At 43.1% G+C, this 288,358-nt stretch overlaps 1 long non-coding RNA gene across 1 annotated transcript; it reads left to right on the top strand.

The window, feature by feature from the left end:
- Positions 1–52,740: 52,740 nt before the first annotated feature.
- On the top strand, positions 52,741–250,928 carry LOC123573915 (uncharacterized). Its single transcript, XR_006698631.3, has 3 exons — positions 52,741–52,846; positions 79,627–79,801; positions 246,809–250,928. It is a non-coding gene; the product is annotated as an uncharacterized lncRNA (long non-coding RNA).
- The last annotated feature ends 37,430 nt before the right edge of the window (positions 250,929–288,358 follow it).

Raw genomic sequence — 288,358 nt, 5'->3', positions numbered from 1 at the left:
CACAAAACTACTTCAGTCTATGAGAGACTGTAAAGCTAAAAGAAAAATGCAGAGCCTCAGGGCTAGGCAGCCTGGCAGGCACACACTGACAGTGCGCTATCCTGAATGTGACCTGGTCTTGGAGATTCCATCAGCACAGATAGAGCAGTGGCCCTACGCCAAAATGTGCACTCCACTTAGTTGTTCAGGGGAAACTCCGGGATATACTCAGGCCTTGAAATGAGGCAGAAGCTTGCAAGGTTTCAGGCCGTGTTCAAACTTCCCCTGCCAGTCAGCCATGTTGGAAGCATCAAGCATTAAAGCCTCATGAGTCAGCATTTGGAGAGGGAGATCAGCCAGGCTAAATTTGGAGATTTTTGACTCAGCCATTGGTGAAATTCAGCAGTTCCTCTTGAAGCTTTTGGTGACCTTTTGGTTTCATCCAAGCTCAAATACCAAAGGCACCGTGAAAGTGGATGGAATTATAAACCCTTGCGTGAAGATTGTGCAGCTGGCGTTCTGAGATCAGTTCATCCACCACAGAACTAAACACATCTCTGTGCCTCTAGCTTTTCCTTTCCTGCGAAGGGGGAGGGACAAGAGGTGGAGGCAAACAAACAGGAGGTGGCAAGGAGATGCCCCTCGCCATGCCTGGTGCAGAATGCGGGAGGCACCCATCTGGACCTCACCAGTGCCGGCGCCCAGTAGCCGTCTCCCACCAGCTCTCCACGGAGCTCAGAAGGGCCCAAGTCCATGCATCCTCCAACACATCCTCGTGTATTGCCAACTGAGCCTTTAAGCGAGTGTTCAGTTGACACTAAGTGTTTTTTGCTTTCAGCACAATTATGTATTTTTGAATAACACTCGAAGCATCCTTTGAATGTGAAAATGGGTTAGATCAAAACGTCAAAGTGCACCTCTGTCCGTAATGATCCTTTTTAATGCATCTGTGGTTTCTCACATTAAGAGAAAATGTGAATTTAGCTGTGTGCTTTTATGTGTCTACTCTGTGACTTGTTTATCCAGGCTATACTTATAAACAGAAGCAATAAAAGAACATAAAATATGAATACAGTATCCATATTAAAGTATAATAAGCATCAGGAAGTATGTGTTAAGCTGTCAGGAGCTCTGCCGGACGGGAAGATGTAAGCTGGGGCTGGGTTCTTCATTGTTCTGTGGACTAAAAACCTCACTAATGATGCCACTCTCTTCCAGCCCTATTTCAATATGTTTTAGCTACAGTACTTTAGCGTCTTATCTTTTCCTCAAGCCTTTCTGGAATGAATCATTTCTTCTATTACTTATTGGTAAATATCTTGTTTTTGTTGTTTTTTAATTACAGAATTACTATACGCTCATCATAAATAATTTAAATGATGTAGAAATTCGTAACTAAAATAATAATTTCTATAGACTCACCTCACTTATAATTTAACATTAATCTGTCCAAAATGAATATAAATATTTTCATACACAAAATTTATTGTCTGTAATCTTAACCCATTTATGGCTAGTGTCCGTTATTGGAACGCTAAGCTTGTGGGAGTTATTTGTATCCTACTGCTCAAGGTCGTCGCCATGGTCTGATTTTTCACAAAAAAAAATTTGCAACCTCCAGCATAAATGAGTTAATGACATAATGCAAAGGATATTATCCAGCATGTCTTGTTTTCCTCACTTAACAATGTATATTTAACAACTTTTCATGAATGTCTATTTTTTGGTAGAAAAAATTAAGTTATAAAAAAAATAAATTAAAAATACACAGCCAGGTGCAGTGGCTCACGCCTGTAATCTCAGCACTTTGGGAGGCAGAAGTAAGTGGATCACAATGTTAGGAGCTCGAGACCAGCCTAGCCAACATGATGAAACCCCGTCTCTACTAAAAATACAAATATTAGCCGGGCGTGGTGGCGGGTGCCTGTAATCCCAGCTACTTGAGTGCTGAGGCAGCGGAATCGCTTGAACCTGGGGAGTGGAGGTTGCAGTGAGCTGAGATTGTGCCACTGTACTCCAGCCTGGGTGAATGGGACTCCGTCTGAGAAAACAAACAAACAAACAAATAAAAACCCCCAACATTATGATATAGCTATTCATTGGGCAGCCATTAAAATTCTAGTTATGAAGATTATATCATTACATGGGAAATATGGTAGACAGTGAATGAAATATGATATAAAATATTAATATGATATAACATTATTAATAACCAAATATCCAGTTAGGGTTTTCAAACAAAACCTGTTCCTCTACTTGGTTGAAGCGGCTTTATCTTGATAAAAAAAAGAAAGAAAGAAAAAAACCCCTTCTGCTTTTTTGGCAAAGTTTCCCTTGGCTGTGTTTAGAATGTGTCGTCCATCTGGATCTCATTTCTCCTGATGACCCAGGTGTGATGATGAGGACTCTCTTCCCTACTTAGAGCTCCTAGGCTCGCTCCCCCGCTGACCTCACTCAGCTGAGTCATTAATGGGTTTCATCCTGGCATAATCTCATTTCTATTTTAAAGCTGTTTAGATCCTCTTGGGTAAAACTAGTTTTAACTCCAAATGTACTTTCTTTTTGAATGAACGTGAATTAAGCAATTTCAGGGAACAAAATGTTTGACAATGAACAGGGTGAGTGTAAAGGACATGAACATTTATTTGGGATATTAAATTTCAAATAAAAATAATTGCATTATTCTCCAAATGCAAGGAGTGTGAAAGTTGTGTCTTATATCTTATCCTTCATAACATAGGTGGTGTTGCTATTTGCTAAGTGTATTCTAAAATGAAATCTTAATTTCCACCTTCCCACCCCACTTGCTGCAACTCAAATTAGCAAGTTGCCCCATCATCCTCACTGTTGCTTAGGCCAGAAATTGACGTGTTCTTGTAGTAATTAGCTTCTGCCACAGTAGCAAGTGGTCCAGACATCTCTGTAGCTTGTAACTGCAAATGTGTTTCTCACTCCGGGGTCTGAGGCTGGCTGCAGCTTCTAAGCTCTGCTCCTCTTGGCCGGACTCCTTTGGACCACCCTTCTTATCACCCAGGACCCAGGCTGGCAGAGAAGTTACACCCTGGGGCATGCTTTCCTCAGGGTGCAGGTAGAAGTCAGGAAGTACAGCAGAGCAAATGATGCCTTTTAAAGCCTCTGCTTGTATCTGGCACACTGTCACTTTATGTGCATCCCATTGCTTGGAACAAATCATGTGGTCACGTCCAAAGTGAAGGTGCAAGGACATGCATTCTCCCCTCAGGATAGCCATGGTCGGGGTGGGATGGCATCACGGCCAAGAAGCGATTCGGTTCACCACAGCCCTTGCCCAGTTCATCAGGTCCTGTTATCTGTGTCTCCAAAACACACCCCACACGTGCCCTTTTCTCTCCACCTCCACCATGATGCTCCTGGGACAAGCCACCATCCTCTCTCTCTGGGAGAGATGATTCTCTTCCACTGTTCCCCTGAGCTCCCACCGCAGACCAGGGTGGCCTGCAAGGAACACAACAACGTGCAGAACAGTTAATACCAACACTGGATTCTCATTACCCTTGGGATAAAATCCATTCCCCTGCCCTTGGCTGTGAAGCCTGATGGGATCTGACTTCTGCCAGCCTTCTGATGGCACCTGGGGCAGCCCCCTGCCTGCCTCTGATGTCATCTTGGCAGCTCGCCTCTCCCACACTCTCCAGCCACACTGCCTTCTTGCAGTTTCCTGGTATGTAAGCTCATTCTTGCCTTTCAGTCTTTACATCTCCTGTTCCCTCTGCTCCAGGTCTTCACAGGGCTGGCTCTTTTTAATAAAGCTCCCTTCCACAAAGAGGCTTTCACTGGACATCAGTCAAAAGATTCTCCACATTGCACTTAGTACAGCTTGATATTTTCTCTTTTCATTTCCTGATTGCTCAATGTCTATTTCCTCTTTTCTCCCGTAATGTCAGCTTCAGCATGTTGGACTGTTGGCATCCCCAGTTCCTAGATGAGCTCCCGGGCAGTGCAGGGGCTTGGTGAATATTGCCGAACCAACTTTAGTGTTTCCCAGCACAGTCCATGCACAATATTTTCTCCTATTGTTAATCCGCTTTTTCATTCAACAAGTATGCATTTGACCTCCTATGGACCAAGTCCTACCTGTAATAAATATTATATTCCGAAGATGTTGCTTGTAGGTATTGGGAATATTTGATTTAAAAATAACTCTCTGGCCGGGTGCGGTGGCTCACACCTGTAATCCCAGCACTTTGGGAGGCTGAGGCGGGCAGATTGCCTGAGGCCAGGATTTTGAGAGCAGCCTGGTCAACATGGTGAAACCCTGTTTCTACTAAAAATGCAAAAATTAGCTGGGTGTGGTGGTGCATGTCTGTAATCCTAGCTACTCCAGAGGCCGAGGAAGGAGAATTGCTTGAACCTGGGAGGCGGAGATTGCAGTGAGCTGAGATCCTGCCACTGCACTCCAGCCTAGGCGACAGAGCAAGACTTCATCTCAAAAATAAATAAATAAATAATCTCCCAAACAGTAACTAGGAAGTAATTACTGATGCAGATTATTTAAAGCTAATCTGAATGTAGTTTGAATGCAGTTTATGTGTGCTGTTCTTGTTACCCACCTAAGAGATGACCACATTAGTGTGGGGATCTACTTGGACTCTCACACTTGGTCTGTACATTTGAGCTACAGAAGATGCAGAAAGAAATCTCACCTGAACATTCCCTTATCTGACCAAGCAGAACCATCCGAAAATATAGTCGCTGTTAACCTTCTCCAAGAGTCCTTCAAATTCAGCTGCCATGGAGGTACATTGCCTGTTCCCAATAGCATCAAAAAGCACAAAAAACCATGCCTCCCGTGGGAGCCCTAAAAACCACCCTTTTGTTAAGTAGATATATGTAAACCTTTACTTCACATTATTCTGCAGGTTACCCATGGCTGAGCAACTCCCACGTGCACATGTAAATAAACCTTGCCTTTTCTCCTGTTAATCTATCTTCAGTTAATTCACAGGCCCCCTGGCATAGGACCCAAGCGGTAGGGGTGAAGTTTTTTCTCCTAACAATAGCATCTTTTTGCCTAGTGATTCATGATAACTGTAGGTTATTAACAATGCAGTAGAATCATTCCAAGTTATACTTAACATTTAAAACTTCCATCAGTGATTATGAATGATGACACATCCCAGGGACACAATGTTTAACGCCACCTGGCTTAAATACTGACTGATCCACTTATTAGGAGTGTAACCTTGAGCAAGCAAGTTCATGTCCTGTGCCTCAGTTTTCTCATGCTTAAAATGGGCATAAATAGTACTTATCTTGTGGGAAGGCTTTGAGGATCAGATGCATGGATACATGTAAAGCCCTTAGCACTGGGGTGGGTTGGCGGTAGGGCTCACGCAAATCTTGTTCCCAGAGGTAGGGAGCGGGTTCTTGGCCACATCCCATGCTGACACTCTCTAAACACATTATCCACTGGCTTCAAATTACCTGAAGTTACTTCATGGCCTAAGGGAACATTTCTGCATTAATGTTAGTATTGCAACATAAAGTGTTCTTTTTTGTTTTCAGGACACTGACTTGCATTTCTCCATGATGCTTTTCATTTGTATATATTTTTCCTTTTATTTTTAGTTGACACATAATAATAGTACATATTTGTGGGATACGGTGTAATATTTTGATACATGTATACAATGTATATCTTTGCAAATGCAAATGTATGTCAAATACAAATCAGGGTAATTAACATATCCATAAACTTAAACATTTACTATTTCTTTGCGTTGGGAACATCCAGGATCCTCTCTTCTAGGTTTCTGAAAATACGCACTAAATTATCATTCACCACATTCATAACAGACGGTACTACAGCGTGCATTCCTCCCAGTGAGCTCTAACTTTCTATTCGTTAACCAATGCATTAGTCTGTTCTCATGGTGCTAATAAAGACATACCCGAGCCTGGATAATTTATAAAGGAAAGAGGTTCAACTGACTCACAGTTCCACATGGCTGGGGAGGCCTCACAATCATGGCAGAAGGCAAATGAGGAGCAAAGTCACGTGTTACATGGCGGCAGGCAGGAGAGCTTGTGCGGGGGACCTCCCCTTTATAAAACCATCAGATCTCGTGAGGTTTACTCACTACCACGAGAACAGTATGGAGGAAACCGCCCCTATGATTCAATTACCTCCCACAGGGTCCCTCCCATATGACACGTGGGAATTATGGGAGCTACAATTCAAGATGAGATTTGGGTGGGGACACAGCCAAACCATATCACCAACCTCTTCCTATCCTCCCCTCCTTCCTACTCTTCCCAGCCTCTAGTGACTGCAATTCGACTCTACTTTTATGAGCTCATTTGTTTTTTGGCTCTCACATATGAGTGAGAAGATGCAGTATTTATTTTTCTATTAATGCACTTTTTAAAAGTGAACCTTTTTGAGTGAATGTGTAAGTGGGAGTAGAGTATTGGTTTAGTGTTTGATACCCTATGGGATTAAAAGCCAGGTCACAGCGGGGAATGAGAAATAAAGTCAGAGTGAGGGAAGATCTAGCCCACCATAGGGAGGGGCAGTAACTGTGGGGGAATTAAGTGCATGAGGATGGGAACTAGGAAGGTTACGGGATGATTCCAGTTCTGTTTCTTCCTACCTGCGCATCCTTGGTTACATTATTTTGTTTCATTTAACTTAATCCCTTGCAGCCTCATGAAGTAGGTTTTATAACTATTTCCTGAAGGGAGGAGTTGAGTGTGAGAGATTGTGTATCATCCATTTCAGGGCCAGCATAAATATTCAGTAAATGCTGATCTTCCACAAAAACAATTCCAAGTTCTGCTGTGTTTTGCCTTTGTAAAAACGGGCTGTTTTAAAATTCTAAAACACTACAACTAGAAATAAAAATGTAATTTCTAGGCTGGTGCAGTGGCTCATGCCTGTAATCCCAGCACTTTGGGAGGCTGAGGTGGGCACATCACTTGAGGTCAGGAGTTCGAGACCTGCCTGGCCAACATGGTGAAAACTGTGTCTAATAAAATTCAAAAATTAGCCGGGCATGGTGGTGAGTACCTGTAATCTCAGCTACTTGGGAGGCTGAGGCAGAAGAATTGCTTGAACCTGGGAGGTGGAGGTTGGAGTGAGCTGAGATTGTGTCACTGCACTCTAGTCTGGGCAACAGAGTGAGACTCTATCTAAAAAAAGAAAAAAAAAAACCCCGTAATTTCCGAAATTACAAAAATGCTTCCCCATGGAGGAAGTCACGTGAGGGAATCTGTAATTATGCCACTACCGACTACATTTTAATGTGGCCTTAATTGCAAGAAGGCAGGCAAACATCACCTCCACTCACTGTTCCACAGCCCCAGAGTGAGGAGCAGGTTCTCACACCTCATTTCTCATGATTCCCAGCCTGTGCCTGGGCTGAGGGAGGCCAGCGGGCTGATTGTCTTCCTGACCCAAAGCTCAGATGGATCGAGGGTTTTGACTTGGGCAGCTCTGCCCAGGATTGCCCAGTTGCCCCATGCTAGAATCCCTACTGGCTTCCTGACCACCTCCCAAGGGGGTTCCTCATATAGACTGAAAGCCTTGTGTGGGTTTATTGAAAAGAAAAGTAAATGGCTACGGATAGTGAAGTGTTTTTTTTTGTTGTTGTTGTTTGTTTTGTTTTGCTTTTTACTAGGAATGGGAGAAACTGATTATTGACAGTTGGCAATTTCTGTCTCAGATTCAAAAAAATGGTAATGATTCCCTTCAGGCCCCTTGTAAATCAATAAAATATTCCATGCCTTTCTTGGTGTTTGCAGTTAATTAACTTGACTTCTTGTAGTACTAACAATAGTCCTGGAGGCATGAATGCACACATTTTAGACATGGAAAATACGGTGACTCAGAGAGGTCAAGAAAGTTGCCCAGGTCACACAGCTTTCAGGTGGCTGTATACCTACCTGCAGGTCTTTGGGCTCAGACCACGGTGCTTCCTTTGCCACAACAGTACCCCAGTTTCCTGGGGCTGCTGTAACAAATCACCTCTGTTTTAGCAGCTTAAAAATACAATTTTATTTTTAAAATATTATTTATTTATTATTTATTTATTTATTTGAGACAGGGTCTTGCTCTGTCACCCAGGCTGGAGTGCAGTAGTGATATCTTGGCTCATTACAGCCTCTACTTCCTGGGCTCAAGCAATCCCCCCACCTCAGCCCCTTGAGTAGCCAGGATCACAGGCATGCGCCACCACACACGGCTAATTTTTTCCTTTTTGTAGAGATAAGGGTTTCACTCTGTTGCCCAGGTTAGTTTCAGACCCCTGAGCTCAAGTGATCTGCCTGCCTTGGCCTCCCAAAGTGCTGAGATTACAGGCATGAGCCACCACCCTGGCCTACAATTTTATTGTTTTACAGTCCTGAAGTCAGAAGCTAGCACTGCCCTCCTGGGTTAAAGTGGAGGTGTCGATAGGGTGGGTCCCTTCTGTAGCTCCGGCCCTTGCCTTTCCCAGCTTCTAGAGGCTCCCGCATTCCTTGGCTAGTGGCTTGTGGACCCTTCTGTCTTCAGAGCCAGCAGTGTGCGTTTCTCTGTGCCTTTCTCCATAGTCATATCTTCCTCTGACCCTGACCCTCTTTTCACTTTTGATGAGTTGTGATTACATTGAGGGCATGAAGACCATCCAGGACAAGTGCCCTCTTTCAAGGCCAACTGATTCCATCTGCAACCTCAGAGTCACTTTGCTGTGTTACCTAACATAGGCACAGGTCTGGGCATCAGGACTTGGATGTTTTTGGTTTTTTTGGAAGCAGTGTTCTGCCTCCCACACTGTCTGTTGTGTTTCTGGTGGATGCTACATCAGAGGTAAGGAGATGCTGCCCGCACCACCCACCACTGCCCACCCACACACCAGGCTGTAAGGTTAGGTTAAGTTTCTGATGCAACTAGGGAACGTGACCCCACGAAAGGGGCAGAGGGGGCACCTGTCACGCGTGGGCACAGGCTCTGGAGCCAGCTGGCTGGGCTCACATCCTGGCTGCACCTCTCATGAGCTCTGTAACCTCCCTGGGCCTCCCTTTCCTCACCTGTGAAGTTGGCACAGCATGCACACCTGCCCTCTGTGCCATGTGGGACTTGGGGGAACATCTCTAAAGCCCTTTGCCAAAGGCCAGTCAGGTAGCAAATGCTGCGTGAGGGTTTGCAACATAAACGCACACTGGCAGGATGCCTGAGCGAGGCCTCCGTGGCCTTCTGAGTGCCTGGCTGGGTCATTCTGGGAGCTGTCAGATATGCCTGGCTGTCTTCCTTTTCTGGTCACGTGGTTCTGGACCCTTTGTCCTTTGCTGGGGCCACTGGCTTGTTCTGGAAGCTGCGCTGAGAGCACAGGTGATGTTGAACACCCCAGGTCAGAGTGTTACGATGCCAGAAGGCCCCAAACACAGATGCTCATTAGGTACATTTTGCTGTTGGCTCCCTGGCCTACATTCCAGCCAGGGCTCTGCCTAAGGAACCTCTGGTCTCCCCCCGAGTTTGCGAAGAGAGGTCTGAAGAAAGCTTGCGATTGCTGAGCATGGGGGCTGGAGCACTCAGCACCTGTCGCTCACATCTTATTTGAATTTCAGAAAAACAGGCAAAGTAAATGCATGAGATTTTCTATTCAATTTCAAAGCCTTTTCTTAAAAGTGACTTTTGATAACTGTCATTAAAAGGAAATAGACAGTATGAAAAAAAGCAAAAATCTTATAATATAAAAATTACTTGATTTGCTCTGCTTTGCCACTGGTTTAATAAAAAAAAAAAAAAGCTCCTTTTCTACTTTAAGCTGGCATGATCATTGCATTATAGACTTACATAGCTGCTGGTCTTCGTGCTTAATATATACAGTGACTCATTCTACTTAATGGCATCAACAACAGACGCAGAGAAAATGCTTCACGAGCCCAAAGATTGCAGTTGGAAAACACCGTGCAATGGGAACAATTCTTTACTAGCCTTAATTGAGGGCAGCTACTTCGTGTGCTTGTTTGTGACAGTTTGTTTTTTTTTCTCTCTGGCTCTCCCTTTATTTCTCCCTTTCTCCTCCTCTCCTTACATGTCCACCCAGGTTCTGCAACTCATAGATGGTGGTCTGTGCAGACCAGCAGCCACAGCCTGCCTTTGCCTCTGATGCCCTTGTCCTCAACATATTTTCTCCTCCTGCACCCCTGCCCGCAACCCCTCTGTTCTCCCCCTCCTCAGGGCTACTTCCCACCTGAGGGAAGATCAGCCGGAGGGGGCTGGTGATCAGGACCCAGGGCAGGGGCTGCAGGGAGAGTGAGCTCACATTTGCTGGGGACCTGGGAGCACAGGGTGCTGGGGTACCTGTCACTCCCCAACTCAAATGTGAACGCAGATCTGAATTTCAGCATCACTTAGGTCCTTTGTAATATTTATTTTGTTCTTTTTTTTTGAGATGGAGTCTCATTCTGTCGCCCAGGCTGGAGATCAATGATGTGATCTCTGCTCACTGCAACCTCCGCCTCCCTGGTTCAAGTGATTCTCCTTGCCTCAGTCTCCCAAGTAGCTGGGATTACAGGCATGCACCACCATGCCTGGCTTATTTTTGTATTTTTAGTAGAGACGGGGTTTCACCATATTGGCCAGGCTGGTCTCAAATTCCTGACCTCAAGTGATCCACCCGCCTCGGCCTCCCAAATGTTGGAATTACAGGCAGGAGCCACCATGGCCGGCCTATTTTGTGCATTTTAAGACAATATTTTATAAAAGGAATAGGAACTTTTCCAGGCGGTTGAAGAGAGCTCTATTAGAACAAAAGACGTTGAGAATTCCTGGTGGAGAGAAAGTACAGGGAGAGAGGAGTTAGAGGACACACTCCCTGTCCCAGGATGTCAGGGTGGCAGGGCTCTGAGGCTCTGAGAGCAGCCCAGACTTTGCCCTTATTCTCTGTGTTTCAAAGCCTTGCTACCTTTCCCAGGGCAATACTCTTCCTGGAGCACCTGCTGAAGTGCTCTCTGCTGGGGGACCGCAAGTGAGCGCCGAAAAAGCTGTAAAACGTACCCCCACTGCTCTCCAGGGACTCACAGCATGGATGGCGCCTGCACTCAGAGAAGATGGCAATGGTATCATGATGGAGAGTCTGTTAGCGCTGTATAGAGAAATGGGGAGGCAGAACTCAATTCCAACTTGGGAAGAATATCATCGTGGAGGAGGTGGAGCCTTTCCGTCTTGAAGGTTGGGTCTACCTCCAGGTGTGAGGGAAGGACATTTCATATGCAGGGGAAAGAGGTTTAAAGTACGGAGCTGGGGTGTGTGGGGGTGTGTGTGTGTGTTTGTGTGTATGTGTATTTGCGTGTGGAAGCATGAGCGTGTGTGCATGTGTGTCTGTGGGCACAGATGTTTGTGTGCACATGTGTGCATGTACCTCTTTGTGTGTGTGTGTGTGGCCTATTTGTGAAACGAAACCAAGAGCCAGGTGAGGAAACTCTATGGGAAGTGAAGTCTGAAGAGAGATGGGGCCCAGGCTGCAGACATCTGGAGGGCCAGGCTGTGAGGGCAGGGCTTCGGCTGTGTGCGGGGCTGTGGGAGGCCTGGTGGAGTAGGAAGGGGCACTTTGAGATGGTGCAGTGGTGACAGGAGAACACGATGACTGAGGCTAAGAGCTCAGTGAATATTTCAAGTGGGATGTTGTGAGGCCTGAAATAAGGCCGACATGGAGTAGGCAGGGAGGGGGATCTGCATCACGGGACCCCTTATCTGGAAGCTGCTTGGCAGCTGCCCATCAATCACTGAGTAGGCATCTGTGGAGATTCCTGCTTCCTGCTCTGCACCATGCTAAGTAGCAGAGGTACAGAGCATCTCAGTCACCTCCATGGTACTCAGACCCTCTCCCAATGCTGTCACACATCACTAACAACAGTGCTGCCAAAGGAACAGCTGGGCACTACGTGTGCGGGTGGTGCTAACTCGTGCATTTGGACTGTGCCAGGTGTGTGCCCAGCACTTCCTCAGAAGGCATTAAGCAGCAAGCTTCCAGATACCCGCTTCTCAGCCCAGCTCCGACTGTTGAGTTTCTGCTTCTCCCTGTGGGATGCTGCAGCTTCCTAACTCCTGCAGTTTTCAAAGTGTCCAAATCTGACCTAGAGAAGCAAGGCCACGAGCCCCAGATGGACCCATAGCTGTTGGCTTCAAAGGCTTCAATAAGCCAAGATTATGTGTATATGCACAAACACATGTGTGCATGCAAACATAGCAATGCATGGGAAGCACTGACATATTTTTGACTGAGTGATTGAGTGAATGAATAAAATGGCTGTGTCCAAAGTAAGTAAGGGAGTTCTGAGCGAGAGAAAGAGCACACATCCCTTTCCCAGGGGAAGCGCTGTATAAATGCTCCTGTGTACCTCCAGGGTGTGTGTATCCAAGGTTTAGCTGGAGGAAGTTCCCGTGAGCTCTTTCTAGCCAAGATGTGCATAATTATTCTGTGGTCCTGTAATAACCACGTGTTTGTAAATGTTGACCCTGCAGGGTGACAGGTAGATAAAAATGCCTATGGTTCTGATAAATAGTCATTGAATATTTATGTCATCCAAGGATCGTAACTTTGGAGTGTGGAAGGTCTGCAACTTCTCAGGCTCCTCCGTAGTGGGGTGCCCGAGGCCTGTCACAACCTACCTAATTTCAGCTTATTTAAAAGAAGGCTAAAAAGGCTGAGCTCTGTTTAAGACTGCTGAAGTGTGAGAAACCACGGAAGAACTGTTAGTAAAATATCAGAGGGGAGATCAGATAGGCCGGCAGGCTGAAAGGAAACTCCCCTGTGCCCTAGGAGGATGGAGATTGAGGAGGAGACGGAAGGAGGGCCACATGTCACAAGAGAAAATGAAAGTTCCGGCCCTGATGGATCCATCCCTGCGGGAAGCGGAGAAGTGCAGACAGTGGGAACCACGGAAGTGCGGACAGTGGGAACCATGGCTCATCTGTGCGCTCTGCCCCCGCTGGGATGCTGAACGGGACTCTCTTTCTGTCTTATTTTTCAAAAGAAGAAATTATTTTTTATAGATTTGATTTTCTCTCAATGACCACTCATAAGCTACAGGAACAGGCTTTTGAGAGAATTTTCATCTGTCTTCTGATGCATAGCTCTGGATTGCTCGTGATAATAGTCTGAGATGAATGAGATTTTTCATTGTGCTCAAAATAACTTTTAAAGAATAAGTAAGTGAATAAATAAACAATGTGACAAATAAATAACTGGTGTTAACAACTCTAGAAGTTTGGGGGAAAAATGTTTCTAAAACTCCTTGACCCTCCTTCCATAGAGAGACGGAGTCTATGCCCCTCTGAATCTGGGCTCCATATTTCTTGGCCAATGGAACACAATAGGAATGACTAATATCTCAGCCCAGGCTTGAAGAAACTGGTGGCTTTGACTTTCTGTCTCTCGGGACAGTTATTCTGGGAGCCCAGCAACCATTCTGTGAGGAAGCTTAAACCACCTTGTGGCAAGGCCCATGCAGAGGGGACCAAATGGCTAGCACCCACTCACCAGCTCTGTGCAGGCCCCGTCTGGGAAGTGGGACCGTTGAGCTGCCCCACTGTTACCATGCAGAGCTGAACCCCACTTCTCTGCTGAGTGTAGTTCAAACTACAGAATAGTAAACAAAAAAGTGTTGTTTTAAGCCACTATACTTTGAGGTAACCTGTCATGCAGCAACAGACAACTGGATCTGATGCATGAATAAGTATTATGATATAGAACTCCGTAAGCCCTCGCTGTTTCCAGATGTTTAGCTATGGGAGTGAAGGCTGTGTGGCCTTAAGCAGTTGAGACAGTTCAAAGCTAGAACCTCAGGTTCCCTGTGTTGTAAGAAAGACATTAAACCTGTAAAGTGGATAACAAAGACCCAGCATAGGGGCTCCTCAGCAACAGTCAGTTCCTTTTTCCTTCCCTAAACCCTCTTCCAGGAGATGAGTTGATTTATTTTTGTCTTCAAGAGTGACCTAAAACACAAGAACTTGGGGAGAGTCATGTTTCACATGAGAGGAAAGTGGGGTTCTTTCATAAGGTTTTAACATTTTTCAAAAGCAATTTCCAGGTACCACCTTTCAACAAAAGGGAACAAAAGTAAAAAATATTTTACCAAAAGTGGCTGAGAGGCAGAATGGGAAAAGGCACTTCCCCAAACTGAATGAGTTCCTGAGAAGGGCAGGTGTCATGAGAAAGCACAGGTGTGAAGTCACTTGTTTTCCCACGTGTGTTCTGTAAAGGGGGCCTTAGAGAATGGAACGCCGCGTCTGATGACTGAAGTGAGCTGAGGCCTCCCTGGCCGGCTACCAGGGCCTTCCTGTGTGCTGGCTCTGAGAGTTTGTGTCCTGAGCTCACCCAGCCCTCAGGCTGGGCACACACCTCACGCCCATGAGCAGCAGCCATGTGATGCTGGCAGTCTGGTGGGCACAGCAGGCATGGCCACGAATCTAATGCCTGATAATGACAGGTCTTGGAGCATGTGTCTTTAGCAAACTGGACAAGGTGTGCGTCGTCCAGCAGAAAGGAGACAAGGATGAACCTGCTGCCCATCTACACTCAGCTCCTGTCTTTGTCTTCCTCAGCCAGTGGCGAGGCGATCTATAGTGGTTCTGGGACAGTGTATTATGGCAGAATCAGGTCCTGGGAGGTGAGCGTGGCTTCCTGCCATGAACTGTCACAGCTCAGATGCTTAAATATTTAGTGCGCATTCTGTCCATCTTCCTATAGACTGGGCATTCAGAGCACAAAATGCTGTTGCAATTCTTCCTCCCATAGGAGGGCATCTTGAATGTGCCAGGGCTGGATTCCAACCTCTCCCATCCTGCCAATGGGCTCCCGCTTTCCGTGAATTGCTGTGTGATGTTCACACGGAGGTACAGTGTCAAGGGGGTTTGTCCAATCTGTGAAGGGAGTGTGTAGGTTGAATGCAGCATCCTCCAAAGGGTAACCTCATGAATACCAGGGCCTGGATGGAAATGGCAGGTACTAGGTGGAAAGGCCCTGTGGACCGATGGGTTTGGGAAATGCTGAGCTTAATGCAGGACTTAGAGCCTTTAAAATCCAGTGTGACTCTCCAGAAGGCTTTTCACATTCACATGGTTCCAAACTTCCATGACCAATTTCTGGGAGTATCTTGGAAGTCTGAGACCTCGTAGAGTATCAGTTGGGAAGCCCTGAACTCTAGTGTCTCAGATGTTACAGAAATTCAAGACAAGATCAAGTTCTTAGCTTCTCTTTGGCTTCTCTGTGATTCTCCTAGTTGTTGTTGGGGGCTCCTGCTCCTTTCTTTCCACCCCATGCAGGTATGGGTGCTGCTTCTCCTCTGCTGAGGGCTTCTCCTACACTAGGAAAAGTTCCTCCATCTGCTCCTTCATCAAAATTATTCTTCCTCTATCTCATTGCTTTAGAGTGTGGCTCTATCAACCAATTACTCCCTGAGACTATGAGCTGTCACTCACCATTGTGAAGAGGGGGCTTCAGTATCTCCATGCCTGTTCCTGTCTTCCTCAAGTCCTCCCCAGGTATGCTACTGAAGATCTGCATCCTGAAGACTCATTTTTTTCTTAGAAGTCTGGTCTCTAGAGTAGGAGTTGGCCACTTTTCCTGGAAGGGGCCAGAGAGTAAATATTTGCCAGCCATGCGGTCCTGTTGCAGCTACTCAGCTCTGCTATTGAAATGTGAAAGCAGCCACAGAAGATGGGTCAGTGAGTGGGAGTGGCCACATTTGGCCCGTGGGTGATGGTTTGCCCACCCCTGACCTAGATAGAATGTATCATGGGTTCCCTTGGAGCACTTGCCACTTGCCGAATTATTGTCTTCCCTCCAGCCAGTTCCACCCATGGAACTTAACTTACCCTTAATTTCAACCAAGGAGTGGAACCTGACCATGAATCCTCACTCTAGTGGCTAAGGCTTTGACTTGTGGCTGGCTGGGCAAAGCCAGTGATGGGGAGAAGAATTGATGCTGTTACTCTACCATGTAGGGTTGTCCGTCTGTGAATGAGGGGTGAGTACCCTGACACTGGGGGTCACCAAGATATGGCTTTGGGTTACTTTGTTGTGGAATTTACAGATAGGCTTTGATGGGCTCTGAAGGAAGTTGCAGAATCTGACCTTTAAGCTGCTTCTGACTGAGATTCAGTGCCTGGCTTCTCTCCTCCTGTCTGCCATCCTCCCGCTCCCGCTGCTGGGCATGTGGTTGCTGCAGCTTGCAGTGTCCCATGCTAGCATGCCTTATCCAATTTCCTCTGCACAGTTCAAATATAATAGAAACAGATGCCTGCTAGAAAGATGAATTGGAACTAGGACTATGCCATTGAGTTATTGAATTGTTTTGATGGCTTCCACAGGCTGATACAGTCACACAGGGCAGCTACAGCTTCAGTTTTGTCTGGCTGTTTATTAGCTTTGGAGTGAGCTGTAACAGAATTCCCTCCTGCACTGTGGACTGCTCCTCGGCTGTGAGAGCCCTGCCACCATCCAGATCCCCAGCAAATGTGATATGTGAGGCTGGGTGGGTGGATGTACCCTGGACACAAAGCTCTTTTCTTGTTTTTCTCCTGCTCACCCAGCTGGTAGCCTTGTTGTGCTATAGTTGCTCTTTTAGCACATCTAGATATCCCAGGTTGTGGACATCAACAGATCCAATAGGCAGCAGCTGTCTGTAGAGGGTTGTTGGGAACTGTGCAGGTCTGAGTTTTTATCCTACTTGCAAGTGCACACCTCAGCTGGCCCTGGTTTCCACAACACTCATGGCTCAGAGACAAAGGCTTTTATTAAAGGCTGCATTTCAGTTGTCTTTGTACTGAAGTCCCATGAGCATGAGGCAGACAGGCCAAGACACTATTTTTGTGTAAAGGTTCCTCAATCTAGGCACCATGTACATTTTGGGTCAGAATTCTCTGTTGCAGCAGTGTGTGTGTGTGAGGGGGTGCTCTTCTGTGCATCGTAGGATGTTTGGCAACATCCTTGGCCTCTACTCAATGGTTATTGTCTTCACAACATCTACATCCAATATGAACTGCTGCTCTATTGTATGTATAAGCGTGCACACTATTTAAATGTTCTTGGGAAAAAGGGCCTCCTTGGAACAAAGGTAGATGAGTGCCCTGTTCCCTGGGTGGCACTGGACACAACAATGCTTGACCTCTGGTCTGTGGCCCAGAGGTGGACAGTAGGCAGCCACATTAGCTGGACGCCCATCCCCAAACATGGGACATTTCTTTGCCATTATCAATGACAGGAAGGCCACTTGGTAGACTTATTTTTTCATGTGATTAAGGCCTCCTTACTAGCATGCTACTAGGTTATTAGGGACCAATAAAATTTGTCATTTAAATCAGAGATGCACTCAATGACAACATACCAAATGCTGAAAATCAACCATCAACTACATGTTACCTTCGTAGGATAAATTTTTAGAATAAAAGAATAAACCTGAATTTTGTTAAAAAACCTGATCCTTGCATTTTCTGGTGGTGGAGTGTAAGTCTGATTGATTGCTTCTGTGATCGTCCTAGTGTGTATGCTAGTAAGGCAAAATGCTTGCCCCCTTTCCACTGGTAGGGCTTGAGCATGGCCATTGTGGGACAGTGTTAATGCAGTTCTCATGGTGAAGGTGTTTGGGTGGCCCTACTACTGAAGGTAATGCTGCCAGCATTATATTTTGTGATAATAAATGCAAATTTAGACCTCAATGGGTTAAAATAATTTTAATATATAAAACATATTAGGAGACTTTCACTCCAAGCCATATCTGTAATACTTACACGATTTTGAAAATCAATATTTAGATATCGACAGTAAATCCAAGTAATGTGTTTTGTCCACATTATTGGAATTTTTATGCTGATTGGATATGTTGGCAGTCTCTGAACCATGTGAATGCTCAACACTCACAAGTTTAGTGATCCAGCCATGACACTGATACAGGTATGTGTCTAGTTTCCGTCTGAAGGCCAAACATGAATCAAACGTCAGACTTTACCCAAATACTGAGGCTTCTGCCTAGTTCATTCAGGACTAATTAAAGCTTCTCTAAAATGTCTGCTCAGCATGGTGGTTCACACCTGCAATCTCAATAACCTGGGAGGCCAAGATAGAAGAACCACTTGAGGCCAGGGTTTGAGACCAGCCTGGGCAACATAGTGAGATTCTGTCTCTAAAAAAATAAAAATAAATTAGCCAGGTGTGGTGGTGCCTGTGTGGTGGTGCCTGTATGGGTGATGCCTCCTATAGTTCCAGCTACTCAGGAGGCTGAGGCAGAGGGATCCATTGAGCCCAGAAGTTGGCAGCTGCAGTGAACTATGATTGTGCCACTGCACTCCAGCCTGGGCAACAGAGTGAGACTCCGTCTCAAAAATAAATTAAATAAATAAGTAAGTAAGTAAATAAATAAATAAATAAATATATTATCCCAAGAAGTCTGACATCCCCCTGGGCACCATGGTCAGGATCCTACTGCAGAAGAAATAATCAAGGTGGATGCTGCTTGTATTAGTTTGTTCTCCAATTGCCATAAAGAACTACCTGAGACAGTAATTTATGAAGAAAAGAGGTTTAACTGGCACATAACTTTGCAGGCTGTACAGAAAGCATGGCTGGGGAGGCCTCAGGAAACTTACAATCATGGTGGAAGGTGAAAGGAAAGGAGTCACATCTTACATAGCTGGAATGGGAGGAAAAGAGCAAAACAGGAGGTGCTACATATTTTTAAACAAACAACTCTCATGAGAACCTACTATCATGAGAACAGCAAGAGAGAGATCTGTCCCCGTGATCCAATCACCTCCCACCAGTCCCCTCCTCCAACACTGGGGATTACAATTCAAGATGAGATTTGGGTGGGTTCACAGAACTGAATCCCATTATTCTCTCCCTGGCCCCTCCCAAATATCATGTCCTTCTTGCATTTCAAAATACAATCATACCTTCCCAACAGTCCCTCAACATCTTAACTCATTCCAGCATTAACTGAAAAATCCAAGTCCAAAGTCTCATTTGAGACAAGCAAGCCCCTTCTGCCTATGAGCCTGTTAAATAAAAGACAAGTTAGTTATTTCCAATATACAATGGGAAATGGGGGTACAGGCATTGGATAAACGCTCACATTTCAAATGTGAGAAATTGGCCAAAACAAAGAGGTTACAGGCCCCATGCAATTCTGAAATCCAGCAGGGCAGTCATTAAACTTCAAAGCTCCAAAACAATCTCCTTTGACTCCATGTCTTATACACAGGCCACACTGATACAAGGGGTGGGCTCTCAAGGCCTTGGGAAGCTCTGCTTCTGTGGCTCTGTAGAGTACAGCCCCCAAGGCTGCTTTCATGGGCTGGTGTTGAGTGCCTGCAGCTATTCCAAGGGCACATGCAAGTTGTTGCTCTACCATTCTGGGGTCTAGAGGACATTGGCCCTCTTTTCACAGCTCCACTAGGCAGTGCCCCAGTGGGGACTCTGTGTGGGATCTTCAACCCCACATTTCCCCTTCACACTGCCCTAGTAGGGGTTCTCCATGAGGGCTCTGCCCCTGCAGCAGACTTCTGCCTGGACATCCACGTATTTCCAAACATCCTCTGAAATCTAGGTGGAGGTTCCCAAACCTCAATTCTTGCCTTTTGCACACCTGGAGGCTTAATGCTATGGGGAAATCTTTGTGGCTTCTTGATTGCACCTTCTGGAGCAGAGCAGCACCTCTGAGGCCCTTTTAGCCACGGCTGGAGCTGGAGCAGCTGGGATGCAAGGAGCAGTGTCCTGAGGTTGTGCAGGGCAGCAGGGCTCTGGGTCTGACCCATGAAACCATTCTTCCCTCCTAGGCCTCCAGGTCTGTGATGGAATGGGCTGCTGTGAAGGTCTCTGAAGTGCCTTCCAGGTATTTTCTCCATTGTCTTGGCTGTTAACATTAGGCTCCTCTTTACTTATGCAAATTTCTGCAGATGACTTGAATTCCTCCCCCGAAATGGGTTTTTCTTTTCTACCATGTAGTCAGGCTGCAAATCTGTAATACTACGTGATTTTGAAAATCAATATTCAGATATTGGCAATAAATTCAAGTGACATGGTTTACCCACATTACTGGAAACTTTTATGCTCTGCTTCCCTTTTAAATATAAGTTTCAGTTTCAGATTATTTCTTTGCTCATGAATACAAGCTTATGCTGTTAGAGGCAGCCAGGCCACATCTTGAGTTCTTTGCTGCTTAGAAATTTCTTATGCCAGATACACTAAATCATCTCTGTCAAGTTCAAAGTTCCACAGATCCCTAGAGTAGGGGCACAATGTCGCCATTCTGTTCATTAAGGCATACCAAGAGTGACCTATATTCTAGTTCCCAATAAGTTCCTCATCTCCATCTGAGACCACCTCAGCCTGGACTTTATTATCCATATCACTATCAGCATTTTGGTCACAACCATTCAGCAAGTCTCTAAGAAGTTCCAAATGTTCCCTCATCTTCTTGTCTTCTTATAAGCCCTACAGGCTGTTCCAACCTCTGCCCATTACCCAGTTCCAAAGCTGCGTCCACATTTTCAGGTAACTTTATAGCAATGTCCCACTTCTTGGCACCAATTTTCTGTATTAGTCTCTTCTTGCATTGCTATAAAGAACTACGTGAGACTGGGTAATTTATAAAGAAAATAGTTTTAATTGACTCAGTTCCACAGGCTGTACAGGTAGCATGGCTGGGGAGGCCTCAAGATGTAACTCCTTCCTCTTTGTCTGCCACCTTTCAATCATGGTGGAAGTTGAAGAGGAAGGAGTTACAACTTACATGACTGGACAGGAGGAAGAGAATGAAGAAGGAGGTGCTACACTCTTTTAAGCAACCAGATCTTGTGAGAACTCACTCACTATCACGAGAATAGCAAGGGGGAGATCTGCTTTCATGATCCAATCACTTCCCACTAGGCCCCTCCTCCAACATTAGGGATTACAATTCGACCTGAGATTTGGGTGGAGGCACAAAGCCAAACCACATTACTGCATTCTTCCATGTTTCTTAGGCTGTTCTATATTTTTATTGGCTGTTCTTCTCAAATTTAATGATAAACTGCTATTGATTCAGCTTCATACTTACTAATATAGTTTCTCTAACAATTTTTGTTAATCTTTCAGCGTGTATTGTCACATGAACTATGATTTAAATATGATTCATTCACACCCTTATCACACAAATACACCACTGACATTTGTTTATATACTGTTCTACCTCCCCAAATTTGCTTTTACAGTGACAATTCACTTGTGTCATACTTACTGCATCCTTGTGCTATTACAAATTGTCTTGGCTTATCTGGGGTTCTAACAATCCCACATAAATTATTTGTACCTTGTTCTGGGTTTCCCAGAGCAAACTTTGGGGCAAAGTACAAATAGTTTATGTGGGAGGTGATCCCAGTGAAAGAGTCAGAGAGTGAAAGAGTCAGAGAGTGGGATGCTGGGGTATTTATCCATGGGTTCTCATCTCCCACATGTGGTGGGTTGCCCTGGAGGGTGTTGATTTTTCAGGTTGTGTCTGTGTGTAGCTCAGCAGCCTTCCTCTGCTGCTTTGGGATGCAGAGACAAGTGGCTCCTGCCTGACATGGAACGCCTTGCAGAGGTGCATGGAGCTGTCCAACACTGCAGTGCTGAAGTTGGTTGAGCTAGGAGGATGTGGCGTGTTATCCATCCTAAGGGCCTGGTACACAAGTGTAATACAACTACTGGGTTATTTTTAAGGTAATAGGGCACAGTTTTAGAGTACAATGAAAAGTCTTGTGCAGACGTAACTGTTTGTCATTTCTCTTATTTATATATCTCCAGTGCCTAATACAAAGTAGAACAAATAAACTTTTGTTGAATGAATCAATATAAAATCAGGTGTGTGAGTGCATATTATTCTTTTATAAAGTAAATAACAATGGTTTAAAAATATGTTGCTAAAAAGAAGTCTACTCTGATAGTTTGTTCCTCTCCAATGCTTGGTCACCTCTCTTCTTTTCTCTTTGAAAAAGAGAAAGGGTCAAAAAGGTGTGCCACCGGCTCTTCTGCCCACTTGAGAGCAGCTGCTCTAAATCACTTTCACTAGCAGAACTAGTGCCAAGCTCTAAGGAGACAGTCATTTTTTTTTCCAAGACAGTCTCGCTCTGTCGCCCAGGCTGGAGTGCAGTGGCACGATCTCTGCTCTCTGCAACCTCCGCCTCCCAGGTTCAAGCAATTCTTGTGCCTCAGCCTCCTGAGTATCTGGTACTACAGGCATGCACCATCATGCCCGGCTAATTTTTGTATTTTTAGTAGAGATGGGGTTTCAGCATGTTGGCCAGGCTGGTCTCGAACTCCTGACCTCAAGTGATCTGCCCGCCTCGGCCTCCCAAATTGCTGGTATTACAGGTGTGAACCACTGTGCCCGGCCCTGAGGAAACAGTCTTTACCCAGGGTAAATCTTGGGACTTGAGGTAATGAGACACAGGACAAGAAGGTTCCACTGGAAAAGATTAACCAAAGGTAGCAGGGAGCCCCTTTCTTTGTATATTTGAATGGCAGGGTTTGGGTGTTCACCTTACCCTTTAGTTTTTACGACTGGGTTTTGTCATAAACAGCATCTGTAAAGTTTAATCAGAATATGAATTGGCATGGCTTTGCCTAGTTTTCAGTCTTCACTACTCTTTCTCCCTTGGGTTGTAGAAGAAAATCATTCAGTGCACTGGCCAGTGGATCACAAACATATCCTTTTCCAAGAAGAGACTGTATAAGCTTAGAGGAGTTTATTAAATTAGTATGTGGGATATGATTTCATCCAAGTAATAAAATCTGCAGCTGCTTTTAAAGAAATGAAGTTGTATTATAAACAATTTCCCTGTCACCTGCACAAGTCATGTGAGTTAGAGGTTCAATCTTCAGTTCTGCCAGCATGGGTGCTCCGTTCCAGAGATGCATGGCTCCTGGAGGGCCTTCCTCAGGAAAGGAAATCACTCATGAGACAAATGAGGCTTCCTGGCTTTCACATGCTGACTCTTTGCTAGCAGAGGTGGGAAGTCATGGATTTCATTACTGCAGTGCATTAAGGTCCAAGGAAAAAAAAAATCCAATTTGCTACTGCCTCAGTGACTCTGTGTTTTAATCAAATGGATAAGAAAGAATCATTAACTGATGCTCAGACTGATTAAAATTCCAAAGAGAAGGAAAATAAATGAGATCGTGACAGCAACAGAGGGTCGCTCATTCCCTGGCACTCATGAATCTTTAAAGTCACACGACATTGATTTTCACCAGGAATGTGGGCCGTGAAGGCCCCTGCAGTTGTGGACAGTAAGGAGTGTGCGGCCTGATCACCATCCAGTCATCGCCATCAGTCCACATCCTTGCCACGAAGTCAGGTGACTACCCTTCCTGGAATGGTCATCAAGTGAATTATATGTCTCCTTCTATGTTGAAAAAGTTCCTTTTCCCTCCACAATTGAATCTTGATATAAAATCACAGAAACTTAAAGATGTGGCCACAGTAGTAATTATCTGGGTATGTACAGGGTCGCTGGAGGCATAGGAGAAAACAGCAAATGCATTTGAAAGCACTCTGAAAGCTACAAAATGCTACTCAAATTTAGAGTGCCTGTTATTGTTATTATTACTTTTCCCATCCCTCTCATTACTCTAATCACTGCTATTGCTAGTATGAGGTTTCAGGCTGCACACACTTTTTCACATGCCTTGTCTGCTGGGCAGGCAAAGACCAGCGGAGCAGTTGGTCAATGAAGACCTTTTCCATGGCAGATTTCTCTTCCTAATTTATATGTAGCCGTCCCTGGGTGAAGCCTTATGATCCCAAGACCCAGGCCTTCCTCCAAGGACGGAGAAGGAAATCTGGTCATTGAAGTGTCCAAGTGGAGAGGAGGAAGACACTTATGCCTTAGAGCAGCTTAGTAGCCTCCACTCATTCAGAGTTCATTCCTCACACCCTCCTTCCACATCCCTTCCATAGTGCCTACTATGTCTTTTTCCTGATGCTGCATTCTCCATCTTTCAAGAGGATGCACCCACCTCTGGCTGCACAGTAGTGTTGTTAGAACCCTCAAGGGCTGGTAGGATCGGCTTTGGCTGCATCCAAACGGCAGTGCCCCAAGGCACTTGAGCAGGCTGGAAAGTGGGGACAGACCCAAGAAGATATGGGAAGGGCAGACGATCTTTAGGGGGTAAGCAGGAAATGCATGATAAAGATTTGAGACAGTTTGCAGGAAGAACAGCTGATTTAGAAATATAAAATAAAACCAAAAATATACAATAGCCAAACAAGATACAAATCAGACCCTGGAGACAAGGTTGGTGGATAAACTAAAATAAAGATGCACAGGATACAGTGCCCCCCACACTTGCTGCAGTTGAACAGAGAATTGGGCTTAAACTTTGTAGTGGTGGGTGTGAAAGGGGATATAGAGTTGCTTACCAGGTCCGCCATTCCAGGAGTCAGATAATTACCCTGGTCAGCTTCATGGTATGACTTAGATAAAAGCAAAAGGGACTTTTTTTGCTTGCATGCTTGGATGTCATCTCAAAAGTGGGAAATTACCTCTAAACCTTCCTAATACCCAAGTCTTCCATCCTTCTTGGCTGGGAGTTTTCAGTTCATACCCAACCCAGGCATTGAGATTTCTCTAAGATGACCACCTTGCAGGTGAAGGGGCACTTCCTCTTGGAACCCCCAGATCTCCTTTTATCTTCTTCAAGGGTGAGGTAATTCCAGTTTTTTGAGATTTGATTTACACAACCACTACTTACATCATCATTTTGCTAATTTAAAAAACATTCTATTACTAACTGAAGTCTTTTTTTTTTTTTTTTTTTTTGAGACGGAGTCTTGCTGTCACCCAGGCTGGAGTGCGGTGGCAAAATCTCGACCCACTGCAACCAACCTCCGCCTCCCAGGTTCAAGAGATTCTCTTGTCTCAGCCTCCAGAGTAGCTGGGAATACAGGCTTACACCACTACCACCCAGCTAACTTTTGTATTTTTAGTAGCGTCAGGGTTTCACCATGCTGGTCATTCTCATCTCGAACTCCTGACCTCAAGTGATCTGCCTTCCTCGGCCTCCCAAAGTGTTGGGATGACAGGCGTGAGCCACCACCTCCGGCCCTGAAGTCTTTTTTTTTTTTTAAATGGCATAAGAACACCGAGGTGGTTATGATTGCAAAAACCTTCATGTGGGGACTCAATAGCAGTGGTCAAGATAAGAGCACTCATACAATCTTACTATGTACCAGGCATTGTTTTTTGTGCCTCATGTATGTGAGTTCATGTGAGCCCTGCTGCACTCTGTGAAGTAGGGCTGTGCTCAGGTAGACCCAGAACCTGGCATTGCCCAAGGTCAGAATGTGGTGTTGCTGGGGCTGAGTCTGTTTTCCTAACCTCCATGCATACCAATAGGTTCTCATAACCTCCAGAAAGGAATGTCCTGTAGTGCCAGTCCTCAGAGACAACCTCTTTGAATAGTGAATCAAACCAGAACATTTCATGCTTCTACCAACATATGCGAATGATGCACATTTTTGCTCAACTTGCATTTGTTCACTTAATTCCCCTTGGATAGGTTTTCATGTCAGTATACAGGACATTTCTTAATAATGTTCCATTGCATGGATGCACCAAACTTATTTTATTATTGCACATTTGTGATTTTTATCATTATAAACAATGCTAAAATGGTCTATTTTTCTTCACGAACCTTGAAAATATCTTGAAAAATTCCTAGAAGTAGGATGGTTAGGCCCAAAAGCAAATGTTTTCAATAGTTAATAGCTATTGCTAAATTGTTCCCTATGTATCATGCAAACATTTACACTCCTATTTGTTTGCCTGTTTCTTTATGCTCTGGGTGACACACAATGTGTTTATTAAATTACAATTTTTAAAAAATTTATTTTATGATTCTTAGTTTCTATGCCAATATCAAGTTCTAAAGTGTCTGCATCATCAAGATGCAGAAAAATCTCAATTCTGTGACTTCTGAAAAATGCAAGGATCTGTGCCTATGATTGTTTCAGAGGATCTACCTCTTACTGGGAGACTGTGAAGCTGTGTATTTGGCCATTTGGTATGCCCCACTCTGGCAGAGATAAGTTGGGAGTTTTGTTTAGCCTTTGAGAAGTCTCCTACTCCTTTGAATACCTTCTCCAGGATGGCATCTCCAGAATCTTGGGCTTTCTGGTGCAGTTTTGCCTGGGGGATGTTTCAGTGGGTAGGAAGGAGCTCAGTAGGGAGGAGAGTCCTTGGCCCGTTTCCCATCCAAAGGCTGGAGGAATCATTCGCTAGATATCATCTTCTTTTTTGAAGCCCAGGAGCAGAACTATGTGAGGCATCTCAAGGAGAAATCACATTGCTCTCATCCTTGCAGCCAAGTGGGGACACAGTCACCTGGCCTTTCTCCTGGCCAGGTATTCAGTTTGCCAAGATGCCAGGATCAGACAACTGGCTTGGTTAGCACTCTGAGAGTGGCTCCATATTTTAGAGATAGATTCACATTAGCTAAGCTAGAAAGACTGATGTATAATACCAGAAGGTCAATCTGCTTAATTTACAGTGAAAACTCCAGTACGGCTGGCACAGAGCCTGGGTGGTTTGAAGGTGGTAAGATCCTCTGTGGGAAGCTGAAAATTTGGTGTTCATTTGTAGGGCCTAGGATTTAAAGCTGGTTGAGCTGGATGGTGAATGGTGCCAGGCTTCACATCCATTTTACAACAAGGATCCTCTTGCCACTGGGAATGGAGGGCCAAACCACCAGTTAGGACTTTCATTGACGTGGCTGGCTTCTCTCTGGCTGCCTCTTCTTCTCTGCCATCTTTCCTACACCCCTTCTGACTGGCATGCTGTGTGTGCTGCTCCTGGAGACACGCTGAGCAGGTTCCAGCACAACCCAGCCTGGCCTCTTCAAGGCCATTCCAATCTCTCTGCTCCACCCATTACAGATATGATAGACCTCGTGGTGTTGCCCTGAAGGGGCCTTTCTATTTCTAAGTAAATGGAGGATTCTTCAAGTTAAAATAAAGATCTCCCAGTGAGTGTGAACCGGTTCTGGGAATTTGGCATGGGGAGTCATGGTGAGGAAACAAGTGTGAACAGCTACACAATGTGCTCAGTGTACTTCCACTGAAGATAAAACTGCCACTGCGAGACTATGTCCCTACTGCGAGACTGCGCTCCCCCCGCGAGACTGCGCTCCCCCCGCGAGACTGCGCTCCCCCCGCGAGACTGCGTTCCCATTGCGAGACTGTGCTCCCACTGGAGACTGTGCTTCCACTGTGAGATTGGTGCACCTGTGTTGGTTTTGCATGGGCAGATTTCCTTTCCTATGACGGCCCGTAGTCATTGAGAGTCCTTGCCTGCAGGCCTGTTTGGAAATAATTGTGAGCATTGGTAGTACATCTGCCGACTCCCTTTGTGTCAGAAAGCTAGTGCACCCAGGCCCTGCAGTGCTGAGAGCCAGGTGGTTTCACGTGAAGCAGGGAGGCCCTGGCAGGGGCAGCTCCAGGTGCTTCTCTCAGTCTGGGATGGGTCAGATGGAGGAGGGACCGGGGAAGACACCAGATCCTCTGTCAGGCTTAGCCTGGAGAAAGCTGGCTCTGTGCTGAGACTTGTCAAATATGCTCAGATGTTTACTTTCCATGATTAAAACCTATTTTAATTTTCTCTGTGATATTCTGCCCTTCCATGGATTAGGCAACCTGATTTTAAGGGGATACATTTCTATCCCCATTGGACGCCTCCATAAAGCTGTTTTCATTTTCAATTTAAAAAAGAAGTGATTCACACATACCATTTTCTTCTTCTTCTTCTTCTGAATTGTCTGTGCCATAAGTAGGTGACTCTATTCAGTATCATCTAGGATATGTCTAGACAGTGCCCTCCACTGACGTCATTGCTCGCCGTTACTGTTACTTACAGTGATCTGACAGGTGACTTCACACCCGCAGCGTTTGCCATTCATAACAGAAACGAAGTCGCACTTCAATTCCCCAGGAGCTTGTTAGCAAGGCCAGGTGCCTTGGTGCTTTCGTTATTTATTTTTAAGAGTTTAGTGTTTCTGTCTTTAAATCATTTGCACTGACCCTGTAAATAATTTAATGAGCACATGCCTTTTCTTATAAAATAGTTTTTTTCCTAACTTAGCAAAAATCAATTTCCTCTCCATCCATCCTCTCTCCCACCCCCTTATAAAACCAAACCCGGTGACCACGCCCTGCTTCATTTACTCCACCTACAGCAGGATGAGTGATGGAGCTGCCAGTCTTCGAAGGGCGCTAGTTCTTAGCCAGTCTTTTTGCTTCTGAAATTTCAGTAGAAATCGTATCATAACAATAATAGCTTTTGATGTATACCGAAAGTTCTGAGAAAACTCATCCATTTTTATTTTCATGTCTGTAGTGGTAAATCATGAATTATTTAACAAGAGCTATAAGATGGCTTTTTTTCAGCATTGTAATCACAAGGATAAACTTGTTTTACTCTTTTGTTTTTGGTGTAGAAACATCAGTATATCATTACTAGCTACACTTAGTCTTGAAAGCTTCCAGCGCATCCAACCATTTTCATTACTTCAGCAAATGATACTTAGTTTGTGTAGAATCAAAGCAATTAACTTATTTGGCCCAAGAATTCATATCATGGAGTGGTCATACCTAAATATTTCATCACCTCTGATGTTTACTGCAAGGGACAAGTTGAGATACCTAAGTTATTTTTCTGTTTGTTATTCTATCTTACACTGATGGTTCCAGGAGGATTTTGGAGAGTGTCAGCAATGTTAATACATGAACAACGTGTTGTTTTCTTTTTTCCCCTGAATCAGATGCCCTGGAATGAAATGTAAAGACTATGAATGCAAATATAAAAAATATAAGAAATAAAATGTTCACCCTACCTCTCTGTCTTTCCTCCACCTTCCCTCTTCTAATCCAGGCTGTCGGGGCGGTTCAGGGGGACTCTGTTCCAGTCCACTGATCTTGAAGCCCCTCTGACCACAGGCAGCCCCAGGGTTTCCACAGCTGCAGAATTCACAGTGGTTCTTTTCTAGGTCCTTAGCTCAGCACTCAAGGGCACCTGTGCTCCCTGGGAACTTCTCTCACTCACAGTGATGCTGCACTTCCTCACAGCCCTGGGTACCCATCCCACCCCATCCTGCCTGCAGCAATCCTATTGATTCCTTAAGGCTCAATGCCTTCTGCTATGTGCCTCCATGATGCCACATGATACGCCAACTCCTTCTCCATGGAATTCCCATCAAATGACTATTTTGTTATGTTCTCACCCCTTCCAGATACATGCATGCTTACATGTTATATAACGCCCAGTGCTTTAAGTTACTCAGCTCAAAACACTAGACATTACATAAAGTGGCCATTTGCTATGGACTGACTTGTGTCCTCCCAAATTCATATTTTGAAGGCTTAACCTCCAAATTGACTATATTTGGATATATGTTTTTCAGGGTAATTAAAGTTAAATGAGGTCATAAGGATGGGGTCCCAAGCCACAGGGATTAGTGGCCTTATAAGCAGAGGAAGAGAGAGAGAGATCTTTTGCACTCTCCCTGCACAGACTTGGAGGAAAGTCATGCAGGGGCATAGAGAGAAGGTGGCTCTCTGCAAGCCAGTAAGAGGACCCTCCCCAGAACCTGACCACGCTGGCACCCTGACCTCAGACTTCCAGCCCCCAGAACTCGGAGGAAATGCATTTCTGTTGTTGAAGCTGTCCGGTCTACGGTATTCATTATGGCAGCCTGAGCTGAGGAATACACCACACATTCAAAAAGTAAGGACTGTGTGCATTTGGGAAGAAGTCCACTAGTCCCACAATTAGATTTTGGAGGCAACTATAATGCAGAAACAGTTTCTGAATTTCTGAATTCCCTATTTCTTTGCTTCAGAATAGTTTGACCTTTAGACACAGGCTCACAGATTGCTGAAAAATCACAAGGTCTGTGATGAAGCTGTAAAAATAATTGAAAGGATTTGTTTTTCTAACCCTGGCTCTATCCATCTGATTACATTGTAACCAATATTTGCTGCAAACCCTGTGGACAAAAATTATTCATAAACTGCGAGGAAATTGCACAGCCATGAAAGAAATCACTGTGTTAAATGGGTTATGTTTTCCCCTCTAAGCAATAGAGAACCTGTAAGACACTTTGTAGTTAAGAAAAAAAAGAGGAAAAAAAAAAGAAGAAAAAGAAGTAAAAAAGGAGGGACCCCAGATACTGAAGAAACACTATTGAAAACTGCGAGTTTTCAGATTGTTAATATGAAATCCTCTCCTGATGGTTATTTATTTTAAGAGGGTGCACGTCAGTGTGATGCTCTTTCTCCCACTTGGGACCCTTTTCAAGGGGTGTATTAGTTAATACAAAAAGCGCTGTCAGCAAAAGCACTCACACATGAGACAACTGAAATCGATCCATTCTGGAGGCAGAAAACTTGGCAATCACTGGCTATCTATAAGCAGGTGAGTGACAGTCTCAGGATTAGTTGCTTATCCAGAAGGTATGGGCCCTCTTTAGGGTTTTAGAAAATGCGTGCTTACTTAGGTTGTATTTCTGTGTGATGACATGTAGGAGGAATGCGATTTACACTGGATTTTTGTGAAGCAGAGCTGCCGTGCAACTCCAGTTATCCAACAAGGAGCAGACCACGTGGGGTCCCAGCAAGAGTAACCTGGAGCCCCATGACTGGGGGCTCACTTTTGTCTTCTATATGATGGAGGAGCAGTGTATGCAAATCATCTAAGCATCTCTTCTATCAGCATCTCAGCTCCTTCTACTGCTCTTGCCAACCCTGATCAATTACACCCTGGATCAATGCCACCATCTGTCACAGGTGGCCCCGTGGGTTCTGGGTAACTAAAGGAAGACACAGACCAGCTTTAGAATATTTTATTTTTGTCTCTTGGGACTCCAGGAGCTGAGAAAGTTTTCATCTTTGGGTTGGCTCAAAAAAGAACATTCTAAGTAAAGAAAGAACACCGCTTCCCTGTGCTACCAATGCCCTGATCCCCTCCCTGCTTCCATTCCTTCCCAATTCCATACCCGCCGACATCCGGTGATGTGGCCTGCAGGAAACACAGGGGGAGACGGGAAGACAGTTCATTCCTGGAACCTTCGCTTTAGACCGAGAGGTGTTTGCTTTGCGTGTGTCCAGCATCTTGCAGTTCTCTGCCAGTGTGCATTGAGTGTTGAGGGTGGAGCAGGCATTTCAGCATTAAGGTAATCGCTCAGGTTCCATCTCCTGTCTGACATCAACTGGCCAGAAAAGTATTGTTGTTTAGATAAGTGACATTTAGATGTATCTTAGTCTTGGTTGTTATAATGATACACCATAGACTGGGTGGCATATACACAACAGAAATTTCTTTCTCACAGTTCTGGAGGCTGGAAAGTCCAAGATTAATGTGCTGGCAGACTTGGTGTCTGGTGAGGACCCACTTCCTCATAGATGGTTGTCTTCTCAAGGGCAGAAGCAGCGAGGGTCTCCCTAGGGCTTCTTTTACGGACATTAATCCCATTTATAAGAGCTCCACCCTCATGACCTAACCACCTTCCAAAGTCCACATGTCTTAATACCATCACCTTGCAGCTTAGAATTCCAACATAGGCACACAAACATTCAGATCATAGCAAGGGGTAAGGCAGAGCTGAAATATTCTTGGAAAAAGGGAATGCAGAGTTTTTTTGTTTTGTTTTGTTTTGTTTTGAGACAGAGTCTCACTCTCTCACCCAGGCTGGAGTGCAGCGGCACCATCTCGGCTCACTGCAACTTTCGCCTCCCAGGTTCCAGTGATGTTCCTGCCTCAGCCTCCCGAGTAGCTGGCATTACAGGCACGCAACACCATACCTGGCTAATTTTTTATATTTTTGGTAGAGATGGGGTTTCACCATGTTGGCCAGACTGGTCTCAAACTTCTGACCTCAAATGATCCACCAGCCTTGGCCTCCCAAAGTGTTGGGATTATAGGCATGAGCCACTGTGCCCAGCCAGTTGTTTGTTAAACAGAAAGGGAAATACAGGAGTCTTAGAGGAAGACAAGAAATGGAGCAGCTTAGATCTAGACAAACACAGGGCCTCCCTTGAGTCTAGAACAGCCATGCAATTCCAAAGGAAATATGTTTACCAAGGTCTGCCTCCCTATCCCTATGTCAGAGCCATTGTGTGCTGACTGTGCTGGGGGTGTCAAGGGTGAGGGAGGAGGGGTGGTGTGAGGGGCTCCACAGGCAGACCCCTTGCTCAGAGCATCTCCTTGGGCTGTGATGGAGAGCTCTAGGGGAAGCACTTTTCCCCATGCACCCACAGTTCTTTGATGGAACAACATTCCCCCAGATTGCCTGGGCTGATTCCTTCCCACCCTCCCTGCTCCAGAGGCCAGTTATCAAATCTGGTGCTCAGTGCACTCCCGGGCTTGGTGAAGGGTGGAGAGTCTCAGGTTCCTGGTGAGCATTTGGTCCCCTCTGCCAGGACTGCAGGATTCAGAACTGCTCACAATCTCAGAAACTAACAAATCCAACTTTGAGAACTTTCTGGTAAAATACCAAATAATTAAAATGGATTTTGAATGTATCCAGGACTTTCCTCCAAAGTTATTTCTTATAGGCAGAAAATGATTTTGTTGCCATCTTGGGAGAAAGAACAGATGGAAGTGGCTTGATTAAACCCTTCTATGAGAGCAGAAGAATTTATAGCAATATTGAAACTGCTCTATTCTTTCTATGAATGCGGGAGGAATAAATCAAGAGGTTGTAAGTTTAGGACAATAATAGTATAGTGATGACTTCACTACTGCACACGCTGTTTCTCCTTGGGCTTATACAAGCATGCCACAGGATCCTGGGGTAGGTGAGAAGAATGCAGCCTTCAGCGGCTTTCCCAGGGCTAGACAGCTCTCTGGCTTGGGTCACAGGATGGATTTGCCAAGCTCCCAATGCAAAACCTCTAGATAAATGTGAAAGTGCCAGCCTTGCATTTCCCCAGTTTCACTACACACTTCTGTATGTGAGTCACAATAAGAAGGGGAGGATGGACAGAGAATTCAAAAGAGCCAGGCTTCACTGTTACTCTCCACAGACCAGCACCTTTTAATCTAAGAAAGTGGCTGCCCAGGTCAGCAGAGGGCTGGGCAAGCCTGTAAGTATGATTGCTGAGGGCTCCGCCATGCAGATGCTGCTGAGCCATTTTTCATACCATTTTCAAGCATAATCTCCTACTGCATGTTGAGATAGTTTAGTCTTGACCAGTCAGAGAGCTCTAGGTGGTTTCATTATTTTAAACTGAGAGCTGTGTAGTCACTCTTGTCTCTTCCTCCTCCTCTTCCTCTACCTCATCCTGTTCCTCCTCCTCCTCCTTCTTCTAGCTACATAGCAGGTCAGTGTTTGGATTTCACTTGCCAGGGGATTGGGCAGTGGGAGGGGCCAGGGGATTGGGGAGTGGGAGTGGAGAGGACACTAATGAGCTGTCTATCAGAGGACACATTTCCTGGGGATCTGGGTTGAAAGCATGGGATGCCAGGGTTTGGTTTACCAATCTCCTCTCTCTGCTGCTGTAGCGGGTGGCAGATTTTCCCAGAAGAGGCAATTAGAGAAAAGTGCAGTCTCGGGGTGGTGCCAAGGTGCCTACTGGATCACGGTCCCTTTCTGGGTTGAAGAAGGCAGGGCAGCCAGTCTTCCTGATGGAGAGACTTGTATCTGACTATTTTGAGCTCCGAGAGGAGAGTAGTGTGCACCTTGCATTGTGCCTTGCTGCAGCCCACAGACCTCAGTGCAAACATTTTCAAAACCAAAATGCCTCTCCAAGGAGATGGGCAAACATGCGTAAGAAGGAGGAGAGGCATATCTCTATTCCAAGGCTTGCACGGCTGAGTCGCCAACCTTTTTAAGGTAGATTAGCTCTCTTTCATTTAGGGAGATACTGTACTTGGGGTCAGGATCCCGTATACTTAAAGGCATCAGAAGGGCCCTTTGGCCCAGGAGGCAGGATTCAGAGTTAGGACCTGGGGCCCTTTACAGAGTTAATGAAATTGGAACCCAAAGCCCTCCTGGGGGTCTCAAAAGCTTCCCCAGAATGGAAGAAAAGGTGAGGCTTCCATTTGGCCTTTATTTCTCAGGAGGCTCCAGGCCAAGGTACAGGACCCTTTGCCTATGTGCCCATGGGGACAGGGGCTCCAGGCCACTGAGGGGGTGGCAGCCAGTCCCAGTATACAGTGGAGGAAAGTCACCACCGAAGATGTCCCCTCCTGCTCCCTAGCCCATCACCCAGGTTGTGGTGCATCAATTAAACGTGTCCTATGCAGGGGGACTGAGTTACAAACCGGAATGTCATAGAATACACTGACAAGAACCCCATTAATCCTGACCTGTAAGTTCGAGCTTGTCCAGGCACTGAGGCCAATATGGCCCCTTTCACAGGAGAGATAAGGGGACACCCTCTCCTAATCTCCAGAGGCCACATCACAGCAGCCTTGCTGCTGGCCCTGACTCCCTTCCCTGGAATGTGTCCCGGTTGTGGGAAAAAAAAAAAAAAACAAAACTCCTGCTCGCCCACCTGTTTCCATCCTGGGCTTTGACTCCCCAATCCTGAGCCCTGGCCTTTGCTCCCCGACCTCATACTCTGGCACAGTCCACGGCCACATGAGGGGCAGGACATTTGTGGGAAATCAAAGTGCACCATAGCTGGCCAGCACTGGCCACCACCAGGGGTGGAGTCGATGATGGGAGAGGCTGAGGTCCAGCTCAGCAGGAGCGGGAGGAAGATGGGGACGGGAGGCCAGGAGGGGTGTCCACTCCCAACAGGAGGAGAACACGGCCATGGGAGGGCCTGGGAGCTTAGGGCGTGCACCCATGGTTACATTTGTTTCCCCAGGAGAGGAAGCAATTAAGATGGACTGAGCACATAAGGAGAGAGGTGTCGTTTTGAGTTTGGCGATTAAGAGGAATTCATTTTCGGCCGGATGTGGTGGCTCACGCCTGTAATCCCAGCACTTTGGGAGGCCGAGGCGGGCAGATCACAAGGTCAGGAGATCGAGACCATCCTGGCTAACACGGTGAAACCCCGTCTCTACTAAAAATACAAAAAACTAGCCGGGCGCGGTGGCGGACGCCTGTAGTCCCAGCTACTCTGGAGGCTGAGGCAGGAGAATGGCGTGAACCCGGGAGGCGGAGCTTGCAGTGAGCGGAGATTGTGCCACCGCACTCCAGCCTGGGCGACAGAGCGAGACTCTGTCTCAAAAAAAAAAAAAAAAAAAAGGAATTAATTTTCTTTGTGTTCAATCTTTGGTATGCTCTTGCCATCTTTTAACACTTGGTCCTTTCCACGTCACTTTTCTTTCTTTTAAAACTCTCCCAGACCCTGAGTGTATTTCCAGCAGCGCCCATGTATCTGTTTGTGGGGACCTCCTTTTCCACAGCTGGGGCAGCTTTTCTGCTACGATCTGGCTCTTCTTCATCATTTTTTCCAACTCCCTCTGTTGTTTTATGATATTTATCTTGAGCTCTTCTTTTATCTTAATTTTAAATATTTGCTCCCTAGAGGACATTTTCATTAAGCCCCTTCGTTCCTGAGGAATTTTCTGGCCATCTCTTCATTTCATGGCTTTTGCTGAGCACCTACTCCGCATGAGGCTGTATTCCAGGGTCTGTGGACCCAGATACAAACAGGAAATAATCTCTGTGAGAAGAAACCAGAAGGCAGGAGAACCAGAACAAAAGGGGTGTCCCTGCCTGTCTCCTGGTTCAGCTGACTTCCTTTTGCACTTTAGGCCAGCACAAAGGGCTGGGGACTCTGGGAGCTCTACAAGCCATCCACGCTCCTGATCACCCCCCGTCCAGGAGTGGTCCCTCTGACATGCGTGGCTTTGCTGACCATGTCGTAGGTCTGCAAGGACTGGTGTCCCCTCCTTCATGTTGGCTTGCTCAGCCTGGGCTGCTCTTCTTCACAAAACTGGGGTCATTCTATACAGAGGTTCCATTTCCATTCTTATTCATTTTATCTTTTGCTACTTTCAGAGAGAAGAGGAGGGGTGAGATGTCTGAACATCAGAGGTCTGCTGAGGAGTATGGGAAAGGTGACCACCATATAATTATATTAGTTTCCTGGGCTGTCACAATGAATTACTACAAACTGCATGCTGTAAACATCAGCAATTTATTCACTCACAGTTCTGGAAGACAGAGGTCTGAAGTCAAGGTGCCAGCAGGATTGTGCCCCTCCAAAGGTTCCAGAGGAGGATCCTTCCTTGTCTCCTCCAGCTGCTGGTGGCTCCTGGCAACCCTGGTGGTCCTCAGCTTGTAGCTTCATCTCTCCCTGAGCGGGACCTCTGAGAGAGTTCCTCAGAAAGCAGGGGGAGATGATTGCCCAGTTCCCACATCGATGTAGGGTAACCCCCATTGGACAAGGTGGGTCTCAGCAGAGAGTGAGACAGCATTCCCCGCACCCCCATCCTGGCTCTCATTATCTCAGAATTGAGCACAGAGGAGCTCCTGAAAGTTCTCGAACAACATCAGCCCCACGAGAGACACAAGGGCTGATGGAGAATGGCTACTGAGAGCACCCACAAAGGAGCATTAGAAGATGTGGGAGCAACTGAGGATGTGGGAACACCCATGAGGGAGCACCAGAGGTCCTGAAGCATCCACAAAAGAGCACTAGAGGGTGTGACAGCAGCCACAGGGGAGGAACAAAGAATGTGGGAGGGAGTATCAGAGGATGTGGAATCCCCAGGAGGAAGCATCAGAGGATGTGGGGCCCCCAGGAGGGAGAATCAGAGGATGTGGGACCCCCAGGAGGGAGGACAAATGATGTGAGAGCCCCCAGGAGGGAGCATCAGAGGATTTTGGAGCCCTCAGGCAAGAGCATCAGAGGTCCTGGGAGCACTTGTGGATGCTTCTGCCATTGGTGAAGAGGGAACAGGTAGAATCAGTTTCTCCTCCATGGATGTTGTCCAGGACCCAAAATATTCATACTAAAGCATCCCTCTTCCATGACACCATGATGTAACTTTGTAATTTCCCTAAATATGTCACTCACATGGGAGGGAAGGACATGAATGAGATGCACGGAATCAGATACATGAAGAGCTCTGAACAGAGTGTAAATTCCACTGAATTCCATTATAGAGTTAGAACCATCCATTTTTGAATTTCCAAGTTTGTGAGCACAAATTTTAAATTTACTACATTACTAATTGACACAACTACCTTCTCTAACATTGGACAAGAAGTTCAGTAAATCAGATAGTCTTCCGACTGGGTCTCGTAAGATAGTTCTCAATTTGTCCTGATTTATGATATATTTTCCAACCTGCGTACTTACTGTGAACATCAGTGGGCCTTGGCTTGAGGGAAAACGAGAAAACCTGCAGAGAAACATAATCCAAAATCGCTTTTCACCTTTCTTCATTGAATCCTCAGTGGGTGTCCACCACTAACTGAACTTTAAGTAAGAAACATGGCTATACCAAGTGACAGGGCCAGATATTCCAGTTACCAAAGGAGGAGAGGCTTTGGCGGTGGGGAATGGGGTGCCACAGGGTCAGCCTTGAAGGTGTATCACAGGGCTGGGCAGAGACCAGTGTTGCCTTCTGGGCCAGCTACCCACTGGCCACATCCTTTTATTTTCATCTTTACTGAGGTATAATGAACAAATAGGGATTGTGTATATTCAGGGTGTACAACTTGATGTTTTGATATATGTGTACATTGCAAATTCATCACCACAATTAAGCTAATTGACATGTCCATCACATCACATTACTTTCGTCTCTCTCTCTCTGTGTGTTCATGTGTGTGTGTGCGTGTGGCAGGAGGGTGGTGAGAACACTCTAGATCTACCTCTCTGCTTTAAAAAGGAAGAAGATCCTTCATCCAACAGCATAGACAGCCCCGGAGGATGTTATGCTAAGTGCAAGAAGAGACAAGAAGGACAAATGCTGCATGATCTCATTCCTATGGACCCTGCAACAGCCACATCTTTCTTGACTGAAGGCATTGGCCTTGACTTCTATCAGGTTTCCCTTCTCCTGGGCTTCCTCTGCCTGCTCTCTCAAGACACACGGAACATGTGCACGTGCCCAAGATGTGCCGGCCGCTCAGCCGAACCTCCCAGTGCTGCCGCTGGTGAGACCTGTCTTCTGGGGACACTGGATTCCCCCGCTCTTCTGAGCTGACCCAGTCTTGAACCCCCACTTTTTTTTTCTGGCTCATGTGGTCCTGCCTGATTTCAGAGCCTGGCCTTCTCATATCCGCCTTGTCACTGCACAGCCTGAACGCAGGCCCCGAGAATAGTCCTGGCTCAGGGCTGGAAAAAATATCACCTAGTCAGAACACCAAATTACAACTCAGAAGGCTGCTTAGTGAGCATAAAATTGGAGCAAAGAGGAGTGGATATTCTGAAGGGATGCTTCCGATGTGCGGTGGTAGCAAGATACATTGTTCTTTTCAACTCTGGGGCTATTTCCAGAAAAAGACCTGGGAGGGGACCTCTAAAATTGGGACATCCATTCTCCCAGACAGTGCTGAAGGGCATGAATGCACACCTCCCTCTCTTTCCTTTGTTTAAAATATTCCTATCATTCTCCAAAGGCCTCCGCAATTACAGCATTATGCATTACAGGTTTCAAGATTGCATTTAATCTTTTATTAGTTCCATCTGCATCACTTGCTTCCTGATGAGATTTTGAGGAGTTGCCTTAATCTCATCAGCCCTGTATTTACAGATCTTATCCTCATAGGACTGCCTCCGGGAAGATTTTTGCTGATGGGCAAATCTAACCGTTAGAGTCAAGGCCTGGATTTCATGCTGCTAATCGTGTCCATAGCCTGCATGGGTACAGATCACCTGCTCCCCTCAGGTTCCCAGGCCTCCCGCTCCCAAGCTCCTCTGCCTATTTGCCCACAGGCTTTGCTCCTCTCTCAATGCAAGTGTGGCTTCCTCAGGGGCAGGTCTCTGAGTCTCCTGTCCAGGAAAGACCCTCTGATGTGAACCCTGTAGCACTGCACACCTCCCTTCATAGTGCCCAGCAGTCATTATTCTTCCCACCTTTAGGGTTTGAGTAGATGACTGTGTGTATTCATATCTTAGGGCTACCATGACAAAATATAGATTAGGTGGGTTAGAACAACTGAAATTTATTCTCCTACAGCTCTGGAGGCCAGAAGTCCAAGACAAAGGTTCCCTCAGGGGAGGATCTGTCCCATCTCTCTCCCTAAGGCTCCCTGAATGCTCTAGGGAGGATCTGTCCTGTGCCTCTCTCTGTTGCCCAGGCTGGAGTGCAATGGCCTGATCTCGATTCACTGCAACCTCCACCTCCTGGGTTCAAGTGATTCTCCTGCCTCAGCCTTCTGAGTAGCTGCAACTACAGGTGCCCGCCACCACGCCCAGCTAATTATTTTTATTTTTAGTAGAGGCCGGGTTTCACCAGGTTGACCAGGCTTGTCTCAAACTGCTGACCTCAAATGATCCACCTGCCTCGGCCTTCCAAAGTGCTAGCATTACAGGCATCAGCCACCATGCCTGGTCCTCTCCCAGTTTCTGTTGGCCACAGAGGTCCCTTGGCTTGTTTCCACATTGCGTGCTCCAATCCTCCATCTTCACATGGCCATCTTCTCTCTACATTGTCACATCATCTTCTCTCCGTGTATGTTGGTGCCCACGTTTCCCCTTGTTTTAAGGACACCAGATATATTGGTTAGGGCCCAAACTCTGAGGCCATTAGGCCTCATTTTATCTTGATGATCTCTGTTGGGATCTTCTTTCCAAATAAGATCACATTCCGAAGTCCTTGGGGTCAAGACTTCAACACTCCATGGCATCCTAACGAAGTCATTGACTTTCTTTGTTGTTACTTTCAGCATATCCCCTGTCTGGCACAAAGGGAGCACAGTTGACCTGTGAACAGTGCAGAGGTTAGGGGCTCAGACCTGCCTTGCAAGAGAAAATTTGAGTATAACTTTTGATTCCCCCAGAACTTAAGTACCAATAGTCTCTGTTGACCAGGAGCAGGAGCCTTACTGATAATTTAAACAGAAGATAACCCATATTCTGTATGCTATATGTATTATATACTGTAATTTTATAATGAGGCAAGCTAAAGAAAAGAAATTGTTAATAAAAAATTGTAAGAAAGAAAAATATTTACCATTCATTAAGTAGAAATGGGTCATCAAAAGGTCATCGTCCTTATTGTCTTCATGTTGAGTGAGCTAAAGAGGAGGAAGAAAAGGAGGGCTTAGTATTGCTGTCCCAAGGATGGCAGAGTCAGAAGAAAATTCACATAGATGTGGATCCACAGAGTTCAAATCCATGTGGTTCAAGGGTCAACAGTACTTCATAGCTGTCTGTTGAATGAATGAGTGAATGAATGAATGACGGCTATCTAAGGTCAGGTCATCCCTCCTCCAAGCCCCATGCACAAGTGCTGCCCTTCACCATAGAACTCCTCACAGGCAGCTAGAGGTGGTCTCATCACACAAGACCCAGTCTTTCTCCTTCAGTCCCCATGATTGAGAATCTGAGTTTGGGGGAACATTCAATGAATTTACTTTTATCTTCCCTCCCTCAGATTAATGGACGGGAGAAGGAGGTGGGACAATAGAAGGAATACGGTCTTAGTAAGGGGTGGCATTGCCAGATTTAACAAATAAAAATATAGGATGCCCAATTACATTTGAATTTCTCCCAAAATTGTATGAGATGTGCTTATTAAAGTTATTTTTTGTTTATCTGGAATCCAGATGTAACGAGGCGTCTTGTATTTGTCTGGCAACTCTGCTGTGGTTGACGCTTTATTGGTGGCCTAGATTATTGAAAGTTGTAGGCAGATCCCTCCAGAGATTGAAAAGTGGGAGGTAGAAGGATGAGGAGCAGACATGGGTAGGGCAGAGACTCAGGTAGATGTGCAGTGGCTTTTTTTGGTCTTTTATCCTGTTTCTCCTGTTTAGGAATAAACAGCTCCAGGGCACCTCTCCACTTGTCACCTCTCCCTCTCCATTTATGCCATTTTCTCTCTTTCTGCCTCTTCTTTGCTTCCTCTAAGGCAGTAGTCTGCCTTACACTGTGAATAATGTGTACTTACCCAGTTCTTACATGTAATTACTGACTTAACACTAGTAGAGTTTTCTGCTCTAATCTCTGTCTGCAAGCAATTGGTCTTGCATCAGATGCCCAGGATTGACTATTCGACTTCCAAGGCCATGTTCCCACTGTGAACTGACCTTTCATTGTTTGTGTGTGATTTCCAATTCTCCACACTCAGGGCCAATCTGGGTTTTAGCTTCTGTACACAGAAGGTTTCTAGCTACTAGGTGACTAGGTCTATTGTTATTCTCACCTACAAAACGGCAATAGCAATAGGCTAACCTCACACATTGTAAGAATTCAATTCAATAACTCAATTAAGGCATCATGGATGTAGCATATAGTAAGCACTTAAAGATGTTAGCTATAATCATTATCATGTTCATCACCACCACCACCACCACCACTATTTCATTATCATTATCATCACCATCATCATCAGTATCATTGTCATCATCATCACTACCACCATCATCACCATCATCTCCATTATCTCCATTGTCATCATCACCATTACCATAATCTTCATTCTCACCATCATCACCATCATCATCACCTCTATTATCAGTGTCATCATCATCATCATTACCATCATCATCACCGTCTCCATTATCACCATGATCATCATCTCCATTATCACCATCACCATCATCACCATAATCTCCATTATCATGATCATTATCATCATTATCACTATTACCATCATAACCATCATCTTAAATCTCACCATCATCATCGCCGTCATTGCCATCACTGTCATTATCATCACTCTTGTTAAAAATCATGAGCATCATTGTCACAATCATCATCACCATTTCACCCATGTATCTGTTAGGATGACTTTTCCCCCTAAAAACCTGGATTGAGTTTAAGTTCTTATTTCACCCCCATGGAATAACAGTGCTTTCACCAAAGTTTTAATAAATTCTCCAACTGCATACATCCTCAAGGTTGCCTTTGGGCCAACAGGATCCTGCTTCTACTGATTTAGTCTGCTGTAGCAATTATCTTTCCAAGGAGCAAGTGTGATTCTACGTCTGCATGGCTTTGATCCTGACATGATTCATCACTCACCTAAGAGTTTAAATATGTAAGAAGACTTTACAGAACTCTCAGAAACATGGTAGAGTTAGTATTGTAGCTATGCAAACTTAGTTTTAGATAGTTCTGTTCACAACAGCCCCTCTCCATTTCTTCAATCTGTTTCTCATACTTCTGCCATGTCATCTCCTTCTTTCTTCCTCTTATTCTCTCAACCCAACCCCCAATTTCTTTTCATATCTGCTGCATCTGCTGATAATTTATGTCCTCAAAGCCTTCCTTTTCTTCTAAGTAGCTCATTAATGTGTTTCCCTAAACATTCTTCCCTGTCTAAAACTGAGCCTGGCACAAGCTATTGAAATATTAAAAGTTCTACTGAACTACAACTGGTTTGAAAGCTGCGGTGAACAGACTGGACTGCCTTCTTTTAAAGTGCACTTTCCCTTCTAGCGATATAATTCTATTCAACTTTCGCTTTGAATGTGTGGCACCAAATCTCGTTCATCTCAAAAAGGCAGCAGCCTTTTCAAGAAGACTCTGGAAATACCTTTCCCTTGAATGTTTTATTTGATTATCAACACCACATTATCACTAATTTCTAATGATTGTCATACCGTTTTGGTCACACTTAATGAGTAATGGTAATGGTAAAAAAGAATGAGTAAAAAGTAATGGTAAAAAAGAAGCCCATTTTAAAAAGCTTTCTCAAGATACAGTTGGGAAAATCGAAAGATTTATGTGTGTGCTGGCTGAGAAGCCAGATTAAAGCCAGCCTCAGAGGATGGACTTCCCTGCGTGGAAGCAATGGCTAGAAAGGCTGCCCGGAAGCGTTCCTGCAGTTTAATCCTGAGGCTCACATGTCAGCATTATTTTTGGCGATTGGGTTTGCTTCTGAGGAAGCAGAGAGAATTCAGGATGTTGGCTCTGAGCCCCATTGATCTGTTTGGATGATTTCAACTTTCCTAAGCACAAACTCTGTGTGCCAAGGGATGCGTTTGAGGTGCAAGCATGAGAACCACTTCATCTTAACACATGGGAACCATCGCCTCCACTGGCAGAAGCGCTTCCCGGGAAAATCATTACGCTTCTGACTGTGAAGGAGTCTGCTTTTGGGTCAACAGAGGTTTCCAAACCTCATTATTACTCTAATATTTTGACATTGATAAATTGGATTCTAACACTGTCTTCTGGGTTGATGCCAAAGGACTCTAGAAAAGATAAAAATAAGGGCTTTATAGTGGGAATTTCTTTAATTAGGGAAGCTGAGTAATTCCCAATTCTGCAACACAGTAGATAGAGTTATAGTGAAATTGCACTCTGCGTGAAATCCACCATGGCCGTGCATTTACAGTAAATGCAGCTTGAAGATCCAAGCTGGCATGAGCTCAAGGTGAGAGCTAGTCAACCCATGTTGCAGAAACGCAACGTTGCGATGAAGGAGCCGCAAGGAGTCTCCACTTAAAGCCAGCAATTTTTCCTCTCTATTCTGTCTTCTTAACTTGCTGGCTTCAACTCTCCTCCTCTCAGTCCCAGTTCAGGGAGTCTGGGGAAAATTTAGGGCCTGAAACTTGCCTCTGCAGAAGCAGTATGCAAGGGGGGTACTAGAAGCCTAGATTGAAGAAAGGGAATAAGTTGCTGGAAGGTGCTCTTGGGACCCCTGAACCCAGAAGAAGGATGGAACTGAGGTTAGAGCCAGGGCTAGTGGCTTCATGCTACACTGGAGCAGTGACATGAGAACTGACCCAGGCCAGGCAAGAGAGGCCAGCGGTCAAGATGGGGTGGTTAAGGAGGCACCACAGGCAGCAATGTCCAATATGGGAGAGCCTGGTCCCTGATGGGACACAACACAATTTGGGGGAAGGAGGTTCTACAGCGTGAGAAACTGCCTGCCTAGCCTCCCCGTCTCCTAATAAACCATGGGGTCTTGTGGAGGGGAGCTGTGCGATCCTCACCCTGTATCTTTGAGATAAGGGGTACCTTTATGGGGACAGGACTGGTGGCTCACGTGAGAAGGCATGTGTTTAACACATGGTCCTGGTAGCCTGTGCTGAGTGGGCCGAGGGGAGGGGGCTGCCAGGGGTTGGTGCAGGAACCCCTCTGGCTCCTGGCTCTGACTCTCTCTCTTCATGGCTCATCTCTCTCTCCGGAGTTCTGCACCAGCTCGTGATTGGTTGCTACTCAGTGGCCAGGGTCTTCCTCTCCAGAACTGCATGGAGCGTGCACACCCACCTCTCCCCAAAGCATTCTTTGTGAAGCAATGTGTATAATTGCCTGCTTCATTCACGTTACAGTGGATAAAATATCTAGAGGTTGATTAAATACTTGAACACTCAGCGATATCTGCTAATTAAGTCCAGATCCCTGTAATCTTATGAGCAAGTAATGTCTAGCCACACCGGGGACACACCCACACACACATTAGTCAGAAGACTGGCTGGAGATTAGAGTTTCTTGGGGTGAGAAGCACAGAGTGAACACCTGCCTTGGACACTGGGGCTCATGGGCACTCTCAGGTGAAGGTTGACAGGGGACTATGCTCCTCTGCACCTTCTTCCCCGGGAACCTCCACCAGTCATGAGCATGCCAACCCCCTGGGGAGCTGGAGGCATAAAAAATGCCAGTAAATAAATTGTTGGAACTAATAATGAGTATAGTTTTGCTGCTAAATTAATGCATAAAATAAAAATTCTACATGTAAGCAACATACATTTTAGAAATAAAATTCAAAAAGTATTTAAAACAGCATGAAAAACATCAAAATTGTAAGACAAATAACATAAAACATATTTAATACCTCATGAAGAATACTATTAATGAGAAAAATTTGAAAGCTCAACAAATGAAAGGGCCTATTATATTTATGGATGGAAAGATTCAATACTGTAATGATGTCAACTCTATAAAATTGATCTATGGGTTACTGAAATCCCTATCAAAATCCAACAGGGTGTGTTTGACTTGACAAACTGATTCTAAATTTCATATGGAAATGCTATGCCAATGAGGAAGATGATGTGGGTGTTTTTTCTTTGGAAAGTTTAACCTTATATAAGCTATGGGGGGCCCTTTTGAGGTGCTGGAAATTTCTTGGCCTAGATGATGGTTGCATTGGTGTTTTGATGGTTGCATTGGTTACAGCTGTGGGTTTTTGTTTCATGCATTCTTTAGGTATGGCATATCATAAAAATAATTTTTCAAAGAGCTGATATATGATACCAAGAGTAGCCACATTTCTCTTTGAAAGCCCTGAATACTCTTGGTTTTTAAAAATTAATTTATTTTGTCACCTAAGTAAAGGATGATTTGAAGAAACAAAAAGCTCAGATATTGACAATTTCTCTATTGCCTTTGAGACAAGACACATTGTCCATTAAGGAAACGGTTTTCCAGGATTGGACTTTTGGAACCGTGCTGGAAATAGGGGTGATGGAATGACGGCTTTTCCCCTCCCTGTCCTCTTCCTCCTCTATTCCCCTCCTACTCTCCCTCTTCACCATCTCTCCTCCTTCTGTGATCTGATGGTTTACATCCCCTCCTTCCCTTCCAGAATTTATGTGTTGAAATCCTCACCCCTAAGTCGATGGTGTTGGGAGATGGGGCTTTGGGAGCCGAACAGTAATGAAATAAATCCAAGATTATGTGAATAGTCATTCAGTTAAAAGGGGTTTTCTATAAATACTGTGTGATATTGTATTGAAATTAGAACTTTCTTTTAATTTTCTTGACTTTTTAATCTTTGAATTACATTTAAACATATTATTTTATTGGTGGTGACATACTTTAACATAATAATTTTCTCTTCTAAAATAATCTATTATATGTTCTGGTTTTAGACAGGGAAAGTTCTTCAGATAATAAGGCCTTTATATATTTTGAGCCCATCCCTTTGTAATAAAATGTAAAGTACTTAATCTCCTAAGCTGCAGAATCTTTCTACAATACCCATGGGGAATTCATAGGTATTAAATTAGCTACAAGGGGACTTTGAAAACATTCTCCAAATGCAGTAAAAAGATATAGAGAAATCAAAAAAGATACAGATAATTACAAGAAAAAAATCACTAATATCACAGTCTACTAAGATTCCAGTATAATTTGTTTATATTAAGTTTTCTAGTTATTTGGAGTTTTCTGAGCTGAAGTACTGTATGTGATGTTTCATTGTGAGAATCAAAAGGTAATTGTTCACCTCTGAGCTCGCTTACACACTGTTGGTGGGAATACAAAGTAGTTCGGCCTCTGTGGAAAGCAGTTTGGAGATTTCTCAAGGAAGTAAAACTAGAATTATCATTCAACCCAGCAATTCCATTCCATTACTGGGTATATACCCCAAGAAAAATAAATTGTTCCATCAAAAAGACATCTGCACTTGTATGTTTATCACAGTACTATTCACAATAGCAAAGACATGGAATCAACACAAATACCAAACAATGGTGGACTGGATAAAGAAAATGTGGTATATATACACCATGGAATACTACACAGCCATAAAAACAATAAAATCATATCTTTTGCAGCAACATGTATGCAGCTGGGGCCATTATCACAAGCAAATTAATACAGAAACAGAAAACCAAATACTGCATGTTTTCACTAATTCACAGGAGCTAACCATTGGGCACACATAGACACAAAGATGAAAACAAAAAACACTAGGGATTCCAAAAAGGGGAAATGGGGGGACAGGATTGGAAAACTACCTATTGTGTATTATGTTTGCTACTTGGTTAACGGGATCATTAGAAGCCCAAACTTCAACATCGTACAATATACCTATGTGACAAACCTGCATGTGTACTCCATGAATCTAAAAAAGAAAAGTTGGGTTATTTCTCTTTTCATTGTTGAGTTTTAAGTGTCTTTGTATATTTTGAATACAAGTCTTTTAACAGATATGTATTTTGCAAATGGTTTCTCCCATTCTGTGGTTTGTAATTTTATTTTCATAAGTATCTTTTACACAGCAGTTTTAAATTTTAGTAAGTTCCAAGTTATCAGTTCAATTCACTTTCATGGATTATTATTTTATGTCGTATCTAAAATCTCCTCAAAAAAGCCAGCTGTTACAGTTTTTTTCTCTCATCATTTCTTCTAAAAGTTTTATAGCTTTGTGTTTTACATTTAGGTACATGGTCAATTTTGAGTTAATTTTTGTGACATGTGTAAGGGCTAGGGTTTTATTTTCATACTGACATCCAAGTTTTCTAGCACAATTGTTTAAAAAAACTGTCTTTTCTATATGGAATTGCCTTTGCTCCTTTATCAAAGATTGGTTAACTATATCTGTGTGGCTCTATTTATAGGCTGTCTATTTAGTTATGTTGACCTATTTATTATTTATTTTTGCCAACACTATGTTGTCTTGATTACTGTAGCTTAATAGTAAGTCTTGAAATAGAGCAGTATGAGTCCTTCAGCTTTGTTGTTCTTCCTCCTCCTTCTTCTCCTACTCCTTCTTTAGTGTTGTGCTGTCTGTTCTAAGTATTTTGCGATTTGATACACACTTTAAAATTAGTTTATTGATGCCTACAAAATAGTCTAGTAAAGTCTGGATTGTCTTGAATCTGTGGATCAAGTTGGAAAGAACTGACATCTTGACAATATTGTCTTCCTATCCATGAACATGGAATATCTGTCCATTTATTTAGTTTTTTATTTCGTCAGCATTTCAGTTTTCTGCATTCATATCCTATACATATTTTTGTTATAGTTATACCCAATCATTTCATTTTTTGTGCTATTTTAAATGGTATTTGTATTAGGGTTCTCCAGAGAAACAGAAAAACAGAAATATCCTCTCGGTGTGTGAGTGTGTGTGTGAGAGAGAATGAGTGTGTGTGTGTGTGTTTGGGGTGGGGAGAGAGGAAGATCTAAAGGAATTGGCTCATATAATTGGGAAGCCTTGGCAACTGTAAGTATGCAGGTTAGGCAGCAGGCTGGAGACCCAGGGAAGAGTAGATATTGGACTCCAAAGGCCATCTGCTGGCAGAATGTTTTCTTGCTTAAGAAAGACCAATCTTTGTTCTGTTAAATGCTTCATCTGATTGGATGAAGCCCACCCACATTATGGAAGGTAATTGTCTTTGCTCGAATTCTGTCCATTTAAATGTTAATCCAAAAAATACCTTCACAGGAACATCTAGAATGTTTGACCAGATATCTGGGCACTGTGGTTCAGTCAAGTTGACATATCAAATTAAGCATCTCAGCATTTTCTTTTCTAATTTCAAATGCTAATTTTTAAATTTCTGGCATAAAAGAAAGCAGTTGACTTTTGAGACCTTGTTCTACACATTTATTCGTTCCAGAAGTGTATTTAATTGGACTTTTCTACATAAAAGATTATATCTGTGACTAAAGACAGTTTTACTTCTTTCTTTCTAATCCATATACATTTCTTTCTATCCTTTTTTTTTTTATTGCATCAGGTAACACTTCTAGCACAATGTTGAATAGGAATGGTGAGAGAGGACATTGTTGCCTTGTTCCTGATTTTGAGGGAGAAGAGTCCAGTCTGTTTTCTTTAAATATGATGTTAGTTTTCAGCTTTGAATAATTTTTTTTTTTTATCAAGTTGAGGATGTCCTCTCTGTTTCTAGTTTGCTAAGAGTTTTATGATAAAGGGTGTTGGACTTTGTTAAATGCCTTTCTCTGCGTTGATTGATTTGATCAAATTATTTCTTTCCTTTAGCTTGTTGATATGGAGGGTTACATTGATTTATTGTTTTATTTTTGAGTCTTGAACCAGCCTTGAATGTTTGAAATAAATCCCACTTGGTTGGGATGTATAATTCTTTTTGTACTTCGATGGATTTGATTTCCTTGTATTTTGTTGAAGTTTTTCATCTATATTTATGAGAGGTATCAGTCTATAGTTTTTTTCTTTCATTTCACGTCTTTATCTGGTTTAGGTATTAAGGTAATCTGGCCTCATACCTGAGTTAGGAAATGTTCCCTCTGCTTTTATTTTTTATTTTTGGAAGATATTGTAGAGAATTAGTTCTACTTCTTGAAAAGTTTGTTAGAATTTACCAGTGGAACCATCTGGTACAGTACTTTCTTTTTAGGAAGGTTATGTTATTTATTCAATTTCTTTAGTAAATAGATGCCTATTCAAGTTGCCTCTCTCTCCTCGTGTTAGTTTTGGTAGTTTGTGTCTCTCAAGAAATTCATTCATCTCATCTAAGTTACCAAATTTGGACACATAGTTGTTCATAGTACACCTTTATGATCCTTATGCCAAAGGGATTCATTATTAAATGAATATTCTTTCATTTTTTTATATCCATGATTTATATTCCCTCTCACATTTTTGGTAATCCTGGCTGTAGATTTATCAATTTTGTCATCTCTTAAAATGATGAACTTTTTGGTTCTTTGATACTTTTGCTGACTTCCACAAATTTGGCTACGTTGTATTTTCTTTTTCATTTAGTTTTCAAAGTCTTTTTAAATTTATTTGAGATTTATATTTGACCTATGGGGTATTTAAGAGCACGTTATTTAATTTACAAATATTTGGGAATTTCCAGCTATCTTTCTGTTATTAATTTCTAATTTAGTTCCACTGTAGTCTGAGAACATGCTTTGAATGGGTTTTTATTTTTTCAAACTTCAGGAGTTTTTCAAGGCTCAGAATGTAGCCTATCTTGGCAAATGCTCCCTGCGAGCTTGAGAAGAATGTGTGTTCTGTTACTGCTGGCTGAAAGACTTTTAAAAATGTCAATTGGATCAAGTTGATTGATAGCGCTGTTCAGGTTATCCATATCTTTACTGATTTTCTGCCTGCTTAAACTGTCAATTCTGGCAGTGGCATGGTGAAGTCTAACTGTAACAGTGGAGCTGTTTATTTCTCCTTTCGGTTCAGTCAGTTGTTTCCTCATGTATTTTGATGCTCTGTTGTGTGATACATTCATGCTTATAATGATATCTTCTTGGATAATTGACTCTTTTATTGTTAATGTCCCTCTTCATCACGGATCTTCCTTGTTCTGAAGAATGCTATGTTTGAATTTATTATAGCTATTCCTGCTTTTTTATTCATGAGTGTCAGCATGTTACAACTTTCTCCATCCCTTCAATTTTAATTTGTCTGAGTCTTTATATATAATATGTGCTATTTGTAAACAGCACGCAGTTGGATATTTAAAAGCAAACTCATCTGACAATTTTTGAAAAATAATTTCTTAGGCCGTACACTTTAAAGTGCTTATAGATAAAACTGGATGAATGTCTACTGGTTTTAACAGTTCTCTGTTTACTCCATTTATTCTTATTTTTTAAAACATTTTTCTCTTTTTCTGCTATCTTTTGCTTTATTGAGCGTTTTATATAATTCTATTTTATCTCTTCTCTGAGCATGTCAATTTTACTTCTTTTAGCTTTTTTTTCATGTTTGCCTTATAATTTACAATATTTATTTTTACATAATCTAAAGCAACCTTCTAGTGCCACTGTACCTTATCACATGTGGTACAGAAAACTTCTACTGGAGCGATCCCAACGCCTCTCTCCTATCCCTTGTGACAGTGTTGTCATTTATTCAGCTTCACTGTGTGCTATAATCTCCCAAAGGATTGTCAGTGTTATTACTTTAAAAGGTCAATTATCTTTCAGATAAATTAAGCATGAGAGCAATAAAAACACGTTCCCTTCATTTATTTCTTCTCTGATACTCAATTTTAAAAAATGTAGATCCTGGTTTCTGATCGCTGTCATTTTCCTTCTTTCTGGACACAGAACTTCTCTGAATATTCTTGCAGAGCTCATTTGCTGGCAACGAATTATCTCACTTTTTGCTTGTCTGAGAAAGTCTTTATTTTTCCTTCGTTTTTGAAGGATAATTTCATGGGATATAAAAATTCGAGATTGGTTGTTTTACTTCCTTCCAACACTTGAGATATTTCACTGCATTCTCTTCGTATTTGCATAATTTATGAGCAGAAACAGTGTAATGTTTATCCTCGATTCTCTACAGATAAGATTCTCCCCACCCCTGATTTCTTTCAAGGTTTTTTTCCTTGTCTGATTTCTCACACTTTGAATGTGCTATGCCTATGAATGAGTGTGTGGTCTTTCGGCATTAATCCTGCTTGGTGTTCTCTGAGCTTCCTAGATGCAGGGCTTGGTATTATCCTTAATTTTGGAATGATCTGGGCTATTATTTAAATCTTTCTTCTGATGAATTCTTTCTTTTCCTTCTGATATTCCAATTACCCTTATTTTACAACTTTTGGAATTATCCCCAAATTTTTGGGTGTTCATTTTTGTTGTTGTTATTTTTGTTGTCTGACTCTGTTTTGTTTTTACACTTCTCTTTCTGGAAGTTTCTATGGACATAACTTCAAGCACAGTGATTCTTTCCTGGGCTGTGTCTAGTCTCTTACAAGCCCATCCAAAGCATTTTAAAATTTCGGCTACAGCACTCCTGATTTCTAGCATTTCCTTTTAATTCTTTCTTAGAATTTTCATCCCTCTGCTTACTTTACCCATCTGATTTTGCATGTTGTCTACTTTTTCCACTAGTGTTCTTAACATACTAATCATAGTTACTTTAAATTCAGTGTCTGCTAATTCCAACATCTGTGTTATCTCTGAGTCTGATTCTGATGCTTACTTTGCCTCTTCAGACTATTTTTTTCTTGCCTCTTTGCATGTCTTGTAATTTTCTTTTTGAAAGTTGGATAATAAGAACGAAGGTTCATAGGCCTTTATGTGAGGATTTATGTGAATCTGGCTGTGAGCCAGGCTTCTGTTTTAATGTTTGCTGTGGCTCTAGGTGTTAGAGGCTTCAAATTCCCCTAGTGTCCTTGTTTTTTATCTTCCTTCTTGTCTTTGAGCTTCTTTTAGAACTCTCCTTTGATAGTCTGTGACTTGCAGCAATTTTAGCTGTGCTCCCCTGCTATATGGGAGCCCTGCTGGGCGTGGAGGTAAGGGGCAGGGGAGGAGGCGTGTCTGTAAGGTTCTGATTGAATGTCGGTGACTTGGTGGGCCTGTGTCTGTGGGCTGTGACCTTCACCAGTCTTTCTTCACGGGATAGGTTTCCCCTGCTCCCCCTTGATTCCCTGGCTATAGCATTGCCAGTTTATTTCCTTAAAGCCTGGCCCCTGGTGACTAGTTTTTCCCTTAAGTGAACAAGGGCTGGAGATGTATTAATGCCCTTAACCCATATTTTTCCCTGGAGAGTGAGCCTTTGCTATAGAGAAGGTCTGGGCACTTCTCCCCTACCCCCCACCTTTTTCTTTGTACAAATGTAATAGGTACACGTGCAGTTTTGTTACGTGGTTATACTGTGTAGTGGTGTAGTGTAACCATCACCCAGATAATGTACCTTGTAGCCACTAAGTAATTTCTCATCTCTCATTCCCTGCTCACCTTCCACCCTTTGGAATCTCCAATGTCTATTATTCCACACTCCACATCCACCTGTACACATGATTTAGCTCCTACTTATACATGAGAACATGCAGCATTTGACTCTCTGTTTCTGAGTTATTTCACTTAAGATTTTGATAATATTTCTTCCCTTCCCCATGCCATAGCCATAAGAGATCTTTCTTAGATCCTCACCATGGAAACCTGGTGTGTGTCCAGGTAGCGACACCCATGAACGTGTGGGCGCCCTCACGCCTCCTGCCATGCTGTGGTTTCCAGAAATTTCTCAGTCTCTTGCTGGTCCACACTAAGCCTCCAGTAACTCAAACAACCGTGTATGTGCTTCTTCCAGTCCGTGAATCCAACAGCTCCTGCTCTAGGTACACAGACCGTGGTGGGTACATCATTCTTGTTATGCCTGTTTATCTAGATTTTGGGGTGGTGATTTGCCTTCAGTCTCATTTTTCTGATGAATCTAATTTTTAAAAATTTATTTTCAGTTTGTTGAGCTTCTCAGAATGAATGGGAGTGTTGACTTCCAAGTTCTTTATTTGTCAGAGCTGAATCAGGAAGTCTTATGGGTTATGTTTGAGATTTTCTTTTTGCCTTTGGTTTTCAACAGTTTGACTTTGAAATTTTCTGGCATGCTTGCCTTTCTTCCTTTCTTCCTTCTTTCCTTCCTATTTCTTTCCTTTCTTCTTTATTTCCTTTCTTCCTTCCTTATTTCCTTACTTCTTTGCTTCCTTTGCTTCCTCCCTCTCTCCCTTTCTCCTTTTTCTCCATCCTACTCACAGGTAACTGAGAGCAATTTGTAACTGTGAACTGATTTACTTTAATTTACTTATTTTCTCAATTTAGAAAATTATGACCCATTCTTTCTTCACTTTTCCTGTCCCATTATATCTTCTTTTTGTTTCAGGGACTTAATTGGTTTATCCTATAAATTATTTTCTGCTTATTCCAAAGGCTGGACCATCTGTGTGTGTCTGTCTATTAATTGCACTTTTCCTCTTCATTATAGTTCCAATTTTTTTATGCTTCTCTTCATGTCTAGTAATTTCTAACTTTATAGTGAGTTAGTTGGATGTTGCATTGTAGAAATCCTGGATTTTGATTTCTTCCTCTATAGGATGTCATATTTATTCTGGAAGGCAATGTAATCACTAGACAAATGCTTCCATTCAGTTCATTCCTGTCTAGGGACAGATTATTTAGCTTTTGCTCTTAGCCTGAGGATGAACCTATTAGTCCTAGGATGTGACGTGTATTCCCACTGTGTGGCTATTTCCGGGTTTCAGTGGGAAGTTTGAAGCATTCAGCCAGCATATCTAACTTGGTGTGACTTTCATGCCAAAGCCCAAGGGAATGAAAAATGGGAAAGAAGTGGAAAACTGGGAAACTGCAATGGAAAGAAATAAATCAGTTAATAGAATAGACACACCAGATGGTCTAGGCTTTGGATTCTGTAGAAAATGTCCTTCGCCAATATCATAAAGTTCTGAGCCATTATCTTTTCAAATATTGTTGCTGTTTTCTCTATCTTCTCCCTCCTCTTTTCCTGGTAGTCCAAAAACATCTGTGCTAGACAAATTTATTCTCTCTGTTCTCTGGGTCTTTTATCCTCCCTGGTTATTTTTTTTCTACCTCTTTGTCTTTCCATCTTTATGGCAGGTATTTATTTTCTTTCTAATTTATTTTCCAATTTACTGATTTTCTCATCAGTAATGTCTAACATGTTGATAAAACAATCCATTGACTTTATCTCCGTTATTATATTATTTTATTAGTCAGTTCTAAAATGTTTTTAATCAAAATTTTACTTAGTTTTTCAGTGTATATGCACACAAACACACAAGTGTCTGTTGTGTATGTGCATGTGTGTGTTTGTGTCTCTGCGTGTGTAGGTATCTACCTATTCAAACAGATGGATTATTGTTCTTTCATAGGCAAAGCATACATATTTGGCCAAATATTTGCAAAATTCAAATTCAGCATCTTTGCTATAAAATGTTTAAAAGTTTAGAAAAAGGTTACGATGGTAATGAAAAAATTCTTACATAACACTTTTTTCTAAATTATACTTCAAGTTCAGGGGTACATATGCAGAATGAGCAAAGACTTGGAACCAACCCAAATGTCTATCAATAATAGACTGGATAAAGAAAATGTGGCACATATACACCATGGAATACTATGCAGCAATAAAAAAGGATGCGTTCATGTCCTTTGCAGGGACATGGATGAAGCTGGAAACCACCATTCTCAGCAAACTATCACAAGAACAGAAAACCAAACACTGCATGTTCTCATTCATAAGTGGGGGGTTGAAAAATTCTTATATAACACTTTTATACCTTTCATTCATGTAAGTTGATTTGACCCTCACAAACTTATTATGTGAGCTAGTCAGTTATTCTTAATCCCATTTAAGAAATCTAGCAACCGAAATTCAGAAAGGTTAAGTGATTTTCTGTTTGTTTCCTTAAAACCATTTTAATACAAAATTTCAACCTTGTCTTCTGTTTTAATATTAAGTTATAGTTATTTAAAATCTGTGTCAAACAACGGTGCCTCCTTGAGCTTCTTCCTATTGTATGTTTCTGTTGGTCTTCTTTTGCGAGCTTTTATTTCTTTAAGTGCTTTTCTGTTTTAAATTGTATCTGGATATGGTATTGCCAATTTGTATGATTTGCATGAAAGCATATTATTGCTTTCCTCCAGTGTAGATTTACACTTATTTTGCAAGATGCCTGGCTACGCAAACAATGTTAGATTACTTCTGTCTAATTTCAGGGCTTCACATCATTTTAAATGGAACTGAAATACTATGAGATTCTATGTTATATTGACCCTTATTCTTAGGGTGCAGCCTTTGGGATTCAAATCTAAGAGAAAGACTTCACCAGGATACTTCCTGCAGAGACCCTGGCAGGTCCTGATGCTAATCTCCATCTCTTTAGCTTTAAGAACCTTTTAAATGTGCCAACACGCCCCTTGCCCTCTCAACTTCCCTTCAGAATTTGGCAAATGCCCCTAAAGAAAAGAAGTAGCTGAGAATGTCTGGTTAATCTGCCATATTACCCACATCTAAGCCTGATCATTACTTACTATTTTGTTGACTTTATTCTGTTTTTGTATTTTGCACAGGTTTTCAGTTAGAGAGTATTCTTAATTATCTAGCCCACTGTTATTGGAGGCAGAAATCTCCTAATTTTTATCTTATAATATAGTGTTAGTCCTTCTTTTAACACTAATAATTTTAAACATTCTTCTTCCATAGTCTTTCACAAATAGCTTTATCATGTAAATTATGGATCCTGTTCAGTGTGTTTGCCACTGACTCACAGAACATTTTCTCATCTGTGTGTGTTTTAATGTTTTCTTATGAGCTCATTTTCTTGCTTTCTCCTGATTTTCCCCATGGAAGTCAACGTTTTCCAGGTCCTGAAAATTTTACTATGGCATATTTACATTTTCTTTGCTTGAAAGTCCAGGACTTTTGCCAATTTGGAAATTAAAAATCACCATGTTGACTTAGCATTCCCTTTACACATGAAAAGATTAAATTTAAACTCCTAACCAGTGCCTGGTACTGGTGTTGCTTAATTTCTCATGCTGGATATATTTTTCCATTGTATAGTCCTAGTGACATACAAACTTTCTCATTGCTATCACAGGCTTATGAACATTATTCTTCTAGGTCTGCTACTGAGGAAGAACCCCTTCATGGTGCTGGATTTTTGCAGGATTCTAGATTCCAGCTTTCATGGTTAAGAGGACATGGCTACCTCTTCTATTTCTCATCCAGCTTCTAGCCATTTAGTCTCATATCCAGTTGCTACATCTTGGTGTTTTCCTGGGGCACAGCAAGCTCTCACGTTTTATTGTCCTGAGTTTGAGTTCTCTTTATGTGTTTAGTACCTGAAGACATTCTTTCATTGTGAGTTTGACTACCTTAGTTATTACTTATTTATTTTGTTGCATCTAATTTAGCTTCCATTTGTCTTTGTAGTGGAAGAAGGATCCAAATTAGCTCACCCACATCCATATTGGAGGACTTAATTTGTAAATGATATATTTGAATTCATTGAGAAAGTTAAAATTGACACAAAGTGCTAAAGGAATGAAAGTTTCATAGCTGTTGGAATCCAGCGTAATGGCTGGAGAATGGGGTTCTCACAGGGCACAGGGTGGGTTGTACTGTGGGACTTGCCAAGCCAAGTAGAACCTGCACCATAGTAGTCTCTGCTATATTCCTGTTGGAAACACCAATGTAGTTTCAGTAAAATGACACAATTCATAGTATTAAATTCAACAAAAGTAAATAACTAATAAGCTAAGGCTAAAATGACAATTTAATTTGTCAGCTTACTTTAGTTTTATAGTTGCATAAAAGCTACAGGCATAAAGATTTCCTACTTAGATTTATTAATACGTTTGTAAATTTTCAAGTATCGTTATACTAAAAATTATATTAACACTAGGAGTCCATAAAATGCTTTAATTTAAAGTAGTATATATATTAACAGGCTTGCATAAATCGTCTATAACGTAAGAACCTTGGAACATACAATTGAAAATATTTTCTGCCATATGTTTTAAATTGTGAGCTGTGTGTTTTCTTTTCACCTCTGTGCCAACCTGAGTTAAATAGCGCCAAGAAACCCAAACCAAACCAAACAAACAAAAAACCTCAGCTAACTACCAAATGAAACAAAGGAGCTGAAATTGATAGTTGAATTTGAGTCATAATCCTAAGTAAAGTCAGGTTATAATTATCATGGGGGTCACTAAGTGCTTGGAGATTCCGGGTACTTGTGTCTCATTCATGGTGTTGGACCATGAACACAACTACGCATTTAAGCTGGTTGGGAAGAACTTGGGAGGGACAGGGATGAAGAGGGCTATCGATCACTTCTTAGAACTCCCTGGAGTTGGTTGTGCCCTGTTGGGGACCTTGGCCCCTGACTGGAGAGGAAGCAGCAGAGAGCCTATTTTTGGGGACGTGGAATGCTACAGTAGTGACAATATTTGGCAAGTCTGATGGCAGAGGCCAGAGTCTGCAAAATGCTCCTTTATTCTCATACTCTTCACTTCTTCTGAAGCCACTTCCCATTTGTAAGTTTTTCTTCTCCCCAGTACAGTGTTGGGAAAGGTCTGGTTGTAACATTTCCTTCTGAACACCCAACGCCCCGCCCCGACTTCTCCCTTTACTCCGTGCTCTCTGGCCCCATTCCAACATAAGCACATCAGCACAAAATCTTTAGAGATGTTCTAAGGGCCAACTACTTTTCAGTACAAAGAGAAAGAATAATTCCGTAGCCGGTAATAGAAACGTTGCACATTTTCACCTCAACTCGGGTCCTCTTTGCTCTGGGTCTTCGGTGGGATGGAAATGAAATCATCCTGTGTCTTCCTGCTTCCAATTCTCAAGAGTTTCACATTTGCTTGCTGTTTGTTGCTTCTGGGGCTGGAGCCCATCTGTTTCCTCTCCCTACTTCTTTCTCCCTTGCAGCCTTCTGGAAAAGGACTTAAAGGCAATTCTGAACTGTAGCTCCACGGTGCAAACATCAGAGATGATCTTTCATAAGTATATTGGAGATGAAAATAGGGGCTCTGTTACAGAGATCTTTCAGAGGGGGCCACAGGACTTGGTGACCTGTTGGGTGGGAGGAGGATGGGAGGGTTTAATAGGAGGAGAAAGGATTTCACATTTTTGTTTACCTGACTGGGTGGACTGGAGTATGTTCTGGATGTATCTGAAAAATGGATAGATCCTTCAGTGATGATGGGAAGGTCGAGAGGACAGCTGCAGCTAAAATAGAAGCATTACTGTGATCACATCTGTGCTTTTACAGTGGGGAGCTCAGGAGAGTAGGAAAAGGACCAATCATAGCAGGTCACTGTAGATATTTTGGAGGCAGGTAGATGTCAGGTTTTTCTCATCCCAGCTTCTTGATGGAGAACCTGAGGGGATGGCTTGGATGTTGTTGACACTGCAACCTGTTCCTGAGTCAGAGGAGGAGATGCAAGCAAACACTGCAAAGGTTGCTCATAGTTCTCTGCTCACTGCTTTGTTGTGACAAGGAATTCAATAAAACCACCATTTTCAAAAAGCTTCTCTTCTGAGATATGAATGCTGTTCCTTTTTCTGCCTTTTTTTTTTTTTTTTTTTTTTTTTTGCATTAACAGGAAAAAGAATTGCATTTGAGTCTAGCTCCAAAATTCCAGCTATCATTTTGGCTGCTCTCCCTGTGATCAAATATTGAAGGCGAATGTAGGAAAATCGATGGCAGGGTGAAGGTGCAGAGTTATGTAAGAGCCGCATGAATGAAACATTAAATGCCAGAAATCAAGAGCGGGCTTTGAAATCCTGGACCGAGTGTTGTGCTGCTATTTGGACTCTATTTTGGAATTTTGAGAGATCAATATGGAAAAGCATATACCAGGAGCAACTTAAAGAAAAGTCTCCACTGACCTAGAAGCAAGACCCAAAGTGCTTGCATCAGTTAGCTTGTGGCCTGGGAGAACTGCCGATATCAAATGAAAGGAGTGACGAACTCGCCAACATCACGGGAAAAACATTTTCCTTTCAGAGCCTCTGAGTGCATCATGGCAAGGGCAGCAGCACCCAGCATCTGCAGGCATTTGGGTTCATGGGAGTGTGCAAAACAGGTCTAGCAAAATGTTGAAAAATGCGGAGTGTAGACTTTTACAAAAAAAATGCAGGCGTATTGCTTTTAAATAGACAAGTTGACTCAAGCTAGCCATGGTGAGTGCTACCTACGAAGGGGTCTTGATTTCATGAGATTATTCTAGCTCATATTCAGTAACCTGTTGACATTAATGGTTTTTCAGATATATCTAAAAGCAATTCAGTTTCTTGAGGAGTAAACTTGTCTTTGTTATTGTTACATATTTTAGGCTAGACATGGGTGTTTCGAAGAGCCCAGGGAAGTGACTTTCGAATGGGCTCTTTGGGATGGCTGCTGGCAGGCCCCATGCTCTGGGCGGCTGTGAGGACAGTGGTGAAGAGGGCTGCTTTTGAGGATGCACCCAGCCAGCCTCCCCTGCAGGCTCTGTCTGCCGATGTTGATTCACCCGACAGGCTCTCGGGCTCCAGGAGGACCCTCCTTCTCAATGACTCCTACACACAGTTAGCATTGACTGAGGACTGTGAAGATAAATGGACACTGTTCCTGCTCGAAGGCACCTAGAATCTAGTTGGGGGTGGCTTCTGCAGACAAATCAGCAAGACCATGTGACGGGGACCACAGTAGATGTGAGCACAGGGCACACAGGAGTGGGGGACACAGGGAGGGAGGAGTTTGCTGTGCTGCGGTGGAAGTGCGGGCTCAGGAGCGTCAGGCAGAGGTGAATTGATCAGGTTTGAATTTTGAGAGAGGAATTGGCTGAGGAACAGAATCCAAGATGAAGGGGCAATGAAAGGCTAGGCTCTTGGGCACGAAGCAGCGTCCTGCTTTTAGGAGCCTGTGTGGATAGCGTGGGGTTGAATAGTGATGACATGTGAGTGTCTGTGTGTGGGGAGCGTATGTCAAAGGGGAGGACGTTTCATCTGGGATCACGACAGATGGAATCAGACAGATAGCAACAACAGGGGATATGATGGTGGGGGTTTTCATGACACTGGAAATACTTAGATTTTATCCTACTGACCATCAGAGTTTCAAAGTTAGCGTAGAGTTTCCATGTATCTTTCACCCAACTCCTCTTCTACCAAATCTTATCTTACTTTGGTATATTTGTCAAAGCTAAGAAATTAATGCTGGCATTACCATCAACTAAACTATAGACTTTATTAAGGTTTCATCAACCTTTCCTTTAAGGATCTTTTCCTTGCCAGGACCCAACCAGGATCTCACGTTCATTTAGTCCTCACGCCTCCTTAATCTCTACCAACCTGTGATGGTTCCTCAGTATTTCCTCAATCTCTCATGACCCTGACATGTTGGAAGACTATTGGCCGGGCACTTTGCAAAACATCTCCAATCTGCATGTGCGTGCTGTTTTCTCATGAGCAGAGAGAGGCTAGACACATTCAGGAAGAGTTCCACGGAGGCGAGGTGCCTTCCTCAGCATCCAGTCGGGGGTCGGGGATGGGTCCAGATGCCCACAGGACTCACCACTGGAGATTTTAGCCTGGATCACTGTTGAAGGTTTTGTGTGTGTGTGATTTCTTGACTGTAAAGTTACTACAGTTCCCTTTTTAATTTTGGAGGAGATACTTTGAGGTAATGTAAAGTCATTTTCCTCCTTAAACTTTTGCCCATTGGTTTTAGCATTCACTGGTGGCTGTAGCCTGCAACTATATATATAATATATATGTAATATATAATATATATGTAATATATAATATATATGTAATATATAATATATATGTAATATATATTATATATTACATATTATATATGTAATATATGTTATATTACATATTATATGTGCAATATGTGTGTAATATATTACATATAATATATATGTAATATATATGTAATATATTACATATAATATATATTATATATTACATATATATATATTTTTTTCTTTTTGAGACGAAGTCTTGTTCTGTCACCCAGGCTGGGTGATGGTCTGCTGTGGAGTTTTCATGTATGATTTTTATCATTCTGATGCAGCTATCTTCTGGGTTTGTCTAATTTTTTGTGATTTGCTGTGGAGTTTTCATGTATGCTTTTTATTATGCTGATGTAGTTTATCTTCTAATCCTAGTTTGTAGAGTGTTTTTATCATGAAAGACTGGTGCATTTTGCTGAATGCTTTTTCTCTTTAATTGAGATGTTATGAGGGTTTTCCCCTTTAATTCTATTAATGTCATATATTACTTTGGTTTCTGTATGTTGAACCATGCTTACATTTCAGAAATAAATCCCACTGGGTCATGGTGACATTTTTTTATTTTTATTTTTATTTTTTTAAGACAGAAAATATCTGTCGCCCAGGCTGGAGTGCAGTGGCACAATCTTTGCTCACTACAACCTCCTCCTCCTGGGTTCAAGCAATTCTCCTGGCTCAGCCTCCCAAGTAGCTGGGATTACAGGTACATACCACCACATCCGGCTAATTTTTGTATTTTTAGTAGAGACATGGTTTCACCCTGTTGGCCACCATGTTGAACTCCTGACCTCAAGTGATCTGCCTGCCTTGGCCTCCTAAAGTGCTGGAATTACAAGCGTGAGACACAGCCCGGCCAACGATCTTTACTGTGGTGTTCCTATGGTGATTTTCTGGTTCCTTCATCTCTTCTACATTTATTAATTGGAATTTTTTTGTAGGGAAGATTTGCCAAATATTTACTTATTCATTCATTTGTTTATATCAGTGTTCACTCATGGATATTTAGTTGAGCCTTTGGGTGATAATCCAATATCTTCATTATTATGGATTTGGTGGCTCAAATGGTTTTAGCTTTGGACATTGGCTGCTCTGTTTGGACATTGGCTGCTCTGTTTGGACATTGGCTGCTCTGTTTGGACATTGGCTGCTCTTTCTGTTTGGCTTCTATGTGTTTTTGATGTGCCCCTGCCCATCCGCCCATCTGTCCATCCATCCATCTATTTACTTACTTTTTTTTGAGCACTTCCCTACTTTACAGACCACAAAATACCGCAGGCTTGTCTTATTTTTTCCCTACCCCTAGCTAGAATTTTTGTTTTCTTAAACAAAGAGTGGTGTGATAAGAGACGTACTCAGGCCACTTTGTGGAGGACGAATGGGAATGTAGAGGGGGCAAGAGTTGCCATGCTCAAGCTGGAGCCAAGGCTGGGTGGCAGGGTGGAGGAAGAGGTAAGTGTGGCTAGGTGGTGAGAGCGGAACACTCAGCACTTCCCTGCCGCCTGGAGAAAGCTGGGGAGGGTGCTTTGTCTGTGGGAATCCTGAGGACAGATGGTTCCTGCACCTTCACAGTGGGACTGGGGTTGGTGCTTCAGCTTCCAGCAGTCATTCTCCCCTTCAGATTCTCAGCTTTCCTCTCTTTCTTCTCTGTGGGGGCTGGTGAGGGGCTCTTTAGAGGAAGAAAGCAGGTCTTCCTTCTGTATTGTCTCTCTGCTTCCCGGTTCCTCTCCTTTCTTATCAGGGCGTAAATGAACGGCCTGGCCTCTTGCTAGGCAGCCCTGTGTTGTCTGAGTGGTGCGAGGCTGACATTTCTTCTTGCCCTGCCAGCTCTGTGATAGGAGCTGGGAGATGAATATCGCAGTGAAGGTGACTGCTCTCAGGAAATTGATGATTCTAGCACACAAAAATAAGCATGAATAAGCAATCCAACTGATTCCAGAGTGGGCTAACGTGAGGTCATGTGATGGAAAGGGGCTGAGAATGGGAGAGGGTTCATTTTGATCAAGTAGTTACTGGAGATTCCATTAAAGAGGGACATTCAAGAGAAGATCTTCATGAGAGAGCCATGCAAAGATGCGAAAAGCCACAGAAAGCTACCAGCCTTGTTGCTGATCCAAGTCCTATAAAGTAAGAGGGTTTATGTTTAAATTCGTGGCATCTTTATATTGCAGGCATTTTATTACATTGCTTCTGTTTTATAATGTGAGCTCACGGCGCCATCTGGCCTCACCCTAATCTAAATTTAGTCCGCTTCCCACTGAGGCACACACGTGCACACAGGACCACACATGAACATGTGCAGGTTTCTTGCTTGTCACACTGGCTTTGAGTGAACATGCCTACTTCATGCCTTTGTGTACACTGTCCCCTGTCTACTGAATATCTTTCTTCCTCCTGTGTCTGCAAGCTCACCTCAAGTGTCACTTCTCTCCTGTGACTCACTCACTGACAGCTGCACAGACAGCGGCATGACTTTCAGCTGTGCATTCTTATGTTGCTGGGGCTCAGGCCTCTTCCCTGCCCTTGCCCAAGGTTGTCCAAGCTCAAAAAGAATTGCAAATATGACTGGCCCAGTCAGTTTCCTTATTGACGATCTCTCCTTCCAGAGGCCAGAAATCTTACAAGCTCTGACTGCTCCAATTTACGGCGATTTTTGGAATCAGCATCTCCTTGGTGCTGAAGATTTTTATTTGCCTTTCCATCTCCTCTCTCCACCCTCCTCTACCTGCTGTGTGCTGGAGAAGGCTGACTCACGTGGCCCAGTTCTCCTGGGTTGTCTGACCATCTGCCTTCCTATTGCGTTTGACTAGAGGCGCTGGAAGATGGCCTGTCAGTTCCCACTCGTGAGGTCCCAGTGCCATGGTGAATTTCTGCACTGAAGTCCACAGCTTCTTTCTGTGCAGCTGCTCTCTCTGGGTCCTGGGAAGCACATCTCCCCTTCTCTTTTGGGTCTAGCATTGTCATGGTCTCCCTGGAGCTGCATCCTCCTTTGTCAGTTTCTCTTAACTCCGCCCACACCTCTGTAAGCACTACCTTTCCTCAGTTGACTTGTTGCTTATACTTAAACAAAGGGGATCCAGATTCGGATATTTGAGAAGCCAAATAATAATAAAAATAATTGATAAGAAGTTATTATAATAAAAATAATTCCAGCAGAAGGAGTTCAATTGTCTTAAGGAACATTCATCAAGACCTTTATTTTAGTTTTCTATTGCGGCACAGCAAATCACCAAAGACTTGGCAGTTTGAAATAGCACCCACCTATTATCGCATAGTTCTGTAGGTCAGAAGTCCAAGCATGGCTTAATCGATCTTTCACCTTGGGATCTCATGAGAGTGAAATCAAGCTGTTGGCTTGGCTGCTTTATTATCTGGAAGTTGTGGGCGGCAGTCTGTTTCCCAGCTCATTGAAGTTGATGGCAGAATTCAATTCTTTGTGGTTGTAGGATGGTGGTCTCCTTTCTGTCTCAGGCTGTCATGTGGGGGCCATTCTCAGTGGCTAGAAGCCACCCCTTTTCTTGCTCCGTGACCTCTCTGTCTTCAAAGGCAGCAGTGGGGAATTTCCCTTGCATCAAATTCCCCTCAAGTCATCTTTCTCCAGGGAGAGCCACACCCTTTTAGGGGCTTCCCTAATGAGGTAAAACCTGCAAGGACCATCCCCCTTACTTGAAGCCAACTGTGCCACAAAACATGACCTCAACACTTCAGTGATGTCCCGGCATCTTCGCAGGTCCTGCCCACACTAAGGAGGTGGGGGGGTTCCACAGGGAGGCGTTTGGGTCATTGCTGGTCATTTTAGAATTCTGCCTACACAATTCCAAAGAGTCCTGATGGACCATCAATTGTTCTCTTCTACAGTGGCAAGAAAAAGTGTGTCCTTTACATTCTGGGCCTTTCTTTTGGACAACAATGTACAAAGTTGGCTGCCTTCTGGATCACTGCCCTCGCTTTTGTATGTGCCTAGGATTCCCCTGGAAATGTATTGCTCTCCTAGCAGGTATCCAGAAAGGTGGGGGGTGGTTTTTGTTTTCATCACTACTGAGGCAGCTTCTGGGATTTGGTGGCTTGGGCCAAGGGTGCAGACCACTCCCACAATGCAAGGGAGAGTCCTGACCACAACTTCTTCTGCCTGTGTGGTTTTGCAGGAGAGAACACTATATGGTCAATTAGGGCTTTGCTAACTGAATTATAATCTCATTCCAGTTGCTTCCAGGACAATACCCCAACTCATGCTTTCAGCAAAACTTTTGTCTGTCTTTGTACAATGGGTACATTTTGAGATAATGAGTGGGCTCTGGGAACCTTGATTAAAAAAAAAAAACCCTTAGGTTTCGTCAGTGACAGAGAGCTGAGGCTCAGGCTGTGAAGGAGAAAATGATGCTAGAACAGTCTTTGCATGGCTGCTGGGGGAAGGCTGGACCCGCCGCTGTCAATGCTGAGTCCTGGAAGGCAGACGTGGTGCTTGGATAGGCTGGCCTCTCCCCATTCAAAATAGCTTCCCTCGTTTTTTGGAGGACCCCCAAATCCAGTGCATGGGTGAACCTTGTAGATTCTGCTTTCTCAGCCTCTCTCAAATCTGTCTCCCTCTTTCCATGGCTGTTTCACAACCTACTTGACCCACAGCTCCTTTGTGACCTCACACCGCATGACAGGCACTATCCTAATCACACCTGCTTATGACTTGTCCTTACGGTTCATGTTGTTTCTCTGTCCCAGGCTAGGCTCACTCCAATTAATTCTCCATTCTGACAGTTCAAGTCATCACGTCAGGTTATTGATCACAACGCTTCAGTACCTCTCCTGTGCCCTCAAAATCCTTAGCAGGCAAGAGCCAGGCCTCTTCCATGTGATTTCAGACCAGCTGTTCAGTTCTGTCCCCATGCCTGGCCATCACGCTGCCATTCAGACCTGCTTTCCTGGGCTTGCTTTCTCCTTTGCTGTGCTTAATCTGGGTGTTTTCCTCAAAATGTCGCCTCTTGTCTCTGCTCATTGAAATGGAATTTATTCTATAAGCACCTTGCTAAAGACTTTGTTATTCACTAAGCTATAAAGATTTTCCTGAAAAGATGTCATTTGTCCCTGGTTGAGGTGGGGAGGTGCCCCCTTCCCTGCTTTGGGTTTTCCTGTGTACTCACTTCCATTAGGCAGCACGCCTGGCGTTTTCTGCACCGTTTCTCAATCAGCATTTGCAGGACTGGATTTCTCGTGTGGTTGCCACAGGGCTCATAATGCTGGGTGTTGCTAAGTATATAGGAGGTTCTTTCCTTCTCTGGGGACTTTGAAAATAAATAGGACGTGGGACATATGTGGCATCAACAGAATAATATATGCAAATGGCAGGGCTACCCTAGCTTTACCATATCACGACTGTGCTGTGCTTTCATAGGGATTCTCCCCACTCCTAAGCACCCTCAGACAGAACTCACGTTTGTTGTCTGGTTTTCAGTTCCTGAGACACTTTAGCATATGCTGTCTATTTCATGCTCTTTATAGCTCCTCTATGGGAGTTGTATAATATGAATGATATGTAGGAATAGTATCCGTTGTGCTGTATTTCCTACATACTCAACACTGATTGGCATACAATACTTTTCTCATCATGGAAAACTAATTACACAAAAAATTCAATATCACGGTGTTTATCACGTGTTTCTTCCCAAGTGTGGCTGAAGCTATAACAATCTATACAAATATGTGTCACATAAGGATACATCACTTTTACTCACTGTATATTCCCAAAATGGACGTGTCTCTAATCTCAGCTCTTTGCAATTGAGATGGAATTGCTGGCTTCTGTTTACTGATGTCATTCTTGAGGAATAGCACAGTCTGGCAGCCAGGGCCTCTATATGTTGTAATCTTTCACATGCGTTTCTTCCCTTACGTGGCTGGCTAATATGGGAATTAAAGATTTAATTTTTTTTTTTTTTCTACACGTCTCCATTTGTATAATAAAGAATGAAACAAATTTCCAAAGCCCCTGCCTAAGTTGTCACGTTGGGACATCTGTGGGGAGTGTGTCAGGAGCAGAGGAATGCCCGTTTCCAGCCACCATGGCATGTACCAATATTCCAGGCTACAGGTGATGAGAGCGATCTCTCCCATCTGGCACCATTATTAGAAGCAACTGGGCTGTGGTGCAAAGTTATTTTCATCTTAAACAAGTGCCTTTGTTTGCTGGGTTTGCGCTAGGTAGAGTGCTGCATCGGGCCACATTTGTGAGATGCTGCTGGGGTTAAACAAGTTGGGGCTGCAAGAAACTCACCTGGATCTTCTTCAGACAGCCCCTGGGGCTCTAAGGCTGTCAGACTTCCTTTCTTCTGCTGAGCGCATTAAGTTACATTGATAAAGACTGAGGCGAAACCAGGAAGTCTTTTCATATTCCAGATAAAACTTACCAGTAAGATTCCAAGGGAGGTCAAATTCAAGTCACTCCCAAATTGTTGAAACACAGAGCCGAGGCTATACATAAACATAGTTTGAGACAATCATTATCTTCGCCAGCTGTCAAGTTCCTGTTGCTTCCATCGGAATGAGTGACATTTATCACCTTTAAACACAGGGATGAAGGAGGAACTGTACGTGCCTCCCAGGGTGACGCCAGGCACCATGAAATTGCCAATCAGAATTATTATTGCTCCCATCCTCTGAATTTTCTTACTCTAGTGTAACCTTCCATTTTCATTAAAAACTATTCTCTAAGATTAGCATCAGATTGATAACTTTTAGGTAGCTTCCACGCCGAGGCAAATTTTTAACTGCTCGTCACAAAGAATTCTTCCATGCGTTGCAATGAAATTGAATTAATCCTTGTTCAAATCAAATAAATATTTGTTATTTTTTGACAGATTTAAACAAAAGAAACATGCATGACCACAACCATTTATATATAATCATAGAATTAATTGTGAATAGAGTTGCAAAATACCTTTGAGATTATTTCATTTGAGATTATTTTAGGGACTTGAGAGGCTAAACAATTGCCTGCATCCTTATAGCTATATTCTAACAGTTTCATAAAGGATTTCACAAGTGACGATCCCTTCCCAGGGATGAAGATGCCATTTTGTGTTGTGCATGAAGGAAATGATGGTGGGGGAACAGGAAATGAATCAGTTTAGGGTCTTGGGCTTCCCTGCCATTAGCTAATGTGGCCTAAGAATATACTTGGCTACTCCATTCCATACAAAATTTTGTTCTCTTCACATTGTGGTGCCTTTCACTTCCAGATTCCCCCAATCAGAATGTTGAAAACCAGTGCTAACCCTCCAAGGCTCTGCAGAAACACCCTTTCATCCCTGCCCTGCATTGTGGTTTTTGCTTGGGTGGTGAGCACACCTGTACCTGAAATAGCTTTAAGCTGTAGTGGCTGAAGGCAGAGGTGGTATTTCATTCATTAATTAGAGATAAGGCTTGGATTCTAGTCTTTTTTTTTTCCTTGAGAATTGTCCATTGTCTTTTGTATGTGCTACTGGATAACTTTCAGAAATAGTGAAACAGTGACTCATATAAATATACAGAACATACATCAAAGATTTATTTAACTTTTTAATTAATGATTGAGCCAGTATGATGGTATAACTAGTTCAAAGGGAAATGAAAACAAACAAACAAATACACACATGTGTAGACCCTCAGGGATATGGAAACCTATTTACAAATAGATGCAGAGTCAGTCACTATCCACAGGGCTGTAATCAAAGACATCTCCAAAAAACACAATTTTCTTTTGTATAAGCTTCACTGCATTAGTTAGTATTCTACAACTTACACACTGGTATAATTGCTCGAAGACAACCAAAGGCAGAGACCACTTAGAAGGGTGCCCTAGTCATTATTTTTGCTCATTTCCAAGTCTTCTGTACTTTTCCTGACACCATGTTTTGAATGCTGCTCTTGGACTCTGCTTTAATATTTCATATAAAGTTTGCCAATAATGTTAAAATGCTTACATATTTCTACATTGAATTCATATGTAGTTAAGTAAGCCTAGCAGCAGAATAATTCTGTTTTACAAATTAATTTTATTAGGTAAAATAATAATTTTTACTTTGTCTATTGGATGTATCCAGAATTAATAAAAAATGCATCTAGGCTGTAAGATCCAGTTTAAGATTTTCTACTCCAAGTTGCACAGGAAACCCCAGTGAAGTCATTAATAGTGTTTAGTGGGGAAGCCTTGGGTCAGGGTCAGAGATTCCAATTTCCTTTCTGACTGGTTACATGACCTTGAACAATATTCCCCTTCCCTCACCCACTGGATTTTGGCATCTTCATCTGTAAAGCAGAGTGTTTAGTAACTCGTGATTCTCTCAGCACAAAATTCCGTGACTGTCTTTCACATCTCTACAGTCGGTTCTGAATCCTGACCATGTTCCTTAGCAAATGCTGTATGTTGTCTCCCAAGGACCATCAGAGGAGACTCCCAGGCCTGGTCCAGGGACCATTCGCATCCATGGCTCTGCGGGAGATTTCTCTCTGTCATCAAATTCTCACCTTCACCTTTAGATATAATTTTTAGAAACCTGCAAACTTACTTATCAATATATTCTTCTTCGAAAATATTGAGGCTAAAACAATGATTAGTGGACACTAGTTCTTTCATTTAAGCAAAATGTGAAATGTCAAGTAGCTCAGAAATAGGAGATGAACATAAACAGCCCCATCAACCGAGCCACTCACTCCTAGCAAATCACCATTCCGATAAGCTTTCTAATGAGCGGAACCACGTTTTCTAACATGAACCCTTTCCAGGCTTTATGTGAAGCATTTCAAAGCTGTTATTTATGTTAAGCCCCCACACTCAGTTGTTCCATTTTATAGAAGAGGAAACTGGCTTTCTGAGGGTTTTACAGACACAGGACTGCAGATTGTGCTGAGCTGAGAACCGCAAGACATGGGCAGCAGTTGTGTGAGTTGTTTCTGTCCACGTAATGCTTGTTTTGCATCATCATCAAAAGTCTGATTGCTAAAGTCAAGAATAAAACTGAAATTCAAGCTGCATTAAAGCTGGGGCTTTCTGAGGGAGGCATCCCTCTGTCTCCTACCATCGTGTGTCTGTGAGCTGCGCTCTAGCCAGGGCAGGCAAGAGCCAGTGGAAGGGCTCAGGAGCCCTGGGCACGGTGAACTACAGGTCACTGCTGATAGCTGGATTTTCAAATATTTGATTTAAATTAAAAACATGTTAAATGTTTAACTTGAACTCTTTAATTAAAATTTGAGCTCTTTAACAACTTGAACTCTTTAATTAAAATTTGTGATAGGGATAGTTTGTTGATGACCATGTCTATTTCAGCTTCATGACCTTCCTTGAATTACACAGCGTGTTCACTTTGTTAAACTTTGCAAATGTCGCCTGTTGCTGCTAAGAAGACCTTGACTTCTCCCTGACCCCAAGTTTGGCATTGATTTTGCCCTCACTCAGGACAATAAAGATGTTTTCCCATTTGGATATGACAGAGGGATTTGAGCAGGACAGATACTAAACATGTTTCTATAAGCAGGCTGTCTACTTATAGAAAAAATTCTCTTTATCAGAGGAAGAGAACATTGTTATGAAGGCACTGACTTGCTCAAAAGGGCATGTGTTGGCAGCTCTTGTTTTTCCATGATGACATCATCTAGATTTGAATTTTACACAAAGTCTTGTTATTTCCGTCATGAAATTAAATTTTTAAAAAATCTTTATTTTAAGCTATTGGCCTTTAAATGTAGAGTTGGAATGCAGAGGAGTTGTTAAGAGCAGGTACTTGTGGTTTGTGTGCTCAGTTTCACACCTGTCTTGGCTATTTTTGCTGTGTAACCTTGGAAAAGTTACTTAATATCTCTGAGTCAAATGATAATGATAATAGCTCCCACCGCATTGGGTTGTTGTGAGAATTAAGATAACATTAGCCCACAACAAGTGATCAATAAATGTTTCGATGGTCACTGTTATTTCTTACGTAAGGTAGATAAGGAGAACTATCTTAGATTCAAAAAAGAATACCTGACAAAGGACAATGGTGTGGAGGCTCACAGAACAAACTTGTTTAGAGTTGTTGTTTCTTTGCACAGTGTACAATGGTGAACTGGGCCAATATGAAGTCAGAATCACACCAATAGGATTGCTGGAACTGCAGGGGCTGCGGCCGCCATTGGTTCTTTCCTGCAGAGTTCCTAGGCAATGAGGTGGAATTCCTGCTTTTGGGAGACATCATCTACTCTGGATAGATCTAGGTGTTAGGTTTTTCAATTGTTTGCAGCATAAAAAGTGCCCACATAGAAGGAGTTAACACTAAATCCTAGGAACCCACAGATGCTAACTATTGCAAAGATGACAAAACTTAGCTCCCATATAATGCCACTGAAAGCACAAGTCAATGGAGATTTGGCTCACTCCTTCTCAGTATTGATACCTCAAGCTCCTGTTGTCCTGATGGATCCCAGTGCCCACAGCATGGCTTAATCAATGAGGCAAGAATTAAGTTATCAACTATTTCTTTAATTTGGTGGCTCCATCTAGTGATTTTTGTATTGATTGCTTACCATTCACGAATAAAGAAGTGTTGATCAGAGAATTAAAGTAATTGCAAACAACGTACTGACCATACGAAATAGTTTAGACTAAAGAGGTATTTTAGTTATAGATATCAGAGAATAGTTTACATTTTCATTGTAGAGAACTAATATCCATTGAAAATTATTATTATTACTCAAAGAGTCATTTATTCATTTAAAAATAAGCATTTTTCTTCTATGATCTTTTTGTTCTTTGCTGGGGCTGAAAATACAGTGTGCTGCCTTGGGTCTTCTGAGATGCAGACACTAAAGTAGGTTTAGACATGCAAGAGACTGTCAGGGAAACACCTGTGAAGGGTAAGGGACCAGCCACAGGAGGAGGCAGGGAGAGCCTCCAGACTGAGATGTGGGTCTGACATCTGTGAACAAAGAGGAGGAAGAAAGGGCTGAGTAGAACATCTCATGTCACAGTGCAGATCTGAGAAGGATTTGGCCAGGCTGATGATGTCTCCTTATGCCAAACCTGCTTGTTAGAGGAGTCCTGGCCGGGTAGGAATGGGCAGGTACCGGCACCTGCTATGCTCAGGCATTGGCTGGAGCATCCCAGGGAAAGCATGGTTGTGGCATGAATGCAGTGCTGGGTCCAGAGGGCCAGCACTGACCCTGCCAGTCAGCATTGCCCCCTGCAGCAGGAAAGCAGAGAGTGCATCTTCATGGCAGCCACGGCAACCTACAAGACTCGGTGTCTGATTTCAAGAAACACACACCATGGTTGGGATGCAGAGTGTGGTGATCCTCCATGGGGGCATGTCCAGGGCTCCTGTGTAGATGCATGAGTAATATGCACATGCACAGCTTTTGGAACTAATACTGGACCAATCCTGGGACTGACTTGTACAACGGCATGTAATTATTACTGACAGAATCAAGTGCTTCTGTTTAATTCAGTGTATGCTTGCTGAGACACCTGATGTTCCAGTCCTGAGGGAGTACAGGGGATGAGTGAATTGTGAACAAGACAGACACAGGGCCATGATTGCCATGCCTTCCACGTACAACTCCAGGTCCTTTGAATCTGTCCTCTTTTGCTTTCTTCACTAGATTGTGAGCTCTTAGAAAATAAAAACTATAATTCAGTTTCTCCGCATTCCTCATGGGTAGCACCTCATAGATACTGAACAGATATTTGTTGATTTGTGCTGTTATTGTTGCAGATGAGCAGAGTGTTGAGAAATTATAATGCATCAGTATTATCATTGCCATTACAGTTGATCGCAAACTCAATTTTCATTCCATACCATTTCTCCCTGCATACTCTTTCAAAGGAAAAAAGAATCATCCTCTAGTATATCTCTCATATGTGAGTGCCACTCACAGCCCAGGGTAATTCTTAAGATGACAGCAGACAGTAGGTAATAAAATATAATCTTTTTCCCTCCCCTGCACTTCTTCCTTTGCAGACATGAGCTTTTTCCTTTGTTCCTGCCACTCTGGCTCAAACCTTCTTCAGGTGGGAAGGGTGCTGACACCTGCTCCTTTCTCCCACAGTCAAATCCGTGCTTAGGGAAACGTTGAATGTCAGGTTTGTGCTACTTTCTGAAATTGCAGTCTCACGCCTTCCTCTTCCCGGCTGTTTGTTGTCCTGCAGGAAATCTCCATGAACAAGGTCAGGAAAAGGTGAACTACAGTTGAAATGCACTCATCCGAATCGCTGTGGAGGTGCCTTCTTTGTACTTTCAGTATTTTCATTATGAAAATACTTAAAACAGACAGAATAATACAGAGAATAATATGAGGCCATCAGGAACTATCACTCCGTTTTATCGAATTTTTGTATTTTACCATATCTGCTTTATTCCTTTAAAGGCATAAACTATTTCAGATGAGTCTCGCAAACCTCCCGTGTTAGGTTCTTGCACTGCTATAAGGAAATACCCAAGACTGGGTAACTTATGAGAAAAGAGGTTTAATTGGCTCATGGTTCTGTAGGCTGTTGTATTAGTCCATTCTCACTCTGTTAATAAAGACATACCCGAAACTGGGTAATTTATAAAGGAAAGAGGTTTAATTGACTGACAGTTCAGCATGGCTGGGGAGGTCTCAGGCAACTTACACTCATGGTGGAAGGGAAAGTAGCATGTCCTTCACGTGGTGGCAGCAAGAAGAAGCGCTGGGGGCAAAGTGGAAAAAGCCCCTTATAAACCCATCAGATCTCATGAGAACTAACTCACCATCATGAGAACAGGATGGGGGAAACGTCCCCTATGTTTCAGTCATCTCCACCTGGTCTCCCATGATGCGCAGGGATTATGGGAACTACAATTCAGGATGAGATTTGGGTGGGAACACAGCCAAACCATAACAACTGTATGGGAAGCATAGTGGCATCTGCCTCTGCGGAGGCCTTAGGAAGCTTCCAATCACGGCAGAAGGGGAAGGGGAAGTAGATGCATCACATGGAGAGAGCAGGAGCAGGGGTGTGAGAGGTGCCACACTTTTTTTTTTGTTTGTTTTTTGAGAAAGAGTCGAGACTGTCACCCAGGCTGGAGTGCAGTGGCGCAATCTTGGTTCACTGCAACCACTGCCTCCTGGGTTCAAGCAATTCTCTTGCCTCAGTCTCCCGAGTAGCTGGAACTACAGGTGCATGCTGCCATGCCCGGCTAATTTCTTTTGTATTTTAGTAGAGATGGGGTTTCACCGTGTTGCCCAGGCTGGTCTTGAACTCCTGAGCTCAGGCAATCCACCTGCCTCAGTCTCCCAAAGTGCTAGGATTACAGGCGTGAGCCACTGCGCCTGGCCATGCCACACACTTCTAAATGATCAGATCTTGCAAGAAGTCAGTCACTATTGCTAGGACAGCACCAAGGGGATGGTGCTAAACTATTCATGAGAAATCTGGCCTCATGATCCAATACCTCCCGCCTGGACCCAGCTCTACCATGGGGATTACAAACTATGTCACCTCCCTAACCCCATTCACTTGCTTATCACTCCTGGGCATGTTTTATATTTTCACATCATACACATGTCTCCATAAACAATGAATCATCTTGTTTTGTATATTTTCAAACTTAAAATAAATTATAATTTTTTTATATCTATGAGTGGGGTCCCGGACACTGCCCTTAGATTCAGTGATTGGTCCAGGAGGACTCACAGGACTTGGCATGTAGTCGTTGACTTCATGCTACGATTGATTTCAGGGAGAGGACACAGAGCAAAACCAGCAAAGGGAAAAGGCACATGGGGAGATGTCTGGGGGAAAACCAGATGCGAGCTTCTGAGGGTCTCTCCTAGTGGTGTCACACAGGATGCATTCAATTGCTCTATCAATGAGTTAAGACAACACATGCAAAGGTTGTCAACCAAAGAAGCTCATTGGAGACTTAGTGCCCAAGGTTTTTATTGGGGTTGATCATATCAGCACCCTTTGCCTGACACACATTCCAAATTCTCAGAAAGAAAGCAGGTGTCCAGCAAAACCATGTAGTCGGTACAGTTTGGCTCAGTGAGGCACTCTTATCAGCCTGGGAATAGTGGGAACCCTCTAAGCATCCAAGGTCTCAGACACTAGCCAAGGGCCCACCTTACACACAGGCCTTTCCAGGGAGAGTGGCCACAGGCCTGTGATATTAACTCTTTCCTGTATGAAATCCATATGGCAACTTGCCCTCTTTGATGAAGATTATGATTTGAAAATTCACATATTTGATACATTTAGATATTTTAACTTTTTTATGTTACTCTTTCAATAAACATTTAAGCTGTTTCTCATTTTTCACCATTGCAAACAATAATGCAATAACCATCCTTGGATATCTTCTTGGACATGTATACAAGTTTCTCCGAACTATAGTGTGTGCACATCTTCCTCTCTGCTAAGCATGACCGGTATGCTCTCCGAATTGTGCCAACTTTATCATCTCACCAGAAGTGTGAATGCTCACTTCTTTACCTCCTTACCAATGCTTGACATTGCCAGAGTTTAAGTTTTACTGATTTGAGAAGAATAAGGAGAGGGCTTCTTTAATTTTATAGTTCTTTAGGTGTACACTCACCTGGGTGGAAGCTGTTTTATAAGGCAGGGACTTGGAGTTTCTGGACACAATCCAGTCAGACCTCAAGGCCAGACAGAGGAGAGAGGACAGGACTGCTTCTTCCTAACCGTTTCCTGCTCTGGTAAGGGTGGTCTTGAGTCAACACTGAAATAGCATCAAAGGAAATTGCATTTCGTAAGCTATTACATTTTTCCATGATCAAATGCTGCCAATTTCTGGGTAAAAAATAACCAAGGTTCTTTTCTGTGATTCATACAGTACTCAGCAATCCCTGGCTCCCTAGAACCCCAATAAAAACGTTGAATTTCTAAGCAATAATTCTTAACACTATTTTTTTTTTTTTTTTTTGGCTGAAGAATGTTAGGAACAAGGCCAGGCACAAACAGAGAAAGTTTGCAAATCTCTGCAAAGCTTTCTTCAGGGGCTGACTTCTCTGAATTTCGTGAGACAGGAGGATGGACACGTGGTGCCCACTTTTGTATTACACAGATGGGTGGGAGCATGGGCTGGTGCTGTGCCTCTTCTGTGGAGACACGTCCAGTGAAACATAGTCTGTGACATAAAGGCACTCCCAGTCCAGTGGGAGCAGCCAGTCCAAATCAGCAGCTCCCAAGCTCTCCTGCCCGGACCTGCCCAGCAATGTAGAGAAGCTATGTTTTGTAGCACAAATTCCTTCTAATTCAAAGGTGTTTAAACCCAAAAGAGGTATTTATTATAACAATGCTAGAGTGTGCTGTGGGTGAATTGTGTCCCCCCAACATTCGTAAGTTAAAATCCTAAACTCCAGTACTCCAGACTGTGACTGTATTTGGAGGTTGGTCCTGAAAGAGGTCATTAAGGTACAATGAGCTCATCTGGGTGGGCCTTAATCCAGTTTGACATGTGTTCTTCTAAGAGGAGGATGCTAGGACGCAGACATACCCAGAGGGAAGACCATGTGAGGACACGAGGAAAATATGCCATCTATAAGCCAAGGAGAGGTAAACCAATCCTGCCAACACCTTGATTGTGGACTGCCAGCCCCTAGAGTTGCAAGACAGTTTTCATTGTTTAAGCTGCTGCATCTTTGTATTTTGTTATAGCAGCCCTAGCTGACTCATACAGGAAGCATCATGGAGGAAAGACTTGCAGGGAGAGGAGGAATAGGGATCCAAGGAGGAACAAGAGCCCACTGCATCCACCTCCTTTATTTCTCTCCCCATCCTCTGCTCGCTCTTTGATATTCCCATGGTGGACGGTGTGTGTTGTGTTGTGTTGTGTTCTGTGTATTGTGTTGCGTTGTTTTGTGTGTGTTGTAGAGCTTTCGCCACCTAGAGAGGAACTCATATTCTTTGCCCCGCTTAAGTTTCAGAATTCCCTGGGGTGGGACTTGGGTTGGCTCAGCTTGGGTCAGGGTTGCCCTAGACATGCCACAGAGGGGTGGGGGGTGATAAGAAAGGGCCATGCTTGGGGTGACCATGCATGGTTTGGGTTGGGCACTTGGGCAGAAGAAGGTCCAGGAAGTAAGGTGAGCTGCTGAACAGATGAAGGCCTAGAGCCGTAAGATGTGGACTGCTTTCCTGGGGTTAGAGGTGTCTCAGCTATGGGCTACACTTTAGGACCAGCAGAGAGAGCTAAGGGTATGTTGTTGAGGAGATGGGGCCTGTGCTGGAGCAGGGCCAGAGAACCCAGGGCCTGGCCTAGGCGTTTCATCTTGGCCTTCAGAGGATGCTTGAAGGGCGTTGAGGAGGAGAGCAGGGTGTGTAGCCTCACATCCTTGGGCCAACAGCTTCCTAGTCAAGTAGGGTGCTGGTTAGAAACACAGACTTATAGCCACATACGAGACCTAATATATCAGACTTTCTGGGGTGGGAGCCAGGAATCTAAGTTTTTAACAAGCTCTCCAAGCAATCCAGAGGCACATTGGAGACTCAGAATCATGGATCTGGCATCTGTGGGAAGTCATTTGGAAGCTGCAGGAAAAGACATCCCCCCCCTCGGCTCTCCTCTGCTCTTTGTTTGTTGCTTTTGACCTTTTCCTAAGTGGAACATGTCTTGGTTACTTTACGAGGCAGGATTATATTTGGATTATTACACCAGTAGCTATAGGAAGCGTGTGTGTGTGCGTGTGTGTGTGTGTTGTGTTTGTATATGTGTGCTGTGTGTGTACATGTGTGTTGTGTGCACGTCTCTGTGTTATTTTATGTGTGTGCATGTGTGTGTTGTGTTGAGTGTATATCTCTATGTTATTTGTATGTGTATGTGTGTGTAGCATGCACCTCTCCATGTTACTTTTATGTGAGGGTGTATGTGTGTGTTGTGTGCACATCTCTGTGTTACTTGTACTTGTGTGTGCATATATGTGTGCTCGTGCCAATCTCAGATTATGATTATTTCCTATGGAATCCTTGAGCGTGTGCTACATGAAACCAACACCTCCTCACTGGGGGAGCAAAATGCAACAAAAGGAGACAGCTCAGATAAAACAATGAGAACAGCAAAAGCAGTTTAGAACAACAAGACTTTCCTGCAAAGCCGATGTGAAGTGCTGTTACGTTGAAATCAGGCGAATATGCAAGATACATTTCAGACTCCTTTTCTATTTTCTGTTTTCTTTAAAAGAGCAAGCTAGGAAGTTCTCTGGTGGGGAGGGGCCCCCTTGCAGGAGGAGTGCAACACTGCGTCTGACTCTGCTGAGACATTGTCCACTGTCAGCCCTGGTCTCTTCAGCTGAAGATGTTTTATGAGGGCTGTTTAGGATGCAGAGAGAGTCGCTCATGGTTCGCGATATGCATCGCTTGGCAATAAATGATCTTTACTGGTGCTTCTTCCTCCCACATGTGCGATGCACATGCAATCCAAGATGAGTTCTCCCCAGGGGCTGTTTACAACGGGGGAAGTGATCATGGCTTGAACAACTAGAAGGAAAGTCCCGATGGTGACATCTGGGATGACATAGGATGCAAGAGCCTCAAAAGGCAGGTGAGAACATGTGAGGAAGGTATTGCCATGCTCTGGACAGTTTTAATCCATCTTTTGAAGCAGTGTCATCTTTCACCAAGCCATAAAACTCTTCCATGTCACTCTGTGCTTCTCTGAGCCTGTATCGGTGCAGTGCACTCTTTGGACCATTTCCACCGCTTGTCCAATCAATGTTGCCAGTAGATTATGGAGCAGGGCTGCGTTCTCTCTGTTTGGTGTCCTTGAGTTCCCTTAGACGTCATTGCAGTATTCAGTAATGCATGTGAAATACTTCGGTAATTGTAACACTCTGGACAAATACTAGTACCAATTATTGTTACCACTATTTTAATTGATTCTGTCCCAGCAGCATTTTGTCAGATGCTGTAAGTGTCAAAGTTAGTAGCTCCTCCTCATAAAGAGAAGGCTTACCTTCACCGGCATACCTAGATCCCTGTTCTGCCAAGGTACCCTAGTCCTCCAGGTATAGCAGCAGTTCTTGTGTTCAGACTTTGGATTCTATATGAAAATATGTTGCCAACCAGGAGACAGTAGTTCAAAACTTGGACATGGATGCAGATACTGCACTGTGCCCTTGGGATGCAGACAAGCGAATCAGAGGCAGCCCCCTTCCCTGCCCACTTGGAGCCCACGCTTTGGCGAGAAGGCAGTTATTGAACAGATAATTGCACTGAAGGATGTATTAGACAAGTTCTTTCATGCAGTAGAAGACACTGCACTGACAGCATGCGTCCCAGAGCTGGGATTCCCTGGGGAGAAGGGAGGGTCCTCTTGTGGAGGTGTCCTCCCTTTGGAAGTAGGTGGGCCTGGGAAGCTGCAGTGGACTCAGGGAAACTAACTAGGTGAGAGGATGCTTGTGTGCTCCAGCAGCTGATGTGGTGACGGTGAGGCATAGGCTCATTCAAGAGATATTTAGGAAGGGAGATTGGCCAGCATTGTTGCTGAGTAGGTACTGGGAGATGAGAAGGAGAAGGAAGGACCATGCCCAGGCTGTGACTTGTGCAGCTGGGTTGTGGGAGTGCCATTCACTAAGGAGGGAACATTGGGGATTGTGTTTGTGGTGGAAGGGGTGTGCGTGAGGGTGATTTCAGCCACTGGCATGCTGAGCTAGATTGCGTTGAGACACTGGAGTAAAGGTAATGAGCATGCACTTGGAAGTGAGCACCCAGAGCTCAGGAGCAAAGTCTGCGCCTGAGAAATGCACCTGGGGGGCTTTGGGGAGGCATGTGGCATTCAAGAGCTGCCTACAGTCTGCATTGCTGTATCATCACCATATTAATTTTTTTAGCTACTAGCTCCACTGGACTCAGAGTTTCTGTGGATGAGGACCTGAGGTGGAGAGTGATACAATCTCATGTGTGCATCTTCAAGATCCCTCTGACTGCTGTGTGGCTAATGGACAGGAGCTGGAGGGGGTGTCAGTGGGAGCAGGGAGACTGAGTATGTCTACTTTGATCATCCAGGTAAGAGATGCTGTTGCTCCAGACTTGGCTTTGGGCTATTTTGCAGGTGAAGTTAATAGAATTTGCTGAAGTGTTGCATGTAGGATGTGAGAGAAACTTAGAAATCAAGGATAAGGCCGGGTGCGGTGGCTCAAGCCTGTAATCCCAGCACTTTGGGAGGCCGAGATGGGCGGATCATGAGGTCAGGAGATGGAGACCATCGGGCGCCTGTAGTCCCAGCTACTCAGGAGGCTGAGGCAGGAGAATGGCGTAAACCCGGGAGGTGGAGCTTGCAGTGAGCTGAGATCCGGCCACTGCACTCCAGCCTTGGCGACAGAGCCAGACTCCATCTCAAAAAAAAAAGAAATCAAGGATAATTATTTGATGTTTTATCTGAGCAACTAGGATCGTGGTGTGCCAGTGCTCAGAGCTGGGAGGGCGGAGGGGATCAGAATTCTTGAGGAGGGCTGTGCTGTTTGAGATGCCCGTTTGTAACCGTCCATTTTCATACTGCTATGAAGAAATACCCGAGACTGGGAAATTTATAAAGATAAAGAGGTTTAATGAACTCACAGTTCCACATGGCCGGGGAGGCCTCACAATCATGGTGGAAGGTAGAGGAAGAGCAAAGGCAGGTCTTACATGGCAGCAGGCAAGAGAGCATGTGCAGGGGAACTGCCCTTTATAAAACCATCAAGTCTCCTGAGACTTATTCGCTATCATGAGAACAGTAGGGGAAAGCCCCACTCCCATGATTCTGTTACCTTTCACTGGGTCCTTCCCACAACATGTGGGGATTATGGGAGCTACCATTCCTGATGAGATTTGGGTGGGGCAAAGCCAAACCATATCACCTTTCAACACCCAAGTGGAGGCATCAGGGAGAGGAATGGCGATTGGGGTAGAGTTTGTGAGCAGCCCAGGACCACAGAGGGATGCTGGAAGGAGGGGAAGATTCCAAGAATTGGGATCCCTGTTGCTGAAGCCACCTTCATGCACTCTGAAATGTTGCCTTAGGATGGCAGGAGGAAGAGACGGGTCTCAAGATGTAGCTCCCTCTCTCCACTCCTTCCTAGCTCCATACACACATGATTATCCATATAAATTAAGGTTGGAATGATCACCAAAGGAAACTCAAATATTTCTGTAGATTCTTTTAGTTTTCCATCTTCTTCATACTTCTAAGGCATTTGACAGGGAGGGTGCGTAGGGTGAGGAGAGAGCTGGCCTTGTCATAAACCTTAGCATGAAAGAAGAGTGAAAACTTCCTACTAGCTCTCTGGGCCATGGCCTGGCCTCCTAAGTGGCCACACTTGACTAATACAGAGGCTGTTTGATCTCTGGAAAATTCTGGAGCTGATTAAGGCTCACACTATCTTCTTCTCATGCCTTTAATATTCTGCCTGTTACTTGGCGCAGCCACCTGCTTTGCCATGATCTCAATGAATATTCCATCCTCTCACAGGCCCTCAAACTCACCTGCTCATGTTGATCTCAAAATAACCTGTTTGATTCTCCCAGAGATGCCTGGATTTTATCCCAGGACCCATGAGAAGGAGGGAAGCTCTTGGGGAAATGCAGGGACAGCAAGTATGCATCTTAAGTTGATTCCTCTTCTATCTTCACACCTTAATACACGTGTTCTGCTCCTTTCTGGATTAACTGGTTTTCTGCGCTGGGTACAATGACATGTACTTGTTAAACTGTGATCCATACTTACTCTGAAATGCCTCTTGGGTCTTAACACAATTGCAATGCAGAGATGTGAGCAAGAGCCAGCACGGCCTGTGAGCTGCACCATCAGAGGTTGAGTTCCTGGATGTCCTGATGCATCATCCCTGGAGGGACAGCTGCACTGACCCCTCCAGCAGGGGAGCCAAGCTGAGCTTATTCTACGTTATACAAACATCTGGGAGCATCCTACCTGGCCAGATTTCTGACTGGATATTGTTGACCGTTTTCTGGCATCAATGTCTCCTTTTAAAAAGATGGGACAGCACGACATGCAACAAAAACCTACAGTCTCTGAGCATCTTCCTTGTGTGGTCCTGTGGAGGAGGCCTCAACTCCTCAGGAGCAAGCAGGTACAGGGCTTTTGGGTGGTGGAGCCTGGGAGTCCATGCTCTGAGGAACCTATAGCTGTGAGGCTCTGGGCTGATGGTCTGCCATTGCCTCTCTGTGGAGCCCCCCTCCCGATCTCTGGGTCTGCTGTGTGGACATATGGTAGCCCAGGGCTTCTGTGAGTGGGGAGGCTGGGCCACTGGCTCCTCTCCTGGAACCAGGTGGCCAGGGCTCTACCGGCTTCTGGGCTGAGGTTTGTGATGTACAAATCGGCATGAGATAGGGTCTTTCCAGTTCTATGTAAATCCAATTTCCAAGTTACTGGTACTATTTTTTCAAACTATTTTGGGGGGAATAAATTCAGGCATTTCACTCTAAAAACCTCCTCCTCCTTCTTCTAATCCCCCGCATTCTCCTCCTCCTCCTCTTCATCCTTCTCTCTTCCTCATCTTCCTCCACCTTCTGTAGAATCATTTGCTCCTTTTCTCTGGCCGCTGATTCTTCTATAGAATCTTTGGAATCAGAACTTACGGTACTTACGTCTCTGAGAGCTGGATGACATAAATCAAATCAAATCAAATCAGGCTTCATTTCCCACTTTATATCTTGGGAACTTTGTTGCTTTAATCTTTCCACTTATTGATTTAAGACAAATGGTGCTATCTTTAATTTGCAAGTTCCCGACTTCAACGTTGCTTTGCTGATTGAATACCTGTGGCCTAATACTTCTCCTGAGAAGAATTTCCCTAGGTCATTAATGCAATGTTATCAAAAATCGTTTTTAGAAATCAAATTTATTTCCATTGCTATAAATCTTCATTTTGATCCTCATAAGAGTTTCCTGGAAATCTTTTATGGTCTGTTTCAAATTTGATTCGATAAGATTTGACATATTTTTCAAAGGGTCTTAGAATGACAAAGAAAAATCTCCACTGGATATTGTTGGCATTAAAGGACTGGAATGCCCCAACAGAATTATTTCCTACATTATTATGCTCATTTACTTTATGGATTAATTTTATGGTAGAAGAAACTGCCTGCTGATTTCTTCTGGGAAACAGGCAAGGAGTCCAGATTTTAATATATTCTTTCACTCTGCCAAGAAAACTTCAGAAAGTCACAGCTTTGTGAATAGATATGGCCAGGATCTTGGAATTCATTTGTGGGGTAGTCTAAATTTAATCCATTAGACCAAATCCTAAAGCTCCTCTGTATGCAAAAGCCTCACTTAAGTTTAAATTAATTGATAAATAGTTTCATCTTTATGCTCCAAATTATTTCAGAAAGTGCATGGTTTGGCTTTCATTTCTAAGGCAGTTAGTAAAGAATGGCTAAGTTTAACAAAGGTTTACATCCATCTTGAAGTCCTTGTCTGTTTAACTCTTAGTGATAAGTAAAAATAGGGTCTAATAAAGCAGCCAGGCAGATGGATGAGCCAAACCTTGTAGCAGCTACAGAAATGGAAATTTGGCTCTCAGAGGCCATAGGGAGCATTAAAGCAGTTGCTTAAGGCTTAATTCTCCAACAGAGAGCCTGAAGTCCAGAGCAGCTATGGCCACTTAGCTGGGAGCATCGTCGGCATGTTCCTCTGGGGAGATTCCGCCTAGCTGCTGGGTGAAAGGACAAGGACCCTGGCAGCCCATGAGTCCTGGCTGCATGTGGAAGGCTGCGCTGGGCATTTCACAGAGGCTGCTTCCTGGTGGCTCAAGAGGTGCCTTGAGGATTTGAAGAGGAAGAGGATCAGGGCAAAGTGTAACTGCTCACAGGAGATTGAGGCATTGCCTGGCTGGAGCTGGACATGAGACAGGGCTCTGGTCTATGGGAGGTGATGTGTTCCATGGAAGCCAGGGTACAGTCAGAGGCCTGTACAAGTCCCCAAACAGGGCCTGACCAGAGGATATGAACGCCAGGGCAGGTCAAGGCCAGGGACCAGCAGGTGCACAAGGTAACAGAAAGCAGCAGCACTTAGCACTGGGAGTCTGACTGGAGGCTACCTTGGAGGTGAAGGTCAGGAGTTCTCATCCACACCTCTGCTCCTGGCTTTTGTGAGTTTATGCAGTCCTGTGGGGACGGGGCATAGGAGCCTGGAATGCACCCTGCTCACAGCTTTCTCACCTGCCAAGCACAGTGATCCCAGGAACTCTGCTCAGGGTCCCCAGGGAGGGATGGGAAAGGACTGTTCCATACACTGTCAACTTCCAGATCCTGCCCCGGGGACGTGCAGCTCTGGTCATGGGGAGCGACCTCCCCTGTGTACTTTAGTACCCACGGAGCTCCAAAACAGCAAGCCTCAGTGTGTCTGGGGACCACAGGGAGCATCCTCAAGTGGGCCTGAATGGACGTCTGTCACACCTTTGCCTTTCACACAGTAAGTGTCTATGCTCTTGGTTTTGACATGAATGAATCTCTGCATTGTTTTCTCATGAAATGTGGCATTGAGTGATAAATGTCATGACGGAGACTGCTGGGGACTACGTTTGCCACCACCATGGAACCAGATGTGGTCATGTGACTAAGTCTGGGCTGACAGGACATGGGTGAAAGTGATTTCTGCACCCCCAGGTTGTGTCCTGAGCTGTGATGCCCGATATCACTAGTCTCAGATTCTGTTCCTTCCCTTTCCTTCCCATGGGGTAGAATGCAGGTGGTGGAGCAACAAGATAGAAAGAACCTGGGCCTCCTGAATGGCTCTTGGGGTAGTGCTGTCCCACCTGCCCAGGGCCAGCACACAATGCAACTGGTTAGTGAGAGATACTTCTTTTTTAAGCAACTGCATTTTGAAGGCTCTGACGTTAGAGTTTGTTACCATGCACCTAAAGGTACACACCAATGCTTACTAAGGACTTGCTATGCTCCAGGCACCCTTCTAAGCATTATACAGATTATCTTATTTAATTCCCTTCATGACTTCAGGAAGGATAACTATTGTCATCAGTTTAAGCTGATGAAACAGAGGCAAAGGAAAATTGGGTAACTTGTCTCACACAGAGACAAGGGATGAAGCTGGGATGTAAATGTTCTGACCCCAGAACCCATAGCACTAAGTAGTTTGAATCCCTTGGCAAGGACCTCTGGTCACTGGGAAAAGGAATGACTGAATGAGGCTGTCTTTCCAGATCTTGAGTCTCAACTCCCCAGGCGACTTTAGATGTGGGGCTGCATTGTCCCAGGAGGCTGCTGCAGGCACAACACCAGGACAGCGGCAGAGCTGAGCTGCTGTGGAGTTCCTTGCTTTAGTCTGTTGGGAAACCCACGTAGGTTGCTGCAAAGTTTTTGGTCTCAGCTATCTGGCTGGTTCCCCAGGGCTGTCAGATTTCTTTTGTAAGTGTTGTATCCTGTATAACATTCTGGCCTCTCCTTGAGGCTGCATTCATGTCTCCAGGACTTCACTTTCTGTTCCTGCATTGCTTCCACTGATTTCTAAAGGGTCAGACCTCAGCATGATGATAGAAATTCAAGCCTTTCTGTGTTTTTGGTGAAGCTGTTTGTTTGGAGGTAAGGATATAGTATGGGCGACAGTGTGAGCTATGCCTGCAGGGATAGGCTGGAGGTGATGGGGGTAGGAATGCCAGTGGGCAGCCAGGGCTTTGTTGAGCAAGGTCCTGACTCCATGTTCTAGAGGCCACTTGGCCGATTGGAGATACTTGGAGTCAACCTGTCCCAAGAACCCAGAGTAGGGAAGACAACCACCAAAGCTCTGGCTTCCAGCCTTGCTTAGACCTGGTGGTAACCTACCATCTTCTAAGACTCCAAGAGCTAGCCTTCAAGAACCCACAGAAGCTTCTGAAAGCAATTTTAATTTCAAATGACATCAGACCTAAATCAGGATCTGAGGACAGCAGCCTGCTTTTAATCAATCACTCGGGTTTGCCGCTTTGTGCTCCTACTGGCAAAAAGTAGACTTAGTCCATTTAATAAAACGGCCCAGCCAAAGCGTGACTAGGGCCCTGTGGGGTCCTCACCCGGGGAATGGCAGAGCAGATTCTCGGAAGAGCTAGTACCTGCCTGGGTGGTTGGGTGTCCGGGGGCCCCTGGGGGGAGCCACTTATGCCCAAGGGTTTCTGACTGACACTCCTCATTTAGAAGGTGACCCTGAGCAGAGAACCTTTTAATTAGCTCGCAGATCCAGCCCGCTTTGTGTGGGTAACTGTCAGTTTCTTTGCCTTTTGTGGCCCTCTGTTGCTATGGCAGCGCTCTCCTAACAATGGATTTTTGGGGCAGAGGCGAGAATTTACAGAGGAGGCTGCCCTGTGCGGCTCCCAGCCAGAGCATCAATAGCCTGATCAGACCTCAAGGTTACAGACAAGGCTGTCTGTGAGTTTCACTATTCACTGTCAGCATGGCACCCTGGAGGGGCGGGAGTGGTGAAGGGATGTTTGCTTATCTTTAAAAAGATGAAGTAATTAATTTAAAAATTGAAGTATGAAACTGTATGTATTTATCATGTGCAACACGATGTTTTGAAGTATATATACATAATTGCATTACCTATATAGTTTTCATCTTTGGGGTGAGAACACTTACCAGTCAGTCTCTAGTAGTTTTTGAGAATACAATATATTGTCATTCACTGTAGTCACCATGCTATACAGCAGAACAGTTGAGCTTATTCCTCCTATCTCATTGTAAATATGTGTTCTTTGACCACCATCTCCCCAACCCTTTCTCTGTCCTAACCACCCCAGCCTCTGGGCGGTTCTACTCTCTACTTCTATGAGGTCAACTTTTTACTGGGTATATAGCCAAAGGAAATAAAATCAGTATGTAAAAAAGATACTTGGACTTTCATGTTTATTACAGCACTAGTCACATAGCCAAGTTATGGAATCAACTTAGGTGTCCATCAAAAGACGAGTGGATAAGACAATGTGATACATCTACACAGTGGAATACTATTCAGCCTTAAAAAGGAAGGAAGTCTTGTCATTATCCACAACATGGGTGAAGCTGGAAGATATTATACTAAGTGAAATAAGCCAGACACAGGAAGTTTGCTCATTTCAAGGCTAAAACAAACAAAAATACCAAACTTTCTAAAGAAAAATACCTAGGAAGGGCCAACACGCCTTAGCTATGGCATTTTGACTTCCCTAACATCGACTATTCCCATGGAGATGGGAAGAACACAGTAAAATCTTTATTAACAGGAAATACATGCCCAGCCCAATCCATTTGTTTAGTAATGTCAAGTCACAAGGGAAGGCGATTAAAACCCTGAGATCCAGTCCACACATAATCCAGTCTCCCGAGTCATATCAACATCTCTGGTCGTATAAACATGTTTATTCTACCCCATGAGGATGTGTCAGGATGAGATGATCCCAAGGCAGAAGCAGCGTGTTTGCCAAAGGCCCTACCCTTTGGAGGTGCCGTTGAAATCCTGCTATTGATCCTTCAGACTGTCTGAAAGGAAAGAAACAGGCCTGGCCACAGTCAAATTCAGGCAAAACCTAAAACATGGCCTTGAGCACTTGTCCTAGGAGTCTGATCTTAGAGCCCCGAGTCTGGGATGGTGCACACTGGAGCCTGAGGGACGGTTGTGAAGGACACTGCCTCTTTCTGGCTCTCATCTTCATTTCTGTCTGTTTTTCATCAGCTCCACCAAGCCTGCACTGTGCATCCTCATCAGGGGCCCTGTGTCCACTGCTGGTGTGGCATCTATACTGAGCCTCCCCATCCCTGTTTTGGTATGGTAGGCCCTGGGGTGCTGGCTGGGCTGACTGCTGGTGGTCAGTACTGGCATGGTGCTGGCATACAGGGCAACCTGGGCCAGAGGCTGATGAAATCGGGCTAGATTTCACCTAGTGATGTGGTCCCACGGGGGACCATGAATTACCCATTGAATCCTTAGGTCCTCAGGGGAGTGAGGCTCATTCCATGGACACGGGGTTACTTCAAGACAGAGGGAAGACTTGCCATGTCCATATTCATAAGAATGTTTCATTAAGTGTTAAATAACTACTGTAATTGCATTACCTGCAATATACTTGATTATTTAATTCAGGCTGTTGAGGAATTAATTACTACTGAATCAGCACAGTTGTTTAGAGGATAGGCACGATCACGGAGTTTCGGTGCCGGTAATGACACACCACTGCTCTTTCTCTCGTTTGGATGTGTTCGAACAGTTGGAGGCCGCCTTCCGTTAGCACCCTGGATCCTCTAAATCCAGACAAACGTGGGCTGGGTATTGGCAGAGCACCCACAGTAGGGCTGTATTTCAGGACACCAAGGACATTGCCAGTCTTGTGCCATCACTACTAGGGGCTCTGGACAAAAGGCAGGAGTGTCTCTGACAGTGAACGCTACAGCTGAATCCCCCAGGAGTCAACGGGATGTTTGTGAGGTGGAAAACCAAAATTGTATTCAAACATTTCCAATGGGCCAGCATTGCTCAGAGGAGAGGGGTGATTAAAACAAATGAACAAACAAACAAACTTCTACTCTGCCAAAAACATTGTCAAGAGAACGAGAAGACAAGCCACAGACTAGAATATTTGCAAAAGACACATCTGATTAAAAAAAAAAATCCTGCTGTACAAAATATACAAAGAACTCTTAAAACTCGACAATAAGAAAGTGAACAATCTCTTTTCAAATTGGGCAAAAGACCTCAACAGACAACTCACCAAGAAGACACACAAAGGACAAATAATGGCCCGACGTGGTGGCTCATGCCTGTAATCCCAATACCTTGGGAGGCCGAGGTGGGTGGATCACCTGAGGCCAGGAGTTTCACCTGGGCAACATGGTGAAATCCTGTCTCCACTAAAAATACAAAAATTAGCCAGGCATGGTGGCATGTGCCTGTAATCCCAGCTACTTAGGAGGCTGAGGCAGGAGAATTGCTTGAACCCAGGAGGCGGAGGTTGCAGTGAGCTGAGATCACGCATTGCACTCCAGCCTGGTGACAGAGTGAAACTCTGTCTCAAAACAAACAAACAAACAAACAGTAAATATTAATATGAAATGATGCTTGAATCATATGGCATTAGGGAGCTGCAGATTAAAACAAAAATAAGATCCCGCTACACACCCATTAGAATGGCCAGATTTCAGAACACTGACACCACCACATGCTGGCGAGAATGTGAAGCAATAGGAACCCCCATTTGGTGCTGACGGGAATGCAAAATGCTACAGCCACTTAGTCAGTGTGGTGGTTTCTTACAAAACTAAACCAAGGGATCCAGCGATTGTGCTCTCTTGTATTTACCCAAAAGAGTTGAAAACTTTTGTTCACATGGACACAGGCATATAGATGCTTATAGTAGCTTTATTGGTATATCACAACTGGAAGCAATCAAGATGTCTTCAGAAGGTAATGGATAAATAAACTGTGGTATATCCAGACAATGTAGTATTATTCCACGCTAAAAATAAATGAGTCATCAAACCATGAAAAGACATGGGGGAACCTGAAATACATATTGCTGAGTGAAAGAAGTCCGTCCGAAGAGGCTGACTACTGTACATTTCCTACTACATGACATTCTGGGAACAGCAAAACTATGAAGACAGTAAAAAGGTCAGTGGTTGCCAGGTAGTGGGGTGAGGGATGGCATGAATAGGTGGAGCATAGGGGATTTTTAGGGCAGTAAAATTACTCTGTATGACATCATAATGGTGGATGAGTGTCATTGACCATTTCTTCAAGCCAATAGAGTGAATCCTAATGTAAACCGTGGACTCTGGGTGATACTAATGTGTCAAGGTAGGGTCATCAGTTGTAACAAATGTAACAAATTGTAGTAAGCTCTAGTGGGACTTTTGATGATGTAAAAACCTGTGTGTGCCCGGGCCCAGGGGCTATACCAGAACTCTATGTACTTTATAAACAATTTTGCTGTGATTCTAAAACTGCTCTAAAAAATAAAGCTTATGAATTTAAAAAAATACACAGGACTTTGAACAATATTACATCTCAAGATTGAGATCTCAAGATTACTGGAAAATCATCACTTTTAATCATGTGTAGCTGTGTGCCTGTGGTTTTTGCATAGAGCTGACCAACTTCTTGACTAATTACTTCAGATGGGAGCACACGTGGATGAAGCCTGAATGGGCAGCCAGCATTTTCCATCTTTTTGTGATGCTGCTGGAAAAATTAGACTGCTGGCTGAATGCTCTGGCTAGATCTTGACAAGGTTTTTAAGTGTTTTGGGGTTCTTGTTGGTCAGCAGGATTTTGCAGAAAGATTACTGTGAAAACCTCAAACCTCAGACAAGAAACCTTGTCTTCTCATTCTCTTGACAGTGTTTTTGGCAGAGTAGAAGTTTGTTTATTTGTTTTAATCATCCCTCTTCTCTGGGCAATGCTGGCCCATTGGACATTTTAGAATACATGAGAAGGGTGTATACCTTCCTATGTCATCTCTGGGGATCTTCTCTCTGTGGATTGTGGATGGTTTCCCCTGTGATTGGTTTGAGCATCTGAAGTTAAACCAAGAGACAGCTAGAAAATGCTGAGGAAGTCTTTTCTGTGCAAAGATGTCAATTGCAGTCAATCTGTAGCATTCTCAATTAACTTTATTATAATGGCTAAAATTTATTGGGTGCCTCATAAGTGCTAGGGATATTTAAAATTTATAACAACCCTGTGAGAAAGTATTGCTCTCATTATCTTATAAATGAGGAAGTAAAACTTAGAGAGGTTAAGTGGCTTATGAAGTGGGGATTCCGACCCAAGTCTGGCTGACTCCAAAGCCAGCATTCCTTTCCCTGGGCTTCCTGCAGAGTTCTCATCCTGTTCTGGTTCAGCAAGGGGAAATTTCAGCCTAGCCACCCACAAACCTTTAAACCACACAGGAGATTTCACTGACCATTGTCAAAAATAAAGTCAGATAAACTTTAAAAATTTGAAAGTTTATTGCGTATGCAAAAGAACAATTTGAGAACCAGGAGACTTCAAACCTAAGGTGGTAAGAGGAAGCTCAGGCTGGGTTAGAATGCAAAAATGAGGCAGTCATTTACCCTTTGCAGTGACTGCTGACACAATGGGGTTTTCTGAGAGCAGAGGTTGGTTAAAAGGGATCATCTTACTCCATTTTTGGAAGGTGACTGAAGTTTTTTAATGACCAGAGGCATTTACAAGAAACAAACTAAATTTCCTTTTGTGGCCTAGCCAGTTTTGTCTGTTCAAGAGACTGTCAAGCCTGGCCTTCATTTTATTTTATTGTAGCATCATGTTCCAGAAGAGACTGCTTTAGCTAAGAAAGTCTGTGTGTGAGATGCAAATGGGACTGGATCCACCTATCAAATCTCACTTTCCTTCACCTAAGAGATGCCACCTATTGGCCATGGATATTCCACCTCCATTTCTTGGTACATTCAGGTTTGTAAACCAAAGTCCAGTTCAGGACACCCTGGGGCTCCCACAATGTTGTCATCACACAGAGAATCCCCACAGAAGGCCAGAATCTCAGAATCCATCCCCAACATGCAGACCCCCCCACAGGTCTGGGTCTGCTCCCCACTTCCGGCCTTCCCGGCAGGCCTGCCCCCACTTCCGGACTTCCCCGCAGGCCTGCCCCCCACTTCCGGACTTCCCCGCAGGCCTGCCCCCACTTCCGGACTTCCCCGCAGGCCTGCCCCCCACTTCCGGACTTCCCCGCAGGCCTGCCCCCCACTTCCGCACTCCCCCGCAGGTCTGCTCCCCACTTCCGGAACCAGAGGGCACGAGCCCTCCCTCACAACAGCCCACCGTAGTTTCAGCACCTCTGAGTGTAAGGGGGCTCTTTCTTTATGGTCAGCTGAAACTTGCCTGCCTCTAGCTTCCTCTTCTTATGGTGGTCCTGCTTATAATTACACAGACTAATGCTCCCCATCATGGGCCAGTTGGCAGAGGAGAGTTCCAGACCACTCCTCAGGCTTCTCCAGCTGTTTTTTCTTTTTTCTTTTCTTTTTTTTCCCTTTCTTTTCTTTTCTTTTTTTTTTTTTAAATGCTGTAGTGAGACAACCCCCGTCCTAACTCACCTTTGAATTAAGATTTCAGTTTTGGTGTACAACAAGGAGAAAATTAGGTACCCTTTGCGCAATGTTGCTTGGAGTCCTATCATTTTAACTTACAATATGCACAAGCGGGAAGGTAGTGGTGGATGCATCAGAGTCCTTGCATTTTGTTTTACAATAGACGTAAAGGAGAAGGAGATGGTGGGTGCCATCGATGGGAGGGGAGCACCTCAGTCTGGCAAAGCCAGACTCAATGGCACTCTTGAACCAGCAGGCAGACAAAACTTGTCCTGGCCTTGCCCAGCCAGCTTGTCCCCTTGGGTCAGCCCCAAATTCCCATGCGTGTTTCGCTTCTTGCTTTATGTTCCCACTGGAGGCTATTCACAAATTCAAACTCAGTGGAAGTAAGTGTACCAACTGGTTTAACCCATGTGGCTCTCAGGCACAAGTATACAAACCCTACACTGCTCAATTTCACATTTTTAAAGAGACTTAAATCAAGTGATACTTTCATTATGATATTAAAGTACAGAAATATCACATGCATATTAGCTGGGGAATTAAATAAACTGAACTTCCCCCTTTTTGTTTCTCTGTACCCACTTTCATCTCAAAACTGTTAAGAAAAATAACATAACTACTTTAGAGGGAATTTATTTTGTTTTCCTCTCTCTCTCTATGCACACACACACACACACACACACACACACAGACACAGTTTCTCAAAGTATGCTCTGGAATATAGGGAAGAAAATCCCGAGCCATTATTAATATAGTATTTGTGACTTGATCTGGGAATTTCTTTGCACACACAATTATACACTTAAAAGTTTAATTCAGCTTTTTTTCCCTTTGATGACAGTCTTGTATCTGAATAGCACTTCTTCCTGGATGTAGAGAAAAAAAAGCTTTCTGTAACCAGCAAAATAAACAGCAGACTCATTTCTCGCTTCCAATTCTAATTCATTGAAATTCTGATATTTCTCTCACCTGACATCTTTTTATTATTGCTCCCACGATAAGGTGAATAGTACTTCTGCCTTTGTGCCTTTGACCCCTTATGTCTTATTAGGTCTAAATTATAGAATAGAAGCCAATCAGGGCAGAGGATCATAAAAGCAAGTCATAATAGCACTGGATGAAAAGATCTTAACAGGTGAAGAATTCATAGTGCTGCTTAAATGCAATGTAATTTCAAGGCTCAAATACTGGTATTTTCTGAGAAGTTCAGGAGAAGATGAGAGATTTGCTGCTTTGGGAGCTGCAGAACGTATAAATTAGCAGGGGAAGTACATAGGCAGGATCATTCTGAATGCATGATAATCTGCATTTTAGCATTTATAGTTGCCTTGTATAAATAAGGGGCAATTTTAATTCTGCCATTCCTGCAAGAAAGGCTGACATGTTTTGGTTTCTTCATTTAAAATGGTGCATGCTGCATTCAGCAGGACATTTTAACACTATATTTATTAATCTATCATAATGAGAATTTATAATGCAAAGGATGTCTCGAGTTTTGTAGCTGGGGACAGGGTACAATGCAATTGAGAATACATTCTCTTGGCACAGAGCATGAATTATGGTTTCCATAATGGGCTGCAGTTCTCTGTAAAATGCTTCCTATTTATTGAAAGTAAATGTTAAATTGTTAACAGTGTATTTCTCTGCATTTCTCAAATTATTATTTTATGGCAAGAATTGAAATATGGATTGCAGTCATAAAAGCCTTTATACCAAGCATCAATTTAAAACCGTTTGCTGCAGCAAAGCGTGGATATGAATCAATGAATGGTAATGGTCTGGACCCCGCCTTCCCAAAGCGGCAGACAACCTATTAGTGGCTGTAGCCCTCAGCCAGGCCACTAGCCCATGTCATGCTTGCTGAACCCAGCTGAGGGGTGCTGTGCATCCAAAAGATGGGCACGTCCTAGGAATATGCAGTTGAACTCTGCGTGACAGTTAGTGGAGGTGGGCACGTTTGTGTGTGTGTGTGCGCATGTGTGTACTGGTGCTGTGGATGAAAAGCCATGATTCATGTTTAATTTGACTCTGTGGTTTCCATGGCACCCTCTTGATGTTCCTGGTCTTTCTCTGTGGGGATGAGCTGCATCTGCTACTGTCACTGGTCTGAACCCTAGGATATATATCCAAGCTGCACAGATGTACACCAGTGAATGTGAAGGCGCATTTTGGTGAACTGCATGGAGCCCCGGAGGAAGGAGAGGGGGTGGATTGCAGAACAGCTCCACGAGCACAACAGAGAATTAGTGCTGGAGACAACCTGGTGAAGTTCATCTGGGCACGTGGCCCATTTAAGGCATCGAAGCTGGGTGGGGCCATGAATTGGTTGTCTGTGGCTGCTATAACAAAGTAGCATAAATTTAATGACTTAAAACAACAGAAATTTGTCTCTCTGTTGAGGTCAGAAGCCCTAAATCAAGGTGTTGGCAGACAATGCTTCCTCTGAAGCCTCCAGAAAAGCATCTTCTGTGCCTCTTCTAACTGTTGGTGGTTGCTGGCGTTCTTGTGGCTGCATTTCTCCAATCTCTGCCTGAATCTTCACATCGTGTTCTCCCTGTGTGTGTGTCCAAATATTCCTCTTCTTATAAGGAGAAAACTCATTGCATAGGCCTACCCTAGTTCAGCTTGATCTCATTTTAACTTGATCACAATGACCCTGTCTCTGTTCACACATCCACCATCACCCTATGCTGCAACCCATGTTGTAAATGGAAATTGTAGGATTCTAAGTAAAATTCAACAAAGGATCCCTTAATCTTGTACATTTTTACTGAAACTGTGAATAGACCAAGACCCTCTTTCCAAATAAGGTCAAATCCACAGGTTCCAGGAGGACATACGTCTTGGGAGGATACTATTTAACCAAGTATAAGCCCTGCATCTAGTTCTTCCCAGTGGCCTGTGGTGGAATTAACATGGGCCACTTCTGAGCTGAAGCCCTTAAGAGTTGGTGCAAGACCCTCTGGTACCCGCTTCTCCTGTTGGGCCTTGTGGAGCCACATGTAATGGGTAGGAGGCAATTACATGCTGGTGGAGCCTCCCTGGGCTTCTGTGCAGGAAAGAGTTATTCTAGGTAGTCTCCTGGTCTTGTAGCAAACATTGCGAGAATGAGTAAAAAGCAACCCTGTGCTGTGTTAAGCCACCTTGGGGGCAGAAGCAGTCTTCTGGGTTGATGAATTTGGGAACTTTATGGGGTAGAGGTGCCTCCTCACCCTTGTTTCAGACCTGCTCCTCTGAGGACCTATGTCCTCTCCTCTTTCCTGGGCTGAGCTTAGGGTGCAGATTCTGTCCTAGCCAGGGGAGCACTGTGTGGTCCAGCACTGCCAGTGATGACAACTAAGTGAATCCCACTAATTCTGAGGCCAGGGATTGGTGAGTCTACTTGGCAGACTAGTAAATAATAATAATAGTAATCATAACAATAACTCAAATTTACATAGTGCTATTATGTTCCAGGCATTGTTCCAAGCGCATTATGTTTATCTATCTCTCTCTCTCTCATCTATCTGTCTGTCTCTCTGCCTATCTATCTATCTATCTATCTATCTATCTATCTATCTATCTATCTATCTATCTCATCTGTCTCTGTGTGTGTGTGTGTGTGTGTGTGTTTGCCTATCTATCTGCCTATCTATCTACCCTCATTTAATCCCCATGTCAATCTTCTGAGGTAGATACTGTTTCTCCTCTCATTTTTTAAAGTTGAAACTGAGCCACAGAAACATAAAGTAACCTGTCCATAGTGTCTTCAGAGTGTTTACACTTAATTAGATTATCTGCCAAAATATGACTGCTAAAATAAAAATTCCAGTAGAATGACTGAATGAAATAAAGGAAATTATCCACAACATAGAGAAAGGGACAAACAGACAATAAGAAAGCTGTAAATAGCCTTTCTCATACCTAAATCAAAAAGTCTTCCCTCTATTCTTTTTTTTAAACTCCATTTTATCTACTACACTTAGATCTTTATTCCATGTATGATGTGAGGTAGGGATTCAGTTTTATTTTTTTTCTTACATATTGAGCCAGGTTTCCCAATGATGTCTACGAAGCAATCTTTCTCCATGATCTGTAGAGCCATAACTATTTCCTATATATGTAAGAGTCTGAATCTCTTCTCTTCCATTGGTCTTTTTACCTGTGCTTACACTATCAACTTTTGGTTTTTATTGGCAGGTCTTTGTTGAATGCTTTCATAATTGATTCTTGTTTCCTACTAGATTATTTTATTTGATACATTTCAGCACCTAGTTATAATTATTTTCTGCATAAATTGGGCCACTCAGTACTCAGATGATATTTTCTTCTTTAGTATATTGATGTTGTAAATTAATAGGTTTTAAAATAGTGAACCATCCTTGCATTCCTAGGATAAATTTTCCTTGCTCATGGTGTTCTATTTTCGTTAATATACTGTTAGATTTGATTAGCCACTATTTTATTTTGAGAACTTTATACCAACATTTGTAAGTGAATGAGGCTATAGATTTTATTTTTTTATATTGGTCTCCTCAGTTTCAAGATGAGTACTAGTAATCTCATAAAATAAGCTGTGTATTTCAAATTGTATTTTCTGAAAGAACTTGTATAAGAAAGAAATGAACTTCCTTAAACTTTGGTAGAATGCACTTGGACAGCAAGTTAGGCCTATTTTGTTTTGTTGTGTTGTGCTTTTTTAAAATTTTAATAAGAAAAGGCCAATTTATTTAATATTTACAGATTTTATATATATTGTCTATTCTTCTAGTGCCAATTTGGTATTTTATATATTTTTAGAATTGCATCTATTTCAACTAAGGTTTCAAGTTTATTATTTTTTTGTAGGTTTTTAAGTTTATTAGTGTATAATTACTAATAATATTCTTATGTTATTTTTATTTTAATCTCTAGCTGCAATTATACTTTCTTTTTTGTTCCATCTTTTGCTTTTTGCATCTTTTAATTTTTTATCTTGATTAGTTTTTGCCATGGTCTGTATAAATAATGTTTTATTATGTCAGTTTTTGATTTTGTTATCTTTTGTATGATTTGGTTCTCTGTGATACTTCTGTTTCTATCTGTTTTTCTCAGCCTTGTTGTTTGTTTATATGTCCTTGTTTTTCTTTTTCCATCTTCTTGTTTTTTTGAAATTAAATTTTTTATTTGTATGGATTTAGGGGTACAAGTACAGTTATGTTTCATGAATATATTGCATAGTAATAAAGTTTGGGCTTTTAGTGTACCCATCACCTGAATAGTGTATATGGTAGCCAATAGGTAGTATTAACATTTCATCTTTCACCCCCTTCCCACCTTCTCACTATCTGAAATCACCAGTGTCTATTATTTCACTCTGTATGTCCATGTGTGCCCATTGTTTAGCTACTACTTATTAAAGAGAACATGTGGCTTTTGATTTTCTGTTTCTGTATCATCTCACTAAGGATTATGGCCTACAGTTTCATCCATTTTTTTCTGCAAAAGAAATGATTTCATTCTTTTTTATGACTATTATTTCATGATATATATATATATATCTCCATATCTGTATCTATATATAATTATATATACATATATATATATTTTTCATCTTAAGTTAACATAGCTGCTGTTCCTGATGATAGCCAATGAACAGGAAATTGAGTTACATGTATATTATTGAGAGTTTCAGAGGTGAAAAATTGTATCCATATCTATCTAGCTATTTTAAGACAGATATAGATATCACGGCTTTTTTTTCCATCTTCTTAAGTTAACATAGGTGCTGCTTCCTGATGACAGCTTATGAACAGGAAATTGAGTTATATTACTGAGAGTTTCAGAGATGAGCTATGGAAGAACCAAAAATGTCTCTGGGATGACACTGTACAAGCTCTGTCTGGCCTCATCCTCCAGCTTCATTGCTTCCTGGCTATGTGATTCCCAGAAAATATCTCAGTTCCTCTGTATCTAAGTTTCCTCATTTAGAAACTGAAATTAAAATGGCATCTACCTTATAGGACTACTGTGAGGTTTAAATGGATTAATAGTTCTTTAATGCTTAGAACAGTGCCTTCCCAGGCCAGCCACGGTGGCTCATGCCTTTAATCTGAGCACTTTGGGAGACTGAGGAAGGTGGATCACCTGAGGTCAGGAGTTCGAGACCAGCCTGACCAACATGGTGAAACCTCGTCTGTACTAAAAATACAAAAATTACCTGGGCGTGGTGGTGCATGCCTGTAATCCCAGCTACTCAGGAGGCTGAGGCAGGAGAATCACTTGAACCCAGGATGGGGAGGTTGCAGTGAGCTGAGATTGCACCATTGTACTCCAGCCTGGGCAACAGAGCAAAACTCTGTCAAAAAAAAAAAAAAAAAAGAAAGAAAGAAAGAAAGAGAACAGTGAACAGTGCCTTGCCATAGTGATGATCAATTAATGTTAACGATGATGATGATGATGATGATGATGATGATGATGATGATGCCAGTAACAGTGATGTGGGTTAGTATGAACATAAATCTCAAACATTAAAGGAGGCAGTCCTCACAGGTTTTTCTGTGCCCTTACCTGTATCCATGATTTCTTCTTTCTAGGTATACAACTAAGACTATATTTTTCAGCTCTTGCATCTAAATGGGACCATATGACTGGTTCTCACTAATGTGGTGTAAGACAAAGTGATGTGTGAAATACTGAGTTCAAGCTACTGAAGGAGAGTGTGCCCATCTCCACCCTCTGTCTTCTGCATTCACCAGGTGAATGCAGAGGAGAAAAAGGCTCTAGCATTTGGTGGAAGTTTGGAGTATTTTCTCTTGTTTGAATTTTAGTAGTGTGTGGTTTTTAGAAATTATTATTTTAGGAATTATTATTTAGGAATTATTTTAGGAATTATTAATTATGAATTAGTTTAATACAGTCGCTGCCTCAAACACCATTTTTAGGCCTGACATAAGTGGTTTGAAAGCAAGTTGTACCCTGAGACTTTTGCCCTGGTTAAAGTCTCCCCTCTCTATGTGGTTGCTTGTGATGTAGCTTGCGTGTTCCTCATCCCACTGACTCCCAAACCCCGCAGCTGCTGACTGTGGTTGAACCTGATGGTCAACCCCAAAGTCATGCAAGTAAGTTCTCTCTTCTCATGTGCTTTCTTTAAAGAAGCCACTCACAACCTCCTCAGGCAAGCCTAAGGAGTGACATCCATAGACTTCAATCAAGTCCTGGTCCCATGGTTCCTCTCTTTCTCTCTTGCTTCCACCCACTGATTAAGCTTCTGGCTCCCTGTGAACTTTCCATCAGCCTCCCTTTGGCACGGCTAACCTCTCTGGGACTTGTGAGTAAAAATCTTCTTCTGTGTTACACATTTTGGTTTCACTTCCTCATACATCTCACCTGAAGCACACACTGAAATCTAATTTTCCCTGTTCAGGTTTCTTCTGGAGTGTAGTTCTCTGGACTATGGCTACTCTGAATAGGGGGACCTTAAGATCAAATTAGGAACAAATTGTAACCATAGAAATCATAACAGTCTGTTCCATCTACCTTGTTGAATCTATGGTATAAAGTTGTTCATAGTATTCTTTGTTATGTTTTTAATGACTGGAGGATCTATGGTGATCTTTCCTGTTTTATTTCTAATGGTATTAATTGATTTTTTAAAAGATGAAGGGTTTCACAACAAAATCCTGCTTAAAATCATGCAATGGATTGCCATTGTTTGTCTTATAAAAGTTCAACTTCATGGATGGCAGGTCACTCAGGGTGTGCCCCGACCTCACCCCTGTCTTTCCTGCTAGCTCACCTTTCCCTGCTCCTCAAGCTGCTTTGGCAACTACTCTGGAAAGACTTGGAGTTTGGAAGCCACTGTGCACCCTCCTACTCTGGCCTTCAACACACCACTTCCTCTGCCTGCTGACTTCTGCCTCCCATTTTCCCTTCTTTGTTTTAGTTCCTTGGGGATTCGCCTTGCTGTTCCTTTACAAAGCTGAGCAGCAGAAAAAGCAGAAAAGAACCTGAGATGTGGTCAGGCTGTAGCTTACATGAATCACATGCTCCCTTGCTCCCCCCAGCTTTCTTCAAATCTGTTCTACATCATACAAATGATACTGTTGTCTTTCTGAAGTAAATGGATGGCAACAGCATTGACAGCAGCTGCCTATTGATGAAGTTGTACCTGCCAGTGTCTGTGTTTCAGTGTCTTTTCTGCAATCTAACTTTATTACCATAGCAGGGGCATTGCCACCTCCTTGCCTCACAGGTGAGGAGCAGAGAGGCTCAGCTTGAGTAATGTTGCAGGGGATGTGGGGTCTCTTCTGGTAGCCCCTCTGCAGCCTCCTGCACTCTGCACTGCTCTCTGTTCTGGAAGGTCCTCCCTGATCTCTGGCTTCCATGCAGGTTTACCCAGGAGGAAGCTCTAGTCAGGAGATAAAGACATTTATTCTCCAGGCTTCTTCTCTGGCAGGAGATAAAGGCACATATTCTCCTGGCTTCCTTTCTGGCACTCACTTGGGCAGGTTTCTCTCTAGGTGACCAGATCCACACAATTCTCCTTCTATCGTCTGGTACCTGTACCTTCATTTCATCTTTTCAGGCCTACCGCCTGGTAACAGCTCTTCTGCTACAAGTCCTGGGCTACTGAGCTCTCCCTTGTGGTTCTCCTATACCCATGCCTTTGAAATAGTCCCTTAATGACAAAATTCTGCTCTGGTGCCTCTATTTATTTTCTTTTTCTTTTTCTTTTCTTTTCTTTTCTTTTCTTTTCTTTTTTTTTTTTTTGACAGAGTCTTGCTCTGTTGCCTAGGCTGGAGTGCAGTAGTGCAATCTCCGCTCACAGCAACCTCTGCCTCCCAGGTTCAAGTTATTCTCCTTCCTTAGCCTCCTGAGCAGCTGGGACTACAGGTGTGTGCCAGTGCACCCAGCTAATTTTTGTATTTTTAGTAGAGGGTTTCGCCATGTTAACCAGGCTGGCCCCAAACTCTTGACCTCAGGTAATCCACCTGCCTCGGCCTCCCAAAGTCCTGAGATTACAGGTGTGAGCCACCATGCCTGACCCCAGTGCCCCTATTTCTAATGTTTCATCTATTTCATATTGAAACATGACAGATCAAGCAGGTAAATGGAAGAACTGGGGCTTCAGTTTCATGTTTAGGGTTTCTAGGACCCAGGTTCCTGACGGCCACTCTCTGCAACACTCTCTTTACCTTTCCCAGTTTTCAGTCACAGAAACAGGCTTTTCATCCTGTATACTGCCAGTGTTAGTTACTGAGTTATCCCATGGGCTTAGAATTCCTTCTGGCTGAAGAGGTAAATGTCACCAAAACAAAACAGATAGCACTGTCCAAAATTCACATTGCCCTTGGTATATTTTTATTGGGACTTAAAGACCTAAAGGTTGAAAGCAAATAAGGTGTGTCGTTGAAAACCTAAAGCAAAGACAGTCAAGTTTCTGAGGAACCTAATGAAAACCCTGGAACCCCCAGAATCCCCACTTCTCTCTGTTTTAGTTTTCTCTTTTCTTTATATTTTGACCTTGTTAAATAATTTCAAGCATCTTCTAGCCCGGATGACTACAATCAAGAGATACGATGGGGTTTTCACTGAGGTTTTTTTTTTTTTTTTATTTTAAGGATTGATCTCCATTGGTAGAGAAAACCTCTGTCTCAACTCAAGTCTGTCTCTCAGTGACAAATAGATATTGTCTTGTATGTATACACTGAAGCCTTTATTGGCAGTATTTAAATTATGTACTCATGGAACCAATAAATGAGTGAGCCGGTGAATGAATGAAAGGCCATTGGTTTGAACAAAGGGATAAGGTGGAACCTAACAGCAGGTGAGGAGACGGCCAACTTCCCAACAGTTCCGCAGCCATGTCCATGACCATGTCAAAGAAAAATGACTGGTGGGGGTAGAGGATCACCCAGGTGTGGACCCATTAATATCTGGACCCAGGGGCTGAGCGTGAGTGATCACAGTGGAAACAGCTGGCTAAATGAATTCCTGAACAAAACCCAGTTCTGCCAGGAAAAAATGGGAGAGAATGGGAATTGGAGGTTGAGTTAAAAGACAAATGTGTCTGTTACAAGCTGCTTGTTCTATTTGTCATATGTGGTATCTTTATAAGAGAGAAACTTAATTGTTTTTAAACATAACTCTCTTATTTTCCTTTACCCTTTGCAGCACTAGTGCAATGGCTTGAGAGCCTTCACAGTGTCTAAGAGCCCCTACTGGTTACCTAAGCTTCATTTTAGCGCTTAGATGGTCTAAATTGTTATATTTACGTCTTGAGTTCATTTAGATATAAGGGGAGAGAAGGGAGTCAGTATCCAGGAGTATCCCTTAGTAAACAGATTATAGGGGTGTGGTCAGGATTGAGAGAACCAGCAACTGCTGCCAAGGCCCGAGGGAGGAGCAGGCACAGCAGCCGTTCCCAGCCGTCGCTCGATTCCAGTGATGGCTGGAGCTGCGGGAGGGACCGCGATGGCAGAGGGTGGCGGGGACAGTGATCTTGGCTGGACACATTCACTGGCAGAACAACGGTGCTGAAGCTGGCGGAAAGTGGAGAAGAAAGGCTTTTCCCCTCCTGCTTCCTAGCCCCAAATTGTCAGTGATTCCCGTGGCTGACACCAGTTTCAAGCCGGAGGGCAAAGCCTCCTTATAAGTCAGTTGCAGGTATTCACTTCTCTGGGCACAGAGCTGGGCAAAGCTGGGCAGAGGAGGAGTGTGCAGTGGCGGGAGGGGATGCGGAGTTAGTACCACCGTGGCTGAGTTACCCTAAACACTTGTGCGTTGTAATTGTCTATTTAATCGTCTGTTCTTACCTCACCTTTGTCTGCTATTAATACATTGTGAGGCCTGCTTGGTGTCTCTGCTATTTCACGAAAACGGCAAGAGTGAGACAGAATGTCTGATTAAAATTTGGGAAGTGTAGAACTTGGGTCCTTAAAGGAGTTTCTAGAAAATCATTATAAGGGTTGAGAGAATTCCATTGTTTTCATGACAGAATACTTGTGTCCATTCATTAATTCCTCCATTCATCAACTTGCACTGATGACAGCTGCGCTCTTGCTGGCCACAAAATAGACAGGGGGCTTGGTGAGGGGCTGGCACTGTTACTGCTGGAAGCTGGTGGTCCAGAAATGAGGCTCTGGCGGTCCTGCAAGGAGGGCGCTAGGGAGGCACGTGGGGGTGTGTGAGCTTCGAGCGGGCTCATAGTTAGCTTAGGCAGCAGCTCACAGGGATGTCACCCTTTGTGGGGTACTAGAAACTGTCATGGAACCTCAGTGGTGATGGGATGCAGGCACCGCTGGTGCTTTGGGAATGTCCGGGTCACTCATCCTCTGAGATCAGACTCCATTTGCAGATGTTGCTACTCTTGCATCTGAGTCATGGCTGTTCTTGTAGTCAGAAAAGTTTTTGAGATGAACAAGCACAGCGTTCTGGAGGAGGCTGCAGAGGCCACAGTCATGCCTAATAAGACACCTTGAGACTGGCATGGAAAAGCATCCTCAGGAAACCATATAGAAAGAAGCCCAGTGCTCATAACAAATGACTGAGTGACGGCAGCCACTGGCTAGGTTCCTGTGATGTTTAATTTTATGTGACAGCTTGGCTAGGCTGGGGCACCCAGACATGGGGTCAAATACCAGTTTACATGTTGCTGTAAAGGTATTTTCTATATGAGATCTACATTTAAATTACTAGACTTTGAAGAAAGTAGATTAGTCTCCATTATGTGGGTGGGCCTCATCCAGTCACAGGCTTTGTTGGAAAAAGGCTGATCTGCCCAGGAAGAAGAGGCAATCTGCCAGTGGATGGCCTTTGGACTTCACTGCCATTCTTCCCTGAGCCTTCAGCCTGAATGCCCACCTTGCAGAATTTGGACTTATCAGCCCCCATAAATACATGAACCAATTGCTTAACATCAATTAATCGCTCTCTCTCATACATACACACACGAGTGCACACACACACCATACAGAGCCAGGATATGTATGTGTATCTGTATATCCATCTAGATATATCCATCTACATCTAGATATGCATCTTGGTTCTGTTTCTTTGGAGAATCCTGACTAATGCAGTTACTCATAAGAAAAATAATAACCTGAGATTCCATTGCCAAGAACAGATATTAATGGCTCTTCATTTATTTTCATATAATTTAGTGTCCTCTCATTTTACTAAATAGAAAAAATGTAAATGCAAAATGAATGTGCAGAAATATTTAGTTTAGAAATATGCATCTGCACATGAGTGCAGGTAGCTTCAAGGGTCTAATGAATAAACAAAGGGGAATGAATGAGTGCTGGTTCTATTAAGCACAGACAAAAAGTTAGCAGTCATGCTTCTTTTCTCCATTTTTGCTTTTCAAAACCATAATCCAATTATTGCCTATTCAAAATACTTAACTTTCAGTGTAGGCATTAATGGCATTAATCTAAGAAATTGTGTTTGCATTGGAAAAGATGATTTAGAAGTATTTTGAAATTTAATCCCCAGGAGGGCAAGCTCAGAAAATAATTTCAAAAGCTAACATCTCTGTCTCATTTGGAGTTATTATGCAACTTTTAGTGTGTGGGTTAGAATTATAAAAAAGTGGATAATGTATATATTTAATAATCTCCGTCCCTTTTTCCTGAGGATACTGATTTAGTAGAATGTTACTGCACTGTACCTAACTCTGACCGAGAATAGCTTGTGCTGGGCCCTGAATAGCTACTCGTAGAGAAAGATTCCACAAACAAAATTTTTGCAATGAGACTTCTGTAGTCGTTGTTCCTGAGGAGGGGTGCTGGAAGGAATGCATGACCAAAACCCAGGACAGAAGTCTTGGATGACAGCGGTAAGCACAAATGCCAGTAAAGCAGGCACCAAAAAAAGCAGGTGGGAGAAAGAGAAAGGGGTAGTGTTCTCTTAGTGTATATAAGTCAGATGTTAGCAGAGACCTTTATAAACTGAATAAACATACTTATTGGATTACCCAGTCAATTTCAGGGCAAAAACTAGTGGATTTTTAACAAAAATATTGTGGGGGCAAGTGGTACAATGTGATTCAGCCCGGATGAGAACAAACCATTGCTTAATGTAAAATGCACCAGTTAAAGGAACGTGTGAATGTTTGTTCAACGATAACAACGAATGACTATCTTATGTATGACAATCAATATAATGATGCAAAAGCCAGACTTAGACTTGATTGATCTCATTAAAATTTTGCTAGTTAAGAGTAAGAAATGATAAACAGCCACCCAGCAGCACCACCATTAGGAATCTAAATTGGCATAAAGGGAGGTAAACACAGTCAAATATTTTGTAAAGCAAAAGCACTCTCGGCTCTTTTTTCACAGAAAGGCTTCTGAAAAGGACATGCTTCCATGGAATGAGGCTGGGAGCCGTGTGGAAGATGCTAAGATAAACAAAACTGGGGCGAAGGTGCTGAGCCACCTCCCGAGAGAAGTCCCAGTGGCAGCAGATCCCAGCAGGCCCTCTGGGCTCTTGCCTGTGTCCAAAGCCCAGGAGACTCTCTGCAGTGTCTTTAATTACAGTCAACACAGAGCAAAGTGCCAGGCTCCTTCCTAAAATAAGGAACGGCTGGAGCCAAAACAGGTGTGATTGGAGCAGATCTAGGGGCAGGGAGCAGTGGAGGGCAGGAAAGAGCTGTGTGGTGATAAGACATATGACCAAGCAGATGCTCAATGCTTTGGTCAAAAGCAATTTATTGAGTGTGGAAAAGCTCCCATGGTCCAATAATTGCTTGTTCTACATTTTCCTGAAGAACGGATTGTGGCCCCAGGATTGGTCTGGGGTGTTCACATGAAAGTCTTTTTTTTTTTTTTTTTTTTTTTTTTTTTTGAGATGGAATTGCCCTCTCTTGCCCAGACTGGAGTGCAGTGGCATGATCTCGCCTCACTGCAACCTCCCCCTCCTGGGTTCAAGTGATACTCGTGCCTTGGGCTCCTGAGTAGCTGGGATTACAGGCGCCTACCACCATACCCAGCTAATTTTTGTATTTTTAGTAGAGATGGGGTTTTACCATGTTGCCAAGGCTGGTCTTGAACTCCCGACTTCAGGTGATCTACCTGCCTTGGCCTCCCTAAGTGCCAAAGTGCTGGGATTACAGGTGTGAGCCACCGCACCCGTCTCACATGTAAGTCTTGGCTCCAGGCATAAAGTAGAAATTTCTTATTTGCTTGGGGAGAACAAGTGAGGGTTACCCTCTCTTCCGCCAGCATGCAGAGCTGAACAGTGTGAAAAGCAAAGGCACAGAATTCCAGGCGCACACACTTGGCCAGAACCATGTGAGCAGCAGACACGATGTTTTCATTTTCATAATTATGTTCTAAAATTTTTAATAGATTTCAGAGTCTCAGCCAAAGCTATGCACATATAACCTACCAGAAATCCTATCATAGTTCTCTTTTAAATGTCCAGGAAAAAAGTTCCACAGGATTCCTAGAAAGGATATTTACATGTAACTCATGTTTCTAAGTTTCTTCCTAGAAAAGGAGTTGAAATAGAAATATTTCAATGAACTTCTAATCAGTTATCATCATGGAGCATTTGTTAATTTCTCATATATATATTTATATATACACAATAAATTCATTTTTCCCTGTTAATCTCCTTTACTTTGACAAGCAAGCTATGGACTGAACTGTGTTTTCCCAAAATCATATGTTGAAGTTCTAATCCTCATTGTGATTGTATTTGGAAATATAACCTGAAGGAAGTGACGAAGGTTTAATGAGGTCATAAGGATGAGTGTGGGGCCCAAATCCAAGAGCACTGGTGGCCTGTGAGGAAGAGATCTCTCTGTCTTTCTCTCTTCTCTGCCTGAGAAGAGGCTATGTGAGCACACAGTGAGAAGACGGCCATCTACAAACAAGGAAGAGAGCCCTCCTTGGAAACCCACCATGCTGACACCCTGCCATGCGCTTCCAGCCTCAAGAACTGTGAAAACAAAAATTTCTGTTATTTGAGGTTCTCAGTCTGCAGTATTTTGTTTTGGCAGCCCAAGCCGACTAATTCAAAGCATGGGCTCTGTCGGTTCTGGGCATGCTCCTCTGTTCTTGTTCTGGAGGCCCCAGGGGCACGTGGAACTGTCCTTGCTGCTGGGAATGCCCGTGGGTGCAGGTCTCAATGTGTGCTCTCCTGAATGTGGCTTCAGTCCCACCCACCACATTCCCTTTGCCTGCTGTGCCTGGTTCTTCCAGCCCTTCCCTGACTCAGCCTCCCTCTCCTTAATCTGTTTTTTTTTTTTTTTTAATTTTTTGCCTATCTCTCAAGGGCAATTTCTCAGCCTTCCACTATTCGTATTTATTTTTCTGGATGTAGTTCTTTTCTCTGCAGTATAATTTACATTTCTAAGTGGGTCCCAGGAAGCCCTCTCCAGGAATGCGACGGAGCCTGTGTTTGGCAGCAGTGCAGATGCCCTTAAAGTAGCTGAAAAAGCAAATTTCTTCAAAATGCTTTGAACAAAGAGCTCATCCATTTACCCCATGAGCATGGTCAAACAAAAAATGAAATCAAGGGTTATAACTCTAACTCCACAACAGATTGAACTAGAGTGAGTTAAACTGAAGAGATTAAAAGAAACTTAGTCCCACTACATTTCTTGACACTCCATGCAAAAAGGAAGTTGCAAAACTCAGAACAAAATAATACATTCTCATGGCATTCTCATGGGAAGCTCTGCATTTGTGGATCGGCATTAAGGAAAAACAACCCCCGTGAAAAGATGGAGGAGAAGTGAGGATTTGAATGGGTTGGAAGTGACACTGGCTGTCTGGTCCAAGAGTCAAGCAGACCTGCCTTTTCTGGGCTGGCTCTTCAGATGAACAGGTCATCGGTGGGGCAACATCAAAGACACGGTCAAGTTCTGAGAGCCTGGAGCCAAGTTCTCGGCTCTGCTCAGTTCACACTTCATAGGAGGCACATTCTCACAACTGCACTGCTATGTCACTGTGGGTTGCCCTGCATGGATTCTCTTTTCAAAAGGGTTTGAATGTGGGCTCTAGAGTAGCTGACAATGAAGAATGTTTAAAAAAACTCATTTTAAATTATTTGAGTTCCAAAGAACGGTGTTAAAAGATAAGCTTGGGCTGGGTGCAGTGGATCAAGCCTGTAATCCCAGCACTTTGGGAGGCCAAGATGGGTGGATCATTTGAGGTCAGGAGTTCAAGATCAGGTTGGCCAACATGGTGAGCCCCCGTCTCTACTAAAAATACCAAAATTAGCTGGGTGTGGTGGTGGGCACCTGTAATCCCAGCTACTTGGAGGCTGAGGTAGGAGAATCGCTCGAATCCGGGAGGTGGAGTTTGCAGTGAGCCAAAATCACACCACTGCACTCCAGCCTGGGTGACAGAGCGCGAATCCATCTCAAAAAAAAAAAAAAAAAAAAAAAAGCTTGGGCACATTACCATTTTCCTAAGTTGATTTGAGCATTCAGTGATTCATGCACTGGGCAACAACCAGACCACAAGAGGTTCAGGGCTCCACTGAGGGAGTGTGAGGTTCAAGAGGCTTGCGGAAGCAAGATCAAGAAAATATTGGTTAAAGTGGAAAGTCCCTAGTTAGAGGTTTCGTTGGTAGTTTTAGCTTGGCAAAGTCTCTGGTTAGAGGTTAGGTGGTGATTTCTGATTGGTTAAGTCTCTGGTTAGAGGTTAGTTGGCAGTTTCTGATTGGCTAAGCTTAATTTCGTTTTCCCAGGCTGTGACCATTTACTCTGAGTAGGGTTACAATTACTTGTGCAGGAACTCAAGTCACTGGAACTGTTTCAGCCTAATGGCCTCCCAACGGATTATCTTTAACAACTGTAATGATAATGGCTAAGAGCTACTGGGAATTTGAACATGCCAAGTGCTGTTCTAAGTCACTTGTATGCACCACCTCATTTGAACCTCACAACAAACCAGGAAGGCAGGAGCCATTATTAGACAAATTTTATGGATAAAGAAGCACAGAGAGGTGAAGGGGTGTGAACAGGACCATGTAGTGAGTAACGGGCAGAGCTGGGGTTGGGAGGGTACTTGGCTGCAGCTTTCCTGCTCTTGACCACATCAGTGCAGCAGAGATGCCTACGTCTGTCCATGGTGGTCGAAGTCAAGACACTCAGCAGGCTCTAAGCCAATGCTCCAAATAATCTTGCTTCTCGTGTCTGTTCCAATCATCCCACTCATTCCCTCTATAGTTAACTAAGGGGAAAACTCAGCTGGAATATTCCCATTGCTTTATGCTGTCAGTCTTCTTTCTTCTCTTTGCTATGCAGATTATAAAATGTTGCCATAAAGACATTTTTTGCCTGCCTGGTCTCCTCTTAGGTACCTAGGGCCACTTCCTCCATTTACCACATCAAGAGCCCCAGGTACATTCTGATGCCCCATCACTGACCTCAGCCTGGCCTGTTCTTACATCTTTCCAGGGCAGCAGGGACCAGTTAGAGACAAAATGGCCAAGGGTCTGGTCTCAGAGTGCCCTCTGTGTGACCACTGGCCCAGGCAGTCAGGTGGGCACCAGGGATTGATCAAGAGACTGCAGGGTTTCCAGGGAGAGCATGAGGTGGAGCAGGAGAGATTTGGCCACTTACCAGCTCCCAAGAGGGGCACCCCAGTCTCTTGGGGCACAAGGGGCTCTGAGTGCAGCAGTGTTTGGTCACCCCAGCAAGTTCCAGGCTGATTCCTCATAGATTGGGTCCAAAGCGGGTAGAGGTATGTGTGAGTGAGACCTCACTTCTTTCATTAAACAAGCAGCAGGGCTGGGGTGCGGGAGAAGTGAGTGAGGGGCTTAGGGCACAAAACGTAGGGAGGCAACTTTTGTCTCATGGCCGATGCTCTGCTTGTACCACCTGGAGAGTGGGGCCTCCTTCCACCATGCCCTGGGGGCTTCACTGAACTCGCCCTAGTATCAGCTTTCAGTGGTTGAACTGTATTTCCCTCCACAAAAGAAATGTTGGCGTCCTAATCCCAGAACCTCAGAATGTGACCTTATTTGGACATGGGTCTTTGCAGAGGTAATGCATTAAAATGAGGTTGTTAGGGTGAGCCCTAATCCATGTGACTGGTGTTCTTATGAGGAAGGGAGGGTTTGGACACTGGAGCTTGCATGCAGTGAGACGGCCACGTGAAGGTGAAGCAGAGGTCGGGGAGATGCATCTCCAAGCCAAAGGACACCAAAGAGTGCTTGCTGCCACTGGAAGTTGGAGAGGGGCCAGGGCCAGAGGCTCCCTCAGATCCTCCGGAGGAAACAGCCCTGACCACAGCCCAATCTCAGACTCCAGGCTCTCAGATCTCAGGCTTCCCAACCATGAGACAATAAATATGTGTTGTTGAAGCTGTCCAGCATGAGGCAGCATTAGGGGGCCTGCCAGCCCCTGGCCCTGACAAGTATGGTTGCTTTGGTGCTCAGAGTGCAAAATGCAGCACCCACTGAGTGAGGAGGGAGGAGGAGGTGTGATGTCAGCTCTCCCCTGACTCCAGAGGCCCTGGCACCACTTGGCATTCGTGGGCAACTCAATGTGGCAAGGCCTGGGCCCAGCTGAGGTGGGAAGAGGCAGGAGTGGCTGGGTTGGGCTCCTGGACACAGCCTCGAGGTGACAGCCTCACAGCAGAGCCCTCAGCAAAGGAGCGGGGAGAGGTCATGGTGGGGGCAACAGTGTCCTCCGAGTGCCTCTTGCAAACACACAAACAACACCCATGGGGACCCCCAGACCTAATGGGAGCCAGGGCAATGGGGGCAGCCTTTTATGGGGCCAGAGGTTTTCCAAAACCGAGAGCAGACAGACTGAAGTGGCTTGCAAAAATAGAAATTACAAACTGCTTTTTCTCTGCACAGTTGTTGTACACAGAGGGTTTTGAGTTCATAAGGGCGGTTACCGCCTCCATTTAATGGGCTTTGTTAAGTGCTGGGCACCATCACACACAAAGGGAGAGCTGTACAGTATGAAGTCATGAGGCTTTTAGAAATAGGGACTTTCACCAATTGCAGAACAAGCACTAGATTGAAAGCTCAGAGACCTAAACCTTAGCCCATGAGTGTCCAATAACTTTGATTACATGACACAGCCTTCCCAGGCCTTAGTTTACTCAACAGTATAGTGAGATCACTTAATATCCTGTCTTAATATTTCACAGTTTTATAGTATGCTTGTTTTTCTCTGAGATTGGGATTTAGGCACCACATAGAGACACATCTTTGTGTTCTCGAATGCAAATTAGTAATGAACAAGACTAAGAGTCCTGCCCTAGGGAGGAGACATGAACAAACATGGTGGGCGTGGTGGCTCCATGGCATCCATCAAGTGAGCAGAGTGGAGGAGAGGACTCTCCTGGCCACCCAGGTGGCTGGTGGTGCTCAACTGCCCCAAAACTCTAAATACAGCAGCCGAGGTGCTCATGGCCAGAGCGTTGACAGGTGCTGAGTGGAGAGAGGCTGGGATCCATCAGTGGGGTGGGTGGGATCCCCCAGCATGTTCAAGGACTTCTCCAGTTCCCACAGTTTGCAGGATTTCTCTTTGGATTCTGTGTATAGTGGGAATAAAATCTGCAGAGGCAGATATCACGTTTTAAGCTTACAGTGATTCAGCTTCCTGGGGAGCAGGTTGTGCTGTACTAAATGGCACATCAACAAGCACCAGGAACAGTGATAAACAGTTTATGAGCCACCATAAATGTAGAGGAATACCACTTGGATAAAAGAAGCCTGTTCAATCGTGTCCCAAGCATAGGTTACCAAATGAACATCTCACACCGGATTTTTATCTAAACTCTTGGTTAAGGTTTCTATTTCCCTATCAAGCAACCAAAAACCTTTCCATTGTATGATGTGCTGGAAATTTGATGAATGATCCCTCCTACCTGATTTTGCACTGCCATTAGATGTTCATCATTTCAATTTCTCATCCGTCTCCTTGGTGTCAGAGCTGACTTGTTCTTTACCTCGGCATTATTTCCCTCTGTGCTACCAGGAATGGCTTGCAGGCATCAGACAGCTGAGGCTGGCCCAACCACAGTGGCAGTGGGAGGTGTGGAGGTTGCCTGCTCCCTGACCTGCACATGGTGAGCTAGTTGGGCTCACAGGACTTCAGAGATAGCTTCCTGCCACTGATCACCAAATTCTCGGTGGTAGAAAAGTGTCATCATACAAGGGCCTCAACTGAGACTTATCCAATGTCCTCTTGTTTCCCATTGCTGAAGGCTTGATGAATCTGGCCTCCTCCACTCCAGCACAGCAGCACTTTAAGAAGTTAGCAGGGTTTATGGACTACGGTGACGGACAGCAAGTGGGTGTGCAAAGGCCAGCAGAGGCAGATAGTAGTCCCAGTTGGGGTTGCAAAGCCAGGATTCCAGGGCCAGAGCTGCCAGGCTAGGAGGCTCACATGGGGGCATGTAGGTTTGAGGAAGGCTTCAGCAGGTGGCTCTGCCCCTCCGCCTGTGGAAAGGTGTTCACAGCCCCCATGCATCCAGAGGCTGGGAGGTGAATGTGGGCCACTAAGTTAAGAGCCAGCCAAAACCCCACGGACAGGGTGGGGCCTTGGCCAGTTTTTGTGCCTCTTCAGGACAGCTGCCGACTTCTCCCAGGTGCTGAGAGGCTCCTTGCCAATGTTACTTGTTTGGTTCTCTTTGAATCAGGCAGCTTCTTCCCGGGCATCCCCTTCTCAGTCCTGTCTTCCTCGCCTTCCAGCCTGCAGGTCTGGGTGGATGCTAACACTCACCTGTAAAAGCCATCGAGCACGGCTCTGTGCAAGGCTGTGCCACAGCTCCCCATGGACCTGCTCCTGTGGCTCAGCTCACCAGCAGCACAGCATCTTCCAGGCCCTCTGCACAGGGACCAGACCAATGGTACATCCTCTGCTATAAGAGGCAAAGGGCCACCATATGTGCAGTTCTAGAGGGCAGGGTGGGGTTGCACTGGGTCAAAGTCAGCAACACTATTGGGAAAGGCAACCTCAGGGACACAGGTTTTCCACCCCTGCTCAGACACATAAAAATGGGCTATGGGCCTGAGACACATCCTTACCAAAAGGCAGCGTCCTCACAACCTCTGCTGGACCCATTGCCTTGTGCGGGAACATCTCTCCCTGTTTCTGAGTCAGTGTGTCCTCTGTTCTGCTTCAGGGTGTGTGTCACATGGCACCTGGCCAGTCCCCCTGCTATGTCTGTCCCTGTGGGGAGAGGGCAGGTCCTTCTGCTGCAGAACAAGAGGGAAGAAGGGTGTGTGCCTGCTGGTGGCCTTGCGTTGGCTGCTGGGAGGGACCCACTCGTCCTGGGGGACCAATGCCCAGCATGGAAATGGATCTTTTCCTGCTTCTTTTCCACGTGAATACAGCCTTGTTTCATCTAGTGCTTAACTGCTTGTATTCCTTGGCAGCTGTGATGCCAGGATGCAGTGGGAAGAAGTGCTTCTTATAATAGGTGACAGCAGCCACTTGTATTCCCCAGAGGTACATGGTACACAGTGCATACAGCGGGTGCATGGGGACCTGCTTTCAAACCACAAGGATGCATGGAACTTTGGTGCTCTGCCTTCCGCCTGGCACCAAGCCTCCCTCCTTCCTGGAGGCACTTTCTGCAGAGTCTGCTCCCATAACTGACCTCACAGCATCAGACCAGCACCCTTTTCCTGTTCCTCCTTGGGCCATTACCCTCCCTACAGGGAAGCAGCAGGTGTCAGGGGCAAAACCCACACAACTGGGAAACAGCACCGAAGTGTCCCACTCCATAAATGCTTTTTTCTCTTTCACATAAAAATATTTTTCTCTTGCATTTCAGATTAAGAATTGATTCACACTTAGTGTAGAAAAAAGGGCAAGCAATATTTTTAATACATATTGTTTAAAAAGGAAGGACGATTTGAAATATTGCCACCCGAAACATCATCGTTATCGGAATGGCAGTCATCCTTTTGTGTGTCTCTGTATCAATCCCCGCTTTCCAAGTTGATCTTGGAACTGGGGAGCAGCACGCTCAGCTCAAGAGGATCCAGTGTAGAAAGATGGGTGTGAAGGGGCTGGTCCCTGGGCTTGAGCCCAGGCCAGCTACCCTCTGCTGGTCCCTCCTGCATGCTTCTGGCCACCCTGTCCCCTTTCTCCAAGACTGGCCAGCTCCCAGCATGTGCATGCAAGGAACAATGACTCCGTGTTCCTCTGCGAATGTGAGTGCGTGCAGAAAAACAAGGGGCTCTGAGAGTCCTTCCATTGAGTGTGGGTGCAGCCAGGATGGAAGAAACACATTCTGGGGCTCCAAGGAGGCTCCTCCCTTTCCACTGCCTTTCAAGGCTCAGGTTATGTGCCATCTGCACCCTGCTAAGAGGTTAAAGCAAAAGCAAGCATCCCTCTCTAACAGAATCTCGGCTGATGGGAAACCATCCATCTCACCACAGTGGGTGCCTCCCTCCCTATTAGCAGCCAGCAATATTGGTCCTTCATTTCCCAGCTTCTTGAACTGCTGATTCAATGGCTGTCCTCAGGCCACCAGTCACCGGCCAAACCCTCCAGGGTTCAGACATCAAAGGGTTTCTTGGCATCCTGGAGATTCACCCTCTGTAGCTTCAGACCCAGTGTTTAGTTTTGCTCCAAGGCAGTTGTGTGTTTCTGTGTTTCTGTGTCTGCTTTGGGGAGTGAGCCTCTAAGGAAGTGAGGGTGGCAGGGCCAGGTGGAGGGAGACGTGGGCTGGTAAGTTGGGTGCTGCCTAGTCCCCGGGGACCTCCAGCCTGATGGGACAGTTGCTCAGGGTTGTCATGGACTGAAAGGGAGGGGGCCTTGCATGCATGCATCCTTGGCAACCTTGCAGCATCCTTGCTGCAGCCAGTCGCTGCCATCGCCCACCCCCTGTGGGCCACCCTTGCACAAGGCAGCTGTTCTCTGTGGCCGGGGCAATGCCCAGTATATTAGTCAACTAGGGTTGCCGTAAGGAAGTGCCACAGACCAGGGGATGAACACAACAAATGTAGAGAGTTGCAGCTCTGGAAATCAAGGTGTTGGCAGGGCCAGCCCCTTCTGAGAGCTGTGTAGGGAGGAAATCTGTACCGGGCCTCTCTCCTAGGCTTAGAAGTGGCAGACCTCTCCCTGTGTCTCTCCACATTCTCTTCCCTCTATGCATGTCTATCTCTGTGTCCAAATTTGTCCATTTTAAAGGACACCAGTCCTGGGCAGGCGTGGTGGCTCATGCCTGTAATCCCAGCACTTTGGGAAGCCAATGTGGGCAGATCACCTCAAGTCAGGAGTTCCAGACCAGCCTGACCAACACGGCGAAACCCTGTCTCTACTAAAAATACAAAAATGAGCCCGGCATGGTGGTGCATGCCTGTAATCCCAGCAACTCAGAAGGCTGAGGCAGGAGAGTCTCTTGAACCAGGGAAGTGGATGCTGCAGTGAGCCAAGATCACACCACTGCACTCCAGCCTGGGCCACAGAGTGAGACTCTGTCTCAAAAACAAACAAACAACAACAAAACAAAACAAAAAACAAAAACCATAAAAATACTAAAAAAAAAAAAAAAAAAAGTAAAAAACACCAGTCCTATCGGATTGGGACCCACCCCTAAGGACTTCATCTTCACAAATTACATCTGCAACAATCCTATTTCCAAGGAAGGTCATTCTGAGGTTCTGAAGATTAGGAATTCAACTTATTTTTCTAAGAACAAAATTCAACCCATAACACCAAAGAAGATCCCAACTGAAAGTCATCAGTAGGTGATGCCCCAGTAACTGGGTGATGGGGTATGCTGGCCTCAAAGACGGCATTGCAGTGTCCACCTCCACAGCTTTGCTGAAAACCTAGAAAAGTTTTGAGTAATCTAAATTTAGTTTTCATTTTGTGGCTGAAAGCCGTAAGCTTTGTCAAATTAAATAAACCGTCTAGTCAATGTTTCTATAACGTTGACATTTATCTTGCCATCTAAAATAGAGGTACCATAAAAGTGCACATTAACTTTGTCAATTCCATATTTATTTGAATTCCAAATTTTTCTTCTCTTCATCCCTGATTTGGGCTTTTAGAATGACTGTTGGTTCTCAAGCTTGTAATATACAGTTTCATGCCATTTATTTCATAGTTTTCTCGAACACATAAGAAAATGTTTTTCCCTTACTTTATACGTATTTTTTACCATAAGGTGATTTTTTACTCTAATAAAAACTCAGATTATTAGTGATACACTATTCTCAAATCACTATTACGTAAAATTTTCTGAGGAAACCCACTTATGCCGAAATTGCTCTAAGACCTTGTTAATTGGAATCTTTGGATGAGGATGAAAAAGATTCCCTATTGTCAATTTCGCTTCATCCTATGCAGCAGTAAGTCATGACCAAATGAAGGGGTGAGCGCACTGGATGGGGAGTTAGGAGGGCTGGGTTCAGACCCCTGGCCTGCCACTCACTTGCTGTGGACCTTGTGCAAATACTCACAGCTCTCCTATGTATTTCCACATCTGGTGGGAGCAGCAGCCCAGGCAGCGGCTACTGTTGGGAGGGTGAGTGGAGGATTGTACTTATTCTAGGGAACTTTCACACGTGGTCACCACAGCAGCCCATGGGAAAAGCCAGTCCGGACAGCCAGTGCTGTTCCTCCTAATGTGTTATTCAAAGTACTTTAGCAAGGCTGGTTAAATCTATTGCAGGCAGAGATCTTTTTGTTCCAGCTCATCATGAACTGCAGGTTGGTTGGACACAAGAGCAGTAGCCTACGCAGAGTAACTGGAGGGACACTCACAGGTCTCCAAGGCTCCCCACGATCAACTTTGTTTTCCTGTCAAAGATCTGATTTCTCTCACCTGGTCAGAGTTTGACTTTTCAGAACATTGCATTGACTTAACAAATACCTAAGTCAAATGAGTTCATGGGGACCGCAAAGCCAAGAAGGCCACATTAAAGTACAGATGTTGCTAGGAGGGGTTACTCTTAGCTGACTTGACTTGTTAACATCAAAGATGTCAAAGCTCGAATCATGTTACTGTAATCATGGGACAGAGAAGTCTTAGGTTTTGCTTGAGGTCATGGAGAGGGGACACGAGAAGGGGCATCCCTACAAGAGGGGAGTTTGGGGAAGACCGGGCCAGCCTGGAAGCAGCAGAGTTTGGTGGGAGCATGAGTAGAGGCAACCAAAAGGGTCATCATGACTTTGCTCTGGACTCTCATTTTGGGAAAGAAAGCAGGGAATGTGGTAAATGTAAACAGTTTTCTCAAAAGCATGACTTTATTAATATGTGTAGCATAATCAACTTATTGATATGATATTAACATTTACATCAGTATATTACAATTAAAAAAACTAGTGATAATAACCAACATCTATCATGACTTTGGCTACCTTAAAAATTCTAAATCAAAACGCTTGCCACTAACATTAGTGCATCACTTATGTAGTGAAAATCGTGGTCTAATATGAAGCATTTGGCCCAAGGCCAGGTCTGTAACAGGTACTCAATGCACATTTATTATTGGTATTATTATTATTTAAGAAGCTTGGGCTCTAATTTATAGCTCTAGTTCTTAACCACCCTATAAAATAAGATTTCTGAACCTTACTTGAATGCCAGTTAAATTACACTCAACATTGTATTTAGTAAATTACATAGACATTGTATCAATTTCCTGTCTGCTTACTAGTTAAAACTTCAATTAATTTGGGGCAGAGTTCTTCCTGGTATTGAGTCTAGCTGTCCTTGTAGAAACTGGAAGAGGAATAGTTGTCATGAGCCATCACATCCTGTCTTGGGCACATGGCAGCACTGAGACATCCTAACAATTTCTACAAATGCATAATAGTGTTAACTGTTATGTTTGTGTCAATTGTGGTTAAATAAGGGGAGTTCTCTACTCTTGGTAATAAAATTATCTTTTCACTCTTTATTGTCACCAAAGCATCATTCACCTGTTATCTCATTTGAAACTCATCAAAGTGCTGTGGAGTAGGATGACCACAGATCTGGACCCCAGTTTATTGAAAAGGAAACTGAAACCAGAGGGACACTTGACTTTTGGGAGTTTCATGGCCTATGAGCAGTGTGAGAGCCTAAGTGACAAGCAAGATTAACTTGATGTGGTTTCTTCTTTTGAATCCTATTTTTTTAATGACCAATAAAGCTATCTTATGAATAATATAAAAGAAAACAAACACTCTTACAGTAATTTAGTGTGAGATTGTAATCACAGATTGTCTTAGCTCTTTCAGGCTGCTGTGAGAGAACGCCATAAACGATGTGGCTTATAAACAACAGAAACTTATTTCTCACAGCTCTGGAGTCTGGGAAGTCCAACATCAAGGCCCTGGCTGATTCAGTGTCTGGTGAAGGTCATTTCCTGGTTCATAGACAATGCTGTCTCACTGCATTCTCTCTTGTAGAAAACAGAGAGGGAGAGAGAAGCAAGCTGTCTCTCATTTCTCTTCTTATAAGGGCACTAATCTCATTCACAGGGCTCCACCCTTATAACCTAATCATCTCCCAAAGGTCCCACCTCCAAATATCATCACACTGGGGATTAGGTTTCAACATGTACAAATTTGGATGAATGTAAACATTCAGTCTATGACGTCACACACTGGCCCCCCAAATCCTCAAAGTACATTCGTTCCATCCAAATAGACCCCCAAATCCCAATTGACTCCAGGACCAACTCAAAAGTTCAAAGTCCAACGTCTCATCCAAATAAGATCTAAATAGCAAATGAATTTGACTCAAGGTATGATTCATTCTGTGGCAAATTGTTCTCCAGCTGTGAACATGTGAAATCAAACCAGTTATGTGTTTCCAAAATACAATAGTAAGGCAGGCATGGAACAGACATTCCCATTCCAAAAGTGAGAAACAGAAAAGAAAAAAAGAAGTTACAGGCTCTAGGTAAGTGCAAAATCTAGCAGGGCCAATGATATTGAGCCTAAAGCTTGAGAATAAACTTTTGAGACCCCCCCCCCACCCCCGGGGCTGCAACCCTGCCTCTGAGACACACTGGGCTTTTCCAGGCAGAAGTCAAGCCCCCATGACTCCAGGTGGTCCTGCCTCCATGGCTTCCCTGGGCATCAGTCTAGTATGGGGTTGTCTGTGGTGGCCCTGCCTGTTGAAATCCACGTTGAGGTAGGCATGCTTCCTAGGCATGTGAGCCCTGGATGCCAGCAGAGATGGCATCATGCAATGCCAGCAAAATTTTCTGCCTGTGATATAGGAGTTAAGAAGAAATTATTTAGGCAGATGGTGAGGGTATGGAAGTCCTCAGTAAGGTTTTCCTTTTAATATAAAGAAACTCTCAAATCATTTTTTTCCTAACAAAGAGCAGCCTGTAAAATTGAGCTGCAGACATAGAAAAGGAAGCTGGAAGCTGGCACAGGTGAATGCCGGCAGCTGTGCCAATAGGAAAAAGCTACCTGGGGCCTAGGCATGTCTCACATGGTTGCTCCATCTTCCCCTTTCTTTGTCAACCACTTGCACAGTAAGGAGCAGGCAGCATGGTGCCGCACAAGTGGAGACTCCATTTGCATAATATAGGATTAGGATGGGTGTCCAGCTTCCTCGTGTGCTATGTAAATGTCACACCTGGTCCAACCAGTCTTTGGGCTGGATGTAAATCCAACATCACCTCCTCAGGCCTGTCTATAAAGCTCTGTCCACTCCACCAGGGGTCAGAAGTCCCACTCAGGAGCCCCTTTCTCTTGCAGGAGACAGAACTGTTCTCGTTCTTTTGCCTATTAAACCTCTGCTTTTAACCTCACTCCACATGTGTCTACGTCCTTGATTTCCTTGGCATGAGGTAAGAATCCTTGGGTATTACCTGAGACGATGACACTGCTTCACCTACACCCACTGAAGCCTGTGTTGCTCCTGCCAGAGCCACACTGAGGCTTCCCATGCTCTGAGGGAGCAGAGCCCACCATGAGAGATGACGGTGGGCCAGTACATGTGGTGCTTCCACGGATACCAGTGACCTCCATTTTGAAACTGCTGTAACCCCACCCCTAGCCTTTGCACTCAGCCTGTGATAGGAGGGGCAGCCCTGATGATCTCCAAGTTGCCTTCAGGGTCATTCTTCCACCTTCTCGGAGAATATATCCTGGCTTCTGTTGGGATGGATGATCCTACTAATCTCTGTAGCAAATGGTTGCTTAGCCACATCCTTTGCATTCTCTTCTAAACATGTTTTCTCATTCTCCTCAATATGGATAGGCTGAGAATTTCCTAAATCCTTAAGTTCTGCTTCCTTTTCAATGAATAATTCTGTCTTTAAGTTGTTTCTCTCTTCTCGTGTTTGCTGTAGGCAGTTGGGAGAAGACAAGCCTCACCTTCATCCCCTTGCTTGGAAGTAGCTTCAATTCAATATCCAATTCATTGCTTGCAAGCCCTAGCTTGCACAAAACACTAAAATTTAAATTCAGTTTGGACTAGTTCTTTGCTGTTTCATAGCAAGAGTTGTGGTTGCTTGTTCTCCATTTTCCAATGGCATGTTTCTCATTTTGTTCTGAGACTGCACCAGGATGGCCTTTACCATCCATGTCTCCACCTACCTTCGGGATGACTTACATATTTTCTAAAAATAAGGCTTGCTCTGCAGCGTTCCTCTCTGCCCACTTTCTAGTCACCTGCTGTTGTAGATTACATATTTGTGTCTACCCACTAAAGCTCCTGTGTCAAAATCCTCACCCCCATGGTGATTGTATTAGGAGGTGGAGCCTTTGGGAGGTGATTGGTTCATGAATGTGGAGCCACATGGATGGGATTAGTGCCCTTATAAAAGAGGACCCCAGTAAACAGTAAACTCCCTCAGTCCTTCGACCATGTGAGGATACAGGGAGCCAACTTAGAATCAGAAAGCAGGACCTCATCAGATACCAAATCTTCTGACAATTTTTTTTGTTCTTTTTCTAACTTTTAGTTCAGGGACATGTGTGCAGATTAGTCCTATAAATAAATTACATATCACAGGGGTTTGGTGTGCAGATTATTTAATCACCTAGGTAATAAGCATAGTGCCAATAAGTAGTTTTTCAATCCTCACCTTCCTCCCACCCTTCACCCACAAGTAGGCCCCGGTATCTGTTGTTCCCCTCTTTGTGTTCATTTGTACTTAATATTGAGCTCTCACTTCTAAGTAAGAACATGTGGCATTTGGTTTTCTGTTCCTGTATTAATTCACTTAGGATAATGTCCTCCAGCTCCTTCCATGTTCCTGCAAGGGACATGATCTCACTCTTTTTGATAGATGCGTAGTATTCTATGGTCTATATGTACCGCATTTTCTTTACTCAGTCTACCCTTGATGGTCTTTAGGTTGATTTTGTGTCTTTGCTATTGTGAATAGTATTGCAATGAACATATGGGTGCGTGTGTCTTTGTGGAAGAATGATTTCTATTCCTTTGGGTATATATCCCGTAATGGGATTGCTGCATTGAATGACAGTTCAGTTTTTAGCTCTTTGAGGAATCACCGCATTGTCTTCCACATGGCTGACCTAATTTAGACTCCCACCAGCAGTGTGTAAGCACTACCTTTTATACACAGCCTCTCTTGTGGAACTTTGACTTCAGACTTCTCAGCCTCCAGAAACGCGGGAAATAAGTTTGCGCTATTTATAAACCATTTGGTGTTTTGTATTTGATACTTCGTTATTGCAGCCTGAAGGGAATCAGATGCCTCTCAAAGGCCCTGCCTCTGAAGACCATCATGTTGGGGGTTATGTCGCAACATAGTCATTTTGGGAGAATATAAGTATCCAGGTTCTAGGAAAAAATATGTAAGATCGTGAGCTTTTGCTGAGTTCTTCTGCCTCTGAGCTTTGTTTGTCCGTCATGTGGTTCTACCTGCCTCTCTCACATGCACCTGCAATGGCTGAGTCTCCAAAGTCATCATGTGCCTGCAAAGTCCAGGTAGTCTGAACTGTAGCATGGTAAGATGTTCGTGTTTGAAGGCACAGATCTGGGAGGTCCCCCTTTGTGTGTGCCCACACTGCTTCTTGCCTCCCCTAGAGCAGTACCACGTGCTCCCAGGACATGTCAGTCAGCAGCAGCAAGACTTGCTGTGCAGAGGAGCATTGTGTCCCTGTCCTCCCATGTCCCCTCTGCACATCCTCTGCATGATCATCTTACTGGTCTCTGTAGAGGTCTCCTGAGGCCTTAGTATTTCCAAAAATGTTCCAGGTTTCAAAAACGTCTGAATGTTCTGACAATTCAGAAAATGTTTTGGAAAGTCTGCTCTGAGCTAGGCACAGTGCAATGTGAGGCTAGAAGAAGGTGAGCAGGCTCTGTCGTCGTGCTCATGGTACTTGAGCCTGAGAGGGCAAGATGGTGTGAGTCTCCAAGTCACTTGAGAGTGGTGTGGGTGTGAATCCATATTATCCCACTCTGGGATGCTGTCCAAGCCAGCCTCCAAGCTGATGAGGACCATTGACACTATTGGAAAGCAACACATGTCTTAAAAGCACTCGGGACCCATGGGAGAAGGGAACATGAATATGAGGTGGGATGAAACCAAAGAGAACTTCTGCTAGCTACCATAATGTTAGTGAGTCTGCATTAGCAGGCAATAGGAACCAAAACACAAATGGTCTACTTCACAAGGTATTTCTTCAGGAATGGTATGAGGATTTAGAACAACGATACTCAAAATAGTGTACACTCAAGACATCTGGGAGTAAGAGGTTTCATTTGTACTTTAGGGAGGGCAAAGAGGTGTTAGGCTTATAAATACTATCATGCTTCAGACAGACATGTAAACCCCTCTGAAGATTCAAGATTGCAGTAATAAAATGGCTGTGTCAGGTAGCCATGGTAGTCTTTGAGGCAGTTAATTTTCTCTACAGAGGAAGAGTTCAAAGGCCCAGGTGCAAACAGGTGCAGGTCCAGGGGGTATCCTTCCTAGATGCAGTGTGTGTGGGAAGGACTGCAGAGCTTTGTGACTCAGGAACCGTCTCCTAGTGAGGGGAAGTCAGGGCTCCTGATATTCAATTCTTTTGGATCACAGTAATCTGGTGGAATAGGGAAATTCCAGGGATCCACATCCCTTCACTGCCAGCAGAGGTGGAATTCTCTCAGAGTCTTGGTACAAAGGGCGTGTGTGATGGCCTGGAACATTCAGAAAATGAAGTAATAGTCACCACAGAGTGAAATGGCTGCATGTTTCTCCAGCTTGCAGCTGCTGGCCCAAACACTGATGAGACCTTACAGAAATACGTTACATCTTTCTAAGATCAATTCCCACGAGAAATGACAAAATTATTATTTTAAATTATTCTGTGACTACATTTCCTCTGCTATTTAGCTTGAAAGCTGAAAGAAGGGTCTTATGAAGATGCTATTTTATTTATTTATTTATTTTTATTTTAAGTTCTGGGATACATGTGCAGGATGTGCAGGTTTTTTACATAAGTGTGCCATGTTGGTTTGCTGCACCATCAATCTATCACTAAGATGTTAAGCCCTGCAAGTATTAGCTATTTATCCTGATGCTCTCCCTCCCCCTCACCCCTGACAGGCCCCAGTGTGTGTTATTCCCCTCCCTGTGTCCATGTGTTCCATTGTTCAACTCCCTCTTATAAGTGAGAGCCTTCAGTGTTCGGTTTTCTGTTCCTGTATTAGTTTGTTGAGGATAACGGCTTCCAGCTCCATCAATGTCCCTGCAAAGGACATGATCTCTTTCCTTTTCATGGCTACATTGTATTCCATGGTGTATATGTACCACATTTTCTCTATCCAGTCTATCATTGATGGGCATTTGGGTTGATTCCAGAAGAAGACACTATTTTATTAAATAGTGAAGAATGGAGCAGAGAGAGCTGATGCTTTAAAACTCCTGATGGCAAGTGGATACCGAGTGGTGTAGGTAACAAGCAGCCTGCTGTGGGAACAGTGCTGTTAAGATTCCTGTGGCCCTACTGATGAATGAAAGCAGCTCCCTCTTACCAAGGGACTTTGTCACATGTAGCATGTTACTGTGCTGCTGGAAAAGGGGCTTGCAGCCCTCCAGTGTTTCAATTCAGGAGCCCTCTACCATCTCTCAATCATCGTGTGTCCAGCCCCTGCCAACATCTTTCTCCTCAACTTCTGCCGGTGAGCTGTCCTCCTCATATTCAGAACACTAACCATTCTTTACTTTTTGTCTTGGGGCAGTTTGATTCTAGAACGTGTCAACAGAAAATGAGCTCGATGGAAAATGAGAACAGATGGTGTGTTTGCAGGCAGAGGAAGTGTAGGCCCAGGTTCTGCTCCCTTCTTGCTGTGAGAAAGTTGCTTGAGCTACCTAAGATGCAGCTTCCTTTTCTGTAAAAGAGGAGTAATTTTAATCACACCTATATTTAGGGTTGCCTAGAGAATCAAAAAGAACCTTTTTTTTTTTTTTTTTCTGAGACAGGGTCTTGCTGTCATGCAGGATGGAAAGCAGTGTCAATCACTGCTCACTGCAGCCTCAATCTTGCAGGCTCAAACCATCCTCCCACCTCAGCCTCCCTAGTAGCTGGGACTATGGGTGTGCACCACCACACCTGGCTAATTTCTGTGTTTTTTTTTTTTTTTTTTTTTTTTTTTTGTACAGATGGGGTTTTGTCATATTGCTCACACTGGTCTTGAACTTTTGCTCAAGCAAGCCACACTTTTTGGCCTCCCAAAGTGCTGGGATTACAGGCATGAGCCACGGCACCCTACCAAACAGAACTTTTTTGAGAACGTGTTTTCTGAACTGTTCAGAGTTTGGTGGATGTTTAATTTTACTATCCCAGTCAAAGCTCCATTGTGGAGCCTCTGGCAAGACTGTATTTCCAACGTGCTTGTACTTCTCTGGACTCCCTCCAATGTCATAACATCCTTCCCCATCCGTGTGTGCTGGAGCCATTTCAGATGATTTCAGCTTAGAAGAGACCCAGTGGGGGTCACAGTTGGCAGGGACACCCCAGCACAAGCAAGCTGTCCTGCTCTGGAGACCCCCAGCATTGTAGCTCCATGAGGGTCTTGCCTATAGGAGAATGGGGAAATCCTGGAGAGCAGAGAGGGGGTCCAGGCTCTCAGCACACCACAGACACTGCACGTGTGATCTTGGAACAAGAGCTCTTGGGTTCTGGTGGTCCCAAAAACCCTCTCTGTGGAGAAATCCACTAACTTCTAGCTTTAATTTACTAAGGTGAAAATTTCTCCTTTTGCTGAAATAATAACTAAAGTATATTTTCTGTAACACAGGAGGTCACTACTTTGTTGCCCCATCTGAAGCTAGCATTGTCCCCACTTAATTTGGGAAATCACTTTGGCAGTGGAAATATAGATGATGTGATCTCATCAGGACTGAAATAATTCACAAACCAAAATATCATTCATAGACCGAGAGAGAGAGAGAGATGGAGATAGATAGATAGAGAAAGAGAGAGAGAGAGAGACAGAAAGATGGAGATCTGAAGAAAAATATTCAAAAAAGGGTTCCCTAGCCAGCATCTTTATTTGAAATTCCAGGAACTAAGATGGCTCAGAAACATAACTGTCTTTGGAATATAGTACAAGCTCTAGTTCCCCTTCTAGTTGGCAGAATCAAGGTCCAGGTTTCTAAAACATGGAGTGCCTGGAGAGACCTTAGGCTGTGGAATCAGGGTAGCTTGAGTTCAAACACCTGCTCATGTTGCCTACTACGTGGGGACCTCAGTCAGCTCACCTGGCCTCTCGTGGCAGTTCCTCTGGTCTGGGCAGGGCTTGGCTGATCTTGACTGGGATCATCCATGTAGATTGGCTGGGAACTGCCCAGTCTGGGATGGCCTCGCCTGATATGCTCTGTTCTGCACGACCTCATACTCTGCCAGGTAACTGCAGGCTCATATACAGTGTCTGGGCAGGGACCCAAGGGAATATGGTACTAGGCTTGGATTGGCACCCATCACTTCTGCCACACTGCACTGGCCAAAGCAAGTCACATAAGGGCAGTCAAAGTGTGGGAAATAAATTCTACGTCTTGAGGAAAGAAGGTGAAAAATCATATTGCAAAAGGGGGATACATACATAGAAGGAAATAATGATTGCTATTTTTGAAAGCAATTTAACACAAAAGGTTAAAAACAAAAAGCCAAACCAAAACAAAAATTCAGGTCACCGTTCAGACTTGGGAAGGAAAAAAATCCTAGTTATACTTTTGAGTTGGTGGCTCCTGGCATATATTACCTTCTGGCATATCTTACCTCTGCTCTCGTTTCTGAGCTGAGATGAGACCCAGTCCCATCTTTAGCAAGGGAAGGGGATGATTGCCTCATCTCCACCATCCTCACACCTGAGGTGATCCTGGCAGACACACGTGCTGCTCTGGAGCTGTGATAATTGGGATAAAGTCTGTACTAGTCCATTTTCACTTTACCCCTTTCCTGAGTTGAGGTGTTAGTAGAGCTCCCTGGATATAAGGGTTTGTTCTTTTATCTGTTTCCAGCAATGGCCTCTTGACAGGCCGTTGTAGATAACAGGAGAGACATATGGGGAGAAACTTTGTGAGCCTCCTCTGAAGTGCAAATGAAGTACAATCAAACTTTACCTGAATTTAATTTCCTTATTGTTTTGCCAATTTGGAATCACTCTATATAAAAGGCCCCTTCTCCTGCTCTCAATGAGCTTGGAGTTTACTATGGCCCAAACTCAACCCAAATAGCACAAACGGGTTCTGACACAACCTCTGCTTCTCCTGAAAGATGTGAGGACTCAAGGATCTCCCTGGAGCTCCTGTTCATTGCACTGAACGCTGCTGGCCTCTCCCCAGGAGCAGGCTACAAACCCACCGTGGGGTCTCCCCAGTCTCTCAGATGAGCTGACCTGGAGCCAGCCTACCTGCTAACAGTACGTTGGATGCCTCCTTTGGCACAAAGCAAACTGCTTGCAGGATGTACAGAGGGACTCTGTCCATGTTTGCACGTCTCAGGCTCCTAGAATCTTGGGAGGAGCAGAAGCCAATATTTGCCCTTTGTGCCTGCAGGGTTTGTGATCACGTAAGCCACGGTGGGATCTGAGAAGATCCAGTGTTTAAAAAAGCTCAGATGTAAATGATGAGTTGATGGGTGCAGCACACCAACATGGCACCAGTATACATATGTAACAAACCTGCATGTTATGCACATGTACCCTACAACTTAAAGTATAATAATAATAAATAAATTAAAAAAAAAACCTTAAAAAAAATAAAATAAATAAAAAATAAAAGCTCAGATCTGGGCTGTGGAATTTAAGTTGGTAACCCCAATTGCTTACAGTTGAGTAATGCATTTACATAAATGTTTTCATGCAAAGGAGATGAAATAGAAGAAAAAATCCTTTCTTTGTCAATATTAATACTGAAGCAAACTCTGCTTTTGTGTAAAACAATGAGAACATGATGAGTGGCTATTGATAGCAACAGTGAAAAATGCACACTTGGCTGGTGGCTGTTTAACAAAATCAGGGAGGTTTGTTTGTTAAAAAATATAGTTAATAAGAGATGTCTTTGCAATGTCTGTCACAAAATTGTGATGGAATGAAAACCCCTGCAAAACCAGGAGATATTTTTTAAAAACCTGTGATTTTTTTCAAGACCAGAAAACACGAGTTGGATGGAATCTCTCCCCGTATAGAGACCTCAGCAGGTTTTTCTAACAAAAGAAAGCTTTTGCACCCAGAGCCTGGGAGCAGCATGTTACACGGACACTCCCGTGAGCTGGACAAGCAGCTCATTAACCTGCTCACCATGCCTGCCGGCAAGTAGGTACGAGGCATCGTTATCTGCTTTTCACAGATGGACAAGGCAGAACCCAGAAACATTACACAGGTGACTCCGCAAGTGGCCCTGGTGCTCTGCTGTCCAAGGTCAAAATGCTTTCTAGATCCTCTGAGCAGGCAAGTAGGTTAAGCAGAAAGAGGGAACTGAGAGATAGCTTGACGGAAACCAGAGTCTCAAAGTCCCTGAGAGCTGGGGCCTTGTTGGAGCCCACCACAGACCCAAAATGCTACAGTGGGAACTGCCCCTTGGAAATGATTATCTGGTCCTCCTAATTAGATTTTATCTCTTAAAATGCAAAACTTTAGAAGTGGACGTTTGGATGAAATGTAAAGTATGAATGATTTTATTTTACTTTTTAAGTACTTAAACAAAGGCTGCCCGCTTCTTGGTTTTGCAAATGTTACCTCTTAACCTTGATTCCAAACAGATGTCCAGTCTCCAAAGCCCCCATGTGGTCAGCCTCTTTAGTGCACCTGGGTGCTGGTTCTGGTTTGCTTTCTGCCTGTCATCCCAGTGACCCCAGCACGCCCATGCTTGTGTGCTAATGGCCACCCCAAAGCAGACCTAATGAGGTGCACCAAATGGGGCTGCAGTGTGCGCAGGGGGGAGGTGCACACCTCATTAATCACCCAGGCTGCCTTCTGGGCCTGAATGGTCTGACATGGGGCATTGTGAGGGCGCCTGCATCTGCCAGGCCCACCAGATGCCTGGCACAATCTCCTGGCCCAGGGAAAGCCATTCATCTATGTCCATTATTGGCCACGGTGGGCTCAGCTCCTAATTAGAGCCTGGTGAAAGGAAAGAGAGAAGGTGCATGCACCCTCTCAGGCTGTGCTGGAATGGGCCTGTCTCACCTCACACAAAGGGCCAGTGGCATGGCTTCCAGGGTCAAGCCAGGAGTGAGTGCCAGAGAGGCTGGTCTTGTCAGAAACACTCCCAGTGCTGGTGCCTCTGGGCGTCGGGGAGCCAGGCTCTGCATTTGTGGGCTTTTATCTCACAGGCTGGTCCCTGGAACTGAGAGGGCTGGGATAAGTGGGCTGCCTTGAAGACACCAGGGCCATTGCGTTATCTGGGAGATGGGAGGTGGGTCCACACCCCTCTGCCTTTCTGCCCCCTTGGACAGTGTTTCTCAGTTCTGCACCCTCTGTCTTTTCACCATCAGATGTCAGAGACTGGCCCGGCATCATCTCTGCAGTGGCAAGACAGCAGGACTTGGATGGCTCCGTGAGCATGGCTGCAATCATCTCTCTCTCTCTTTTGCTCCCTCTAGCTCTATGTTACATGATCTCCCCATGATCCTTTACAAACTGTACCCATTGAAAGATCTGACAAACAAACTTACAGGCCAGACCACCATTGCGTTTTTCAGTTGGTTTTCTTTTCTTTTCCTGAAATGAAAAATAAATTGATCTGCTGCCAAATTACCACCGCAGGAATTTACTGGGGGCTTGTTTGAGAATGCTGCCTCCTCTCTTGGAGCTGCAGGGTTTCTACCAGCCCAAAGATGCTAAGGAAAGAGACTGAACCTTCCTCTCAGGCCAAGACAGAGGCGGGAGCACCCTTCCTTTGGAAGGAGGTTGGATGTAGTTCACAGAGCGGAAGTCCAACAGCTTGCACATGCCAGAGCCAGCCAGGGTCAGCTGGGTTTTCCCAGTGGGGGTGACAGAGTGCTGTCAGTCTTTACTGGATAAAGGAGTTGCCTCCACAAGATGCAAACAGAAGCTGAGGACTTGCTTGAGCCTCAATGAGGAAATTTGCAACAAAGAAGCTTCCAGAGCATCCATCCAGACAGATGTGTATTCATTCATTCATTCATTTATTGTGCACACCTTTCTATTTAAGAGACACTGTACCCCAGATCCTGGAATACAATCAAGGGTGGTTCCTGGGAGCTTTGAGGGCCCTGTGGAGCCATCCCTTGGGGGTCTGTTTCTGGTCTCCAGCCTCCAGTGTGGCACCTCGCTGCTATAAGGTCACATGGGGAGGCTACTCAGGATAAGCCTAGAATGGGCCTGAAGTTGAGCCCCTTCACCAGGCCCCCAGCAAGCCCCTTCCTTGGAGTTGAGTCTTCCTTTTGCTTTCCTGCCCTTGTATCTCCCCTTCAGCCACATCGATTTCCATGAGAGCTGATTTTCACCCAGGAGAAGGATGCCTGCTCCTTCCAACAGAAGCCAACACAGTTGGCCACCAGAAGGTGGCTGGAGATGTCTGCCCTGGGAGCCATCCAGAGGAACCTCTTCCCTGGCTTCTGAGTTGAGACGAGACCCAGTCCCATCTTTGGCAAGGGAAGGGGATGAGTGCCTCTTCTCTGCCATCTTCACACCTGAGGTGATCCTGGCACACGGGCTGCTCCCAGAGCTGTTATAATTGGGATAAAGTCTGCATTAGTCCATTTTCATGCTGCAGATAAAGACATACCCAAGACTGGGCAATTTGCAAAAGGAAGAGGTTTAATGGACTTACTGTTCCACATGGCTGGGAAGGCCTCACAATCATGGTGAAAAGCAAGGTGGAGCAAGTCACATCTTACATGGATGGCAGTAGGCAAAGAGGGAGCTTGTGCAGGGAAACTCCCCCTTATAAAACCATCAGATCTCATGAGACTTATTCACTATCATGAGAACAGCATGAGAAAGACCTGCCCCCATGATTCAGTTACTTCCTACTAGGTTCCTCTCATGACAAGTGGAAATTGTGGGAGTTACAATTCAAGATGAGATTTGGGTGGGGACACAGTCAAACTATCAAGGTCCAAGGAAGAGCCCCATGGAAGAGCTTGCCAAAGAGTGAAAGGATTCCTAGGTCCTGTTATTTTGAGGGAAGAATGAACAGATTGGAGGTGCCTGCAGCTTGGTTTGCAGGGAGAGATGGTTTTCCTGGTCTCACTTATAAAATAGAGTAATTGTGTTCTTCCAAGCTCCCCACGCCCCCAGTAAGTGCTGTCAGTCTTCACTGGGGAAAGAGGCTACATGAAGACAAGGTCTGTTATTATTATTAAACTGCTCAGGACTTGTTAGCATATTCATGAGGGTATTCAATTTAAAATATATCTCATTTCCTTAGAGCAGCAAATGATTCCCCTTTTTATGATGGTTGTGGAATTTAATATTGAAGGGATTTCACTTGGCAGTTCGCATCTGTGAAAATTCTGTTCGGAGTCGTGGCTCGGAAGAGGGAGAAAGAGACCAGGTTGTTGAACTCAGCAAATGAAAAAAGAAATTTTGCTGAATCTCAGGAGTTTATATGTAGCACAGACAGCATGAATCACAACACTCCACACTCCTACATGCTCGGGAGGGCTCCTCTCGCAGTAAGCAAGAGCAAGAGTGTACTTCTCTGGTTTTTAAAGGGAGGATGCATTTGGCAAAAGAACGGGTTGGTTTCTTTGTGTGCAGTAGCAGCTGAGGATATTCAATGATGTTGTATCTGCCATCTTTCAGTGAGAAATGGTGACGCGGTGGCACTGGGGTGGGCTAGGGTGGATAGGGGCTGGTGAGTGGGTTCTATTCTCTGAGGGAAAGGCAGGGGCCATTGCTGTTCCTGGTGCAACAGGAACAGTTGCACAAGTGTGCTCCTCACTGCCGCACGCCCACCGGTGGTGCTGAAGACGTGCTAATGTTTCCAACCCAGTGGAGAAGTAGTGTTAGCACTCCAAATTGATTGATCCTCACTCTGGACTCCAGGATAAGCCTAGAACGGGCCTGAAGTTGAGCCCCCTCACCGGCCCCCCAGCAAGACCCTTCCTTGGAGCTGAGTCTTCCTTTTGCTTTCCTGCCCTTGAATCTCCCCTTCAGTCACATCGATTTCCATGAGAGCTGATTTTCACCCACATTGATTTCCATGAGAGCTGATTTTCACCCAGAAGAGGAATGCCTGCTCCTTCAAACAGAAGCAGAAACAGCATCTAACATATGTAGGGAGATTAATTCCAGTTCAACAGATCAAGAGAAAAAAACGTATTTCCCTTAAACACTTCAAATGTTGGAAGGTTTTAGGAGGTGTTAAAGAAAAGGAACAATGGCAACACAAAGGAAAGAGGGCAAGAGGGCTGGGGATTATAAAATGCATTCTGTCTACTTATAGGAAGCCTCGAGGATAAAGTTGGGACCAGAATTTTGGATTTCAAGTGGCAGCCAGGACCCATGTGACTCATAGTGGGTGGAATCATTACTATTATTCATTCCATTCCAGCATATCAGAAATTCTGCCTTACTTCTTCACTGCATAAAGTTTCTGTTATAACTCAAAATACTGAATGCATTACATTTGTTAAGCGTTCTTCCTTCTGATAATGTTTATAAAAATGGAAATACATTCTGATAGATTTTAGAATTTTGAAAAATTACACCTTTTTCTAATGAAGGGCATATTTCCTAGCCCCCATATTCTGCATCCAGAAAGAAATCATTGCTGATTCTGTCCTTGAACTGTTTCAGTTAATTAAAAGAATGCGGAGGAAGCCTATCTCTCTGGCTCGGTATTGTTAATTACAAAGGTATTCAATATGCCACTGCAAATGGCATTCTGCTAGTGCTTAATTAAAATAAATACAAAAATTTAAATGAACTAAACAGATTTTGGCACTGGTCTGTGGTCACCGGGCCAAATTTTATGTGTGGCTGTAACACGTGCATAGGAATTAATCCTTGCTCTTTGCTCTCAGTGGCCTGGCGTCTGGCCAGAGGCAGGAGTGGCAGCCCACTGTTCCATCCACTGCATCAGTGGAGATTGCCCCAATCCGCCTTCCTCACATCCTTGTTCCTACAGTCTCCCCACCCATGGGTGGCTTTAGTGAAACCGTTCAAAATCTTAAGGGAGGGATGAAAGCTTGTTTCCTGAATCCATCTTTCCTCTAAACAATTCATAACGTGAAGAACAACATATATTTATTTACTGCGTTTCATCACTGGGCTCCGAGCCACTTTTCAGAATGTGAACCCATTAACCTTACCCATTCTTTACAACGTGGGGAGTTGGAAAGGAAGCCTCTTCCAGATTGACTGACAAGGAAACGTGTTCTTGTGGACACTACTCTTCCCACTGGGAGTTCCGAGCCTCAGCAACTGAAAAATGACCTTTGGATCATCCATAACAGTGTGTTGTGAGACAATTTGGTGCCACAAATCAAATGAATTTCTTCACAAAAATCAAATGGAATGTTTATCCGCAGGTTTCCAAGCATTTAGTGCTGCCATTTGTATATAAACGACTGATGCATCGGACCTTCCTTGATCTCCCATCTGTGGACACTATGTGCTGGGACATCTGGTGAGCAGAAGTGTGTCTGGAAAGGTAATGAAATTGTTGTCATTATTGTGAAATTCGCTCCATTTCTTCAAAAACAACTGAAGTTAAATTCAATTTAGAGAATATGTTAAGTGCCTTGAAATAGGAAAGGAGTTGTTGGGTTAAAAGTGAATGAAACGTCTGGCTCCCTGTAGGAAGGGAATCACTGGAGGGCCCTGGGAGGGGTAGGGAGGGGGGCTGTCCGATACCCCAGGAGAAATGGAGCATTTTGAGAAGAAGAAATGAGGTATGAGCTCTGGAAATGGTGCTGCGAGCACTGGATCCCTCTCTGGACTCTCTTCCAGCCCTCCCCTCGGCTTTTGTCTCTCTCTGGCTTCTTTTGCTCCCTGTCCTCCCCAATCCCATCTCCACTTTCTCCTTTGCCTCTCTCAGGACTGCTGCCTCTGCCTATTATGGTGAATGAAGGCACCAGCCTGGGCTGCACATCTTACTATTTTAGGCACAGAGAATTCAGCCTGTTGCCACCCTAGTCCTGAATCAGGAAGCCCAGAGTGGTAGCTTATTGGTGCTGGGAGCAGGGGTGCAGGCCCCCATGAACTAGACTAAGGCCACTCCTATGAAAGCCTATAGTGTGGGAGGAGGAGGAGCCCCTAAGGGGGAAGCTGCTCTTGGATAGAAGGGGGCCTGGACAATCAGAATGACGGCTGTCCCCTACACGCATGGTGGCAGGGGCAGAGCACAGTGCCCGAGGCTGCAGGGCACTGTAGAAAGGAGTGTGAGATAAGGCTCTCTGTGGCATAGAGTAAGGGGCATAAACCAAGTGAACTGGTGACTGTCATCCAAGATGCAGAACAGAGCCTGAGGTTCCGGCTCCATGAAAGCCAGTTATGTGAACGAATGAATAAAATACATTTGCTCCAGGGCTGCATCTGTGGGAGGTTCTCCCAGGTCATGTGAGCAGTCTGCAGGGGAGTGAGTGTACCCCACAATGTAATCAGAGAACATGAGGACATGGTGGGCTTGGGGACTCTAGGGCTTTCCCAGGCAGCGTTACTAGGGCAGTGGAAAGGAGGGCACTCCAAAAGTAAAGGAACGGTTTGAGAAAGGGTAAGAAAAGCAGGGAAGCCTAAGCGTCTCCCGGAAATGATGGGCAGCCTGGTTTGCTGGTGTGTGGGTGGAAAGATGTGTGTTGGTTTCTAGGGCTGCTATAACAAAATGCCACCATCTGGTGACTTAGACAACAGAAACGTATTTACTCAAACAGCGTTGGAGGCTGGAGTCCGCGATCTAGGGGTCAGCAGGGTTGGCTTCCTGCAGGGCTTCTCGCTGGCTTGCAGACCGCCATCCTTTTGCTGCCTCTACCTGCAGGCTTTCCCCTGCTGGGCACCCCTGGTGCATTTTCTGTGTGTCTTAATGTCCTTGTATTACAGCGCCAGTCCCATTGGACTAGGGCCCACCCTAAGAGCCTCGTGTTAATGCAATTACCTCTTTGAAGACCCTATCTCCAAATACAGTTACATTTTGAGGTGCTATGTGTTGGGGGTTCAAAATCAACATTGGCGAAGGGGCCCTAATTCAGTTCATAACATGATGTAACCAGTCTTTTACAAGGGTCCCATTTTAAGGGATATTGAAATTCCCAGTGAGGAGTTTGTCCTCTGTCCTTAGTAAGCACGCAGTCAGACTCAGTCCCTTGAATAATTAATCAATCGGACAATGGCCAATAAGATCAACTGGGGCATGAGATTGAAATGGGAAATAGGTTAAAAGACGCCTCTGTTGGTCCCACTTTTGGTGATGTGGAACGATAACTTGCAAGGTTCCAAGTTGAGTTAGCAGCCCTGCCTCCCATTTGGTGCTCCTGGTGCTGCGTCTGCAGAATAGCACTAGGTGGAGCCTCATTATCCTATTGGCCCCTAGGATGCCTCCAGGGAGGGAAAGAGGGAGCCAAGAGCTTCCAAGAGCATGGTGGAGGGTGATGTAGGGCATCTGTGAAGCAAAGTCAGCAGGTGTTTGGGCCACTGACATAAGAACCAGGAAGTAAGTATCTGGGACATGAGGTGAAGGGGTAAAAAAAGGTATAACAGCATCTGGAGCTGAGATGTCAAAGGCATGTGAACCACAGTGACCCCCATCTTGAATAAGGGCTGGGTAAAATGAGGCTGTGACCTCCTGGGCTGCATTCCTAGGAGGCTAGGCATTACTAGTCACAGGATGTTTATGGTTAAAGAAACAGGATAATAATGTTTGCTGAACAGACCCAGGACTTCACAGACTCAGGAAATGGCCTGATGTCCTGATATCTTAGGGGTAAAGTCATTCTTAATTTAAGAATAAATTCTGTTTTAAAAATAATGATAGAGATTCTTGTGGAAGACACTAGTTACAAAAAGATTAACAATCGTTTGTCATGAGCCCTTGCCGTACAGCACACCTCCCCGTGCTGTTTTGTTTTGTTATTGCATCAGTCCATTCTCACACTGCTGTAAATAACTATCTGAGACTGGGTCATTTATGAAGAAAAGTGGTTTAATTGACTCACAGTTTCTCAGGCTGTACAGGAGTCATGGCTGGGAGGCCTTGGGAAACTTACAATCATGGTGGAAGGTGAAGGGTAAGCAGGCGTATCTTACTACAGCGGAGCAGGAGAGAGAGTGAAGGGGGAAGTGCCCACACTTTTAAACAACCAGATTTCAGAGAACTCACTCATTATCACCAGAACAGTAAAGGAGAAATAAACTCCTGTTGTCCAATCACCTCCCACTAGGTCCCTCCCCAAACATTGGAGATTACAATGCAACATGAGATTTGGGTGGGCACAGAGAGCCAAACCATATCAGTTATGTTACATCTAAACAAACATTGTACCTAAGTTGGACTCATTCCTCCTCTTGCTTTTGAGAATGACCTGTTCTATCTATGAAGTAGCCTTTCTTTTGTTTCTTTACTTCTCTTGCTTATAAACTTGCTTTCACTTTACTCCTCTTGCTAATAATGTTGCTTTCACTTTACCCTGTGGACTCGCTGTGAATTCTTTCTCACATGAGATGCAAGAACCCTCTTTTAGGGTCTCGATCTGGACCCCTTTCCAGTAACAGAGGGTCAAGGTGAGATGGAAGCAGCAGAGACAGTGACAGGAGCTGCATCAGCAGGAAGACGCTCCCATAGGGGTGCTGGCTCTCTCATGTACTGGATTTGGTTCTGGTGTCTGGGGAGAAGCTGGACCTATTTGGAGAAAGGCCAAGGGGGACAGGAGTGAGGGGTTGTGAGAACAGCCCCGTGATGCAGCATTGCAGTTGGCGGTTTACCCCTTTGCATCTCACAGTTGGCTGCAGCCCTCCCTGCATCAACTGCCTCCTGTGTTGGATCCTTCATGACCCCAGCTTTGCTTGACCATGAAGACAGACAGGTGTTCTCTCTGAGCAGGAGGAGGCAACAATTCCTTATAGCTGCACTGGTTCAGGCCTGCATTAAACCAAATACCTGTTTCTTCAGGATGTGTAATTAGTGCCAATTTTGCAGGAAGCTTCTTAGCACTGATTAAAAGCACTGGAGGCAATGGTGTGTGAACTGTTGGGACCATGCCTCACCCTCTCGGAGCTGTGCATGAGACAACCTCGGAGGGACTGATAGTTGTCAACATTCTTGCTGTCAGCAGTACAACTGGAGGCTGGGTGCAGTGGCTTACGCCAGTAATCCAACCATTTTGGGGGGCTGATGAGGGTGGATCACTTAAGGTCAGGTGTTTGAGACCAGCCTGGCCAACATGGTGAAACCTTTTCTCTACTGAAAATACAAAAATTAGCTGGATGTGGTGGCATGCACCTGTAGTCCCAGCTACTCGGGCGGCTGAGGCACGAGAATCGCTTGAACCCAGGAGGCGGAGGCTGCAGTGAGCCAAGATTGCACCACCGCACTCCAGCCTGGGTGACAGAGTGAGACTGTGTCTCAAAAAAAAAAAAAAAAGAAGAAGAAGAAGTACTGGGGACCCCTCAGAATCCTTCAGCTTCCACAAATGGGGAAAATTACGAGGCTGACATCTGGCATCTTCAGAGTCACTATACAACCTTTCTTGCACAACACTTGTCTGCTTCCAATACAATACCCAAACCAAGCCACGTTCTCCACATTGGCTTGCCGCTCTTTTCCCTTCCATTTCTTCTCCTCTTAGATACCGCTCGCTTTCTCAGCTCGCCATCTAAAAATACTTAAAGAAATTGTAGGAACTTTAGTTTATTTAATAACATCTAAATAACATCAAAGTATGGCTGTAAAAATCACAGAAATCAGGGGCGAAACCAGTAAGTAAAACAGAAACTACACATTTACTTAATAAATTAACATAGGATTAAGCTTAAACATAAATATGGCATAAAAGACACCCTTGACCAACATAAAAATGAAAGATTTAATCTTTTCTAATGTGTTTGCTCAACTAGTTAAGTCTTCATTGACTAGCTACAGTAGGTGAAACTCATCTTCACTGAACAGGGAGTGAGAGGCCTCTCGGGCACCTGAGGTTTGAGGAATCACCTGCTCCAGCACCTGTGTGGGCCCCAGGTGTTCAGGGACCTGGAAAGGGGAAGGACGGGAGTGAGGATGTTTCCTCCTGGGGGCACTGAAGGAAGTGGCAATGTGCATGCTACGTTCAGGGAAACCTAGAAAACTGGCCCAACCTGAAGGATGACTGTGTGGGGAGCCAGGGTTGGGTGTGGAGGAAAGAGGATCTGGGAGAGGAAGGTGCTGAGAGGCTGAAACAGGAGAGCCTGGAGTCTGTTTAATTAAAAAAAACACACACACACAAAAAAAAAGATAGTTGAGAACCAAAAGTAGTATATAGTGATTTAAAAAGTAATTCAAATTTTGAAAACAATTCAAATTTTGAAAACAATTCAAAATTGAGCTGAGTAAAGGGGAATGAGGGAACCAAAAGTTCATTTTTTGTAGAAGGGAGTCAGTAAGTTGTTTCTGAAGTTACTAAGTCAAACAATAGCGACGTTAAGACTTTCATTTAGAGCGAGAGTGGTAGCTTAGGAGAACAAAGGTGAGTGCTCCAGGAACCAGAATTGCCTGTCAGAAGGGTCCACGGGAGGCTGGTTTTTCATTAGAAATCTTATTGTGTGATTTGACCCGTGACCTGTACATGAGTTATTTAGGGAATACATCCAAATTCTTTTCAAAATGCTGGTCAAAATGTGACATTTCTCAAAGTCCACATTGATAATTAAATAGACATTATTTTTAGAGCAATTTTAGGCACAGAAAAACTGAGCAGAAAGTACTGAATTCCCATGTACTCCCTTCCCATGCCCACTGTTTTCCCTGTGATGAACATCTTGCCTTGGTACATTTGTTACAATCGGTAAGCCAATATTGATATATTATTATCAATTAAAGTCTAAATTTGCCTTATAGTTCACTCTTTGTGTTATACATTCTATGTCTTTTTTCAAATGCATAATAGCATGTTGCACCATTATAGTATTACACAGAATAGTTTCAGTGCCCTAAAAAATTTTTAAAAGCCGAATTTATTAACTTTTAACAGCATCTCTTGATGTCCAATTTCTATAATATTGTGCCTAATCTTCTCTCTTCTCCCAGTTTTTATTGGTTCTTTATTTTCACATTGTCAAGGCTGATAAGATTTACAGTCTACTTTGAAATTACTTTTTTATTTTTATCAGTTAATACAAGAAGTAGAAAATCTTCACAGAACATACACTATTATGACTTTGAAAGCTCATACCCTGTGGAATCAGGTATTATGTTAATCTTATATTTCCTTCTTTACAGGTCCTGGGTCATGACCCTGGCATGACCCTGGTTACTAGACGGAGAATGTTTCTAGCATCAATGGAAACAATTTTATTTTTTATCTTATTCAGTTCCTCATAATTGCGTTGCATTTTTATTTGCTTCCCATTATGAGCTTGATTTTCTTGCACAGGTTCTTTATTTTTATATATTTTCTAGTTATCTTTTTTATTATTGTCTAAAGAGAATGTCACTTTTACACTGTGTCTCTGATATCATTCACTCTGTTTTTCTTGAAGACCTACTGTGAGTACAATCACTGCACTTCTAGTTTAGATGGGCAGCTTTCTAGATTCACTGTAGCACTTTTCTTCTGCAGTTTCCTTATGAGATTAAAGTCATTCTTCTTGAATTTGCTATCTTTCTCTTTCCTGATATTATCCTTCTTTGACTGGAGTAAATCCTCAAATAACTTTCTAAGAAAAAGCATAGACACTTTTTGAGTTTTTGCATTTCTGAATCTATATTTATTTTCCTTGAAGCTGAGTTGGTAAGTTGATTGGATTTAGACTTCTAGACTCAAAGGAAAATATCAGGAGTTGTTGCTGAGAAGTCTGATGCTGGTCTCATTAGTATGCTTTATAGGAAATCTGCTCCCTTTCTCTAGCAGCTGTTAGACTCTCTGGATTCTTGGTGTGCTAAAATTGTACAAGATATCTTAAATGAACTATTTTTTATTCATACGTTTTTATGCTGCTTAGTAGATTCCTTTAGGCTTTTGATTTATCAGTTATGGTCTCAGCAGAAAACAGATGTCTACTCAACATAGGATAACTTGTAAAGAATTTATTTATGTTAACATTCGTATGGCATATTGTTATATGCATATTCTTAACACCGCCACACTGATGGTAATCATTTGGATCAACTCCACAGTTGTGGTATGATAAGAAATCTTTGATGATTATCCTTGAGTATTGACTTTTTTAACATTCGTATGATTCACATTTTTAACATAATTTTTATTGTGTATATTTAAATCTTTTAAAAAATCTATATGTATCTCAAAACTTCATGTTGAATGATATTTTTAAATTTGCAAAGTGTGGGCGGAAGTGGGAGACCAGAGAGGGCAGTGCAAGACCTTGGGGTACTTAGATAACCCAGCTCCATTAACATCCTCAGACCATAGAGAAGGCACAAGAGGAAGCTTGGAGAGGGGCTCAGCCTGCCAGCTGCAAGCCTGCAGGGAGCGACTGTGGGAAGAACCCTGATCTCCATCCCCTCCCCTTCTGTAGCAGCTGCTGCCCATTGGCTAAGCCCAGCTGGAAGCCAGAGGGCAAAGAGTCGAGGTCCATGTGAGCCTGCCTCCCGGGGCATTGAGTGGAGTGGAGAAGGGTAGAGAATGGATCTGAAGGGGCGAGCAGGAGCCAACCAGCCCGAAAGATGAGTTCTTAGTTGTGCAACAGAGCTGGCCATTTTTCTTTGAGTTATTGCCTCTTGGTTTTGCATGTTTTTCTTTTTCTGGAATCGGTTGAATGTTGATGCCCTTGATGTCTCTTGTACTTTCTTCTGTTTATCTTTTTGCTCCTTGTTCTGGGAAATTTCCCAACCTTCTATTAAATTCTATTTTTTTTTTTTTCCCTCACGAGATGGAGCTTCGCTCTTTCACTGAGGCTGGAGTGAAATGGTGCGATCTCGGCTCACTGCAACCTCTGTCCCCCAGGTTCAAGAGATTCTCCTGCCTCAACCTGTGGAGTAGCTGGGATTACAGGCATGCACCACCATGCCCGGGTAATTTTTGTTTTTTTAGTAGAGACAGAATTTCACCATCTTGGCTAGGCTGGTCTTGAACTCCTCACCTCAGGCAATCCACCCTCCTCGGCCTCCCAAAGTGCTGGGATTATAGGCATGAGGCACTGTGCCCGGCCTATGAAATTATTTAATTTAGGAAAACATATGTTTTACTTCCAAGAGTTCTTAGTCTCTGTTCTCTTTTCCTTGCAAACTATTCCTTTTTTAAAAAAGAAATCATTAGTTTTGCACTTACTGACTTATAACCTACTATATGCCAGACACTGTTTTAAGCCCTAGAGCTCTAATAGGGAGCAAATCCACTGTTCTCGTGGAGCTGAGATGTCTCCTGTAGGCTGACCCACAGCAAATGAACAAGTAAGTCAATGCTTGGTATGTCACCATGTTGTGCTGACTTCTATGGGGACAAGATGCAGGTGAGGTGGCTTGGGAACGGCAGGACTGACAGGGGAGATTGGGGAAGGGTTGTTATTTTATAAAGTGCAGACAGGAAAGGCCTTGCTGATATGGTGACTTTGGAATGTGGATCTGAAGGAAGGGAAGGAGCCAGCCACGATGATATGTTTGATGGATGCAGTAATGTGTTAAATCTCATCAAGGGTCTTTTGTCTTGTTTTGATATTTCCTGAGATACCACATCCCCCACACCTCTCTGAAAGGTCTGTTGAATTATCAGTTTCTTGTATCTGGCCCATTTCCTTCATTCAGATGGTTTTCTTCACATGCTGCCTGATCCTGCAGTCTAATCATTTTAAGAATGGCTGGGTGGGTTAATATATCTAGAAATTGGGTGTAGGTTTCCTCTGCTGTTGTGCCTGGAGAGCTAACTCCTGAATATGGAACCCCTGGAGAGTCTTGGGTATGTAGGGGAGGACTGTTGCTGGACAGGACTTACCTAAGTGTCAATGAGTAGGTGGCTGGCTTTTGGGAAAAGGGTTACTACATTTGTCTATCCATCCATTTGTCCATCTAACCATTTTCCTGTCCGTCCATCCATCCTTCCTTCCTTCCACCCACATAATCGATGTATTTTTCCTGGAGAAAAGTCTGAGATGTTGGAGCTCTGTGTTCACCAAAATAGACTTTCAGTACCTCCATCCTCCCACCCTGCTTTTGGCTCCTCTTCCACCTCCACCCACTATCTGCCATCTATGAGTATAGAGCTTCTCTTAGGTTCTGTGCATAACAATTTATCTTCCCTTTCCAGGGCATGGTGTGAAATTCGAAGCCAGGTCTCCTGGGTACCCATCCTGACTTCCACACTTACCAGCCTTAGGATCTTGGACAAGTCATGTAGCCTCTCGGTGCCTCAGCCTCCTCAGCTACAAATGGAAATGATGATGACACTGATCTCAGGGTGTTGTGAGCCTCGATATGAGAATGTGAGTTGAGGGTTGATCACTGGGCTAGACACCTGATCCTCACTCGGTGCATGTCACCTGATATCACCGTCCTCCAATCGTCATTATTATTGCGGTTATTCTTCTTATTCTCGGCTCCACCCCTTTTCAGTGAAATTTTGGCTATAATGTTTTATTCTGTTTTTATCACTTTTTAAGCTTCCTGGGATTTGTTGAAATCTCTCATTTGTCAATGAACTCTTCTTATTCTCTTTGCCATTATGAGTTTATTCCTCTGTTCTTCCCTTTTGTTCTTTTCTTTTCTTAGTCTCTTTCTCTGTCTCTAGTAATCATTTTGCTTTCATTTTATTGGTGTCTCATTAGTGGGGAAGACACAAAAGTGAGTGCTTGATCTTTTCCTCTATTTATTTTTTGACAGTTCAAAACCACTTAAGATGACTGGGTCCATTCTATTCAAAAGATAGAATAGCAGCTTCTTTGTCATGGGCACTGAGCCCTTTCACTTCCGGCTCAGCTGTTTCATGAGTGCTCTGGCTCTGTCGGTCGGGGCTTTGTGAAGGTGTCTCCTTCCATTTACTGTCTCTTCCGGGCCTGCAGATCATAGAAATTTATTTTCATATCTCTCTCAGGGACCCCAGAGCATGTCACATGGCATGACCTTTTCACTACTAAGTGGAAGGGTAAATTACAGCATTAACTGACCCTCCACAAGCCTTGTGTCTGTACTAAGGAATAGCAGGTAACGGACGATCGTTTGCTGGGTTCCCTGTGATCTTAGGTGCGCGTCAAGGACTTGCTTTTCCAGTGGTGGAGAATTGTGTTGTGGCAAATCAGGGGCACTGAGTCACTCCCTATTCCACAACTTTTAGCTAAAGAATGGGGACAACCACTCTTGTTACTGGTTTGCAAAATATGTGTGAGGTTTAATGAAGGAGAAGCAAGTTTTCTTTTCAAGGGTGCTCAGTGTTGTGCCACAGCCACACTGGATGTAAAAATACATAAGTGAAACTCAGGCTATTTCTGACCACGACTGAGCCTTCCTCCTCCACAATCCGTCATAGTGACTGTCCGTAACAGGCAAACCAACCTCATGTTTTCTCATTAATCTTTGAAATGTTTTCTCTGCTAAGCGTCAACAAGGAGCTAAATGAGAGGACAAGAAGGAAAACAAAAAGAAATTAATAAACTACATAATTTAAAACTAGAGAAGACACACCAGTGGCTTCTGAACAACCAGGGTAGCATGTGAGGACAGTGCTGCTTCCCCAGCCACCTCTGTGCCTCATCCTCCCCGGAGACCGTGCCTTCACGTGGGTTCCCAGGGGATGTGGTTCTTTGACCTCTCCCCATGGTGAGGGTGAGTTTGCCCTGAACAGTGGCCCTCCCTCATGCACCAGCAGTGGGTTGTCCAGGTGCATGTTTGTCCTTGGACCCCCATGCAGGATATTTATGTTGCTTAAGCTTTTGTTGTCCAGTCATGCACTGATTTTGTGGAGATGATCTTCTTCCATGAATCTGATGGTTGCTGGGGAAAGATGGCACTTGAAAGATGGAAGTCTTGGCCGGACACGGTGGCTCACGCCTGTAATCCCAGCACTTTGGGAGGCCGAGGCGGGCGGATCATGAGGTCAGGAGATCAAGACCATCCTGGCGAACACGATGAAACCCCATCTCTACTAAAAATACAAAATATTAGCCAGGCGTGGTGGCGGGTGCCTGTAGTCCCAGCTACTCAGGAGGCTGAGGCAGGAGAATGGCGTGAACCTGGGAGGCGAAGTTTGCAGTGAGCTGAGATCACAACACTGCACTCCAGCCTGGGCTACAGAGCAAGACTACGTCTCAAAAACAAAAGAAAGAAAGATGGAAGTCTTCACAGAGTTTCCCTGAATAGTAAGAAAAAACAAAACAACTGGCTGTTTCCTCCTGCTATATTAGCACAGATCACTTCTCATGGGGTGGAGGTTTTTCCTCCACACCAAGTAATTCTCCAGTGGACACCCACTGGGCATCCTACAATTCAATTCAACTCTGACACTAACCAGAGTTCCCTCAAACCCCGCAGGTTAAGGGCTCAGCCCTAAAAATCTGCTTCCACTTCAGACACCAATAACAAGTACCAGATTATGGTCTATAATTCTGACCAACCAGCTACAAATTGGGATCTCCATGACCCCTTCCTTGGATAATTTGATAGGACAGCTCACAGAACATGGGAAATGCTAACATTAACCAATTTACTAGACAAAGAAAGGATACAGATGAACAGTCGGATGGAAGAAAGGCACAAGGCAGGGTTTGTGGGAAAGGAGTGCAGAGCTCCCATGCCCCTCTGAGTGTGCTGCCTTCCAGGTACCCCTGTGTCTTTGTCAACCTATAATCTCTCCAAACTCCATAGTTTTGAGATTTTAGTGGAGGCTGCATCACGAGGACATGATGGGTTACTAACTCAATTTCCAGCTCCTTTCCCTCACTGGAGAATGGGAGATGGGGCTGAAAGTCCTAAGCTTCTAATCATGGACTGGTATTTCTGGTGACCAGCCCCCATCCAGAAGCCCACCAAGAGTTGCCTCACTAGAAAAAAAGATGCTCATATCACTCAGGAAGTTACAAAGGTCATAGGAACTCTGTGTCAGGAACCAGAGTCAAAGACCAAATATTACAACAAAAGATGTTCCTAACTCCCCTATTGCATAAGAAAATTCCAAGGGTTTTAAAAGCTCAGTGCCAGGAACCAGAGTTGGAAACCTATGTATAAATATAAATATATTTTTTTATTGTTTCATATCCCCAGTCAGACAAATCATAAAGCAGAGAGGAGTGTGTGCATCTGCTTTGTATTTGTTACCCATTCTTGGGTGACAAAGTGCCCCAAAACTTTGTAGCTTAAAATAACAATGACCACTTATTGTCTCTCCCTGATTCTGTGGTCAGAAATTCAGGAGTAGTTTCGTTGTGACATTATGGCTCAGAGTCTTCCATGAAATTAGAGCCAGACAATTACTATGAGGAAGTCATCTCAAAAGCTTCTTTGCTTGCATGGGTGGTGCCTGGGTGAGGGACATCCCCAAGCTGGGCTCTTTGTCCGTCAATGGTCTCTCCATGTGGTCTCTGCAGCACAGCGGGACTGGATTCCCTAGGAGGAGGTGGCTCAGGGCTTCAAAGGCATCTTCCCTGACAGACAGAGAGCCAGAGAGACAGGGAGAGACAGGAGCACCCAGTAAAATACGTTGCCTTTCATGATGTGGCCTCAGAGTCACACAGTGCCACTTCTGCCACAGTTTATTTTCAGAGGCATCTGCATAAACACCCAGGTACAAGGAGGGTGAAGAGAAGACTCTAGCTCTTGGTGAAGAGGGAGGTTTTGAAGGAGCACATAGGGCAGGAACCATCACCATGGCTGTTATCGGAAAGTAGAATCCACCACATGCCTTCTCTTCCGGTAGAAACCACCTCATGCCTTTTCTTCAGGTAAAATCCACCACACACCTGCTCTTCAGGTAGAATCCAGCTCATGCCTTCTCTTCAGGTAGATTCCACCTCATGCCTTTTCTTCAGGTAGAACCCACCACACACCTGCTCTTCAGGTGAAATCCACCTCATGCCTTCTCTTCAGGTAGAACCCACCTCATGCCTTCTCTTCAGGTAGAATCCACCTCATGCTTTCTCTTCAGCTAAAATCCACCACACCCCTGCTCTTCAGGTAGAATGGACCTCATGTCTTCTCTTCAGGTAGAAACCACCACATGCCTTCTCTTCAGGTATAATCCACCTCATGCCTTCTCTTCAGGTAGAATCCACCTGACACCTTCTCTTCAGGTAGATTCTACCTCATGCCTTCTCTTCAGGTAGAATCTACCTCATGCCTTCTCTTCAGCTAAAATCCACCACACCCCTGCTCTTCAGGTAGAATCTACCTCATGTCCTCTCTTCAGGTAGAATCCACCTCACGCCTACTCTTCAGGTCTTTTTACTTTTTTCTTTTATGACAATGGTAACCTTTCTTTAAAATGGGTGGCCACTCTCCACTGCTTATTGTAATCACACGTGCCTTGTCATCTCTCCATCGCACTGAGGTACTAACCTCGGCACATGACTTGAGACCTGGTACTGTTCGTCCCACTGTTATTAATAGATGACTTTAGGCAGCTCACTTAAAGAGTGGAGCCAGCTTTTCCCTCTCTAAAATTACAATGAAAATGCCCATTCTGGGCCAGACACTGTGGCTGATGCTTGTAATCCTAGCATTTTGGGAGGCTGAGGCAGTAGAATCACTTGAGCCCAGGAGTTCAAGACCAGCCTGGGCAACATGGTGAGACCCCATCTCTAAAAATATATCAAAGTTAGCCAGGTGTGGTGGCTCGTACCTGTAGTACCAGCTACTGGGGAGGCTAAGGTGGGAGGATCACTTGAGTCCAGAGGTTGCAGTGAGCTATGAGCACACCACTGCACTCCAGCTTGGGTGACAGAGCAAGATGCTGTCAAAAAAAAAAAATAATAATAATAATAAAAGAATGAAAATGCCCATTCTGGGCACCTGGCCGGAAAGACCTGTGACATCTTAGGACTCAGGGGAGAAGAGAAACTCCACGTGTGAACAAACACTCTTAACATATCTCCAAGTTTCAGGGTAATGTGAGTCCTGAATGGTCTGAATCCCTAAGTCTTTCCTCAGGAGAGGTACACAGGCTGTCACCTAGCTGTCTATCTCAGCCAGGGGCCCACAATGGACAAAGCATTGGTTGCAGGTACTATCTGGAAGTCAGCTATTTGGAAAATATGGAATCAGGGAATCCACCTGAAGCCTACCTTCCTCTGGATTGGCTGCAATACCTGGGCCTACCCTTCTTAGGACTGGCCCCAATACCTGGGCCTTGAGCATTTTGCAGCCACGCTGTCCGATGCCTTGCAGCTCTGGAGGCCCCTCCCAGACTCTTTGTGCTGATCTGACTTGGGCCAGAGCCGAAGGTTTCAGGATGAGGACTGAGGTTGGGAGGGAAAGGGACTGGAGAAGGAAGAAGAAGGGATGAAATCCCAGTTGTGAGAGGAGAGATGAGAGGTGGCAACATCAGGACATCCTTTGTGGCCAGGCATGAGATGAGTGGCACTTTGCTGGCTGGTCACAGGGAGGAGGTTGTCCATAGAAGCATGCCCAGAATTGCTTTTGATCAACCCCACTGAAGAGGATGAACATGTGCTGCCAGGGCCACCTCCTATGGGGGCAGCTTCTGACTGTGAGGAGGATGCTCAGGAGCCTGGGCGGCAGGGACATCAGCCCCTGGCCTTGAGCTGGGTCCCATTGACTACTGGAGATCCTTGAGTGAGCGGTGACAGGGGAAGCAGATGAGAGGCCACTCTGCCTGCTCAGACACCTGCCAGGTGGGGTCCTGAGGGGTATGCAGGGACAAGGCTGACTGCCTCCTCTCCTGTTTCCTGTCTGGCTGCAGGAGAGCCCCATGCCATCAATCACCAGCTGGGGGTCATGTTCTTGTCGGCACATTCTGGAAAGAGCAGGGTTCCATGACTCTGTCTGGTCAGAAGCTTCAGTTTCCAATTACTGGGGCTTGATTAGCTCTCCAGGTAAGAGGGGACCCTTGTCACACCAGTGTCCATCCTTGGGGCCCTCTGTGATTGTTGGCATCCCAGGGAGTGGTCACTTTATAAAAGGGATCTCCACATCTCAGGGCAATTCCCAAGTTGTAATCACAAAGAGTGCTGCCCTGGGAGGAAACCATGTGAAAAGGGTCTGGGAACTGGTTTCCGGTGACCGTGTCTGGGTGTTTTTTCCTTTCACAGCAATCTTCTATGCCACATTTTGAGATTTACCATACATAAAGGAGGTAATCTGATGCAGTCACAGTCCTTCCCCTCGCGTGTCCTGTGCACGACGCTGATGTGACAACCTTGCTTCTGCAGTGGTTCCTTGCAGTGCGACTCAGAAATCCTGGCCAGTAGGGTTTACCTCCCGGGCAGCAATGCCGCACTCCCACAGCTGTAGAGGACACCAGCAGGATGTGACGTTGACTCTGAGAGATTTCAACCCAAACTAGACACTGGGGAGGAAAAGACATAGTGCTGAATATTTGTTTCTGTCATATTTTAGAAATTTAAAAAAACCCCGCACGTTATGCATACACACATGCTTTTACCTTATTTATAGAGTAATTGGTAAGGAGGACACATGATAGTTCTTGTTTCTATTTACTTTTCCATGCAATTGCCATAGAGTATAGTGATTCACATTTATATGTCTTTATTTATTTATTTTTGAGACAGAGTCTCGCTCTGTTGCCCAGGCTGGAGTATAATGGTGAGATCTCTGCTCACTGCAACCTCCACCTCCCAGGATCAAGCAGTTCTCCTGCCTCAGCCTCTCAAGTAGCTGGATTACAGGCATCCACCACCACGCCTGGCTAATTTTCATATTTTCAGTAGAGACGGGGTTTCACCATGTTGGCCAGGCTGGTCTTAAACTCCTGACCTCGGGTGATCCACCCACGTCGGCCTCCCAAAGTGCTGGGATTACAGGTGTGAACCACCATGCCCGGCCTATTTATCTTTATTTTTAAGTCTTCAAGGGTGAGCGCTCTTGGAGATGAAGAAAGGTAACCAGGAGAGTAGCAGACCTGCAGCCAGGGGCTTCATCACCTCTTCTCACTCCTGTCAGAGTGGGAGGACAGGGTGTGCAGGCTGACCTGGGGACAAGGTCCCCCCAGGGCAGTGGGTTACCATCCCATTGATTCGGACCTCACCCGAGCCCATTCGTTGAAGCCAGAGACTTGCAATTTTTCAAAATACAAAAACAAACCAAGGCCCCAGGCTCAGCAGCACTTTCTGCGTTTTGGGAATGTGGGCGTGCTTACTCGCTCTGCCACCCGAGCCTGGCGTGGGCTGCAGGTAGTGAGCCGTTTCTCCAGATGCCACGGGAAAGCCTGGCGAGCTGGTTGCTTAAGGTGACCAGGGCTGGTGCCCATCCACTGTGACTACTCGTGATGGCGCGGGACTCCCAGAGGGGTGGGGGTCTCGGGGACCCTGAGGGAATGGCGGCATGGTCAGAGGCCGGGACAGGCGCGCCCAGGTGTTGATGATATGGGAGGCAGCTTTGAGAGTGCGGAGTGTGGTGCTCGGGTCAGCTTTTATAGCTCATGTTGGGCAAGCCTCCCGGGCATCCAGGGCGATTTCATGCTGAGTCTCCCTCACACAGCAGAGGCCACGCAGCCACGATCAGTCCCCACCATCCACAGCCTCAGGAGGTCAGAGGGTGGCTGCCGAGGAGAAGGCCTGGTGAAGGGCAGCAGGGGCGTTTTGTTTGGAGAGCAGGTTATGCCTCGCTGAGGGTCTCTGCCAGCTCTGGACTCCATCTCCATCCAGGCCGGGTGTCTTCAGAGGACAGCATCTGCGCTTCTCAAAACAAGTTGGTCACCCTCACACCCGAGCGAGCCTGGCTTCTGTCACCCTCTGGACTTTTCTGAGCCTCACTCTGTCTGTCTCTCCGCGGAGCGCAGTGAGGCGGTTCTGCACCTGAATTCACTGCAATCGCTCTGTCTTAAGGTGCAGTGTCACCGCAGCTGGAGCTTCAAGGGATGTAAAATGCATCCAGCAGACAGAGGAGCACCCCAAACATCAGTGCCAGGTTTCAGTTTTCTAATGGGCTGTGGGAACAGCAAAATGACATAATCCTGTCTTGCATATTGATTACTTAGACACTAAAAGCTTCTCTCCTTTGTTAAACAAAGGAACCCAGACAAGAAAAACAATAACAACCACCACAAAGAGTAAACCTCCTGTCGGGGAGCTGTTCCTTCTCAAGCAGGAGAGCAGCACCCACGCACAGGGGGGCGGTTTTGTTGGACTCCGCCCTGTCCGATCAGCCTTGGGATTAGCTCCTGTCCAAAGACAATGCTGGGTGCAGGCCAGAGGACAACAGTCTCTCAGCCCATTATTAGCCCTGAGGTGTAGGGAGGAGTGGCTGAAAGAAGTGAAAAAAGGAGGCATCCCCAGCTGATCAGAAACCTGAGACCTCAGCACCTCCAGACACTGCTCATAGGAGGAGCCAGTAATGAAGGCAGTCTGATGGTAATGACCTGGTCTCTGCAGGAGCAGCAGAACCATGTGCCCTGCGGCCTCCTGAGAGTAGAGCTGCCTGCACGTCCTTCAGGATGGAGAGGAGCCAGGGGAACCACCAGGGAGTCGGAGAGAGGAAGCAGCACATCTCCCTCAGGATGGAGGGGAGGAAGGAGAGCACCATAGGAGAGAAGGAGAGGAGGGTCACACCTCCCTCAGGATGGAGAAGAGGAGGGGGCGCACCACAGGAGAGAAAGAGAGAGAGTCACACCTCTCTCAGGATGGAGGAGGGCGGGGGAGCATCCCAGGAGAGGAGAAGAGGAGGGTCACACCTCCGTCAGAATGGAGAGGAGGAGGGGGAAGCACTGAAGAAGAGGAGAGGGGGTCACACCGTCACTACTCCCTCAGGATGGAGGGGAGGAGGGGGCACCACAGGAGGCAAAGAAGGGAGGGTCACACCTCCCTCAGGATGGAGGGAGGATGGAGCAGACATTGCATAGGGAAGACAGTGCTGGGGAGGGTCCCATTGGAAGGGATAGGGTGGCTCAGGCGGAGGGCAATGAAGTACAGGTGCCTGGAGCTGCCTTCCTGGTAAGTGGGTGCACCCACTTCCTGCTTGTCTTGCTGGGTGAGACACAGTGGTGCCATGGGTCTCTGTCCAGGTCTGCTTGGGAGCCCTGCCCTGCTTTGTGATCATGGTCAGTGTCAGAGTTGCCCTCTGCCTCTGTTTTCTCATCTGTAAATTGGGGATTTGTAGTAATGACTCTACTGGAATGTGTCTGCTGGAATTCTTTGTGTGAAGGTCTGAGAGGATGCCTGGCGGGTGGGAGGCATTCCATCATCAGGGTCCTCATGTCACTCCTGCAGCTGATACTCCTGCACTTTCATTGCTATCACTGCAGCTTCTGCAAGTGTGTTCATGTGCCATCCTATTATCCACACCCCACATGTTAAACAAAACTTGTCTACAGCAATGGCTCCCAAACTTACGGGTACATTAGAATCTCCTGGGAATCTTGTGAAAATTTCAAAGCTTAGCCATGCCTCCCATAAGTAAAATTCTAATCTCAGGTTGAGACTCAGACCCCAACGTGTTCTGAAGCTACCATGGTGATTCCAATGTACAGACAGGTTTGGGAACAACTGGCCTAGACAGTGTATTAGAGCGGAGGAGAGAGCCAGCCACTGGTACATACTCAGGTGTTTGTAAAAACTGTCTTTTTCTGGTAACCTGTTAACTCCATTTCTCAATATTCTTTATGACATAGGAGACCACCACCCCAATGGCCACACTCCATTGTGTGGACACAGCTAAAAATCGGGTGCTGATTAAACCTGAGCAGGGTCCATGGCCATATTACATCATCTTCCCTTAGAAGGAGCGATGTTGTTCTCGTCCTTCCCAATGTCTTCTCCCCTGATCAAGCCATTCTCTAGGGACTTTTGTTCTAGCTGGATCCAAGGATCACATAATCTCCCATGACTGTGCCTTTCCTACTGATATTTCAAGCTCCCTTTGAAAATAGGAAATTCAAAGGGGAACAAAAGATTTCAAAATGGATTTGCCAAGACCCAATAAGGGGCTATTTTTGCCCATTAATTCTAAATGCCTTTCTTCCTGCTGCGGGAGGGAATTCATCATCTTTGGCAGCATAGCTGTGCTGTTCTCCCACACAATTCATTACCCTCCCTACCTACCCAGGCATTTCTGTTTTTTCTTCCGAATGGCTGTAACTCTTTCGCTATCGAGGCCGATTGCTTCCCTCTGGCTATTTTGCCACATGTTTATCCACATCAAATCTTCTCTTCTTTGCACCTGGCCATTTCAGAAATTTAGATTTATCTATTCTGTGACCGAGTGAGAAATTTCCTGCGTCAGAGTTGTTTGAAATTGTTTGTGGTGGGAGTTTAGAAATGATAGAATGCTGCAGTACCCTGCCTGCCTTCAGTGGTGAGGCTGTGAATGTTCCCCAGGGAGGGTCCTGAGCTGTGCTGGATGCCACTGCAGGCAGCTACAGACTCGCCCAGCATGCCCTTGCCATGAAATAAACACAGATTGGATTTTATATTCCAGCATTTACATCTGTAAACATTTTGGGATCAGGATTATTCTAATGTTTTCTTCTGCTCCCATCCAAGTTCTTTCCCTTTTTTATTTTCTTTTGAGACAGAGTCTTACTCTGTCACCCGGGCTGGAGTGCAATGACACGATCTCAGCCTGCTGCAATTTCTGCCTCCCAGTTCAAGGGATTCTCGTGCATCAGCCTCCAGAGTAGCTGGGACTACAGGCATGCACCACCACACCTGGCTCATTTTTTGTATTTTCAGTAGACAAGATTTTGCCATGTTGGGCAGACTGGTCTCGAACTCCTGGCCTGAAGTGATCCACCTGACTCAGCCTCCCAAAGTGCTGGGATTACAGGTGTGTGCCACAGCACCAAGCCAAGTTTTTAATTTTTTATCTTAAGTGACACACATGGATATCACTTTACACTTGTAAAACAATATGCCCATAGTTTCCTCCCAGGGATGCTGTATCTGTCTTGATTCTTGCCTAAGCTCAAGCATTTGTAGATGGGCCCTCGAGGAGCACTGGTCTTCCCTGTGCTTTTCTACCTTGCAGCGAATGTTCATGTTGTATGGACACCACTGTTTCTTTTGCCCTTTCCGTGCCATTTCTCTTCTCTTACCTTTCAGGCAAGTGAAGCTATGACTGGTTGTGTTTATGTCTGTCTCATCAGCATCATGGGCTGAAGGGCTTGCATATCTTCTCTCCTCAGCTTCAGATGCTGAGAAGCGATTGCCTTGCCCTCTAGGTAGGTGGAATGGGTGTTTCCTTCCCTTCTCTGTTTGTACCTTAATCACATGCTGTGTCTCACCTGCTGCTTGGATCTTGTGTGTGTGTGTGCGTGTTCCAGTAAAACTTTATTTACAAAATTAGGAAGTGGTTCAAATTTGGCCCACAAACCATAGTGTGCCAGCTCCTGCAGTAGACTTATGACATGCTCACTGCTCTGTTCCAGATACACCTAGAAGCGAGCATGCTCAACATGATGTTTGTTGAGACACAAGATGCTCAACAAATACATGTTGAAAGAACAAGTACATACATGAATAAAAAGAGAACAACCCGCAAAGACAGCAATTAAACTCACCAGTAAACACATAAAATTGTTCAAGCTCACATAATGAGAGGCAAGTTAAAATCATGACATAATTTGCTTACTCTCAGATTCATGAGGTTGATTTGTGTTTTCTTGTCATTTGTTAACTTTTTATTTTAAGTTCTGGGCTACATGTGCAGGTTCGTTATGTAGGTAAAGTTGCATCATTGGGGTTTGCTGTACAGATTATTTTATCACCCGGGTATTAAGCATAGTATCCCTTAGTTGTTTTTCCTGATCCTCTCCCTCCTCCCACCTTCTACCCTCCAGTGGGCCCTGGTGTGTGTTGTTCCCCTCTATGTGTCCCTGTGTTTTCATCATTTAGCTTTCATTTATAAGTGAGAAAATATGGTGTTTAGTTTTCTGTTCATGCATTAGTTTGCTAAGGATGATGACCTCCAGATCTATCTACGTTTCTGCAAAGGACATGATCTCATTCTTTTTTATGGCTGCATAGTATTCCATGGTATATATATACCACATTTTCTTTGTCCAGTCTACCATTCATGGGTATTTCTGTTGATTCCCTGTCTTTGCTATTGTGAGCAGTGGTGCAATGAATATATGCATGCATGGGTCTTTATGATAGAATGATTTATATTTCTTTGGATATATACCCAGTAATGGGATTGATGGGTCAAATGGTATTTATGTTTTTAGATCTTTGAGGAATCACCACACTGTCTTCCACAATGGTTGAACTAATTTACACTCCCACCAACACTGTATAAGCATTCCTTTTTCTCCACAACCTTACCAGCATCTGTTATTTTTTGACTTTTTAATAATTGCCATTCTGACTGGTGTGAGATGGCTTGTCATTGTGGTTTTGATTTGCATTTCTCTAATCATCAGTGATGTTGAGCTTTTTAAAATATGATTGTTGGCTCCATGTACCTTTATCTATCTCTGCCCATGGACTTAAGAGACCACGTGGTTCATCACACTCCAGGAAAGCAATAGCCATTACTATAAAATACAATCTTTGTTCCAAAAAAGAAAAAACTTAAAAAGGGGGTTCTTAAAGGTTCAGGGAGGGATGGGGCAGGAGGAGGGGGGAGCAATGTCCCTGTTGCACAATAAAAGGAGACCCTAATAAACATAATCATGCCCTCTCAGAGAGGGGAAAGTGACGCCAAGAATGCCAACCATGGTGTTTCAAGAATTCCCCTCTAGTTCTCTCCATGTCAGAGGAACCACAAGCAACCCCCTGTTGCTCCCCAAAGCTGCACAGCCCCAAATCCCAACCTAGATGGTCTGTCTCTTCCTTCAGGAAATCGAGGGTGAAGTTGCTGAATGAGACCACATGAAGCTTTGGCCAGCCCCAGCTCTCTGAGATCCAGCTCTCTCTGATGCTTCTCAGTGCAGCTACTGGGTTTGAACAACGAGAACTTCCTGTTTCCACACTCTGCCAGCTCACTAGCTGACACCTGTCATGTCAGAGCCCTCACCTCCCTCTGTCTGGCTTTCACAGGCTCCCTGTGCTACAAGACATGGATCCCTGTCTCTGCTCTGCTTCTCTTAATGGCGCTGGCTGTTGCTACCAGGTGACACAGCAATATTTCACTGCAGCAGGGGTAGGAAGCCATATACTGCTCCCTGTGGCTCTTGCTCTCAGGTGGCCTGGTTACATTTTAACTTTTTATTTACTGGGTGCATCACAAACATTAGGTAAATTTATAAAATTAAAATCATAAATATAACCATGCTAATAAATCTATACCACATTATTTTATTCTTACTATTTACCTACTGGTTCTTTGCTATATATTGACCATATATCTATCATTAATATGTTAGATTTACTAACATAAGGAGACTTTGAAGCTGAAGAAAAATGATACTATAAATAAGTCCCTTAGAATTTGAGTTTAGATCAGGCAGGGGTGACCATCGTCAAAATGTTTGCATGAGAACTGACCTTAAATACAGCAATGGAATAATTCAAAACTAGAGCACATCTCGACTAATGATGTAAATAAAGGGAAGCAGAGGCATGGATAATCCAAAGCAATGAATAATAAAAAGGTTTTATGCTTTGGATTAAAGTATTTATTTTGCATTTTGCAACTCATGTGTGTCTTTCATGCTGTTCTATTTAAAGTGGTTTATTGATTCCACAGTGACCAAAGATACCGGAGGCAGAAATGGGCCAGACTAGGATTTGTTCTATGACTTACCTGCAGAATGAATGGTGCATGTGAAGCAGATGGCAGCCAGGCTTAGCAGCACACATGGACACAGTGCTGGTCTCATGTTGCTTTCATGTTCAGAACCACATATACTCCATCCCATCTATGCTGTACATCCCTAGAATATTCTGTTGGTCCTGGAACATTGCAGATATGATGGAGACAGGGGCTTAAAACGTGCTTGTGTAGTGGGGCTGGGTCCCCGGCAATTCTGTCGTCACCATGAGAAGATCATGCTTGGTTGGCCCATGACCCATGAAAAAGAAGAGAAATGTAAAGAGCAGAGAGCTTCAGCTAAGCCCAGCTGGGTACAAAAGCCTGTGGGTTAAATGACCAGGGTGATACTTTTCCTGCTGGGTGGGGTTCTGGGGAACAGGACGACTTTAGCAAGCAAGAGAGGCAGTGCCGCTGGGCACACAGGGAGCACGCTGGCATCATCTCTGCTCCACCTATGGGCAGTGGCGACTTGAGCCCATTATTTGAAATCTCTAAGCCCCAATTTTCTCATCTGTAAAACAGCAATAATTATACTAATCTTGCAGGGATTTCCTGAGAATTAAATGAGCCAAAGTATATGCATATAAAACACTCAGCACAATTCCTGGCTCTTAGAAAATGCTCAGTACGGTGACTGGTAAAAAAAATTACAGCTGAACATGGGAAGCACTGCTGGTGGAAAATGCTGGGGTCTGAGTGTGCCCGCTGCACACTTTCTGGAAATGACGGAGACTGTGTTACCTGGACTAGCTAAGGTCTGAGGAGTTATAGGTATTTATGTCAAAACACTTGTTTGTTTTCTGTGAATCGTGAATCCTCAAAGGTGTTTTTGCATGATGCAATTCTATCTAGACCATGTATCATTGAGCCCACAAATAGATGTCAATATAGGTGAATTCCATAATTAGTTTTGAATCCTACACATGTGATATTTGGTAACAGGAGTCTGAACCCAGCAAGTGTTTTCTAGCACGGTTATGTGATGTGTGGTTAACTCTGGGATAATACTATGATCCAGCCCAGCCCTGCCTCTCAGAAAGAAATAAAAATTAATGTTCATAGAATGACTATAGTTTGTATAAAATCATAGATTGATAGTTTGTCGGACATAAAATGGGGAAAGGAGATAAACAGAATGTAGTCAATTCATGGGCTATATCTCATTTTAAGATTTATTTTTAATTGACAAATAATAATAATGTATATTTATAGGGTACACTGTGATGTTGTGATCTATCTACACATCGTAGAAAGAATTAATCCAGCTAATTAACATCCGTCCCTTCACCAATGTATCTTTTTTTGTGGTGAGAACATTAGAAATCTATTCTTTCAGCAATTTTAAAATGCACAATACGTTATTATTAACTGTGGTCAAGATATAGTGCAATGGATCAGGAAAAGGTATTCTTCCAGTCTGATTGAAACCTTGTACCTTTTGAACAACGTCTTTTCTTTCCCATCCCTTCCCTCCAGACTCTGGTAACCATCATTCTACTCTCTTTTTATGGGACCAACTTTTAAAGATTCTTCAAAGTGAGATCATACAGTATTTTTCTTTCTGTTCCTGGCTTCTCAGACTTAGCATAATGTCCTCCAATTCCATCTGTGCTGTTGCGTATGACAAATTTTCTTCTTTTGAAGGCTGTATAGTATTTCAGTGTGTATACGTACTGCATTTTCTTTATTCATTCGTTGATGGACACTTAGGTTGATTCCATTTACTATCGTGAATAGTGCTGAAATGAATGTGGGACCATAGCTAGATATCTCTTTGACATACTGATATCAGTTCCTTTGGCCATATATGCAGAAGTGGGTTTGCTGGATACTATGGTAATTTTACTTTCAGTTTTTTGAGGAAACTCCATACTGTTTTTCAAAAAGGCTACACTAATTTACATGCGCACCAACAAGGGTTCCCTTTTCTCCACGTCACCAACAATACTTGTTATCATTAGTCTTTTTGATAATAGCCATTCTAACAGTTGTGAAGTGGTATCTCACTGAGGTGTTAATTTGCATTTCTCTAATAATTAGTGATGTAGAACATCTTTCATATACTTCTTGGCCACTTGAATCTCTTCATTTAAGAAATGGCTGTTCAGATCCTTTGTTCATTTTTAAATCAGGTTATTTGTTTTGAGTAATTTGAGTTCCTTATACGTTTTGGATATTAACCCCTTATCAGATGCATGGTTTGCCAATATTTTCTCCCAGCCTGTGGGTTGTCTCTTCACTCTGTTAATTGTTTCCTTCGCTGTGCAGAAGGTTTTCAGCTGGGCGTAATCCCATTTATCTATTTTTGCTTTTGTTGACTGATGCTTTTAGAGTCCTATCCAAAAGATCAGTGCCCAGAACAACGTTATGGAGCATTTCCCTATATTTTCTCGTAGTAGTTTTATAGTTTCAGGCCTTACATTTAAGGTTTTTATCCACTTTGAGTCTATTTTGTATATGTTATGAGATAAGGATCAAATTTCATCCTCCTGCATGTGGATATCCAGTTTTCCCAACACCGTTTATTGAAGAGACTGTCTTTTCTCCATTGTGTGTTCTTGGCAACTTTGTTGAAAATCAATTGACTGTAAATATTTGGGTTTATTTCTGGGCTCTCTATCCTGTTGCATTGTCAATGTGTCTGTTTTTATGCCAGTACCATGCTGTTTTTACTGCAATAGCTTTATAGTAGTTTTTGAACTCAGGGGTTGTGATACCTCTAGTTTTGTTTTTTGTTTCTGTTTGGTTGTTTTTGCTCAAGGTTGCCTTGGCTCTTTAGGGTCTTTTCTGATTCCACACAAATTTTAGAATTGCCTTTTCTGTTTCCATAAATGACAACATTGGAATTTTGATGATAGGTATTGCATTGAATCTGTAGATTGCTTTGGGTAGCATGAACATTTTAACAATATTAATTTTTCCAATCTATGAGTGTGAACCATTTTTCCATTTACTTATGTGTTCTTCAATTTTTTTTCACTAATATTTTACTGTTCTCAGTATACAGATGTTTCACCTCCTTGTTTAACTTATGCCCAAGTATTTTATTTTTCTTATGCTAGTGTACATGGGATTTTTAAAAGTTTCTTTTTTGGATAGTTCATTGTTAGTGTATAAATAAGTTGATTTTTGTATGTTGATTTTGTAAGCTGCAACTCTACTGAATTTATCAGTATTAACAATTTTTGGTGGAGTGTTCAGGATTTTCTGTACTATAATTTAGATTACCATAATTACTACAATTTATATTGTATATTATATATGATACTTTATATTTAATGTAACATTTTTAATTTAATAAAATAATATAAATATATTATATATAATATATTTAATTTATTAAATGTTAAATTTAATATGTTGTAAAATATATTATAAATTATATATTTAATTTATTAAATATGAAATTATATATATTTTATATATAATAAAATTATAATACAATTTATAATATAAATTTTATATGCAATATATAAAATTGTCATATTATATATTATATATAATAAATAATGTAAGCTATAAATAAGTTATTATTTATGGGTTATATATAACTTATATAATTATACATAAATTATATATAATCTATATTATATGGAAAATGACCATGTTATCAGCAAACATAACAATAGTCTTTAGTGTTTTCTATATTATATATAATGTATATGTAAAGGTATTTTAAATATTTTCTATAGTATAGAAAATAATATCGTGTTATCAGCAAACAGAAACAATTTCCCTTTTTCTTTCATGTAAGATGGCTTTGTTTATTTTTCTTGTCTAACTACTCTTGCTAAGACTTCCAGAACTATGTTGAATAGAATTGGCAAGAGTGGGCCTCCCTGCTTCGTTCCTAATCTTAGAGCTTGTTACCATTGGGTATAATGTTAGCTGTGGGCTTGCTCTATATTGCCTATATTAGTGTTTAGATATATTCCTTATATAACTATTTTGTTGAGAGGTTTTTTTTTTGGAACAGATGTTAAATTTTGTCAAACGGTTTTTCTGCATATATTGAAATGTGGTTTTTGTCCTTCATTTTGTTAATGCAGTATTGTATTTATTAATTTACATATGTTGAACCACTCTCGCATCCCTGGGCTAAATCTCACTCGATCATGGTGAATGAACTTTTTAATGTGCTGTTGTATTTGCTCTGCTAGTGCTTGTTAGAGAATTTTTGTATCTGTGTTCATAATAGATATTGGTTGGTAGTTTTCTTTTTGTATAGTGTCCTTGCCTGGCTTTGGAGTTAGCATAATGCTGGCTTCAAGAAAGGAGTTTGAAAGCATTTCCTCCTCCTCAATTATTTGAAGATTTTCAAAAGGGTTGGCGTTAGGTCCTTTAAAAAGTTCGGTAGAATTCAGCAGTGTAGGAATCAGGTCTTGAGCTTTTCTTTGATAGGAGACTTTATTACTAATTCAATCTCCTTACTCACTATTGTTCTGTTCAGATTTTCTGTTTCTGCTTGATTCAGTCTTGATAGGTTGCATGTTTCTAGGAATTTACCCATTTTTTTCTAGGTTATATAATTTGTGGGTGCATAGTTGTTCATAAGAGTCTCTTATGATCATTTATATTTCTGTGGTATTGATTGTAATGTCTCCTCTTTCATTTCTGATTTTATTTATTTGAGTCCTTTCTCTTTCTTCTTTATTATTATAACTGCCAATGTTGTTTATCTTTTAAAAAGCCCAACATTAGTTATGTTGATGATTTCTATTCTTTTTCTAGTTTCTATTTTGTGTATTTATTATCTAATCTTTATTTCCTTTATTTTGCTAAATCTGAACTTATTTTGTTCTCTTTTTCTAGTTCTTTGAGGTGGAACATTAGGTTTTTTGAGATTTCTCTTCTCTTTTGACTGAGATGTTTATTGTTATAAGGCTTCCTCTCAGGACTGCTTTACAACATCCCATAAATTTTGATATACTCCATTTTCATTTGTCTCAAAATATTTTTAATTTCTCCTTTAATTTCTTTCTTGATGCATTGGTTATTCAGAAACAATTTGTTTAGTTTCCACATATTTGTGAGTTTTCCAACATTCTTTCTAGTTTTGAGTTCTAGTTTTATGTAATTGTGCTCAATGTGATTTCAGTCTTCTTAAATTTATTAAGTCTTGTTTTGTGGCTTAACATATGATCTATCCTGGATAATATTTCATGTGTACTTGAGAAGGATGTGTAATTCTGTTGCTGTTGGACGGAATGTGCTGTATATTTCAGTCAGGTCCATTTGGTCTAAAGTGTAGTCAAGTCTAATGGTTTCTTATTGATTTTCTGTCTAGATGATTTGTTTAACGTTGCAGTTGGGATATTGAAGTCTTCTATTATTATTGTATTGTGGTTTCTCTCTTCAGATCTATTAATATTTGTTTTACATATTTAGGTGCTCTGATTTTAGGTGCATACATATTTATAATTGTTACAACTTCTTAAAAAATTAACCTATTATTATATAATGACCTTCTTTGCTTCTTTTTATGGTTTTTGACTTAAAATATTTTTTACTCTGATATAAGCATAGCTATTCCTGCTCTCCTTTGGTTTCCATTTGTGTGCAATATCTTTTTCATCTCTTCATATTTAGTCTATTTTGTCCTTAGATGTGAAATGAGTCTCTTGTAAGAAGAATACAGTTGGGTTATTAAAAAATTATTCAGCCACTCTATGTCTTTTAACTGGAGAATTTAATCTATTTAAATTTAAGTAATATTGAATGGTAAGTACTTACTATTGCCATTTTTTCAATTGTTTTCTAATTAATTTGTAGATCCTTTGTTTCTTTATCTTTTGCTGTCTTTCTCTTGGGTTTCGTGAATTTCTATAGTAGTATGCTTTGAATCCTTTCTTGATATCTCTTGTCGTTTTGCTTTGTGGTTACTGTGAGCCTTACATAAAAACATTTTATACTAATATAGGTCAGTTTGAGCTTGGTTATAAGTTAACTTTGATCACCTATGCAAACTATGCTTTTACTCGTTGCCTAATTTGTTTTCAATGGTATGTTTTGTATCTTTTATAGCTTTTTTTCCCTTAACAAATTATTGTAGCTATTTTGCTAATTTTGTTTTTTTGCCTTCATACTAGTTACATGATTGACTTCCACACCACCATTATGATATAATAGTGTTCTCAGTTGAATATATACTGACTTCTGCAAGGAATTTTATATTTTTAAATATTTTCATGTTGTTCTGCTTTCCCTACTCATTTCTCTGTGGATATTTTTTTAATTGTCCAGTGTATGAGAGTCTTTTTTTTCTTTAGACAGAGTCTCGCTTTGTCACCCAGGCTGGAGTGCAGTGGCCTGATCTAATTACTTTACTGTGCAATTTCCATGGAGCATAGGATTCGAATTTATTTGTCTTTATTTACTTATTTTGAGATGGAGTCTTACTCTGTTACCAGGCTGGAGTACCATGGTGCCATCTCAACTCACTGCAACCTCCGCCTCCCAGGATCAAGCAATTTTCCTGCCTCAGTCTCCCAAGTAGCTTGGATTACAGGTGCACAACACCATACCTGGCTAATTTTTGTGTTTCTAGTAAAGACAGGGTTTCACTCTGTTGGCCAGGCTGGCCTTGAACTCGTGACCTCAAGTAGTCTGCCTGCCTCAGCCTCCCAAAGTGTTGGGACTACAGGCATGAGCTACTGTGCTTGGCCAATGTGTGAGAGTCTTCCAACTGAATTATGGATTTCTCTTAGAGGGAATTGGTCCACGTGTGGGTTCACTCAGTGTGTCTCTTTGTGGAGTGATAGTTAGGAGTCTCCCCCTCTGCCATGTTGCCAAAGTCAACCCCTCATTGGCTATATCCTTAGTGAATTCTTCTCACCTACTTGCATATTTTGGAGATGCAACCTTGCTTTACAATGACATTGTAATAATAATGAACGCTCTGAGCTTTGGCATATGGGAAGTGGTAAAACATGTTTTAGGACTGCTTGACCTTTCTACCACTTTCCCAGCTTATCAATGTGAGGAGGCAGCACAGTTTGAAATTACTTCATCAAATTGTTCATCTTTGTTTATTATACAACCAAGCAACTTAATTTGACATACGTCAACATAATCTTCCAATATTTAATGCAGCACATTGCTCTGTAGGATGCAGAATCGAGCAGGAGATGATCCCTGACCTCAAGGGGCTCCCCAGATAATTTTGTGTCATATGTTGGGCTTCTTAGGAAGCAACTCTGAGATGGAGATTCGTGTGCAAAAAGTTAATTTGGAAGTTGTTTGGGGATCCACATCAATAGGGGAGGGAAGGCAGCAGGACTGGGTAGAAGAGGGATCTGAGATGTTAAGCAGCCACAGCAGAGGCTTCAGCTGGTCCTGGATCTTAGGGGAAGTCTGGAGCTGAGAAGTCTTTTGTAGTTGCCATTTACTGGGGCAATGGGGCTGGGCCTTTATATTGCCTTCCCAAGTTGTTATTTATCATTGGCTACCCCTGGAAATGGGACCTGACCTTGCATGTGGCAGTTTTCTTTAGCCAAAACCCAAAGCAGGCCTGCCCTGCCATCCGTCAGCATCATGGGACTGAGGTCTGAGCAGTTCACATGCATGAAGAGTATGGGATCTATCAGAGAAGTTCTAGGGGACCTCAAAACCAGGAAATGATTTCCTAGGAAATGCTTTAGGAGGGGTAGCTTCCAAGGTGGGTTTAAAAGCATGGAAAATATTTTGCACACCACATGCCCTGGGGGTGTAGTGTTTAACTGGAGATGTCAAAGCCTTGAAAGTCTGTGAGACAAGCTTGGACAAGTCAGGAGCAGTTCTGTCTGGTTAGAAAGTGGAGATGGGATAGTGAAAGAGTAAAATATAGCGAGAGACAGGCTGAGACCTATTATGGGGAGGCATAAGAAGTAGGCTCAGCTTCTGGGCTTTCTTCTCAAAATTACCAATGCTTCTCACTAAGAGTGAAGTGATCTGAGCAGGACTGAGCCTTTGGGCAGCCACTTAAGTGAGTCTGGAGAGTCAGAGGTAGGAAGGCCAATGAAATAGTGGTTCTGGAAACCCAGGTGAAGATACACTTAGTATAATTGAGCTAGACTGGGTTGAAAAGAGGGATGAGGGTTTCAAATGCCAGACTTAGTGCATAGAAGCTGTTTGTTGTCCAAAGAAGGATTGTTAACTGTTTTGTATCTGCCTACTGTAGAAGGCATGAACCAAAATGGCATTGAAGTGTCAACACTTGTGAAGGTAAGATGCTCAGAGCACTAGCTGTATTCCAGTTTGGGGTAAACACCTTTTAAGCCTCTGCTGAGTGTCACGAGGGTATTAAAGAATGTATTACAGACCCTGGTCTTGTCAACAAATGCCAATTTTAGCGTTTCCACTGTATCTTCTTTAGTCATGAGGAGTTATATACAAAAGAGATGTGGATTGCAGGTACATGTTTTTAGTCTAAAACAATTGGTTGTGCAGCACTGGTAGAATGAATAACTAGTAGCGTTTCCTTTGAAGACTTTTTTCCCATTGTGAGTCGGAAAGAGAATATGATGAAACCAAATAGGATGGAAAGATGGGCTTTCCATTCATCTGTAAACTGCTGCAGTCAATATTAATTACCATCATTAACTATAATTAATCAATTAAATCATTAATTGAATCTCTTGATTCATTGGCAACAAAATGCATAATAATGTATATTTGCCAAAATGATTTGCAATCTCAGTTAAAACAGTAATTAAGCAATTAAATATAAAGGAATTCTATTATTTTGCATTGGTTTTTCTTACCAAAGCAGTTAATTACAAAGTAGAATAATTAATTAGAGATGGATACTAATGAACGTATGAGGGGCAGTGAAAAAGATGGCCAAGGAACAGTATGACAAAGTCATTGCCAAAAGGCAAGGAGTTGATACTAATGTTTAGGTAATCTTTTTCACTACAAAACAAGGATTCTTATAGTGCTTATTTCATGGGAAAAATAGAAAAACTAGCTAACAACAATCATTGAAAAGTACTGTGCAAATGCAATTTTCTATTAAATATTTGAAAAAACCCCACAAAAATCACTTATTTTATTTAAAAATCAACACTTTGAGCCAAGGAAAGCTATTGGTAGTTGTATTCGTTCGTTTTCTTGCTTCTGTGAAGAAATACCTGAGACTGGGTAATGTATAAATTACAGGGGTTTAATTGACGCACAGTTCGGCATGGCTGGGAGGCTTCAGGAAACTTACAATCATGGCAGAAGGGGAAGCAAACTCGTCCTTCTTTACATGGTAGCAGGAGAGACAAGTCCCAAGTCAAGCGGGGAAAGTTCCTTGTAAAACCATCGGATCTCAGGAGAACTCACTCACTATCGTGAGAACAGCATGGAGGAACTGCCCCGTGATCTAATCACCTCCCACGAAGTCCCTTCCCCAGCACATGAGGATTACAATTCGGATTACAATTCAAGATGAGGTTTGGGTGGGGACACAGAGCCAGACCATATCAGTAGTATTGGAGACATAAAAAGTATCATTTAAATGACTTTTGCCTGCTCCCACTTTATTATTGTAAGCTGTAGCCTAGAAGGGAAGTCATTGCCCTGCATGTGAAGGCTGCCTTATGGCGGTTTTCTCTTTCCCAGGACCCTTGCTGCACAGGGCTCCCCGAACTCATCACAGAAATCCATCATAAACTTGATAAACGCGGCCGGGCGTGGTGGCTCACGCCTGTAATCCCAGCACTTTGGGAGGCCGAGGTGGGCGGATCACCTGAGGTCAGGAAATCGAGACCATCCTGGCTAACACGGTGAAACCCCATCTCTGCTAAAAACACAAAAAACTAGCCGGGCTCAGTGGCGGGCACCTGTAGTCCCAGCTACTCGGGAGGCTGAGGCAGGAGAATGGCCTGAACCCGGGAGGTGGAGCTTGCAGTGAGCCGAGATCACACCACTGCACTCCAGCCTGGGCGACAGAGCGAGACTCCATCTCAAACAAACAAACCAAAAAACTTGATAAACTCTGGAAAAAATATGGAACCTCATTCTGGGGAGGGATTGAAGTCAGCAGGAGCAGGAGGAGGGTGTGCCTTACAAGGAAATCTCACTTCTGGGTAAGAAATCCATGACCTTGCTGGGACAGGCAGGTGTGTCGCAGGTGGAGAGGAGATGGACGCTTTCCAGACACTTTTCTTACCAGGTTAGAAAAAAAGAAAGCTTTGAAAGAAACATTTTTTGTAACATAAACATTACAAACTTTTATATATCAAAAGACATCAAAGCCTTATTTGGAAACAATGGCTTAAATTAACCGACTCTGTGTGGTAAATATTTTTAACCACCTAACGTGTCTTTCAGCATTCCTGTGAGGTGCGGACACGAACCATCTTCAACCTAAACATGAGGAACTGAGGTCCAGAGAAGTAGGGGTCCTGACTGAAGACAGCAGAGCCACTGAGAGGTGGGGCTGAGATGCAGACCCCCACTCTTCCCGAGTTGGGTTTCTGAACCCAGAAGCTTTAACCAGGACACTATTTAAAATCTATACAGAGCTTTCTAAATCGACTAACAAAGATAGACAACGCCAACAACAAATTGGCAAAGATTTGAATAGCAAATCCAGAGAAGAGCAAATCTAAATGATTCCTAAGCATATGAAAAGATCAAGTTCACCAGCCTCAGGGGAATGCAAATAACATGAAAAGTAACTATCATTTCACACACATCCCACTGACAAAAGCTAAAATAGAGCAGAGAACCCACTGGCAGGGATGCTGCAGAGGGTGAGCAGGAACATTTCCGGTGAGACATGAAGTGCTACCTCCTTCGGCAACAGCGATTGTGGTTAACAATACCCATGTCTGTGTCTTCAACAGTCTCCCTCCTGGGAACCCATTACACAGACAGGAACACTGAGTCTTGCAGGCACATATAGGCAAAGATATTGTTATGAGGTGGCAAAACCTGCTAAGTATTTAGTTGTCCATTGGTAGGGGAATTGCTGAGTGACTGAATTATTCCAGCTGCATCCACCACATGGATTAGTACGCAGTTATTGAAAAGAATGCATTAGGAGCTATATCAAATGGATTAGGAAGATTTAATACAAAGTACTGTTAAAATAGGAAGAGAAGCATATATAATATATTTTTATTTCTGTAAAACCAATAGTGTGTAAGTTGTATGTGTATATGTGATTATGTAAGAATGCCTAGAAAGTGGCACCTTAGGTTTCTTAGGATGGGGTAGGGAAAGGGCTTCCATGAAATGGAAGGAATAGAGCAGGAAACAAATAAACAAACAAAAAGAAAACAGAAAGAGGCAAGAAAAAAGAAAAGGAAAAAGACTGCACTTTAAATTAGCATAGTGATATAATCCATTTTATGTAAATTAAACCTGTGAGTCCACAAAGAAAAAAAAATAGAGATACGATAGATCTGTATCTACCCTCTTCTCTATTCACTGACCAAAAGGGATGCCCATAGTTATTGAAGAAAGCAAAGTATGGGTTAATGTCCACAATACAGTCACGTTTTGATAAAAACAAAAAACACCCCTCCCCATATACGTGCAGATCAACTGGTGTGGAGGATGGGCTCCAGGCTGTGGGTTTGGTGATTCCTAGAGGAGGCTAGGACAGGCGGGCAAGGGAGAAAAACAACCTTTTCTTCTTTTCTTTTTTTTTTTTTTTTTGTGCAAATAATTGTTTTATTCCAATTGGAATATCCAGATACGTCATTTTTTTTTGTAATTTCAAAAATGATAAAGACATATTTTAAAACAAAAAAGAAAGGTCAATACCCACACTTCACACTAATAACTGTTGTGTCTCCCATGAATAAGTCAACCTTTTTTCCTTAATCAAACATTTCTTGGTGGTCTTGGATAATTCTGAATGGACCCCCAGGGCTCCTGTGACCCCACCCCATCGTTTTGGCACATTCAAAGGATGCCTTATGCACTAAGGTGCCCGTAGAGCCTTTGAGCCCTGCCCTGCTGGATGCGGCTGGCTGTCCAGATGCTGGAGCAAGACCCAGGAGCTCCAGTAGACTGCGCAGAAAGACTTGCCAGAGAAAAGAGCCAGACAAGAAGAGCTGGCTCGAGGAGATGCTGAGGGCTGAAGTGAAGGTGTGAACAGGCTGGAGTTCGCTTCCTCATGTATTTGTAACCTTCAGCCTCTAAGAACAATTGCACATATAATCTTTCAATGTCAGAATTAAATCCATATTGAAGAAGAAATTGTGCCTAACTAACAAGGTGCCTTTTCCTTCCTGCAGGTTCACGGAGGTAATGAAAGTACCACAGCCCCCTTCTTTTCTGCTTCCTGTGGTGCCCAAGACAACTCAACTGAATTCCTCAGTGACCCCAAGTTGTCCACATGGGGGACCAGAAAGAAGGGCGCTGAGGCAGGGGCTACTGAATATAACCTGTTTATTCACATTCATATACATATAGGTGGGTTATTTTCTTTCATATTAAAAAGCCCAGATATTTTAATGCAATATTTTCTTTTCTCTTGCCATAAATAGCTCAGTACATTGCTTAATACATAGAGTACTTTGACCACAAGTGCTGACATGCACACACACACACAGACACACACACACTCCTTATCTTTAATGCCAATTCTGACTCCAGTCTGTCCCTAAGCTGTGAAAATGAATGTTGAACTAAGGACACCCCACAGACCTAGCCTAATCCTCTCTAAGAAGTGTACAGACTACCTTGGCCAACTGTTAACCTTCGTCCCCAATAGTCCTGGTTTTATTTGAAAACCTCCCAGCACTGCCTGTGTCTCCTGTATTAACAGGCAGTTGATGAGGGAACTGCATCTGCCATGTTAATCAAGTACAGCTGGAAGATGCAGAGGTTCAGAATTACCATTGGGGAGGATAAAGGGGCCTGTGTACACATAATTGAGTGTTTTATATTTTGTGTATGGGGCTGCCTATGGAAATATCTTTGGGGTTTTATTTTTTATTTTTTTCCACTCTAAAGGCCAGTGGGACCTCTGCTTTTGAGATAAAGGAGGAAGCTAACTGCCTTCAACTTTCCTTTGCTCTCCATTGGGGGACTCTGTGATTTGCATTTTAGATGTAAATTCATGTAAATCAGCACTTATTTTCAGATGAAATCCTACCATTGAGAACAATCTGGAGTCATTCTCTAATGCCAGTATGCATTTGATCCCCATATAATTTCTCGGCATATGGATTAAACCTGCAATAAGGGTGGTACAATCATGATTGGGAACGCAAGACAATTGACCCTTATTTTGCCACAAGGATGGGAAAATCTAATTATAACGCCCTTGCCAGCATCTGAGACAAAGCAAGACTGCATGCCAGCTCAGTCAATTAGCTGGCGTGTGTACCATCCAGTACCACCCCTTTGTTGGTCAGTTACATTCCCTTTAGCCTTTAGTCCAAAGAAAGCACCCCATCCCTGGCCTGGTTATGGCCAGTCAATGCCTTTGGTTTCCGTGAAATAAGGGAATGCATGAAAATCAACCCAAATTAACCATTCCTCACTGGCAGACCTCACCACCTAGCTGCGTTCCTGTGAATGATGGATGTGTCATGCTAATGATCACGTCTATGGCCTAAGCAGAAGACATAAGGGAAGACGCTGCAATACTCAGGTCACTGAAATAAACAGAATGGTGACAGGACACAGCAGGTGCAGCCCTCATTGGGCATGAAGAAAACAACCGGAAGGTAGAGAAGTTCCTGAAGGCTGAAGAGTTCAGGAGGTATCTAAAGGCATCCACTTTCTATATATGAAATATCATTACATGGATTTAGATAAGCTTCAGAAAAAAAAGCCACTGAGCCTGAAATGAAAGCGCACCCCACTGGAAAAAGCATTGGTCTATACAGTAAGACATTATTTCAGACTGATTATGAAGTGGCTCCTGACATGCTTTTGTAAAAAAAAAAAAATGTGTGAGGAAAAGCATCCTGAATAAGAGGCAGGTGGAAAGAGGAGATGTCCAGGCGAGAATGTCTGCCAGAGGAAGGCCATGGATGGAATGGTTCTTGGGGGTCTTCAGTGCATCCTGAATGAAACGAACTCAGCAACCTCTCAGACGGTTCTGCTGGGGGCAAAGGAAGTTAGAGTAGATGGCATAGTCTCTCTATAATACCAGGAGACAGATTTCCAACAATAGTCAAAAGAAATGAGACTTTTCATTACCCCCTTATGATTCTTGTAAACCTGTTTCAAATGAAACCAAACTACTTTTGATATGTGAATGCCTAATCTTTGCTGATATTTTCCATTTTCCTTCTGTTTTAAAAGATTTGTGGCTTGAAGTTTGTCATCACCATTTACTATTGTTCTGTCTCAGGATTTTGGCTGATTCCCCTGAGTCGTCAACAACTCTGGCTTATTCTTTGGGACCTGACAACCTCCCCAGGCCCAGAGTCAGATGGGAGGGATGAGCAGGTGGAGGTTAAATTAGCAGGAAGAGCCAGCTCATTAGTAGGGAGGGAAGGGGGTCTGCTGGGTCTGCCAGCAAGCAAAGGAGGTAGCATCTCTTTAAACGGAAGGGCAAGGGGAATTAGTGAGGAATTGGTATTATAATGCAGACAGAAAGGTTGTCGTTAGATCTTAATGCTCATTCCCATAACGAGTGGGCAGTAAATAGAAGCGTCCCACTGGAGAGCCCACAAATGGAGTGAAAAGGGCCATTTAAGGAGGAGGTGTCTGTAGAAAACAGTGACTGTGCTTTAGGGCTTGAAAACGGAATTTGAGGAAGAGACAGAATAGGATGAATTATTCTAGTGATGGAAGAGCTATTTTCAAGAATAAAAGGGGTTGCTAGGCCGAGGAGGGTAACCAGCTGTCCCTTCTTTCCAGTGACACTGGAACAAAAGGAAGTGAAGTCAAGGAACAGCAGAAGGGAAGGGGCGTGGAGTGGAGGGTGCAGGGACAGGGTTGGGGGATGAACAGCCCAGCCACGAAACCTGTGAGACCTGGAGAGAAGTCTCAGCCTGACTCTGCCTTAAGAAGCTCCCTGATAAGAGAGGGCGCTGCTTCCATGGTGATCTCTGGGAACAGGCTGTGGGGACAGGAGGGCAGTCATGACCGGGAGGTCAAACTTGCTAGGCTCTGAGTGTGCACTGCCTCAGAAACAGCTATCACAGACTGAAGGCAATGGTGACTCCACAGGGCTGAAACTGCTTGCAGGGGTCCCCCTTTCCGTTTACATGATCACAGATGAATCTCGCAGCACAGCTGAGGTTTTCACCAGTGTGCCTATCTCCTGCCTTCTCCACTTCTTGGTTCAATTCTCCCTCCTTGTTTCTATCAGTCAAACCCCACAGGCACACACTTCCGAAGTAATTATGTAATAGCAGCCTACAGCAAAACAAAGCAACGACCTTAATGATACTGGCAAAAGATGGAGCCACAGACTCTTCTTCAGAACCTTTTGAAGTCACAAATAGACAATTCTCTACTTTAGAGGTGACGGTTACTGATTATATTAAGAATGATCTCTTTAATCTTTGGAGAACGGAAGCTGTAAATTCAGTTCGTGTAATGCTGCAAAATGTTCTGCTTCAAACAGGTTGTTAGTAGCGAACGATTCATCCTGGCTCTCCGTGCCTGTCACTTTCTGAAGGCGCTTCTCTTATTTTAGTATTTCCTGTTTGGGAGCAAGGTAATGGAAGATGAAACGTCACTTACGGAAACTTTGCTGAGGACGAGCAGAGAGTAAATACAGCCACAGAATGCCTTTCTCCTTAATCCTCATAGAAATCTTCGTCCATCTCTTCTCTAATTTGATACACAGTCCTGCCTGATATCACCGGCCCCGCTCAGTGATTCATCTTCTCAGCAGTTATCAGGCATGGTCATGCTTGCCTAACGGAGGAGATGGGAACGATCAATAGATTAATCACTAAACCTTGTGCAATCAGATGATAGAAGCAACATCCTAGCAGGCCAAATGCTTCTTTCAGTTGAAATTATTGTGTTTGTTTTAACAGAAACATTGCAAGGTCTAGGCTGGTGCGGTGTCTGGGGAGGGTGGCTGACTTCTCTTCACTAGTGCAAGAGCAGAAGGCACAATGACCTCTTCCCTCTGCTCAGCGTCTTAGGAATGCTGGGAGCCCTTGTCAAGTTTTGTCCAGGAAAAATAATCTCACCAATTTTTTAAAAAGACTTCATTCACATATCATAAATCTCACCACTTGAAAGGATATATTTTAGTGCTGTTTAGTATATTCAGAAGGTGTGTGACCATAACCATTGTTTAATTCCCCAACAATTTTGTCACTTCATCCCCTCTTCCCCAGACCCTGACAACTACCAGTTTACTTTCCTTTTCTATGACTTTACCAATTCTGGACATTTCATGTAAATAGAATCATGGGATCACACAATCCATAATGCTTTTTGACTGACTTCTCTCATGTAGCATGTGTCCAAGGCTCATCCATATTGTAAACTGTACTTGAGCTTATTACCAAATACAGTAAATCTTCACTTACTGTCATCAACGGGTTCTTGGAAACTGTGGCTTTAAGTGAAACAACTTATAATGAAACCAATTTCTTTTCTCCCATCAATATAATGAAATGATGTTGAACCAAATTACGTTATTCAAGGACCTGCTGTAAGTCGTTTGGCTTAAAGTCACAGTTTCCAAGAACTCATTTAAGTCAGAACTTACTGTAATATTCCATTGTATGGATATTCTGCATTTTGTTTATCTATTTCATTAATTGATGGACATTTGTGTTATGTGCAACTGAATAATGTTGTTATGAACATGTGTGTACCAGCTTTTGCTTGAACCCATTTCCGTTCTCTTAGACATATACTCAGGGATTGATTTACTGTGTTCTGTGGTGATTCTGTGTCCACCTTTAGAGGAACTGCCTTGCCCTCCACAGTGGGCGTGCACCGCATAACACTCCTGCCAGCAACTGATAGGGTTCCAATGCTCCATATCCTTGCTAATGCTTGCTATTTTTTCCTTTTCTGGTGATAGTCATTCTCAGTGGGTTTGAAGTGGTATCTCACTGTGGTTTTGATGTTCTTTTTCTTCATTACTGAAGATGTTGAGCATCCTTTTGTGTACTTGTTGGCCATTTGTATATCTTCTTGGAGAAATATCTGAGTCCCTTTGATCGTATTTGAATTGGGCTATTTGTCTTTTTCATTGTTGAATTTTAATTGTTCTTTATATTTTCTGGATAAATGTCCCATACAGCTATATGACTTGTAAATACTTTCTCCTACTTTTTAGACTGTCCTTTTAGTTCCTTGATAATATCCTTTGATGTTCAAAAGTTTTTAATTTTGATGAAAGCTTGGCCAACATTTATTAAAAAGGCTTAAGTCAGTATTTCTCAGTTTGTTTTTATTATCACCCCCCTAAAGAGAATATTTCAATTTAATTAAATAAGATAAATTAAATATTAAGAAGTAGATTTTTTGGGAGTAGCATTGAGCTTTGAAGGACCACAAACCATTGCAAAATGTAAGACTTTATTTTCCTCCAGGTGTCAATTTTTGCCTCCTTACTTCCATTGAGAATGCTTGGATTGGGTCAAAAGAGTTGCCTTTTACTTAAGCAAGGGGTGAGAGTGTGGACATGATCTGAGCCACCCTTTGTGTGAGTTTAATCTGCTCATGCGCCCAAGAACTTTGTCCAAGCCCTGAGTCATCATCATGTCCTTTCAACCTTTACATATTGGAGGGAAAGGAGCTGATGGTTTTGTTCTTCTCATCCAATATAGACTTAGACCCCTATCTGCTACCAGTGCCTCTGATTATTTCTAGCACATTGTTTCATTTACACAATTTACTGCTTAATTATATACTATGGGCATATGTAGCCATGTTTCTATCTGCCTGTCCTCTTTTGCTGATGTTTTCATATAATGCACGTCACCAGCACTGAATAAACTCTTGGAATGTTGATGTAATTCTTACTCCTTCCAATCTGATTTTAAGGTTCTATGCTATACAATGTCTTAAAGACCTTTTTTATATCTTTGCAAGTATGAACTTGGTGTTGTGAACAAGTATGGATTTAATACTTACTGGCAGTCTAAAATTTGTGTTTTTCTTTGCAAAAAGAAATGATGCAGTTGCTTTGTTGGAATAACAGCCCAGTGATTCTATTTTGCTGAGCATCACTGGTCGTGTGGGTGGCATTCATGCAGTCGGAGTTATCTGTTCTGTTGTATAGCCATCCTGGTCCAGGCAGAGGGGAGTTGATACAGTAGCAGCAAAGGTCCCGGATACCTGGGATGGAGTCCTGGGGACCTAGGCAAGAAACAGGATGGAGAGTGTTCTCCCAAAGCTATTGGAAACCATGCTAGTCTAGAGGCTGGGTAGCTTAGGAAGTGGAAGCAGAGGTCAGGACCAATCAGTTGTATTCAACATCAGACAGGTGGGTCCCTAGGAGGCTAATGAGGGATGAGGAGCCACAAGGATATGAGGAAATGGCATAATGCAGGTTGAGATCAAATAACCCTATAGGAAGCTGCAGACAACCCAATCCAGTAACTACTTCTATTGGGAGATGGCCCAGTAGGATTTGAAGGTGTAGCCTGTTCCAGATGACAGCCTGGTACAGCATGATGAGAAGTCAGGGGACAGTGAACAGCCCTGGGAGTGCACTCTATCCCTATCCTGAAGACAATGAAGCCAAACTGGCCTCCAAATCCTGGAGACTAGGGAGCTCGGTGCTAGCTGGGTCCTTTTGGTGTTCTTACTTAGAAAACGTTTTAAGAGATGGGCCAATGGATACTTATTAACTCTAGACTCTATACTGCCTCACAATATGGGATTTTAAAGTACCCTGTACCTGTAATGAAAAAACTTCGTTTATCATCTGAACTCTCCTGAAATGTCTATGGACAGCTCTGTGCACCTTCACCTCTGACACCTGTCCTCATGTCACTTGGTCCAAGGGGCGGTGGGATTGGGAGTTATTTAAGGGGAGGGTTTTCGGGAAGTGACACTTAGGCTGGCTCCTTTTAAGGCCCTCAGAGGTGAAATGCTTTCTCTCTCTCTCTTTCTCTCTCCCCCTTCTTCCATCCTCGTTTTCTCCTCTCTCTCCAGTAACTCCCATTGTCTTCATTACGGAATGTCTACCTTGCTTTTTTCTGTTCTTCTTATGCAGGAGGAGAGTGGGTTGGTAGGAGGGAGATGATGGAGTTGGTCTTTCATGTACTTTGCAGTCCAAGAGCACCAGGAGACTGTGATTTTTCATCTTGCTATGAATAAGCCTAGTTAGTGGCCCTAGTAACATGCTGATAAAAAAAGGAATCTGGAATAAGAGATGGCCACATGGCTCTATGAGGGGTCCACCAAAGACAGACACGGGTGGTTTGCCTTCAGTGGAGATGAGGTCTGGTGCATCCATTCTGCTCAGCCAGTGCCAGATGGTGACGGTCCCTGCCAGCTGCATTCCAAGGCCAGGCCAGCCAGGCTGGGGCTGTTCTGATCAATCCAGAACATCCAAACATGCTGGTTTCTTCTCTTGAGACTCTAGAGCAGCTGGCAGGTGATACTAGATTACCAGGAAAGGGCTGGACTTACGCAGCCTGCAATGTGGTTCTCTGTTGCCCAGACTGGAGTGCAATCGTGCCATCTCAACTCATTGCAACCTCTGCCTTTCAGGTTCAAGCGATCCTTCTGCCTTAGCCTCCTGAGTAGCTGGAATTATAGGTGCCCGCTACCATGCCCAGTGAATTTTTGTATTTTTAGTAGAGACAGGGTTTCGCCATGTTGGCCAGGCGGGTCTTGAACTCCTGGCTTCAAGTGGTTCATCCACCTCGCCCTTCCAAAGTGTTGGAATTACCGCTGTGCCTAGCCTGAGCATCCTGATTTCTATGCTTGGCTGTGTTCCCTGGGTAAGAAACACGTTCAGGTGAACTGATTCACGGCTCCCACAGCACTGAAATGGGGTCTTGCTGGGTGTTGCTAGGTGATCAACTGGGATGCAGCCAAATCAGAACTAATGGCCACAATGAGTGTTCCAGATTGTCTGTGACTTTCTGCTTGTTTATTGTTTCCCAGTCCGGATTGCCCAGATAACGAGGCATGACCAGCTCAGGTGCCTGCTGTTCCAAAGCCTTCTCTACTGCGGAAGTGTTACCTTTCTAGAGAGGATAAAATTAGTAGATTGGTGCAAAAGATATTGTGGATTTTGCCATTACTTTAGACAGCAAAAACCACAATTACATTTGCATCAACCTAATAGATGTAAGGCGTGGTAAGAGCTTACAGTTCACAGCTTCTTCCCTTTCTTCTTCTCTTATTCTCTGTTGTACCAAATGTTTTATTTTCTTACTTTAAAAGTAGATATTATCCTCAAGCATAGAAGGCTGAAAGATTAATGATCACAAGAGCCACTGTAATTCATACTTTCTTGGACTTTGTAGTAATTTCTTTAGCAACGAGAATCTCATTATGGTGTTCTCTGTCTACATTGGGACACCATTGAGCTTTCTTGACTTATTTCTTGAAACCTGCCACTACCTAGGGGAAGATGTGTGTTCATCAATGACTTGTTTATGACAAGATTTAGTAATCCAGAATAAGGGTGCTTTTAAAATGAGACACCTTTACTTTTCTCTATGTATGACAAATGTGATGCTCAGAGGAGTTGATAACAGGTTTACTCTTCATTAAATAATTATTTATCACTTATTATGTGGAAAATACCTTAAATACCATGAGAGCTTTATGGTAGCATGACCTAGTGTCTCTGACTGGAGACAGCTCATCAGATAGTGACCAAGATCAAAACCCACACGGGGATACTGGAAACCAATAACTGTGAAACCAGACAGTTCTGACAGCAAATGATCACATAGTCTAGCATTTCAGAGGAGGGCAATTTAAGCTTGAGAGACTTGATGCAGACATTGAATTAATTAAGATTATGAAAAAATAAACAATATTTAAGAAATCAGATGTGAGAGAGAACATTCTTGGTGGGGCATGGTGCATGAGAAGAGATAGGGGGATAGGAAAAGGCAGGAACAGCAGCCTACTATGACTTGGGTCATCACAGAACACACAGAAAGAATTAGATGCATGTGAGGGTGCTGTCAGACCACCGCCTCCCAACAAGAGTTTTAGCTCAAGTCCAGCTTACAGTAGGTCCAGAGGGTCCCTGGACTCATCCTGTGGTCATTTCCTCAGTGTCAGAATGCATAATTGGCATCAACATACTTAGCAGTTGGCAGAACCCCCACATTGGCTCCCTGAGTGGGAGGGTGAGGGCTATTATGATAGGAAAGGCCAAATGGAAGTCATTAGAGCTGGCTCTACCTAGAAAAATAGTTAAGTCACAAACAACATCACATCCCTGGAGGGATTGCAGAGATTAGCGCCACCATCAAGGACTTGAAAGACACAGGGGTGGAGATTCCCACCACATCCCCGTTCAACTCTCCCATTTGGCCTGTGCAGAAGACAGATGGATCTTGGAGAATGACAGTGGATTATCGTGAGCTTAACCAAGTGGTGACTCCACTTGCAGCTGCTGTACCAGATGCGGTTTCATTGCTTGAGCAAATTAACTCATCTCCTGGGACCTGGTATGCAACCATTGACTTGGCAAATGCCTTTTTCTCCACTCCTGTCCATGAGGCCCACCAGAAGCAATTTGCCTTTATCTGGCAAGGCCAGCAATATACCTGTACTATCCTTTACTGTCCTACCTCAGGGTCATATCAACTCTCGGACTTTGTGTCATAATCTTATTTGGAGAGACCTTGATCACTTTTTGCTTCCACAAGATATCACACTGTTCCATTACATTGACGACATTATGCTGATTGGATCCAGTGAGCAAGAAGTAGCAAACACATTAGACTTACTGGTGAGATAGTCACATGCGAGAGGATGGGAAATAAATCGGACTGAAATTCGGGAACTTTCTACCTCAGTAAAATTTCTAGGAGTCCAGTGGTGTGGGGACTGTTGAAAGATAATTTGCTGTATTTGGCCCGTCCTACAACCAAGAAAGAGGCACAATGCCTGGTGGGCCTATTTGGATTTTAGAGGCAACACATCCTCATTTGGTTGGGTATGTTAATCCGGCCCATTTATCGAGTGACCCGAAAGGCTGCCAGTTTTGAGTGGGGTCCAGAACAGGAGAAGGCTCTGCGACAGGTCCAGGCTGCTGTGCAAACTGTTCTGCCACTTGGGCCATATGACCCAGGAGACCCAGTGGTGCTTGAGGTGTCAGTGGCAGACAGGGGTGCTGTTTGGAGCCTTTGGCAGGCTCCCATAGTTGAATCACAGTAAGTAAGTTACATGAGGAAGTGGCTCAAATGCCCATGGTCTCCACTCCTTCCACCCTGCCTTCTCTCCACCAGCCTGTACCAATGGCCTCATGGGGAGTTCCCTATGATGAGTTGACAGGAAGAGAAGACTAGGGCATTGTTCACAGATGGTTCTGCACGATATGCAGGCACCACTCGCAAGTGGACAGCTGCAGCCCTACAGCCCCTTTCCAGGACATCTCTGAAGGACAGCGGTGAAGGGACATCTTCCAAATGAACAGAACTTCGAGTAGTGCACCTGATTGTGCACTTTGCATGGAAGGAGACATGGCCAGATGTGCGATTATATACTGATTAATAGGTTGTAGCCAGTGGTTCAGCTGGATGGTCAGGGAATTGGAAGAAGCATGATTGGAAAATTGGTGACAAAGAAATTTGGGGGAGAGGTATGTCGATGGACTTATTTGAGTTGTCAAAATCTATGAAGCTATTTGTATCCCATGTGAGTGTTCACCCATGGGTGACCTTAGCAGAGGAGGATTTTAATAATCAAGTGGATAGGATGACCTGTTCTGTGACATCACTCAGCTCTTTCCCCAGTCAGCCCTGTCATCGCCCAATGTGCTCATGAACAAAGTGGTCATGGTGGCAGGTTTCAGGTTATGCATGGGCTCAGCAATGTGGACTTCCAGTCACCAAGGCTGACCTGGCTACAGCCACTTCTGAGTGCCCAATTTGCCAGCAGCAGAGACCAACATTGAGCCCTTGATATGGCACCATTCCTTGGGGTGATCAGCCAGCTACCTCGTGGCAGTTTGATTATATTGGACCTCTCCCATCATGGAAAGAGAAGAGGTTTGTCCTCACTGGAATAGACACTTACTCCAGATATGGGTTTGCCTACCCTGCACACAATGCTTCTGCCAAGACTACCATCCATGTACTCACGGAATGCCTTATCCACCATCACTTTATTCCACACAGCATTGCCTCTGACCACAGCATTCACTTTATGGCTAAAGAAGGGTGGCAGTGGGCTCATGCTCATGGAATTCACTGGTCTTACCATGTTCTCCATCATCCTGAAGCAGCTAGATTGATAGAATGGTGGTGTTGCCTTTGAAGTTACAATTGCAACAGTTACAACACCAACTAGATGACAATACTTTGCAAGAAGGTCGTGTATGCTCTGAATCAGCATCCAAGATATGGTACTGTTTCTCCCATAGCCAAGATTCACGGGTCCAGGAATCAAGGGGTGGAAGTGAAAGTAGCACCACTCATCATCACCCCTAGTGATCTGCTATCAAAATTTTTGCTTCCTGTTCCCACAGCATTGTGTTCTGTGGGCCTAGAAGTCTTAGTGCCAGAAGGAGGAATGTTGCCACCAGGAGATACAGTAATGATTCCATTACATTGGAAGTTAAGATTGCCATCTGGACACTTTGGGCTCCTCTTACCTTTAAGTCAACAGGCTACAAAGGGAGTTGGTGTTGGCTGAGGTGATTGACCTGGATTATCAAGATGAAATCAGTCTATTGCTGCACAATGGAGGTAAGGAGGAGTATGCATGGAATAAAGGAGATCCATTAGGGTATCTCTTTGTATTACCATGCCCTGTGATTAAGGTCAATGGGAAACTACAACAGCCCAATCCAGGAAGCATTATAAATGGTCCAGAACCCTCACAAATGAAAGTTTGGGTCACTCCCCCAGGAAAAACAAAAAGTAAAACAAACGTGACCTGCTGAGGTGCTTGCTGAAGGCAAAGGGAATACAGAATGGGTAGTAGAAGAAGGTAGTCATCAATGCCGGCTACAACCACATGACCAGCTTCAGGAACGAGGACTGTAACTGTCATGAGTATTTCCTACTTCTTTTGTTAAAAACATGCTTGTGCGTGTATACACTTGTACTAAGAAAATACCTTTATTTTATTTGCTTTCTCCTTTATCATGTTATATAAGATTTATTGACTTCATATCAACATGTAAGTATTGTTAACTTCATGTAATAGTATTTGGGTTGGGACTCAATGTGTTTTCGGTTGTAAGAAGGATAGTTGTATTATGTTAGGCATAATTATGACCTTATTATTGTCTTTATTTGGATATCATGTATGATATAAAAACTACATTATGCTATTTTCTTGCTATTAAGTATATGTTAGGTGTAATTATGACTTTATTATTGTCTTTACTTGAAGATTATGTATGCTCTCAGGAGATATATATGGGTTCAAGTTTACAAGGGGTGGACTTTTAATACTGAGTGTCAACTTGATTGGATTGAAGGATTCAAAGTATTAATCCTGGGTATGTCTGTGAGGGTATTGCCAAAGGAGATTAACATTTGAGTCAGTGGCCTGGGGAAGGCAGACCCACCCTTAAACTGGGTGGGCACCATCTAATCCACTGCCAGTGAATATAAAGCAGGCCAAAAAACATCAAAAAGTGAGACTGGTCAAGCCTCCCAGCCTATATATCTTTCTAGCTTGCTGGATTCGGCCTGACCTCAAATATTGAATTCCAAGCTCTTCCGCTTTGAGACTCGGACTGACTCTTTGCTCCTTGAGCTTGCAGACAACCTAATGTGAGACCTTGTTATCATGCAAGTAAATGCTTAATAAACTCCCCTTTATAGATTTTATATATATATATATATATATATCTCCTTTATCATGTTACATAAGATTTATTGACCTCATATCAGCATTTAAGTATTGGTAACTTCATATAATAATATCTGACTTGAAAATTGGTGTATTTTCGGTTGTAAGAAGGATAGTTGTATTATCTTAGGTGTAATTATGACCTTATTATTGTCTTTATTTGGATATCATGTATGATATAAAAACTATATTATGCTATTTTATTGCTATTAAGTATTATGTTAGGTGTAATTATGACCTTATTGTCTTTATTTGAAGATTATGTATGCTCTCAGGAAATGTGTATGGGTTCAAGTTTACAAGGGGTGGTCTTTTAATACTGAGTGTCCGCTTGATTGGATTTAATACTGAGTGGCAACTTGATTGGAGATATATATGTATTCTATGAGTTCTGTCCCTCTAGGGAACCTGGACCTATACACCACATATAGGTGAGATCATGCAGTGCCTGTTTTTCTGTACCTGGCTTACTTCCCTCAGCATAATGTCCTTCAAATTCATCCACGTTGTCACAAGTGACAGAATTTTCTTCTTTTTAAAGGCTGAACAGTATTCCACTGTGCATATATAACACATTTTCTTTCTCCATTCATCTGCTGGTAGGTGCTTAGCTTGTCTGCATACCTTGGCTACAGTGAATCATGCTGCAATAAACATGGGGTGCAGATGTCTCTGATATATTGATGTCATTTCATTTGGATATATACCCAGTAGTGGAATTGTTGAATCATACAATAGTTCTGTTTTTAATTTTTAAGTTTAATTTTTAAACTGTTTTCCATAGTGTCTGTATTAATTCACAATCCTACTAAGGGTTCTCTTATCCACATCCTCACCAACACTTTTTTTTTTTTTTTTTTTTTTTTTTGTATAATAGCCATCCTAACAAGTGTTAGGTGATGTCTAATTTTCATTTCAGTTTGCATTTCCCTAACGTTGAGCATATTTTTATGTATCTGCTCATCATTTGTATGTTTTCTTTGGGGAAATATTTATTCAGGTCTTTCGTGCATTTTTAAATTGGGTTATTTTCTTGCCATTAAGTTGCTTGAGTTTCTTACATATTTTATATACTAACCCTGTATCAGAGGTATAGTTTACAAATATTTTTCTTTCAGTTCACGGGTTTTCTCTTAATTCTATTGTTTCCTTTGCTGTTCAGAAGCATTTTAGTTTGATGCAATTTTGTTTGTCTATTTTTGCTTTTGTTTCCTGTGCTTTGGGAGTTATATCCAAGATATCATTGCCCAGAGCAATGCCATGGAATTTTTTTTCTTGTGTTTTCTTCTAAGAAGAACATAAGGGAAATATTAGAAAAAACATTAGAAAAAAATGAAAAATTAGAAGAAGATAGTTTTACCATTTCAGGTCTTATGTTAAAGTCTTTAATACATTTTGAGTTCCTGTTTTCATATGGTGTGAGATAAGGGTCTAACTTCATTCTTCTGCATGTGAATATCCAGTTTTCACAACATTATTTATGAAAAGACTGTCCTTCACCCACAGTGTATTTTTTGCACCATTGTAGAAAATCAATTGACCATAGATGTGTAACTTTATTCTGGCCCCTCTATTCTGTTCCATCATTTACTGTATCTGTCTTTATGTCAATATCATATTGTTTTGATTATAGCTTTCTAATATGTTTTGAAATCAGGCAGTGTGAAGATGCTGCCAAAAAACTGCTGAGATTGGTAAGCAAATTCAGTAAATTTGCAGGTTACAAAATTGACATACAATAAAATCAGTAGTGTTTCTATACATCATCAGCAAACTATCCAAAAAGGAAATTAAGAAAACAATCGTATTCATAATAGGAGTACATTTGATTCAGAAAGTGAAAGACCTTGATATGGTTTGACTCTGTGTCTCCCCTCAAATCAGAGTCCATTGCACTCCCCTGCCACCACCACCAGAGCAGGTGCTGGTATCTATGGCTGAGAGACCTGCAGATGGTTCACATTACAGGACTTTGTGCAGACAAACCCCAGTATCAGCGCAGAGCCTGGTAGACCTGCTGGGTGGCTAGATCCAGAAGAGAGATAAGAGTCATTACAACTCGGCTCCCAGGAAGCCAAATCCCTAGGAAGAAAGGGAGAGTACTACACCAAGGGAACACCCCGTGGGACAAAATAATTTGAACAGCAGCCTTGTGCCCTAGAACTTCGTTGTGACATAGCTTACCCAGATAAGAAAAAACCATTCTGGTAATATGACAAAACAAGGTCCTTTAACATCCCCCCAAAATCACACTAGCTCACCAGCAATGAATCCAAACCAAGATGAAATCCCTGATTTACCTAAAAAAGAATTCAGAAGGTCAGTTATTAAGCTAATCAAGGAGGCACCAGAGAAAGGTGAAATCCAATTTAAGGAAATAAAATAATACAGGAAATGAGTGAGGAAATCTTCAGTGAAATAGATAGCATAAATAAGAAACAATCAAAACTTTGGGAAATAATGGACACACTTGGAGAAATGCAAAATGCTCTGGAAAGCCTAGCAATAGAATCAAATAAGCAGAAGGAAGAACTTCGGAGCTAGAAGACAAGGTTTTTTAATTAACCCAATCCAACAAAGACAAAGAAAAAAGAATAAGAAAAAATAAACAAAATCACCATGAGCTGCAATAATCCCCATGAGTCAAGGGTGGGACCAGGTGGAGGAAACTGGATCATGGTGGTGATACCCCTATGCTGTTCTTGTGATAATGAGTGAGTCTCACAAGATCTGATGGTTTTATAAGTGTCTGGCATTTCCCCTGCTTGCACTTATTCCATCCTGCTGCCCTGTGAATGAGGCGCCTGCTTCTCCTTTGTCTTCTGCCATGATTGTAAGTTTCCTGAGGACTCCCAGCAATACAGAATTGTGAGTCAATTAAACTTCTTTCCCTTATAAATTACTCAGTATTGGGCAGTTCTTTATAGCAGCGTAAGAATGGACTAATACTACCCTGTATACCAAAAACTATAAGACATTTCTAAAATAAATTGAAGAAGATAAAAATAAATAAATGGAAAGATATCTCTTGTTCTTGGACTGGAACAAGTAATATGGATAAAAGGTCCACACTACCCAAAGATATCAACAGATTGAGTGCAAGCTCTATCAAAAATTCCAATGCCATTATTCACAAAAATAGACAAAAATGATCTTTTTGTCTAGGAACAAATCTAAAATCTAGGAACAAAGCTAGAGTCATCACACTACCGAATTTTGAAAATTGAAATCTTCACAAAGTTGAGTCTGCAAACCTATGGTTTCTGTTTGTTTGGCTCTTCTTTTAATATCTCTTAATAATGTTGTATAATTTTTCCTATAAAGCCTTGCATACATTGTTTTAGGCTTTTATTCCCCTTTGGATTTATTTTTTCTATTGTAGTTGGTATTTTTATTTCTGTTTTGTAAACTTTTATTGTTGACATGTTGAAATGAAATTGAAGTTTATATGTTGAGTTTTGGTAAGCTTTCAATTTTGCTAAATTTTAAAATTATTTCTAATGAATTATTTATGAATTCTTTTTTATGTAAAGAATTCATATCATCTAGTTGTTATAAATATTTTCTCTTTTTTTGTTATTTTTACCTTATTATACTGATTGGGTTCTCCAGTACAATGTTGAAAGGAATTTGTGATATAAAGCATCTTTGTTTTGTTCTTGATCTCAAAACAAAACAAAAAAATGAAATTTTTAACTATTAAATAAAATGTTTACTATGGATTTTTGTAGATGTCTTTTATTCAACTAAGACATATCTTTTCCATTTCCAGTTTCTTAGGAACTTTTTTTTTTTTTTTGTGGAAAACTTGATCAAATGCTGTTTCTGGATCTATAACGTTCCACATTTGATCTGTTAATACCCTGGATTACACTGAATGAGTTTTCACTGTTCAGCTAACCTTGTGTCATAAAACCAGGCCTAATTTATTCAGAATGTTTTATGCTTTTTAGCTCTTTACTAGGAAAACATTCTTGTCACATTTAATGCAGTTGCTGATGTATTTGGATTTAAATATACCATCTTAGTTTGTGATTTGTAATTTTCCAACTCATTCTATAAATTTTTCATCTCTTTTGTGACTTCCTTTAAATTAATAGAGTATCTTTTTAAAGTCATTTTTCCTCTCCATAAGTTTGAGAGTTATATACTTTGTTTCTATTATTTTAAGTCCTATCCTATTGATTTCAACATGCCTACTTAACTTACCACTTCTAAACTAAGTTAATACTTGTATTCTGTTTTCAAACAATGGAGGAACATATAACACTTGAACTCATTCTTACTCTCTCTTGCCTTGTTTACTATTACTCTTATTTAAAAAAATTATACTTTAATCTTCAAAAGACATTTTCATTTTTACATCATAAATGTTATTTGGATTATGCTATATTCCACTTTCTTTGGTTTTAATTTCTTCTTACATTTTAAACTCTCTATGTGAGATAATTTTCTTTCTGTTTGACCTACATTCTTAAGAATTTTTTTTAGTATGTTGTTGAAAGCACGCTCACTTTTTTTTCTGAGTGAAGAATGTTTAGCAGTTATTCTTGCAAGATATTTTCAAGGGGGATGTAAAATTTCATTCCTCCTTCACATTGAAGATGTCATTCCCATGTATTACGGTTTAAATGGTTGTTATTGGGAAGTCAACTATTATTTTCATTCCTTCGAAGCACTCTCTCTGTCTCTGTCTCCCTGTTTCTGTCTCTGTCTGCACACACTGTGTTTGTGTATTACATATATGCATTATATATATGTATTACATTAAATATATACATATACATATATATGTATATTTCTGGCTGCTTTTAGAACTTTATCTCCCTTTGGGTCTTGTAAATTTTATTATGATCTTTTTTTTTTTTTTTGAGACGGAGTCTCGCTCTGTCACCCAGGCTGGAGTGCAGTGGCCGGATCTCAGCTCACTGCAAGCTCCGCCTCCCGGGTTTACGCCATTCTCCTGCCTCAGCCTCCCGAGTAGCTGGGACTACAGGCGCCCGCCACCTCGCCCGGCTAGTTTTTTGTATTTCTTAATAGAGACGGGGTTTCACCGTGTTAGCCAGGATGGTCTCGATCTCCTGACCTCGTGATCCGCCCGTCTCGGCCTCCCAAAGTGCTGGGATTACAGGCTTGAGCCACCGCGCCCGTCCTATTATGATCTGTTTTAATGTGGATTTATTTTTATTTCTCCTGTTTGAAATGGGTTGTACTTTGAACCTGAATAGTTAGGTAAATTATGACAAAACAGCTTGTGAGATGAGGGAGAGTTGAGGAATATGATATCATAATAAAAGAAACAACCAGATTTGCAAGGTGTCTGCTGGAGAGGTAGAAATTGAAACCGTCAGGGCCAGGTGCTTAGAAAATAAGCAACATGGAGCAGATGCAATTTCAGAGTTGGTGATGGTCACACCTGAAGGAAACTCAGAGGCTGTGTGAAACATAAATTACCTTTCTTTTTAACATCTCACTGAATTCCTATTACAAAGTTATAAAAGGGAGAACCCAGTAACAAGAGATTTCTAAGATTAATTCTTGAAGTCTATCACCATGGTGAAAACTCTGAAGAATAAGCTTGAACTTTAGGGTCACAATTGCAATTTAAAATTTTTCTGACGTTAAAAAGAATGTTGAATTTTCAGCTGTGTCATAAAATTTGAGTATGTGTGTTGAAAATAGGCATAAAAATGAGAGCGTCAAGCAAATGAAATCTGTTCTCTTTACAGAATGCAGCATATATAAAATATAGACACCTTAAAACTCTTACAATTGTGAAATTTTTGAATCATTTCTTTTTAAGAATACAGGTAATAAAAAGTATATTTTATTCCTGTAGCTTAATGCCCTGATTAATTAATTATTCTTGAAGATACCCTGGTGAGTGTAGTGCCCATTGATTTCTAGGACTCATACAAGGCAGTGCAAGTGCATCCATGGGGAGCGGTTCTAATTCATCAGTCTGTTCTGACTACTTTGTTGAAACTCATCCATATTTGGCTTTCCAGGAGGTAGGCATTGTCACCCGGGTCCCCTTGGTTGGCACTCTGGGGATTGGCTGTGGCTGTGGTTTGAATATATCAGGTCCAAAATTCAGGTGTTGCCAATGTGATGATATTAAGTGGTGAGGCCTTTATAAGGCAATTAGGCCATAAGGGCTCTTCCCTCATGAATGGGATTAGCTGCCCTTCTAAAAGGGCTGAAGGGGCCAGGTGCAGTGGCTCACTCCTGTAATCTCAGCACTTTGGAAGGCTGAGGTGGGCGGCTCACTTGAGGTCAGGAGTTCGAGACCAGCCTGGCCAACATGGTGAAACCTAGTCTCTACCAAAAATACAAAAATTAGCTGAGCATGGTGGTGTGTGCCTGTAATCCCAGCTACTTGGGAGGCTGAGGTAGGAGAATCACTTGGACCTTGGAGGCAGAGGTTGCAGTGAGGTGAACTCACACCACTGCACTTCAGCTTGGGCAACAGAGCAAGACTCTGTCTCAAAAAATAAAATTAAAAACAAGCACTGGAGGAGTGAGTACATCCCTTTGGCCCTCCTACCTTCTACTATGCTCCTCACCTCTGGCGGCTGCATCAAGAAGGCCCTCATCAGACACCAGCTGCCAGCACCTCAATTGTGCAGCCCCTAGAACCATGATAAATAAATTTCTGTTCTTTATATATTATCTAGTCTCAAGTATCTTGTTGTATCAGCCCAAACAGATGGAGACAACTGTTTCTATTTATTCTAGAAGGAACAAGAGAGACCTTGAGCTTTCACGGCCCATCAGGTTTCTTCTTGTAAACTACTTAATCTCTTTATTCTCTTCTATTCCCCAGGACACTAAGAGGAAAACACACAGACAGCATTAGCTCTCAGATAGTCAAAGGTTCTCAACTCTTTTCCATTTCTGAGGAGCAGATATGTGACTCTTTACACCCCATAAACCCAAAGCCAACCTCAGCAATCAGCCTTGAGCATCCGTTCTTCCCTTCTTCCTTGATCCTCCTTGGGTCAACCTTTTTCTCCTGAAACCGCACCTGCTATTAGATGATGTCAATCCCAGACCACTGACGTTGCCTGACAAAAAGGTTCTGTATAAACCCAAGCCCACCAGCAGTTGCACTGTAAGCCTCCCTTTGTAAGTCTTTGTAAGAAGGATTTCTGCTATGGCAGCCTCCCTCACAGCTTCCATTGATGAAAAGTTACCTGTGTGTGTATGCATGCATGCACCTATGTATGTGTTCGTCTGTTTGGTTGTTTTGCAGTCAGACAGCTGATCCACATGAGATCAGACTCATATTCTCACTTGACCTTCTAATAGAATAACAGACATACCAGCCTGGGATTAGGTACTCAGAATCCACCCCTGGAAAATAATGATGGCAGCTCTGCCTGGAACTCACAGATGGTTCAAAGGATTTAATGCAACGTGGCAGAAAAGCCTTGGACCACCCTTAGTCCTCACTTTGCTACGATTGGTTGGATGATCCTGGACACAGTTGTTTTACCGTGTGCAAATTAGGATAATTCTCACCTTTTAGGATTGCTGTGAGGGCTAAATGAGATAATCCCTTGCCTGTCCCATGGTAACTGTTCAATCTGAGGGAGATGTCCTGGCTGGTTAGAAGATGAAGATGACTGGCACAGATGGTCTCTAAACCCTTACATCTGGTCACTCTAACACTGCTGAGTCAGGGTTCAGGGGTGTATATTTGCCAATGAACTTACCTGAATTTTTATATCAAACTTTCTTTTGATATCTAAACGGAAGCTCAGAAGATAATGATATGGTAGCCAAGCTGTCTAAAGGCTTCTCTCTGTCTGTCTCAGACCCTGCTTGCCCGGGAACCTGTGTAACCAGCACCAGTGAGCTGAGATGAGGAAGCTGTTTGTTAAACACCCACTATGTGTTAGACTTCTTCTTCATACAGGCTCATTTAATTGCTATGAAACCCCTCCAAGGTTGGCATTATCAAATTCTCTTTTGCAGCAAGGTCTCAAGGGTAGAAAGAGATGAAGCAAGAGTTTGAGCCCTGTACTGCCTAAATCCAAAGCCTGTACTCTCTCTTCTCAACTGTCCTCTGAATATCAAGCCAGGGGTCCAGAAGAGAGGAAGGATGGAGCAGTGAGCACCCTGGGGAGGTGGAGGCTGATGGAGTTAGGGGTGCAGAGCCCTCTAAAATGGCCTGATGGTAGCACATGCATTGTTGATGGTCGGGGTTTTTCTGTCTTGGGTTGGAAAAAAGCAGGCAAGAGTTTGAGCCCAGCCTGTTCAATATAGTGAGACTCTGTCTATTCAATAAATAAATAAATATGCTGGGCATGGTGTCTGACATCTGTAATCCGAGCACTTAGGGAGGCCAAGGCAGGCGGATCACCTGAGGTCAGGAGTTTGAGACCAGCCTAGCCAACACAGTGAAACCCCATCTCTACTAAAAATACAAAAAATTAGCCAGGCTTGGTGGTGTGCACCTGTAGTACCAGCTACTCAGGACGCTGAGGTGGGAGAATTGCTTGAACCCGGGAGGCAGAGGTTGTAGTGAACTGAGACCACGCCAGCCTGGGTAACAGAGTGAGACTCCATCTCAAAAAAAAAATTAAGACAGGAGTGGTGGGGTGCAACTGTGGTCCCAGCCACTTCGGAAGCTGAGGTGGGAGGATTGCTTGAGCCCAGGGTTTCAAGGCAGTAGGGAACCATGATTGCATCACTGCACTCCAGCCTGTCTCAAACAACAAAAACAAAAACAACAACAATAAGCAGTAATGGGACATTCTGCAGAAAGTCAGGTCCAATAGTTCACCACATGTAGAGGGCAGGAAATTAAACAAAGGGTAACCCTCCCTGTCTACCTCAGTTAAAGCCTCTGTTAAGGACTGCATGTTGTGCGACCCCAAACACATATGTTGAAGCCTTAATCCCCATTGTGATGGCATTAGAAGGCGGGGCCTTTGGGAGGTGATTAGATAATACAGGCAGTGCCCTAATGAATGGGATCTGTGCTCTTATGAAAGAGGACCAGGAAGACGAACTGCCCCTTACTACGTGAAGACACAATGAAAAGGCAGAAAAATGGGTCTTCACGGACACTGAACCTGCTTTGATCTAGAACTTTCAGCCTTCAGGGCTCTGAGATATACATTTCTGTTGTTTGTAGGACACATAATTTATGGTATTTTGCCATAGCATCCTGAATAACTAAGAGAACCTCTTACCTCTTTCTTTATGAAAAGGTTGTGATTGTTTCTTCCTCATGGTTGGACAAACAAGTTAGTGAAGACTAGGGTCCCGGATAGACTGTTATGATCTTACAAATTCAGAAAAGAAGAATTAAGTGTCTCTAATGCTTGAAAGGTGTATAAAACAATAACAAAGTGGGCCAATGACACACATTTCCTGCTTTACGATTGTCTGGTAAAGAAAGAGTAAATTACTCTGGGGTTTCTTTAAAATCATGCTTCTACAGAGCATAAAGATGGTGTGGCTACTAGGTCATTTATTACTAAATGGAGAGCCTCAGAGACAGAACAGATGCGTAAGCAAAATACGATTTGATTTACAAACATTTAGCTTAAATATTTCAAGAAAATATCTGTTAACAGAGCCAAGGTATGGCTGCCCCAGAAAGATGTGTGTGTTGCTGACGTTAAGAAACTCCACTGTTGGAATGCTGGTGTTCTCTCATTCTTTACCAGATGACTTGCTTAGTTGGCTTCCTATCATAGGAAGATTTCATCTGCTTCTAGATTATTAACTTAATTTCACATGCTACAATCTTAAATCCAATTTATTTTGCTCATTATTTAATTGGAAGAAGCTAACTGAATTTACTAGGCTTCTGTACTACGTGTTTCTATTACTGTGAGGTCAGCGACGGTCTGGCTGCCCTGGCTCTATTTGGACATTTTGGCCAATCCCTGACATTGAATATGGTCTGCATATGGGAGCACAGTCCACTCTTTACTCATGGCACACAGCTGGCTAATTACACCCGTCATGAAGAAGATGGTTTGCTTTCAGTGCTTAGGATAAATTGCTATTCTTCCAGTATTGGCTTTTGGATTATGATGATTTTAGGAATAAAAATAGAACATATTCATCTATTTTTAAATATCCATTTTACAGGAAGGTAAATCCAATGATCAGGAGGTGAGTTCAGAGTTGCACAGATTTAGGTTGAAATCCTGGCCTTGCCACCTGCTGCGTGCTGGGATTTTCTAGCTCAGTGAGTTGTTTGTTAAGCTGTTGTTGTGTGGCTCAAAGCTCACCCCTCTGGACTCTGGTGGGCTGAGGTCGGGGCTCTGCAGACCACCTTCCTGCTTTGCCAGTTGCTCCCTGTGAGGCTCTGCCAAAGCACTAGAGGGAGGCCTCAGGCCGGGGGCAGTGAGGGAATGAACTCTCCCGTTTGGCCATTTAAGCAACACCCCTCACCATGCAGAGCCTGTTAGTTTCAGCTTCTGGTTTGTATTCACACTCCCCAAACCGGTGAATCCCTCACGATATCAGCCTCAGCAGGACAGCACCTCACTTCTGAGATTTAAGTATCAACATCATGAGCCCTCACCTCTAAAGCTCCAGTGCTCCCAGCACCAGCGGCTCCAAACTCTTCATGCGCTCGTCCAATTTCCTAAACTCGAATAATCTCAGCCTTTTCACTTGGTTTGCCAATCCTAGGGAATGAAGCTGTTTTTCCTCCATGTTCGACTTTTGCGTTATTGTTTTCTTGTAACTTTCCAACGCTCTTATGGCTCTTTACTCATTTTTCTGTATTAAATTCTCTCCGTTAAAATAATTGGCGTGATTTCTGTTTTCCTAAGTGGGCCCTGGCTGATACTGTTGATTTCTTTATATAAAAATAGCATTAAGAATACCTACTTCTGGCCGGGCGCGGTGGCTCAAGCCTGTAATCCCAGCACTTTGGGAGGCCGAGACGGGCGGATCACGAGGTCAGGAGATCGAGACCATCCTGGCTAACGCGGTGAAACCCCGTCTCTACTAAAAGATACAAAAAAAAAAAAACTAGCCGGGCGAGGTGGCGGGCGCCTGTAGTCCCAGCTACTCGGGAGGCTGAGGCAGGAGAATGGCGTAAACCCGGGAGGCGGAGCTTGCAGTGAGCTGAGATCCGGCCACTGCACTCCAGCCTGGGCGACAGAGCGAGACTCCGTCTCAAAAAAAAAAAAAAAAAAAAATAAAAATAAAAATAAAAAAAGAATACCTACTTCTACAGGCTGAATTGTGTTCCCTCAAACCCCATTCATATGCTGCGGTCTTAATCCCTGGTACCTAGGAATATGATCTTGTTTGGAAACAGAGCCATTCCAGGTGTAACGTGTTAAGAGGAGGTCATTCTGGATTAGAGTAGGCAGTTGATCCAGTGACTGGTGTCCTTAAGAGACACAGACACAGGTGTGGAGAATGTTCTGTGGTAACAGAGGCAGAGGAGGGAATGAGGCATCTACAAACCAAGGAATGCCAAGAATTGCCAGCGACACCAGAAGGGAGGAGAGAGACAAGGAACAGGTTCTCCCTCAGAACCCTCAGAAGGAGTTCCTTCTGCCCACACCTTGATTTCAGATTTCTGGCCTCTAGAGCTGTGAGAGAATACATGTCTATTGTTTTAAACCACCCAGTTCATGGCTGGTTTTTGTTAACAATTCTGGTAATATACTCATTGAATGGTTCTATAGAGTAAATGACTGGAGTGTACCCTGTTTGGGACCTGACACATGTAAATTCTCAATAAAAGAGACCTCTTCTCATCACCATTATGTTTACAATTATTGGTAGTTCTTGTAGTCTGTGCTTGGCCTGCCCTTGGTCTTTTATTCAGCTGCCAACAAGTCTCGTGTCAGGAGCACGCTCTGAGGGTCATGGGGTTTGTAAACAGAGGCGCCCCTGTTAAAGGTCTATGCCAGCTCCCAAACTCCTGGTGGGATCTGCTCAGACTGCTGTGAGAATGCATAATTCTATCATCTTCTTCCTCTGCACAGTCCTGCTTCCCTTACCCCTCACAGGTGTTATCCTCAAACCATGCAGGCACACATCTTTCTCTAAGTCTGATCCCCTGGTGAACTTGATCTGTGATACCTTAAAGTAAATATAAAGCCTTGCATTTGAATTTTAACAAAGTACAATTTGCACATGTATAGGGCCAGGGTTGAAACAATGGATTCTGTAGACAACTTGTGATTTTAAATAATTGTTAGTTCATCTAATAGCTCAACAGTGTTCATCAATATGAACGAATTGATCCAAGTAGGCGGGCTTTGTCTACTTGGCACCTATTTCAGAACACGTATACATTCTATTAAAGAAACATGGTAGATTCTCAGGTTGTAGTTCTTGGCTGATTTAAATGTTACCTGCCCAGTCGTAACCCTGGCTGGGGTGGTCTCAGATGGAATTCAGTGTCCACCAGTTTAAGACTGTGCAGCTCATGGGCCTTCTGATGCAACTGGGCTAAATGTTGCTTGTAGAAGATTGTATTAGGACACATGTATTCCTCTGTCGATACTAGAAGAAAATAGATTCTAAATGATAAATAATTAAAACATCTGTGACTGTGTTCTTCCATTTGTTCTATTTTAAAGATGTCTTTACAATCATGTGTAATTTGAAAAAAGATGTGAATGGTTTGGAGTTCCAGACTTCTTCCTTAGTAGACTGATTGTTTTCTCCTGCACACCTCTGTGCTCATTTGCATGGTAATTCACAGGTATAATACTCGCACCGGCAGTAACAAGTCAATACAGCAATTACTACATTTCAGGAAGAAATGTGAGGTGTTCACTGTTTACCATACAGATGGGCTATTGAACCAAATCCGTGAAGATGTTCTAATTATCTTAGACTGGAAAATGAAGGGAGTCTTGAACATTCTTGCATTTAACCTTGGTTTCTCTCACTTCTTTTACAATGGAAAGTTAGAAACGAGTAAACATTTGGAACGCAGGGTAGTAGCTCCTGAACATTTTCAGTAAAACTTCTTCTGTGATCTCATTTTGGGGGGAGTTCATATGAGATGGTTGTATTTTTTTTTTTTTTTTTGAGACAGGTTCGGTTTTGTTGTTCAGGTTGGAATGCAGCAGCGTGATCTCGGCTCACTGCAACCGCCGCCTCCCAAGTTCAAGTGATTCTCCTGCCTCAGCCTCCTGAGTAGCTGGGATTACAGGTGTCCGCCACCACACACAGCTAATTATTTTTTATTTTCAGTAAAGACGGGGTTTCACCATGTTGGCCAGGCCGGTCTTGAACTCCTGACTTCAGGTGATCCCCTGCTTCAGCCTCCCAAAGTGCTGGGATTACAGGTGCAAGCCCAGTCGAGATGGTTATACTTTTAATAAACACCAGTTGAGGAAGTATGATAACAGATGTGAATCCTGTGACACTTTGAAATGGTTTTATATCATTGTAGGATCCACATTTTTGAAAAACAGAATATAGACAAGTTAGAGAAAGTATGTGTATGTAGGTTCATCTATGCTATTTTTATTTTTTTAAAAGCATAGTTGGTGCAGGAACTCCCGCACTGCTGCAGGATCCTGAGACCCACGGTTGGCAAGGGAAACTTCCAGACTGGTCCTGTAGCCTGTTACGTCCTGGCTCTCCTATTAATTGGCTGTGTGACCTTAGAGAACTTAACCTTTTGGTTGTTTCTGTAGAATAGAGTGTGGGTTTTAGAAATGCAGCTCATTTCAGTGTCACCTTCCGTGAATCTTTTCTGAATTTAGGGCCATGGTACTTTGTATGCAGCGATTTTCTAACTCCAAGACACAGTTTCTACCTGCTTTGTGAATACACTGCTGACCCCTTCATGTTTTTGCCCCAGAATAGCTAATGAACATCAGCAGGGAACAGGAGCTCCTGTGAACATTAAATTAACTGAAGAAGCTGCTGTCCATGCGGCAGTAATGGCCAGTGCCCCGGTCCCCAGGAGGTCCTCTCAGCCTGCAGTTCCTAGGCTTGACTAGTGGTTGTTGATGGGGCCATTAATCACACGTCCTGTGCCTGCTCATTTCAGACCTCCTCCAGGAGCCGACTGATTTGTGCCCTTTTTCTCTGATTTTCTCTCCGTTTCATGTATGCATTTAACCATCAATGTGAATTCTCTTGCTCCTTGTTCCACTCCGAGTGAAAGAGCAGGGCCAGGTGGTTCTCTTCTCCTTTGTCTCTTGCTTGAAGGCAGAGCTCCTTTACTAGGACCTACCAATGGCAGAAGGTATGGGGGATTATGAGACATTTCAACCCAGTGTTTCAATCTGAAGAATACATGGACTTTACGGTTAAGATAAAACTTTCTCATCAAGTTCACACCAACACTAAAGAAGACTTATGGATGAAGTACTTTCCAAAGCTTACTTCCTTAAACCTTGATCAAATTTGTATGTAGCGCAGCTCAACAATTTATACATTTTTCAATTATAGATTGTCTTTTTAAAAACTGGATGCATTTTTTACTAAAATTGTTTGTGTTGAGGTAAATTTTATTTTATGAAAATTTTATATTGATGATTTGGTCCACCAATAGCTTGTTGTACACCTGAAACTTACCTTCTGCCACAGTGAATTATTGTTTATGGCCATTATTTCCATGAAGTTCAATTTTATAGATCTAATTTTCATAAGAAAGTTATAATACTTTTGCAAGTTACTTGCTAGCAAACTATACCACATTCAGTTTTAGCCTCTGAATTTTTTCTAAATAGCAATAATATAGAAATAATGATAATAATTTGATTGGATGAAATAATTTTGTAGGGTTTTTTGATAAAATGAAAGAAAATTATTTGCAATTCCTCTCAGATATGACAGAATTCCTTCATTAACTAGGTTTGAGTAATTTTGTTGTTAATTCAACTTTTCAAAATCTTTGAGTTACATCTAGAAAATAAAATGAAGTACGTGATATATCTTTCTACACTACTTTAAATGGTATCATGTATTTCATTTTATTTAACAAACTGTATGTAAGAGCTGTATACTTAAATCTCCAAAATATCTTGCTGAGAGAAACTAAAGATTTAAATGAAAAGAAATGTGTTATGTACATGGAGTAGAAAATTTAATATTGTTAAGATGTTAATTCTCTCTAACTGATCTATAACATTTATACAACCCTAATGAAAATTTTAGCCAAATGAATACATAACAAAATATATACATTAGATTCTAGTTGAAATTGCATGAAAATCTTAGATTAATTTAGGGAGAGTTGATATACTCTATTGAGTCTTCTAATCCATTACTATTTAGGTTTTCTTTAAATCTGTAATTTTACTTTTTGCTGTATCCTTCTCAGCATTTGATATCAAAGTTAGATGTACTTTCTGTTGTTAAATTGCAGATGTATTTTAAGTTTATACGTGTACTTTGTCTTCATCATTTTAACGTGTGCAGGTCGTGTACACTCATCACTTTTTCATTCCTATATGGGTTTTTGTGTATCCTTCTTTTTCCCCTTGATTATTCTTGCCAGAAATTTAATTTATTGTTCTTCTAAAAAGAATCAGGTGTGCCTTTGTGATTCTACCTCTCAATAATTTATATTTTTATCTTTATTATTTTCTTCTTCTATTTTAGTAAGTTCACTTTATTGTTCATTCTCTAACAACTTGAAACCAGTCTTTTCAATAAACCGTATGCATCAATTGGACATCTATGGGTAAAGAAATGAAATCTGACCTCCAAGTCAAACCTTATAGGAAAATGAATCACATGTGGATCAAAGACCCAACTGTGAAAGATAAAACAATAAAGCTTCAAAAACAATACAGAGAAGTATCTTCATGTTCTTGGGGCAGGCAGCACTTCTCAAACATGACACTAAAAGGACTAACCATTACATAAAAGATCAATAAGTTGTACTAAATTTTTTTTTTTTTTTTTTTTTTGAGCTGGAGTCTTGCTCTGTCACCCAGGCTGGAGTGCAGTGGCACCATGTCGGCTCGCTGCAACTTCTGCCTCCCGGGTTCCAGCAATTCTCCCACTTCAGCCTCCCACGTAGCTGGGACTACAGGCATGCGCCACCACACCCGGCTAATTTTTGCATTTTTTTAGTAGAGACGGAGTTTCACCATATTGGCCGGGCTGGTCTTGATCTCCTGACCTCATACAAGAATGCATACGGTTTTAAAAACTCTTTCTCTTCTTGATTTCTTTTTTAAAAAACGTGTTTTTTATTTCAATAGGTTTTTGGGAAATAGGTGGTATTTGGTTACATGAATAAGTTCTTTGGTAGTGATTTCTGAGATTTTGGTGCACCCATCACCCAAGCAGTGTACACTATACCCAATGTGTAGTCTTTTATCCCTTGCCACCTCCCACCCTTTCCCCTGAGTCCCCAAAGTCCAATGTATCATTGTTATGCCTTTGTGTCCTCATAGCTTGGTTTCCACATATGAGTGAGAACACACGATGTTTGGTTTTCCATCCAAGTTACTTCACTTAGAATAAGTCTCCGATTTCATCCAGATTGCTTCAAATGCCTTTATTTTGTTCCGTTTTATAGCTGAGTAGTATTCCATATTCCATGGTGTGTGTATTACCTTTTCTTTATCCACTCATTGGTTTATGGGCATTTTGACTGGTTCCATGTTTTTGCAATTGCAAATTGTGCTGCTATAAACATGTATGTGCAAGTATCTTTTTGTGTAATGACTTCTTTTCCTCTGGGTAGATACTTGGTAGTGGGATTACCGGATCAAACAGTAGATCTACTTTTATCTCTTTAAAAATGCTCCACACTGTTTTCCGTAGTGGTTGTATTAGTTTACCTTCCCACCAGCAGTGTAAAAATGTTCCCTTTTCACCTCATCTATGCCAGCATCTATTATTTTTTGATTTTTTAAATTATGGACATTCTTGCAGGAATGAGGTGGTATTGCATTGTGGTTTTAATTTGCATTTCCCTGATAATTAGTGATGTTGAGCATTTTTCTGTATGCTTGTTGGCTGTTTGTATATCTTCTTTTGAGAATTTTCTGTTCTTGTCCTTAGCTCACTTTTTGATGGGATTGTTTTTCCCTTGCTGATTTGTTTGAGTTCTTTGTAGATTGTGGATATTAGTCTTTTGTCAGGTGTATAGATTGGGAAAATTTTCTCCCACTCTGTAGATTGTCTGTTAACTCTGCAGATTATTTCTTTTGCTGTGCAGAAGCTTTTTAGTTTAATTAAGTCTCATCTATTTATGTGTTTTTGTTGCAGTTGCATTGAATTTGTAGATTGCTTTTGTCAGTATGGTCATTTTCACAATATTAATTCTACCCATCCATGAGCATGGGATGTGTTTCCATCTGTTTGTGTCCTCTGTGATTTCTTTCAGCAGTGTTTTGTAGTTTTCCTTGTAGAGCTATTTAATGTCTTTGGTTAGGAATATTCCTAAGTATTTTACTTTATTTTTTTTTGCAGTTACTGTGAAAGGGGTTGAGTTCTTAATTTGATTATCAGGTTGGTCACTGTTGGTTTATAGCAGAGCTACTGATTTGTGTACATAAATTAATTATGTATCCTGAAACTTTGCTGAATTCACTTACCCATTCTAGGAGGTTTTTCGATGAGTTTTTAGAGTTTTCTAGGTATACGATTATATCATCAGCAAACAGTGACAGTTTGACTTCCTCTTTACTGATTTGGATGCCTTTATTTCTTTCTCTTGTCTGATTGGTCTGGCTAGGACTTCCAGCACTATGTTGAATAGAAGTGGTGAAAGTGGGCATCTTTGTCTTGTTCTAGTTCTCAGGGGGAATGCTTTCAACATTTCCCCATTCAGTATAATGTTGGCTTTGAGTCTGTCATAGACATGACCTTAAGGTATGTCCCTTCTATGCCAATAATGCCTAGGTTTTAATTACAAAGGGAGGCTGGATTTTGTCAAATGCTTTTTCTACATGTGTTGATTGACCATGTGATTTTTGTTTTTACTTCTGTTTATATGGTATATCATATTTATTGACTTATGTATGTTAAACCATCCCTACGTCCCTGTTATGAAACTCACTCGATCATGGTGGATTATCTTTCTGATACGCTATTGGATTTGGTTTGCTAGTTTTTTGTTGAGGACTCTTGCATCTATGTTTATCAGGGATATTGGTCTATAGATTTCTTATTTTGTTATGTCCTTTCCTGGGTTTGGTATTAGGGAGATATTGGCTTCATAGAATGAATTAGGGAGGATTCCCTCTTTCTATATCTTTTGGAATAGTGTCAATAGTATTGGTACCAATTCTACTTTGAATGACAGAATTCAGCTGTGAATCTGTCTGGTACTGGACTTTTTTTTTTTTTTGGTGGCAATATTTTATTACCATTTTAACCTTGCTGCTTGTTATTGGTCTGTTCAGAGATTCTGTATCTTCCTGGTTTAGTCTAGGAGGGTTGTGTATTTCCAGGAATTTATCCATCTCCTCTAGGTTTCCTAGTTTATGCATGTAAAGATGTTCATAGTAGACTTAATGATATTTTGTATTTCTGTGGTATTAGTTGTAATACCTCCCGTTTCCTTTCTAATTGAGCTTATTTGGATCTTTTCTCTTCTTTTATCAGTTAATCTCACTAACGGTCTAACATATCTTTTCAAATAACCAGTTTTTTTGTTTCATCTATCTTTTGTATTGTTTTTTGTCTCAATTTCATTTAGTTCTATTCTAATCTTCATTATTTATTTTCTTCTGCTGGGTTTGGGTTTGGATTGTGCTTGTTTCTCTAGTTCCATGAGGTATGACCTTAGATTGCCTGTTTATGTTCTTTCAGACTGTTTGATGTAGGCATTTAATGCTGTGAATTTTTCTCTTAGCACTGCCTTTGCTGTATCCCAGAGGTTTTGATAGGTTGTGTCACTATTGTCATTCAGTTCAAATACTGTTTAAATTTCTATCTTGATTTCATTGCTGACTGAATGATCATTCAGGAGCAGGTTATTTAATTTCCATGTATTTGCATGATTCTCATGGTTTCTTTTGGTGTTGATTTCCAATTTTATCCCACTGTGGTCTGAAAGTGTACTTGATATCATTTCAATTTTCTTAAATTTAGTGAGACTTATTTTTGGCCTATCATATGCCTGTCTTGGAGAATGATGAATAAAATGTGCTGATGAATAAAATGCATATTTTGTGGTTATTGGGTAGAATGCTCTATAAATATCTGTTAAGTCCATTTGTTGTGGGGTAGGATTTAAGTCCATTGTTTCTTGACTTTTGTTTTGATGACCTGTCCAGTGCTTTCAGTGGAGTATTGAAGTCCCCACTATTATTGTATAGCTGTCTATCTTATTTCTTAGGTCTAGTAGTAATTGTTTCATAAATTTGGAAGCTCCAGTGTCAGGTGTGTATATATTTGGAATTGTGATATTTTCCATTCAGACTAGTCCTTTTATCGTTATGTAATGTCACTCTTTGTCTTTTTTAACTACTTTTGCTTTAAAGTTTGTTTGGTCTGATATAAGAATAGCTATACTTGCTTGCTTTTGGCATCCATTTGCATGGAATGTCGTTTTCCCCCACTTTACCTTAAGTTTATGTGTGTCATTATGTGTTAGGTGTGTCTCCTGAAGACAGCAGAAACTTTGGTGAATTCTTATTCATTCTGCCATTCTGTGTCTTTTCAGTGAAGCATTTAGACCATTTATATTCAATTGTAGTATTGGGAGGTGAGGTACTATTTTATTTGTTGTGCTATTTGTTGCCTGAATACATTGTGGGTTTTTTTTTCATTATGTTATTGTAATATAGGTCCTGTGAGATTTACCCTTTAAGGAGGTTCTATTTTGGTGTATTTCAAGGATTTGTTTCAAGATTTAGAACTCCTTTTAACAGTAGTTCTTGTAGTGCTGTCTTGGTAGTGGTGAATTCTGCCAGCATTTGTTCGTCTGGAAAAGCCTATATCTTTCCTTCGTTTATGAAGCTTAGTTTCACTGGATACAAAATTCTTGGCTGATCACTGTTTTGTTTATGGAGGCTAAAATTAGACCCCAATTCTTTCTACTTTGTAGGCTTTCTGCTGAGAAATATGCTGTTTATCTGTTAGGTTTTCCTTTATAGGTCAACTGATAATTTTGCTTCACCAGCTCTTAAGAGTCTTTCCTTTCTCTTGATTTTAGATGACTGTGTGCCTAGGCAATGATCTTTTTGCAATGAATTTCCTAAGTGTTCTTTCAGCTTCTTATATTTGGATGTCTAGATCTCTAGCAAGGCCAGGAAAGATTTTCTTGATTATTCCCTCAAATATGTCTTCCAAACTTTTAGATTTCTCTTCTTCCTTGGGAACACCAAGCATTCTTAGGTTTGGACATTTAACTAGTCCCAAACTTCTTGGAGGCTTTGTTCATTTTTAAAAATTCTTTTGTCTTTGTCTTTGACTGATTCAGTTAATTCAAAAGCGTTGTCTTTGAGTCCTTAAGTTCTTTCTTCTCTTTGTTCAATTCCATTGGTGAGACTTTTCAGTGCATTTTGCATTTCTGTGTGTCCTTGATTTCCGGAAGTTGGGATTGTTTTTTATTAATGCTATCTATTTCACTGAAGAATTTTCTTTGATATCCTGTATCATGTTTTTGATTTCTTTAAGTTGGACTTCACCTTTCTCTGGTGCCTCCTCGATTAGCTTAGTAATCAACACTTTGAATTCTTTTTCTCACAATTCGGAGATTTTGCCTTGGTTTGGATCCATTCCTGGTGAGCTGGTATGATCTTCTGGGGGTGTTAAAGAACTTTGTTTTGTCATATTGCCAGAATTGCTTTTCTGGTCCCTTCTTATTTGAGTAGACTCTGACAGAGGGAAGATTTGGGATTCAAGGGCTGCTATTCAGATTCTTTTGTTCCATGGGGTGTTCCCTTGATGTGGTGTTCTCCTGCTTTCCCTAGCAGTGGGGCTTCCTGAGGGCCAAACTATAGTGAGTGGTTTTGCTCTTCTGGGTGTAGCCACACAGTGAAGCTACAGGGCTCTGGGCTGGTATTGGGGAATATCTGTAAAGAATCCTGTCATGTGATCTGTCTTCAGGTCTTGTAGCCATGGATACCAGCATCTGCTCTGGTGGAGGTAGCAGGGGAGTGAAGTGGACTCTGTGAGGGTTCTTGGTGGTATTTTTGTTTGTTTAGTGCACTGGTTTCATGCTGGTTGGCCTCCAGCCAGGAGGTGGCACTTTGAAGAGCACATCAGCTGTGGTCCTATATGGAGCAAGCAAATTTGCCCTAGGGTCACCTGGTTAAGTTTTCAGGTTTCCCAGGCAGAGGGCAGGGCCATAGAGCTCCCAACAGATTATGACCATTGTCTTTGGCTATCAGGGTGGGTAGAGAAAGACCAGCAGGTAGGGGCAGGGATAGGTGTGTTTGAGCTCAGCCTCTCCTTGGGCGAGGCTTGCTGTGGCTGCTGTGGGGGTGGGGGTGTGATTCCCAGTCCAATGGAGTTATGTTCCCAGGGAGGATTATGGCTGTCTCTGCTAAGTCACATAGGTCACCAGGGAAGTAGGGAAAAGCTGGCAGTCACAGGCTTCACCCCACTCCCACACAGCCTGTAGTCCTAAAGGCCAGTCTTACTCCCACCATGCCCCCCAAACAGCACCAAGTCTATTTCCAGGCAGTCAGTGACCAGGGCTGAGAACGTACCCCAGACCACAAGCCTTCCCACTGAGAAAGCAAACAGACTCAGTTTTTTGGCATCTCAGGGAGCCTGCAGCAGTGATCCAGTTTCTTCAAAGGGTCTGTGTATTCTCGCAGCTTTGCTGGTATGTTCCTGCAGTAGTTGTTGAAGCAAAAGTTCATAATGAGAGTCTCCACATGCTGCTCTGTCTCTCCAAGCAGGAGTTGCAAGCTTGTTCTGCCTCCTGTCCATCATCTTAATCTCTCTCTCTCTCTCTCTCTCTCTCTCTCTCTCTCTCTGCCCCCTTCTTTTTCTTTTCTTCTTATTTTTTGAGATGGATCACACTGTCACCTGGGCTGGAGTGCAGTGGCGTGATCTTAGCTTACTGCAACTTCTGCCTCCTGGGTTCAAACAAGTCTTTTGCCTCAGTCTCTCAAGTAGCTGGGATTACAGGTGCCTGCCACAAAGCCCAGGTAATTTTTTTTATTTTTAGTAAAGACAACGTTTCACTATGTTGGCCAGGCTAGTCTCAAACTCCTGACCTCTTGATCTGACCCATCTCAGCTGTAATGTGTTGGAATTACAGGCATGAGCCACCAGGCCCAGCCCTTAATCTCTCTCTTTAGTTTTATTTTTCTTAAACTTTATATCAAAAAACAACTCTTTGATTTTTCAAGAATCTATTTCAGAAAATTACAAGTATGAGAGTATTTTTCAACTTGTTCCCACTGGACTTCTTGTGAACAAAGATTCTGTTTCTTTCCCATTGAGCCCCTAGGACCTAGCCTGTTACCTAGAGTGCTGCAGGGACTGTATGGACACTAGCACATTGACAATTGACAATCATCTTGTTCTAACAAAAGTGCTGAGCAGGCTACCAATAAGATGCTTAGTAGAATTTATCTAATATGTAATGAAGTCTAATGTAAAGCTGAGATAGTTAATAGGTGTAAAATGGTTTGGCTGTGTCCCCACCCAAATCTTATCTTGAATTCCCACATGTTGTGGGAAGAACCTAGTGGGAGGTAATGAATCATGGAGGCGAGTCTTTTCCATGTTGTTCTCGTGATAGTGAATAAGTCTTATGAGATCTGATGGTTTTAAAAACAGGAGTTTCCCTGCACCAGCTCTCTCTTTGCCTGCTGCCATCCATGTAAGATGTGACTTGCTCCTCCTTGCCTTCCATCATGTTTGTGAGGCCAACCCAGCCATTTGGAACTGTAGGTCCTTAAACCTCCTTTTCTTTATAATTTATCCAATCTTGGGTATGTCTTTATCAGCAGTATGAAAACTGACTCATACAGTAAATTGTTACCAGGAGTGGGGTGCTGCTGAAGATACCCAAAAATGTGGAAATGACTTTGGAACTGGGTAAAACAGGCAGAAGTTGGAACAGTCTGTGGGGACTCAGAAGAGGACAGGAAAATGTGGGAAAGTTTGGAACTCCCTAGAGACTTGTTGAATGTCTTTGACCAAAATGTTGATAATGATATAAACAATGAAATCCAGGCTGAGGTGCTTGCAGATGGAAATGAGTAACTTGATGAGAAGTGGAGCAAAGGTGACTCTTGTTATGTTTTAGCAAAGAGATTGGTGGCATTATGCCCCTGTCCTGGAGATTTGTGGAACTTAGAACTTGACAGAGATGATTAAGGGTATCTGGCAGAAGAAATTTCCAGGAAGCAAAGCATTCAAGATGTGACTTGGGTGCTGTAATGGTATTCAATTATAAAAGGGAAACACAGCATAAAGGTTTGAAAAATTTGCAGCCTGATCATGCGATAGAAAAGAAAATCTAATTTTTCTTAGGACAATTTCAAGTCGGCTGCAGATATTTGCATAAGTAACTAGGATCCAAATGTTAGTCACCAAGGAAATGGGGAAAATGTCTCCAGGGCAAGTCAGAGACCTTTGTGGCAGCCCCTCCCATCACAGGCCTGGAGACCTAAGAGGAAAAACTGGTCTCGTGGGCTGGGGCCAGGGTCTCTTTGCTGTGTGCAGTCTAGGGACTCCGTACCCTGTGACCTAGCATCACTAAAAGGGGCCAAGGTACAGCTCGAGCTGTTGCCTCAGAGGGTGGAACCTCCAGCCTTGGCATCTTCCATGTGGTGTTGAGCCTGTGGGTGCACAGAAGTCAAGAACTGAGGTTTGGGAACCTCCACCTAGATTTCAGAGGATGTATGGAAATGCCTGGTTGCCAAGGCAGAAGTTTGCCACAGGAGCGGGGCCCTCATGGGGAATCTCTGCTATGACAGTGAGGAAGGGAAATGTGGGGTCAGATGCCCAACACAGAGTCCCTACTGGGGCACCACTTAGTGGAGCTGTGAGAAGACCACTGTCCTCCAGACCCCACAATGGCAGTTCAACTGACAGCTTGCACCATGCACCTTGAAAAAGCTGCAGACACTCGATGCCAGCCTGTGAAAGCAGCTGGGAGAGAGACCGTACCCTGCAAAGCCACAGAAGTGGAGCTGCCCAAGACCATAGGAACCCACCTTTTGCATCAGCATGACCCGGATATAAGACATGGAGTCAAAGGAGATCATTTTGGAGCTTTAAGATTTGACTGCCCTACTGGATTTGGGACTTGCATGGGACCTGTAGCCCCCTTGTTTCAGCCAATTTCTCCTATTTGGAACTGCTGTACTTACCCAATGCCTACACCTCCATTGTGTCTAGGAAGTAACTAACTTGCTTTCAATTTTACAGGCTCATAGGTGGAAGGGGTTTGCCTTGTCTCAGATGAGACTTTGGACTGTGGACTTTTGAGTTAATGCTGAAATGAGTTAAGACTTTGGGGGATTGTTGGGAAGCCATGATTTGTTTTGAAATATGAAGACATGCGATTTGGGAGGGGCCAGTCGCAGAATGATATGGTTTGGCTGTGTCCCCACCCGAATCTCATCTTGAATTCCCATGTGCTGGAGGAATCTGGTGGGAGGTAATTGAATCATGGGGGCAGGTCTTTCCCATGCTGTTCTCGTGATAGTGAATAAGTTTCATGAGATCTCTTGGTTTAAAAAAATGGGAGCTCCCCTGCGCAAGGTCTCTCTTTGCCTGCTGTCATTCATGTAAGATGTGACATGCTCTTCCTTGCCTTCCACCATGATTGTGAGGCTCCCCCAGCCATGTGGAATTGTAAGTCCTTAAACCTCTTTTTTCTTTATAACGTATCCAGTCTTGGGTATGTCTATATCAGCAGTGTGAAAACTGACTAATATATGGTGACACAACACCCACACTCACACCTGCAACACACATCTCACACACACCTGCTTTGCTGTTTTGGATTCTACTTTCCAGTCTCAGTGGCTGTGAGCAACACATAATTGAGCCTGGAGACCACCCATTACTGTACCAGCTGAGATCTCCAGGAGTTAGTTTCTTTATTCCAGAATGATGAAGTTGGACTGAATGTTGGCTCAGGTTCTTTCTCTTCCAGAAAAGCCTCTATGGGTCTGTTGATAATTTTCAGAAATTAAATAATTTTATTTTGAATGCAGATAGGTCATCGTAAAATAAAGTGAGCCTGACATATGCCCATGGTGATCATTTCTTTTTAGGAAAGTTAACCAAACTCAAGTAAAGAAGACCATTACCAATTTCATTTTAAAAATAATTCCAATTGTATTGGTTGAAACACTTCATTCTAAGAGTCCTTCCCACAGATGATCAAAGAAAAAGAAATGTGCCATAATAGCAAATAGCAACTTCTCTAAAGACCTCTTTGCCATGGAACCCAAAAAACCCTGTCTTTCTTACATGTATAAAGTTTCTTTGTTCAGATGAGAGGAATTGAAGCACCATCTCAGAAGAACCACCCTCTGATGTGAGCCCCCAGCTTCCTCCCGGTTGGGTGGGCCCTCCAGGTCCCTCTTGGTTTTAATTGCCGTTCTGCAGAAATCTATGCAGTCATAGGAAAAACTAACCCATATTTCCTTCTTTTTCTTAGAAATTCCACAAGCTTGCCATGCCTTACCTGAATCTGTACTTCCTTTCCTTGAGCTAAACCTACATTTTACAAGTATTAACAAAAGTATCAGGAGGTTCTCACAAGGGCTATCTATTTTCTTATTATACCAAACTGTACAGGAACACATTGTCTTCACTCTGTGCGTGTGTTCAGTGTTTAACCTTTTGAAAGGAGAGATAATCTTGTAATTATTTTCCCTTCCCAATTCTGTCATTAATTTTACAATGTGCCTCTAAATACTGGTGACTGTTAACCAAGGAATTCCATCCTATCCAAAATGTTGTTTTTCTGAACAACAGAGAATGGGTGTCTTTTTCCAGCAGGCCTGATGTGGGCAGAAAGGTGACACTGTGCCAAGATCCTCGCCCACTGGTTCACTGTGTGATTCTGAGCAACTACTCATCATTCATCATCAACAGAAGGCCCACCTGGACGAAGTCCTGCGCTGTCAGTTGTCAGGTGTTTCTTCTTGGCTTCTTTGTGAAATGGTGTCATGGCCTTGTGTTTGCCATGCTGAATAAATTTGGAACAAGGGAGCACTGCTGGAGAGAACAGAAATGGAGTTACATGGACTGGAGATCAGATCACAGCTATTTCATTTACCAGCCCGTGTGGCCTGGGGGAACTTGCTCGCCCTCTCTGAGTCTGGGGAAGGAACAATGATGGCTGCATCCCAGGCACCTGGCTCTGTGTTGACCTTAGTACACACACTTGCTCCTCCTTTGGTGATTTTCCTCAGTGAGGGCACATAGAATGCACTGCTATCGTATTGTCAACAGCAGAGCTTACTCCAAAGGCTTCAGTGAGCTGGGATTTATATGTCAGGAGACCCGAAATTGAAGGGAATCTGGGAAGACACTCTGTCATTTTGTCTCCTGGAGCTGATACATTTGAACATTCACAAGGTGATGGAACCAGTGATTTAGAAGAGACACCATTTGGAAGAAACAATTTTTTCTTCCCCTCTGGCAAAGCAGTTAGAGGTGAAAGATAGTCATGAGAAGCAGTGGGGATGGATTAAGAGATTCAGAATTCTAAAGGTAAGCCTGGTCAGTAGGTGTAAGAACAGCACTCTGCTTGCTTGTATCAACACTTGGATTTATCCTGCAGGATATAACTGTAAAGAGAACCAAAGCAATGGAAGTGATTTGAAAGTAGTGATGGGCAGGGAATTGCCAATGTTCCCCTCTTTAATTTTAAGTTGTGAAGATTGGCACAGAATATGGGCATCTGTGCCATTGAGTCAGGTCAGCAGCTTGTGGAGTGGGCGTGGGTGTTGCAGGGTGCTGCTCACCACATTGACTCCAGGACACTTGGGTGCCCAGGAAGCACACCCAAGGAGTCTAACCTAGCTCATCAAGGAAGAGGATGCCAGGGGGTGGGACAGGCAGGAGCCTACCTGTCAGGTGTGAGTCCTGTGGACACCTCCAAGCTGGCCATCAGGCTTCCTTTTGGAAGGTTGCTGATGTTAGCTGTTCTCAGATGTCACTCAGCTCTCAGCTCCAGTGATGTGCTTTCTGAATATGTTCGAAGAAAAATTTTAGACAAGTTAAATTTAACAGAGTTTAATTGAGCAAAGAATGATTTGTGAACTGGGCAGCCTCCAGAACTGGAGTAAGTTCAGAGCAAGTCCAGGTTGCTGCATGGCCTGAGATCATTTATGGACAGAACCAGGAAAGTGAGCTATGGAAACAGCTAGATTGGCAACAGATGGCATTGGCCTCATTTGAACATGGTGTGAATAGTGGGCGGCCTGTGACTGGCTGACATCCTGTATTGGGCACAAGAATGGGCTACCGTATTTACAGGTCCAGTAAGGTTTCCATTCACGATGTGTGGAGAGACCTTTAGGCTGTACTTAACATATGCAAGGAGGCGGCTTTGGGCTAAAGCTAGCTTAACAAACACAATCGCTGGGCACAGGGGTCTCTGTATACTAGCTGCGATTGAGGTACAACCTAGCAGGCTCTGCTGACACCAAACACAAAAATTCACATGGAAATATTTTCTTTATTTGGTGGCAAGTCACATTTTGGTCTTCACCTCTCTGATTTCACATACACCAGCACACAATTAGAATTATCGCTCTCTGCATGTGGTGTGATTCTGGGAAGTATAGGTGGGTGGAGTGGAACAGGTTCTCCCATGACTTCTTGCAGGACCTCCAGTGAGTTACTCTCTCCGTCTCAACTTTCTTTTTTATAATATAGGTAAGGTAATAATTCTCAAACCACAGCATAACAAAGGATGTCTAAGGTGTTTTGCATAGCATTAGGGTTACATGAATAATATTTGTGTGTTACTGGGTGTGATTATGTGAGTACACATCTGTGTGTGGGATGTGAATGAAGGTGCACATGTGTGTGTGAGTATGATATTGGGGTGTGTGTGTGTATATATATTTGAGGGTGCTTTTGAGTGTGCATGTGAGTATGTGAGTGTATGAGTGTGAGGGCTTGAGCCTGTGAGGGTGTGTGTGAGTGTATATGTGAGTGAGTATAAATGTGAACATGTATGATTGTGCATGAGTGTGTGACGTGTCAGTGAGTAAGAGTGTGGATGAGGCCAGGCGTGGTGGCCCAAGCCTGTAATCCCAGCACTTTGGGAGGCCCAGACGGGCGGATCACGAGGTCAGGAGATCGAGACCATCCTGGCTAACATGGTGAAACCCTGTCTCTACTAAAAAATACAAAAAAATTAGCCGGGCCAGGTGGCGGGCGCCTGTAGTCCCAGCTACTTGGGAGGCTGAGGCAGGAGAATGGTGGGAACCTGGGAGGCGGAGCTTGCAGTGAGCTGAGATCCGGCCACGACACTCCAGCCCGGGGCGACAGAGAGAGACTCCGTCTCAAAAAAAAAAAAAAAAAAAAAAAAAGAGTGTGGATGAGCTGTGTGAGAGTTCGTCAGAGTGTGTGTATCCACTGTGTTGAAATGTAGTGGTGTCCCAATGCTTAGGTGTGTCACACCTGTTCATGTAGTTGGAAATACCAATCTAATAGATGCATCCCCCAAATTTTTAAAAAATATATGACTTTTGATTCAAAAATAAAATATGATGAGGGGAGAAGATTCATCATATCCCAGGAAACCAGTTGAAATTGGTAATCCTAATGTCCTCAAAGCATCACAGCCTCTTCACTGCCTCTGGGGGCTCCTCGCAGCCACACCCCCCTCAGGCCTTGACTAAGAGTAATTTTCGTAGGCTTTTTCTCGAGAGAGAGATGCTCCCCACCAAGCTGCATCCTCCCATCCAGGCGTGGTCCTGCCTGTCTCAGGCAGAATGTGGAGAGTTGCCCCCTTTACCCTCCACACCATGCTCCAGGGCGTAGCTTCCTAAGACCCCCAAGTTCTTCTCAAGATCTTGAATTCTTATAAAACTCCGTCATTCTTCTTGTGGTCCCTAATTTAAACAATAAGAGACTTCAGATGTATTGAGACCATAGATCTTGCTTTACCATATTGGATTAATTTTTAGGTAGAGGTGATCAGAGTCCAAGGAATGACAAAGGCCATGAAACTGCCCCTGGCATGTGGGAAACTGGTAACTTGGTTAACCCACCACATTCTTCCTGCAGCGCCCTCTGGAGGCGGGTCAGTGGATGAAGCCGTCCCTATGCTGATGGTGCAGCTGCCTGGCCACATAACTGAGCAGAGCCAAGGAGACATTTTGTTTCATGTCTGGAATCCAGGAAGCAGGACCTCAGATCAAAGCCAGAAGAGAGTCCAGCCAAAGGAGACAGAGGTGAAGGGCAGGTGCAGACTCTCTGTCCCGCGGACTTGGGAAAGTTCAGAGGCAAAAGACCCTGGGGTATAGGACGAGAGCTCTGCATATACACAAAATGGCTGTTCTTCAACAAACATGTTAAACATACAGATAGTCTCTAAGGGGAGACGTAGCCTTGAGTTAATTGTGAGTTCATAAAGTAGTCTTATGTAATATTTATTTCAAAGTAAGATTATCTCCAATTAGCAGGAAAGCACTGCTGCATTGGTTCCATTTAAAATACATTAGGCAAGAATTGTGTATGAATCAAGACTTAAACAGGCTTTGGCTTTAGTTTTCAACAGAACGCGTATTCTTGTTTGTTTTTGCTTAACATCATAGACAGCGCTTAATGTGGTTTAATGATCTCAAAGGAGTTATTTAATGAGGAAGACCTGCTAGTGTTTGAGTGGGTGGTTTAAGGAACAAATCTAGAGTCCTTTTGTCCTGACACTTTGACCTGGTTTTATGAAAATGATGTGAATTTCTCCCTTGAGCCTGGTGCACTTAATTAATGAAGATGGTTGTAGGGCTAAGCCTTGCCTGAAAAGAAAATAAGTTCAATTACATGTATATAGGAAGAAGCGAGGTGCCACACATCTACTGGGAATTCAAAGACATCCCACCAGATTAAAGGCAACAAAACCACAACAGGAAAACACTGCAAGCTACATTCGAAGTCTCTGAAATGTCCATCCAGCCTAAAACTTTCCATCACGTTTGAATATCACTGCAGTAACACCATGCCCATCTCTTTGTTTTCTTAAGCACTCCATTGATTAATCAATAATAAAAAATTGATACGCTATATACACTATATAATATGTAACATATTATATATATAGTGTATGTAATATCTACATATAGTGTATATAATCTCTATAGTGTATATAGTATATCAATAAAATATAGTATGTAGTATATATAGTATTTAGTATATCAATAAAATATAGTATATCTAGACATATAGCATATATAGTGTATATATATATTGTGTATATAGTGTATCTATATCTCTCTATATGCACACTATATATGAATTCATTTCCCTAAATGTAACTTATTACTTCTGGTTATTAAAGCCAGGATATTTTGCTAAAGCAAATTTGATGAACCAAAATTCAGATGAAATAAACCGTCAAAAGCAGCAGCTTAGATAAAAGTCCCACTAATTACAGAAAGCATGTTTTCCTTTTTTTTCCTGTAAAGCTCAACACCAAGCAGTTTAATATTTAACAGACGTGTAAGCATCATGCCATGGTCAACATGTAGGGGAATCCCATCTTTTACACTTGAAACTAGCAGTTGGTTTTAAGTGTTGGAAGTAACAACACACCATTTGCAGATGAGCTTTATTCCTGATACTCTCAAGTTCACCTTGGGTGATTCTAGAGCCAATCACACCCCTTTCTTCTGGGCCAGACGCTAGCACATCCAAAGTGTTTTCAAAGCTAAGAAAGGGGAGGCCTTCTAGAAGGCTCGCAGAAAAATACACTCTGCTCTGAATTTCAGGAGTAGGAGCAAGCCTCCCTAAATTAATTTTATCTTTATATTGCAGGGTACGTTTAGGGTGCTTATGTGCAAAGAAACTAATTTTACATCCTAATAAGTCTATGAAGGGGAATGATTACCTGGGTCTCCAAATATTACTGTTGATGGACTCTACTTTCTTGCAAATCACGATGTCATTCAGACTTCAAAAAAATAGTTTGTTGTTGCTTGTTAAATTTGAAAAATTAAAAGAGACAACCTCAAATTCATGTATTTAAGCCTTTTCAATTTCAAACTGGCATAACCACCATCACCATGGTTGTCAGGTTACTGCTTTGTCTTCCCACAGACTTCAACAAAAGAGGAGCTGGTTGTCCAGCTCTCTTGTTTCCTTTAGGATGTAACAACCAGTTTTGGGGCCTCCTTTCTTAACCAAGGCTCCACTCCACATTTATACCCTCTCAGGGTCTGTGGCTGTATTTGTCAGGGTTTAGCAGAGAAACAGAACCAATAGAATCAATCTATCTATATCTATCTGGAAAGAGATTCTAGATATATGCCATCATCCTTTGGTATCCTCAGGGTATTGGCTCCAGAAGCCCTGTGAATACCAAAATCCCGGAATACCCAAGTCCCTGATGTAAAATGATGTAGTGTTTGCACAGAACCTACGGACATCCTCCTGTATACTTTAAATCATCTCTAGCTTACTTATAATACCTAATCCAGTGCCTACACACTACTACATCTTTGTGCATGCAATGTAGTTCTCGGCATGTGGAAAGTTCAAGTTTTGCTTTTTGGAACTTTGTGAAATTTTTTTCCCGAATTTTTTTTTATCCACAGTTGATTGAGTCAATGGGTTCAGAACTCAGAACACACTCGACTACACATTCATACACACACACACATACACACACTCACATGTGCTATTAGTATAGGAAGAAGAATGCAAAAACCCAAAGAAACATTAATGATCTGAGGTTTTCTAAGGAGCTAAAGGTGGACTGAAGATAAGAAAAAAAACCAGACTGAATAAGAAAGAGAAGACAGACCTCTCATGATTTATTCTGAAAAGACAAAAGCAGCCCCAGATGTCTGCAAACTGACCTGGTTCTATCAGCCAGAGCCTGATGTTGCTAGGAGCTGGACGTCCCAGCAGTGCCTGGGTATTCTCCAAGGTATTCTGCCTTGGGCATATAAATCTTCCAGAACAACAACACAAGAGAAAGCTGTGACCATCACAGTCAGAAAATAACAAGACTGCTCTGTGGTCATATTGGAACAAACAGCGTGAACATTGCCCATATCATAAAAATGGCCCATACATCCCCCAATCCCAGTTAATAGAAATGGTTGCTGTTTCTTTAACAACTATAGCTTAAGCCATGGTTCATTTCTCTTGCCTTGTAGATGAGATTTGTTAATATACCCAATCATAGAAGTACTCTGACATTCTGAGGGCTTTCAACCCAGAGAAATGCTCAGCTTTCCTGAAACTTCCCCAGAATCACCTTAACAAAAAGCTCAAATCCCATAATAATTCCTTTCTAACCCCCTCTTAATGAAACACCCCACATTTTACCATGGTGCATGTTCTTGCTTGTTGTAACAAGTCAGTTAACACAATGCTGCTCATTCATAGATGTTTTCGTTCTTTTGGGCTGCTAGAACAAAATACCATACCCTAGGCAGCTTACAAACAACAGAAATTTATTTTTCATAATTCTGGATACAGGGAAGCCCACCATCAAGGTGCCTGCAGGTTGGGTCTGTGGTGAGAGTTGTTTTCTTGATAGAGAGCCATATTCTCACTCTAACCCCACCTGCGGAAAAGGGTGAGGGTCTCTCTTATAAGGGTACTAGTCTCATTCATGAGAGAGCTGCCCTTTTTCCCTATTCTTTTACCAAAGGCTACACTTCCTAATATCATCACCTTAGGAGTTGGGATTTCAACGTATTAATTTTGGGGGGACACAAACATTCAGACCCTAGCAACAAGTGGGCCCATGGTGAGTTTTAGGTAAGAGGCATTCAAGAACCATTTCATGAATACTCACAGAGCATCTACTGCATGCCAGACGTTGTGCTTAGAACACCATGCTGGGCAGGCACAATTCTGACATTGTGCTATGCAGTCTACCAGGAAGTATCACAAAAGAGAAAAAGTGGAGGAATAGGAGAGCTGGTCACCATAAGAACCAACCTGGTCAGTGAGACCTTTCCAAGGAAGAGATGTCATTTCCGAGACCTAAATAGAAGTAGGTGATAGCTAGAAAAACAGTATGGGGTAGGGGTTCCCAAATAGGAAGGCTAGCAAGGGTGAAGACCCCTAGATTAAAATGTAGATGACACTTTGTAAGTTGCACTAAAAAACATGTACAGCTGGATGTTGGGGTGTAGGTAGAAAACCCATCTTGCAGGTGCTGGTACAGAGAACCATTGTCCCAGTCAGGCAAATCATCCAACCATTATTGAATGATTTATAACCCAAAGATCCAATCATTTCTCCAAAGCAGGTTTTTCCCAAGATTGACTTCTTGGGATAATCAATCAACTATGATTGACCCTTGGTAGCTTGTCAACATTCTGCAAGGTTCTGTGGGAGAGCCCAGCAAGAAAGCTGTGGTCCTGTGCATGACAGTTTATCATCCATCATTTGCTGAGTGGGCACCAAACTCATGCAGAAGAGCAAATAACAGAATAGTTCTTTGTTGTTGTTTTTGATATGGAGTCTTGCTCTGTCGCCCAGACTGGAGTGCAGTGGTGTGATCTTGGCTCACTGCAACCTCTGCCTCCCAGGTTCAAGTGATTCTCCTGCCTCAGTCTCCCGAGTAGCTGGGATTACAGGCACACGCCACAACGCCTGGCTAATTTATATATTTTTAATGGAGACGGGGTTTCACCATATTGGCTAGGGTGGTCTCAAACTCCTGACCTCAGGTGATCCACCCGACTTGACCTCCCAGTGCTGAGATTACAGGTGTGAGCCACCATGCCCGGCTTAGAACATAACAATCCTTAACAGTTCATAAAGAGCATGGACAGTTCCCTCAAGCCTCCTTTTCTTTTCCTTATTTGCTTGGTCCTAAATGTGTTTGCTCTCTCTGCTTTGATTGTTCTCTTATCTTTATGAAAATTAAATAAATAATACATTAAAAATGAATAAAGAAAGCATTATTCCCCCGTTATCTGATGTGTTATCACCTTCTCAGCATTCATCTTTTAAATGTATATGTATTTTTTAAAAAGTCCCACTCAAGTGTCTCCCCATTGCTCCTCCTTCACCTTAAGAACAACATACATGTACAGCACTTACTGTGTGCCAGGATTTGTTATAAATTCCTTGAATCCTCAAAGCAGCCCTAGGAAGTAGGTGCTACTGTGTCCCCTATGTTCCCATGAGGAACTGAGGCAAAGGGAGGTGGAGTAAATTGCCTCTGCTCACACAACTTGGAAGCGGCTCAGCAGGGACTTACATCTGGGCAGACTGGCCCTAGAGGTCATGCTTTTAACCACTAATAACATCTCTTACTCCATCCCATGTCTTGTGAGCCCACATGGAAAACACAAACAAGTCCAAGGATATTTAGGTAATGTTTTGAATGATGGCTCTGTAACATTGCCTGTATGACTTACACCTAAGGCCCCTGGACATGCCCATCCATTAAGGTGGCCTTCAGAGGGTCCGTGACAACTGGTCAAGGTTGGTTTGTTACAAACAACATCTTGTTGTTGTTATTCTTGATGGATGATGTCCCTACTCCCAATCTGTAACAGCAGGGCCAGCACAGAAACGAGACAGCAAATGCTGCTGTGAGAGGATCTTGCCTTCATAAGAGATGGGTTTTTTTTCTCACCTTCCACCCAACACTGGGATGAATGCCTTGGAGTTGGTCTGCTGGACCCCATCCCCCAGTGATATTCCCAAACATCTAGAAACCTAACAACCGAACAGGGGGAGCTTTTAGTTTGAGTCAAAATGCTCTAGGCACCAACCATTTCTTTGCACTGCATGATGGAAAATTGCTTTTGAGCTTCCCTTGTGATACTGAGTATATTTCTTCTGAATGTTGAACTCTTAAGCCCATTACTAAGAAGTCAGCTTTTACCCAAGTCACTCCTGTACAATAGGGTTTTAAAAGTACTTGATAAATGACAAAAAGAATAAGAAAACAAATGGTTGGAATCATTTACACATTGTATGAAAATACAAATTTAACAAAATCCATGATTTATTTTAGGGAGTAAGATAGCAGGTCACCAAACAGAATCATTGATCAATTGGACACCAATCAATTCTGGGTATCAGGCCCCCAGAGTCAATCCCAACTCTAAATTTGCTGTATTGTTAACAAAGAATGTATCTCATTGAGTACAGCAGTACCGGCTACACGCAACCTATAAAGTTGTTGTGAGAGTTAAATGAATAATCCTGGGAATGTACACATGGGAGGAGATACACTCAAGTAAACTTGTGGTTGGTTTTACATATTTAAATTTTTTATTTTAGCAGAAATGCCTGTGAAAATGGTCCATGCTGCAATTTAATTTGCATATTTTCTCATCCTAACTACCTCAAGGGTTGACTTTGGAACAGCAGTCTGATAGCAAAACCTTTTATAGAACCCTTTGAGCTGCATGAAGAAAAAAAAAAAAAACCCAAAGTAGATTCAAAGGGATGATAATAATAAATCAGTCCACAAAATACAGGGTTTTATTAATTTTAGTGGTTTCCTTAGGAAATAATTGGTTTACTTCTTGAATAATTTGAAGTTTGCCGAATGCATAATATATGTGTGCACGGCAATGGAGTCGGAGGCTCATTGGTATAAGCCACCGAGAGTTGGGATCGCTCTGTACTGAAATGACAGAGGAGCCTGATGCTCCTGAGTGAGCAGCTGCCTGGGGTCCCTAAAGCACAATCTTCTTTTCATTTCTCAAGATGGCGAATGAACCACGTTCATAATTTCTATGTGAATTGTGCTCAGCATGATATTAGTTTGGTGCAAAAGTAATTTTGGTTTCTGTAAGTACTTTTAATGGTAAGAACAACAACTACTTTTGCACCAACCTAATAAAACATGAGAATAAAATACATTGGCATAGTCCTCCCTCTTGCCCTGTTTATGAACAGGGTGGTGACAGATGACTAGGCACACTAGATGCTCCTCCTGAAGCATCCTTGCTTTGGGACCCCTGCGCTATTTGTAAGGCATGAATTTGATCATATGCCTCCAATGGTTAAAACCCTGCAAGGCTGAAATTCAAACTCCTCTGTAAGTGCTCTGGACTGATTTGTGTCCTCCCAAATTCATAGAGGGTCTTTAGGAGGTAATTTAAATGAGGGCATAAGAGTGGGATCCTAGCATGGCAATATTGGTGTCGTTATAAGAAAAGTGAGAGACACCAGCACTCCTGCCCCCTCCGTGCACATACAAGGAGAGGCCACGTGAGCACACAGCCAGAAGTCAGCCAACCACCAGCCAGGAACAGAACCTTCTCCAGAAACTAAATCTGTAACCTTGAACTTCCAGGTTCCAGAACTGTGAGAGAATAAATGCTTGTTGTTGAAGCCCCCCAGCCTATGGGATTCTGTGATGTGGGCAGGGGTGACTAAGACAGTCTTCTTCATGATCTGCCTTCTACTGTGTCTTGAGCCCTCTCTCTCCATGGCCTCCTGGAAGCTTCATCTTAGATACTCTGGGCTCTGTGAGGCTCTGGGAAGAGACCAAGCTCTCAGGTCTTTCTTTCCCTCCATCAGGAATGGCCTGTGCACAAATGCTTTGTTCTCTTTTCCTCAGCCTTAGCTGACCTACCACTTCTTCCAGACACCTCCTCAGGCCCACTGTTCTGGTCAGGTGCCTCTCTGTGGGCCCCTCGTGCACCTGAGCGCAGGTATAGCAGTACCTTCACTCCACGATGTAACTGTTGGTCTCTGTTCTGTCGCCCTTACTAGACCTCGAGGTTCAGAACAGTGCAATCTACACCTTGCGTTTCTGAAACTCCCTTCCTTCACCCAGAGCTCGGCACACGGTGGGCAATCAGCAGTGTGGAGAGTCACGGTTGACTGAATAAGGAAGGGGCTGACGACATAGGAGACACATGGCTTTGTGCTCTGCTTACCTTTGAAGGCAGAAATTGGGCCCCTCACAGAGAAATGGGATAGGAGGTGAAGGAGGGGCCACGTGACTGTCCTCTGTTAGCCTGTGTTTCACTGCCTGCTCCCAGACGGGAGCTGACTCTCCCAAAGCCCCCTCCTTGCCCCTCCCTTTACTTCACCTTTCTTTTCAATTCCCTGCCCCTTCCCTTCTTCCTTTCTGGGTATAAAAATCTTGGAGGAAGGTTTGGCCAGGAGTCAGAGGGGAGGTTTAGAAAGACGAATGTGGGAGAGTGTCCATTCCAGACTCGCGGTGCTGAGATGCAGGACGCGCAGGCTAGCCCTGGAAGATCTACAAGCAGTGGCAGTGCCCTGGGGAGAACTGCACCCAGGAAGGGGTCCCACCCAAGCCAGCAGTCCAGGGGGCCAAATTCAAGACAAAACTGTGTGCCAGAGAGACTGGGACGGAGTGAAGCATTCAGAAGAAATGAGATCCCAGCCACTCCCGGTCTGTGGTCCAGGTACACTGACTGTCACGTCTGTGGTTCTAGTCTTGGAGAGGCAAAGTTAATTTATCAGAAAATACTTACTCATATCTCCCATACCGCCTTCTACGTGCTTAGCAAACCTCAGTGAATGCATCTGACGTAGGTCCTGCCTCCTGGCGTCTTACGCTCCAGCAGAGGGATCCAGAAACATTTCCAAAGACACAATAACATTTTTAAAAATCCATCTTTTAGAAGCTGAAAAGTCCTGTGGGAGAAGACAGAAGTAGAGCAGAATGAAAGGAAAGTCAAGGCCTGGTCCAGAAGGACTCAGTGAGTTCGGGTTGAAGGAGTGAATAAATTAATTGGTCGATGCCCTCAGCCTCTTCAAAGTTACTTGACATTAAATTCCCCATCCTCACAGCCTTCTCTCCTTGTCTGCCTCTGCCCTTTGTATCCCTAATCTTCAGCACGGAAGGAACTCAGTAAATGTTAGATGAATAGATGGACTTTTGCTGTGGGTCCCGAATGAGGGCTTCCTCCCATCTCAAGTGAACATTGCAGTGGAGACTCGGTTCTGAATTCTGAGTCCCCCAGGGTTTCTCCTCATCAATTCAGAAGCCGTCCTGCCTCACAGCAGCTTGATCATAAAACACAGCCCAGCCAGCACTGTGCACTTTGACTCACTCTTTTATTAATGGGTTCCTTCTGCAAATATTTATCACCTCCTTTGGGATTTCAGGTAGCTCTGGGCCCTAGTCTGCATTTACTTTGTCCTTGAGAAAGAACAAAAACTGGGCTTTTCCAATTGTCCCCTGTGAGAGTGCGGTGCAGATGAATGGTATGGATGGAAACAGATCAGTGGCATCCCACCCAGAGGACCAACCAACGACCTCCCGAAGAACAGGCGAGAGACGTCCTTTGAAAAGTAAGGTCTAGATCAATGTGATTATCTGTGATTCATGGGCCCTCAGAGCCTCACCCGGCTCCTTAGGGGCACTGAGCATAGCCTTTGCTTGGCTGATGCTTGACAGTTGCTGCTGCAGAGGCAGGTGGATGAGGTGGGGGTTGGTGATTCGTGGCCTCCCTTTTGCATTTTGGGACAAGGGACTGTGGCTCAGAGGGGATCCTTGACTTGTGAGAGGCCCACAGCCAGTAGGTGAGATAGCCAGAATTGGAACCCACAATGCCAGTGGTGGCCACGAACCCCCATAGAAGGTCCCAGCAGAGGACTAGAGGGTAGGCACAGGGAATAGGACCTCAAGAGATTCCAGGAGAAGGAGGAATAATTCGGAACCCAGGCAGGTCATCAGGAATCCAGAGTCCTGCACACACAGTGCACACTCAGAGCCTGTTTGTGAGGGCTCAAGGCAGGAGTCCATGTCAGCTGGGAGTGGGGCACTGAGTTGCAGTGGCTCAGGTGGAACTGACCTCCTCGTGGCTGAGCCTTTGGGGAGAAGCTGCTCAGCAGGCAGCTGAGAAGCTGTGTCTCCACCGTGTAGGTGGGAAAGTGTTGCCCAACATCTTATCATCACTCATCTTAAGGCCCACTGGAGACCTAAATGTAGCTTCCTAGGACAAGATGCTGTCCTTGATTCCAATGGTAGGACAAAATGGAGTGAAGCTATTATTCTTTTTTTGAAACAGCTATGCCATATGCGAAATACACATAAAAGTGTATCTATGTGTGTATCCAGCACATACTTAGATGATATGTGAGTTCTGTCTCATCACATGACGTCCCATTGTGCAATGGGATATAAAGTTCAAACTGCTTGCTTTCTCCCCACCCTCACTCCCCAGGCCCAGAGGAAAACTACCTTAACAGACTTTTCTCTGTGTGTGCAATTTCCATAACCAGGACTTCTCTTAATACAAATCTGGATATCCGCAGGAAGTGACCACTGACTAGCAGATGACGATATGCTAGGGGGATTCCCACGAAGTCAGTGACATGTGTGGGGGGAATTCTACAGTGGCGCAAAGGTTATTACGGAGAGGCACTTATGCTGGAAATCTGAAATGCATGAAACCTGAAATCGTGAAGAACCTGGCTCAGGGTGGTGGGCAGGTAAGAAGGCAGGTGGCCCCTCACTGCCAGCCTTGAGAGGAGCTGATATTTATATGAAAGTATTATACTTTATGCTCACTATAAATACCAGCTCCCTATGACCTTGAGAGGGCAGATGGGGAAACAGGGACCAGGGAGTCTTGGGGCTTATCTAGTGCCCCACACTGGGGCAGAGGCAGCCCTGGAGCTCAACATGGCTATGTGCACCCACCTCCTCTCATGCCCCAGGGGTCACTGAAGCCCTGTACTCTCTGGGCCAGAGGCCTTGGAATGGGTGGCAGCCCAGATGTGGGAACTCTGTGATCTGGGGGTTGTGAAGGAATGGCCCAAATCCATTGCACCTTGGCGAGGTGGGCAGTTGGGGAGCATTCTGGTAGTGATGACCCCTCTACAACTAATGCAGACGCTCTGTTTCAAGGAGTAGAAAACAAGAACATGCCGCATCTGAGTGCACAACGACGCAGAGGAAAGTGCTCGTTCTCTCACTGGGACTAGCACTCTGGGCCTGGAAAGGTTGGAAGTGACCTCATGAGCAGAGAGGCAAACATAACACTGCTTCCCTCCCGGTGCTGCGGCGTGCTGCCACAGTGCGGGGAGCAATAAACAGCTGCCGGGAGAATGGCTGTCAGCTGCTTGCCCGCCAATCTTGAAATTGCTCCCAACCAAAGAGTGTGAACTGCAGAGATAAAGCTGTCATGAAACATGAACCGGCCCGTGGCTGCCTGCCTGGCTCTTTTTTTTTTTTTTTTTGAAATGGAGCCTCACTCTGTCACCCAGGCTGGAGTGCAGTGGCACCATCTCAGCTCCCTCCAACCTCCACCTCCCTGGTTCAAGCGATTCTCCAGCCTCAGCCTCCTGAGTAGCTGGGATTACAGGTGTGTGCCACCAAGCCTGGCTAATTTTTGTATTTTTAGTAGAGACAGGGTTTCACCATGTTGGCCAGGCTAGTCTCGAACTCCTGACCTCTGGTTATCTGCCCGTCTCAGCCTCCCAAAGTGCTGAGATTACAGGCGTGAGCCACCATGCCTGGCCTTAAGCTCTTTTCAATGTTTAATTCTTCTATTTGCTTTGGGCCATGTGCTTTTACCAGCTAAGTGATCTGCATAGGCTCCTAATGCAGTGCAGCTCTTGGTGAGCAGGAAGAGACTTAGACTGAATGTCTTCAAAGGGCTGCTGTGATCTCTGCATGGTGTCCTTGTGGCAGCCAGAGTAATTATCCACTCAGCCCTGACAGAGGGGCGAACCCAAGCTTGGCTGAGCAGACCCTGGGAACGATTATGGGTGGGCATTACCTTCACATGATACAGTGGTGGGTGGGAAGCATGGTGGGAAGTGAGCCTGAGTTAATTTGCTAACCATATGCATCATGCATATGGTTGAGTCATGACTGTTCTTCAGGTTGACCTCGTAAAGTGGCATTTCAGCCACCAGCCAATGGACTCTTACCTTATCTGAGGGTGCAGAACACCCCTCAGCATGCACCCCTCCTGCTGTAGTCTGACACCCCTCCTGCTTATTCTCACAGCCCTCGTCGTGAAGGCATTGTGGATTCTCTGTCTCCACTAACCTGCATGCTCTGCAAAACAGGCACCAACCAGGTTTTGTTCATCCACATGGCTCGGGTTATGCACAGACAGTGCTCAATAAATGAAGTCTGAGTGAATAACCTCTCAAGTCATCCACCATATTTCAGTCCCTCCTTGGCTGCCTCTCTGCCCCAGCTGCAGAGGATTCTGCCCACGCCATCACCTCCCCAGTTAGTGTCTAGAAAGAGTGTTTCATTTAATTCCCTTTATTATTTTGCATTTTACAGAGTATTTCTCATTATTTTGCAGAATGATGCAAAGTGAATCTGAGCTCTCCTAAATGGAAAGACTAAGAGAAGAGCTCATCTCATACTTTGTGGACTTGGTGTTTCAATCCACACAAGGACGTGATTGCAAACACTGCCCGGAAATCAAGTGGACCTCATACTCAGTCTGCTTTAGTCAGGTTTCCCACGGTGGCACTATTCACATTTAGAGATGCATCTATCTTTGTTATGGGGGGAGCCCTGTGCCCCATAGGATGTTCAGTGGCAACCTGGCCTCTACCAGCTTATGCCACTAGCAGCCTCCTCTAGAAAAATGGCAATCAAAAATGTCTCCAGATACTGTTTAATACCCCCCAGTAGGGCAAAATAGAGCCAGGTGGCCAACCGAGACTTTAATGCGGTGGTGGAGATACACACCTCTTGCCAAGAGTGCCAGTTTTGATGGGTTCAGCAGACACCTTCCTTCAGAGCAAGTCTGCTGTACACCCTCTGGCAATGGGAACTTAGGAGAAAACATTTTTATCTGTGATGATTTGAAAATATTTAAGATGTTATTATCATTTGTGGATCAGAGCATCTTGTACTTCCTAAACTTTTTGCAATTGTAGCCCAAGCAACTCTTCCAGTCCAACTTGAGTCTGAGATGGTTATCACAAATGTGCCCATTAGGTGGATGGAAAAACCGAGCCCTGGAAGGGTTGAGAGGCAGGAGCAAGGCTGAGACAATATGGCACTGGAACCCAGACCTTTTAAGCCCTAAGCTCTACAAAACCATTAGACTTTGTGGCTTTAACATTTCTTTTCTGGGGAATGATTTGGCTGATTTTATTGGAATCTCCTGCCAGCCATGTGGTTATTACACTCTTGTTGCTTCCGTAGATTTTCTACCAGATAGATGGGTTTAGGGAATCCTGCCCCTGAAGCGGGTCCACTGAATCCAGGATGCCTTGCAGGTTCTGGCTGGGTGGCATGCCTGTTTCTATCACTGAAAAGAAACAATTAGACTCACTCAGTGGACTGGAATCTCAGAATTTCTTTGCTTTTCCAAAGGCATGGCACTATTTTTGGATGGCACTATTTTTGGATGGCACTATATTTTGCAGATGCAAACAAGGGCTTTGGCAGGCAGAGGTGGGCCCAGCTGGGGAGAGAATGCAGTTAACAGAAAGTCATTGTGGAGACAGTGCTGGTTAGCCCAACTGCCACAGGTTTGGGTAGACTCACAGCTAGCAGCGGGCCAGGAAGTTTGGGAAACATCATCAGGCTCTTCTGGAAATGCTAATGAGCCCCCGTTCAGCTGTTGCTTTACCTGTCTGTTTGACAGGATGTGTGGGTGGGCATTGCGCTTCCCAGGAAAGAAAGCAATAACTCAGGCTGAAACCCTGGGCACTAATAAAATGCATCCAGAGGAGATGATGATGGCTTTATGTAGGAGTCATGAGGTCTTGGCAACAGCAAAAACAAGAGAAAGTGAGTTGGTAACGGGATGATCAATAGCACATTAGAGTACAGTAAACCCAAATTAAAGTCGGTGTTTAGGAACCAGCAGAGGCATTGTTCTGACTCTAATTGTGACTTCCATTCAATAACCCTCTTTGTCTTCCAGCTTCACTGCTGGGACTTCTACCTCCAAGTACAATAATGCCCCACATCGGGTGGAAGGTGCAGTGAGCAGTAGTTCTCAGAACCTTTAATTAGCAAAGGTAGGAGGGTCTGCAGCAGCATGGGACAATTTCTCAGAGATTGCTACTAGTATCATCTATTTAACAAGCAAGTCAACTCTCACCTGTTTTTAGGTTTAGCCACTGCCTTCTCATACATCTGCATCCCAAATAGACCCTATGGTGTAACCGAATTTAGATCCTTTCCTCTTGAGCAGCGTTATGAGTTTCTTGAGGTTGCCGTAACAAATCACCACAAATATAGTGGCTTAAAACAGCAGACATTTATTTTCCAGCAGTTTTGGAAGCTGGAAGTCTGACCTCGAGGTATCAGGAAGGCTGCGCTCCCACTGAAGGCTCTAGGGGAGGATTCTTCCTTCTCCCTTCTAGCTTCTGGTGGCTGCAGATGTTGGCTTGTGGCTGCGTGGCTCCTGTCTCTGCCTCCATCTTCTCATGAACTTCCCTTCCCTGTGCATCTCTTCAAATAACACCTGTTATTGGTAGCTGGGCATAGTGGTGCACACCTGTAGTCTCAGCTACTCAGGAGGCTGAGGCATGAGAATCACTTGAACCTGAGAGTAAGAGGTTGCAGTCAGCCGAGATCACGCCACTGCACTCCAGCCTGGGGGACGTAGCGAAACACCATCAAAAAAAAAAAAAAAAAAAAAAAAAAAGGCCTGCTATTGGATTTAGGATCCACCCAGATAATCCAGGATGAGTTCTTCTGAGTTCTTCACCTACAGATCCTTCACTTGGTTCTTTACTCTGCTGTAGACTGAATGGTTATGTCCCCCTAAAATTGAACATGTTGAAATCCTAACCCCAATGTGATAGTATTAGGAGGTGTGGCCTTTGGGGGGCAATTAGTTCATGAGGACAGAACCCTTGAGAACGGGATGAGTGCTTTTATAAAAGAGGTCTGAGGGAGCTTCGTTGCTCCCTCCACCATATGAAGACACACCAACGAGTCGGCCATCTGTGAACCTGGAAAGTGGCATTCACCAGACACCAAATCTGTTAGCACCTTCTTCTTGCATTTCCCAGCCTCCAGATCTGTGAGAAATAATTTTCCATTTTTTATAAATTGCACAGTTTATGGTATTTTGTTATAATTGCACAAATGAAGTAAGACATCCATAGACGTGACCCTTTTTCCAAATAAGATCACATTCAGCGGTTCTAGGGGTTAGGAGGTGGAAATATATTTGGGGGGCCATCATTCAGCCCATGACAAGCAATGATGCATCTGAAAGGCCTGGCGTGAAAGAAGCAGTCACTACTTACCTGTGCTTCTTTTTGTGCAATGCCCTATCATTATCGGCCTGTGGATCTACAGTCATCAAGCCTGGGAGGGTGTGGCTGGCTACATCGCCTCTCATGTCTCTACTGAAGGGCCTTCATGTTTCAGAGGAGTCTTTCATCCTGTTGGGGATCAACTCAAAGTTGTTGTCTGGACAGAGGTGGTTGGAAAGACAGCAGAGGCCCAGCAGCTGTGGAATGACTTATGGGCAGACAGATTTGCCCACATCTCCTCGGAGCATGGGGTCAGTCTGGGAACACAGGTGCCTGCATGTGGAGTGCTGTGTCAGGAGCTGTGGCCTCCCCTCAGGGTGTTGAATGTCTTTGACACCTGCTAGGGAAGGAGGGAGCACTACAGTTATCAAAGAGAAAGTGGAGGCTCAGCAGGTGCTGAATGAGGCTGATGACTTGTGGAGTCTGTTATCCCAGTTTCCCTAAGCCCTGTGCTGCTGAGGCCTGAAGGGAGGCAGGGGTATAAACAATGGATGTGAACTGGTCCCCAGATGGGACTCTCTGCTCTCTGTCTCTGGGCTTCCTTGTTTAATCAGGAGACTGCTGGGAGAATGCGAGACTTCTGTGAGCCTATGAAAACACAGACCTCAGTAATGGGGCAGCTAGGGAGTTCCAGGTCCCAGTCTCCTGGCCAGCACCTGTAAGGACCCACACTTTCCTCCTGGTCTTGTGGACTGACTTCCCATCAGGATTTCTGTGCCTAGAGTCTCTCCTGAGGAATTTCCAAAGCCTACAACTCAACAACATATCACTAGCTGATCTTAACCTGCTACCCCTAGGTTAGGCTCAAGTGACTGCTTTCCTTTTAAAACAATTGTCCTCTTTGACAGATGAGATAATTGAGCCCCAGAGAGCTCAAGAAGCTTGCTCCCAATCACGGAGCTGATAAGTAGTAGATCCAAGATGCAAATCCAGGTGATCTGCCCCCAGGCCCACACTCCTAGCCACTGCACACAGAGCCTCAGGAGCCCATGCTTCCAGCACAGCTGTGCTGGAATGAGTTCGTGTGCATCTATGAGTAACAGTTCTGATAATTTCTTTATTTCTTTCCAATTCTCCATGCTTCCTGAGTAGTAGATGGTATTTTATATAATGAATACACAGTAAATGCTGAATCAAAATCAATTAATTATAGCATGAATGAGGCTAATTCTGTAATTTATCATAGTTATAGATTTTCTATATTTCAAATAAAGATGATAGAATTTGCTGCCTTGTAGCCTTAAACATAAGATGAGAAACGTAAATCCCAGCTCAAGTGCAATGCGCTTGCTGGAGAACCCAAGGGGGAGAAAACGAGACTGCCATTTGTAACTGTCATTGAGCACATTCAGCTGAATTCCAGGGACAAGTGTGATTCTATTTTGGGGTCCAGGAAGAGGCTATTTTGAACCTTCGGATCTGGGTTGCCTCCTCCCTTCTCACTGCAGCATCAGCTCTCAAGAAAATCGTAGCATCAGACGCATGGAGATGTTAACCCTACTGCAAGAATCCAGCTCATTAGTGAGGCCACCAACTCCACTGAAAACCCCGGATGCCCTTTTCCAGGAAGCATCTACCTGCCCTCTCATGAAATAACTCTCTCCTCCCTCTTACCTTCCCTCCCTCACCATCTCGACCCACAACCGGTTTCCCAGATAGACTTATCTCAAATAACTTTCTGTGTCATTCTGTTCATGATGTAAAGAAAAATAAATTAAAATAGGACTACTTTTTTTGTACCAGAAATTAGTCTATAAAGATTGGCCTTTGTAACATGAAGGAAGGACAGAGCTCATGAAAAGTTCAAAAGAGGTGATTCCCAGATGAGCTGAAATTTTAAGAAGTCATGCAGTGGGGAGGGCCACATGATGGGAAAGTTCATGGGGTGGGAGGTCCATGCGGTGGGGAGGTCCATGGAGCTGGAAGGTCCCTAGGGTGGGGAGGTGCATGTCGTGGGAATGTCCATGGGGTGGGAAGGTCCATGTGGTGGGAGGTCCATGGGGTGGGAATGTCCGTTGGGTGTGGAGGTCCAGGGGTGGGGAGGTCCATGGAGTTGGAAGGTCCCTGGGGTGGGAGGACCCTGGGGTGGGAGGTCCATGTGGTGGGAGGTCCATGGAGTAAGGAGATCCATGTGGTGGGAGGTCTATGGGGTGTTGAGGTCCATGGGTTGTGAAGGCAAATGGGTGGGGAGGTCCCTGGAGTGGGAGATTCATGTGATAAGGGAAGTTCATGGGGTGGGGAAATCCCTGGGGCAAATGGGAGATCCATGGAATGGGGAGGTTCCAGGGATGGGGAAGTCCATTGGGGTGAGAGGGAGGTCCCTGGGGTGAGAGGGAGGTCCCTGGGATTAGTGGGACTTCCCTGGGGTGTGGAGGTACCTGGGGTGGGAGGCCCACAAGATGGGGTAATCCTTTACTGACAGCCTCTCTGGCCCTTGGTGTTTCCTGAAGCTCCAGGCAAAGAGCCAAAAAGCAGGTCAGGGTATCTCAGCACATGGAAGGGGAAGGGCTGCCCTGTGTTCTCCTGTCGTTAGCCTTCCTCTGCAGCATATCTTGTCACCAGAGAGCACATTTATTGACAGAGAAGATGATTGAAAAAAACAGGAACCATCTTTCTTGCTCAACTTCCACTCAAGTATATTTATTGAGATTTGTGATACATTAAAAACAAAAATAATATTTAAAATTAAAATTTCACTGGTCACGTAGTATATAATTATTTTGGAAATCTCAAAGAAGACACCTTTAGCCAAAAAAAATAAAAATTAAAAAAAAAAAAAAAAAAAAAAAACCTGGGATAATTACTGTTGACCATCCAGGGTTAATCTTTCAATCCCTTATCAATGTAATTAAAAAGTAGGTCAAATTGCAAATGTCTTTTTTTTGTCTTTTCTCAGTTCAGTGGAAGTTTATATAATAAAATCTCTAGTGGTGAGTGTACAATTTGATGAGTTTGACGAAAATATATAGTCATTTAGCCATCAGCACAATCATGATATGAAACATTATATTCAGCCCCAAGTTTTTTTCTGTACGATTTAGCTATCAATTCCTTTCCCAAGCCTCCATCACCTGACAAACGCTGATCCATTTTCTATCACCACAGTTTTGCCTTTTCCAGATCGTCTCATGTAAGCATCATCTTATAGTATGTAGTCTTTTGTATCTGACTAGTTTCACTTAGCATAATACTTTGAAGATTCATCCATATTGCAGCATACAGCAGTAACTTACTAGTTTTTATTATTGAGTAGTATCTCTTTGTATGGAGTTCTACAATATGCTTATCCACTTTCTGGTTGATGGATACTTGGGTCCTTTTCAGGTTTTGACTATAATGAGTAATGCTGCTAAGAATCAACAAACAAATCTTTACATGGACATTTGTATGTATTTCTCTTGGGTAACTACCTGGGAGTGGAATTGCTAATGTCTTATAGTAAGTGTGCATTTAACTTGGTGAGATATTGCCAATCTGTTTCCTAAAATGTCACTGACATTTCCCAACCCATCAGCAATGGAGGAGAATTTTGGTTGCTCCAAATTGTTGACATCACTTGATATTGTCAGTTTTGTTAATTTTAGTCACTCTGTGGTTTAATTTACATGTTGCTAATGACCAAAAAAGACAAGCATCTTTTCATGTATGTATTTGCTATATGCATATATTCTTTGGTGAAGTGTTTGTCCAAATACTTTGACTGGTTTAAAAAAAAAAACAGGTTTTGGTCAGACCCGGTGACTCACGCCTGTAATTCCAGCACTTTGGGAGGCTGAGGCGGGTGGATCACGAGGTCAAGAATTCAAGATCAGCCTGACCAGCATAGTGAAACCCTGTCTCTACTAAAAATACAAAAAATTAGCTGGGCGTGGTGGCAGGTGCCTGTAATCCCAGCTATTCGGGAGACTGAGGCAGGAGAATCACTTGAACCCAGGAGGTGGAGATTGCAGTGAGCTGAGACTTCACCACTGCACTCCAGCATGGGCAACAGAGCAAGACTCCATCTCAAAAAACAAAAACAACAAACAAACAAACAAAAAACTGAGGTATTTCCTAATTATTGAATTAAAAATGTGTGTGTTACATTCTGAATAGAAGTACTTTACTGAACATATGTTACTCAAATATTTTATCTCATGTAATATTGTAGTTTGCCTTTTCATTTTCTTAATGGTGTCTGCTATAGTCTAAATGTGTTCCCCAGAAACCATGTGTTGGGAACTGAATCCCCAAAGCAGTAGTATTGGGAGATGGGGACTTTTGGCAGGTGTTTTGGGCATGAGGACTTGGCCTTTAGGAACAGATCAATGCCACTGTAAGAAAGGCCTTCAGGAGGGGGTTGGTTCTCACTTGCCCTTTTGCCTTCTGCCACGTAAGGATGCAGTAAAAAAGCCCTCACTAGGTGCCACACCTGGATCTTAGGTTTCCCAGCCTCCAGAATGTGAGAAATAAATTTCTGTTTTTTATAATTTACCCACTGAAGTAGGCTGTTCTTGCATTGCTGTAAAGAAACAACTGAGACTGGTTAATTTATAAAGGAAAGAGATTTAGTTGGCTCGTGGTTCCACAGGCTGTCCAGGAAGCATGGTGTACTCAGCTTCTGGGAAGGCCTCAGGGAGCTCACAATCATGGTGGAAGGCATAGAGAGAGCAGGCATGTCACATGGCCACAGCAGGAGCAAGAGGAAGATGGGAAAGGTGCCACACTTTTAAACAACCAGATCTTGTGGGAACCCACTTACTATTGACAGGACAGCACTAAGAGCGTGGTGCTAACCTGTTCATGGGAAATCTGCCCCATGATCCGTCACCTACCACAAGGCCCCACCGCCAACACTGGGGATTACAATTCGACGTGAGATTTGGGTGAGGACCCAGATCCAAGCCCTGTCACCTGTTCTCAGGTATTCTGTTATGGTAACACAAATCGGATGAAGATGGTGGCTTTTGGAGCACAAAAGTTTTAAATTTTGATGATGTTTAATGTCATTTGTGCTTCCTAGGCCTTCGTTTTAAAATCCTTGCTTTTCCTGAGGTTGCAAAGTTTTTCTCTCTGTTTTCTTCTACAAGTTTTATAGTTGTAGCTATTATTGTTAAGCCTATTATCCTTTTTGAGTTCGGTTTTTTAATGGTATGAGTTTAGGTCCAGGTTTATTTATTTTTAGTATAGATGTCCAAGTGTTCTCTCACCATTTGTTGAAAAATGTATCCACTTCCCATATGGAATTGCCTTGGCATCTTGTTGAAAATAAATTTCCCATATGTACATGTCCTGTTTCTGGACTTTGTCTTTTGTTCCATTGTTCTGTATGCTTATGTGTATACCAATGCTCTTCGGCTACTATAACTTTATAGTCAGTGTTTTAAGTAGTGTGGACAATCAAATTTTGTTCTTTTTCAACATTGTTTGGCTTTTCTACGTTCTTTGCACTCTAATGTAAATTTTTGAATTAGCTTATCAACTCTACAAATAATCCTGCTGGATTTTGATTGGAATTACAAAAAATCTATAGATCAACTTATGGATATTTGCCTACTTAATATGTTGAGTCTTCTAATTTGTGGACATGGTATATGTCTCCATTTATTGGGGTTCTATTTACTTCTGTCAGCTAATATTTTGTATTTTTTAGTGTACAGATCTTGAACTTTTTTGACAATTTTTTCTTTATATATTTCATGTTTTGATGCATTTGTAAATGGTATAGTATTATTTTATTAATTATATCTATATTTCATTATCAGTATACAAAATTCAATTAATGTTTGTATTATTGTATCCTGCAGCCTTGTTTGGGAGATTCAATAATATTTTCCAAATAAAAAATCATTTTATGTTGCTGGGTGATGTCTGTTTGTTTTTTGTCTTTTAATAAAAAAAGAAAAATCTTTGCTTTAAGTTGCAGAACCTCAGTGTTCCTGAGAAGAAGAGAATGAGTTATTTTTCCCCTATGGACAGAGAAGGAATGGTAGGAATTAGCATTTTAAGAAGTCTCAATACCCGATCATTCAGATCAGAGCACAGCGTCTTGCAAAGATGCTTCTCTCCTTGCCTCATTCATTCTATACCCAGTTGGCATGGTCGGAATAGAGCAGGGCGATGGAAGAGAGCAGTAACAGATGGGAGGAGAAGAGCAACAATAGAAAGAAACCCCATTCTGCATTCATCCTGATTCTCTAAAGAAGGAAATCCTGGGTGCTTTCCAAGCCGCTTTCCAGGGCACTGCATGTGTCCCAGGCAGCCAAGTCTTGCTCCCACCCCTCGGATTTGGAGCCCCACACTTGTCAGGGAGGTTCCACAAAGTAGCCACAGACAAAAGGTGATATGGCCTGGAGCCAACTTCCTGCAGAGAGGAAACCCTATCAGCCTAACTGAAGCAAAGACTGTGCAATCCCAAATAATGGACTGAACATTCACGTGCCAAGGGAGAAGGGATTTACAAAAAGGGAATTAGGAAGTCAAAATTTGTCAAATTTTAATTGAGCACTGAGCTGGAGAAAGAAAGGTTACTTGTAGCATTGATGGGTCCTCAGTCACTGGAACTGTGCACTGCTCTTGTGTTGAGGAAACCTCACCCCATCCCACTCCCCCCTCCCCACTCCCCAACCAGGGCACATCTCCAAAGTGTGGACCCAGAGCACAAGGGCGAGGGGAGGGAAGAATGTATGGGAACGTCTGTTGACATCCCTCTTTTACTTTTCATGTTAGAGTTTCTTTTATAGCATCACATTAATATAACACTGTAGACTCAAATGCAACACACACATGTTACTGTACATGGTCAAAGTATGTTGTATTGGTGTGGAATGTCATGAAAAAGTGCATAAACGTATGGTCTTGAGAAAGCGTTCAATGATATCCTTACATCTGGTTTCTGAGCCTGTGTTTACCAGCATATTTGGGATTTTGTATGTGCTGTGATACTGAAAAGAAAGCCTGTCCAAAGCTGATGATCACACGTTGGGCTGTGGTGGTACTGCCAAGGGACCTGCCCCTGACAGAACCAGCCAGCGCCTCTCACCTGCACACACTTGCTTTTGTAGAGACTTTATTTTACCTGTACCTTCAAGTGTTTTTCTGAACTTTCCCCAAGCACAAGGGCATCTGCATGGTGCTACCCTGGGCCATCCCAGGGAGATTTCCTCTAGACAATCCAGAATAAAAATGGTTCCTCAGGTACAAGCCAACCCCTGTTGCTGTTCTGACCACCTATTGGTGTGTAACAAACCTCTGCAAAACACTAAGCAGCAATGTTATTATCTCTTGTGGTTCCCAGTGTTGAGGGACTCAGCTGCTTGTTCTTCTGCTCACTCTAGAGCCTACAGGCATTTGCACTTTGGTAGCAGCTGAGGCTGGAGTCATTGGAAGACTCATTTGAGATGCTGGTGTCACCCGAAAGAGGTCCCCGATGCAGACCCCAAAAGATGGTTCTTGGATCTTTTGCAAGAAAGAATTTGAGTGAGACCATAGAGTAAAGTGAAAGCATGTTTATTAAGAAAGTAAAGGAGTAAAGGAATAGCTACTCCACAGGCAGAGCAGCAGCAGGAGCTGCAGGTTGGCCATTTTTATGGTTATTTCTTAATTATGTGCTAAACAAGGGGTGGATTATTCATGAATTTTCTGGGAAAAGGGTGGGCAATTCCTGGAACTGAAGGTTCCTCCCCTTTTTAGACCATACATGGTAAATTCCTGATGTTGCCATGGCATCTGTAAACTGTCATGGCACTGGTGGGAGTGTCTCTTAGCATGCTAATGCATTATAATTAGCATGCAATGACCTGAGGTCACTCTCATGGCCATCTTGGTTTTGGTGGGTTTTGGCCAGCTGTTTTACTGCCACCTGTTTTATCAGCAAGGTCTTTATGACCTGTATCTTGTGCCGACCTCCTATCTCATCCTGTGACCTAGAATGCCTTTACCATCTGGGAATGCCACCCAGTAGGTCTCAGCCTCATTTTACCCAGCCCCTAGTCAAGATGGAGTTACTCTGTTTCAAACGCCTCTGACACTGGGACTGTGGGCCTCTTTAGCTCTCCATGTAGCCCCAGGGACTCTCCTCATAACTCCAGGGTCTCTCCATGTAGCTATAGGGTCTCCTTGTGGGTCCCCAGGGTCTGTCCATTTAACCTCTGGGTCTCTCCCCACAACCTCTCCATCAGGGTAGCTGCACTTCCAATAGAGCAGCTCAGGGCTCCCAAGAGCATAAAAACAGAAGCTTCTAGGTCATCTCAAGGTTTAGACACTGGTACAGTGTGGATTCCAAAACATTATTATTATTCATGAAAAGATCATAGGCCGGCCTAGAGTCACAATGTAGTTCCCCGACTACCTGACAGAGTGAATGTTGGAAAATGGTTTATCCAAGGCCATCCACAACCCGTTATCATTCGGATTTAGGGAAAATGATGAAGAATCAAACTTTTGGAGAAGACCAGGGTATATTTTATATCAAGATAAAATGACAGGTATATCTGAGCTATATGTAACCATCTGATATGGGAACTGAGATATAGCTTTTTTTTTGTAACTAAATACTGCATATTTATGATCAAAACACAAAACAAATTAGGAGAATTGAGGATGTCCTGAGATATCCACTGCTGTTTCTTGAAACTTTTGGTTTTTAAGTCACAAACAGTAGAAGACAAATAATTATTGTTAGGATCATCTGTGACAGGGATAATCTTTTTCTCCCACTGATTTTAGAGGCTTTGAAATGGGCCTAGAATGATTCGTCATTGTTTTTGTTGTTAAGGATCTCTCCCATTTTTGGTTTATGTTGGATTGTCATGTAAAGGCTTTTAAGTCTGTCTCTGGGTTGTAGATAAGACTGAGTTAGCTAACCACCAAATTCAGTTTTATTTGCTTAAATAAAACTATTTATTTGCTTCACTGAGAAGAAGTGGAACTCTACATAGTCTTCTTCTCAGGGACTGGATCAATTGAGACAGTGACTGGATCTGTTGGAGAAGAAGCCTCAGCTGTGCCCTTCTGCTCTCTACTTAAAGCGTACATGACCTTTGCACACTTTCTTCAGCACTATCAATATGCACAATGTGCTATTTCATGCACAACGAGTGACAAGACTGCCTGTTTAACGAAGAATTGGCCTGTCATATTTCTTTTAAATTTCTACTAATATGCTAGCTGGAACTAGATAACTAACAGCCATGGATATGACCTTCAGAAATTTCCACTGGAATGAAGATCTGAAATAATTGTCCCAGTGTATTCCATTTATTTATCCACTTTTTGCAGTTAGTAGATATTTACTATGCACCTAGTAGAGCTCATTCAGACACGGTGCTAGGCACAGATGCAGAAAAGTTTTCAGAAAGGAAGTTGGTGTTGGACTGGGCCTTGGAGGGAGCACAGCTGGGCACGGAGTAGAATTAACTGTAGAGGGGGCAATAGGGGCCCACAGGACCTGGCATAATTAGCACATGCTCTGGAGCAGGATTCAGCAGGACTGGTCTAGGAGGGGTCAGGTAGTAAACAACTTAGGCTTTGAGGGCTGTCAGGCCTCTGAGCTGAAGCTAAGCCATCATATCCCCTGTGACCGCAGGTATACGGGGCCTGAAGCAACTGAAGAATCACAAAAGAAGTGAAAATAGCCAGTTTCTGCCCTAACTGATGACATTCCACTGCTGTGATTTGTTCCTGCCCCTTCCTAACTGATCAATTAACCTTGTGACATTCCTTCTAGACAATAAGTCTCAGAACATCTCCACCGAGTACCTTGTGACCCCCGCCCCTGCCCGCAAGAGAAAAACCCCCTTTAACTGTAATTTTCCACTACCCACCCAAATCCTATAAAACAACCCCACCCCATCCCCTTTGCTGACTCCTTTTTTGGACTCAGTCTGCCTGCACTCAGGTGACTAAAAAGCTTTATTGCTCACACAATGTGGGGAAAAGAAAGAGAGATCAACCTGTTACTGTGTCCATATAGAAAGAAGTAGACATAAGAGACTCTATTTGGTTCTGTATTTGAGATGCTGTTAATCTGTGACCCTACCCCCAACCTTGTCTTTGCAAGAGACATGTGCTGTGGTGACTCAAGGTTTAATGGATTTTGGGCTGTGCAGGATGTGTCTTTGTTAAACAAGTGCCTGAAGGCAGCTTGCTGGTTAAAAATCCTGCCCGTCCCTGGGCAATGAACATCTCGGTGTAAAACCCGATTGTATGCTCTGTTTACTGAGATAGGAGAAAACCACCTTACGGCATAAGGTGGGACTTGCTGGGGAGACTTGCTGGAGCAATGCTGCTAAAAGATTTATGGAGATGTTTGCATATGCGTATCAAGGCACAGCAGTTTCCTTTGAACTTACTCATGTCACAGAGATCTTTATCCATATGTCTTACTGCTAATTTTCTCCCTAAAATGATCCTGTTGTCCTGCCACTCCCTTATCTTTAAGATGGTAAAGATAATTATCAATAAATACTAAGGGAACTCAGAGACTGGTGCGGGCGTGGGTCCTCTGTGTGCTGAGGGCTGGTCCCCTGGGCCCACTTTTTCTTTCTCTATACTTTGTCTCTGTGTCTCATTTCTTTTCTCAAGTCTCTCGTTCCACGTAACGAGAAAAGCCCACAGGTGTGGAGGGGCAGGCCACCCCTTCAACACAAAGCCTGTTTGGTGGTCTCTTCACAGGGACAAGCGTGACAGGAGCCACATGGCCTCTGCTGCAATGAGTCATCTCTGCTATGAGCCTGAAAGTAGCCATAGGCAGTATGCAAATGAATACTCTCCTTATGTTACACTAACACTTCACTTAACATAGGTGGTGGGCCAGTTTGGGCCCATGGATCACGGTTCATGGAGTCTTGTTCTAGAGAAGTTCTCAAGCCCTGTGTCCCTACAAATCTCCTGGGAGGCTTATTAAAACAGATTTCTGGATCCCACCCCCAGGGCTTCTGATTTCATTAGTCTGAATCACCATAGGGCCTGGGAATGTGCATTTGGATTCCCAGTGACAACGTAGCTGAGGACTCCCAGCTTGCTTCATTTGCATTCACCTTTCTTGGTAACTTAGTGCTTAGGCTTTCCCCAAAGCCATGACAGGTGTTGATGGCAGGTGTGGCTGTTTGATCAGTGTACATGTGTAACTACCTGAGCTAGTTCCCAGATTTGACTGACTGTACCCTGTCCCTTCCTTGTTTCTCTGTACAGCTACAGCCTCTCCTCACTGATCTTCCTGCCCAGATGGATCCAAATGCCCTTGACTGGTCTCATAACATGCTGGGTGGGTTAAGGAACAATATTCCCTCCCCTCTAGGTTCTGAATTTATTGAGAAATGGTCATAAGACCAGAAAGGGATCAGACATATCATTCTTAAGATAATAATGATTGCAAACACTTGTACAATACTTATGAGGGCCAGGCATTCTTCCAAGGGCTTTACCAGCTCATTTACACAGCATGGCAATTCCATGAATTACTGAGGGTGACCGTCACCGTTTTACTGATGCAGGCAGCAAGGCATGGAGAGGCGAGTCACTCCTTAGAGTAAGTACAGTTATGGTTCCCACTTTGCCAGTGTGCATGCTCAGGTACAGAGGCGTGAGTGACTTGCCCAAGGCCCCACAGGTAGAGCTGGGGGACCTGTCCTGCAGAACTACTGCTGGATCTCAAGGTCAAAGTTTGCTCCCTTGACCTCTGCTCTCAACTACTCTGGTCAGAGGAGACGGGTCTCAGAGGCACGAGCAGGGAGTGCCCTGAAGTTGCTAAATAAAGGAGAGAAGAATGCTGTTTCTCCTAGGTATACAGCCAAGACTCTGTGACCATACAGTGGAGCTATGCACTGTGGTGACTCTCCCCACCTGGACAGGTGACGTTCCTTTGTTGGAGGTTTGTTATTTTTCTTATAAGCACTGGCATCCCATATTCAGGCAGCATATGCTTTTGCATAGTTTTCATGGAATATTTCTGTAGGCCTCAGGTCATAAAGTTGAGTATGGTTTTAACATCAAACACTTTATATCTGGTGTTGAGAAACAGGATCAAGGCAAGTAGTATAAGGAGGTTTTCATCATCTTGCTGTGAGGTTGTGAGTGGACCAGGGAATCGCTGACTCCATGTGGAAACTGGCCACCTTTGGAATTCTGCCGCATATTTAAAAGTCACGCTTGTGATTTAAAATTTACTTATTTTTACTCTTTTGTAACATGATTCAAAAATTCATGAGATAAAAATCATTTGGCGTTTTAACAGCGCTGTCTGATTCATGAGACATATTTATGATGGATCTTTCTTGTGGAGTCATTGCTTCTAAGGATTTCACAAATAAAGGGGTGGCTTCCTTGATGTGAAACTCCTGTGGTGTTGAAGGCTTACATAGGCAACAACACTGAGCCTCCTCTGGAGCCAGGATCCTCTGCACGGAGGTGCCTTTCCCAGCTACTGTGACCTGGGTGCCTTCCTCGTATGCGTGTCCCGGCGGCACTGGGAGTCCTCCAATGCCTGCTGCTCTGGTCCCTCAGGATCTCGTCTTGGAGGCGGTGGATGGAACGCCCTTGAAGGAATCCCACAGCCCCTGGGCATCCCCATTGCAGAGCGGCATTTCCCACTGGCCTTTTTTTAGTTCCCTTTTGGATCTCAAAAGGCCTATGCTTTCTTCTCTTCATAGAGAGTTCACTTTGGGCTACGTCTCCATTAATTCCTAAATTGTGTCTGAGCTGGATTGTTATCCTCCTTTAGCTCCTTGTGCTCAATCATCACTGTCCTGCCAGTGTTCTTTCAGTGATTGTGTGGTTTGATGCCACAGTTTGGTTTTCCTTTTATGTTCAATGTATTAGAAAGGCCCTGTATAAGGACCCCATCTCTGCTGACTCATTTATTGAGATGGAGAAGCTCACTATGGGCATGACTAGGAAAGTGTGTGCCATATGTGCACTGGCCACTGGGGGCGGTGTGTGCCACTGGGCGCGGTGGGAGAGAAAACAAGGGAGACGAGAGTAGAATGCACGAAGGACTTTGGAAAAGAATAGAGACATAATTTCTTAATCAATGGAGTCTAGAACTTCAGCCTTAAAAATAGTAAATCATATTTAAATGTTATTTATATAAGCAATGATAAATAAAGTAACACAATATATCAAAAATCATGTAACAGAAAAAAACATTGGGTGCTCTTAGTGGGAGGCAAGGTCCAGTATAACTTTGACCTGCAAAGTTTAATAAGCTTTGTGCATGCAATTTCCGTTACCCACTAGAAGATCATGAGAATAAGATTTTGGTTGCTGTTTTATTTTGTCTATTTTTATTCAGTTGCTTTGTTTGTTTGAAGTGTGACATGAAAATGTTAAGTGTTTTGAGTGCTGCATCTTGCCAAGGGCTTAGCTACAGCAAGGTCAAACCAAAGTAGGCTTGTCCACAAGAATAAGAAAGGAGCTTGGTGGCCCATAGAACATTGATGTACAAAGGTGTGGCATTAGAGGCCACAGATGGGGGAACCAAGTCCATTGGAGACTGGATGCCGTGTATGGTTCTATAAGACATCAGGGTCAAGTAAGGGGGGCATATGGATCAAGCTCTGCAGAGAAATAAAACCAATAGGAGATAAATATATACAGATACACACACACACGCACACACACACACACACGTTACTGGTGGAGGGTGTCCAAGTTCTTGGCATCTTGAACAAAGAATTGAAAAAAATGCACAAAAAAGCAGGAAAAGAATGAAGCAACAAAAGCCCAGATTTATTGAAAATGAAAGTACACGCCATGCAATGGGAGCAGTCCAGGCAAGGGGCTCAAGTAACCGGTTACAGAATTTTCTGGGGTTTAAATACCCTCCAGAGGTTTCCCATTGGTTACTTGGTGTACACCCTATGTAAATGAAGTAGTGACCTGCAATCAGTCTGATTAGTTGCAGAAAGAGACCCATCAAAGGCTGAAGTGAAGTTACAAAGTATACCCTATGCAAATGAAGACTTAGCCCACAACCAGCCCGATTGGTTGCAGGAGGGGACCAATCAGAGGTACTTTCAGTTTTTCATCTGCCACTCAGAAAAGCGAGGAGTTGCAAAGGGAGTAGTCTCTGGTCTTTTTGCTACTTGGGCCTGGAAAATTGGTGTTTTCTTTTGATTTAGTTCTAGGAAGTCAGTGTGAATCGGCCTTAGGTTCCCTGCCTCTGGACCCTATTCTCCTGCCTCATATATATGTATATCTATATATGAAGAGATCGATAAGGTATTGGCTCAGGGAATTATGAAGGTGAGCAGCCTCCTAATCCACCATCTGCAGCTGAGACCCAGAAAGGCCAGTGGGGTAGTTCAAAGGCCTGAGCCAATGGTGTAGATTCCAGAGTGGGTCTGAAGGCCTGAGAACCAGAAACCCCAGGGGCAGGAGAAAATCGACCTTCCAGCACAAGCAGTCAGGCAGAATTCATTCACCCTTCTGCGTTTTTGTTCTATTCGGGATGGACTGGATGTGGCCACCCTCACTGGTGCCTCTTTGCTCGGTCTACTAATTCAAACACCAGTCTCTTCTGCGAACACACTGAAATCATGTTTAATGAGCTCTCTGGCCCAGTCAAGTAGGCACATAAAACTAACCACAGAGGGTGATGCTGGAGGTCTGGACAAGCAGGCAGATGGTCAGCGCCAGAGAAGTCAGCTGTCAGATGTCGCGGGCTGGAGATTCCCCCCATTAGGGTGAGGTGACTGGCGTGTAGAGACAGAGCCCCTGCTTCTGGAAGAACGGGAGAACGTTTATGAAAAGAGTAGTAAATTCAGCAGATGGAAGCCCAGGAGGAAGTTTGGGCTCAAGGAGGTGCTTGGAGCTTGGGGCTGGACAGAAGCCTGTTACCCAGGAGGGACACCAGATCATAGGCAGAAAGCAGCAAAGCAAGAATTTATGGACTCACTCAGCAACCCTCTGCCCAGTGAGGGGCAGGCATTAGGATGGGGATGGGCTGGGCAGGTGAGGGGACGGATGGTCTCTAGGGTACCCGTGGCAGAGCCAAGCACAGTGCTGCTGCCAGTCTTGCCAGTGCCTCCCAGAGCGGAGGCTGCATGTTCTCTCATCCTCACCCAGCCTGGAGCATCTGACTACATCGATGACAGAATGTTCCCTGTGCCAAAGTGCAGCCTGGCAACAGAAATGCAATGCTGTTGAATTTCATGGTGAGTGCTGCCTTGTGCAATTGCACACCATGAAACTCTTTATGTATTATAATGCTATACGTTAGTTGCACATGATAAACCTGTGAGACAATGGGGTAAAGCAAGACGCGAGTTCTGAGCGAAGGTATGTGAAGTGCGGAGAAGAGCAAGGAAACATTTTGCCAGATATGAACCAGACAGTAGCCTTGCTCCTTGGATAACCGTGAGCATGAAACCATAAAGAACAAAATCCTCCCTTCCAATTCTTTCCAGCGCCAGGTGGAAAGACAAGTGCATATGACAAAAGTTGGCAATGCAATAGAAGATGTGTTATGGTCAGTGCTGGCAGAATGTTGAAATGATGTAAGTGTGGCCTGCTGGTCAGCTCAGGCTGGATGGTGGGCATGTGAGGTGTGGGAGAAGGATGGCAGGCAAGAAATACCCGTGTCTGGGTTTTTTAGGGTAAGAAACCCTTTTGGTTGGCTATGGTGACAGCAGACCCTTACCCAGGACACATCCAACTGGAAGTCCAGTCATCCCACTCACCAGGCGGGGCAAACCTTCACGTGGGGCCCAAGAAGCACCTGCCTTGGCTTCTCTTTCTTGCCATCTGCCCTTCTTTGTCCATGACATTCACAGTTCGTCACTGATCCACTTTGAACTGCTTTTCACCATGAGGTTTGAAAAATGTGGCCAAGTCTCTCACAGCTAAGCTGAAGAGAGCAATTTGACTAAAAGTCTAGGATGGGGAAGAAAATGTCTGCTTTTCACTTACTGCATTTTCTACTTACGTGATTATTTCACTTTGCTTGAGTTGTGGAATCTTGGCCGTTCCAAAGTGCTGGTGTCCACAGGTGCTTCATCCAAAACACACAGGCAGGCAAACCTCCCATCCAATTTGCAGTTCCAAGAACTCGGAGTGCATTTGGTTTGGGATATTCTGTGAAAGCTCTCTGCGTTTCCAATTTCTTTGTAAGACCTGACAACTGCAATGAGCAACTGAGGCGTGAGTCTCCCTCACCCAGGTTTGTTAAGCCAGCTCTAGGGTGAATCTAGGGAATAATATAAGCAACAGACACATAGGTGGGTGTTTTTTCTGAGGATTTTAGGAGGTTTAGGATTTACACACCTTTGAAAAGGGGGTGGGAGGCATATATAGGGTAGGCAGTAATGTGAATGGTTATATTTCTCTGAGACTTCAGTTCAAGCTTATTCAAAGCCCAGGACAACTTTGAATGTGGCCGGCCTCACACAAATTCCTAAACTTTCTTAAAACATTATGAGATGTTTTTGCAACTTTTGTTTTTAACTCATCAGCTATCATTAATGTCAGTGTATCTTATGCGTTGCCCACGACAATTGTACTTCCTCCAATGTGGCCCAGGGAAGCCAAAAGATTGAACACTTACGCTTTAGTTAGTGTCAAGTAAATCTACATTTCACATAAAAGGTGAATGTCTAAAGAGAAAAAGGGAGTCAAGGAAAAGTCAATTATGTAGAGATCTCTGGGTAGGTGGAGAAATGAGTCTGGACTTGGTTTTGCTCTGCTAAGGTGAGTTTGAAAGGAACATTATTGACGAGGCGTGGTGGCTCACACCTGTACTGCCAGCACTTTGGGAAGCCATGAGTTCAAAACTAGCCTGACCAACGTGGTGAAACTCCATTTCTACTAAAACAAAATACAAACATTAGCCAAAGATGGTGGCACACACCTGTAATCCCAGCAACTCGGGAGGCTGAGGCAGGAGCATCGCTTGAACCCAGGAGATGGAGGCTGCAGTGACCCAAGGTTGCACCACTGCACTCCAGCCTTGGCAACAGAGTGAGTGAAATTCCGTCTCAAAAAAGAAAGGGACATTATCGGTGTGGAGTTCTAGCAGCTGGACTTAGATTGCAGACCTGAAGTTAGAATTGGTGTGTCCTTGTTTATTGGAGGCCAGCAAAATTTGACTTGTCGATGATTCATCAGGGCAGCCCTTCCAGATACCTGAGGCCTTTACCTTTTAATGGGGATCTGGTTGATGTCTAATACTAGTAACAGTCATTCATTTGTAAGAGCAGGTTTCATGACTCAGCTTCAGGGATTAATATTTTTTTTAATAACTTTGTGGGGGTGGAGGGATGGATCTTGAGATTTTTATTTTCCTTTATAAAGCAAAATAAACAAACAACAAAACGCTTCTATATCCTGGGCTGGATGGAATGCCTGTATACTGACTTTTGGGGTCCCTGCACAGTCCCTAGGTGGGTTCCATGTTTGGATGTAGTCAAAAAGGACTGGTGGAGCTGACCTTCCCTCCACCAACCTCCTCAGCTGTCAGAGCTCAAGGCTACAGGAACCTAAACGTGAAGATCTATCCTTTAGGGGTACTGGGTCAAGGGATGAAAACACAGACCTTCCTGGTTTGATCAGATATGCTTGGACATGTTTCCACCCCGGCAGCTTACAGAACTCACTTCATCTTGGAAGCGTAGCGAGAGATATTTATTTCTTGTCAGGAAAACTGCATGACATCTTAAATTTCTATGTGATTTTCAGAGCATGTATTTCTCTCACAGTTCCTTTGAAAACACACATTACATGATTGATTATATAACCATCCCAGCAATTTTGAGAAGAGTCAGGGAGAACATTAAAAAAAGAGAGAAAGTCTCCCATAACATGAGCAAAATGATCTGCTAACACAGCTTGTCAGTTACCTTATGGCATCTTTTGCTCATAAACAGGATATTGTGCTTTATAAATCAGTTATATCCTCTCTGAGTTTTAAGCATATGTTACAGTAAATCAGTGGAACTTGACTGGAGAGTGTTTTAATTGAACTTGGAAGCAAAGAAAAGAAAAGTTTGTACGATACAGCAGACAGTGCGGTTTTTCTGGGCACCAGGTGATACTTGTGAATATTTAACTGCCTGGAGTCAGAAAGCATGTGTGCGAATGTTGGTTATTTATCTAACAGAACGATCGCCCTAGAACAAGGCAGTCCATTTCCAAGTAGCACGTGTGGCTGGGAGAAGACCTTCTGAAATGAATACTCACCCCCTTGCCTCCCCAAATTAGCCTCCTGTCTCTGCTCCAGAAGCTTCCTAATCGTCTGTGTGCAACTGTGCAATTACAGCAGCCTGTCTTAACAAAGCTGTGTGATCACCAGCTTCGGGCAAACGCTTGTGATTGGAGTGGTGAGAGGTGTTGTCTCACCCTATTCACAGGGAGTTTCTCGTTTTTCACATGCGCCCACTTATAAATGTCTGTCACGGGGTTTCAGGCCATTCACCGCTTACACATTTGCTAATTGTTCCTCATTCTTCTGTGTTTCTTAGCCTCAGATTTTTCGTATCCATCTGTTCTAACTAAAATCTCTCTCATCAAATTGAAAGCCCCTCCAAATGATTTCTTACCATTTTCTCCTAATTGCCACTCCAGAGACCTGGCTACCCATTTGAAATATCTTTTTGAAATCTTGATTATCTGTAGGAAATATTTTTTTCTGACATGATAGAAGCAGCCAGTTTTAGTGCTATTTGGGATGCTTAAGTAGCTATAGGCTGGAAATGGGAGATTCTTTTTCCTTTTTTCCTTCTATTTTTCTTTCTGTCCTTCTCTCCCTACTTCTCTCTTTCTCTTTCCAAATATTTACTGTGAGGCTGCTAGGTCTCAGAATCTGTTCTGAACACTGAGGATACAGCAGTGAACACAAGAAAATAAATCTGTTTATGGAGCTTACACTTTAAAGAAGGAAGAAAGGCAATAACAAACATCTACAACATCTATAACCTGTATGTACATATTGTAATAAAGATACTTATGTGAGTGTGTGAAGAGATGCAGACACAGAGGTAGACCTAGATACTGGAGTAGACGGATATAGGGAATGTGCCTAGCCAGGCAGGGAAGAAGGGCGTGAGCAAGCCTGTGGGAGGGGCAGGAGGCCAGGGTGGACAGGATGCTCTCTAGGGTTTTTCCCAACACAGCCCTGAGGCCAGCGAGGGAGGAGCCTCGGATGAGGACAGGAAGAGGGGCAGTGAGAGGAGGGAGCCATGATCGCCACCATGAGGAATGGGGAGGCCGGCCTGGCAGGAGCTGGGTGAGCCAGGGGATGAAGGAAGTCAGAAAGGGAGCAGGGGCCACAGGCTGCAGAGCCTTGAAGCCTTGGCAAGAGGCCTGGAGCTTTTCTTGAAAGTGATACAGGAAACTTGCTAGGTGAGTTGATTCGAGTCCACGTTAAAAGTGACTCAGGGGGTCACGTGAAGAATGGATGGCAGGAGTGGGTGACTTAATTATGCTGTTTCTATAATTATTAAGTCATTATTATAAGTTAGGTAATAAGTTTTAATCACACTGTAGAAGTATTGTAGCTCCGTTTATAACAAGATTTAAATTCAATGCTTTACATGTAATTTAGCTTATTTCTCATTTCCTCCCACTACACCAGCCTCTATTTGATTCATCCTGGAGTTCCTTAGGTTCCCAGCATAAGACCCTTTAGTCCGTGTGAGTGTCTTAGAGCCACAAGTGCAGATGTAGCCGAGCCTCTGACCTTGGCTGCCTGGCTGTTCTTCAGATGCCTGCGTGTGCTCCCGCCTGGGGCACTTCGAGGGTCCTCCTGCCTGGAGTGGTCTTTTCAGAGATGTCCTCATGCTTCTCTCCCCAGTCCCTTAGGGTTTGCTCAAAATCAGCTTTTCAGAGACACCTTTCTCTGGCCACCCTATGTGAGTATGTGACTCTCACCAGCGTTGCCCATCCTCCTCCCCGGATTTATTTTTCTCCATAGCCTTATTACCATCAGATATGCCAAATGTCTTCCATAGTAAAAAAATATTCAACTTCACATAAAAATTAGCCGTTTTAAAATGAACAATCCAGAGACATTTAGTACATTCACAATGCTGTGCAGCCATCTCCTCTGTCTAGTTCCAAACATTTCCATCACTCCAAAGTAAAGCCCTTTACCCATTAGAGTTTCTTCCCATTCCTCTTCCGCACTCCTGGCAGCCTCCAGTGTGCGTTCTGTCTCCTTTGATTTATCAACTCTGTATGTTTCGTATGAATGGTATCACACAGCATGTAACTTTTTCATTCTGGTTTCTTTCACTTAACTGATGTTTCTGAGATTCATCCATGTTGTAGTGTGGTAAGTACTTCACTCCTTTTTTTTTTTTTTTTTTTTTTTTTTTTTTTTTTTTTTGAGATGGAGCCTCGCTCTGTTGCCCAGGCTGGAGTGCAATGGCTTAATCTCGGCTCACTGCAACCTTCACCTCCCAAGTTATTCTCATGCCTCAGCCTCCCGAGTAGCTGGAATTACAGGCGTATGCTGCTATGCCCATCTAATGTTTTTGTATTTTAGTAGAGATGGCATTTCACTGTGTTGCCCAGGCTGGTCTTGAACTCCTGAGCTCAGGCAATCTGCCTGCCTCCGCCTCCCAAAGTGCTGGGATTACAGGTGTGAGCCACTGCACCTGGCCATACTTCACTCCTTTATAAGGCTGAATACTATTACACTGTATGTGCGGGCCACAATATGTTTATTTGTTTATCTGTTGCTGGACATTTGGGCTGCTTCTCTCTTTTGGCTGTTAACAAAAACACATGCAATTTATAAATTTAGAAAAGGAGAGGAGACTTTGTTTCCTATAAAGGGCTACGGCCTGCAAGGTGGCCATCCCATACGCTGGGAAGCACAGGCTCCAGCCAACACCAGAGGAGGAGCTGGGCAGGAGCTTTATGCTGAATGGGCTGTCTAAATACACATATTCAACAGGTGACAGGAGGACCTATGAATATTCATAAGACTGGTCCTGATGCATATGTATTACACACATGCATGTAACATACGACCCATGCTTGCTTTGGGGTGGAGACTTAACATTTAAATGTATTACGGTTAGGCCCTGTATGTCAAGAGGTCTTTTCAGGACATGGAAGCATGCAAGTGCGTGGTCTCTGTAACCCTGTCATAACCGGCCCATGGTCGGTGCTCTTCTTATCAGGAGAAATTACCAAAATCAGTCTCTTGTCCAATAAAGGCTGCAGCTATGGCTACTGGAACAGAGGGTGAGTTGGCGTTCCTGAGCGGGATAGGCTACAATTGTTTTGGTATTGTTTTATGTTGAGGCCAGTGCTTGTTTAACTGCTAGAGAAAAAGAAAAAATGTGTGGTGGTTAGAACATACTTTATCCTTTAAGTGTAGGAGTGTGTGATTTAACATTTTCCTGGTATGGCCTTGGGTCCTGTTTATCATTTGGTATCTTGTTGCCACAGAGTCTGTTCTGTCAGTCTTACGATCTCCATTTTAACATTAATGTTGCTCAATTGTTGTGTCTAAACCAAAACAGGAAGGGGGTATAATGAGGCGTGTCTGACCTTCTGTCCCATCATGACCAGGAGCTCAGTTTGAAGGTTTTTTGGGGTCCCCTTGGCCACAAGGCGGCTGGGGTCAGTTGGTGAGGGGCTGAGTTGAGCTAACATGGCTATTGTGAGGAGTACTGCTATCCACGTGTGTATGTGAACTTGCTTGATTTTCAGTTCTCCTGGGTATGTACCTGGAGTGAAATTGCAGGATTTGTGCCGATCAACACTCTTCTCTCAGGCTACCCTTGTTCCTGTTGCATCAGAAAAGCAAAATATTGTTCTTGTCCCAAGGCTCTGGCAGCTGAATGGTGACTTATCTTTCTGTTATAATTGCCCTGATCTAGGTCACATTTCACTTAAGGGGGGTCTGGCTCAACTAGAGAAGACAGCAGGATCAATACCCCCAGTTATTTATAAAACTCCCTCCGGAGATCACTTAGGGAAGCTCTTTGAGCATGGGTTCAAACCCATTATCAGTGATGGACCTTTAAAATTAGTATCTTTCTTCTAAGGAGAGCAAAGAATATTCAGATATTGTTAAGAAATAGAAAATTGCAAGATTAAAATAAAAACAGATGCTGTAAATTATAATTCAATTTTTTAATATTTTATCCAACACGACAGTGGCAAAATTAAATATTGGGATTTTCAAGGAAAATTATCTAGGTTCTTCTGTAAGTGGAGGCAGAGTTTTTGGAAAAGCATCAGTTGGGAATCATTAAGATAAAGTTTGCCCATAATTAGGTGTTTTGGGTCTAGCATTGGGAAGTTACTTTGCTTTCAATATCTGATGTAGACTGCGTAGTGTAATTTCTGTCACATCATGGGCAAAGGTTAGATGAGGTGCCAGTTTGGTGGATCCCAAGCTTGACTTCACAATGAGTCGCCTGGGGAGCTTTTGTCCAGATGAAACCTGTGTCTTCCCTGTAGGTATTCTGCTTTAGTTCGTTTAGGAGTGTGGTTGGGGTATCTGTATTTTTAAAAAGTCTTCTTCCTTCTTGTCACCTTCCAGGTGCCTGTAATGTGCAGCTAGACTTGAGCATGGCTGTCCTAGGGTAGCTCAGAAGTTCTTTGGGAAAAAAAGATGCTTTATTTGATGATGTTAAGTTTGCAGTAAGAGAGTTGAATTTTTATGTACAGCTGACATTGTGCTTCATATCCCCTGAATGCATATTTCAAGAGCTTATGTCTTAAGCACATATTTCATTTTATTTAGGCCAATTGGAGCATCTAGAAGCTTGCATCTCAAAATGAAAGCAGCATTGGCCAGCAGCATTGCCCCCACCTGGGAACTCATTAGAAATGCAGCCCCTGAACAAAGGCATGAACTTGGTTGCAACCGTGTGGACATGTACAGGCAGCAGTGAGAGCCTCAGACACAGGACAGCTTGGGGCATAGGAGACAGATTATGTTGAGGGGAAGGACGAGGGATTCTGCATTGGATCTTGTTGCCATGATGATGCCAAGAATGCTGTGGAGTACAACAAACAGTATGGATGGTGTTTCCAACATGACTGTAAGACTCTGATCAACCAAAAGCAAATGTTCATTGTGCAAGACTCAGGCAAAACCAATGGTGTGGATGGAGTTTCTCCTGAGCCACCCAGCACATAGACCTGGCCACGTCTTGTCCAGCCACGTCCCCCTTTTCTGCAGATGGTAGCTGAGAAAATGGACAAAGTTTAAGAAACATGTTTCTGATTGTTCACCTTCAAAAATGGAATTGATGCCATCCCAAGCTGGGCTGTATTTTATAGAATAATTCATTTTCTTGTTTTATTCATTGCCTGATAACATACAGAGAAGCCCTGCTGAGTGGCCCTCGTGAACAGTAAAGGACTTGGCAAGCAGTGAATGTTGAGTGAATCTGGAACACTTGCACGTTTCTTTTCTTTACATAGAATTACACCAATGAGCCACGGGCTCCTGACAGACTCTGGGAGCTTTCTTTCACAGTGTGGGGAGTTGAACTGTGGTGTGTATCAGAATTTCATGCACACTTACATAGAGCTTAGATGCCTTGTGTGAAACTGTGTCAATTACCTTTGCTGAAAGGGGAGAAACAAATTGTAGAAGAGGATTGACTTGGTCTGTGCAGTGGTCACACTTTTGATAAATAATTATTGGCAAAAGAATCTCAGTAGAAATGGGTGCTTCCAGTAATTAACCACAACTATTCAAAGGCTCCTATTCCCACAGCAGCAGACAGGATTTAGATCTATAGGAAAGATTTCTTAACATAGACAGTTATTAAAGATCAGAATGAATTATTAATCAGCCTTTGCTGGAAGTCTTTAGAAAGAGAATGGGTTTTAATTTGCCTGGAACATTTTATTGGGATTCTTCCCACAGCCGGGATGGTGGCTGTGATGCACTTAAGCACACTCAGAGTCCTCAGATGTTGGAATTTACTTATGAAACTGAACTGGCAGAAAGGCTGTGGGTCAACACACAGGAAGTATAAGAGGAAGGCAGTGAAGCATCTCAGTAGCCATGTGAGTTTGGTTGGGAGGGTATGACTTGGGGAAAGATGGAAGAAAGAGATCAGTAATTCATTCCCTGTCATATTGTCAACAGTGGATGTTGCAAAGCTCTTCCTCTCCATGGAAGGAAAGAATGAAGAAAAGAGGGAAGAGGAAAATAGGAAAGGAGAGAAAATGAACATAGGAAGGAGGAGGGAAGAAGGAAAGGCAGATGGAAAGACAGAAGCTAACATTTACCGAGGTTTGACTGTGTAGCCAATGTAGTTTGCATTTATTACATCTGGTGGGCTATGCCTTTGGATCATTGTCTCAGTTGCACGGATAAGGAGACATTTACCTTGCATTTACCTTGATGAGAGGTCAGAGCCCATTTCCTCTCCATAGCACCCATGGCTACTCCCTTCCATGTGCAAGAATGCCTCTGCCCCTCAGTTCATGAAGAGGAGAACCATCCCATGTACCTGGTGCTCCATCTCATTCTGCCTCTCTCCTGCTCCCTTTCTCTGTTCTCACTATTGAGGCAATAGCTCTGCTGGACTTCCTTTATCTCCCCTCCGCACCTCCTCCCTCCCTCCCATGTTCCTTTTTTATCTTCATTCATTACTTCACTTTCACCAACTGCTCTCGTCTCTCTTTTCTCGAATAGCTTTTCCCATGACATGCCTTGTTTTCCCCCGACAAATGTCCATGGAATTTCTTCCATTGCTTTCATTGTCAACTTTCTAAAAGGAAAAGTGAAACTCTGACCCCCACATGCCATCTCTCCCCACCAACTCACCACGGCTTCCCTTGGAACTGGGCTTCTGCTCTCACTGCCCTAAAGGAGTTTCTCAGAAGTTCACTGAAGGGCTGCCTTTTGGTCCTGCCTGTCCTTTCTCTATTCTTGACATGTTTGACCAGTTTCTCCTTCTTATACTGTCCCTTTTGGTTCACGCTGTTCGGAAAGCAGGAGCCTAGGAGAGCTGGAGTGACACCATTTTAAAATCAACTTCATCTTAAAAGTAGCAAGGCACATTCCTCGCCAGTTACGATCCAGGGTCCTGTGGTGTTTACAGCCAAAGAAGCAGCTTGGAATGCAGGCAAGAACAAACTCCCAGGATAACAGAAAGTGCAGATGTCCCAACGCCCATAACAATAGATGCTTTCAGATAATTATAGTTATGCTTTGATGTACTTACACACTAAAATGTCAAGGATAGTTTCCTTTAAATTGATAAAATAATAAATTTTGTCATGCTGTCGGCCCACCCGCACATAGGCACAACTTGGTTTAGTCTTTACATAGACAACTCCTATATAAGAAAAGCTTAAATCAAGGTTGGTGGGTTCCTCTACTTGATTTCTGAGGATGCCCTACCCTGTAATGGTGTCGTTTTCAATATACTCTCTCCTCACTGCACTCTGTGACTCGCCTTGAATTCTTTCTTGTGTGAGATTCCAGAACCTTCTCTTGGGGTCTGAATTGGGACCCCCTTTCCTGGCAACAATGTGGCCATAATGTTCATGGTCCTCTTCCTACCTGTTTAACCAAATTTGCCTCCCTTCCCTTAAAGACGTGTGTGAATCTTCATTAATCCTGTCCTTCTTAGTGATTGCACATGGTCTTGGGTCTTAACCATCATCTCTAGCAGATGATGAGCAAGTCCCCAGCACCCTTCGTGGTTTCTCTTCTGAAGGCCCACCAGGTACTTCAGCTGCCCCATAAATAGCTCAGAGTCAGCATAACAAATCTAAACTTACTTCGTGAAATCTGTTTCTCTTCTCATTTTCAGTCTTCTAGGCTAAGGGTCTGGTTACTTTGACCAATTGCTCCCCCTTGTCCTCTAAATCTGATCTTGCTCCTTTTCTTTCTAGTTCAGATACAGATTTGTGTAGTTCAGGTTCTCATTCCTTCCTGTCTGAAGTTTTGTAATAAGATCCTGTCTGGTTGGGACATCCATGGTGTCTATTCTGCTTGTTTAGGTTTAACACTTCTCTCATTTAAACGGAAACTGTTGATGTCCCCACTAGACCTGTCCAAACTTATCACTTACTTGCAGGGTGCTGGAGTTGGTATACCCCAAGGACTGTTCTAAGTGAGGCTAACAGCTAAGCCACAAAAAATGTTGCTTCATTAACAAATAAGCTTGGGAAGTTCTCAGCTGAACAAAGTTAAACAGAGTGTTTCTTTACCCAGAACTTCACAGATAATTTAATATATTAATGAACACTGTATTTCCAAGAGAATACACCAGATTCAGAAATTCCCAAATTTTATGGTCATATGATTTCCTTGTGTGTTGGTGGGTCCATACCCAATGTGGGGAAAAGAAAGAGAGATCAGCCTGTTACTGTGTCTATATAGAAAGAAGTAGACATAAGAGACTCCATTTGGTTCTGTATTTGAGATGCTGTTAATCTGTGACCCTACCCCCAACCTTGTCCTTGCAAAAGACATGTGCTGTGGTGACTCAAGGCTTAATGGATTTTGGGCTGTGCAGGATGTGTCTTTGTCAAACAAGTTCCTGAAGACAGCTTGCTGGTTAAAAATCCTGCCCGTCCCTGGGCAATGGAACATCTCGGTGTAAAACCCAATTGTATGCTCTGTTTACTGAGATAGGAGAAAACCGCCTTACGGCATAAGGTGGGACTTGCTGGCGGGACTTGCTGGAGCAATGCTGCTAAGAGGTTTATGGAGATGTTTGCATATGCGTATCAAGGCACAGCATTTTCCTTTGAACTTACTCATGTCACAGAGATCTTTATTCATATGTCTTACTGCTAATTTTCTCCCTTCGATGATCCTATTGTCCTGCCACTCCCTTATCTTTAAGGTGGTAAAGATAATTATCAATAAATACTAAGGGAACTCAGAGACGGATGCCGGCATGGGTCCTCTGTATGCTGAGGGCTGGTCCCCTGGGCCCACTTTTTCTTTCTCTATACTTTGTCTCTGTGTCTCATTTCTTTTCTCAAGTCTCTCGTTCCACGTAACGAGAAAAGCCCGCAGGTGTGGAGGGGCAGGCCACCCCTTCAATATCCCCCCAGAAAACAAACTTTACTTCTAACATGAGCATTTTTAAATCTCTTTATTGTCTCATGTCATTTCTTTGTACTGTATTTTCATGTCCAAATTCTGCTGATTTCTGAAAATATGGTTTAAATATCCCCTTTTTAATGAAGTCTTCATTATTCATTAGGATGTTTTAGATTGTGAATAATGGAACAGACAACTTTCCCCCCAAAATAAAAAAAGATAGGAATTTATTGCCTTACATCAAGGGTCAGTGTAAACTGTGGTCCATAGGACAAATCTGGCCTGTTGCCTGTTTTTGTAAAGCTCATGGCCTAAGGATGACTTATACTGTCTAGTGGTTGAAAAAAAAGTCCAAAGAAGAACAATATTTCCTAACTCATGAAAATTATATGAAATTCAGATTTTAGTGTCCGTAAATAAGTTTCATGAAACCTACCAACATGCCTTCTTTAATATAATTTCCAGGATTGCTTTCCCAGTGCAATGGCAGAGTTGAGTAGTTGCAACAGATACTGCGTGATACGCAAAACTAAAAATATTTATTATCTGATGCTTTATAGAAAAAGCTTTCCTTTATAGTAGAATGATTTATAGTCCTTTGGGCATATACCCAGTAGTGGGATTGCTGGGTCAAATGGTATTTCTGGTTCTAGACCCTCGAGGAATCACCACATTGTCTTCCACAATGGTTGAACTAATTTACACTCCCACCAACAGTGTAAAAGTGTTACTATTTCTTCACATCTTCTCCAGCATCGGTTGTTTCCTGACTTTTTTTTTTTTTTTTTTGAGACGGAGTCTCGCTCTGTCGCCCAGGCTGGAGTGCAGTGGCGCGATCTCGGCTCACTGCAAGCTCCGCCTCCCGGGTTCACGCCATTCTCCTGCCTCAGCCTCCCGAGTAGCTGGGACTACAGGCGCCCACAACCGCCCCCGGCTAATTTTTTTTTTTTTGTATTTTTAGTAGAGATGGGGTTTCACCGTGGTCTCGATCTCCTGACCTTGTGATCCGCCCGCCTCGGCCTCCCAAAGTGCTGGGATTACAGGCGTGAGCCACCGTGCCCGGCCGTTTCCTGACTTTTTAATGATTGCCATTCTAACTGGTGTGAGATGCATATGTATGTTTATTGCAGCACTATTCACAATAGCAAAGACTTGGAACCAACCCAAATGCCCACCAATGATAGACTGGATAGAGAAAATGTGGCACATATACACCATGGAATACTATACATCCATAAAAAAGCATGATTTCCTGTCCTTTTCATGGACATGGATGACGCTGGAAACCATCATTCTCAGCAAACTAACACTGGAACAGAAAACCAACACCACATGTTCCCACTCAAAAGTGGGAGTTGAACAATGAGAACACAAGAACATGAGCGAGGGGACCATCACACACCAGGGCCTGTCAGGGGGTGGGGGGCTAGGGGAACGATAGCAATTAGGAGAAATACCTAATGCAGATGAAGGGTTGATGGGTGCAGCAAACCACCATGGCATGTGTATATGTATGTAACAAACCTGCACGTTCTGCACATGTATCCCAGAACTTAAAGTATAATTTAAAAAAAAAAGTAAAAGCTTTCCCAGCCCTGGCTTAAATAACTGAGCAGGTGGGCAGTCCAGGGGAAGAACAGAGCCCCACATAATGCTTTCCAGGGCTCCATTGACGGTATCACAGGCACTTTCTGTCTCTGTGTTTCCTGACAATTCCCTTAGGCAGGTTCTCCCACATTCCCGAAAGAACTGCCAACAGCTTCAGAGCCACGTGTACTTCATTCCCAATGAGCAGAAGACAAATGCCATTGTCCCAGCATTCTCAGCAAACTCCTGAGGTTTCTTCTACCTGGAAAGACTTAAGCAGATGACCCCCTCACCCCACCAGCAGACCCACGCCTCAACAGACTCCTGTGTCCATGGGCACAGGCGGCAGGGCTTGGCCTGGGCGTGAGCTCCACCCCTGGCCCCTGGAACTGGAATTGTTTCCCAGGGCTGTGGAGCTCCTCAATGTATGCCAGAGACTTTCGTGTAAGAGGAGAGGAAACCGATGCCAGGGAGACAGTGTGACTGTTTGTTCTCATCGTCTCCGTTTTTTGACATTCAACTTCACTTCTGCATATCCCCTTCATAGAGATTTATCACTCACTCCCTCAAATTGTGTTTTTGTGTGTGATGTCTCAACTCCTTACTGAGAGCAATGATCATATCATGTTCAGGTTCCTGTTTTCCCATTGTTGACTATAGTCCTTTGTGCCTAATGGGCACTTAATAAATAGACTGCCAATGATACAAACCTGAAAGGGAATGGAGAGATTATCCTTTACAGACTCTGGAATATTACATGAATGCAGGGGCACCAAGGCTGGAACTAGGGCAGGAACCCTTATAACTTGTCCAAGAAAAGAGAACCAACATTAGAATTAGGTTAAACACAGTGAAATGATTTTGTCTCCAGAAAGTGATTCAACATTGATGGGAGCAGCAATGACTCACGCCTGTAATCCCAGGACTTTGGGAGGCCAAGGTGGGTGGATCATCTGAGGTCAGGAGTTTGAAACCAGCCTGGCCAACATGGTGAAACCCTGTCTCCACCAAAAATACAAAAAATTAGCTGGGCGTGGTCGTGAGCCCCTGTAATTCCAGCTACTTGGGAGGCTGAGGAAGGAGAATCCCTCGAACCCGAGAGGTAGAGGTTGGAGTGAGCCGAGATCCTGTCATTGCACTCCAGCCTGGGTGACACATCAAAAATCCATCTCAAAAAAACAAAAAACAAAAAACAAAACATTGTTGGGAGCAGATGCTGAGTTTAAGCCCATGGTAAAGAAAGAGAAAGGCTGATGATGAACCTATTGCCTTGCTCTGAAGTGCCCTGCCTCCCTCCCAGAATCCACGCACCTCTGTCGCAGCTCTAGAATCCTCCTGCTGATTTGGTCCCTGTATAGTCTAAGTCATGCATTAGGGCACTCCATTCCTGGCTAAGACAGTGAAAATGTTTGATAGCAAAGAAGCTTCTAAAGAAATGTAATATTATCAGTCAGTTATCTGAACTCAAAACACTTAGATAAAAGTCAAAGGGTACCCAGATCCTGGTTATCACAGTGTCTATAACTTACTTTATTTCATCATGGACTGTGTGAAATTCTGTGTGGTCACTTTATGATCCTGACTCATGCCTGACTCTTTGCACACTGGACAAAACCCCTGGCTCATCCAGTGAGCCACTCAGGGAGGCTCATGTACTTCAGACATAGGAGAATTGGGTCATGGAGGTTTCCCTTACCCTGGGGCCCAATGTCCTATCCTCTTCTAAATCCCAGGAGCTCTTGGAAAGATTCCAGCCCATGAGTCAGCATCTCGCAAGGTTCCCAATTTTGTCTTTTCTTAACAATTCTAGTACCTTCTTTCATTCAAATAATAGGCTTGAAAAAGTTTGAACAGCAAATATTATATAAAAAAGCTATTTGGACTTCAACAATATCTCTTGTATATTATACATCAGTAATAGGTAAAATATCTAGAGAAAAACAGCACAAGTGTTGCTGTTGTATGAAATGTCAGCTTTTCTATTTCTTCCTTGAGAAAAAGACTGTTTCAATTTATCTAAAGCAGCTCCTGTTTTATTCAAACACACTTGAAAATTGTATCTCTATGCTAACTTTTACAAAACATTAACAAGTGAAGATCTCTGTGAAAGATACATTTTACTAAAGGCCAGTGGTTACATTGGAAACCCTGCAAAATTATCTTACATACACAAGTAGTCTAAAATACGGCTTTGCATTGATCCTAAAATGGAATAGACTCAATAATATCTGATCTCCTAGAATCTTTGTAAGATTGTAATTTATAAAGCAACAGAAATTCTCATAAACTCAGCATCTGGAGCAAGAATATTTTGCAATGCAAATTTCAGTACATTCTACATTTATGACTATGAATTAGTTAAACACACAGCTCCCCATGCTATTTGCACATGCAAATCAGAGGAAAGAGTGTCACTATAGATTTTGTATTTGGAGTCCTTACTCCCATTGTGCCTTGCCTATCTGTAAAGCAATCTGACTTGATTATGTGAGACAAAAATTACCAGGTGAATTTAGAAACAAAGCTCCCTCTTTTCCTTTTGAATCAGTAGCATATTCTCTCAACACCTTTTTTGGATTTGATCTACGGCAGATGCTCAATAAAGGAGGGCATCTCATGCACATTCAGGATGCAAATTCTGAGAATTTATAGCCATGCTTATTGTTTTAGTTCGCTTGGGCTGCCATAACAAAATGCCACAAATGGGTTGCCTAAACAACAGAATTTTATTGCTTCACCGTTCTGGAAGCCTGAAGTCTGAGATCAAAGTGTCAGCAAATTTAGTTTCTTGTGAGAGTTATGATGAAGAATCTGTTCCATGCCTCTCTCCCAGCCTCTGGTGGCTTGCTAGAAATCTTTGGCTTTTCTTGCCTTGTTTTCCTCCGTCTTCCTCTTCATTTGCAATTTCCCTGAGTGTATGTCTTTGTGTCCAATTTATAAGGACATATTTATATTGGATTAGAGGCCAGCTTTACTCCAGTATGATCTCATCTTAACTAATTATATCCGCAAAAACCCCGTTTCTAAATAAGGTCACTTTCTGATGTTCTGTGGGTGAGGACTTCAACAAAATCTTTTTGGAGAGACGTAATTCCACCCATAATGCCCATGAAGAACAACCACCACACAGACCAGACTCATTCCTGTCATTAAGATCCTATTTTCCACAGAAGTCCTGTTCTAGCACCAAGGTGCTCAGAGCCAGGTGCATATTTTTACCTGGTGGGCTTTAAAAAGTCATGACCCTCAGGTTTCCTCTTAACCCAATTACATTTTGATCTTCCAAGGTGGAACCAGGCACCAGTATTTCTTCAACTTCTCAGATGTGTAGCTTTGGTTGATGGTCATAACCCTGTTAATTGGAGGTCGTCTTCCCATCCTCGTTCCTATGGGACATGCCTACTCTCAAAGAAAAACCAAAGAGATCTTTAATATTCCTAAAACAGCTCCCTAAAAGCCTGAGCCTTCACTCAGATTTCAATCAAGTCACACTTAGTATGCCATGCTTACTGAATATGCAGCATGGTCTGGTGCCCTGTTTCACAGCAGTTGAGAAGCACAGAAGCAGGGAAAATCCAGCAGGCTATTGCGGGAGGCTCAATGACAGGCAGGGAGGTGGTCACTGACAATTTCACACTGACAATGTCACCAGACATTGAGTCCATCCCTAAAGAACTGAGAATCTTGGGGGATTTAACCATGCCAATGCAGTCTATTAACTGAAGAAAAATGATTGCCCTTTAGAGAATTTTTTTTTTTAATAGTGGGAAAGAAGAAGTCAAAAGAAGCCAAATCAGGGTCTGGCATGGTGGCTCATGCCTGTAATCCCAGCACTTTGGGAGGCTGACGCGGGTGGGTCACTTGAGGCCAGGAATTCGAAACCAGCCTGGACAATATGGTGAAACTCTGTCTCCACAGAAAATACAAAAATTAGCTGGACATGGTGGTGCATGCCTGGAATCCCAGCTACTCGGGAGGCTGAGGTGGGAGAATCACTTGTACCCTGGAGGAAGAGGTTACAGTGAGCTGAGATTGCACCACTGCACTCCAGCCTGGGCAACAGAGCAAGACTCTGTCTCAATTAAAAAACAAATTCAGGAGCCAAATCGGGACTGTTAAGCGGGATACCTAGTGATTTCCTATCAAAACTTTTTGAAAATTGCCCTTGTTTGATGAGAAGAATAAGCAGAAGCATTGTTGTGGTGGGGAAGGATGCTCTGATGAAGTTTTCTCTGGTGATTCTCTGCTAAAGCTTTGGCTATCTTTCTCAAAACACCGTCCTGATAAGCAGATGTATTCTTTGACCCTTCAGAAAGTCAATAACCAAAACGTGTCGAGCATGCCCCATAAACTGTTGCCTTGACCCTTGCTCTCAACAAATCTTCCTTTGCTTTGACTGGGCCACTTCCACTTCTTGGTAGCCTTTGCTGGATTGTGCCTTGTCTTGAGGATCATACTGGTAAGCCATGTTTCATTTCCTGTTACAATTCTTCAAACAAATGCCTCAGAATCTTGGTCCCAGTTGGTTAAAATTTCCATTGAAAGTTTTGCTTCGTCTGTAGCTTGATCTGGACACGATCGTTTTGGCAACCATTGTGCAGAAAGTTTGCTCAGAAGTTTTCAGTCAGAATTGTGTAAGCTGAAGCAGTTGAGATGTCTATAATGTTGGCTATTGTTTCTGCTGTTTCTTGTCAGTCCACTTCAGTTAGATTATGAACACAATTTTTTTTCCTCAAAAACTGATGTGGCCACCTAAGACTCCAGTAAAAGCAAAACACATTAAAAAAAATGATGTGGATGGTCTGCTGCTGTGGGTTTCACCTTCAACATCACCTGTTTCCCTCCTAAAATAAGCTATCCATTTGTAAAGTGCTAATTTCTTTAGGGCACTATGGTCTCATAAAGATTTTGTAGAGCATAAATGATTTCACTGTTTTTTCCAAGCTTCTCCATAAATTTGATGCTTGTTATTAATTCACTTTTAGCTGAATTCATGTTGCTCTGACAGGGGCACTTATCAAACTGATGTCTTATCCTTCTTAGTACCTCAAACTAGATTTTGTTTAGATGTATTATAACAAGTTCGTATAAGTTTATTTTGGTGCAAAATTTTTTTAAAAATCTATGCCTGGAGTTTTAAAATAATTTGCATTTTAATGAACTTTCTGAAGACCCTTCACATCATCTTCATGAATTTTTTTTTTTTTTTTCAGAATTTGAAAAAATGCAATCTGAGCAAGTCTGGCTTACGTGTTGGAATAAAACAGAGCAGACATGTTTTAATGAAGGCTTGTTTGGCCTAAGCCAGTTGGTACATGTACACGTGAGACATTTATACCTAATGTGGACATACCTGGCGTGCGTGTAGGCTTTCTCTGCAATTATTCTGCAAGTTGATTACCCAAGGGACTCCCAATCACAACTGCCCACAAGGTAGCCTTATGCAGGGTGATCTAAAAGCATGACCTCCATGAACCCAGCCCCAGGATCAGCTGATCAAAAGTCCCATCCCAATGTCCTAGGAAAGCACCAAGAATTTCAAAGCAGGGGAAACCATGCATAGAAAGAGGCACACTACAAGGCTGCTACGGAAAACGGCATGTGACCGTCTATATTCTAATCAGGTGCCTTCAGCTCAGCTGTTCTAATCAATCTGTCTAAGCAAAAATCTCTTTAGCAATGTTCTGCATAAAGATGACAGTAGAATAAAGTCCCTGACCAATGACCGAGGTCGGAAACCTCTTATAAACCACCTCGCCAACCTGAGTCCAGCAATGAAGACGCACAATAAGACAATGAACATATTCTTCCCACTGTTTGAGTAAACCTCATCCAATTCTGCAAGTAAAACAGCAGATGTATTCTATAAAATACAGATTCATGCAGTATTATCAGGAAATGGCATTTTCATAAGAATTTATCTTCCATTCCCTGACATGCACCCCCTCCTGCACTAATATTTCTTTTCTTCTTTTGTTGATATGTCTCTCCAAAAAGATTAAGTGTTAAGATTAAGATTAAACACATTAAATGTTTTCCTGCCTTCTTAGGCAGCAGCTGCAGAACTGGCTTTAACCTTTCCCCGATGTGCACATTCGTTATGATAGATGTGTTCACACAGAGCCATGTGTGCCACTGGGCTCCTGGCTGCTTCTCCCAGTGTGAGGTTGTTGGTGATCACCTCCCTGCCTGTCACTGTGCCTCCTGCAAAAGCCTGCTGTATTTCCTCTGTTTCTGTGCTTCCCATCTGCTATGAGACAGGGCATCAGATCACACTGTATTAAGTAAGCATGGCATAGTAAGTGTGATTTGATTGGAACCTGAGTGTACTTCAACTATTCATCCTTCCCTTCTTCTAACCCTTGACAACCAGTGCTCTTTTTACTGTCTCCAAAGTTTTGTCTTTTTCAGTATATCATGTAGTTGGACTATACTGTATGCAGCCTTTTCAGAATGGCTTCTTTCACTTACTAATATGCATTTAAGGCTTCTCTGTATATTTTCATGGTTTGATAGCTCATTTCTGCTCATTTCTTTTGAGTGCTGAATAATATTCTATTGTCCAAAAAGTACCACAGTTTATCCATTCACCTACTGAAGGACATTTTGCTTGCTTCCAAGTTTGGGACACTATATATAAAACTGCTGTAAACATCCTTCTGTAGGATTTTGTGTGGATATATAGTTTAAACTCTTTGGGGTAGCTACCAGGGAGCACAACTGCTGGAGTGCATGGTAGGAGTGTGTTCAGTTTTGTAAGAAATTGCCAAACTGTCTTCCACAGTGCTGGTACCATTTTGCATTCCCACCAGCAATGAATGAGAGTTCCTGTTGCTCCACATCCTCACCAGCATTTAGTGTTGTCAATGTTCCAGATTTTGGGCACTCTCATAGGTGCAGTGGTATCTCACTGTGGTTTTAATTTTTATTTTCCCAGTGACATTTGAAAAGAATCATCTTTTCATATACTTATTTGTCATCTATATCATTATAACTTCTTTGATGAGGTGTTTGTTAAGGACTTTGGACTGTTTTTTAATTGGGCTGTTTTTTTACTGTTGAATTTTAAGAGTTCTTTGTATTGTGGATAGGAGTCCTTTTTCCAATATATCTTTTGCAAATATTTTCTCCAGTCTGTGGCTTGTCTTCTCATTTTCTTTGCATTGTCTTCATAGAGTAGAAGTTTTCAATATTGATGAAGTCTACCTTAGTAATTATTTCTTTCACAAATTGTGCTCGTAGTGTTGCGTTGAAAAAGCCATTGCCATACCCAAAGCCATTTAGATTTCCTCCTGTGTTATCTTCTAGGAGTTTTATATATTTACATGTTATATTTAGGTCTGTAATTGACTTGGAGTTAATTTTTGTGAAAAGGATAAGATCTGTGTCTATATTCCTTTTTTGTTTTGCATGTGGATGTCAAGTTTTTCTAATATTATATGTTGAAAAAACTATCTTTGTGCCACGGTATTGCCTTTGCATCTTTGTCAAATACTACTTTATTATATTTATAAGGGTTTATTTAGTATATTTATAGGTGTTCACTTATATTAGTTAACTATATATAGTTTACTATATTTATAAGTATCTATTTCTGGGCTATCCTGTTTTATTGATCTCTTTGTTTATTTATTGATCAATATTATACTTTCTTGATTGCTGATAAGTCATGAAGTCGGGTAGTGTCAGTCCTCTGATTTTGTTCTTTTCCTTCAATATTTTGTTGGCTATTCTTGATATTTTGGCTCTCCATATAAACTTTAGAATCAGCTTGTCTATATTTGCAAAATAATTTGTTGGGATTTTGATTAAGAATGCATTGAATCTACAGAAGAATGTGTTGAATCTTCAATTTGACATCTTGATAATATTGAGTCCTGCTATTCGTAAATTTGGAATATCTCTCCATGTACTTCTTTGATTTATTTTATTCAAGTTTTGTTTTCTTCATGTAGATTTTGTACATATTTTGCTAGATTTATCCCTAAGTGTTTTATTTTTTTGGTGCTAATATAAATAATACTGTTTTTGATTTCCATGTGTTATTTGCTAGCACATAGGGAAGTAATTTACTTTTGTATATTAACTTTATATTCTGCAACCCTGCTACATTAGCTTATTTGTTCCAAGGCTTTGTTTATTTGTTTTTGGATTTTCTACACAGATAATTATGTTATCTGTGAGCAACAATCGTTTCCCCTCCCCCTTCAGAATCTGTGCACTTTCATATTTTTTATTACATTATCTAGGACTTCCACAGTGATGTTGCAAAGGAGTGATGAGAGACGACATCCTTTCCTTGTTCCTGATCTCAGTGGGAAAACTTCTATTAATAGTTTCTCACTATGAGGTACGATGTTAGTTGCAGATTTTTGTAGCTATTCTCTATCAAGTTGAGGAAGTTTCCCTCTATTCTTAGTTCACTGAGTTTTTATAACATGGTGAGTAGATGTTGGGTTTTGTCAATGCCTTTTCTGTGTCTATTGATATTAACATATAATTTTTCTTTTTTTCAGTTATGTGATGAATTACATTAATTGATTTTCAAATGTTGAACTAGCCTTGCTTTTCTGAGATAAATCCCGCTTGGTCATGGTGTATAATTCTTTTTATACACCATTGAATTCATTTTGTTAATATTTTGGTGAGGACTTTTACATCTATATTCATGAGAGGTATTGGTTTATAGTTTTCTTTTTTTGAAATGTCTTTGTCTGGTTTTGGTATTAGGGTAATTCTGGCTCCATAGAATGAGTTAGGAACATTTCACTTGGTGTCTATTTTTTCTATTTCTAATTCTCTAAGAGAATTGATATAATTTCTTCCTTAAGCCTTTGGTAGAATTCACCTGTGAACCTATCAGTGCCTGATGCTTTTGTTTTGCAAGGTGAAAAATTATTGATTCAATTTCTTTAATAAATATAGGCCTGTTCAGATTGTCTATTTCTTTTTGTGATGGTTTTGAAATATTGTGCCTTTCAAGGAATTGCTTCATTTAATGTAGGTTATCTAACAATTTTAACAGTGAATATTAGCATAATGCAGAATTCAAAAATAGTTTAATAAAAAATTATTTTCTTTTCTTACAAATCTGAGGAATACCAAGTCCATGATAAACACTACAGGGTAAAGCCATGAAGTAAAGAAAAAAACATTGCAGTTCTTTTATTTTTTTTTTTCAGATACCTGGCCGCAAAAGAACTTATTTCTATAACAATAGACATTCTAGAATAACCAGTTAATGCAATTTAACAGGTAAAAACAAACAAATAAAATGAAACTATGTAAGCATAGTTTGGAAAGAGCTGTCTTGACAATAGCATAAACAAGAAGAAAGAGCACAAGACCTCATTGAGTTTAAGCTCAACAAGAATCCAGAGGGAGCCTATATTGGTCCTTTCTCACGCTGCTGATAAAGACGTACCTGAGACTGCATAATTTATAAGGAAAAAGAGGTTTAATGGACTCGCAGTTCCACATGGCTGGGGAGGCCTCACAATCACGGCAGAAGGTGAAAGTCATGTCTTACTTGGTGGCAGACAAAACAGAATGGGAGCCAAGCAAAAGGGGTTTCCCCTTATAAAGTCATCAGATGTCATGAGACTTATTCACTACCATGAGAGCAGTATGGGAGAAACTGATCCCATGATTCAGTTGTCTCCCACTGTGTCCCTCCCACAATGTGGGAATTATGGCAGCTACAATTCAAGATGAGATTTGGGTGGGGACACAGCCAAACCATTTCAGTGGCACACCATTTTAAAGTTGACACACAATCCTGAGTCACATTCAACTAAATCAGGGAAAGAAATAGCTCTGTCCTCCTCTGCATTGACTGTTTCCTATCTGGAATCTTCAGGGCCCAAGGCGTCAGACACTCTTTGCCAAGTGAATTAAGTAAAAATGAGAACTTTATTCTATCAGCTCTTGTAAAGTTAGTAAAATATAAAGTGCAAGACTTTTTAGTAACATGAATTCTGTGTTAAAACAAATAATATTGTGACAAATCCCTTAAGATATGTTTCAAAGTCAAATATGCAGATGATAGTGATACCACTGATGACTTTGACTGTACTAATTTGTGTCTTTGTCTGGATTTCCCAGGAAGCGCAGGCAAGGCTGTGTTACTAGGTGCAGGCAGTCAGGGTACTAAGGAGGCTGGAAGGAGGGCCCAGGGGTGTGAGGTGGGCATGGAAGGACAGGGGACCAGTGCAAGGTGCCTTTTGCGAAGGCTGCCACCTGATGTCAAGGGCTACTGACCACTCCATGTATATCAGTACACATCTCAGGACCTCACATCTGGAGGAAAAAGGAGAATTCAGCCATTTATTACACATGGTTCGAAAGTTTCCCCCACACCTTCTTGGGAACTTCAAGTTGTGTTTGGCAAGTGTCTCCATGTCTCCCAGAAACCCTGAAGCAGGGAGTGGAGCAGGGGCTGTGCTTTGTGGAAGCAGTAGGGACAGAAGATAGAGGGGAAGGACCATCAGATTGCCCCTGTGGGAGCTTGGTGAGGACCACACCACACAGTCTCAGTCATTGAAGAGCTGGCTGGAAGCACCCAAGGACAAATAGCTAGGGGATGCTAAGAGAAATCGAAGTGATATGCTAGGTCTCTGCTTTTCCAAACTTGCACTTGATGCTGGGAAAAATATTCCTTGGCAGAAGATAAACGGCTTCAACATGTGGCTTCAGAATACAGACTGGAGCCTTACCAAGCACACCCTTCCACTACGACAAAGGAGCCTTGTGACTGACTTTGTGTTTTCTCCATTTTTCTATAGCCCCAGAAAGACTTCCTCTGAAAGTGCCTAAAAGAAATCAAGGAGTAAGGGAGCTCATGAAAGGGTAGAAAAGTTACCATTCTCTTTTCAGGGGTGCAGGAGGGGACTCAAAGATGAGGAGGCTCAGGAGCATGGCAGGAGGGCGAACAGCTTCTTCACAGGCATTCTCTCCGTGAGTACCACACACTTACCTTGCATTTGTTTCCCTGTATTTTGTCTATTTTTATGTGAGAATCATTTCTATATCGGTTGCACAGAACTCCTCTTTCAACCAATGTGTTTCACAGTTGTTTCCAAATGAGAAAGATTTTCCACTTCCCAGCCTGGAATTCTGAATTTAAAAAATTCTGTCAAATTGTATTTTTAAAGAAGTCTGGATCAAATAGCAAACCAAATGAGGAGGCAGCTGCGTGAACATATCATCAGATCAAGCCCACCTCAGGCTGGCAACGGCTTCTGCAGTACAGAGCTGCCCGGGTCCATGGCGTGGGCTGGCATGGGCTGCCTCCCAGCAGAAACTAAGATTTGGAGGCCAGGACAGAAGGACAAATGCCAGCTCGGAATCAATGCTGTGAAAGTTAAACCTCTGTTCTCTCTCTTCTTACTGGAGCTCAAACAGAAACTAGTACCATCTATGGTCACCCAAACTAACTGCAAAGTGGAGGCACTAGGACATGTCGGACAAGTTGGGACAAGGAACGAGGGGGAAAGAGAAAGAGAGAGAGAAAACATGTGTGCACATGTATGCATGTATGTGTGTGGGGGGGTGGGGATGAGGTTGGATTTGGAAGAAGGTAAGAGGAAGAAGATACTGAAGAATAGAAGTTAGGAAATGAAACAAGGAGAATTTCTTTCAATTCTAGTTTAAGTGGTTGACAGCCAGCAACCTGGCTAGTCTGTAAAATAATGGTCTCGTGTCTTCAGAAAGCACCAATCTTATAATTTTCAAAGTTTTATCATTTGAATTTTAGATTTATATGTTACATGCTGGAAAACATATCCTCATATCTTAATAACAGGAAGACCTGCACAATTTATGCTAAGATACAGAACTCAAAATCCCAGAATGTAACTATGGCATGGTAGAGTACAGGTAAGATGCTACCACCTGGACTTGCCTCACTTGAAGAGACCATTGCCTGCTGTTGTGTTCAGGGTCCTGCCAGAATGGGGATCAGTGCTGCAGTGGATGCTCAGGACTTGCAGGGCCAGTGGATGCTTGGAGGGGGTCCCTGCGACACAGCCCCGTTGTAAGTCAAGATGGAGAGTGTGATGCCTTCCACCTGCTTCCCAGGCTCCTCCCCCTTCCTATTCTCCCACTCTCCTTGTTTCTCCCTTTCCTCCTTTTCTTGCTTCCCTTTAATCCCAGGACCAGTGTGGAGCTCCACGCCTGTCCCTTTAACAAATGGGGGCTCACAGCAGATCGAGCCTCTTGGCAGCCTGAACCTGAGAAGCTTGTCATGCATTGAGACAAACTCTCAAACAGCCCCTGTGTTCATCTTTGCTTTTCAGTATTTGAAGGTGGGGCTTAATTTCCAGGTGTGCTTTCAACTTCAAGAAATATAGTATCTTGCTGTATAAATAAATAAAGTCAGATTTTTTTTTTTTTTAAGTTTCATCACACACAGTCTGTATCAGACCCTTTGGATTCACACTGCTGTTTGAAAAGGGTAAACATAGCATCTGCTTGTTTATAATCAAATCACAGTCACCGACATCTTCGCCATGACTCTGGCCTCTCCTGGAAAGCGTGCCCCTCCTTGTGGCACACCGCGTTGGCCACCACACCATCCGGGTACTTGTCCCAGCTCATGCTCTGTGCCTGAAGCATTTCCACTCAAGCATCACGGCCCATGCAGCAACAAAAAGGCACACGATCCATTTCCCAGTGCCAGTGAGCACTCATCAGAAAAGAGAGCTGCTGAATTTCTAATGAAGTGCAGGAGAAAGGGAGGGTCCCTAAAAACAGATGTTACAAAAATAGCCTATGTCATTAAGGCAGCAAAACAATATGAAAATGGGATGAACTTGAGGCCAGTGTATATTTCCATAATTTATGGAAATGGCTTTTCCGTACATTTCATGGCCGTCGGGAGCTCCATTAAGAACCTGCCCCCTCTCCTTCTGCCTTTGTGCCCTCAAATTAGAAATCACTACATCATTCTGTGTTTTTTTGTTTTAATCCCATTTAATTTATTGAAATGTAAGCTGTTGTTTTCTTTCATTTGGATGTGAGAGTGATCCCAGCATATGCAGAAGGCTCGGCAAAGCCTGGATGGGAAGGAGGCAGGATCAGGAGTGGCTGTTGGAGGGTTCTGTTTCATGAGCGTCAGGCAGCAGCCTGCCTTCATCCGGGGAAGGGTTTTTCCAAAGAGTTCTCCTTTCCCTGGCGGCAGGGTAACTGATTGGCAGAATCCACAAGGCCAGGATCTTTGTCAGCTGCCTCTTCAGCACCGGGACCTGACTTAGTTGCCTGGCAGGCATCATAAGGGCAGTTTTAATCTTGTCCTCATGTGATTATTTTGAAAGGAAGACAGATATTGTGGGCACAGAAAGGCATCACTCCAGCCCTACTGTGTGGCATGTGAGTGAAGTGAGTGAAGGGCAAGTGGAGGACATTGCTGGGGCTCAGCCTGGACGGGGAGTGCAGGACGGGTTCTGGATTCAGGGAGAAACCACCCCCCTCACACCTTCACAAGTTCTATTTCCTACGTGGACTGTGAAGTGTCAGGGGTCCTGTCACCTTGCCTTTTCGCTTTCCCTGTGCACATGCACTTGTGTACTGAGTCCCAATTGTCTGCAGAGGCACCATGCGAGACACCAGCGAACCCAAGGTAAACATGATACACTGTCTGCATGAGGCGTTCCGATTGCTCCAATCCTAGTTGATGAATGCCGTGCTAGAGACACGAAGAGGACCCAGGAGCAATGGCTCTAGCAGGGGCGCCCAAGGAGAGCTCAGAGGCGGTGGTGGTTGTTTCAGATGTTAAGGGGTAAAGAGGAATTGGGCAGACAGGAGGAGGAAGAGCTTCCAAATTGAGAACCCATTGCCTACCAAGAGGGGAGGCCCTAGGAGTGGGTCTGGTTAGTGTGAGAGGAGCAGGAGCCTGGGTCAGGGGAAAGGAGGTGCCTGGCACAGCAGATGGGAGATATACAGTGAGTGATTCTGTGATCTTTGTTTTAGGTTGACTTTACTCTCAAGTAGTCAGAGACTTGTTGCGGTTTAAAGTCAGGAGGTGACATGATAAGACATTTGCATCCAAAAGCTAACACAAGGATAACATGGAGATGGAGTGGAAGGGGATGACAGCTGGGGTGTGTGTTGGTATATTGGGAGCAGCATGGAATCTGGGGAGTGTGTGGTCCGTGCGTGGAGAAGCAGCACGGTCTCGGTCCACGGCACTGGCGTGGTAGGTGCACAACTCGGTGAACACCTGAGGGGGTGGAGGATGGAGGACGAGGCTAAGATTGCTGGCTTGGTGATGGAAGGCAGAGCTGTTACAGTAATTAGGACAAGAAATACAAGGTGAGGAGCAAGAGAAAGAGATTCGTTTCTGCCTCGTGCCATGTGAGAGAGAGGGGCCTGTTTATTGTGCCTCTTGTAGAAGAAATAGGTGGTATCTTGCTCTCATCAATAGTCAAAGTCAGAGAATTATAGTCCTGGGGAAACGGAAGATACCCACACGAATGGGAAATGCACAGAAACTTCCAAGTAATAACAATAAAAGGGAAGCCAGAGCAAGTTGACCAAAGTAGCAAACATATGAAAGAGGGAGAAAAAGAGGAAACACACACAAAACTAGTAAATTTAAGCTAAGAGGATGGGAATAAAACCAAGTAAATCAATTCAAGCATGAATATGTATATTTTTTTTTCTTTCTTGCTAAACTTTGTATTTGATAAAATTTCAACTTTACAGAAAAGACATGAGGCTATTATGAAGAATTTCCTGTATAAGCTTCATCAGAATCATCCATTTTTATTTTGTTACGTATACTTTATTTTTCACTTTCTGTACATTTGTAATATTTTTCTGACTTATTTGATGGTAAATTATAGACAAGGTGACCCTTGACTCTTAAATAGTTCAGTATGAATTCCCTGAAAAGTGGGATTTCTTCTAACATAACCACAGGAAAATTATCAAAATTAGGAAATTCATAGGCATTATTAGTATTTTGAGATGGAATTTCACTCTTGTCACCCAGGCTGGAGTGCAGTGGCATGATCTTGGCTCATGACAACCTTCGCCTCCCAGGCTCAAGCAATTCTCCTGCCTCAGCCTCCCGAGTAGCTGAGATTGTAGGCGTGCACCACCATGCCTGGCTCATTTTTGTATTTTTAGTAGAGACGGCGTTTCACCATGTTGGCTAGGCTGCTCTCGAACTCCTGGCCTCAGGCGATCTGCCCGCCTCGGCCTCCCAGAGTGTTGGGATTATAGTGTGAGCCACTGTGCCCCATCATAGGCCATTATTGAATCTATACTTCATATTGATAATTTACCATTTGTCCCTATAATGTCATTTATAGCAAATTTCTTTTTCCTGCTCTGTATCCACTTCAGGCTCACACATCACTTTCAGTTGTCATACGTAATTAATTTCCTCTGTTTGGGAGAACTCCTCAACCTTTCTCTGTCTTTTAAGACACTGACCTTTTGGAGGAACCCTGGCCAGTTATTTCCTAAAGTGACCCTTGGTTTGGGTTTGCATAAGGTTCCTCTGCACTAGATTTGGGTTAGATTCAATTCAATTTTGCAGGACCTTTATGTAAGTGATGTGTGTCCCTCTCTGTGCATCATACAAAAAACACAGAATATCATCTTGTCTCTTTGCTGGTGAGGTTCCCTTTGATTGCTTCACAAAAGCAGGATTCACCAGGCTTTTCCACCGTAAAGTTACTATTTTCTTCCACTTGTAATGAAGTCATTTGTGGAGAGATGCTTTGGGTATTAGTCTATTTTCATACTGTTATGAAGAAGTACCTGAGACTGGGTAATTCATAAAGAAAAAAATATTTAATAGGCTCAGAGTTCCACATGTCTGGAGAGGCCTCCCAATTATGGCAGAAGGTGAATGAGGAGCAAAGGCATGTCTTACATGGCAGCAGGAAAGAGAGTGTGTGCTGGGGAACTGCCCTTCATAAAACCATCAGATCTCATGAGACTTATTCACTATCACAAGAACAGCATAAGAAAATCCTACCCCCATGATTCAATTACCTCCCACCAGCTCCCTCTCATGACATGTGGGGATTACGGGAGCTACAATTCGAGATGAGATTTGGGTAGGGACACAGCCAAACCATATCACTTTGGGACCATGAACATGCCATGTTTTTTGGCAAACTTTCACTGACTAGTATTAGCAGCCAGGGATGTGGGGGATGAGCATTGCCTCTGATGGAGTTTGGTGTTTATCTTTCTATATGTAGACAGTTCCATGTGGTTTCTCTATAGTTGTGCTGAAGGTTTGTGTTATGTGGGATTCTATTTGTCCTGTTTTTTTTTTTTTTTAAGTTTATAAAGTATTTTCAGTGGCTGTGGGGGAAGATTCAAATCTAGGTCACTGCTTTTATTCTTGGGCTACAGAGAAAAAACATTTTTAGATTGGGTTAAACCAAAGAAACAAAAATAAACAAAACACTAATAAACCTGGCTATATTATGTCTACAAAATAATAAACAAAACCAAGTGAGTAAAAAGTGGAAGGTTGAAAATAAAGGGGTTCACAAAGAGATTCCAGATACAAGTAAACAAACAGGAAAGCTATGGAAGCAACTTTAATATGAGACTGGGTAGAATTTAATGTTGAAAACTCTAAACAATATAGAAGGATTTTATATTAATAGCCAGAGTCCTCATTTATAAATAAATTGCACCCATAATAAACCATAATACACCAAACAACTTAACATTCAACATGTAACAAAAATAAGAAGTACAAACAGAATATTTATGGTGCAAAGCATGCACAAACATCACTCAATCACATATTTCCACTAAAAAACAAAGTATATAGGTTAATAAACAAATTTATAGATGTATAAGTAAATAACAATATATAGATATAGAGAAATGTATTTTCTTCAGAGAGTGTTTTATACATGTGCATACTGCATATGGATTATTTGAAAACATGGATATGTACTTACCTATAAAAGTCATAACTCATTTACAAAAGTAGTTTTTTTATTGTTCATATTCTCTAATTATAAGCTAATAAAAGTTAGAAATAAGTGACAAAAGGCAACAAAAATACCTTACTTCTTTCCATATTAGCAACAACTCTTTTAGATAATCATGAATTAGAGAAAATCAGAACTGAAATCAAAGTTATTTAGAAAGCCACAAAATAGAATGCTTACATGAAAACTTATGGAACAAAATAAAAATGCTATATATAAAGACTGCTCCCACTATTAAAGAAGATTAAACTAAATATAAAAAATGTTTGTATTCATCTCAATAAGTTAGAGAAAAAATGAAGAAATAAAAAGATACTACAAATAATGCAACATGTAATGATGCAGACAATAATAAAGTAATAATTTCAAATCTGGATTAAAAATAAAGACAACCATTCACAAGCTTCATTAAGCACATTGCTGGAGTCATAAGCATGTGCCTACCAGGGGAAATTACCCATCATGTGAAATGCATGAGCAAGAATGTTGGGGCTACTAATTGTGTATCATCTTGCAGCAGTTCTTCTACTCTCAGTATACCTAGGAAACTACCTGGATGCTTTTCAGATGATCTGACTATAAGCATGATTTAATCACACCACAGGCTATCTCCTTCGAAAGCAGTTTGGGGCAATTTGTATATTGTGGAGCAAGTGATTTCCTCCTATATGCTTTTGGCTGTGAAAAACTGAGTCCCAACCTCTGCTCCTCCTATACCTCCTCTCTACTCTTCACACATCCACACGTGCCCTCCTTCCCTTTCTTGGCCAGCATTTGATAGCCATATCAGGCTGAATGGACATAGATGGAATACATTTGTTTGAATTCACTCCAATATTCTGAGCCTTGGTTTGAGTACTGCTTGAAAGAATCAGATGTGCTATTTCCATGACATTATCATACAGGAAAGTTCTCAGTATAGTACCTCAGAAATTGACGGCATGCTTTCATTTAACACAGACATTTATTTTTGTCATGTACCCAGAGTTGAAAAACAGTATATGTAAATTGTAAAAATGCACAAAAACACCGTCTTCTCATTTCTGCATATAAACTAAAGGAATTTTGTCAAGCTAGATCTTGTAGGCATTATTAGAGAACAAGCTAGTGTGCTGATGTCGAGTGGAAGACAGTAAGTTTAAGTGCAGCACTGTGAGGTACCCTGGTAGATATGATGTTGGATCTTCCTGAGTCACAGTTTCAGGAACTTAAGAGATGGAAGAGTGCAGTGTCTCAAGCATGGACTCAGAAACCAGAATGCTTGATTCCTGACATCATTACTCATTAGTTGTATAGCTTTCATCAATCAGTTCTTCTTCCTAAGCCTTGGTTCCCATCTGTAGAAAGGGCATTGTATTAAGCCATTCTCACACTGCTGTAAAGAACTGCCTGAGACTGGGTAATTTATGAAGAAATTCATAAACCGTGATTCAACACCTCTCACCAGGACCCTCCTCTGACATGTTGTTATTATAATTCAAGATGAGATTTTGCTAAGAACATAGAGCCAAACCATATCATTCCACCACTAGCCCCTCCCAAATCTCACATCCTTCTCACATGTCAAAACCAGGAGTCTCTCAAAAGTCTTAACTCATTCTAGCATGAACTCAAAAGTCCAAGTCCAAGTCTCATCTGAAACAAGGCAAGTCCCTTCTGCCTATGAGCCAGTAAAATCATAAACAAGTTAGTTACTTCCAAGATACAACAGGGGTATAGGTGTTGGGTAAATGCTCCCATTGCAAAAGGGAGAAATTGGACAAAACTAAGGGGCTACAAGTCCCATGCAAATCTGAAACCCAGAGGGGCAGTAATTAAATCTCAAAAATTTCATGAGAACTCATTATCATGAGAACATCAAGGGGAAAATCCATCCCCATGACCCACTTCCCACTAGGCCCAACCTCCAATTTGATGTAAGATTTGGGTGGGGACACAAATCCAAACTATATCATTCTGTCCGTGACCCCTCCCAAATCTCATGTTGAATTGGAAGAGGAGCTTGCTAGGAGGTTATTAGATTGGGGATCTGGGGGGATTTTCTCCTTGCTGTTCTCATGACAGTGAGTGCATTTTCGTGAGATCTGATGGCTTAAAAGTGTGTGGCACTTCCCCCTTCATGCTCGCTCTCTCTCTCTCTCTCTCTCTGTCTCCTACAGCCATGTAAGATGTGCCTTGCTTCCCCTTTGTCTTCCACCATGATTGTAAGTTTCCTGAGGCTTCCCTAGCCATGCAGAACCATAAGCCAATACAACCTCATTTCTTTATAAATTACCCAGTTTCAGGTAGTTCTTCATAGCAGTGTGAAAACGGACTAATACAGGCATGATATTAATGCTTTTCTTGTATGGTTTCCTTATATAGAAATTAAATAGGTTACAATGTAAAGTACTTAGAACACTGACACACAAGAAGAGCTAGATTTAGCTGTTACTTCAAGCTAGATCAATACTTTGGTAGAGTATAATGTTAATAAATTACACATTTGTTATTTCATTTTTATGATGGAGAAAAGATATGGAAAACACCGAGTCTTAATAAATCAGAATTTTTCTTATGAGGATTATTATCACGAACATGAGTTTGAAGAACTAAACTTTCAGTATTAATGGTATGAATAGATCAGGCAATTTTCCCCACAGTAAAGAATAATGAAACTGAACAAAATATTGAAACAATAATTTCAGGACACTGAGGAACAATCAAATGTAGACAAAAATGTGAGAAACACTTTCCCATGAAAAACTGCTACCGTATTAGGTTAAAATGATGAGTGTGTAGCATTCTTGCCTATGGACATTTTCATCTGGTTCTGGAATTAGAAATCCAAGCTGTATCACCTATGGATGGCAAACTTGGCTTGAGGTGATGGCAGAGAAGCTGTAAATTTAGTTGGAGAAATTTGGAAGCAAGAAAGCATACAAGGATTGTGACAATAAACTCAACGCACATCCATGGTGACTGCTGAATTGCACTTGCAGGTTGGGACAGAAAGAGACTGGCATAAAGCAAAATCCTGGGGAGACTTAGGAATCTGATCCACTCTTGAGTTTGTTCCCCAACCCACATCAAGCTAGCAGCCAAACATGGAAGTCTGACTAGCTTGCACTGAAGAGTAACAGCTGCCCAAATTATTATTTGACCACTAAGCACACAAGTACGTGAGAGAACCGTATGGGTTCAGGCTTAAAACTGTATGAACAGAAACAGTAGTGATGGGAAGGGGATAGATTTCAAAGTTTGTGCCCAGGTAAATTAATTGTCTATTAAAACAACCAAAAAACCTCAAAGGCAAAATAGAATCCAAAGTTGCTAAAAATGTGTTCTCTACAATGTCCAATTTCAAAGCAAGAAGTACTAGGTATTCAAAAACATAAAAAATAAGTCACATGCTAAGGGGAAATAAGCTATTGATAAAAACCATCTAATTCAGATTCAGACTCCACTGGATTTAGCAAACAGATTTTTAAGTTACTATTACCTATATATTCTAATATTTTCAAAAAGTACACATAACTAAAAGAAAATATGCTCATAATATGTGAACAAATATGGAATCTCAAGAGAGAAATAGAAACTATTTTTAAAAAAATAAATGAAAATTCTAGAACTAATTAATATAATAATTGAACAAAAACACTAGATGGATTTAATAGCAGATTTAATATGTAAGAAGAAATAGTTAACTTGAAGAAATATCAATAGAAATCATTCAGTGAAAAAACAGAGAGAAAATATTTAAAGACCAGTAAACATTTTCTCAGCTCTCTGGGATAATAACAAGCACTCAAACATATATGTAATTGGAGTCCAAGAAGAAAAAAAAAGAAAGAGAGAGTCAGAGAAAATATTTTAAAAACTAAAGGGTGAAACTTTGCAAAGTTGGTGAAAGTTGTAACTTACAGAATATTAATGAACCTAAAATGGAATAAATGCAAAGAAAACAAAATCTACACAACACAACAGTCAAAGTGATGAAAGTCTAAGATAAAATCTTGGAAACAACAAGAAAAAAATTGACTTATTACACACAGTGGAACAATAAAGTTAACACCTGACTTCTCATTATAAACAGTGAAAGTGAGAAGACATTTGGATGGTATATTCAAAGAGCATATTGAAAGAAGAAAAATCAAAAACCCCTGAAAAATCCACCAGGCAAGAACTCAATATCCAGTAAAATGATCCTTCAAAAAAAATACACTCTCAAGAAAGTAACAGAAAATGTATTGCTAACAGAACTGCCCTATAAGAACTGCTAAGAGAAGGCCATCAAGCTGAGTGAGTGTCTCTAGATGGTAACTTGGAGGTAAAAGTTAGAACCAAGTACACCGGTAAAAGTAAATATGTGGGTAAAGCTAAAAGAGATGTTTCTTTGTTTCTCCCTCTTAATTTCTTTAAAAGACATATGGCTGTTTAAAATTGTGACACTGTATTTTTGGAATCAATATGTATGTATATGAAATATGCATGACAAGAATCTCACAAAGAAAAGAAAGGGCGTAATGAAGCTATGATGTAATGAAACTATAATATCATTAAGTTTCAGTATTTTACCAGAAATAAGTTAATATTAAGTTAGATTTTGATAAGCTAGAGCAACCACTAAAAACATGTACAGAAACATAGCTAAAGAGTAAAAAATAATTAAAGTATATACTAAAATATTTGTTTAAAACAAATGAAATTAGTAAAACTGCATCACAAGAACAAAAAGAAAAGAAAATTACCAAATGACAGGTACAAATTCAGCCCTGTCAATATTACATTAAATGGGAATGGAGTGAACAATTGAATCTCAGTTAAAAATTATCAAATTGGATGATACAGCAAGATACAGCCATATGTTACCTCAAAGAGATGCACTTTACATTCAAAGACATACCTAGGATGAACATAAACAGATGTAAAAATATGTACCCTGAATATATTAACCATACGGCAAATAGAATAGCTATTTAAATATCAGGCAAAGTATATCTTAAGGCAACACCAGAGACAAAAATAAGCATTTCATAATGACAAAAGGGAAACGAGAACAGGAATATATAACAATTATAAATATTTATGCACCTAAAAACAGATACCCAGAATAAATAAAGGAAAAACTCACAGAATTAAAAGAGAACTAGACGTATTAGCTATTATAGTTGGAGACTGTAATATGCCTCTGCCAGTAACTAATAGAACAAATCCATACATATAGAGAAGGCAAACAGCACTATGAACTAACGACTTAATTAAGATGGATAAAATACCCTACTCATTAACAGAAGTATCTACATGCTTTTCAAGTTTGACTAGAGTTTTCACTAGGATATACCTTATTCTGGACCACAGATAAAATCTCAATGAATTGGTCTATATGTGTGTTGTTATGGCAGTACTTTATCCTCTTGGTTACTATGATTTTATGGCAAAATTTGAAATCTGATAATAAGTTCACTGATTTTGTTCTTTTATTTTAAAATTGTTTTGTTACTCTAGGTCCTTTGCATTTTCATATACAATTTCAATCACTTTGTCAGTTTCTATAAAATGCCTCCTGGGATATTGATAAGGATTATGTCATAGCTATAGACCAATTTGAGGAATATTCCCACTGAGTCTTTCAATCAAAGAACTCAATACATACATCTCCATTTATTCTTTTCTGTTAGTTATTTTATGGATTTTAATGAAAATTTTCTGCAAATATGTTGTCATATTTACTCTTAGTTTTTTTTATATTATTATAAATAGAGTTGTCTTTTAAAATTTCAATTCTGAACTTTTTGTCTTCTAGTGCAGAAAAAGATAATTTTTAAATATCAACTTGTATCCTGTAATGTTGTTGAACTCCCTTATTTGTTTTACTGCTTTTACATTCTTTAGGACTTTTCGTATTCAGAATCATGTTGCCTGTAAGTAGAGGCTAGTTATTCCTTTCTAGTCTGTATGTCTTTATTTTTTCTTGCTCAATTGCTCTAACTAGTACATCCTACACAACACTTGATAGAACTGATGAATGTGGGCATCTGTGTCTCATTTGTGGTCATAAGAACATTAGCCTTTCTCTATCACATATGTGGTGAGCTGGAGGTTTTTCACAGATGCTGTCAGGTTGAGGAATTTCCACTCCTAATTTCCTGAAAGTTTTTTTCATGAATGGGTACTGAGTTCTGTGCAATACTTTTTCTGCCGGGGGATCTGAAGGAAATTTTGGGGATGATGTGGCTGCTTTAAAACTTGATTGTTGTGATGATTGCACAACTGTGTACTTTTACCATAACTCAGCAAACTGCTCGTGCAAATTGAATGAATTTCCTTTTGCATAAAATACACTTCAGAGAAGCCATGTGAGAGTATTTCTGATGGGGGTAGATCAGCAGGGGATGGCTTTATTCAGCAATAATGGTGATAGCAGTTCTAATAATCGTAGTTACTTAACAGGCCTTGCAGTAGGTATTAGCTTCAATCCTAGAGTGGTCCCTACAGGAGGCAGCACGTTGTGCCTGAGGGCAAACAGCTGGACCTGCTGGCTGCTGCGGTGCCCAGTGGAGCACTTTGAGTACTGTCTCCTAAAAGGGAGGCTAAATGTCTATTGCCCTTAAGTTCATGAAAAATAATTATAACAATAATTTATTTATTCCTCATAGACTATAAGCTACACGAGGTTGTACATGTATACTCAAAAATGCAAGCATGTGTATCTTCACAAATGTTTTTTGCATTTATCCCAATGCCCTGTAAATAATGTATAACAAATACATGTTTAACAAATGAATGAATGAATTATTTCTAAAAAGCCAATCTCAAAAGTTTGACAAGTGCAAAGCAGGAAATGTACGACCTAATATCCTATACTTCTAAGACAGCAGGCCCTCCCACTGCAATTGCTTTGTCTTCCATTAGTACAATATCCCAGACTATTAGCAGAGTCCACATCACGAAGCTTCTCCTTCCATGTTCTCCCTTATTGGACTAATGTCACTCTACTGACAATTTTAAACAATCCATGTTGGTGGATAAAACTGAGTGGAGCTGCACCAAATCACAGCTTTACCATGGTGTGATTTTTGAATGAAATGGTTTAACTTCTAGAAGTCTTAGTTGGTTGCTTATAAGGTGGGAATCTCAGTAACTCAACTTACAAACAAAGGCAGTGCATAACGTAGGGTACCTGGCAAATTACCTGGTGCAGAGTTCTTGCTCCTGTGTGTGACGAGCGTGTGTGTGTGTGTGTGTGTGTGTGTGCGCGTGCACACCCATGCACCATTACAGTAACTACCAACTCCTCAACCATTTAAATGGTTTGCAGACTGCAAGCTTTCTAGTCTGTAAAGAATTTATTCTTAGAAGATTCAGTGCTCTGAGTTGCAGTTATCTGGCAAACAAACGTCAAAATTAAAAAGGGTAACAATCAGTCATTCACTGTCATTTAGACCAAGTATCCAAAGGACTAGGAGGCGTATCCAAAATGTCTACTTTTATTTTCATCTGAATAAACATCCATAAGCAGAAGGAAATATTTGAATGTGACTTTAGGCATGAACTAAATCTCTCCTTAATTTCACTTATGAAGTATCTGAAAGTCATCTTTGAAAGGAAAATGTTTTTCTGTTTAATGAACCGTCTGTACTTTGGGGCTTGTGGCAGGGAGGCCCTCACTCTGAGCTGCTTTGGAGAGGAGGCGCCGGACGCTGCCAGCTGTCAGGTCATCAACGGCTGCACTGCGCTTCCCATTTTTGATGATTTTATCTCCAGCTCCAGTCACACAAGAAGACCGTCCCTTTGATTGAATCATTTATAGTACTTCTTCAGGGGATTACAAAATTTGTGGGGAATATTTTTCAAGGTTTCTCATATTTCAGACAGGTGGCAGCCTATTTTTAGCAATTACTTCAGGTGTTTTCCTGATTTCTGCCCCTCAAAGGAACTGAGTTCTGTTTGTCTTGCTTTTCTGGACCAGGTGGGGTTCCAAAGTGCTGGGCCAGGCCCCTGGGCTTGCATTCTGCTGGGCGAAATGAATTTGCAGGAAACTCACATGCCTTTTATAATGAAAACAATGTTGTGTATTTCTCTGGAGTCTAATAGGGATTACTTTTGAGTGATGGGATTGGGAAGAATAATTTTTATTTTATTCTCTCTCTTTCCAAAGTCTCTACAGTGAACATGTTTTACTTCTGTAACAGAAAATAAGTACTTTCATTTCCCTAAAGATAGCTATTATAAGTTATGGACTTCGATCACTGATAAATAAATTGAAGACTCAGAACATGTTAAAATTGTGCTTTGACATTACAACCCACAGATCAGTTAAAGGCACATTTAGGCTTAATTTTGTTTTCTAAGAACTTCAAAACTATGTGTAAATACATAAAACATTAAAAAAGGCTTATGACACTTTAGAAAACTAGTGAATTCAGAGACAAGGGAGACATATGGTGTTTGTATACATAAATAGCAAAGTTTTAAACTTATATTGCTTTTATTTGCATATCAATTTGGATTTCAATATAATATGCAAATTGAAAACTCACGTATCTTAGAGGGATTATCTTCTCACATTTTTATAGCATAATAAATCACTTCCAAATCCTTTCTAATGAATTTACTACTTGTTCTAAATGTAACTATATTGGCATAGAGCCAGTGGAGGGTTATTTGAGAATTTGGTTTGTGCTGTGCAATGGCACAGGGAACAAGAGGGGGTGTTGTGTGGAGGAGAGGAAGGGGTTGGGGGCTGGGGGATGGTGGAGGTTTGCTGTTTGATCCAGGTTTTTCCTGCTCATCGGGCCACTTTCAAAAAACAACAGGCAATCTGCGTGGCTGGGCAACTGGGTGGTTGATGGCCCCTCGCCCCTCTCATGTTCCAGCAGATAGTTTTACATCTTGCAGCTTCTATACTGGCAAAGCCTCGTCGAGGTGGGCGAGAGGAGGGTGAAAGTGTAGGCCTTTCGAGTGAGGGAGGTGGTGCATCAGAGGGGCGGGGAACCTCCTTCTGTTCTTAGAGAAGAGCCAGGGAGCAAGGCCCTGGCAGCTGGGATGGCAGAGCCAGGCCAGCCGCTCTTCTTTCCATTTCGTGCCACAGAGCACGTTGCAAGCTCTAAAGATGTTCAGAACTTCACATTTTTCCACTTATAAATATGGATGTGACTTTCACACTCTCATAGTCACACCCTTTTATTCTCACCCATTTTTTGGATTTCCACCATCACAGCGGCTGAAATTTGGGCTAAGGGGCGGAAGAACATGCAGAGCCTGGAGTCAGAAGGAAAGTGTCTGACAATGAGCTGAGGAGCCTGACCTGGGGGCTGCCGCTGACAGCCTGTGCGGACTTAAGGCTCGTTTCTTTGACGGGCTCCCAGAGCACACTCTGCGCACTGAGGCCTCCAGGGAAGGTCACTGCTGCCCCTGCTCCCCCAGACCCTGGCCGGGACATTTCTCTGAGCGGATGGAGCCCTGAGAGTCTGCTGTCAAGGGCACTCCACACACTGAGCCAGGCATGAGCCAGCGGGGTCATGCCAAGACGTCCTCACCTGCCAGGTGAAGGACAGTCTCACAGTACCTGGTCTCACAGCAGCTTCTCCAGGGAGACTTGGGGGCTTCCAGCACATTCGGCCCTCCCTGAGGTGGGTGTGTGGTGGAGACTGTCTACCTCTAGGTACAAATGTCCTAAGCAGCACCCTGAGTACCTTGGTGAACAGCCACATTCTAATGTCTAACTCATGCACTGCGTCCTGCACATTTCCAGAACGCAGATCCGGGTGATGGGTCTGTTGCCAGTGGGGTGGCCTGGTGGGCATTAGAGACTCTCCTGTTCCTCCTTTTGCTGCCAGTTCAATGTGCTGCCTGCTTCCTCAGAGGGGCCACGTCCCATCAGAACTCAGGCCTCATCGATTCTGTTCCCCAGGGAGTGGACCATGGAGAGACGGGTGCTTGAGGGGACAGAGGAGGCCGGAGGTTGGCGAGAGTCACAGCAGCCAGCCCAAAGCCAGGGCGTCTGACACAACAGTGGTTTCGTAGCAGCTATGTGGCTGATGGAAAATTGAGCCTGCACACACTGTAGGGGAGTGCCTCATTCCCTCCACAGCTCTGAAATCAGGAAGTTCTGGGATCCTGGCCTTGGGTGAGTGCCACAATCTCACTGAGCCCGGCTCTTCTTATCACTGAAATAGAGTTTGCAGTGGCGGCTGTGCAGGGGCTCCTGCAAATTACAGAGGAGGTGATGTGAGCATCACCAAGAGCAGTGACAGGCACATTGAAGGCAGCTGGTCCCGAAAACACGTCTGTAACTCCAGGCTCCCTCCCAGCCAACTCGACAAGTCTTCCTGAAGATGTCAGCACAGATCCCATGGAATATGTCCAATCCTTCTTCCTCCCGGCAACCTGCTCCCATCCTGTCTTCCCTAACTCTGGGTCTTAATCCCCTCAGGCTACTGTAAGAGCCCTATAACAAAACTCCATGGACTCGGTGGCTCACACACTAGACATTTATCTCTCGTAGCTCTGAAAGCGGGAGGTTTGGAGGCCCTGGCAGATTGGGTTCCTGGTGAGGGGCCACTTCCTGGCTTGCAGAGGACGCCTCTTGCTGTGTCCTCTGGGCGAGAGCACACTCTGGGGCCTCTTTCTCGTCTTAAAAGAGCACTCATCCTGTCAAGCGTGCTCCACTCTCATGACCTCCTCTGAACCTAATTACCTCCCAAAGGCCTCACCCCAAACACCATCACATTGGAGGTGCAGGCTCAGCACGTCAATTCAGGGAGGACAAAATTTTCAGTCCATAAAAAAGAGTGTGGCCACAGTCTCCAGGAAACCAGAAGACTCCAAGTCCTGCAATGCCTCACACGGGACCCCCGTGTTCAGCAGATCCTGGACTTTCCATCTCAAGCCTGAGCCACCTCCTCTCCTGCAGCTCCCTGCACTAGGCTCTCTTCTCTCTGTCACCTGGAACACTGCCAGGGCCTCCTCACCTGGTTTCAGGCCCCTGCCCACTGCTACCTGCCTTGAGTGACAGCCCTAGGCCCTGGCTACTTCCTTGTGGGTAGTAGAATAAACCTGGAGCTCCTTAGGAAGATCAAGAGGGCCCTGCCTCAGACCAACTCTCTTGCAGCACTCGAAGCCTCTCCTATCACCTGAGGCCTTCAGGCCATGGGCGCCCTTCCCTTCACGGTCTCTGAGCTCCTCCAGGAGGCACCTGCCCCACCAATGGCTGCTTTTCCACCTAGGCTCCTTCTCCCCTGCTGGACTCCGAGGGCCTTCAGGCTGGCTCCGTGTCTGTGAACACATGGTCACAGGGCACTCAGCACTAGCACCCTCAGGGAATGCTGCAGAGTGGAGCAGTTAATCGATTTCCCAGCAGTGCTACTCTCATAGTGGAATCCAGGCTCTACAGTGAAAATCCTTGAAGGACTTTTGAACCCACATCCTGAGGGGCAGCTGGTGGGGTGGATCGCTGTGCAGAGCTGTGCCAGGCACCTCTTCTGATTGCTGCTTCAGCAACAGCGTGGATGGCAGCATGTCCGAGATAAGCATTAACAGTGCATTCCCACCACCCGAGAGGCAGACACGAGCATGGGCAGAGCCTTCACATACCTTGTTCAAAGGAGGGGCTCTGCTCTGGCGTCTGCCCTGCGGGTGGCAGGCAGGATGCTCTCTTGACTCTCCTCTCTCTGGGGAGTGCAGTGAAATGTGGTCAGCACAGAAGGACTGATGTGGGAGCACCCAGGCTGGCAGCAGGGACAGGGAGATTTTATTGCAAAGCCTCATAAAAAGAACAGAGTCCAGTGCGACGATTAAATCTATAGACAGTTCAGAGCTATGTTAAGATCTCTGCTTTCTCATCACATATAGAATGTAAGTTCCTCTTGCAACTATTTGTTTCTTTTGTCCCCCAGGAATATAGAAAATAAATATAATAAGAAAAGAGGAAAAGTGAAGCCTTTTCCAAGGAACATGAAGAAACGGCAAACGACATTATATTTGCAATGTTAGCCTTTCTGGCATGACGTTTTTATTTTACTATTTGCCAATTACATCTGAAAATGAAAGCCCAGTGTACACCGTGACTTCCATGTTGAGTGTGGCCTTTCACAGGAGCTCTAGGGTGCATCAAGGTTTACCCAGCAGCCCCCAGGCCAATGTGGTGTCAAGGACTCAGTGGCTGTGAGGCTGGGGTAGGGGCTGAGGGTGACTCCAGGCAAAGTGCATTCCTCAAAGAACAACCTTTTCAGTGCAATGGCTGGGGACTGAGCCATAGTTCCTCAGATGAGGCTGGGGCCAACAACAGGGCACTGTGCCCACTCCTGGTTGGTTTGCTTTGGAAAGACATTTTAAGGAGGCGGCCACACTCTTTTTTATGTCTATTTTTTTTTTTCTTCCTCAAACTCAGGTTAGGGGTACTGGGACAAGCAAGCAGAGAACTGATGAGTTCCAAATCCTTTAGGATGCAGACTGACATATAAATGTGACATTCTTCAGGTATAATTTAATGAATTAAATTTTTAAGTAAATTTAAAAAGGACAAGTTACGTAAAGATTATACTAACTCAAATCATGGAACAGTTTTCCGATGAGAGCATCTTCCTAAAGCTTTGCTCTGGGAAGGCCTGGGGTGATGAGGCCTCATCACCTCAGCCCTCCAGGATGAGCCTTGAGACCTCAGAGTTGGTTGGTGCAGTGGCCTCTGGTCACTGGGGGCAGGAGATGTCATGTGCAGAGGGAGGAATATCCATGGGCACGTGTTTGTTGAATACCTAAATTTGCACGTCAGTTTGAGGCAACTGAAATTCACTTAACAAGAGGTGGCAGAGCAGCAGAAGGGAGCCGAGGCGGCACAGGAAAGGTGGGGGCATGAGAGGCCGGGAGCAACCACCTGTCCCTCTCCCCACCCACAGCGACCTGCTCTGCAGCACAGACATCAGAGAGAGGGAGAAGTAGCCAAGCATTCCCTTTGTGTCTCCTCTAGTTACTTGCTCTCCTCCCCCACTCAAATCTTCACACCCCGGTTTCTAGAATTTTCCATGCAGCAATGTCTCTTGCTGCCAAGACCGACGTTTCACATCATTTTCCAGGTGTCTTGTTCAATCTCTATTCAGAATGGGGAAAATGGCAGACAGCTTCTCAGCAAGTGCCACAGCTTGCAATTTTGCAGAGCAACGAAAATGAGATTAGAGCCTAATGTGTCTAGACAGCATATTTAAACAACCAGAAAGGAAACACAGATATCTCTGGCTGACAGTGTTGGTGCTACGTGGTTTTGTGCTCTCTGCTCCATTTTCTTTCTTGATTTTCCCTAAAGGGAGCCAAGATGTGCGGCGTGCACGCATTGCAGCTCTTGTTTTGTCTGCTTATTAGTGCTGGATCAAATCAATTCACCAGCATCTAAGAATCAGCACTTCTGTGACTTAAAGCCTATCTTCCTATCACCCAGAATGTGCCAACAACGTACAAAAAATCTCTTCTTTCTGGACATCACCTACTGGTGATGACTTCCTTCATTTATCTGTAACAACTCATCCTTAATTTCTTAAAACATGGAAGAAGAGTTACTATATGTAATCAAAAGTATCTGAGACAGGTCTCAATAGATTTAGAAAGTTTATGTTGCCAAGGTTAAGGAAGCACCCATGACAAAGCCTCAGGAGGTCCTGATGGCATGTTCCTAAGGCTGTTGGGGTACAGCTTGGTTTTGTACATTTGAGGGAGACCTGAGACATCAATCAATGCATACAAGATGCACATTGATTCAGTCTGGAAAGCTCTTACACAGAGCTGAACTAATTTTTAAAACGTAGTTGGAAGAGTGCTTATGTATTAAAATTAGATTGAAGGAGACAGGTATTTCTGGGAACCTGACCTTATAAAAACCTGAGCATCTAACAATTGTAATGGTAGCTGCCACTTAGTAGAGCTTTAAAAAGGCGGGACAATTCGAAGCATGGTAGGGTGGGGGCTTCCAGGTCATGGGTAGAGAAGAGACAAATGGTTGCATTCTTTTGAGTCTCTGATTAGACTTTCACTGAATACACAATTTACATAGGAGAGGAGGGGTATAAGAATAGTCACTTATGCCTTAGTCTGGCTTAGTGAATCTGCATTTTTACATTAACAGTAGGGTAATGGAAGCAATCAGCTATGCATCTGTCTCCAGTGAGCAGACGGATGACTTTCTGTCCCTCATCTGTGCAGATAACCTTAACAATTTACATTGCCAGGGTGAAATTCAACAGAACTGTTTTAGGGTCAAGATCTTGAGGTCCACAAGGAATTTGCCTGATGTAGTTCCAAGCTTGACTTTTCCCTTTGGCTTAGTGATTTTGGGGTCCTGAGATTTACTTCATATATACATTACATATGTATGTGAAAGGAAAATAAAAAAACTTGTACTTGGAAACATTGGTTCATTTTTTTCACATGTATAAATGAAACAAATACAATTTGTCCACAAGGAAATTCCTTTCATAATATAGATATGAAAGAATGAACCAATGTTTCGAAGTACATGTTATATAGGAAGAAAAGTAAGTGTTTCATGCAAAGTAGAATAAGCTAGCATGGTGCATGTAACAAGGACAGAGAGACTTTGAAGGAGGAGGAGGGTCAGACAATGGTGTCTATGTCTGTGGAGGACATTGAAGTGGGAACATTCATGGACCACAGGACGGTGAAACCAGGTGCTGAGCAGAAGGCTGTAGTTACCTCCTTTCAAAATATTTTTATTCATAGAGAAATAATTTTTCTAAGGGAAGCACTAACTGAACACAAAATACAAAAGCCATAGGGGACGTACCCACAAATTATCTGCAGTCTCACAGTCGTGCAAGCCTCCCATCTGTCCCCTTGCCAGCCCCCACCTCTCCACAGCAGAATGTCTTTTCACCTCTACTTGGCCAAAACCCTGGGTGCTTAACTTGGAGAAAGAGTTCAACCCATCTGGCTGAAACCTTTCAGCAGGCGAGGACAGAGAACACCACCAGAAATAGAAGCATTGAGAACATTTTGGGAATAATGAGAGGGAGAAATTCAGATAGAAAGATATTTTTCAATCCTGTGGTTATTTTTAATGCATCTTTACATTCCTGCAAACAAAACTGAATGGAATTGTATTCCCTCATAGAGAAGAGTTCAAAGGAAAATATTAGACCAAAACAAGTAATACAACCAGTTCTGTCAAGCAGATTGAATTCCAAACATTCACTTTAAGATACTTGTGAAGAATTTTGGTCAACTATTCTAAAATGAAACAATGACAACTGGGCAAGAGGAAGTTCTCCAAAGCATCTGGAATGCTGTCCTATCCGCCCAGGGACCCACTCACCGTTCCTGATGGTGTTTTTTGAGGAAAACTATAAGTTTCCATTCCAAAGGCCATGAATTTATTTTCAAACTGGGGAGAAAGCATCTCAGAATGGCGCTGGCATCAATTTTGTGCCAGCTCTCTACATCGTCACTATTCTCTTCTTAAAGGCATTTTGAATCAGGATGTGGGACAGGATGGTGGGGGGTGGTTAGCTAGGATTTTCCTGATGCCTGTTGAAAATATATTAGTCTTTCATTCAATTAAATGCTGGTGAGGCAAGGGCTACCTGAGTGATGTGATGGTGTTAGACAATCTGGACTCCTGCTTAGATTCTTCTCAGTTATAATCACAACCCTAAAGTCATCGCTCTTTCCATCTCCCTGCCCAGGATGCGAAACGTGCATGACGTTTGCGATCTTCAATTTCAGTGCTGGTATAGCTCCTTTTCCCAACCATGAGCATAGCAATTCAGGTGTACTGACAAGAGAGTACTTGATGGAGACATGTCTAGTGTCTTATGTTACAGAAATAAGTCATTGAAAGAGACACAATTACCAAAGCTAGAGATAAACACATGTGTTTTCCAAATAAATGGGAAGAGTAGGGACTTTATAATCAGCCGAACTGGGATTTAATCCTCAGTTTAATCCAAGGCTCTGAGAGTTCTCTGCACTTCCCCTTTCCTTATTTTCTAGATAGAGATAATGATATCTACCTCTCAAGGTAGGTGTGGAAAATGTACATCATAAGACAATTGTTGCACGTAATAACCACTGTAAAAGAACACTTCTATTACACAGAGCTGAACTAATTTTTAAAACGTAGTTGGAAGAGTGCTTGTGTATTAAAATTAGATTGAAGGAGACAGGTATTTCTGGGAACCTGACCTTATAAAAACCTGAGCATCTAACAATTGTAATGGTAGCTGCCACTTAGTAGAGCTTTAAAATAGCTCTAAACAATTTGCAAATGCTTACCTACTTATTTGTTACCCACCCTAAGAGATAGGTAATAGTATCATTTCCAGTTTACAGATGGCGTAATTGAGACAGGGAAGTTATAAAACATTCCAAAGTGCATGCATCTGCCAAGAGGGACTGGGATTTGAACCAAGGCAGAAAGGCTTGCAAAAAAACCAACCAAACAAACAAAAACAAAAAACCTAAGAAACAGGTAGAAATGTTGGATATATTATAGTAAATATACTTTTAAATATATCAAAAATATATCAGGAAAGCATGAGAAACGTCCAGCAATGCCAACATTTGAGAGACCCTTGAAAAGAAGGGTACAGGGAGCAGCTTTCACTGCAGTTTCCCGTTAGGCACAGAAGACAGGGAAAGAAGGTTGGGAGTGGGAGTGACAAATCTGTGTAATCAAAGCCATGGGTCTACACAAGATCTATGACATAAAATTATGACCCTGAAAGGACTACATATTCAATGAAAAGGTGGAGAAGAAAAATGCTGATCAGTTCAAAAAGCAAACAAGTTTAGTTTTCTTGCCTATACCTGAGCGGAAGGAAAATTGTGCTTCCAGAGAACATGTAACAAGGGCCTGCCAACCAGCTGGAATGCATGTCACCTATGCACAAAGGTAATGAATTTTCAGAAACGTGGCACACAGCTGGAATACCCTCATGGCAACCAAAAAAGAAACACAGAACCACCCTTTAGGGACTCACTTGAAACCCAGTCTACCCAAGATTACCAGACATAATGCCCATTCGAGATGAATTCCCAATGTAACACACAAGGAGGAGATTCTACAATGACAAGAGCTGAAAGACACAATCAAATTAGGATGAGATGTGCAAGAACTTCAGATGATAGAACTTCAGGGTGAAACTATGAGATAAGAACATTTAAAATAATTAAAGGCATAAAGAGACCTCAACATGTAAGGAAAATGTAAGATACAAATAAAATACCAGGCAGATATGAAAAATTACTTAAGAATAAAAATGAAAAATTGAGCGGATGAGGGAATGGGAAGGTTACACAAAGCAGAGGAGAGATTTATGAAATGCTTAGACATATTAGCACTGAATAACTGTTTTTTTAAAAATAAAGATATAGCATATATGTGTTTATATGTACATGCACACATACATACACACGTGTACATATACGCTTAGCAGAAATGAAGGACAAAACTATTGCTTAACAGCATAAGATGTAATCTGAATTCCAGAATGGGAAATATAGAGAATGAAAGAAAAGAACTATTCAAAATATACTGGCTAGAATTTTCTTCAGAAATGAGGAAAAATCTAAATCCTCCTAAGCAGAACTCTCAATGAATCCAACTAGAAAATAAAAAACACCCAACACATATCTAGAGTATCATAGAAAAACTATAAACTCAAAGAAAATAAAAAAGATCTTAACTTTGACCAGTAGGAGAAAAAAAACAGGTCTACTTATATAGTGAAAATTTGCCTGACGTGAAACTTATCAATATTAACAATATAAATTACTTGGTAATAAAATATTCTCCAATGTATTAAATGAAACATTCTTTTTTTGTGGAGTTCTATACCCAGCTAAACTATAATAGTGCATGATAAATAATGTCATTTTCAGACAAAGATCGAGAAATTTCACAATTAACTAAAATTTTGTAAAAGTAAAAGAGAAAGAAGAAAACTGAAGTCACAATAAACTGCAAGAAAGAATAGTTGGTAAATCTAATGACCATCAACTGTCTGAAGCAATAAAAATAATAACTATTATTTTTCATCATTTGTTCATCATGATGAAAAAGAGGAACTAAAGAACTGGGCAACAGTGTTGCATAAAATAGGAGTTCAGGGATCTAAACCGCCTTCACTCCTGAGGAAGAATACAGAGATTAACTTACTTTTTTTTGTTAAGTCAAATACATATGTTGAAATTTTGAGTGCTGTAGGGTGAGGGATCCCCCTCCAGATTACTTAAAGGTGTGTTTCCACTGCCTGAACCCTGAAGGCTGGGCAGTGAGCCAAGGCCACAGTGCCCAGCTGAGGATTAGGTGTCCCTGAAAAGCCAAACATCCCAGAGACAATCTGAGAACCTCAGTTGTCCCTGAGAAACCAAACATCCCAGAGACAATCTGAGAAAAATAGTCTCATTATTCAAACACAGCAGACTAAGAGAAAATTAGCTTAACAGCAGTTCAGAGGGCTGAGTGCAGTGGCTTAGACTTGTAATCCCAGTACTTTGGGAGGCTGGGGCAGGAGAATCATCTGAGCACAAGCATTCGAGACCAGCCTGGGCATCATGGTGAAACCCCATCTCCACAAAAAATACAAAAATTAGCCAGGTGTGGCGACTCACGCTTGTAGTCCCAGGTACTTAGGGGACTGAGGCAGGAGGATTGTGTAGACCGAGAAGTTTGAGGGTGCAGTGAGCTATGTTCATACTGCTACTCTCCAGCATGGGTGAT

Source organism: Macaca fascicularis, chromosome 6, assembly GCF_037993035.2.
Source record: "Macaca fascicularis isolate 582-1 chromosome 6, T2T-MFA8v1.1".
Classification (NCBI taxonomy): domain Eukaryota; kingdom Metazoa; phylum Chordata; class Mammalia; order Primates; family Cercopithecidae; genus Macaca; species Macaca fascicularis.
The sequence above is the reverse complement of the archived record's forward strand: the minus strand, read 5'-3'. Positions and strand labels throughout refer to the sequence as shown.